The sequence below is a fragment of the Zalophus californianus genome, chromosome 1, assembly GCF_009762305.2.
Source record: "Zalophus californianus isolate mZalCal1 chromosome 1, mZalCal1.pri.v2, whole genome shotgun sequence".
Classification (NCBI taxonomy): domain Eukaryota; kingdom Metazoa; phylum Chordata; class Mammalia; order Carnivora; family Otariidae; genus Zalophus; species Zalophus californianus.
In genome coordinates, this window is record NC_045595.1 from 214,495,027 (window position 1) to 214,778,021 (window position 282,995).

At 54.0% G+C, this 282,995-nt stretch overlaps 2 protein-coding genes and 1 pseudogene across 13 annotated transcripts; 1 reads left to right on the forward strand and 2 right to left on the reverse strand.

The window, feature by feature from the left end:
• Positions 1-26,879: 26,879 nt before the first annotated feature.
• ADARB1 (adenosine deaminase RNA specific B1) lies at positions 26,880-176,902 on the forward strand. Of its 12 annotated transcripts, none has more exons than XM_027584489.2 (13): positions 26,880-27,028; positions 57,563-57,726; positions 72,398-72,450; positions 84,086-84,238; positions 120,696-120,770; positions 124,160-125,094; positions 128,696-128,810; positions 130,859-131,027; positions 131,653-131,801; positions 132,816-132,984; positions 143,795-143,976; positions 171,869-172,047; positions 172,882-176,902. In XM_027584489.2, the coding sequence occupies exons 4-13, from the start codon at positions 84,154-84,156 to the stop codon at positions 173,059-173,061; spliced, it is 2,238 nt and encodes a 745-aa protein (XP_027440290.1). In that variant the 5' UTR covers positions 26,880-27,028; positions 57,563-57,726; positions 72,398-72,450; positions 84,086-84,153; the 3' UTR covers positions 173,062-176,902. The 12 variants fall into 12 exon arrangements, with proteins under 12 accessions (XP_027440290.1, XP_027440287.1, XP_027440297.1 ...); XM_027584488.2 differs by lacking the exon at positions 72,398-72,450 and adding an exon at positions 41,016-41,148 and having other exon boundaries at positions 26,881-27,028; XM_027584486.2 differs by lacking the exon at positions 72,398-72,450.
• LOC118357129 lies at positions 157,334-158,391 on the reverse strand (annotated as a pseudogene).
• A 27,859-nt stretch (positions 176,903-204,761) lies between the features above and the next one.
• POFUT2 (protein O-fucosyltransferase 2) lies at positions 204,762-214,475 on the reverse strand. Its single transcript, XM_027586893.2, has 9 exons — positions 214,322-214,475; positions 213,337-213,587; positions 211,195-211,339; positions 210,557-210,667; positions 209,093-209,159; positions 208,002-208,127; positions 207,108-207,288; positions 206,738-206,861; positions 204,762-205,989 (listed from the first exon to the last, which is right to left on the reverse strand). The coding sequence occupies exons 1-9, from the start codon at positions 214,453-214,455 to the stop codon at positions 205,836-205,838; spliced, it is 1,293 nt and encodes a 430-aa protein (XP_027442694.2). The 5' UTR covers positions 214,456-214,475; the 3' UTR covers positions 204,762-205,835.
• Positions 214,476-282,995: the final 68,520 nt, after the last annotated feature.

A 282,995-nucleotide genomic window follows, 5' to 3' on the forward strand; every position in this document is an offset into this window, starting at 1 on the left:
CATCAGCTTCTGTTCTGTAACTGGGAGTGCTTTAGCTATTCTCAGACCGAGTTTTTGTTCTGAACGCTGTTTTCCCGGCAGCCGTGGATTTATGCTGCCTCGCTGGAGCTCAGCTCACCACTTGCCATGTTCTGTACCCATCCCGGGATTGGGATTGAGCAGCGGGTGTCTGTGCCAGGGCTCCTGTTCTAACCTGCTGCTGCGCTTCCAGAACATTCCGTCCCCAGGGGTGTCTGAGCACACAGCAGGTGCTCAGTGGGGCTGAGGAGCCAGCTCAGACGCCAGTCCCATGTGCTCCGAGGAGAGCCTTTAATTACCTGCAGGGAGCTTGCAAAGCTCCTTCCAGAAGGCTCGGCTCTACTCTTGAGCGGAGCTTTGAGCAGGTGATGGGCAGGAGCAAGGCTGCAGAAGGTTGGCCGTTCCAGACCAGGTTTTCCAGAGGACTGTGACCTAAGAAACGGAATGTAGGTCCTGCTCATACTGTGGGGAAACATTTTTATCCCTTTTACCATATGAGGAATAGACGTTCCTTGCAGAAAAATATAAAATTCATAACAAAGAAGAAAAAGTCACTCCTAAGCCCATAGCACAGAAAAATGGCTCATATCTGTGTCTGTGTGAACGCACAAAACAGGCACATGGTTCTACTCAAGTATGAGTACATAATATATCACCTACTGTATACAATTTTTGATGCAATAATTATATCTCTAGCGGTTTTCAAGTCCATAAATGCAGACCTACTGGATCATCTCGATAGCTGGGTCTGCTGACCTTGTTTGAATGAACACAGTTTATCAACTAGTCTTGTACTGCTGACCACTTTGTTGCAGTTTTAGCTGTTAGAAGGCTGTTACGAAAACACCGCGTACCTCTGTTTGGCGGCTTATCTCTTATATCATCAGGATAAATGCCAGGAAATTTTAAAGGTCTCCAGTAGTGTAATCAAAGGATCCCGCGGAAACAGTGACGAAAGGTCCAGTGTCCCCCAGGCTCCCTCCATGCGGGGACTGACACTGTTTCAGTATTTGCTAATCAGATAGCTGAAGCGTGGTGTATCACATACGGTTTGTTCATGTGTGGATCTCGTGCGTGCTCAGTGACCGTTTGCTGTCCCCCTTGCTACTTGCCCGCTGATCCTTCACCAGCTTCTTTTTTTAAGTGCGTCTTTTCCTAATTGATACAGAAACGTCCTTTCAGTAGCAGGATACTGACCCTTTGCTCGCTGCATATGTTGTAAATATTTCTCCCAGTTTGTTCTGACTTTGTTGTTGTTTTGTTTCAATCTATCAGTTTTTCTTCCTGCTGTGATTTGTGCACTTTCAGCCGCCAGGGCCGGTGTTGACGGCAGGCTCTTCTGCACACATGCATCTGTCCATTTGCTTTTTACCCTCAGCTCTCTAAAACGTCGGGCACCTGTTTCGGTGCCAGAGCGAGGTGAATTCCCCATCACGGGCATGAGGGAGGGATCCTCAGCGTTGTGGGGACACGACTGCCCCTCCAGTGGCTCCCGCTCGTGTCCGCGGGGGAGCGGGTGATGCACGGGGAGCGCCAGGATCCTGCCTCCCGTCACGCTGCACGACCCCTAGAAAGGCACTGCCTCTGGGTCCATGAATCTACTCCTCGTGAGCCGCACCCTCATGGGTTGTTCTGAAGATCGAACAAGCAAATACATGTAAGGTACTTGTCTTACCATCTGGCGCGTCATAAGCACTATAAAAATGTTAGTGTCGGAAGTCTGGTCTTTTCTTTATATAGAGACATGGTGATTTCATTATACACAATCACAAACTAATATTTCATAAACTCTCCTTCAGATGTCTCCAAGTCATCAGATGCAGATGGGTTATCACAGACCCAACTGGAACCGGAGGGGACACCTGGAGGTGACATCGGTCAGCCAGTCCTCCCGGGGTGAGCCCCTGGCCAGGAGGAGGGGATGTTCTGAGGTGCCGGTGAATGGGGCCCAGGGGACCGGCTGCCTCTCGGTGGGAAACGATGGGCAAAGATGGTGTTCCGAGGAAGGAGAAACCTAGAAGGAAAACTGGAACCCTCCAGAGACTGTCCATTAAACAGAGAAATGTCCTTCCGACGCCAACTTGGCTCCATAGCCCGGATGGTAACAGATGAAAGCCTTAAGCAGCGAACCAAACCGGCTGGTGTCCAAGAACTTTAATGTAGCCGCCGCTCATCAACCGAGGTGGACACGGCGGCTCTAGTTGTTGCTAGGTGGAGGATTTGCTGGATAATGAGCTCCCCTCCCCTATGGAGCTGGTGGGGCCAGTCCCCACACCGCCAGATTCCGAATAGCGGTGCCCTCCCGTTGGGCAAGCCTGCTCCTGGCCGATGTAGACGGACTGGTGTCAGGTCCCAGGTAACACTATTGTGCTGCTTGCAGAGGAAAGGAAGTTCTCAGGGCTGGGGCGGGTGCCGCTGTGGGCCACACGGCTCCCAGCACAGCACGCCCCTGCTGGCCACCCCCCCTCCCCCGGGCTGGCCCCGACTCGTCTGTGCGCACCTTCTCTCCTCTCGCAGCCTCTCCTCGTCCACGGTGACAAGCCAACCCCCAGCCGTGCTGTCTACACACCTGTATCTGTCAGGGCCCTCCAGACCACGGGACCCAGCCGATGCATGTATAGGGAGCAAGGTGCATGGCGGGGAATGGCTCATGGCACTGTGGAAGCTGACACACTCGAGGTGAGGATGAGTCAGCAGGCTGCGGATCCAGGACAGCTGATAGTTCACTTCCAGGCAAGGAGGGGAAAGGCCGGCACCCCAGTTCAGAGACAGTCAGGCTGGACAACCCTTCCTAACTTGGGCTGGGTCAGTCTTTTTGCTCTATCCAGCCCTTCACCCGATTGGATGAGGCCCACCGCACTGGGAGGGCCATCTGCTTACTCAGTCTACTGCTTTCCATATTAATCTCATCCAGAAACACCCTCACAGAAACGCCCAGAGTGATGCTTTTTTTAAAAAAAATTTTTATTGTTATGTTAATCACCATACATCACATCATTAGTTTTTGATGTACTGTTCCATGATTCATTGTTTGTGCATAACACCCAGTGCTTCACGCAGAACATGCCCTCTTTAATACCCATCACCAGGCTAACCCATCCCCCCACCCCCCTCCCCTCTAGAACCCTCAGTTTGTTTTTCAGAGTCCATCGTCTCTCCTGGTTCGTCTCCCCCTCCGACTTACTCCCCTTCATTCTTCCCCTCCTGCTATCTTCTTCTTTTTCTTTTTTCTTAACATATGTTGCGTTATTTGTTTCAGAGGTACAGATCTGTGATTCAACAGTCTTGCACAATTCACAGCGCTCACCGTAGCACATACCCTCCCCGATGTCTATCACCCAGCCACCCCATCCCTCCCACCCCCCACCACTCCAGCAACCCTCCGTTTGTTTCCTGAGATTAAGAATTCCTCATATCAGTGAGGTCATATGATACATGTCTTTCTCTGATTGACTTATTTCACTCAGCATAACACCCTCCAGTTCCATCCACGTCGTTGCAAATGGCAAGATCTCATTCCTTTTGATGGCTGCATAATATTCCATTGTGTATATATACCACCTCTTCTTTATCCATTCATCTGTCGATGGGCATCTTGGCTCTTCCCACAGCTTGGCTATTGTGGACATTGCTGCTATAAACGTTGGGGTGCACGTACCCCTTCGGGTCCCTACAACCCAGAGTGATGCCTGACCAAATGTCAGCACCCTGTGGCTTGGTCAAGTTGATGCATAAAATTAACCATCACGGTCCCCAACTGCCCGAGAGACTTCCCTCCAGAAGGTCATTGGCACCACAAGACAGACGAGTCCAGAATCAAGCCCACCAGCGGAAGGAGTGATCCCACGGGCCCCTCCCTCAGGCGGGAGGCTGGGACCCGTTCCCCACGCCTCTCTCCTACACACCCAGTGTCCAATCCTTCAACACATCTTGTTGGTTTACCTTGGAAACATACCCGGAATCTGGCTTCCTCTTGCTGTCTCCCCCGCCCCCAGCTCCTCCTCATCTAGCATGGCGGCCATCGGTGGCCATTGGTGGCCTGCAGCCCGGTCGTGAGCGGTGCACTGGCAGCCACTCCCCTCAGGCACTGAGCACGACTGCAGCCGATTTAACAAAAGGGCACACTTCCCGGCCCGGTACCGGGGTCCCCGTGGGATGTGGGCGGCAGAGGGATGCTTGCTCCAGGCCTGGCCGAGGAGTGTCCCCCGCCCCCCGCCGGCGGAGGCCACCCTCCAGCAGCCCGGGACCCCGAGTGTGACGCCAGAGCTGCCTGAGCTGCAAGCAAAGGTCAGATCACGGAGTCCTCCCTCAAACCCTCCAGTGTTTTCCCCACCTCGGCTTCAACAGCGGAGGCCGACGTTGACGGCCACCGTCCTCAAGGTGCCCATCATCTCTGAGGGGGCCTGTCCGCCCCCATCTCTCCGCAGGCCCCTGCCCTGCTCCGCCCCCTGCTCCCCTTTGCTGCCCAGGATTGCTCTCCCCCTGGGCGCTTGCAGGCTTTCAACTACCTCCCCGCACCTTCGTTCAAACAGCACCTCCTCCCTGAAGACTGCACCACCGGATTCACACACCCGCCCCCCTTCAGCTCCCATCTTGCTTCCCGCTTCCCGCTTCCCGCTCTGCGCAGCGCTCAGCACCCCCCGGGCCGCACGCGTGCTGTGTCAGTCTGTGTCTGTCTCTCTCGGCACACCCCTCGCGGCTGGCTCAGCACGCATTTGTTGAATGTCTTATTGGTGGAAGGAAGCAAGATGAAGAGCGACTATAAACTGCTACTACTGTGTGAAAGGAGGGGAAAGAATGCACAGTTGCAGTTTTCCTTTCTGGGAGGGTCCTGGGGCAGGTGGGGCAGGACTGCCGGGACACCCATCACGGTATACTCTTTGATGGTTGAACCAATTACAACCTTTCAGAAAATTTAACTAATATTTTTAATTAAAAACATTAAGACGAGCCCACACTCCAGATGTTTGGGCAGGCACTCCTTAAGAAAGTCCGCCACAAACCCCGGTTCCCTAGGGAGCTTCAGGACCAGCCTGGAGGCTGAAGGGAGGACGGACGAGCCGGTGGAGGGCTCAGGGGCCGGTGTGCCCCACGGCGCAGGGCCTGGCCGGAGGGAAATGCAGCCCCACCTGCCCCTTTAGGAGCGCAGAAGGGAGGGACCTCCCCAGCCTGGGGGGAGCTGTTAGCAAGAAGCCATCTAAACCATGGAATACAACTCAGCCATCAAAAAACCCTGAAATCTTGCCCTTTGCAACGACGTGGATGGAGCTGGAGGGTATTACGCTGAGTGAAATAAATCAATCAGAGAAAGACAAATATCCTATGATCTCACTCATATGCAGAATATAAGAAACAAAACAGAGGCGCATAGAGGAAGGGAGGGGAAATAAAATAAGATGAAATCAGAGAGGGAGGCAAACCCTAAGAGACTCCAACTCTAGGAAACAAACTGAGGGGTGCTGGAGGGCGTTGGGAGGATGGGGTAACTGGGTGATGGGCATGAAGGAGGGCACGTGATGGAATGAGCACTGGTGTTGTATGCAACTGATGAATCACTGACCTCTACCTCTGAAACTAATAATACGTTAATTGAATTTAAATAAAAATAAAATTTAAAAATATACCCTATTAAAAAAAAAAAAAGCAGCAGCCATTTAAACCAGGAAAAGCCAGCTTCTGAATCTTGTGAGCGCGGAGCTCTTGCACGGAGGCAGAAGGGCAGGGAGCGGGCCCAGGGCCGAGCCCGGACGCAGCTGCGTCCCGAAGATGATGGGCTCCGTGACGAGCACGCCGGCCATGCCCTGCCCTACGTCAGAGAATCACAGTCCACCAGGATCCACCAGGACCCAGGGGGGCCAAGGACAACCCACAGACTTGACTCTGGGGACCTTCTGGGTCAGAGAAGGCAGCGCCACAGTAAAGAATGAGGAAATAGGACAGTTCGGACCAGAGAATTCACTTCCAGCTGAGACGGATTTACCCTCCTGCTTGGAGCAACCAATAACCCCAAGAGATTAAAAATACACCAAACAATGGTTCTCAAGACACGGAGCACTGGACAAGGAAGGACAGCTCTCCCTGAGCGGTGGGAGACAGATGAGGTGGTCCTGAGAGGCCCCTGCTGACGGCCGGGACGTGTACCTGCTGCAGAGCGGGGAGCGGAACCGAGGGCAGGCTGACCCGAGCCGTCTCCACAAACCTCTGTGATGAGAACGCAGGACGTCGTCAGACATGGAGCCCTTCAGAGGTGCGGGACCCGTGTCTGCCTCCGGGACGCACCTGCCCATGCAGAGCTGGCAGGGCAGAATTTGGTCCTGGGGTGTTCGAGCTCAGGGTGGTCCTTGGCGGTGGGGCGGGGGGGGGGGGGCGCCCAAGGGCCGTGGGCTGGAACCTGCCCTCCCAATTCCTGCCCTGCTGCCTGTGTGCTCCCCGGGGTCCTCTGCTCCCACGAGCAGAGACTGCTGCTTGCAGGTGAGGCCAAGGGACTTGGGCTGAGCCGAGCCTCGGTCAGGCCTGATGGCCTCATGTCCCAGAACAGAAGTGGGTGGATGGGAGGGCAAGGAGGGTCAGCTCCAAGGAGGCTGATGGAAACAGCCATGCGGGAGTGAAGCCATGTTTCTCCCCTCTTCATCCGCACCCTGTGGGCCAGGTCAGCCCTCAGGTTGGGCAGGAACGCGCACCTGTCAGGACTGTCCCAGAGCGTCCTTCTAAACAACGTGGGTGTCCTGAGCCCCTGGGAGGTGCAGCTTCGAGACTGCCCAGCGCAGCCGCGTGGGCGGCTCTGGAAGGGGGCTGCCGCAGAGCTGAGACACCCCCGAAGAAGAATGCTGGAGCGGGCGGCGGTGCCAGGCGGCCCTGACCCCCTGGGACAGACTGCGTGGGCAGAAGAAGCTGCTGCCCCACAGCAGGGCCGTGTCTGGCGCCTCGGGCTCCCTCGCCCCGCCGCCCCCACGCCACAGCGGTTTAGGAGACGGCCCTTTCTTAGCCCGGTGCCGTCAACCTACGGGCTCTGTCGGTTTTACGAACAAGAGCAGCTGTGATGGGGAGAGTATTTTTAGGCTCTCGAGTGGCTTGAGCAGGATCAGCATAACCAGGCATGAAAGCCCACACTGCACACGGCAGCGCGAGTGTTACGCTCCCACGCGCTTCGCGGCCTGTGAAGGAAAGCCCTGTCCAACCCAGACCTGAGTCATCCGCTTCTATCTCTGGCCTCCTTAGACAGCCAGGATCTCAAATTAGCCACGAGAAAAACACAACAGAAAACCATTTCTTTATTACGAAGAGGAAGACGAGACCCTGAAGCTGATACGCAGGGCAGGGACTGCTCCGTTTGCCGACGTTTATCTCTCTTCCTGCACCTTTCCGTTTCTTCTGTTCGTGGGAGGCCAGAGCTGCCTGTGGCAGAATGGAAGGAAACGCAGGACAAATGGGCAGTCTTGGCAGAGTGGGGCCGTCAGCTGCTCCAAAAATCCTGAAATAAAAATGGTTTTCCCATAAAACAATGACTTATTGGAGATGTAAATTAGAGATATTTTTAGGAAATATTAATGCACTAAGCACTCATTTGCAAACTGCTACTTACTTCTTCCCCTCTCCCACCCAAAGCCACCGGAGTGGCTCCTTCCTCCCAAAATTCTTTTTTAGAATAATGACTTGGTTTGCTCTTTTATAGGAAGGATGCATGCACATTGTAAAGAGTCAAACAATTCCAAAAGTTACAAAAGAGAAAGCAATAACAAACCAAAAAACTCACTGCCAATTCCAGGGCCAGAAATAGGGCCTCATTCACGTCGAGTGGGGCAGGCCATGTGCAGACCACCGAAAGACTGACCACTTGGTTCACTGGGTGAATGGGCAGGGGTAAGGGGAGGAAGGATTTTCCTTGAATTTAGCAGAAGAGGAGGTTGAGTGAAATTGAGGACTGCTGAACTTCACGTAAGTTAATCTTTGTCATAAGAATTAATTTCTGGGCAATCCCTGAAAGAGAGCCATCATACCCTTAAAAAGGCTCTGGGTTGGGACCAGCCCTCCTTACTGCACAACATTGGGTCTGGCGCAGGAGTAGACAACCAGACCTGGGATAGAAGAGGAGCCGGAAGCCGGATGAAGGACATTGGGAAGTAGGTGATGATAAAATCCCTGGGGCAAAACTGGACTTTTAAATGGGCAGCCCTTAGAAGGGGGGTTACAGTAGTACCACCCCCCCCCAGCACACTCAGGGATGGATTTCCATGGGAGGTGGGGCTGCTGGGAGACTGGAAGCCATATGCATACTGGAAGATGAGGAGGGGAGGTCCTCTCTCACCCGGACAGGGGGAAGCCTCCTAGGATGGTGTAAGGAAAAGACCAGCAAATAAGAGTACAAAAAAGAAAATGTTTGCACAGCAAAAAACCACTGTGAACAAAGGCAAAGACAATTGAAGGAGAAAACCTGTGCATTATACAATACGCACGACGGAACAATATTGTGGACACATGAAGAACTCTTAGGAATTGACAAAGGGCCAAAAACCAGGTAGAACCTGGGCAAAGAACATATAGAGACAATTCATGAAAAAAGACGTTCAAGTGAGTCTTAAACACCCAAGAACCTTTCGCTCACTTGTGACCGGGGGATGCAAATGTAGACCGTGCTGAGATGCTATTTCTCTTCTATCAGACCGGCAAAACTCGCAGGTGTGACAAGTAGTGTGAGTTCGTGGATGTGGTTCCTGCCGGCTTCCATACTCTGCTGGTGGGAATGCAACCTGGTGCACCTTCCAGAGGAGACTGGCAACACCTAGCAACTATATACACACTTACATTTGCACCCAGCATCCCACCTCCAGGAATCTACCCTGAAGATGCCTCCAACAAAACAAAAATACCAGTGCACAAGGTGGATCTGGAGTGATTCTGGGACATAGTGATATGTGAACAAAGCCAAGCGCAAAAAACTATCTACAGAAGAGTATCTCCCCATGAGAAGGCAGAAGGAGGGCACAGAGGGGCAGCATGGGTGTTGGGGGCAGGGCGACACTGGGAGGGGCCAGTGCCAGATAGATGAGGCAGGGGGGCAGGCTTTCTGTCAAGGCTAATTAGAGCATGCAGGATTCAGCAGTCTGGCGGATGGGAGGGAGGTGAGATTGGAAGCAGCCTCCAGGACCCTGCGGTCGAGCCATAGCTGCCTTCCTCTCCTCCCTTCCTCAGCCCTCTTCTGCCATTGGTGGGCCCTACCACACCTGTGCCTCTTCCAGGAAGCCCTTGATTACCCCTGGAGCAGAAGGCACTCCCTGGGCTGTCTCTAGGCAACCCAAGTCCTATCCCTGCTCTCCTACTTTGGCACACCATGCACTTCCCTCTCACCTTTGCTTCCAAGTTCCCCAAAGAGAAGTGTGCTCTGGCCACAGTACCTTTGCACTTGCTATTCCCAGGCCTCTCAGGGACCTGGTGAATGCCTTTAGTTCTTTAAGACTCAGCTCAAATGTCGCCTCACTCAAGAAGTCATCTCTGACCCAGTCAAGCACAAGTATCAGTGTGGTCACCTGTGTGCCCATGGCACAGATTTGTCACCCTAGGCTGGTCAGTTAGGAGGGGGAGATGGCTAGTTCATACTGCTGTGTTCCAACCGTGGCACTATCTTCTCCCAGGCACATGACCCAGGGTGAGTTGCGGAGGCTCTCTGGGCTTCAGTTTTATCTCTAGGACACCTGGCCCGTAGCAAGTGCTCTGTCATTGTGAGAGGCTGGGTCCTGGACAGTGGGAAGGTTCTAGATCTTAGAGCACAATGTCAGGCTGTGGTGGCCTGTGTCTGGTGTGTGGGATGTAGGCGGATGATTTTATTCATCTGTGTCCCCAGTGAAGTGATTTACGTGGTGTTCCTCATATGGTGGCCCTCAATAAATATTCACCAAAATGACTTTAATAGATTTATACTATTGTCATCAGAGAGGGTGAGTGCTGTAAAAATAAGAAAAAGGGCCCCTTTACATGATACACAGGGCCTACCATTAGGTGGGATAATGAATCTCAATTATAAACACTCAAGCACAGCTTCGTGGGCGTGCGAGCTGAGCAGTCATGCAGCACCCTGCTCAGGAGGGTCCATGCTCAAGCAAGCTCTCCTGGGAGGACACTATTTGCAGTTTTTTTTTTTTTTTAAAGATTTTATTCCTTTACTTGAGAGAGAGAATGAGAGAGAGAGAGAGCATGAGAGAGAGAGAGAGAGCACGAGAGGAGGGAGGGTCAGAGGGAGAAGCAGACTCCCTGCTGAGCAGGGAGCCAGATGTGGGACTCGATCCCGGGACTCCAGGATCATGACCTGAGCCGAAGGCAGTCGCTTAACCAACTGAGCCACCCAGGCGCCCACTATTTGCAGTTTTAATGCTCCGTGGTTGCTGTTTTGAAATGTTAATAATTTCATTGTTAAATAAACAATAAGGGAAGAGGTGGATAAGGGCACTGAGTGGTGGGGTGGGGCCCCTAGTGCCTGGGTGGGAGGGTCTATATTTGCCCTGTAAGTATTCCCATGTCTGAGGGAGCACGACACTAAATGGCAAATCAAAACACCATGATCAGGGGAGAGACAGAAATAGAGAGAGGAGACAAAGAGAGGGAGAGAGAGAGAAGTACAGACAGACACAGACTTCAAAGGAAAGGAAAGAACTTCTTTGAACAAGGTGACCCACATTTTCATTTTTCACAGGGCCCTGAAAATTCCATAGCTGGCCCGGCTTTCAAATATTATACAAATATGAGATATCCCGTCAGGGTTTGCTCTTTACTGAAAATGGAGAAGGCAGCAAAACCCTCAAAGGAAAATCATGATTGCGCTTCCTCTTGTGATTCCCTGGGACCTCTGAACCATCTTATGTCCCCACCCCATTAACTCAGTCATGTGGGCCCAGTGAGCACCATTTGCAACACTGTATCACAGGCCCTGGCCAGTGCACTTAGGCAAGAAAAAGAAATAGGAGCTGCACAGATCGGACAGGAGGAAGCAAAACTGTGTCTATTCATAGACAACATGATTGTAGATGTGGATATAGAAAATCCTAAAGAACCTATAAAAAGTACTGGAATCAGTAAGTGAACACAGCAAGGCTAGAGGATACAGCGTCATTATAGAAAATCATTTTTGGGGGCTCTGGGTGGCTCAGTCATTAAGCATCTGCCTTCAGCTCAGGTCATGATCCCGGGGTCCTGGGATCGAGCCCCACATCGGGCTCCCTGCTCAGCGGGAAGCCTGCTTCTCCCTCTCCCACTCCCCCTGCTTGTGTTCCCTCTCTTGCTGTCTCTCTCTGTCAAATAAATAAAAAAAATAAAATCTTCTAAAACAAATAAGACAATCATTTTTGTCTCTATACGCTAATAAGAAACAACAGGAAATTAAATTTAAAAGTATGATTTACAGTTGTAGCAAAACCCAGGAAACTGTTGGGAACGAATTTAACAAAAAATATGCAGGACCTCTACAGTGAAAACTCCAAAGTGCTACTGAGCAAAAGGAAAGCAACTAAATAAATGGAGATACATACCATGCCCATGGATGGGAGATGCAGCATCATTCAGCCAGTCCATTCTCCTCGAAATGGCCTACTGATCAATACTGCCCTCATTAAAATCCCAGCAGGCTTTTGCATAGAAATTGAGGAGCTTATTCTAAAAGTGTAATGGAAATGCAAAGGACTCTGAGTAGCCCCACCACTTCTGACAAAGAGCCTGGGGGCTGGACAGCGGCTCCACCTGCTATAAAGGTACAGGAATCAAGGCAACATGGCGGCAATGAAGACATCAAAGAGACCGATGAACAGAATGGAGTCCAGAAACAGACCCGCCGCAGGCCAGAAATGCTGAGACTGGCTTCCTCTTGGGCTGACCTGACAGGGACTCTGGGGGGGGTGGTTGCTGTAGCGTGACCGGGGTTCTGGTCCCAGCGAGTGTAGATCTGTCCCAAGCCCTCCTGGTCTGTCAGTGCAGTGGGTTAGTTAATATGACAGGGTCTGATGGGACTGGGGGCAAGACGCCCCCCAGACCTTACTGATGGATAGACTGGAGATGGTAAACTTACCGCAGGCTCTTTTGGGTCATAGAGTAATTGCTGTTTTAACAAATGTGTTAACAAGTTTCTGTTACTTTCTAGAAACGTTTTTAATCATTAAGCTCAACTCCTCCTGCCAATCAACTGGTTCTGAGGGAGGTTGGTGCACTGGAGTGGGTGCGCCAAGCTGGTCCATCATGCCAGCCTGATGACGGCTGGGGGCTTCCTGAAATAGCAAGAGTGCGCAGCGCCCACACACATCCTGAGGGCAGTGCAGTGAGAGAGGGCAGGTCCTCCAGTGCTCCCCCTCCCCCCAGGAGGCAGGCCTGGGTCCCATTGCAGAACGGGGTGGGGGGGCACGTCTGACATCATCGCCCAAGCCTACCTATTGGCATATGTGGTAAATCCCGAGCGTTAAAAACCAAAGTAAGATGAAAGTAGAGCTCGGGAAAGCTGTCTGTGGCACACACAGCTAGCTCTTCCTCGGGGTATCGGGACAAGGGCTCACGGAGCAACCCTACAGACTAAATGCCCTTACTTAGTGGGCGACCAAGATATTATAAGACAGTCAGGGGAAAAATGTGTTTTTCCATTTTGGGAAATAGTCAAAGCTTTTATATCCTACCAAAAATAGAAGTGGAATTCTAGAAAGCAAAAATAGGTGGGCTTATACATATATGCAATTCAAAGGAATCCACGAAGACTACAGATGCTCTCTCATCTTTCTGGAATGTGTGCCCACGCTGCCACAAGCCCGTGGACCAGCCAGGACAGCAGGCAGTGGGGACCTGTTCCGGGGCCCTCTCCAGACCCCGTTCTTCCCCTGCTGGACCCACTCCACGTGGAGCTGCAGGGGTCCCGCTCCACTCACAGGGGTGCACTCCTTGCCTCTGCCCCCAACGGTGACAGTGACAAGTATGAAATCCTGTCCTGCAACTTTTAGTCACTCGACCCTTCTCCCTGAAAAGACACTTTTGAACGGCTGACTGGTGACTGGGTCACAAGTCCCCCTTGGTGGGGGCATTAGACAGGTGGAGACACTTGCCCTTTAGGACCCTAGGTTGTGTTAGAATAGCGAGTGCCACATCCCATGTTGGGAGGAGGGTCTCTGGATGGACCTCACTGCAGGCAGAAGCAGTGACTTACATCTGAATGGACACTTTGTACGGTATTTTATATGCTGAACTTATATTTTGTTTTTACCTACTTTGCTCTAACATGATTTGGCCTGTATTCTTGGACGATACATGACTCACAATTTTTTTGAGGAGGACATCGAAGCCCAGAGACCCAGCAGCTCTCCCGGGTCTGTCCTCACACTGGCCTCTGTCTCCGGACGGGAGGCGAGGCCCGAGCCTCTCTTCCTCCAGGCGTGGTCCAGGTTGTGAGACTGAGCTGCCGACAGGCAGGCAAGCAGGCCAGCTGGAGGCTGGGAGGCTGAGCGTGTACACAAATTCTCCTGTTCCTTCCACTGCTTGTCCTTGAGTAAGACCGTGTGTGAGGGCAGAGCAGAGAGGGCTACCAGAAGGGCTACCAGCTGGGGACCCCAGGAAGCACCAGGCACATACACCACAGAGGTACAGGGAGTGGGGTGTTGCGGGGCTGCAGGGTAGTGGTTTGGGCACCACGTCTCCAGAAAGTTCTGCCCTGAAAATAAGCCAGGTCCCAGCACTCCCCATCTGGGCACGGGGCCTTGCCAAGTGTGTCTCTGGGTCTTTGATGAAGAGAAGGTGGAATACAGGGGCTTTGGCCAAGCAGCCCAAGACAGCGAACAGCATTCGCTCAGTGATGCCCAACCCCTCTCACTTCCTGCTGAGAACGGGCTCCCAGAGGCTTCCCACAGGGTCTGATACAGTTGGCCTGGGGGTCCAGGGTGCGCATCTGTGTGGAAGAGCCAGGTGACGGCGACATAACTGCTCTGCAGGCCACAGGAGCCAGAAAACTCGGCTGACTCATGCATTTGTAGCAGGCAAGAGGACCATTCATGAGGACATATTCGGAGCTTCTCCTTCCATCCTCAGTCTGCTAACCAAACCCCATTGAGTAATGGGTGCAAACAGGGGAAATAAGGAGATTGAGACTGGCTTAATTAAATCACAAGGACAGAGCCAAGCAGATCCTCCCAGAAGCGAGCACAATGGATGGAGAAGGCAGCTGAGCAAGAGGGAGCTTCTGGAATTTAGGAGAGAGACTGGGGCAGCCGCCATGCCATGACGAGGGTTCCTAGGGGAGATGGAACAGAGGAAGTGCTGCAGGAAGTTGCACTGTGTGTAGGAATATAAATACCCTCTCTGCTTTGGCATTCTCTGATCAACTGGCATGAAGATTTGAATTGCTTTTCAACTCTTTTTGTGTGTCAGACTGGTATTTCTTCTGAAGGCAACATCATGCCAAGGCAGGCAGCCAGCCCAAGTGCCCCTCCCTCCCCCCACCAGTCTTCTCTGGTCCAGTGGAGATTGGGTTTAGCAAGACCAGAGTTTGACTCTTGCCCAAATAAGAAGAAATAGAAAATCTTAATAGTCCTATGCCCGGTAAAAAAAAAAAAAAAAATTGAATCTATAATTAAAAACTGTCTTACAAAGCAAGCTCCAGACTTAGAAGGCTTCTGAATTCAACAAAACTTAAGGAAGAATTAACACCAGAATTAACACTATACTCTTCCAGAGAATAGCAGAGAAGGGGAACACTTCCCCACTCATTTAATGAAGTTCAATATAACCTTGATACTAAAGCCTGAAAAGGACACTGCAAGAAAGGAAAATTATAGCCGATCTCTCTCATAAACATAAATACCGAGGCCCTGACCATATCTTAGTGAACCAAATCTAGTTCTATACCAAAAGGATATCATGACCTAGTTAGGCTTATTCGGGAAAAGCAAGGTTAGTTTAACACTTGAACTTCGATCAATTTGTTAGCTCAATCAGTTAGTTAGGTTCTAACAGGATACCTGGAGGCCAGCCACGAGGAATCATGGCCAGCCTTGGGCAGCACTCCTCAAGAAGCTGGATCAAACCAGAGAGGCCCAATGGTGGGTGCCATGACAGGAAACCCCTGACCAAATAAGGAAGAAAATGTCCAATCCCTGCTCCCAAGAAGTCGCCACCCTAAATAATGAATGTTCCTCCCCCTAGTTAACAACTATCCATAAAGGACAGAAACCCAACCCCAGGGCATGCAGCTCCCTCTCTCGAGCTTGCCCACTCTCACATCTCAAGAGTGTACTTTTGCTTTAATAAACTTTCCACTTGTGTCGCTTGTCCACTCTGTCGTGTGTCGGTCTTTGAATTCTTTCTTATGATGAGACCAAGAAACTTTGGTGACATCTTTGGGATGGGCTGGATTGAGGCCTGGGGTGTTCCCAGTTCACTGGGCAACAAACCCAGTTCATCATATTAATAGAACCAAACAGAAAAATCATGCTATCATCTCAATAGGCACAAAAGGAAACGTTTGATAAGACTCAACATGCATCCATGAAAAGAAAGTCTTAGTAAAATAGGGATAGAAGGGAACTTTCTTAATCTGATAGAGGGCATCTATATAAAAAATGTGCCTGGGGCGCCTGGGTGGCTCCAGTTAGTTGAGCGTCTGCCTTTGGCTCAGGTCAGGATCCCAGAGTCTGGGGATCGAGCCCTACATTGGGCTCCCTGCTGAGCAGAGAGCCTGCTACTCCCTCTCTCTCTGCCACTCTCCCTGCTTGTGTTCCCTCTCTCACTGTGTCTCTCTCTGTCAAATAAATAAAATAAAATCTTTTAAAAAATGTCCCTATAACAAATATTACATGGAATGTGGAATTCTTTCCCTCTGAAGTCAGGAATAAGATAAGGATGTTCACTACTGACACTTCCAGTCAGCACCAGCAAGAGAAGCAAGCCAGAGAAAAGCAATACAGGATAAAATGATTGAGAGGAATAAATAAAAAAATTGATATTCAAAGACAAAATGACTGTGTATATAGAAAATCCAATAGAACCTACAAAAAATATTAAAATTATTAAGTACATCTAGAAAGATTCCTGGATAAAAGGTCAATATATAAAAACCAGCTCTATTCTAAATAAACCAGAAACCAGTGATAATAAAATAAAAAGAGAGAACATTTTTTTTATTTTTAAAAAAGACTTTATTTATTTATTTGAGAGAGAGAGCCAGATAACAAGAAAAGACATAGCACTTAACAAAGTAGTGAGTCCAGTGTGAAAGCAAAGGTAGCTCCTGAAAGCAAAGGGGAAATGGGCAGAGTCTTTTCAATAAACAGCTCTGGGCCAACTGGATGCCAAACACAAGTGATGACAACAGCAAGTGAATCTGGACCCTACCTCACGCCATATAGACACAGCGGTTCCAGATGGATTGTTGCTCTAAATCTGAAAATCAGAACAATCAGCCCTGGGGCGGGGGTTAGGAGCTTATCTTCATGACTATGGGCTGGTCCAGGTTTTCTAAATGGGCCACAAAAAGCACTAACCATGGGGAAATGTTGATACATTGGATCACAGTGAAATTAAGAACTGTTCATTAAAAGACACCATTAGGATTCGGGAAAGGCCAGCTGCTGAGCAGGAGAAGGTACCTGCACACAAGCGACTAGAGAGTTCGTGTTCACAATATACAAAGAACTTCTACAAATAAATGGGAAAAGCCGAGCAACGACTTCATGGGAAGGGATACACAGGTGGGCAATGAGGGCGGACATGGATACCCAACCACCTCGGTCATCAGTGAAAACCACAGGGAGCTGCCATCACACCCTCCAGAATGGCCCAAGTGAAGATGATCGTTAACGCCCCGTGACGGTAAAGACGAGGAGCAACTGGAATGCACCCAGACTGCTGGGGGGACCGAAAGTGGGTCGACACTTTGGAGAATTGGCTGTGGTGGGACATACGTGTGCCCTTGACTTGGTTTACACCTGACAGGAATGGTGCGTGTGTATCATGAAAGACACACTGGACAACGTTCACTGAAGCATTGTTCATGCAGCAAAAAATAGGGAACACCTGGAGTACCCGTCAGCGGTAGGACGAGTGAATATATTGTGGAATGTTAATACTCTGGACCCTCTGTTGCAAGAAAGATGCATGAATTAGTGTGGCTGAGACAGCGGATCTCACAAACCTGGTACCAGTGAAAGAAGCAAGACCAGAGAGCGTAGCGCTGCAGGATTCCGTGCATGTGGATAAACACAGGCGTGACTGATCCACGGTGTGGGCGGTCAGGGCAGAGTTCTCCCTGCAGAGCCTGGAGGGAGCCGAGATGGGGAAGAAGGCTCTGGGTGGCAGGCAATGTTCTACCCTCTGCCCCAGGCGGACATTTCACACGTGTGCACTGTGGGGTAATGCACCGAGCGGCACGCTTCTGATGTGGGTACTTCTCTGTACATGTTATGCCTCAACAGAGATGTTGAGCAATATGCGTAAGAGGGTCCCTTTCCAGGGCACCACTCAGAGCTCCTGAATTCTGGAGTAACTCGTGACAGGCGGCTGGAGCCCTGAGAATTCTAGCTGAACACTATAAATTCTAGCTGCACTGTATGGTAGTCGAAGCCCTCCCCTCCCCCCCAGAAGGCTTTAAATAACCACGCGAGCCATCTCCTTTGTCATTAACCAGACTCTGATGAGGTGCCTGTTCAGCCTCCAGCCCTCTCTGGAAGGGTGCCTGGAGCCTAGGAGGAGGGGCCTGGACCCCCCCCTTTCCACACCCTCCTCTCTCCCTTGCCCAGCCTCGGTTCCTAACTGCCTTTCAGTGTCTCCAGAAAGACCGCTTCACATAGTAATTAAGAGATAACTCAGCAAAAACGAAAAAAGGAAAGCTGCTTTTACTGGTTCTAGCTCAGTATTTTAGGGTAGTGCGTTACCAGCTGCCATACTGGTTTTGAATCTGATTTATAAAAAAAATCTACCACCATTCAAAAGAAGTTGGTGAAGCCGCTAATTTTGGTTGGTTTTATATATTTTTTTTTAAAGATTTTATTTATTTATTTGAGAGAGAAAGAGAGAATGAGAGATAGAGAGCACAAGTGGGAAGAGGGTCAGAGGGAGAAGCAGACTCCCTGCCGAGCAGGGAGCCTGATGTGGGACTCGATCCCGGGACTCCAGGATCATGACCTGAGCCGAAGGCAGTTGCTTAACCAACTGAGCCACCCAGGCGCCCCGGTTTTATATTTTTTTAATATTTAACTTATCCCACAAAGAATTTTGAGGTATTTGGCAATATGAATTCCTAATAGTGATGATCCTTTATAGTTTACAAAGTAGTTTACCTTATGTAATCCTCTAAATCGTGTGTGGTGTTGCTACCCCCCCATCGCACCACTGAATCTCCCTCGCTAACTGTTCTGCACACACTGTCCCATGGGACCCTCACGGAACCCCTCCCTCTGTGGAGGGCATGCAACGTCTGCCACGATTCTGAGTTTATGAGCACCGCGGGGACAGGTCTCCTGGGAAACACGTAGGAGCCTCTTTAGGGTGTATGCTTAGGAGAGGGACTGTGGATTTGTAGGGGATGTACATCTTTTTGCATGAAAATTCCAAGTTGCTTTCCCAAGTGGTTTATCTTTCTGTTCCCCCGTGCACACTGTTTAGTTCTTGTGCCCAGACTATCGCTCGATCCGTCTTGATACCTGGTGAGGGACTTCTCCCTGCTGATTCCCCCGTCTTGACCATCCTTCTTCTCCCTTTAAAATTTACACTGAAGGGGCGCCTGGGTGGCTCCGTCCGTTAAGCATCTGACTCTTGATTTCAGCTCAGGTCCTGGTTTCAGGGTCCTGAGATTGAGCCTGCTTAAGATCCCCTCTCTCCCTCTCCCTCTCCCTCTCCCTAGCCCATCCCCTGTCCCCCTCTCAAAAAAAGTCATTAAAATTTTCGTTTTAAATACACCTAATATGCAAAAAATAAATTAAATCAAATATACTTAATATGTAACTTGATTTACCAAAGTGTTATATGTAAAATACATGTAAGTTATAAAGCATCATCCATGACCCCTCGTGCATCACCACACATCCCAGACTGAGACCATTTCCAGTAACGTCCATCTACATGCTCTTCTTAGAAGCTGTTCCTGGTGGCCTTCCTGCTGGAGGTGGTCGGCTCCTGAAACTTTGTGCTTATCCCCCTCTTGCTGGTAAATGTGTCATGTGTACATACACGCGTACATGCGTGTGCACACACGCGTGTGTGCATGTATGCACGTGCACACATAATAACATATATGCACACGCGGTATGGTAGGTAAACACAGGAACGTTGTGTGTGCGCCTGCCAGCCCCTCTCGGGCTCGGTTCTCCTTGTTTTCAGGCTCTCTAGAACAGCATGTGTTTCAGCGAACATTTTATCTGCAAGATTCACCCATGTTGGTTGTTGCTGGGTTGACTCATCCAGCAGCTGTGTCGTCATGCCATCCTGGGCGTATGCACGCTGTGTGGATTTACCCTGATGGATTTCGTCTTTCCTAGGGAACGGACAGTGGGCTACCGTGGGCATGGCCTAGACGCACCTGCTGTCACCTGTCTCCGACCATGTGTGCAGGGATTTTTCCTGCATACGTACTCAGGAGTGAGATCGCTGGCTCCTGGGGGACACAAACGTTCATTCTGATGAGACGGGTGTTTTCCAGAGTGGTTGTGAATTATACTCCCACCGCAATGTTTAAGAACGCTGGTGATCCGCATCCTCTCCAACGCTCGATGCTGTCAGTCTTTCAGACTGTTGCCAGTGTGGCGGGTGTAACAGCATTACTGTGAGCAGGATCTGCACCTTCCCTGCTAGTGATGAAGCTGAGCATCTCTTCGTGTGCTTATTGCCCACACAGCCTTTCTCTTCTGTTCGTGCCTTTTGTCCATTTTTATTGTCATTTACGTTCTTCTGTTGGGTTTGTAGTTCTTTATACGTCCTGGATGCAAATCCTCTGTTGATTATACACTTTGCAGATGTCCTCTCCCTACTGGGTGCATTGTTTTTACTTTATTGCCTCTTTTAATGAGCATTCTTGATTTCAACAGAGTCAGATTTATCAATCCTACCTTTTATGACTGGCACCTTTCGTACCTTAAGACATTCTTCCCTCCCCAAGATCATAAAGATATTTACCTCTGTTTTAAAAGTTTTTTTTTCCTCCTTAATTTATCTGGAGCTGAGTTTCGGGTAGAGTGTGGGAATATACCTAAATCCATTTTTTCCCTAAACGGACAAAAAATGCCCCAGCATCACGTAGTGAAGTCATTTCTTTCCCCACTGATCTATGGTAGCTCTTCTGTTGAAGGTGAAAATGTAAGTGGGTCTGCTCTGGGGACTCTGTTCTGCTTTGTCGCTCATTTTGTCCATCCTGGGGCCGGTCGCGAGTGGTCTTCACAGTGGCTGGAGCAAATCCCCTCCCTTCGTCTTCCTTAGGAGCGCCCTGGTGATTCTAGCTCCCCTTCCTTCCTGTGATCTATTTTAGAATCAGTCCGGTTGCATGAAAATCCCTGTTGGAGTATTTATGGAATCCGACTGACTCTATAGGTAATTTGTGGGAGAGGTGACACATTTATGACCCTGGGGTCCTCTTATCTATTAAAATAGTGTGTCTCTACATTTGCTTGCTCTTTCAGTAACTTTTTAGAAATATTTTTTCCTCCTTAAAGATCACACACCTCTTCTGTTAGATTTAATTTTTAACTCACACTTTCGTATGCAATTGTAAACGGGATTGTTTTTCTAAATTACCTGTTGTTTGTTGCTCATGCACAGAAATTGGTGTGTGTGTGTGTGTGTGTGTGTGTGTGTGTGTGTGTGTTGGCTTTGTACTCAGTAATCTTGCTGGATTTTATTAAATTGAATAATCTAGCTGCAGATTATTTTTTGTTTTCTGCGTGTGTCATCATGTCACCCGTGATTATCTACACCCGCCTCCCTCCGCTGCGTGGGGCTCTGTCCTCGGGCTCTCACAATGCTGAACAACAGTGGAAAGGGCTGGTGTCCTTGGTTTGTTCCTGATTTTAGGAGACTGTGTCTCACATTTCACCGTATGTTTCATGCCTGTTTTAGGAGCCTGTGGGCCCCCTTTATCAGGTTAAGGAAATGCCCTGTTATTCCCAGTTTCTGAGAGTTTGTGTTTCCAACCATGGGGGGTGCTGGCTGTTACTGAGAGCCTCCCTGCATCCGCTGAGATGGTCCTACCGGTATTCACCTTTGACCTCCTGATGGGGGATTGGCATGATAGATTTTTAAGTGTTAAGCCCACGTCATATTCCTGGGTAAGCCCAGCTCGGTCGTAATGCCCTTGTTCTCATTTTACCTATTCTAGGACTTGGGCTTGCCGTGTGTTTGTTCTGGGTCCGTGGGTATTTATTTAGTTTACAGATGAGGTTGGTTCATCGTCTCTTCGGGGCCGTTCTTCTTAGGTTCCAGAGTCAAAACGACGTCAGGTTCCTCATTGAAGACAGGGAGTGTCCTTTCTCTCTAGCCAGTTCTGTCCCTAGCCCCCCACCAGAGTTTTCAAAGTCGGCACCACCTCTGTGTCTTTCTCGCTGTGTTTGGACTCACCGCAGTACCTACTTAGCTTTCCTTCTGGAGAGGCTCCCTGTGGGGCTCCTGGCGCTCTCCTCTGTATTCACCACTTGGACCTCTGAGGCCTCGCAAACTGCACAAAGGGCCCTTGTGGCTTCTTCCCAGCTCTGCCTCATCTCAGTGCATGGCGCCGCCCTCCCCTCCAGCACGGGCTACAGCCAGATCCTTCCTGCTCCGCATCCCTTCACCCGATCCACCACCAAGTCTTACCCAGTCTGCTTCCAGAAACATCTGAACTCTCCACCTGCACTGCTCCCGTCTGACGGAAGCGCCTGGCATCCCACCTGGGTGGGCACTAGCCTCAGGCACAGCCCTGGGAGCCTCAAGAGCCACCATGGCCACCCCAGTGGCACCCTGGTTTTGGATTGTGTTTCCTTCCCTCCCCAAGACAGTTTATGCACTTTGATGGGTCCGGTCAAACTCCCAGTGTCCGGGTGGAGCTTGGCTTCAACCAGGAGTCAGCACACTTCTTCTGTAAATGGCCTGATGGTGAATATTTTAGGCTTTATGGGCCACATACATGTCTGTCTCACTCTCTTTCTTTCCCGCAATCTGTTATAAAGGTGCAATTCATTCTGAGCATGTAGACTGGACAAAACAGACCACAGGCCTTAATGCGCTCACTGCTGCTCTTCACGCCTCAGGGTTCACCACCCAGGCACCTTCCATCTTTTTTTTTTTTTAATTTTATTTTATTATGTTATGTTAGTCACCATACAATACATCATTAGTTATTGATGTGGTGATCCACAATTCACTGTTTTCGTATAACACCCAGTGCTCCATGCAGCACCTGCCCTCCTTAATACCCATCACCGGGCTCACCCATCCCCCCCTCCCCTCTAGAACCCTGTTTGTTTCTCAGAGTCCATAGTCTCTCACGGTTCATCTCTCCCTCCAATTCCCCCCCTTCATTTTTTCTTCCTTCTCCTAATGTCCTCCAAGCTATTCCTTATGTTCCACAAATAAGTGAAACCATATGATAATTGACTTTCTCTGCTTGACTTAGTTCACTTAGCATCATCTCCTCCAGTCCCATCCATGCTGATGTAAAAGTTGGGTATTCATCCTTTCTGATGGCTGAGTAATATTCCATTGTATATATGGACCACATCTTCTTTATCCATTCGTCTGTTGAGGGGCATCTCGGCTCTTTCCACAGTTTGGCTATTGCGGACATTGCTGCTGTGAACGTTGGGGTGCATCTGGCCCTTCTTTTCACTACATCTGTGTCTTTGCACCTTCCATCCTGATGGTGGTTGAAGGAGGAAGATCCACGGGGCCTAGCCCGGTCAGGATGCTGCCCTTGATTGACAGGCTGATGAAGTCCTGTCTTGTTTGAATTCCTGTCAAGTGGAAATGCTCTTCCCTCTGCCTCGGGGCACCCTCACCACCAGCCCACTCATCTGTAAGGCTTAGCTCAAAGCCAGGGCTTCTAGAAGCTTGCTCTGTGTCTTGGAGCAGGGCCGGATGCAGCTCCAGGGACGCACACAGCTCTTCATTACAGCACCCATGGTCTTCACCACGGGCGCCTGTGTGGTGGGGTGACTTTTGTGGATGAAGAACAGGCTCAGAGAGGCCGGTTGCTCAGCTAATGTGTGGTGGAGCAGAGTCTGGGTCCTGTCCCCCTCCATGCCTGTGCTCCTCACCCTGGCCTGTCTCCCCGCCATCCCGCAGGCCACCTTTTCCCTGTCTCACCGCCCTGCTCCCAACTCCGAAGCAAATCCATAGTTTTACTCATCCGTGCTCACCAGTGCACGTGATGCACGGTGCAAGGCATCCGAGGGCCTCCAGCTTGTTCTCAGTGCCCTGTCTTTGCCTGCCTGCTGCCTAACTCTCACCACGGGCCCGCTCCCCCCTGCCTGGCAAAGGATGAAGGCCATTCTAACCACTCTGGGCTTCCACACTGCAGGTCTAGGCACAGACTTAGGGTTGTCTCCACGCCAGCCCCAGCTTCCAAGTGAAGTCACACTGAGTCAGAACTCCACCTCTGGTCCTGGAGCTGGGGAGCGGGAGGAGTGCATGTGTTCCAACCACTGTACAAACAAGGCTTCCCTGGGTCCATCCCATGACGGGGGCGGGCTCACTGGCAGTTGCGGGGGCGGGGCCCAGGGAAAGAGGTGCATTGTGAGCTGGGCAGACTCCATGCACGGTGCTTGCTCCTGTGAAGAGCTGATTGAAGGCTTCGCACCATCTGGTTTTTGTCATTCCAGTGTCATGCTTTTTATAAACATGGGACAAAAAAAACATTTTGTCTCAAATAAACGTATCACAGTATACTGGCTATCTCTTATTAACAGTTTTATCTTCCTGACTTTTTTAGAAACCAAGTAATCAATAGCCTACTTTTAGACTACAGTCTAAAAGTACCCATGGGTGTCTTCTCTGGAGCACATTGGGTAGAATTAAATAAAACAAAGAAACACACATTTTCTCAGACACATTTATGACTGGGCACGGGGACCACGGTGGAACTGACTTCAAAAGAACACCAAGAAGGTTGTCCTTGGAGTTGAATGATTGAGACCCACACTCAAGGCACATGGATCATCAGCCTGCATCAACCGTGACTAAGACCAGGGCGTAGCCTCCCCAGGACACTTCGGGAATGGGACCACCACGGAGAGGCAGTGCGGGGGACCACATGGTCACCGTGTGTGAGCAGAAGGTGTGGTGGGCCCGAGGCCTGGAAAGGAGGGGCAGAAAGCCGGGCCGGGCCAGCTAGGCTGCCCAGAGCCGCCAGCAGCCCTCTGCGCACAGGTCATGTGGTTCAGCCCTCTGGCTGCCACTCTGCCAGGGACCTGAACACAGGAGTGGTTGCCTGTGGGCCGGGAATACTTCCTTCGGCTGAAAGTCTTTCTGGAAGCCCAGGATGTGAACGAAGGCAAGCAGCTCCACTGTGGTCAGGCTGGGCACCTCCTTTCTCCTAACCACGGTTCCCGAGTGGGCTCTCCAGGTCACACGCTATCTCCAGAGTCTGCTGGAGGCCAGGGTCTCGGGGTCACAAGTCCTGTAGTGCTGTCCTGGAGGCGCCTGGGGTGTCCAGAGTGATTTCTAATTCTGCTTGTGGGATCCAGCTATGTGGCCATGTCAGTGAGAGGGAAAAGTGGCTAAGGTGGCCTTCTGTGTTGTATGGACCGTGCCCCCAGCACCTGACAGGTTCATGCACCTCCAGAAAACCTAACACCTTGTCACTGAGGCAGATGGGTGGGGGTGGGGGCAGCTGGAATCCCCAGGCAAGCATTTGAGCATCAGGCTTGTTTTTCAGGACACCAAAGTGATATTTTATTTTCACAATTTGCATGAGTGAGGTAAACAACAGACCGAGTGTCTGGGGGGCAGGGTGGGGCCACATTGAAGAGCTGTCAGTGGTAGCCCCTGCGTGGTTCAGCTGCCAGTACCTCTGGGGAGACTGAGGGGCCATCCCCAGCGCCCCGGCATCTGACACTGACGGTAAGCAGGGGGCCGAAGGGCCTTCCTCTGCAGCCTGTAGGATCCCTCATCAAGGCACTGGACCTCACAGGTGCTGCGTGGGTGTGGTAACGTCCCACGTCTTGGCTCCAGTGGCTGGAAATTGCTTTCCCCACATCAGCATAAAGAGGCATGTTCTGCGTGCCATGGTTCCAAGTCAGGAGGAATGCCCCAAGTCTGGCTCCACCAGCAATCCCAGGCTCCTCGCTGGGTCTGTGTCCACAGCAGCGTGAACGTGAAGGTCTCAGTCCGGCTGCACCAAACAAAGGCTTGCTTGTGGAAGACAGCTGTGGAGATGTGCCCTCCAGTGAGTCACACGTCCCTTCACCTTGCCCTGCACAAGCCCCTCTCACACCCACCCACTTGGCCCTCTGACTTTGGCCAATGGGACTTTAGGCTGGAAATGCCCCATGCACTGAGCTTTGCCTTCCTTCTTGCTGCAGGCGGGAGTCATACACCACGAGAAGCAGCCCTGGCCAGCCTGCTGCCCGCAGGTGACACACAGCCTGGTTCCTCCTGTGGTCCCTGCCAGTGGTCCGTCCGGGTGGGTCCAGCCCACACCCCATGAAGCAGACTTGAGCTGTGTGAGCTACTGGCCGCAGGATCGTGAGAAATTAAGCCGCTTGGTTTTGGCGTAGTCTGTTTCACAGAAAGAGATCTCAAGTCCTCATGCATGTATTTGTTTATTAAGGTGGAATCCCTGGAGGGCATCCGGGAGTCTTGATTTTTCCTCGGTTGTCCACAAGTGCTCCTCTGGACACTGCACCTGGCACTTAGCCCTCAGGCTGGGTGATGGGCTTGCCTGTTAGCTGGCTGGCCCCAGAGGGAAGTGTTTCCTTTCCAGAATAGCCAGAAGCAGGTACCTGGCCTGCTGCAGCGCTTCCCTGTGGTTAATTCATGCTACGGGGCACTGCGCTGCTCGGGGATGTTCAGTGGGAAGAGCGGCGCGGCTGGAGCGCTTCCTGCCCACCAGGCTCTGGACTGGGCTCCTCACCGGGGTGCGCCTTCTCCTGCCCCTTCGACACTGCAGGAGGCGGGCGCGGAAGTCCTGAGAGGTGCCTGAGCTCGACATGTGAGAAGCAGCAGCTGAGCTTGGCTCTGGGGGCTAGCCTCCGCGGTGCCCACCGCGCTCGGCCTGCTCGGCGGGCTCAGGAGCCCCGGGCCTGCCAGGCTCGGACCACCCTCTGCACTCACTGCTCAGGTCTCAGCACCTGCGTTCACAAACGGTGGATTTTTCCTGATTAAGCCTTAGTTGATTTTCTGTTCTGAATAGAACGCAGCCTGGAGTCGGTTAGTCTGGCCTTCGGAAATGTGGCATTTCTACACGTGCTTATCGTCATGTGTGCAGTGGTGGAAAAGTCGGTCAGTACGGAGAGAGGAGTAAGTTTACTGCACGCGCCGTAAAAAAGCTTTCAAACGCCTTTACTGTACACAAACCCACCAAGCACCCAACCACCACCTTAACTTTGACAAGCTGGACCTGCTTCTGACCTCCGCGGGAGCTCTGCGCAGAGGGGCAGGGGGCCACCTCCGGAGCCTGGGGACCCACCCGGACCCCACCTGCTCTGAGCACGCGCCGCATCGCGCACCAGGGCCCCGGCGGAGGCGCGCGAACCCGCAGCCCCGGACCGCGGGAGGGCTCGCGCGGCGTGCGGGCGCGCGCACGTCCTGCGCCGCGGCGCCCCCTCCCCCCCTCCGGCGTGCGCGCGGCCGGCGGCGGGGGCGGCGGGGAGGCGGAGCCGGAGCCGAGGGCCGAGGGCGGAGGGCGGAGGCTGAGGCGGAGGCTGAGGCGGCGGCGGCGGCGGCGGCGGCGGAGGCGGCCGGGTCGGGCCGTGCTCGGGGACGCGCTCGGGGCCGCGCCAGGCCACGGCCAGCGCGCCGCAGCGCCGGCGGCCGAGTGGAGCCCGGGCGGCCTCGCGGTCCGACCCTGGGCGCGGCGTGCGGAGCGGAGCGGCCCGCGGCCGAGGTGAGGCGAGGCGAGGGGAGGCCAGGCGAGGCGAGGCCAGGCGAGGCGAGGGCGGGGGCTCGGACCCCGGGGCCGGGCACCGCCGCCGGGGCCGCGTTTATGTAAGCGCCGCCGAGCAGGTGGTGAGGCCGGGCCGGGCGTGCGCCGCAAGCGGGACCCCAGTGTTGCCCGGGGCGGGGGTCCCGAGGGGCTGCCGGGCGGAGGTGTCCGGGGGGCTGCCCGGCGGGGTGCGGGCCGGCCGGGGAGGGGAGGCTGTGCCCGGGACGGCCCCGCGTCTCCTCCCTGGGGCGCCGCGTCTGCGCGGGATGCTCTGCGCCGCGGGAGAGGGAGGCTGCGCCCCGGGGTGAAGCTGAGCCCGGTGGGGGCACTGCGCCCCGGGGTGAAGCTGCGCCGGGTGGAGGGGGTGCACTGCGCCCCGGGGTGAAGCTGAGCCTGGTGGGGGCACTGCGCCCCGAGATGAAGCTGCGCCGGGTGGAGGGGGTGGACTGCGCCCCGGGGTGAAGCTGAGCCCGGTGGGGGCACTGCGCCCCGGGGTGAAGCTGCGCCGGGTGGAGGGGGTGCACTGCGCCCCGGGGTGAAACTGAGCCTGGTGGGGGCACTGCGCCCCGAGATGAAGCTGCGCCGGGTGGAGGGGGTGCACTGCGCCCCGGGGTGAAGCTGAGCCTGGTGGGGGCACTGCGCCCCGAGATGAAGCTGCGCCGGGTGGAGGGGGTGCACTGCGCCCCGGGGTGAAACTGAGCCTGGGGGGGCCCTGCGCCCCGAGATGAAGCTGCGCCGGGTGGAGGGGGTGGACTGCGCCCCGGGGTGAAGCTGCGCGCGGTGGGGGAGTGGACTGCGCCCCGCGATGAAGCTGCGCGCGGTGGGGGAGTGGACTGCGCCCCGCGATGAACCTGCGCCCGGTGGGGGAGTGGACTGCTCCCTGCGATGAAGCTGCGCCTGGTGGGGGCACTGCGCCCCGGGGTGAAGCTGCGCCGGTGGTGGTGGTGGGGGACTGCGCCCCGGGATGAAGATGCGCCTGTTGTGGGAGGGTGCTGCGCCCTGGGATGAAGGGGAGGCCGCGCCCCTGGAATGAAGCTGCACTAGTGTGTGTGTTGGGGGCGGGTAGACTGCTCCTGGGATGAAGGAGAGACTGCACTCCTGGGAGGGGAGGCTGCGCCCCGGGGAGAGTAGGCTGAGTCCCGGGATGAAGGGGAGACTGCGCCCCGGGATAAGGCTGCATCTCAGTGGAAGGGACACTGCGCCCGGGGTGAGGCTGAGCCCCGGGATAACGGGGACTCTCGCTGCACCCCGGAGTGGAGATGAGCCCCTGGGGACGGGAGACTGCACCAGGGCAGCCCCCTCTCCTCCCCAGGAGTGCCGCGTCTGCTCGATGCTCTCGGCCCCAGGGAGGGATGGCTGCGCCCGGGACGGCCCCGCGTCCCCTTCTGGAGGGCACGGCGTCCGCGCGGGAAGCTCTGCGCTGCGGGGAGGGGAGAGTGCGCCCTTGGGATGAGGCTGCGCCCCCGAGGAGGGGAGGCTGGGTCCCCCAGGATAAGGCTGCACCCTGGACGGCCCCGAGTCCCCTCCCGAGGGCGCTGTGTCCGCGTGGGATGCTCTGCGCCTCGGGCGGCCCGGGGCGGGGAAGTTCCCGCGGCGGGTGGCGGGCGGCGGGTGGCGGGCGTCCGGAGCGATCCGGCACAATCTGGGGCGGTTGGGGGCCCGAGGTGAATTCTGACGTGTTCACATTGGCAGTAGGAAAATTACCGGGTTGTGGATGGGTCCGAGGGAAGGTGTCACATTGAGCTGTGGACGCTGAAAGTGTTGGAGTCCGGGTTTACAGACCCGAGAAACGTGCTCTGGCCCCGGTATTTGTGAGAGTCCCGGCACCCTTGTGTGTGTTTCGCAGTTAATATTTTTAGCCACCAGGTTTTGCTAGTTACTTCTGATAAGGACATTTTGTTTCCTTATTAGAGAAATCATAATGGTTAGCATTCCACTCTTCAAGTATAATGAAAAGTGGCTTGATATCAAACTTGCTACTTTACTTAGTGTCCTAATTAAGATGATAGATCAGTAACTTCAGGAATAGAAATACTGATTTAATCCTCATTGTTTCCTCTTAAATTTACCTGTATATTTTTATTCCTTTGAAGGTACCACCAGAGCTGCATTTTCTAGAACAGTGGGTTGTCTTGTCTTGTTCCTGGGAAATGTCTTTTAATGACCATCTTTTCTTTGGGGCAGAGACTACCCTCTGCCTGCCCACGGTTTCCCGGGAGAGGAAGGGAGAAGGCAGGCTGGGTGGGACTGCTCCACCTTGCATAGGAGAATTAGCTGTCCTCGCCCGCACAGCTCCTCCAGTGGGCAGATCCTCTCCGAGTGCACACCCACAACAGGGGCTTGATAAATATTTGATGAGACCTGCTGAGCTGGGTTCGGAGACCCTGCCAGAGGGCAGAGGGCGAGGCAGGGGACTCACAAGGGCTTTGAAAGAAATGCATCATCTGTGAGTAATGCCCTGTTAGATGTCTGAGGGTTCCTGAGACTGAATATATTCAGCTACATCTTCAAAATTGGAAGCTATCGTTGGAAGGGGAAAAAGGAGGCCTTTCTGCAGGGGGCAGTGGTGAAAAGAAAATTGGTCCAGCTCTGAGAAATTGATGACACATGTGTCTCGCGGTGCAGTGTGCTCATAAAGTCAGTACTGGGAGGCAAGGAGAGGAGAATTAGCTAATAACGTCATCGGCAAACAACTTCTTGGTTCACAGGCAAATGCACTCCTTTGTGAATTGACCCATTGTGAAAGCATTTCAGTTGCTTTCAGATTTTGGAATTAGAAAATTCTTTAAACATATTTGGTGAATGGTTTGTAAAGCGGACTTAATTCAGTTGACAGATACATCTGTGGCTTGCTGTGTGGTGGGCCCTCCCTGTTACAGGGCTGGGGGTACAGTGCTGAGCAAGAGAGAGTTCAGAAAAGTTCAAATGCTGGCAGTTGTAGTAATCGCTTTATGGCATTACGTCTTAAAAATTAAGACGCGTGACTTCAGTTATAAAACTTGAAGATGTATAGCATAAACATTTTTATGTATAGATGTAAAAATGTAACAGTGCATTCAGCAGGTACAAAGAGTTAAAGCTCATTCCACTCCATTTCCTCTCCCCTCTGTGGCCAGCTGATTGTGTCCCATCTCCAAGCCGCGGTCAGAATGCAGGCGCGGTTGTACGTATGTTTCAATACAGTTTTTAATATTTGCTGTAACAGGGCTGGCTGTGAATAGTTTTTATACGTGGGTGCAGGTGAAACCGACTGTGTTTTACTGGTCCCCACAATCCCTTAGTTCTAAACTTAGGAACAAGGACTGTTACTTAATAGGACATGGTTGGAAAGTATACTTTGGAGATTAATAGGTGAAATTATATACTTACCAGCCTTTAAAAATTTTGTTTAAGAAAAATTGTCAATCTTAGTGTGAAACTGAAAAGCTTAGAGAGTTCCAATTTTATTTAAAAACTTAATTTTTTGTGTGTCAGCTTTCTAAAATGTGAATTTCCAAATTTATAATTTGGTGTGACGGAAACAGTGGTGTTAAAAAAAAAACCCTGTAAAAATATATTCATAATATATGTGGTAGAAAAGGTAAATAATGAGAATTTCATTTAAAAATTGTACATTGGGGGCCTCTGGCCGCTCGGTCAGTGGAGCTGTGACTCTTGATTTTGGGGTCATGAGTTTGAGCTCACATTGGGTATAGGTCTTACTTAAAAAAAATAATAAAAATTGTACATTGAAGCAATTAAAATGTCCTTATTCCTTGAGGGACTTTTCGTGTTTCATTTGGGGTGTGGCCACGGAAGATGCAGTGGCCGGGAGAGGTCTTCCCGTGGCCTTACTGCAGAGCTGGACGGCTGTGGGGCCCAGACCATTAGTGCCGAATTATGACGTTGTAAACGGTGCTCTGATTCACACTGCTTTGCTGCTGTCCTCCACTCTCGTGTGCAAGATGCTTTGGGAGTGCACAGAGAAAAAGGACTTTGGTTTTCAGTTTGGAATCTTTGTGATAGGTTGAAATGAAGATGGCGTGGGGAGGGTGTGGTGGCCCGGAGGTACCTGGAATTTTTACTGGAAGTGCAGGGAAGTTCTGCTTGCCTTTAGGTCGGTTTGTTTCTCCCAGAGGATCGCCAGCAGGTGTTCGTCCTGTGCCAGGTACAGTTCTAGGTGCTGAAGACATGGGTGTGAGCACAGTAAGGGTGGTTCCTGCACTCCTGTGATTCACATTATGGGGGAGGAGGGGATGGTAACCCCCAGCTGAAGTGTTAAGTGCCAGGAAGTGCAAATAAAATAAAATCGAGGGTGTCTGGGGGGGGGTGCTGGGTGGTGGCTCAGAGGACGGAGGGAGCTGGGTGCTGCCAGGCAGGCAGGGGGAACCCTAGAGGAGCTTCCTTGCCCTGTGCTTGGAAGCGTGGGGAGGCCAGTGAGAGGGAGGGAGGCTGGAGGGCTGAGGCTGCCCTAAGGAATTTGGATTGTCATCACAGTGTGATGGGGAGCCTTCAGAAGGCAGGCTCCTCCCTCCCATCCTTCCTAGGTGACCTCAGCCTTAGCGGGACAAGCCAGGCTTCTGGAGCACCTTCCATCTATTGACTTAAATCTCGGCATAGTCCAAAAGGTGGGCCCTGTTACGTGTCTTCCCATGTTCCAGTGAGGGCACACGTAAGGGGCAAAGCCAGGACTGCCCTGAGCCCCTGGACTGCAGGGGCTCTTCCTACCATCCCTGCTGCAGGCAGGGGGTGCGCCACAGGGGCACGTGGCTCGATCACCATGGGCTCGGGGCCAGGGCACAGGCGGTGACATTGGATCCGGCAGGCTATCTGTCAGGCTCTGTACTATTAGCGGGAAAACGTTGCCAGTTACACTGGGATATGGTGCCTTCGTACCACTTAGGCCTCACTTCTACCCATTCAAAGTGCTCTTGGACTTGAAGCATAGACTTTTAAAATCATACCATTGTGCCTTCCAAAAAAAAAGGACAACAGAAGTGAAATAAAATACAGTAATTGTAAAATTTCTTTCCGTTTAAAATCTGATTCTTCCCAGTCAGCCTTTGAGCATCGATGTGCTCCGAGCTGCCCCTCCACTGTTCCCGGTGCCGGCTCTCCTGGGGACCTCATCCCTGCTATCTGGGGGCGTCTTCCCAGCAGCTGATGCCTGCTCTGGCCGTTTGGGTGCTTTCTTGATCTTATTGGCGGGTGCCAAGGAAAGGTTTCCGGTCCTTTGTTGACCGACCTATTGATGGGCTATGTTGTCCTGTCTCCTGTCATCGTGGGACACCACCCATGCGGGGCACCTCCGATTTCGGAGTATTCAGACGTGGGAAGACGCATGCCTGAGGACCGGTGAACTGGGGCATGTTTTGTAGGCAAGACTGCCGGGATTGGAACATCCCAGAACGATCCCAGGGCTGCTGGCTGGCGCTGGCGATGAGATGGAGGAGCTGGGGAAGCGTGAGTGTGTGGGGCAGAGAGCAGGCGCTGGGGACTGGCCCTGTGGGGCCCCAGCAGGTCCGCCCACAGACTGGGCCTGGAGCGTGCCGCTGCGTAGATCTCTGTCGCCGCATTTCAGATGTGTGATCTTGAGCTGTTTAATCTTCCTCTGCTTCAGTTTTCTGATCCATAAATTAGGAAGAGCAGTGGCAACCTTTATCCTACGGTTGTTGGGTCAATAAACGGAGCTAACGTAAAGTGCCTAAAATAGTACCTCTAACAGTACTAAAGAGGGTTTACTTTTCTTGTTATTTTTGTGATTAGTCATCCAAGTGGAGATGTTTGGATACAAGTGGAAATTCAAGGTTGGGCTCAAGAAGAGGTTGGGGCCAAATATGTAAATTTGGGAGTCATTTGGCTGTTGCTGGTGTTTGAAACCATAGGCTGTGCGGTGGGTATAGACAGGGTGGAGTCTGGGGTCTTCCGGTAAGGGGTCCACGGGAGGAGGAAGGTCGGCAATACCCTCTGTAAAGGGGTCTGTTGGAGGAGGAAACCAGAGGGGTCTGGTGGCCCGGGATCTAGGCTGAGGGAGTGGGCCATGCGGTGGCCAAGGGCGCTGCGAGGGAGTGTCACATATGGAGGGTCCTCCAGAGTGTGGGCCAGCAGCTGGAGGGGTCATGGGCTCCGGGGATGACTTTTATTTTTTAAATGGAAATGATGACGGTGTGTTTATGGGTTAGTAAGAGCGATCCAGTGAGGAGGACCACTTTGTACTGTGCTGGGCAAAGGGTAATTGCAGGAGCCAAGTCCTTGAGAAGGTGCGAGGCAGGGCTGGAGGAGCAGGAGCTCTGTGTGTGGGAACCTTGACTTACTTCACGAATATTTCTAAAAGACATGCTGCCCTTTTGAAAGGAAGATATAAAATGAACTAGAATTTTGTGCTCAGTCCCAGAAACTTGGGGATTGTGCCCTAGGACTTAGGATCCAGTTTCTTATTAGCTCCTGGTGTTAGACATGCCTTGGGGCATCCTTATAGAAAGATACATGTGGAAATGGCATTTTACTTTATCAAAATAGTTCTCTTATCTCTAAAAGTGTCATTAACTTAACTAGACGTTGGCACCTTTCCTCACTGAAGTTGGTACTGTTCTTGAGGACTAGCAAGATTGGCCTCCTGCTTTGTGCTTCATTTGTCTTAAGCTATCCAGAAGGATGTCAGCTTTGCATCTAGGACGGCTCCCCCAGCCCTGGGGGGACGGGTGTTGCCTCCGGCCCAGTGACGCTTGGTGGCCCCCGGGGTAGCAGCACTTGCTGAAGGCTGCCTGTTCGGGCGGTACGACCTCTCCTCGCTGGTTTGGGTTGTCTGCGGTGGGTTCGGAGCCTTGAAGTCTCCGTCTCAATAGTTCCACCAATGGGCTGAAGTGTGAAGAAGCCTTCACCGACTGCCTGCGTGTGCCCGTGGTCTGTGCCAGGGGAAAACTGGTTTCCACTGCTCTGGGCACTCTTTCCCGCAGTGACAGGTTCTGTGTGAGTCATCATGGAAGGACGCACTCTGAAGGAGAAGGCCTCTGCCTCCCCGGGCCAACATTCCAGCGGGGAGACTAAGCCAGCCACCAGGGCGGACGCGCTGCCGCAAAGCTCCTTTGTCTGGAGGGGACTCTGAGGAGACAAGGGCGAGGGAGATGGCGTCAGAGGGCGGCTCCTCCCCGAGCCCTGCTGGGCAGGTCGGGCCTCTCTTAACAGGGATGCCCAACTGACGTTTGGGGGAGACGGGCTCTTCCTGCCCAGAGTGGGGACAAGGACATTACCAGTGGAAGGGACACCTGCCGGAACCCTGCTTGTTGGAGCAGCTGGGGGTCCGTCGTTGATGGAGGCTGCGGCAGAGGTGAGCTGTGCATGCAGAGTTCGAGGCTGGGGGTGATGGGGTGCCAGGCTGAGCAGCAATGGAGCCTAGGGGCTGAGGAAACAGGAGGTGTCAGGAAGGACCCTTAGAACTCTTTGAGTTGTGATGATGCTCAGAAGGACCTGAGATGAAGATCCTTCAGTTACGGGCATCACTTTACATCAGATTCTCTTTGAATCTGCAAATCACTTGTCCCTTGGTGTGTCACGTGCCGAATGTGAGCATACGTGAGTGTGAGATCTGGAACGTGTATACCATAATGTTTGTAAGACACAGACAGGCGCAGCAGGGGCGCCTGGGTAACTCAGTCGGCTGGACATCCGACTCTTGGTTTCGGCTCGAGGCATGGTCTCGGGGTCGTCATGGTTTCGGGGTCATGGGATCCAGCCCTGCCTTGGGCTATGTGCTCAGCAGGGAGTCTGCCTGAGATTCTCTCTCTCCCTCTGCCCCTCTCCCTCTCCCCCCAAACCAGCTTTGTGTGGCAGAACTGGCAGGAACTAGGAGTCCTTGTACTTCAGTCAGTTATTCCTCCGGGGCATACACCCATTTTTCAGATGGGGATCGGATGTTAAGAGGTTCGGTTCAGTACGTTCTGGGAAAGCTGGGTAACATTTGGCTAACATTCAGGAAGCTCTTACTGTGTGTCAGGCCTGGTGGAGGCAGTTTAATCTGGCCTGCTGCTCGTGCAGCTCTGAGGAGCTCTTCCTTATGTGGCACCATCATCAGCCTCGGACTGCTCCGGACACTCCTGCCTGCCTCCCTCAGTATCCTACCCCCCAGGTCTCCTTCCGCCTGTTCCTGACCCGTAGCCGGGTCACGGCCTTCGGTGGGGAGGATGGATCCATCCGTCTCCTGCCCAGAGCCCTGCCACTTCCCCCATCTCAGAGCCCTCCCAGGGGTCTGCCGTACCCCCGTCCCTCCTCCAGCCCTGGGGCCTTGCCCCCAGCCATCTCTGGGCTTCACCCCACGGCACCCTCACCTCCTCACCCACCGTGTGTCCTGCTGTCCCTTCTGTTTCTCTGACTCTCTGTACCCACTCCCCTCTGCCTCCCATCAGGCTGCCCTCCGAGCGAGCGAGCGAGTGAGCAAGCGGAAACCTCAGGGAGGAAGGGCTCTTGCTCTGCCTCCATCTTCGGGGCTCAGAGCGGCACGTGGCCGAGAGCGGGCGGTCATCAGGGTCTGTGCAACAGTGACTAATGTTTTCTTACTTCCTGTGCAGGTGGTAAATGGCAGAGCCCCCCAGCACCCCTCCCCTGCTCCTGCCGTACTTGGTGAATCAGTCGTCTATTTATGCCCCGTATGTCTGTGTTATCTCCAGATTTTTGTGCTTTTCTTTGTAGAGGAGAAACATTTACAAAACATTCAAAGTTGTTGTAAAACCCTGAAGTACAATATCGTAATTTAGTCTGTTGAAAACAGGGAGTCCTCAAGCCTACAAGAGCGGCTGTGTCCTGCTGCCACCATTTGAACCCCTTAGGGCGACGCACAGCTGAGACATGTTCTCCTGCATGCTAACAGTTAGAGACGTAATGGTTATCACTACATTGGGACAAAAATGAGAACGTGAGGAATTCTGGGAGGTTTCGGAAAAGCAGCCAAGTAAAATGGAACATACCAGATTCAACGGTGGAGGCTTCACGGATCGACAACCTGGAGAGAAGGTGGCTGGCACGGTGCTCGGTGGAGGAGGAAGAGAGGAAGCAAGAGAGTGTGCTGGAATTTAGGAAGCTGGGTGTCCAATCCCTGCCCAGCCTCTGAACTTGGGGGGCGTTCCCTTCAGCATCCTGCCGCAGGTTCCCCGAGGGTAAAACAAGGCCGGCCGGGTGGGTGATTTCCAAGCTTTGTTCCACTTCTGGAAGACTGTTGTATGCAGGAGTCTAGGTGTTTCAAGGGTCACTCAGTCAGCAGTTGCACAAATATTTGTCCTGGAACCTGTGTGCAGTCCTGTGTCGAAAGTAGGCAATGCCTTGTCCCTTCTCGGCTGCTAGGACCCACCAGAGGCTCGCACCTGGCACAGAGTGTCCTGTCACCTCAGCCCTGCTGAAGGAGGCGAGGTGTGGGAAGGGAGGATCTGGGGGTGCAGTCATGGGTTCTGGCTCCAGGGTCTCCAGACGGGCCCTTCTCCATGTTCTTCGCCTTAGGGGACTAGTGTATGTTGGTTGTCAGGCATTAAATTGAGCAAGGATTGTTTTTCCAGGTGTGAAAGTCTAAAGCTCATCACAGCTGACTAAGGATAATTCCGTAGCAGGTGATATTTAATTAGCCCTCTCTTGTAACACTATAGAGTTAGAAACGGAGGTGGTAGGTTTGGGAGGTGCACCGTAGTCTGTGCCTTTGTGTGCGGGCAGCGCGTATAGATCGGCTTCTCTTCCTGTTTCGGCTGCTGACGGGATGCACGGGTTCTCTGACTCCCCGCGAGTTGGTTTTCTGGAGAAGAGGCATTCACTCAAGGACGTAAGGTAGCTTCTTATCATCTGCGCGAGGCTGAGTGGGTCGTGATACCAGGTTCCCCTCTGCCCACGCTCCCGTCCTCACCCCGCGCCTGCGGCTCCTTCATCTCCTTGTCTTCTCTTTCGGTGAATGGGTTCTGCCAGGCGCCTACTTTCGCAGGTTCCTCTCTGTGGAGGCAAGGCTTCATGCAGCCTGCTTCTTACCCGAGCTCCCGCCGCACCGGGTAGGGCTTCTACCTCAGGGAGGGGGTGTCCCCACGGAGAGAAGGGGAGCCGTGCGTGCTGTGCGAGGCGCTCGCCGCTGAAGAACCGTGGACGGCACGGACCCTTGGTGCAGGGGCTTCACGGGCTGTGGTTTCAGGGGCTCTGTGCTTGGGCCGCAGCTGACAGAGCAGTGGTTAGAGGGGTCGCACCTGCCCGGTCCTGGCGACCAGTGAGATCAGTTAGTGGAAGTGCAGGCTCATTAGTCTCGATTGTTTTCAGAACAGGAATCTGCCCAAAATAACAGTCAGACAGAGGGATCCCCCTTGACCGGTCATGTGCGCTGGGTGTGACGGTGTGTTGCTGTCGTAACCCCGCATTGTTGGCGGGCTGCTTCAGACGGTTGCCGTTTTTGTTGTTGTTAATATGGCAAAACTTTATTTTCATTCAGAGTTACCGAAGCGTTTAAAGAACCTCATGTAATAAAGTCCCGGGGAGGGGGGGAGCGGCAGGTGCAGTGGACTGAGGACTTGTTGCTTCAGGTAGAAGCTGGTTTGGGAGTTGCTGGAAAATCTTAATCCAGGACGATGTGGAATTCGTAGGAGTGAATCATGGGACTTGAGAGCCGGGATAATTTGGGGTCATAGAGTTCAACCCAGATTTGACCATCACTGACCCCTGTGGAAGATCAGTCCTGTCGGGTTTGGTCTGCTTTCTGGAAGTGGTGAGAGGGAGAGCCCAGTCTCAGGACTGCTGGCTCCGTGTCCAGCCGCGGATGTGTGGTGCAGATCGCCGCGTGCAGATCACGGTCACATTTACCTCTCCTCACTGCTACTCTTGGGTTCTTTCTCTCTTCGCTCTTTGTGTCACATAGTAGAGGGCTTTCACCCACGAGCACATGAATGAGTGACATAGTTGATCATTTTACTATGAAGCTTCCTCTCCTTTAATTTTCTTCCTTTGACAGAACGGTGAGGGATTGATATTTCCGTAGAAAAAGCAGGTATCGCCCAAACCGGCCGGATGTGATGCGGGGGTGGGGGGTGGGGGCGGGGAGCAGAGAGCCCGTGTGGGGTGCCCCTTGTCCCGCCCAGCCCCCTAAAACTCCCCATGTGGAGCAGCCCTCCGTTGGCTCGGCAGGGTAGGTGAGGAGTGCTTGAGGAGATCAGGTGGTTCTCTCGAAAGCCCTTGCTGTGGGAAAGGGAGGTTTCTTCTGTTCGTGAACCCAGGCGTCGAGGCGGGACGTCCGCTGTGAGTGGTGGAGCCAGGAGCGGGCAGGCTGTGCGCGATGGCGTGCGAGGACCACCGGTGTTTCCTGGTCGCGCGGGTTGCGGGAGGGAGTGCTGCGGGGGGCACGTGTGATCCAGCCGTGGGCCCGGTGCTCTAGGAAGACGCACGAGGAGCCCAAAGGTGGGGGAGGTGCCGTAAGGAGGTTTTGTTTTGTGCTCAGTGGCTGCCGTGAGATGTGCCCTCTGCAAGCGGACAGTTCAGTGATTTTCACAGATGTCTGAGCTGTGCAGCCATTACCACGCCTGCATCACCCCCAGAATGTTCTGGTGTTTGTGTTGATTTTCATCCCACCTGCAGGCCCTGGCAACCACTGACCTCTCTGTGTCTACAAATTTGCCTCTTCTAGACGTTGTGCTTACATGGAATCACGCGGTGTGGCGTCTCCTGTGTCAGGCTTCCTTCATTCCACAAGGGCTTTGGGGTTCGCCCGTGTTGGGGAATGGCTCCGTGGCTTGTTCGGTTAGTTGCCGCTGAGTACTGCACCGCACGGGTGCGGCACATCTGTTTTATCCCTTCACTGGGGCTGGGCGTTTGGAGTGTTTGTGAATAACGCTGCTCTGAACATTGGCAAACCAGCTTTGTGTGTGCATGTGCTTGTGTGGGTGTGGGCTGTGCAGTGGGGTTTCGGATAAAAGCACTTCATTGTTGTTGATCATGGTGGTAAAAACCGCCTGTTAGACTTGAGGTGGTTTGCTCATTAGGGTCTCTGTGAAGTGCACTGAGCTTCTTGAATCGTGTGAACCTTTTGCTTCCAGGATGAAGCGTCCTGGGCATAGTGCCGCACTGGCTACTAGGGTGCGATGATGGCCCCGTGTGTGGTGTCCACTGATAGGGCCCCACCGGCGAACTCCTTCCCAACATTTGATCTCTTCTCTCTCCATCCGAGGAGGAGATCAGAGCTGCTGTTCAGCCTACAGAACTCCGTGTGCCAAGTGCTTTGACCCTGCAGTTGCACTTCTAGGGGTCTAGCTTGAGGGGACACCCCCAGCTCTAGGGAGATAACCTAATTATCCATGCACGTGTGTTGACCGTCCACAGAGTGCTGTGTGGAGGACAGTCTCTGTGAACTGATTCAAGGTGATTTCCAGAACATGCCGAAGGCGAGGGGGACACAGCGCCAAAGAGCGTCTAGTGCGCTGTCCTCCACCACACGTTCGTGCCCAAGGCACGTGGGGCAGGACAAGCCAGAGCCGAAGGCGGTGCCACCAAGGTGGGGGGGTGGGTAGGAAGGAAGGGGAGTAGACTCAGCTGCAGGTGTGGGGACACGGGACGTGTCAGTTCAGCCCAACTCTTGGAACCGCAGGCCCCAGAATGAAATAAGCTAACTTCAGCCAGGGTGTGGGGGGACTGAGCGTGACTACAAACAGAAACAAGCCCCCCTGTAGGACAAACAGTGATGGAGCCGCAGAAGAGGGGGTGGGAAGAAAGTGTTAGCCTGGTTCTGGAAAGCCATAGATTCTGTGGGGCTGGAGTCCGGTGGTGCCTTGGTTTCTCACAGGGGTCAGGTCAGCAGTGTGAGCTCACAGGACAGAGCAGACAGTGAATCTGTGCTCGGTTCCCGGAGCCAGGAGGAAGGCTGAAGGGCCCGGTGCTGCTGGGCTGGGACCCGGTCACCATGTAAACCCATGGTGTCTAACACGTGCACACAGGGGTGGGCAGGGACGGAGACACAGAGATACACGTGAATGCACGTGTCCTAGCTCTGCCCCCCGGCAAGGCCCAGCAACGTGAGTGTGCCCAGGCACCCTTCTCCAGTAGGAACACACAGCGCTCCTTGAAGGAGGGCGGCTGGCGGTGCGCAAAGAGGGACGCGCTCCGAAAGGGCGGGGCGTGTCCGGGGGGCGCGGGGGCCGCCCTGGAGGAGCACAGAGGGCCACAGCTGAGTCCGGCTGAGCAGGGAAATACGTGATGATAGTATCCGTTTATAATCCCCAGACCAGAATGACGACCCGCCAGTCCGTACTGATATGAACACATGGTTGAATAAATAAGTCAATACTTGGGGGGCGGGGGGGCAGCTCTTCTCGACAGAAGGGTCTGACCTAATCAGTGTGGAAAGGAGGAGGCCGTGGAGCATCCGCGTGAGGCAGGCGACACAGCGGCGCTTCGGGTGGGGCTCGGGCACGGGGGCCCAGCTGCACGGGTGAAAGTTTGAGGAGTAACAGGATATTGGCCTAGACTCAAAGCATCTCTTCCCCAACTTACTTATTTATTAAAAAAGGAAAAATGGTAACTTTAGAGTGGAGAAAGCCAGCAGACACCACCTTCCCTGGGTGACGCAAGTTACCATGTCCTGTGATAAGACCGGTCACCTCCACCTACCCCCGGATCGCACGTGGGCACATCACGTCTCTCGCATTCCTGCCCCAGACGCACAGTCACGGCGCTGTCTCTGGGGGACAGTAGACAGACTCAGCACGACACCTGACCTGCGCTCCTTGAGCGCCCAGGTGCCCAAGGACAAGCTTCTGGAGGGGACGCGATGGCGAAACGCAGCACGGCTTCTGGATGGGGTCCTGGCACGGGGGGGTCTTAGTAGGAAAACTGGTGAATGCAGATACAGCTTGTGTATTGTGCTTGAGTTGATTTCCTAATTTTGTAATTTATCAGCGATTCTGTAGGATGAGGAGAGGCTGGGTGCAGGATATAGGGGAGCTCTCTACTGTTTTCAACTTTCCTGTAGGTCTGTCATTTCAAACTAGGAAGCTGAAGAAGAAAGCCCATGATGGAACGTGACAGGACACCGTAGAGCTCAGGGTGAGGATGGGGTCCTCCCATCTGTCCCTGCTGCCATCGACGATTCAGAATTGTGTTGGGTGAGAAATCCTCTCCTGCCTTCCCACTGGGACCTCTGGTGCCCTCGCTCCCCGTGCGGAGCATTCTGGAGCGATGGGGTGGGGGCCTTGGGATTGCCGGGCTCCAGTGGGAGGAGGCAGTTGGGGCCCCAGCTGATGGGGATGCCAGAGGCCCTTATCGGGGACCTGTCACATGGCTACAGGTATTCTCCTAGGTTGACCTTGGTCTTTTGATTTTATTATTTTTTTTTCCCCAAAGACAGATTTTAAATGTTTATATATTAAACTTTATTGGACTTTTCCTTTATGACTTGGGTTTTGAGTCCCATCTGAGAACATTTTCCTGCCTTAGGAGTCTTTCCTCTTTCATTTCTTCTGGCAGTTTTATAGTCTGTTTTCCACACTTAGCTTATTAATCTGTGTGAAATTTGCTTTTATACAGTTTGAAGTGAGATCTGATCTTTCTCCCGGTGGCCAGCTGGCTGCCCACCGATCGCTGAGAGGTCTGCCCTGTGCGCAGGGATGAGAAGCGCCGCCATTGCCCCATGGAGCGGTTTCCCGGTCGCGGGTTCCTGCTGTACGGGAAGGCTCTCGGGCTCGTGGGCTCACGGGCTGCTTCTGTGCAGTTTGTCACTGCGTCTCGTGTTTTCTAGATAGAGGGTGAAATTGTGCAAATAATGCTCTTTCCTGCTAATCTTTGTACTTTCCCTGCATTCGCTGGCTGGGTGTCTGGTGCCACCCCACATGCACTGTTCACATGGTGGCCGTGGTCCGAGGTGCTCCTCTTGCTCAGGCTTCAGCACCAGGCATGGTGCTGACCAAAGGCGTTTCGTACAGACCCTTTTATCCAGTGAAGCAAGTTGCTGAGAGGCTTTTAAATAAACCTCATCATGACTAGCAGTAGAATTTTGTATGCTTTTTCTGCATCTGTTGAGATGGTTGTATGGTTTTTCCTCTCCAATTTGTTAATGCAGTAAATTTCATTAAAAGATTTCCTGATGTTCAGCATTTTTTCCTTCTTTACTTCCAACACGTTGAAAATTAAATTTGCTATTTATCTTAATACCTTTTCCTTTTTCAAAATAAGCCCTTCCCCTCTCCCCTCACCGCCCCCCCCCCCATTGTTTTACTTCTGTGGAGCATAGTTTATATACTGTAAGGCGCATAGCGCCGTGCTGGTAAATTTTTAACGGCCGGTGTTTTTGGAGGGAGGAGGGTGGAAAGAGCCCTGATGTGTAGCATTTGCCAATTTCTGTGGCATAAATATTTTCACCATTGTTTCACGCTACCGATGAGCTGTCAGCTGGTTCACAGAATTTCGGAAAGTCCTCTCTCCTGAGCCGGTAGGAGCTGGTGTGCAGCCTGGTGACCGTCTCTGAGGCCCACCCTGAGGCTCCTCATGCCCGTCCAGGTCAGCACTCCTGCCTCCCTCCAGTAGCTGCTGGTCTGACCTTGGTCACCATCCTGTGTCCTTGCTCCTTCTTGTTTCCTATTCTCTGCATTTACAGCTCTGTATTTTCCCCTCAGAACTAGCTAGTAAAATGTAGGGCTTACAGTGACTTCTGTTGGAAAACTGAGCATCTGACCTATCATTATTACTACTGTAGCACTAACTTTATTGGAAAGACAAGGTAGGTTCCACGATAATAAATGTCGTCTAATCTGAGGGGTTGCTAGCATCTTGTGTTCATGTAGCTTTTTATCTTCCCTTGTGTAAATTGAACCTCTTTTCAGTTATCCGTGCAATCATTTGACAAGTATTTCTTGAGCACCTATTATGTGTCAGCCACTTGGGATGCCAGAGGTAAGGCAGTGAACAGAATAACCTGTCTCTTTTCTCATGGAGCAGAGGTTCTGATATCCCTTTAAGCTGCATGTTTTTCTGGTTTGCCTGGCCTTGCCAGTCTTCTTCTTACTCAGACATCTGCTTGTCTTTGCCCCTGGTATTACTTAAATCAACCTGCAGTTAATCCAGTTTCTTCCACTGCTTAATTTCAAAATTCCCTGCTTCAATATTAGTTGATGTTGTTTAGTTTTATTACTTATATAATTATTTCTGCTTTTACTAAATTCTCATGATGAAAAGACAAAGGAATTGGATCTGGTGGTTTTACGTTAGGAAAGGTTCATTTTTTCAAGGGTTGTGATGGTAGAGTGCTTGGAAGAATGAGTGAAGTGACACTGTGTGGTTGGTGGACTGTCGTCTGAGGAGGAGCCGTGGGTGAGCTCGTCATCATCATCATCACCTTCCGCAGCCCTCTGGACGCCAGCAGGCTGATTCCCTACCAGCATGGTCTCTGTCTGGCTCCCAAAGGCATCAGGGTACATGTAGGGCTGTGCTTCTGGTAGCTTGGCAGCTCCGAGGGATGGGAGCCTGGCTCCCAAGGAGCATACGGCACTGTTGTGCATTTGCTACCCACTCTGAGGTCAGGTGGGGTAGAGGAGATCAGGATGCAAGTCCCCATTCTCCAGGGGGCCTCAGCCCAGGGAGACTGATGGGTTTGCCTGGGGGAAAGATCGAGAGACCACCCCCCCACCCCCACCCCCCCGCCGTGAGCTTAGCTGTTATGGCGGGTAGGGAGGCTGGGTGCAGGCCAGTGGACCTCAGAAACCCATTCGCCCATTTTAATAAGAGAAAGTAGTTCTGTTTTACTTATTCAGACAATTTAAAAGCCCTTAAAGATCAACTTTTCTCATTCCTTGGGGAGGTATTGAGACACAGAGTGTGAAAAGCACAGTCTGGATGGGTGTTGGCTCCTGGCCCCCCCGAACATCCTGTCTGCAGAGAAGAACCTTTGACCTGCAGGGCCCATTGGTGTAGAAGGTGTCGCCTGGCCCAGCTGAGATCCAGAGCCAAAAACATATTCCCTTTCCTTGCCCTGGTCTTGCACGACACCCCTCCTTACCAGCCGGGGATGTCTGTCGAGGCTGGAGGCAACCTCCGAAGCCCATCCTTTGTTTATCAGCTTACTTTGGCCTCTTGGAAGTGACCAACTGAGCTGACCCACCCCCCCCCCCACACTCTTTCTACCATATTGCGGCCGGCTGCCAAGACGGATCAGAAAGATGGACATCAAAGAAAAGCATTTTCGTGGAAGTGAATATTATCTTTTTTTCCAGTATAGTTGCACCTTGGAATCTAATCTTTGAAAGTAATAATTATGATGGGGCGCCTGGGTGGCTCAGTTGGTTAAGCGACTGCCTTCGGCTCAGGTCATGATCCTGGAGTCCCGGGATCGAGTCCCGCATCGGGCTCCCTGCTCAGCAGGGAGTCTGCTTCTCCCTCTGACCCTCTTCCCTCTCGTGTTCTCTGTCTCTCATTCTCTCTCTCTCAAATAAATAAATAAAAATCTTTAAAAAAAAAAGAAAATAATAATTATGGGGACTAAGTCTTAGTATGATGGTTGAACCCTTATAGATAACCTTTAATTCTTGGAATCAGAATTCAAGAGCCCTCATCAAAAGTAATTTTTCCATTGTTGTGCACATGTTGGATTTTAAAAAATGGGTACATCTTATTTATCTGTACTTAAATTTATAAGCCAGACCGATACATTGATAATAATGTCATGGAAAAGCAAAATATTTTTCTATAAGTATTAAATTAATCATCAAATTGGGGTTGTACAAAAACACAGCAGGTGAGATGGAGGAAATCACAGAAGCTCTGAATAGCTTAAATCTAACTTTACCTGAATAATTACTTAAAAAATTGTTTTAATAAATAGAGCCTCTCAAGTCTCTACAATATGAGTAATAATTCATCATCATACATTTTTGTATTTTTTACTTCTCTTTCTTGAAGGTAGATCTTAGGTCCTAGAGATGTCAAAACTAGCATCATGTTTAGTTTTCTGTTCTTTTTTTTTTTTTAAGATTTTATTTATTTATTTGAGAGGGAGAGAGAGCACACAAGCAGGGGGAGCAGCAGAGGGAGAAGCAGGCTCCCCGCTGAGCCGGGAGCCTGATGTGGGGCTCGATCCCAGGACCCTGAGATCATGACCTGAGTTGAAGACAGATGCTTAACCGACTGAGCCACCCAGCAGCCCCATCGTGTTTAGTTTTCTAAAGCCAAGGAAGTCTTTATCTGTTTTCAGAGCCAACCGGGTAATCTGTTACTAGGCTATTGAAATCTTTTGATGAGTCCCATATCTTCCTTGCAGTCCACCCCCGCCCCCAATATTTACACAGTAAACAATGAAAACCAGGAAGCCCGGGCTCTGAGATAAGCAGAGGCTCCAGAGGAAGGAGGAAGGAAGCAGCACGGCTCCTGCCATGACGTGGGGGCCACACAGTCACCTTCACGGGGCTCGGGCCACAGAGGAACCGGGGGTGACCATGGCCAGGGGCGCTGGGGTGCTGAGCAATTGGCATGCTGTGCCAGGTGGCTCCAGGTCCCAGGAAGGTCCCGGGCAGCTGCAGACCAGGTGCACCAGCTGTGGCTGCCTGCTTACGCTCCCCTTAGCGGGTCTCCCTGGCCATCGGCAGAGAGAAGCGGGCATTCTGTGGGCTAGCCACACCGCTGCTGCTCTGACCCGGGGGTGTCTTCTTGCTGCTGCTTGCATTTTATTCTGTGGTTCTGGACCTAGTCCTGTGTGGCGAGGGTCCAGGTGGTTGCGATCTGTCATTTTGTGTCCGCAGTAGTGTCTGAGAAGACCTCCCTGTCTCCTGGCCCGGCCTCAGCCTCCTGCACTGTCTTCTCTTGGGAAGAGGCCCTTGTACGTGGGGCCTGGAGGAGGCCAGGCAGCAGCCTCTGGGGGATATGGCAGATGGGTCTGCTGCAGCCCCAGGAATCTCTGGCAGGGCGTCGAGGTCCTGGAGGTGGATGCTGCCAGTCAGGGCCTTCTGGGTTTTTATCTTTTTTTTTTTTTTTGAGTAGGCTCCATGGCCAGCATGGACCCCAACATGGGGCTCAATCTCACGACCCTGAGATCAAGACCTGAGCGGAGATCAAGAGTCAGACGCTCCACCGACTGAGCCACCCAGGTGCCCCAGCCTTCTGGATTCTTAAATGACAGGCCAGAACTTAATTCTTCTTGTCTTCCTGGCTGTAACTCTGGGCATGAATCTCTTATCTGCCCTGAGAAGTATCTTTGGTTTTGGCTCCCCGTCCCTGAACAGCCGTCACACGCTGGGTGCAGAGAAAATGTTTGATAAAATCAAGTTAAATAACTTGCTTTATTTATGGCACTTCATTTTTGCTGGTGATCTGTTGGTCCTCACCACTCATGACTCACCTCATTTGTTGTGTGGCTGTGCGTGATCGTAGCCTGTTGGAGTCACAGAACTTTAAGAGGTGGTTTCTCGATTTTGATGTACGTACAATGTGCTCTTTCATAAGATGGGTTTCTGGTGATGTTGTGTTTATAAATGGAGGCTCTTTTGAGAAATAAAATATATTGAATTAGAAACATTTTTTATAACTCCCCGAGTAGCCGGATTTGAAGCGCAGCATTCAGAATGTATTTTGAGCCTCGTTAAGGACCCATGAGATCAGCTTCCGTCAGGCGGCCTGTCCTGACTTCTGCTGTGGGCAGAGCGCAGGTGCTGTGAGCCCATTTTGGACCCAGTGTTAGTTTGTTGTCTGAAGTTACCTTTACGTTGGGAATCCTGAAGTAAAGTTCTGGAAAGTTTTGATTAATTCCCCAGGATGTTTTTGAGTTGTGGGTTTGGTGAAAAGTGTATTTCTCGTGTTTTGCGGCTGGTGTGGTCACCGGGGGGGGGACGTGGTCTCTACACAGGGAAGCAGCATCCGAGGGCTTGTATCCGGCTGTGTCTCAGCTCCACACCTGCCGGTTCTCTGCACCCTTGTGTCCACGTGAACCCCGGGGCCCTCAGGACCTTGTCCTGGGGGGCTCTCCGTTCACACAGCTCTTCTCACCTCTTGCCAGCCAGTTTTCTGAGTGCCCCCGGCATGCGGGCCTCTGTGACAGGCACCGAGCGAACCAGGCAGGGAGGTGTGTGCTCGCGCAGACCTGTATGTCTCAAGCTGTCCTGCGCAGAAAGGTGATCCAAGAACAGACTGAGCTGGGGCCTCGGCGTGGGGGATGGCAGGCCGTTGGCCTTCATGCTGGGGCCTCCCAGCTTGGATGCCTGTCCCCACTGTCATGACCTTCTTCACTGTTCTGCTTGGCTTTTGGCCTCTCTGTCCTTCTGAAATGGCTCGTCCGAGTCGCTAGTGACCTGTCTTTGTCAAGGTCAGTGGCCACTGTCCTGCTTAGGCCCTCAGCAGCGTCTGACAGCTGCCTGAGCTGCCCGATTCCCCAGCCCCTGCCTGCCCTCGGCCCGAGGGCCACGCTCCCCGCCTGCCCCGGGTGCCGATGCCTCCCTAGCCTGTGTAGCTTGTGCCACCCTCCAGAAGTGGTACAGGGCGCATCTCCCATCATCCCCATCCCTCCCACAGGGGTGGGGGTCATTCTCCTTCCTTTGTCCCCGCCTTGCTCACTGTCCAGCTCCTCAAGGTCTGTTCCTGTCTCCTTTGGCTCTCCTGGGTCTAGACTTGCTCCTGTGCAGTCCACCCTCATGGGGTCACTGCAGTCCCCCTTCTAGGGGCACATCCCAGCAGCTGACCCTGTCTTGACCCCTTCCAGTGACTTCCCCTCACCATGGGGAAAGTAAGTTCCCTTAGGAAAAAGTTCACAGGCCTTTTCCCTTGCTGCTGTCCCTCCATTTTCCCTGACCCGGATCTGCACAAGTGGAGTCCCCCGCCCCAGGTCTTGTGTGTCGTGCCTCCTGCGGGGACAGTCATCCCCCAGGTGTTTACAAGGCTGCCGCCCGCCTGCCGTCCTGCCCTCAGCTCACATGGTGTCTCCCTGGCGAGGCTGTCCCCCTCTGCCCCCCCGCCCCATGCTGTTCTTGTCCACGTCACCCTGCTTGATGAGCACTTGAAGTCGCCCTGTTCGCTGCCTGGTATGCATGTGGTCTCTCCCTCTGCCCTGCAACATGAGCTCATGGTCACTGCTGTGGGTCCGGGTCTCTAGTAGGCCTGGTCGTAGTCCCTGTGCCCAGGCAGAGTCCTTGGCCTGCATTTGGGTCAGGTTGGTGTGGCAGCATGGAGCAGAGAACCTGGCTGGTGTGGCTTTCAGCTCCTGGGCCCCTCGTACCAAGAAGTGTGCAGTCTGGAACCGTGCTTTCTGGGCCTTTGTGTCTCTTCCGTCTGCTCTTTCATCCTCGTGCTTAGCGGTGACTTCTGACTGCAGCCTGATGTCCCAGCAGGAAGGAGGGGAAGCAGGAAGGGGCGGTGTCTCTATCGGGAAGGCATTTCAGGAAACCCCCAGTCTCCATCTCGTTGTCCGCAAGAGTGCTGCACGCCGCCTCTGGTCACTAGGGTCCGCGGCAGCGTCTGTGCATACCAAAATCGGGCTCTGTGAGGAGGAGTAAGAGGGACAGTGGGCAGTGCCCCACAGCCCTGTCTGTAGGAGTCCTAGTACCTGACCGTCAGAGGCTTCAGTGCTGCGGGGTTCTGCACTTAGTTCCATTTCTTACCTCTCTAGTTCTGGACCAGTTGGGAGAGTCCCCCACACCAGAGACGGGTGAGTGGGGAGTCGATGTTGGAGAATGGGGCTGTCTGTGGCCAGGTGGCCTTGTTAGTCTTTTACGCCAAACTGGATGGACTGACCTACCTGGTGATGAGAATGGCTGGGGATGGGTGCGGGGTGCCCCGGGTAAGGATGGGCCCCTTCTGCGCAGTGAGTGGCCTAAGTGCGTGGCTGCTGTGGGTGGGCCCAGCCTAGCTGTGCGGGCCTGCGCCAGTAACCATGCCCCCCTCCGCGAAGAGGGGCCACTGGGTTCTCTGCAAGAGCGTGGGCCCCCTAACCCCCACATGGTTTTTGCTGTGGTGTCTGTGGAAGGAGTCTGGAGGAAGGGCCATCTTGGGCCAGGCCACGACCCAGCCGTGCGCCCCGGGGATGGCGGCTGCAGCCCCTTCCTCACAGCCCCCAGGAGGCAGGGAAGGGGCAGGTGCTCCTGCTTCTGTCTTCACCCACTTCTTTGCAGTCTTCTGGCATAGTGTCTGAGGTCGACTCCTGTACAGAACCCCCCAAGGGCACATCCAGAACAGCTCATGGGAGCCAAGGGAGCCTGGGGAGCCTGTCCGGGGCTTGGGAGGGACCTTCCCCACATGTTAAGTGTGGCCCACACAGCTGCCTCTTCAAGTTCAGCTGCTCCCTGCCCGCGCCCTGTGTTTTTGGCAGGGATTGGACGTGGGCATGGATTTGCCTCCTCCGCAGTGGCTGCAGGTCAGGAAGAACAGGGGGTCGGCCCCTCCGGTTCCTTACAGACTCTTTTCCACTGGGAGGTGGTCCCAGTGCCGTCTCTTGGTTAATTGGGAACCAGAGTGAAGCTCTGCTGGAAGAGTTAAGGTGAGCTTGTGAGCTTTGCTGGGAGTCTGGTAGGCAGACGTGGGCAGACAGGGGCCGGTGGGCCAGTGGCTGGTCATTGAGTCTTACTCTGAGCCAGGGTGGCCCGGGGGCAGGGGCGTGAGGTCAGAGCTGTGGTCTGGAAGGCTCTCCATGGTGCTGGCAGAACAGGTGTGGGTGGGGTGGCGAGGCCCCGTCCTGGCCAGATGTGAAGGGTTGGGGCAGGCAGAGACCTGAGGCGCCTGCCGCAGCGCGGAACAGGGGCCCGCTTTGTGGGGAAGGAGGTGGTGGGGGGGCGCCGCGGCCGCTGGGGTCTGGGCGCCCTGACTTTGACAGGCAGGCAGTTGGGTGGAGCCGCCTGGCCCTGCTTTTCCATCTCCAGTTCCCTGCGGGCCCTGGGCCCCAGGCCTGCCAGGTAGGGCATCGCACCGCCCTCTCCAGCTGCTGCCCCACAGGTGTTCCCGAACATCTGGAACCAACCTCCTTATTTTCGTCCATTTCCCACCCTTTCCTCTTCACGGTGAACGTCGCCGGAAACCGGGCCGCTTCTCCTGGTGGTCGCCTGGAGTCCCCAGCACGCCTTGGGCCTGCTGTCCCCTTAAACCCTCCACCCGGGATGTGCGCTTCTCCCTGTCCCCCCGCCCCCCAGCCCAGTGGCCCACAGGCCACCACCGTCTCTCCTCTGCCCCCAACAGAAGCCTCCGGACTGGGCCCTCAATTTCCCCTCATGCTCCCAGCCCCCTTCCTGCAGCTGCCGGAGCTCTCTCCCTTCCCGGCTTCCCTGCCTGCGCGGACAGTCCCCTCGTGGCTGACCCTCGGGGCTGCAGTAAAACTAACTCACTCCTTACCCCCCAGCACCTGGCTCGGCCCCGCTGCCCCCGGCCTCCACCCTCCCCCGACCGCGCTGCTCTGGGTGCTCCGGCCCCCGGGCCCCTCCCCTCCCCCCACCGCACTCCCCCGGGTGCCCCCGGGCCCCTCCCCTCCCCCCACCGCACTCCCCCGGGTGCCCCCGGCCCCCTCCCCTCCCCCCACCGCACTCCCCTGGGTGCCCTGGGTGCCCCCGGCCCCCCCTCCTCCCACCGCACTCCCCCGGGTGCCCCCGGCCCCCTCCCCTCCCCCCACCGCACTCCCCCGGGTGCCCCCGGCCCCCCCCCCCCCGACCTGCCCCGTCTGTGGAGGCTCCCATCGTTTCCAGGTGAGATGCCGCGGAGGGAAGTCCTTATTTTTCTGGCCTTTGGAACCAGGCTGTTGGGTTTCGGCCGCGTCCCAATCCCACCTCTCACTGTGTGACCTTGACATGTTATTTGACCTTCTGGGCCTTGGTTTCCTCGTCTGCAAACCGGGGATACTAATACCTCCCTCGTGACTGTGAGGATGGAGTGATTGTGTGAACCGTTTTCAACAGTGTCTGTGGACACTAGCAGCAGCTGGGTGAGCACCGCCCCGGGTCCCTGGCCAAGCTCCCCAGCAAGGGCAGGTGTGCGGCAAGTCAGGAGCTGCGCACCTTCTCCTTGAGCCTCAGGGACACAGCCGGGTTATTCTTGGTGTTTTAGGCCCGACTGGGTATCTTCCCTGCGGGGCAAAAAGGACTGATCCCCAATATAGGGACATTTCCCCCCACAAAACATGAACCTGAGTTGTGTCACCAGCAGGCAGGTAGAGCTGGAAATGGAGATAAAATCTGATAGATGCCTGGGATTGGAATGAAACCTTGGCTCATCTGATAGGAATTTCAATGTCGGCTGTTAGGGGTTGTTAATTCAACATTACTGCGAGAGAGAAGGGGTAGGATTGGTGACCAAGAAAGTGTAATTTCCTATGGGAGCGCAATCCTTCCATTATTCTTTATGTCAAAGAAAGCTATAATTGGCCATCCTTTAATGCATAGAGTAAAACCTGTTAAATTAGGATTTTTCTTTAGATTGCTCCTTAAGCCTTAAAAAAAATAATTTGCCATTTGTGTTCAATGCAAGTCAGTACTGTATCACTTTATATAAATCGAAGCTTAATCACTAAACACAGTGTGCACTCCAGAACATGCAGTGTTTGTTCACACATGCTGTTCTTGCTCTGGGTGTTTCTGGAATGCTCTCTGAGGCTGGCATGTCTTTGGTTCTGAAGGCCCCGTAGCCTGCTCAATAATGGAGTGTCCGTGTGAGACCGTGAAGCAGAGGGTGTGTGTGTGTGTGTGTTGATGGTTGGATTAGATTAACTTCCAGAAACTACTTTAGGCTTTGTCCCAGGTACTGTCTAAAAATATTGATAGGAAAGATTTCAAATGTGGTTATAAAGATAAAAACATTAAAAAGTGTGACTATGACTCAGGTGAATGTAATGTAACTCCAAACCTTGTGTTCAAGATTTAAAAGATATGTATTAAAAGTCACCTTTAAACTGTAGAAATTACTCAACATATATAGAAATAAAGCAGCATTTGAAGATGTGAGGTTCTATACTGCTCTTAGGCATTAGGTTAACAGTGGTACTGTGGAGTTCTTGCCTGCGTGGGGTGTGGAGGGCAGCAGAGTACACACGCTGGATGTGGGGATGGTCTGCTGTCGTCATGCTGGCCCCCGTCACTTACTGTCCCCAAGTCAGATGCAGCCACCAGCTCCCAAGAGAGCTGCGGCTGGTGCCGGGCCTGGTCACAACCCATCACCCACAATTCGGAGAAACACTTGGCATACTACCCAATCGTGTTTTGACTATAAATTTAAGGAATCAAAGTAAAGGCAACATATCTTTTAATTCCCAAGGTAGAGCTGCAGGTACCCGAAGTTCCTGAACCCCATCTTGAACTCAGTAGGATGTCATCAGCTTCTTTAAGTCTGCTGTGGAATCGCAGGAGGTGTGACCTTTGTGTGTCCACACCCTGCAAAGCAGTCACGGTGGGATTCTCTCTTTTCTAGATCCATTTCTACGAGCCAAGTGAAGGAGTGGAGGCTGGTGAGCCCTGGCGCTCTGTGTCCACGCTGGGCAGTGCTGGCCACGCCGGACGGGCGCCCTACCCGAGCACCAGCCGCAGGTTGAGCGGGATGAGCGGGGCCAGCAGGGCGGGCAGGCTGGGCGCCGGGCGCGGGGCGCGGGCTGCAGCCTTGAGCTCAATGCCCGGCAGGGGCTGGCCTGCCGACGAGTTGCCGTCCCGGGTCGGGGCCGGGGCCGGGGCCGGGGCCGGGGCCGGGGCCGGGGCCGGGGCTGGGGCTGGGGTCGGGGTGGGCGCGGTGTCCGTGGGCTCCATGCGGGTGTGCGCAGACAGGAGCAGGGTCACCAGCAGCAGCAGGAGTAGCGTGGGCGCGGGCTGGGTCGCCATACTCGAGCGCTCGGGGCGCGTCTCCTTATCGGTGCTGGTTGCCGCCTGGCAGATCTACTCTGCGCGGTCCTCTCAGGGTCCTGTCCCGTGAGGTCTGGTCCGCTGCTGGCGGTTAACGGTCGGCTCCCGCGATCCCGCCCCGCGCGCCATCACGCCCGCGCGCCGCCGAACCTGCCCAGCGCGGACCGCCGCGCGGTGCCTGGTGCGCCCGTGCCCCCTCCGCGCGGTGCCCCGTACGCTCGGCCCCAGGCGGCGCCTAGCCCGGCCACAGAGCTGCTAAGCAGGGGCTCCGGGCACGCCGGTGGCATGTTACCACCATTCTGCAAACCCCTGGGTTTAGGGGTTTCCGGGGACTTCGGAAACCTTACCTCCTGCAGTATGCACATGGAGCTTTTGTGTTAAAAACCTTGAGATTATGGTATCTTTTTCTTAAATATGCCTGTGTTGTAGCTAAAACATTTTTTTTTTTTTTTTTTTTTTTTTTTTTTGTTAATGCTTCTCCAGAGTTTTACTCATGTACAACGTTTACTTCCTGGACTGCAGTTTGAAAGGATAACTTATTTCTCAAGTAAACCAGGGACCCTTTTGATTTTGGAAGTTATGAACTCAGCCATCTTCAGAGATGTAAAATTTTCTCCCCAAGCAGAACTCTTGTGAAAATTTCCAAATTCTATATACTTAATATATAGACATTTGAATTTTTAAATTTTATTTGTTTTATTTATCCTTTTTAATAACTTTCCACCCAATGTGGGGCTCGAGCTCATGACCCCAAGATCAAGAGTCACATGCTCGACCAACTGAGCCAGCAGGCGCCCCCAGACCTCTGAGTGTTTTGAATGCCCTTGTGAACCAGTCTTTGCTGATGGTTGTGCAGGAGGAACCACTGGAGACACTGTGGGGAGGGTCCTCGCAGCCCATGTAGGCTTTGCTCGACCTGGCTTATTTATTTCTAAGCACAGACTGAGCATGCTTTTTGCTTATTTCTATTCTAAAGAATTGTTAGTATATCTTCCTTACTTGGATTTGGCCTCTACATGCAATCAATGCAAGGGTTTAAAATAATTCTATGTATTTTTAAATTATAAAAGTATGCATATCTTTGGAAATAAGTATGTAAGCACTTTAACGTGAAAGGTTTAGGCTTCCTCCCCCATCCCCGTCACTACAGGTAGCCCCTTCCATAAGACCACTCGGTCAGTAGCCAGGGGCAGCCCATTTCCTTAGAACAAATTTGGTGCTGTATCAGCAGTAGGAAGATGGATATAGGGTGCTTAAAAGCTAGATTAAACTAGCTTCTTTCATAAGGATATTTTTCAAATGTGTAACTAACTATGCTTCATAAAAGAGCATATGAAAAATAAAAAGCGAGGGCTCCTTTCTAGGGCCGGGCAGGATGTGCCCAGGGTGGGCCTGGAGCACCAGGTCAAGCCAGAAAGGAAGGAGGTGCTCAAAAGCGGAGCACAGCCCCCACCCTGATGGGCATCAGAGGGACACAGAAGCCACCTGAAGGGGCTCCCGGTGGTCAGAGCTGGACCAGTCCCTGCAACAGAGTGAAGTCCTGTTGGATTATAGCCACAGTATAAAATAAATATCCACGAGTCCATTCGGACATCCATAATGAGTCACTCATGCGCTGACACGGAAACGGTACTTATCTCCTCCTCCGAAGGAGAATCCCAGTGTCTGCACAGCCGCTCCGTCCTCGGGGAGCACAGCGCACCTCCCCACTCCTTAGGTGTGGGCTGAGCGTGGCGACTCCCTTCCCCAGGGGACAGAGCAGGAAAGGGAAGGAGCCACGTGGGGTGGGGACACCGGGGAGACACAGCTCTGCCGGGTGACCACGGCCAACATGAGCAGTGACAAGTCATGTTGACGGCAGGCACCTGGGCCGGATGGGATGAGACGGACACCTCCCTGTGTGGTCTTCCCCCCGACAACCCCTGACCCCAGCCCACTCATGAGAAACCACATCATGCTAATCCCAACGAGGGGCGACACCCCAAACGCCTGACTGGCCCTCCTCCCAACGGTCAGGGTCATCCCCCAAACGCCTGACTGGTCCTCCTCCCAACGGTCAGGGTCATCCCCCAAACGCCTGACTGGTCCTCCTCAAAATGAGGGGCAACACCCCAAACGCCTGACTGGTCCTCCTCAAAATGAGGGGCAACACCCCAAACGCCTGACTGGTCCTCCTCAAAATGAGGGGCAACACCCCCAAACGCCTGACTGGCCCTCCTCCCAACGGTCAGGGTCATCAGAGAAACTGTCACGGCCAAGAGATGTAAAGGGACATGACCGGTGTCACGTGGTGTCCTGGACGGGATCCTGGGACAGAAGGGGGACGTTAGGGGAAACTGAGGAAATCTGAACGCTTAGTTAATAATAACGTGTTATTATTGGTTTGTTAATTGTAACAAATGGACCATACCGATGTGAGATGCTTATAAAGTGGAAACTCTGTGAGTATGTGGGAAACCTCTTTACTGTCATCTCACTTTTTCTTTAAATCTACAATGGTTTTAAAAAATAAAGTCTATTTTTAAAAAATAATGTTTTTTAAGAAGCTAATAATTCCTTAGAAGCTCCTTTTGTGTTCTCATCCTCTGCTCTAAGTATCATTGACTTTTGTGTTGTTTCCTTGGTTTTCTTTGTAGATTTATCACTTCCGTTATTCTCAACAGCATATCCTTTGGTTTTGCCAGCACGAACTCCACTCAGCAGGAAAGGGTCATATTGCCAGGGAGGCCCCTGGGTGCGGCTGGGGTCCTCGTGATGTGGATGTCCGGGGACTTCACTGGCAGAGGTCCCTCCTGGCCGGCGTCTTCACACGTTTTACATCTCTCAAGAGGGAGATCGTTTAACTCGAGTCACCAGGACTCTCGCCTCCTCGCCCCCCGCTTCTCTCTTGCACATCCCCTGTCCCAGGAGGCCTTGGATGGCCTTGGGCTTCTTTGTGAGCTGGCTGAGAGGAAGTCACATTGGGCTGCATTTAGTTTGGGTTTAGTGGGATACATATATGTGGGTGTGTATATATATAAGTCTTCTGGGAAGACTTAGGTGCTGCCTGGGTGCGGTAAGCTTGGATTCTGTAGTCGTCCCATGCGGGGGGCACGTAAAGGAGCAGGGCCAGAGGAGAGGGGGGCCATTGCCCACTGCACCTGTTTACCTTGGGACCTCTGGGGGAGAGTTAGACTCCAGAAAGAAGAGGGAAGATAGGGCAGGGGCCAGCCCCAACTGCTGCTGGGAGACAGGAGTGGGGGTGGGAGCATGGGCCAGGAATGGAGGTGTTCTCAGGGAGGGGGTTCTCAAAGAGCTTTGAGATGAAACTCCTGTCCAGCTGGCTAGCAGCCAGCTCCAGCAAAGTTGAGATGGTCTGTTTGGCGCAGGTGGACAGACACAGTGTTGCAGGGGACACTGAAAGGGTCTTGAAGCAGAGGAAGTATCAGGAGTGGCAAGTGGGGGTTTTGGGAGCAGGGCCCCTGCCTTGCAGTGGTGGGCAGCCCATGGGGTTGGAAATGCCACCTGCTGTCCTAGTGAGCTCGCAACAGCCAGCCTGGGGGTCCTGGCTCAGCATGCTGCTCCATACCCGTCCTGCAAGTCTTCTTGTTTTTTGGTTTTTTTTTTAATTTTATTATGTTATGTTAGTCACCATACATTACATCATTAGTTTTTGATGTGGTGATCCACGGTCCATTGTTTTCGTATAACGCCCAGTGCTCCATGCAGTACGTGCCCTCCTTAATACCCATCACCGGGCCAACCCATCCCCACCCCCCTCCCCTCTAGAACCCTCAGTTTGTCTCTCAGAGTCCATCGTCTCTCCTGGTTCGTCTCCCCCTCCAATTCCCCCCCCATTCTTCCCTTCCTTCTCCTTCCCAGGAGAAGGAGGGGAAGCTTGAAAGATTTCAAGCTTTCCTCCATGTTATTCCTTATGTTCCACAAATAAGTGAAACCATATGATAATTGACTTTCTCTGCTTGACTTATTTCACTTAGCATCATCTCCTCCAGTCCCATCCATGTGGGTGTAAAAGTTGGGTATTCATCCTTTCTGATGGCTGAGTAATCTTCCCTTGTATATATGGACCACATCTTCTTTATCCATTCGTCTGTTGAGGGGCATCTCGGCTCTTTCCACAGTTGGGCTATTGTGGACGTTGCTGCTGTGAACATTGGGGCGCATATGGCCCTTCTTTTCACTCCGAATATCACAGCGAATATCATCCTCAATGGGGAAAAGCTGAGAGCCTTTCCCTTAAGACCTGCAAGTCCTCTTGAGGTGACGGCTGGCCGCAAGGGGTCGTGGTGTTTATGGCATTAATGCAAAGTTGGCATTTTTCCTTGGGGGAAATATTCCTGGATGAAGTCCGCACCTTCTGAGTGCTGGGTTGGGTAACAAGGTTAGCGTGGAAACAAAGAGAGGTGATGCGGGGTGCTGGGTTCAGTTCTGAAGGGATTTTCTGTTATGTTTTAGGTGCATCTTTGATCCTTCGCTTTTTTGATATTTGACTTTGTCACTTGTGATTTTTTTAGAGGAGATCTGGTTTCATTTTGGGCTTTTAAGTATGATAAAAGAGATAGATGGCATGGTTTCTCCATTTTCTTGAGATGCCCCCTTGAAGCCACAGTGGTTCTCAGGTCACAATTAACTGAACATATTTTGAATGAGACAACCCCTAAGAGTTAGGCAAAAGAAAATGTGGAGTTGTTTTGAACATGCAGGTAAAAGCATGCTGACAGTGTGTTGTTCCTGTGCTTGCTCATAGACTTACTTCGCACGAGCGTGCACACGTGGGTCATAGGCGTGTTTCAAGAACTGGGCTTTGAGCAAGCGTATGGCGCCCTGGGAAGGTGTGGGACCTGAAATCCTGGCTCGCCTGTCCGCCAAGTGCCAAGAAACCCACCACGTCCAGGCTTTTGAACTCGTGAGGTGAGTTTTCTCTCTACAGTGTGCCCGTATCTAGGAATTCTGGCTGAGATCAGCCTCTTTGGTGTTTGGTTTGGTTTGCTTGTGATCCTGTGTCTTTGTTCTGTGAAACAACTGTGGACAAAGATCAACAATCTGGCATGGAAATTCTTTTGTGAGGAAAGAGCTACCTTGCTGTCATTTCATGTTGATGAAGTGTTATCTTAGATTCTCAAGTGTTATCAATAGGATTTCAAGCTTTCAGAGCTGTTTGCTTTTGTTTCTTTCTTTTCCACGGTGGTGCGGACTCCTTTGTCTTTAGGGCAGTTGTTTTCCTGTGATGGTGGCCTCTTAACTACATTCCTTGGTTTTTTTGGTAGGTCCCTTTCTTCATTTGCCTAGGATGCCTGCTGCTTTTAAAGCCTTTTTATGACATTTAACCAGGCTCTCTGTGTGCAGTGCGGGTTGTGGTCATGTTCATTGTTGCAGCCTAGACTAATAGAAATAGAGTCTGTCAGTAACTAATCATTCTAAATGTGTTCATTGTTGTTCCCAAACCGTCCTAACCATGTGGCCAGAGACAAGTGTGCATAGATGTGCGTACCATGATACCTGGATTGAGTTTCCCAGATGTGAGTCTCCATGGTAAAGCCAGGGAGAGCCGGGGGAAGCCACAGGCCTCGGGTGTGTTTGCTGTCCCCCTTTTCTCTTATTCTCCTAAAAGTGAGTTAGGAATTAGTCAAAACAACAAATTAATAAAAAATGAATTTTCCCAGCAACGTAAGAAAAGTTTAGCGTGCTCTACTTATACAAAGCCTGTTTAGTGCTGTCTGAAATCGGTTAGGCTCCTTCTGGCGGAAGGTACGCCAAGCCAGGGAGGAGCAGGATGGAAGGCATCCCTTGCGAGTGAGAGGACGTGGCTGAAGACGCAGTAGATACGACACACGACTGCTGGGGACTGAAGTAATGAAATAGGAGTTGGATGTGTATTTCCTATTTATTTCAAGTTTTAATAAAAAAGTAACATTTAGAAATCCAAAAATCTCTTTTTCAGGACCCACAAGTGTCATTCAGTTTGTTTTAGATGGAAGTTCTGTTTTTCTCAATGAAAAAGTCTTATCCAAGGTTTAAACATGAGCCAGAAGGGTGAAGAAGATGTATTTGAAGATGAAGCCGACAGAGTAAATTCTGGTGCTAATCTGTCCTCCTCACAGCAGGATGAGGTGCTGGGCGCATGGGCCCCAGGGGAGGGAGATGCCGAAGTTGCACAAAACACAGATGTGCAGCTTCATTAAAGATTTTAAGGGGGATCCTAATGTTCTTACCAGCCAGGTTGAGGACAGGACAAGAGAAAACACAGGCATAAAACTTGGAATAGAATAGGTAAAATGATCTGTTTGCAGGATCCTCAGGGAACCCCTTCTGTGGCGGTATGCTGGCCCATACAGTAGCCACCGTGTGGGAGGGCACAGCCTCAGAATCGGTGATTTAAAAAACCCAAATCATAAAAATTCGCCAAGGCAGCAGAAATAAACATGTAACATACAAACATCCTTAGTAACTTAGTATTCACAGAGGATACTATAGAGGAGGTGGCCCATTCAGAGTAGCTACAAAAAAGATCCCATAGTCAGGAATGAATGTGGTCAGAAAGGTTCAAAACCCAAGTGAAGACCGTTCTAAAAACTCTTGAGACAGACACAGAAGTAGCCTCGAGCAGATGGAAGGGCATGCCCTGTTCGTGGTTAGGGTGTCACAGCATCATTACGTTGGCAGTTCTCCGCGGGGCTGATGTGCAGAGTTCATGAGATTCCAGTAAAAATATGAATGCAACAAGAGTCATTAGTTTCCCTTGGGATGGACATATCGATTCTAAAACTGACACAGAAAAACAAGCACGTATGGAGACCTAGAAACTCAGAAGAGAAGGGGCTGGGAAAAGGCGCATAGCCTACCCGACATTAAAACGCACCAGAGAGCTTCTCCGTGTGAAATCGTGTGGTCATGACGTGACCAGTGCCGTGGGAGGCTCAGAAAGAAGCCCAAATCCGGACGGACGTGTCGTCTGTGATTAGGGTGGTATTTCAGATTGCCGGGTCATGAGGGACTTCTGAAGAAGTGATTTGGGGACAGTTGAGCACCATTGTGCGAAAGACAGTATTGGATTTCTGCCTTACACCATGTGCAAGAATAAGCTCCAAATGGATCAGAGAGCTAAATGTGGAAGGTGAAACTATTCAAGTGTGAGACAGAAACACAGCTGAATATAACCTAAGTGTTGGGCAAGGCTTGTCAAAGTAGAACTCAAAACTCAGGTTCAACAGAAGAAAAGATGGTCGAGATGGACTCCATTAAAAAAATACCGTCAACAGTCGAAACCTGCCTGAGTGAAACAAAACAACAAAATAATGTGAGTAAAGTCAGAAGACAGAAGGATCAACTTTCTCAAAGAGAAGAATCTTTGCAACATATATCATAAATATTTAAAAACCGTGGAGAAGAAAAAGACCAAAATCCTATAGGAAAGTAGGGGAAGGCAGGTGTATGTCACCCCGTGCACACTCACACACGCAGCGATGGTGCTTCAGCTTCACGGGGTGCTGGCTTCACTCGTCACCTCTCGCCTCGGCGGAAGTGAGCTGTCAGCAGTGTCTGTACGTTACTGGCATGGTGAGGTAGACCAAGCAGTTCTGCAGAGCGTGGAAGCTGCCCGTGGTTCGCTTCTGAGCTTGCTGTCAGCGGTATACTTTGAAATGGACTTGAGAACAACGCGGCAACTCTGCCTCTAGGTTGTGGCTACTAAGTGCATCTAGTCGGTGGGTTTTTGGGAACCTGCCGGATGCCCTTTTAGCTCCGTCTCTGGGCCCTGTGGTTACTCTGGGCTGTTGTCCTTTCCTCCAAGCCGCACGCCTCGTCCCCACACTTAGGGATTGTTCGGCGTGCGGGTGTCTGCTTGGCTGCCATTTTTCTTGTGGTGTGTCTGTGTTCAGACCCAGTTTGCCTGGAAGGGGTCTGAGACAGAGGGGAGCGCCCGGGGAGGGGGCGGCGCCTCGTCTGTGGGCTGTGTGGCTGTGGACCCCTGTGCCAGCACAGCTGGGTGACTCGGTGGAGCCCACCCTTCGGTCCTGGACGAGCTCTGGGCTCACAGCGCTGAGAATGTTGGCGTCGTGAGGCTCGAGTCTGTCTTGGGGATCTGAGCTGAAGAAGTCAGAGGGAGAAGAGGAAAGACATGCAGAGGAGGACTTGGAGACCAGCAGAGCTCCCCAGAGGGCAGAACCTCTGCTTTGGGCTGTGCTGGCACCTTCCGTTCCGGAACCACAGGCCCGGCCCTCCCACCACCGTGTCACAACAAACACCCTCTGTTGACAGGAGACTGCATTCTCCGCCCCTGGGTTTTTGTTAAAGGCCGAACTGTTGTTTTTATTGAAGACCTAATTGTGTAGTTCCCAGTGTGGGTCTAAGGCCACACGGTCTTTCCTCTGCTTGGTGCCTTCAAGGGTGATGACGCAGACCGAGCGCCAGTTGTGCTTCCGGTCCTCGTGTACCCAGCGGGGCGGGAGCGGTGGGTCCCAGGCCAAGGCCCCTCCGGGCCGGGAAGTGCTCACTCACTCCGTGGTGGGTGGGCAGGAGGGCCCGTGTCAGCCCTGCTGGCTGCTGGGGGCTCCTGAGGCGCTGGTTCTCACTTGGGTTGGGGAATAGCTTTGCCTCAGGCAGGTCTCAGCCATGGGATAGCAGCCACCCTGCGTAATGAGACTGCACCAGGTGCAGGAGCGGTCAGGGAGAGGGCGACGGGGCCGCCATGTGGTATGGAGCCTGATGCTTCTCTGGCCCCTTCCACAGAGCCCGCTCTGGGTTTGCTCACTCTGACTACCAGGATCCCCTGCTGTCCCCTTCCCTGATTGCCACGAGCCCCCTCCTCTGCTGACCACGTCCCGTTTTGGAGGATGTATTTGTGCATAGGAGAAAGGCATTTTCTTTCTGTATTACATCTGAACTAATTTAGGTGCATTAGGGGGCTGGCTGGAGAGAACGTGCCTCTCCATCCTCCACTGTGGCTCTTACGTACAACAAAGCCTTTCAGAGAAGAGTCTGTACCTGAGTTCTCGCTCTGCCTGTTTCATACCCAGCCTGTTGCCACGGGCGGCCCCCCCATGATGGCTGTGGTACCCTGAGCTGTGCGCTGGCTGGATCGCCTTGGTCTGGTCATGTAGACCTACAGGGCCGGGCTGCCCAGCACCTGCAGCCCCATCCCTTCGAGGCTGTGCTGGCACGAGCCGCCTCAGATGCCCTCTGTCAAAGCTGGTCAGCAGGTTGTGCTCCCACTGACTGCCATCTTCCTGCTCTTTGTGTAAGGGCTTCAGGCTTCGTTTAGTTTGGGGGACCGACTAGACATCAAGTGGCCCTGTAGAGGGGATACTTGGAGACCCTTACTTGTGCCCTTGAGACCCCACCCACTTCCCCGAGCTGCTTTAAGAATTAAATTCACATTTAGAGTGATGTCTGGAAAACAGTATGGAGGTTCCTCAAAAAGTTGAAAATAGAGCTGCCCTACAATCCAGCAACTGCACTACTAGGTATTTACCCCGAAGATACAATCATAGTGATCCGAAGGGGTACGTGCACCCCGATGTTTATAGCAGCAATGTCCACAATAGCCAAAGTGTGGAAAGAGCCCAGCTGTCCATTGACAGATGAATGGATAAAGAAGATGTGGTCCATATATACAATGGAATATTATGCAGCCATCAGAAAGGATGAAGTCTTGCCATTTGCACTGACATGGATGGAACTAGAGGGTGTTATGCTGAGTGAAACAAGTCAGTCAGAGAAAGACAATTATTGTATATGATCCGACTGACATGTGGAATTTAAGAAACAAAACAGAGGATCATAGAGGAAGGGAAAAAAACTGGGAAGAAATCAGAGAGGGAGGCAAACCCTAAGAGACTCTTACCTCTAGGAAACAAACAGGGTTGCTGGAGGGGAGGGGCTGGGGGCTGGGGTAGCCGGGTCATGGGCATGAAGGAGGGCACGTGATGGAGTGAGCACTGGGAGTTACAGACAACTGAACTCTACATCTGAAACTAATGATGTACTAATTGAATTAAACTAAAATAAAGCGGTGCCACTAGCCACATGCGGCTTTTTACATTTAAATTAGATAGAAACGCAGGTTCACTCGCTCAGCGGCACTGGTCCAAGCAGGGGCAGCTCGGGTAGCAGCTGACTGAGCACAGGTCCCAGGGAGTGGTGCGTGTGGCCCACCTTCTCTCCCCGTGCGCCTTCCCTGGGCGTGTTCTTCTGGGACAAATGGTGTGCTTGCCACAGGACATTCAGACGAAAGAGACAAGAAAAAGTGATGAAAGCAGTCGTCTCCCCACTCGGATAACCTCCGTAAGCACGCTGGGTGGTGCCTTCCCGTGTGTACGTACGTGCGCTCCTGCGCAAAGGCGCGGGTCGCCCCGGGCGCTTGCTGCCTGTTCTCTGCGGCCCCGGGGAGTGAGCGCTGCTGGCCCGCTCGCGGAACAGCTGAGGAACCGAGGCCACAGACGAAGCTGCTGCCCAAGAGGCGCGGCTGTCCTGGCGGCGCGCGTGCCCGGTCAGTCCCTGGAGCTCTGGAGTTCACGTGTGAGCCACTAGGCTGCCCAGCTGCCTCCCGCGAGCGTGGGCAGGGCCATGTGCACGCGTGTGGGCATGTCCCTGCCTGGGGAGCCGCTTCAGGGGCTTCCCTCTGGACTCGGTGTTCTCACGGTGCGGGCATCGCGCCGTCCACGGCACCCCTCCCTCCGCTCCGGGCGCGTCCCTGACAGTCCGTGAAGGGTGAGCGCCTGACCACAGTGTTTTCAACCCCGTCGTGCACCTTTTGGGTGTTTCCAGGTTTGCTAACGTTTTCGCTGCACGTGATAGAAAAGCCAACACAAACTAGTTTTAAGTAAAAGTACTGTGTTTACTCCTGAAACTTACCTTTGGATTTCCACAGTAGATCATTGCGGGAATGAGATTGTCAATACGTGGTTCTCAGCTCTCCTGTGAGGAGTTTTTCTCTCTTTTTTGTTATGTCTTTATTAGGGTATTTGGGGAAAGCAGAGTGTAGCTGGGGAGGCCTGCCACCTAGTCCTGTCTCAGCTGAAAATCAGATGTGAGCATATATACTTTTACCCCACAGCCCTTCCTCCAAGAAGCTCAGACTTCCTTTATTTTTAACTTTAGCTTTCTGCTCTGTTAGCAGGGAGAAGAGGAGCTCAAATTAGTTTGCTTTGTATTTATTTTTTACTTGACCTTTTCACTTCTAAATTTTGAGAAGAAAATGTGAGATTCTTTTCCCTGCATAATTTTCTTCTGAAGGTGGTGAAGTTAACCCCAGGGTAGCATGTCCGGCATTTTCCATTCATGAAACAAACTTTCAAATGTTAATCTGTTTATGAAATAATTATTAATTTCTTTTTCAACTAATTTGGAAAATGGTACAGGTGTATCCCAAGTAACGGTTGTGTTTCCAGCCAGTCTGGCAGGTTTTCAAGACCGAGGGGGCTGGGGTGGGGTGTGTGTGGGGGTCGTTTTGTCCGAGAACCAGGTGAGGCAGGAGTGCAGAGAATTTGTTCACTATTTGGTTTTTATTCATCTTTTTCCTTCAAGAATTGAACTAAATACTTGTCACTGATGGGAACCTATTTGAATTCCTAGGAGATTAAACTCTTCACCTGTAGCAGCTTCAGGACTAATCCTAGTATGCCTAAGCCCACGAGCATCCCTTTAGAAGTTCCGGGAGTCAGGGGGTTGCCAGCACTGATTGTGCCTTTAGTATTTCTAGCTCCACTTGTTGTCAGGATTCATTTTATTTTGAATAAGTAAAGCATACAATTTAATAACAGAAGGCCCCGCCCAGGAAACTTGCAAGGGGGAGAGAGGTGGGCCCTGCACACCACTCCTCGGGACCTGTGCTTATTTACTCTGAATAAGCCATTGTTTTTAAAAGGTAATAAAGAAACATATTAAATCTCATATAAAGTGTTTCAAAACAGATTCCTCTCAGGCTTCATAAATGCGAGCTGTGCATCTGCCTGTATTCTCCAGTGGATGCTGGTGTGTGCACTGCTGAGATCTCTGTTTCTGCATCTGGCACCTGGGACACCCACTGCTTCCCATGCTTCCTGCCCAGCGGCGGTGGCTCAGACAGCACTCGGTGGTGTAACTACCACCAGGGAGCATCGCACGGAGCTCAGATGTGCCCTCACCCTCAGTGAGTTGTCCCAGAGCATGCTTCTGTGGAACTTCCCGCCCAGGACAAACCGCGGGGTGCAGCCAGCGCCCAGACCCTCCCGCCGGCCTGGCGTCTGGGTGACAGGTGCGTCACCCGAGCACCTGACCTGCAGCTCTGGGTGGTAGGCCTGCCGGCCTGCTTGTTGGTTTTAACTTTTTTGTATAAATACAAGGAAAGCATCTTTGTGTGTCTTCTCTTTTGTTCAGGATTGTATCTGAGAGGCTCGGTCTGGTGTGGGGGTTTTTAGTGTTGTGTAGAATAGTCCCTGTTTGCCCGCATCGTCCGTTCAACTCATCCTTCTGATGGCGGCTGTTTATCATCCGGGGCGTATGAGTAAAACCACGGTGACCATTCTGGTACACGTTTTGATAGAGAAGCACCAGTCTTCCTGGGCTTGGGCCCTAGGTGGACATACTTGAACATCCGTGGGTGTTCCGCTCTCTCCACACCCCCCCCTCGGGGCATGGGCAGTCGTCATCATTTCTGCCTTTTTAATCTTTACTGTTCTCAAAGGTGCTCTGTGGTATTTCCCCGCGGTTTCAATTTTCATCCCCCGATGGCTGATGACATCGAGGACTTCTTTCCTGTGTTTAGTGTAATCATTTGGACTTTCTTTCCTCCCTCTCTCCCTCCCTTCCTCCTCCTCCTTCTTCTTCTTCTTTTTTTCTTAAGATTTTATTTATTTGAGAGAGACAGAATGAGCAGGAGGGGCAGAGGGAGAATCTCAAGCAGACTCTTCACTGAGCACTCAGCCTGACACGGGTTCGATCCCACGACCCTGAGATCATGACCTGAGCCCAAACCAAGAATCGGGTGTCTAACTGACATGAGCCATCCGGGTGCCCCTGGACTTTCTTTTGATTGCCAGTTAAAGTGCGCAGCTCACACTTCTGTCCCCAGGGAAGAAAATGGGGGTGGGGGTCAGGGCTCTCTGCCACAGCTCTTGTCACACCTACATCTTTTCTTAAAAACAAGCAAACCTTTGTTTCCCTTGTCACTTAAAGAAATTGGCTCATCATTTCTTTTTTTTTTTTTTTTTAAAGATTTTATTTATTTGACAGAGAGAGACACAGCGAGAGAGGGAACACAAGCAGGGGGAGTGGGAGAGGGAGAAGCAGGCTTCCTGCGGAGCAGGGAGCCCAATGCGGGGCTCCATCCCAGGACCCTGGGATCATGACCTGAGCCGAAGGCAGACGCTTAGCGACTGAGCCACCCAGGCACCCCTGGCTCATCCTTTCTGAGTTCTGTCTCAGGTGTCTTTTCTGGAGTTGCCAGTTTTAGTTTTAAGAAAGGCATGAATACTTGATAGCCTTACTATATGTGCGTGGCCAGTTCCCTGGAGATACACGGAAGCTTCTGGCAGAGCCTTGCCTCCTCTGTGCTTCTGGGGCTCCGTCTAGTGCTCTCTTCTTACTCTCTGGGCCGTCTGGGCGCAGGCCAGGACCAGCTCGCAAGCCCTGATCTCAAGTTTATCTCCAAGCACAGCTGCTCCGGGAGATACTCCTTCTGTTGTAAGTGCAGCTGGGTGGAAATAAGAGGTGAGGGGACCTGGGTCCCCGAATATCTCTTGGTTGGTCCTCCTGGGGTGAGGTGGGGAGTTGGGTCGCCAGCAGTGCTCTGTAGACCCTCACTTTCCCCTCTGGTCTGGGGACACAGGCTTGTGTTAAAGTAGGTGGCCAGGCAGTTTACTGCTCAGATGGGGACACTTTTGAGAGCCAAGGGCCTGCGGTTAGGAATTCCCGCAGATGGCATGGTGAACTGGATGTCCTGTGCCCACGGGGTGATGATCCCAGAATTGCCATCCCAAAGGCCCAGAGGATCACCAGGAGGTTGAAAGATGAACCGTGAGTTGTAAGGGGTTCTGTGTGTCCCTGTGCCACAGCCTGGAGGGTACGCTCGGGGGTCCTGTGTGTCCCCGTGCCACAGTGTGTCCCCGTGTGTCCCCGTGCCACAGCCCAGGGGGGACGCTCAGGGGTCCTGTGTGTTCCCCGTGCCACAGTCCAGGGGGGAGGCCCGGGGATGCCGTGTATCTTCTGAACCACAGCCAGATGGTGCCTACAGGGGTCATGGGAAGATCTGGAGTTGGAGACAGAATGTCTAAGTATTTCTCGCATCATCTTTTAATGTTTGGTTTTATTTGTTCATGAAAAAGGGAATCTACTTGCCTTGCTTTAATCCCTTCCCTAGGGCTAGTTGGGGAAATGAAGATGTGATAATAAAACTTAAAAATATTTTGTAAAATGTTAATTATTCATTTTGTCTTCAACTCCTATTTTTTTTTAAAGATTTCATTTATTTATTTGACAGAGAGAGACACAGCGAGAGAGGGAACGCAAGCAGGGGAATGGGAGAGGGAGAGGCAGGCTTCCCGAGGAGCAGAGAGCCCGACGTGGGACTCGATCCCAGGACCCCGGGATCATGACTTGAGCCGAACGCAGACACTTAATGACTGAGCCACCCAGGTGCCCCCACTCCTGTCTATTTTTTTTTTCACTCCTGTCTATTTTTGAGAGCTTGTTTGGAGGTTCTAGCAGGGGAGCGCAGCTACTCGTATACCCTTGACCGAAGAACGGTCCTCTCCTCTATTGGGGAAGGTCGTCCTCTTCGACCAAGCGTGCAGCTTCGGGAGGGACGCACATGGAGCGGTGAGGGAGGAAGGGGACACCCGCCTAGCCAGTCAGATCAGCCGAATCAACCCTGGCGATCAATGGGGCGACAGATGTCACAGCCAGATTGCCCTCACATCCACTCCTGTCTATTTTTAACCGGTCTTGAAAGGAAGTGCCCCTAGAACTTGCTCTCTTACAACCGGTGTCCTTAATTCTGCCAAGGGAGGTACCTGGGACAGCGGAATGCACCCCTGGGTGCTGGGGGGAGGGGTGGCCCGCAGGGTCGCCTCCGTGGCTCCTGCCCGCCTGGCACGTGCCTGACTTATTGAGAGGTCTTCACCATTCGTCACTGTGTGAACGAGCTCCTCGCGCCGCCACGGTTGCAGACCCGTCAGCTCTTCCTTGCTAAGTGCAAAGGTCAGTTTAGCTTAGCCCCTTTGTAAATTTTTCAGAGATTTCACATTGGAAGTCCACAATTGGCTTTTACTTTTATAAGCAATCCACTGTTATGATTGGTCGTGTATACATGTCAGAGATGAGAAGGTGAATGTTTAGTTAGTTAAAAGTACTTTTAAACAGCTGCTAAAGGACTAGAACTCTTTTCTAAATTGAGGAAAACCATGTGATCTAACACGGTTGTGGCATGAAGTTTCTATTTAATGAACGTTAGGATTAGTAGACCTACCCCGCGTACCAGTCAGGTTACTACCTGCAGAACAAGCACTTGCTCGCCCGTGGCTCGGGCCTGAGGGTGCAGGGAGGCCGTCCTGTTCCTCCTTACAAGGCTTGTAGCTGTTAGGCCAGAGCACACAGACCAGTGTGGGCAGTAGCGGAAGGAAGTGGAGTTTGTCAGGGATGTCAGGAGGACGCAGGGCCCTTGCTGCGCCTGTGGCGGGCCTGGCAGATCCGCCATGACAGCCTTTTCCACGGAGCCTGTGCAGCCCCAGGGTGCGTGTCAGGGTGGCGCTGGGATCGGTCACAGAGGCGCGAGGGCGTGTGCCCTTCCGTGGGCAGAGGGGCAGTCTGGCCAGTGGGGGGAGTCCCGTGTGTCCCCGTGCCACAGTCACTGGGAGAGCTCCTCACTCACTGGGAGAGCTTTGCGTTTGCAGGGTCTTCACGGAGGAGGTGGGGCTGCCCTGAAACAGACATGAAAACTGTTGACCGTCCCTTAATTTTTGTTGATTGGGAGCGTGTCTGGGCAGCTCAGACTGATCATTTTATTCAGTCCTTGGCTGTGCCGCGTGCGGTAGGCACTGCCGCTAACCCTGGTTTCCGGGAGGGAAAGTGCGAGGCGCCCGGGGCTGGGGAGCTGGGTTCTCGAACAGACAGGCTCTCCACTCTGCTCCTCACTCTGGGCACGCGGGTCCTACTGTTGTGTACCGAGGCCGGGGCTTGCCGGGGAATGGGGCCTGGAGCTCTCCCTCGGGACAGCAGCTGTGAAGCAGGGTGGTCTTTGCGAGACACTTCTTTCTGCTGCACAGCCTCGAACCCGCTTGTGGACACGCTTGGTGAAGGCCCAGGGGGAGTCCAAGTGGCCAGTCGTCTGGGGATAGACGGTATTGTGAACTTAGTTCTGTTCCCTCCTCCCAGAAATGCAAAAATACATGTTTTTGGATGTTTGATCGCACCTGTTCGTGGTCAGGAGGAGGTGACCCACTTTAGTCTTGCTGTCTGGCTGTTGGTCACAGAGTGGTTCTTGGGGGCCCGTGGTCACATAGGAAGCTTTGCGGCACGCTGGTGTCCTCGTTGGGCACAGGGGCGCCAGGGTAGTGGACAGCTTCTGTGATGGCTCTGGGTGACCCACCTCCTCCAGGCAGAGCGAGCCCTGGGGCCCATGCAGAGTTCACAGGGGTTGGACATCCCCCCATGCTGTTCACCTCTGTGTCATGGTGTTACGGTTGTGACTTCCTGTGGGCACACGTCTTTGACGTCAAGCTGAGTCTACCCCTCTTTCTGTATCCTTGGGTTTTGAACTTTACGTGTTCACTATGTAAGTTTAAGAGTGGAGATTCTGTTTTTATTTCTATCAGTTAAACCCTCCTGTTCTTGTAGGAGTCACAGGCTCTTTCTCCTCCTGTCTGTAACATGTCTGAGGGGTGGCTCTTGGCTCTCAAACCCTGCTGTGCAGTCTGCAGTGTGTCACGTAGCCCATGGCGTTGTGGCAGCGAGCCCGAGAGCCCTGGCCTTGCTCAGGGGGTCCAGCGTCTCACCCAAGATCTGGGCCAAGGATGACCACCAAATTAAGTGTCAGGGACAAGGACTTGTGCTGTAGGGCGCTTTATTACACTCTTTTCTGCAGAATCAAAAACTGAAGAGCTACATATTTGCTAACTAACTGATGGCCTGGATTGCCTCTGTGTCAGGAACTGTGTGCTGCGTTTTTACCGTGGAGACAGAGACCTTTGCCTGAGGGTGGGCCCTGGGGGAGGGACAGTGCTTTCTGGGACATGGAGTCAGATGGCCCTGGCTGGCCGTGTGTCCCCACGTCCCCGTGTCCTCGGGGAGAACTTCCCTGGGGCTACCTAGTTCCATCTAATAAACAGGACCAGACTGGGAAGCAGCCCTGGACGAGGGGAGGACGAGCTCCAGGCCAGACCTGAGCCTGCGCTCTCTGGTGGTGTCTTTGAAGAACACTTCTTGCGTTTCTGAGTTTCTTTTAAGAGATTCTACATTTTATTTGAAAACAAAACATGCTCATTGTGAACCGTGCGTACTTTGCAGAGATGCAAAACTGGAAGAAGGAGGCTCTGTGAGCCCCACTGCCCCACAGCAGACACTGGTAACGTTTCATATGTGAGTCTGTTTGCATCTGTTTTCCCGGGCAAATACGTAATTTATCCCCAGAGCACAGCTGATAGATGGCGTCCCTCTGTGTGTTTCTGCAGGCCTCTTCAGGTCACTGGAATGGGACATGGCACAGATGGACATAGACTAACAGCTGGCACATGGACAAATGGTTTATATTTTCCCTTTCGCTGCATAAACAGAGATTGTCCGGCACATGTTCTGTCTGGGCTGTGAGGACACCGTGCGAACTCGCAGTGCTGCTGTGTTTCTTGGCTTTCTTCCTCTAGGGACAGAGGTAGAGGATGCAGCTCTGTCGGAGCGCCGTCCGTCCCACGTTCTTCTCTGCAGCAGCCTGTGCCTGCCCCTCCCAGCTCCCACGGGGGTGGCCTTCCAGCACGCTGGCTCGTCCTCGCCACCCTGTGTTCAGCGCTAGGCCAGCTGTTTGGGCACGTGAAGGTGCTGTGCATAGGGTACATGGGAAAAACCCGGCAGGGCGCATGCCCATGGTGCGTGTTAATGCTGGCTTCTGCCGTGTGTATGGGATTCCAGCCGTGTGTATGGGATTTGTGGTGCATATGGGAGTCCTGTTGTGTGTGTATATAGAACTTCTCTATTACATATGTGGGATTCCTGTTATATACATAGGACTTCTGATATATATGGGATTTCTGTTATACATGGGTTTACCTCACTCTGTAATGCACCTTTTTCATTACACCATGGACATGTTAGCACAATGGTACCTCCCTCTTCATAGGACTGATGCATTTTATCTATTTTCTTGCAGAGTAAAAAATAGTTTTTAAAAAAATTCCTATTTTAGGGGCGCCAGGGTGGCTTAGTCGGTTGAGTGTTCGACTCCTAATTTCAGCTCAGGTTGTGATCTGAGGGTTGTGGGACTGAGTCCCCTGTCGGGCTCTGTGCTGGGCATAGAGCCTGCTTGAGATGCTTGCTCTCCTTCTCTGCTCCTCTCTCTCAAAAAAAAAATTCTGATTTTATATAACTAATATAATGCTCATAACTGCTTCACTTAATACAGTGAGTACATACTATTCTGTTCTATAGATGCACTGCAGTGTTTTCATAAGTCCCTGATTGATGAGGGTGCCCTTTTAATTGAACTGTTTTTTTAAAAGATTTTATTTATTTGACAGACAGAGACACAGCGAGAGAGGGAACACAAACAGGGGGAGTGGGAGAGGGAGAGGCAGGCTTCCCGCGGAGCAGGGAGCCCGATGTGGGGCTCGATCCCAGGACCCTGGGACCATGACCTGAGCCGAAGGCAGACGCTCAACGACTGAGCCACCCAGGTGCCCCTTCAATTGAACTGTTTTTAAAAAAAATCTTGAAATAATACCAGCATATGGTGTTAGAACATATTCCCACCCGTTAATGCATGCCAGTTCAGTTAAAGATTGCTCCTTTCCGTCCCCTCTTCCCAGGGGTGAACAGTTTATGGTCTGCGGCTCTCCACTCTTCTGGCCCCACTTGTGTTTGTTAGCTCTCGCAGGGCACCCTGCACAGGCCTCCCTAGGTCTTGGTGTTCGTGAATTACAGTTTTGGATTTGTAGTCTTTCTCATCTATGGTTAGGCTTTCTGTGTTTCTTCTGTGGCTTTAGTCTAAACATGGTAACACAAGGAAGACAACGTTTGTAGGGTTGTAACGGTACGTATTTTACGCAGAGCCAAGCGCTCTGACTGGAGAAGCAGAAAACGTAATCTGTACCCCAGGACTCCTGCCCAGGAAAAGAGCGTGTTTGACTGGAACCTCTGGTTTCTTTTCACATTTCTGAGCTGCATCAGGTGCCGTGGCCTCGCGTGTCCCATCCCGTTTGTTTCTTGGATTCTGCTTTGGTTTTGCTGGAGTGTGTCCTTAATCCGTTTCTTTATGGAGTGCGTGGCTGAGAGACTTGTTGGGTTCTTGCATGCAGTTACTGTGTTCCCAGGCTTGATGGGTCCTTTGGCAGGTCCAGAATTCCAGGTTCTTATAATAATCTTCCCTTTAAACTCAGAGAGCATTTCCTGTTATTTTCCGCAGTCTGGTGTTGCTGAAGAGAAGTCGGGTGTCAGCTTGATTCTCGTTCTTCACAGGTCAGTGTCTTCTACTCTCCCCTGTACCTCTAGTGCTGATGATTTGGTGTAGAATCGCCCTGTGCTCTGATCTGCTTCTCTTCCAAGACCAAGTGGCCACGTTTGGATTCCCCCCTTTTGGAAAGCCCCAGACCGTCTTTGGAGGGGAATTCTCAGGCTCAGCCTAGAAGTGCGAGGACTGCCCCGTGGCTCCTCCCTCTTGGGAGACTCCTCCCCAGTTGTCTTGCACTGTACTTCCGGCTACTCCTTCGGGTCAGTCTGATTTCACATGCTTGATGCCTTAACCCCTTCCTTGAGTTCCCTTGTCTGCTGCTGAGTCCGCTTCGTAATGTTCAGTCCTATTATGGTTCATTGCCAAGAAGTACCTTTTCTGCCATTTTGATGCGGTTTGGGAAGAGAGGAAAGAAGATACGTATTTTCTCACCATTTTCAATAAAAAGCCTTTTAATCTTTTTTTTTTTTTTTAAGAGAGGGAGTGGGGGGGGGGAAGAGCAGAGGGAGAGAATCCCAAGCAGACTCCATACTCAGCACGAGGGGCTCCATCTCATGACCCCAAGACCATGACCTGAACTGAAATCAAGAGTCGGATGCTTAACTGGCTGAGCCACGCAGGCGCCCCAAAAAACCTTTTTAGGTCACTCTTAATGGCAAGATTCCATACCTTGAATATCTTTAACAGTGGTGGTTCTTTCTAGTGGAAAAATTGCTCAACATTGTCAAAGAATTGGGGAGAGATTGAATGAGTCAGCTCCAGTAAATTTGTCAGCAGCGTGTATAAATTCGTTATGAGATACGTTATACTTTTTACCTATCGTTTTATGTCACGTAAGACAGCAGTCCTTGCACTTCAGCATGGCTGGGTAACCGGGTCACACTTACCTTGTGTGTGTGGCAAGTCAGAGTTCACACTCTGAGTCAGAAGGTTGCCAGTAAATGAACTATCACTGCCTTATCGGAATTGGAGCGGGGGTAACGAGGTTGGAGATGATTCATGATATTGGTAAGTTTAGTTATTGAAAAATTGTGATTAAAAAACCTGATGAAATTTTCTTCACTCTGTGCACAAATAGCCCGTGTTAAACCGATGTGAAACGATAAAACAAAATTAACATTATAGTGATAGAAACAAGAATGGTTGTAGTTGCAGGGCTTGATAGATTAGGGCTGTCATGGATGGCGACTGCCCTCTGGACTGTGGGCCAGTGGCCCTCTGCACAGGAGCCACACGCCTCGGAACTGAATTAGAGCCCTGTGAGCGCTAGTAACGCATCTGGTTTAGGTTATGAATTCCACGGTTAGTGCCCCTAACACTTCACTTTTTAGGTTACCACTGACGAGCCATAGTTGTATTGAAAAAAAAAGGGACGTGAAGTGTTGTTGGTTAAGTGCCCAAGAGAGGACGGGGTTTGGGTCAGTTCAGGGTCCTCCAGGAAGGGTGACTTTGTCTGCCAGAGGTCCTTCTGAGCACCCAATTAAAGCTGCGGATGTCGTCGTTAGAGAGATGTGCGTGGGCTTAGAAACGCACCATTTTGTACACAGTTTTGCCTTTCTCAGGGACGTGAAGCCTCGAGGAGTCCTTGCTCTAGACGCACGTGTGAAGCAGCCGTTCTCGGGGGCACTCACCCAGGCAGCGGCCCGTACGTGAAGGTCTAGCAAAGGCTGCGCGGCCGGGTCGCACCTCTCCGCTGAGCTCTTGGTCTCTGCTCACGGTAACTGCAGGAGGGCGCGTGCGGGCCTTCAAGGACACCGTCCCCAGCTGTCGCCCTCGCTCCTCCCAAGGGAAGGAATGGATAGGGACATCTGCGAACTTGGGCTATTCTCATGATTGGCAAAAAAAAAAAAAAAAGTTTCATTTTATCAGCTTCTTTATTTTTTTCTGTTTCCAGTTTCTTCACAGTCAGATCATATTTTTTTAGAAAAGTGTCAGGTTCGTTGTATGAAGGGAAATTTAGGAAAATACCAATTTGGATTATTGAAGACTCTAAATTAAAGCACTCTTTAAAAAGAAAAAAAACCTTTTACTTAAATTCCAGAAAGTTAACATGAAAGCACTCCTGGACAGAAATGTCACGTTCCACATGCCACTTGCTTTTATCTTCATTCTTTTTTGTTCCTTATTTCCTCTCCAGGATCACTTCCCTTCTTCCGAAACGTATCCTTTAGGGTTTCTGTTCCAAACAAGGGTCAGCTGGTGGCCAGCCATCTCGGGTACGATTTGCTGGGGAAACATCTTCATTTCTTCTCATTCTGAAAAGATGTTAGGTGGGTCTGTAGTTTCAGGCTCAGCTTTTCTCTGCGTCCCGCTGAGAGCTTCCGCCCTCCTTCCGGGCTGTCTGGGGAGCTGGCTCTGCCGGCCTGCCACTCCTCACGGGTCTGGGCAACGGGTCTGTTGGCTTCCTCCGCATGGGGTTGGTTGGGCCTCTTGGATCTGCCCCTTCCTCTGCCCCCCTTCTCCCCAGGCTGCCATCTGGTCACTTCTTCAGCTTTCTGTCCTGGTTTACTCATCTTTTCCTTTGTCAAGTAGGGTGGTAAAACCCACGGTCGAGTTTTTAATTTTAGTAATTTTAGTCTTTAATATTTCTTATTTATAGAGAGTTTATTCTTTTCCAAGTCTGATTGGTTATTCTTTGTTTTCCTGCTTCCCATCTATTTTTGTTTTTAGAGAGAGAACACACATGCGAGCATGAACGGGGCGGGGCAGAGGCAGAGGCAGAGGGAGAGACTCTCCAGCAGACTCCCTGCTGAGCACGGAGCCTGATGACACGGGGCTTGATCCTATGACCCTGAGATCATGACCTGAGTAGAAATCAAGAGTCAGCCGTTTAACCGACTACGCCACCCAGGCGCCCCACCCCCCGTTCTATTTTTATTACTTAACCAGTTATTTTATATATGGTGTGCTTGACAGGTCTGTCACATCTGAATGTCTGTTTTTTTTGTCTCCTGTTTATGTTGCTTATCCTTCAGTGCTTGCTTCCTTGTGGGATTATCTTTTTTACTGAGAGCCGCTCATTTTCCTTGGAAAACAACTTGTATGAATTCTTTGAGGCCTCAGATGATGGTGCATTTTTTCCAGAGAGGATTTTCTTTTGCTTCTGTCAAGTGTCTGTGTACCACTAGTTCAGGAAAACTTTTTCCCCAAGTCCTTGTGGATACATCTTGGAGCATCTGGGTGGTGTGATTTGGGGCTTGGGAGATTGGCTTATGGCAACACCTTACCAGGGACCTTTTGTTTCTTGCTTTGTTCACCAAAGAGAATAGTAGTCGGCATCTTCTGGTTAAAAACTTACATTTATTATGCCTTAAATAAGAGAGCAAGAAGATCAATTTGAGAGATTTCTATAAAAAATACTAAAAGTTTTTTTATTTAAACAGTTCATCTCCTTGCAATGGGTAATATTATACTAACTTTTAGTGTTTGATAAATAACCTCACTGAGTACTTTTAAAATTGTGATGTTTCGGGCGCCTGGGTGGCTCAGTTGGTTAAGCGACTGCCTTCGGCTCAGGTCATGATCCTGGAGTCCCGGGATCGAGTCCCGCATCGGGCTCCCTGCTCAGCGGGGAGTCTGCTTCTCCCTCTGACCCTCTTCCCTCTCATGCTTCCTATCTCTCATTCTCTCTCTCTCTCAAATAAATAAATGAAATCTTTAAAAAATAAAAAATAAAAAAAAAATAAAATTGTGATGTTTCTTAAATACAGACATCACATTTGTTTGACTTGGAGTTAAGAACTTCTGGAAATGTGTTAGTTCGATACGAATCTGATGAAAGGAGTTGAGAACATTGCAGGTTTATTTAACATATAGGTGCGTGACGATCGAAGAGGCTGGTGGCTGTGTCTGTTAGTTACAGGGTCCTTCAGGGAGCTTAAGGCTTAACGGATCTTTCTAGACCTTGAAGTCTCTTGGGGCTTGGAGCTGCCCACCTGCCGGGGGCTGCCTGTGCAGTCCTTCACGCTCTGCCTGAGTAAGTCTCTCAAAATAATCTTTCTTTTCACTCTGCTTTTCTTTTTCTTTCTTTCTTTTTTTTTTTTTTTTAAGATTTTATTTATTTATTTGACAGAGAGAGAGACAGCGAGAGAGGGAACACAGGCAGGGGGAGTGGGAGAGGGAGAAGCAGGCCTCCCGGCTGGATCCCACAACCCAGGACCCAGGATCATAACCTGAGCCGAAGGCAGATGCCCAACGACTGAGCCACCCAGGTGCCCCATCACTCTCCTTTTCTTACTTGGCTTTGTCTTTTAGTCTGTGGAGAGACTTTTGTTTTTCTTGATTTGTTCTTGGTGTAATCCAGTGTGAGTTTCTTATGGGAGAAGGTGGGTTGACCAGCGCCTCTGTGGGCTTTGTGTTCCCTGCATCTGCGTGTGTGCTGTGGGCACAGGGCCGAGCCGCAGGCTCGTGGCTCTCGGGCTCCACTGGGGTTTGAGGCCTGAAATGCTTTTCTGTTGGTCTTATTTGTTTGCTAGCAATGATTGGGTGAAATTAGTCCTCATTTTTATGAAAAATCACTCCATAAAACAAGGGGGGAAGTCATAATAAAAACAATGTGGCTGATCATCTCTTTTAGTGCAGATCTCTGGCACAAGTAACCCCGTTAATCATGGGAGACAGACCTCAAGTCCCGCCTGTACGAGAGGTTGATTCCTAATAATACACAGTGTATTATTTAAAAAAACAAAAAAGAGGTGTCAGCGCCTGGGAGGCAGACCTCCACTTCCCGCTGCCTGAGTACCCAGGTCCCCCTGCAGTGGGGAGGCCAAGGACGCCCTGTCGGGAGGCGCTGCTGCCCGCGTGCTCCCCGTGGCAGGGGTGCCTGTGCTGGCCTGTTGGCCTTTCCGGGTTGTTCAGACGTGTGTGGCCACAGGGTGGACCGTTGTCCTGAAGGGAGCAGGTGCCGAGGGCAGGGAGGGCTCAGGGCCTCTCCCACATCCTCCATGCCTGCCTTCGCCGTCTGCCATCCTGCTGACTGAGGCGGTCCCCTCCGTGCCGCGAACTGAGACATGCCTCTTCTGGGCTGGGACGATGCAGGTGCCACCTGCTGGACCCAGGGTCACACACCCCGCTCGACCTGAGTGCTTGCCCCTCCTCCCGCTGTCTCCCCCCCCCCAGGGCCTTCTCTCTGTGGAGACGCAGAGCGCATGCCCGCTGCTAGGAGCATTGGGTCCCTCTGGGAACGATTGTACAACAGTAAAGTGCGGCTGGTTGGGGAGAGCTCCCTGGCCTACGTAATGAGTTGTTTTAATGTGGGCAGCAAGCTTTAATTTCCCATAAAACATGAAATTATTCAGTTTAAAAAAATGTTTTCCCTCAGGTCACAAAAATATTTTCAATAATGTTTACTAATTCACTTCAAAAAATAAGATGAGGGGTTTTAAAATATAAAACAAAGTAGTCTTTTTTAAAGCCACCTTTCTTGAGGTATAACTGACCTGCCAAAACACGGCACATATTTTAACATGTGCCACTTAGTAAGTTTTGAGACACCGGTGAGATCGTTGCCACAGTGAAGATGGTGACCGTGCCCATCGCCTTTGAAAGTCCCCTGTCCCCCCTCCTCCCCCACCCCTGACAGCCACCCCTCTCCTTGCTGTCATGAGAGGTCCCTTTGCATCTTCTAGAGTTCTATATAGATAGGGTCAGACAGTAGGCGCTTTTTTGGCGTGGCTTGTTTCACTCACCGTTATTACGTAGACACTCATCTGCGCTATATCTATCGTGGTTTATTCTAAAGTAATCTTTCTAATGAGGCAAAATATATTATTCTTACTTGCTAAGAAAATGGAATATATTGAATTTAGTAAGTAGAAGAGTGACAAAGTCCATTTTGGTTGTTCTGTTAAGACCAAAATGCTGGGGAAATAGAATGAAGAGTGCAGAAGCTTCATGGTCTAAGTGGTGGTCCCAGTGTTGAGTCGAGGCTTCCAGACTGGGGTGGATCCCACGCTCTGCACCGGGGTAGAGCGCATTTCCTCCAATTGAGCTGGACCCTGCTCAGGAGCAGGGAAGAGGTTGTGGTTCTCCAGTGTCACAGAACAGAATGTGCTCTGCAAACCACTTCCTAATTGGAATTTAAATAATATAAAAAATTTTTAAATTAAACCGGGACCTCTGGACTAGAGCGCTATTTCCTCTTGCATTTCTCTTCCTTCCTAGAAGCAGCAAATGAAAGGGGGGCCTGCGCCCTCCTCCCAGCCTCTTTATTAAGTGCTGAGTTCCTGACGGTGCGCTCATGGCCAGTGCGCCGCTCTGCGGATTTAGTCTCCTACGGCAGTGTCCTTGCCTCTTCAATGTCTGTTACCACTTTACCACGTAAAGATCTTACCTCTCCCTGTGGTAGTTCCTAACATAGAATTGACTTTATCCTTCTGAAACGTCAGGTAGCCAGGGCTGGTTTGGTCATTGTTGATGATGAAGTATCAATGACTATAATTCATATACTTTGAAGGTTTTTATAGTTGAGGACAATTGAAAAACACCTATCTTCTAAAATTTCCTCTTTTCTTTCGATTTTCTCATGTTGTTTATTGAAAATTCCATCCACCCCTTTGACAGAGTCAGGATCCCTAGAGTCACCCGCTGGTGGTGCTCGCCCCGTTGTCATCCCTCTGTCCCTGGCTGTCCTCCTAGCCTCCAGGCTCAGCCGTCCAGCCGTGGTCCACAGAGCCGGCAGAGCCATCCTTCTGAAGACGGATCGGACCACTCTTACCAAAGCGTTCAGGGCCTTCTGCTGAGGCGCCTCCCACCCTCCTTACCAGAAGCATCTTGACAGGCCTTCTGTGGGCTCATCTCAGCTGAGGAGTGTTGCTGTGTCCTTCTGGAGCCACCGGGCCCATGACTCGGCCCTGCTTGTGGCCCTGCTCTCCATTCCCACCGGCTTCCAGTTCTTCTCTTGGGGGTAACAATTCTTAGGACTGACTAAGCACTTAAAATGGAAGATGCTATCAAAAATTAGGAAGAATGCTTCTTTGTCTTAGCACCCTTCCATTGACTGCTTATTTACTTCACTTGTCTTGAGCATATCAAGCCTTTGTATCTTGAAATAATGGGTGTCTCTAAACATAAGAGAATCTACTCAGGTGAACATCTCTGTTTAACTGTATGCTCATGTTACGTATCTACAAGGTAGAAAATGAGAGTGCTTATCTTTTGGTAGAGCAAAGCCCTAATTTCCACGGTCTAATTAAATTATGATGGTAAATATCACTTTAAAAGGAAATGCAATGGTTTTATTTAGTCAGTACCATTGTTACTGCCACAGCAAACCCATTGAGTGCTGAGTGATACGTGTATTTTAATAGGGCTAGTCGTGTACCTCTCTTGGCACTGGGCACGTAAGCCCTATATGAGCCCCGTTTCCTTAGCATCGCCATGGTGTTTGAGTTGTGTTAGCAGGTAGTTGGACACATGCCCATTGTAGAGACCCTCCAGCTCAGCTAATTTTGGTTCACCCTGTTTTCAGGGAAGCCCAGGAGCAGTCACTGGGAGAAGGCTCCAGAAAGCTGGTGGTGTGGGCTGAGCTGGGCCGCTGCCCTTGAGTGTGGCCGGAGATGGAGGCCCCAGAGCCGCCGCGGTGGGGGTCCCACACTGCCTGCATGCCCCGTCCAGGTTCTCGGGTCACCCCAGGCCCCGCCTGTTTCTGGGGGTGGCTCCTGGCAGATTGAGAATGGGGCTGATTGGAACTCAGCCCTGCTTTGCTAACTCGCTCCTGGCCTGGAAAGCTCCTCCGTCCTGGGTTTCTCTCTTCATTTCTGCGAGAAACGTGAGAGCTCCAGGCTGCCTCACCTGGTCCTGCCCCAGGCTTCAGGGGTTGGCACTGCTGGTGCAGAAGCTCCCTCCTTTCCTGCTGCAGACAGCTGGCTAGTGGTGGTGTCAGTCAGTCCCTTGTTGCACGTCGGCAACAGCGTAGCCACTGCTTGGTTCCACCGTGCTGGACCATCCTCTGTAAAAATGGTGGCCACTGTTGGCCGTTTCTGGGTCCCGTTGCCCGGTGTTCCCTAGTGCATGTTTGTTGTGAGTTGTATCGTGTTCCTACAGAAGAGTGCGTGTGCGAGAGGACGATTTTCCTTACATGTTCCTCACCGTCATCCAGGAGCATAGACAGAACAGACATTGTAAGTCAGAGCCTCCCCTGTCCGGCCGTGGAAGTGCATGTCCCAACAGAATCAGACTCCGTGTCACCTGTGGCTGAACTTCGCGTCAGCGGCGTCACGGCTCTCTGGGTTTATTAGTGTGGTCGATTTCCATACATGATTCATTTTTACATTCCCGGAGTAAATCCAACTGGGTCATATATCTTTTAAAAAGATTGTTCAATTGAATTTGCTGACATTTTCTTTAGGATTTTTACATCTGCATCGATGGGTCAGTTTGGCTGATAGTTTGTACATGATTTTTGTTTCCTGATTCTTGTTCTTTGTAGTTTAGTCAGATTTTCTATTTCTTCCTGAGTCAGTTTTGATAAATTTTATTTTTCTTAGAATTTGCTCATTGTACCTAAGTTTACAAAATTTTTGAAATGAAGTTCCTAATATCCTCTTATTATATTTTTATGTTGTGAGAATTTGGAGTGATAATTCTGTTCTGGTATCTCTTGTTGCCTAACATACCCCCCGCCCCCCCAAATAAGGCACAACTTAGTGGCCTGGAACAACCACCGTTTGGTTTTGCAGGTGACCTTGTGGGGCAGGGATTGGAGCAGGGTGTAAAGGGGACAGTTTGTCTGTGCTCCGTGGGACTGGGACCTCTGCAGGGTCCCTCAGGTGACTGGAGGTGATCATGTGTCTGCAGCGTTGGTCCCAGCGGTCAGCTGGGGTTCCTAGTTCTTGTCAGCATCTTGTACATCTTGTCTGAGGGTGCTTCCTGAGCGACATGGCGGGCACCTGCCTGGGGCTGACCCGGGCTCTGTCTCTCTGCGTGGACTCACAGCTGGATGGTCTCAGCCATGAAACTGGCTTCCTGCAGAGTCTTTCGAGCCGGCAGCCCCTGAAGGCGTGGGCCCCGCATGCAGCGACTCTTCTGCTTCCACCCGACCCATCATAGTGGTCCCAGAGCCTGCTGAGACTCTCAGGGATGCCCTGAAAGGCCCACATCACTCAATGGCAGGGGTGTCACATAAAGGTGGGCACCCGGCTCTCCACTGCCCTGTTTCCAGTGCAGGCTGATGTGGTCCTTTTCTCTCTTCTCTGTTTGTTGGGATTAGTCTGGCCAGTGTCTGTCTTTGTGTGCCAGCTAGTATGTGTGATTAATGCAGATTTAATTTCTTCCTTTTTTCCCCCTCCCATTTTCTTTGGGCTTATTTTGTTCTCCTTGTACTGACTTACTGAGGTGGGGATTCATTGATATTTTTCCCCCCGTTTTCTAAAAGTGTGAGCGTGAGGCTACACATTTACCTCTGGTGTACTGCCTTACCTGCATGCCGCACATTTCCCTATGTAATCTCTCTTGCTTTTAAGTTTAAATATTTTCTAGTTTCTACTGTGATTATTTCCTTTTATCTGTGGATAACTTAGAGGAATACTGCCCAACTTCCAAACATACAGAGACTTTTCTAGTTACCCTTTGGCCTGAACACCCCTGGGGTGCATCCGTTAGGGGCGGAGGCTTCCGTGTGTGTGCCGTGTGTCCACGATGCTGCTCCCTGCTGTCCATCAGCTGCTGTCGTCTACTGCCCCCCGTGAGTGACCACAGCCTTCTCCGTCTTTGCCCACTTCCTGTCACACTCCCCCTTTCACTGTCACTGGGCCAAGCTCTCTGCGTCTGCGACTCCATTCAGTCCTCGTGGTGCCACACGTGGCGCCTGTCCTCCGCGTGGCTGTGCAGGACCTGGAGGCCGCACCACTGCTGGAGGCGCTTGGCCGTGCAGCTAGAGCCAGGCGGCATCCCAGGGCCCCCTCTTGCCGTCTGCACGCACAGCCCGACGGTCCCCTGGGTATGCGGCAGCTCCCATCACCCCATCTGGTTCTTCCTGTTCAGAGTTTGCAGAACCTGATCCCCCACGATTCTGGCTCCCCTGGGGCAGCTGCGCGGGGCTGTCCTGGGCGTGGTCCCTCCAGCAGATGTCAGGGCTCAGACTTCCGCCCTCTCTCTGGGCCAGCGGGTCACCGCGTGGGCACTAGAACCCGGTTCTGTGAGTCGTGGTCGTGTTCTTCCTGCTGTTGTGCTTTCTCGGTGGCGTCTGTGGCCCTTTCTCGGTGCCGTCTGTGGCCCTTTCTCGGTGCCGTCTGTGGCCCTTTCTCGGTGGCGTCTGTGGCCCTTTCTCGGTGCCGTCTGTGGCCCTTTCTCGGTGCCGTCTGTGGCCCTTTCTCGGTGCCGTCTGTGGACCGTGGTTGGTACAGTGACATTTGACCTCTTTCACACATTGTCCTTCCTCCTTGGATTGCAGGAGGCTCCGGGTCCTGTTCTTTGTTCTTTGTCAAGGGGGCTCGCTCTGTCTCCTGCACACCCTACAACCAGGGCAGGAACTGCCGGCAAGATTACTGATCAGGTGGGGGCGGCGTTGAGGAATGGGGGGGCCACGGCAGTGCCACTTCTTTATTCTCCTCAGCTGGGTGTGGAGGTAGGACTGGTGGGGCGCTAGTGGGGCCAGTGACGGTGTGCACAGACCTGTGTGTGTGGCCCAGAAGCCTCTGTCCTGGACGGGATGGCTGTGTGACCTGTAATCCCAGACTAATAGGTCATTGTCATCAGTCCCCGTTAGACCAGGTGACAGCCTCATAGGACATGGGGACCATGTCTTAGACCTGTCCTCGCAGGCGTGCTGACACACGTTACGTATGAATTAAAGTGAGTCACAGCTGAGATGTGGAGGGGCTTAGAGACTGGTCACTCTTAACCCTCGAGGACCTGCAGCTGGGCCAGGTGGCCCCAAGGAGGTTCGTCGTGACTGGACTGAGTCTGCACAGTTAGGGCCCCTCCGTGTTCAGAGATGCACCTGTCTATACTCGCTGCCAGTCTTCTGGGGCCTGCTCATTCTTCCTTGTAGGTGCTAGCAGGCAGCTCTTCACTCGAGAAGCCCCACTCTAAACTTTCCCTTCATGTGGATATTGGTTTGTTTTTCTAAAAGAAAATGTTAACATTGCATATTTAGGTTTTGTCAGTATATAAGCATGTTGAAATACTCTCTTTAATGAGTTGTGAGTAGAAAACATTTTTATGCTGAAAGGAAGTGGCATGGAGATGTTTCACACGCTCTGCCTGCAGACGTGCATGGCCTGTATCTTCTAAGCCTGGGAGGGAGGGCAGGGGAGGCCTGCATCCGTGCATTTCTGATGTCTGTCTGTACACATGCATGGGCGCGTGCCACACGTGTGCATGTGGCATTTTATCTTACCGAAGATGATAGGTACACACGGGGTTCACTGGAGGCCTCATTCCTCAGCATGTGGGTTGGTGCGTGTTTGCATTCGTATGTTGGTGAGCAGAGATCCGATGGTTGAGTGTGTGTGCACCTGCCTCTTGTGACCGTGGGGGTGAAGGTGTGACTCATTATTGTGTATCTGCTTTAGAAAAGCATAAGAGTACATTAAAAGTGACTTAAGCTTGTATTTAGAAAGAGGATTTTTGATTAACAGTATTATTAGAATTCACATCTGAAGTGTTGAAAAGGCAAAGTAATTGGATCTTTCTGTTACACAGAGTGAAGTCTCTCCAGCTGGGCATGGCGAGCTTAGGGAGTGACTGAAGGAGACGTGCTGAGTGCGCCCATGCTCTCGGGGTCACTCAGCCCTGCCTGCACCCAGGGAAGCTCTGCCCAGGGTCCGAGCAAACAGACACTAAACAAATCTAAAGGTAAGGTAAAAACCTGCAAAAACCTGCTAACATTTGACTGGTTAAAAATACCTTTTGCTTGATGTAAACTGATTAATTAAGGCTGTTTGCCTTTTCAAGTGTGTTTTATTAGTAACTTCCAGCATAGATTGTTGCTGTTAATTCTCTCAATCTCATGGGGCCCAGACTACGTGCAGGCCCCGCTGCGGCTCCAGGTTGGTGCGGTGCTGCCCCCCAGCGGCCGTGTAGCCCAGAGCTGCCCTGCTTCCCGTCTCCTCCACGTGCTGGGTGCGGAGCTAGACTTGCTGTGAAGCTTTCTACTGTACATTAGTTCTTTTGAGGTGATTAAAAGAAAATTTACTTAGTACTTAACTGTTTGGTGACTGTTACATGATTCAGCATCTGCTTTTGAGAGAAGTCGAGGCAAACTAAAGTCCCGGTAGAGTTAGTACTGTGTAAGGTTAATTTATGGCCTGTGGAGTGACTAATTCAAGGAAGTCCTGTGGGGAAGGAGTGTCCGGACGCGTCAGCAGAGGGCTGCTGGGTGCGCCTGTGTGCTCGTTCACCCATTCTGTAGAGGCTGACAAGTGCCCAGGGTCTTGGGCAACCACAGAAGGAGCAGGTGCGGAGCTCACGGTGGGGAGAGGGGTGCCCACCATCTCTGGGGAGTACAGGCACGCCCACATCTGCCCGCCATTTCCCAGTCTGTACGTGTCAGGAACGTAAGGAGACCAGCTCCCAGGGAGACCCGTAAAGGAGGGTTTGCTCGATCTTTAACTGATGCCCCCCCCCTTCTAGCACAGGAGCCCTGAGAGTATGGAAAGGGTGAAATTAAGGTTACTTACCTTTGCCGTGCCGGTGGGGTGGGGTTTCCTTCAGCCCTGGCTCTTCTGTTAGCCGGATTAGTGGTATGAAACCAGTGTCTCTGTAACTCGAGTGTATTGAAAGGTAGTGAGCGGCGCAGAGCCAGCTGAGTCTGCGAGAAACACTGTCCGTTTGCGTTGCTGGTGCCATGCGGTCTGTGACCACCTGCATCTCGTGCCATGGCCTTGAGCCCCTGTGTTCATTTGCCCTGTACGTGAAATGGCAAGTATTTTTATTTCACACAAGTGTGCACTGGGGAAGTGAATTATTTATAATCCTTTGTAGAAATAAATTCTCCTTAAAGGCATGCAAACAATAATGAGGTCCAAAGCACATGCCGGGAGAGCAAAATTAAAGGCCTGGCCGTTACCAACACAGCAACAGGGGGAACGACCTCTCCTTCCACGGGTTCTCCCTCAGTAGATGTTCTAGCTGCAGAGTAGAAATTTTGTATTTTTTTCATAAAATGAAAGCTAATTTTTGCAACAAATAGTCTGATGTGTAATAACTTTCCTTTTTCAGGGTGGGTTGGAAAAGAAAAGCACGAAAGCTACAGCTTTTGGCTGAAACGAGCCTTTGCTGGGGAGCACCCCCGCCCAGGGCCGCGCTCTGCCCTGCGGTCCTCTAGAGCCCTCCTGGGCCCCGGTGGCGGCCCTGCAGCATGCTGCTTCACGTTTAGTTCCACGCATGCTCGCTGCTGTTGCCTTCCTTAAAGAGATGAAGTTGTTTCTTCTGTCTTTTCTTTTTTTAATTTTTTAAAAAGATTATTCATTTATTTATTTGACACAGAGAGAGAGAGAGCACAAGCAGGGTGATCGGCAGGCAGAGGGAGCAGCAGGCTTCCCGCGGAGCAGGGAGCCCGATGCGGGGCTCGATCCCAGGACCCTGGGATCACGACCCGAGCTGAAGGCAGACTCTTCACCGACTGAGCCGCCCAGGCGCCCCTGTTATCTTGTGTCTTAGCACGTGAGAATGTCTGCTGCGGATGGGCAGCTGGGGGGTGCTCCTGAGTGGTCCTCTCCACAACATGCAGTTGGCCTCTGCCAGGCTGTGGGAGTGTCTCTTCTTCTGTCCTTTAAGGGCTTATATGATTAGTACAGGTCCACCCAGGACTCAAATTCAGCTGATTGGGGACCTTATTTTGTCTTAGAAAATCTCTTCACCTTTGCTTTATATTGCATTGTATTCATCAGACTCATAGCTCCACCCTCTGTCAAGGGGGGTTATTATACAGGGTGTAGACACCAGAGGGTGGGGTGCCAGTTCCACGCAGACTGGGAAAAGAATTTGCTGCATGGGTACCTGACGGGGGTGCGTACATGATGGAGTAGCGTCCCTGACTGGGGGTGCCTACCTGACGGGGACGCTTAGTTGACAGAGGCCTGGCTTTGTTTCCAGAGTCTATAATACATGAAGGTTCCCACAAGTCAATAAGGACAAGACAGTGCAGTGGAATTAGGTGCAAAACACGTGCACAGTTTTTTCACAGAAGATGCAGTCTGCATGGCTAATAAACGTGTAAAATGTGCTCATTCATTTGGCAAGTGTGGGCAGCCTACCAGAGGCCGGAGCCCATCACCCTATGATGGACACGTGAAGGTGAGGATTAAGTTGGCATCTTTGTCCTCAAGGCCCGCCTGGTGCCTGCAGGCAACATGCCAAAGAGCTGAGCCCCAGGCCCGTGGGTAGCAGCCGTGTGCTCCAAAAGGCTGGGCAGAGGCCTCCCCTGCAGGTGGCCAGGTGGATTCTAAGTCTGAGTCTGAAGCAAAGAATGGCTTTTGCATCTTTCAGGAATTGTAAACCAAGCAAGCAGAAACAGAATATGCAACAGCGACTGTATGTGGGCACAGAGACTGAAATATCTGCCATCTGGCTCTTTACAGAAAGGTTTGCAGACTTGCTGGAACGGGTGAGCTTGCTGCATGGGGGCCCTGCATGGGCTTCCTTGCCTGGGCTCCACTTCAGCCGGCACTCATCGGCCCCAGGAAGACTGCACCGTGGCCGTGTCTTCAGACACAGTGCCTCGGCCAGGATGTGTGGGAGCCAGAGAGCGGGGCCACCTGTCCTCAGTGCCTCGCCATGCCCCGGCTCCAAGGTTTAGCTCACGGAGAGCGCTCCTGACAGCGTGCCAGGGTCCTGGGACCCTAGCGCCATAAAAAGGCAGAGAAGTGCAGGTGACCTACAGGAAGCAGTGACTTAGGGGAAAAGACCATATGGGACCAACTAGGAAAAGTGACTCCGAGGAGGCAAAAGGCTGGGACACAGAAGCTGGCGAAACCCGACTCACAGTGAGGCCGTAGGGCAGTGGCCAAGACCAGAAGGGCTGTTTTGTCAGATTGGAAGAAGCATGGCATGCCGAGTATGACGTGAGTCTGCTCGATCGGTGAAGACACCGGTGACAGTGCAGGTGACAGTGGGGGCATGAGTTGGGGGCCTTGGGTGACGTCCCCACTCCACTGCCATCCCCTCACATTCCACAGGGGTCCTGGGAGCAGCGTGCTCCTCTCGAAGATGCCTTGACGTTCAAGACCAGCAGCCGTAGTGGACTAGGTTGAGGGACATCTGCCCACACACAGCAGGCCATGCATGACAGCCTTGCCACTGTCCATTCTGCAGCTGCCCTTGATACGGGCTGGTGCCCAGCAGGGGGAGTAAGACCAGCCCGCCCCAGCAGCTGGCGGATGGAGTGGGCGAGGCAGAATTGCCGGGAGGTGCAGGGCCCACGGGACTCTCGGGGGCTCTGTGGTGCCTCCTGCTGGTCCCTGTGCTGGCACCTGCTCCCACGTGTGAGCAGGTTTCCCAGGCTCTGGGTGTTCTGCATAAGGTGGCCACCTCTCTCTCCTCAGCCCAAGCTGAGGCACAGAGAATCCCAGTCAAAGCTACAAGCAACCCAGTCTCAGGGGAAGTGATGTAGGAAGGTGCGGCTAGATGGGTCAGTGTTTGCAGCAATGAGTCCCAGAGCTCTGGGGTTTGTTGGTCTAGGAGCTGTAGTTTATGGAACCCCCAGCAGTGTTAGAGACCGATCTGCGTCGTACCCTGGGCGCTCACTTCGTTTCGCCAACAAACATGTTCAGGCAGATGCTGACCGAGGCCCTTGGGGTGACGGTGGGACAGGGTTAGATGGCCCCCTCGGCGCTGACACCTGGTGGGAGCAGACGGCGCTGGGGAGGGACGCCCGGGAGAGGGGTGGCGGCCCTCCGGGGGGTGGCATCTGAGTGCGGAGCCCGTGGGGGGCCAGCGCGCCACAGTGAGGCGCGGCCCTCCGGGGGGTGGCATCTGAGTGCGGAGCCCGTGGGGGGCCAGCGCGCCACAGTGAGGCGCGGCCCTCCCCGGGCTTCTTTTCTCCAGACCCCTCGGGCAGCAGCAGGCCTGCAGGTGCAGGCGAGGCCAGCTCACCCTGGGGCTGCAGGAGCTACTAGATGGGGTGGAGCAGGGAGTCGTGATTCTGGACTGTTTTCCATCCGAAAAGTAGAAAAATCTGAGTAAAACTTGGTTTAAACGGTATCGAGTTTGAAAAAATTTCTAAAAAGTGGTTGTATTCCCAGTTATTATGTGCCGTGGATTTAAATTTCCAACTGGACCAAACAAATACATCATTAACCACAAAAGTATGGCTTGAAAAGATGGAAGTTCAATTGCCTGCACATTGTTGGGTGGAAAACCATAGATCCCTCTAGTGGTTCAAAGTTAGCTCGTAATTTTCTTCTCACTGTTGCGTGCTCTGGGTGTGACTGATAGGAAATTGTGGATCCAGGTACTTAACAGTGATATATACGTAAAAGAGCTCAGCGGAGATTCATTTGTAGATGCAGGAAGGTCTGGTCCTCTCCCGTGATTTCCTTCTGTTTTCTGCAAAGGCTTTCCCAGGGTGGGACTTGTAGAAAAACCAGCACCCTGTGGGCGGCTGCCGCTCTGTGGAGGGAAGGCAAGTTGATGGGCTCTGGGCCCCATGCCAGCCCTGCTCCCATGTGGAGGTTCTGGTGGGTGCCGGGCGCCCCCAGTGCAGCTCTGCACAGAAACCCGGGCACCCACATGCAGAAGAATGAAACTGGACCATTTCCTTACACCACACACAAAAATAGACTCCAAATGGTTGAAAGACCTAAACGTGAGACAGGAGTCCATCAAAATCCTAAAGGAGAACACAGGCAGCAACCTCTTCGACCTCAGCCGCAGCAACTTCTTCCTAGAAGCATCGCCAAAGGCAAGGGAAGCAAGGGCAAAAATGAACTATTGCGATTTCATCAAGATAAAAAGCTTTTGCACAGCAAAAGAAACAGTCCACAAAACCAAAAGACAACCGACAGAATGGGAGAAGATATTTGCAAATGACATATCAGATAAAGGGCTAGTATCCAAAATCTATAAAGAACTTATCAAACTCAACACCCAAAGAACAAATGATCCAATCAAGAAATGGGCAGAAGACACGAACAGACATTTCTCCAAAGAAGCCATCCAAATGGCCAACAGGCACATGAAAAAGTGCTCCACATCGCTCGGCATCAGGGAAATCCAAATCAAAACCTCAATGAGATACCACCTCACACCCGTCAGAATGGCTAAAATGAACAAGTCAGGGAACGACAGATGTTGGCGGGGATGTGGAGAAAGGGGAACCCTCCTACACTGTTGGTGGGAATGCAAGCTGGTGCAACCCCTCTGGAAAACAGTATGGAGGTTCCTCAAACAGTTGAAAATAGAGCTACCATACGATCCAGCAATTGCACTACTGGGTATTTACCCCAAAGATACCAATTTGGGATCTGAAGGGGTACGTGCACCCCAATGTTTATAGCAGCAATGTCCACAATAGCCAAACTGTGGGAAGAGCCAAGATGTCCATCGACAGATGAACGGATCAAGAAGAAGTGGTATATATACCCAATGGAATATTATGCAGCCATCAAAAGGAATGAGATCTTGCCATTTGCAACGACGTGGATGGAACTGGAGGGTGTTATGCTGAGTGAAATAAGTCAATCAGAGAAAGACATGTATCACATGACCTCACTGATATGAGGAATTCTTAATCTCAGGAAACAAACTGAGGGTTGCTGGAGTGGTTGGGGGTGGGAGGGATGGGGTGGCTGGGTGATGGACATTGGGGAGGGTATGTGCTACGGTGAGCGCTGTGAATTGTGCAAGACTGTTGAATCACAGATCTGTACTTCTGAAACAAATAACGCAACATATTTTAAGAAAAAAGAAAAAGAAGAAGATAACAGGAGAGGAAGAAAAGGGGAGTATGTCAGAGGGGGAGAGGAACCATGAGAGATGATGGACTCTGAAAAACAAACTGAGGGTTCTAGAGGGGAGGGGGGTGGGGGGATGGGTTAGCCTGGTGATGGGTATTAAAGAGGGCACGTTCTGCGTGGAGCACTGGGTGTTATGCACAAACAATGAATCATGGAACACTACATCAAAAGCTAATGATGTAATGTATGGTGATTAACATAACAATAAAAAATTAAAAAAAAAAAAACACCCGGGCACCTCAGGCCTCCCTCCTGGTTCTGGGATCTGGGGGCTGGAGCTCGGGTGTGCTCTTGCAGGGGAGGACAGAGGGCGGCTTCCCTTCTGGGCGCCTCGAGGAGGGGGCAGCGTTCTCACGCTCACTGCAGAGCTGCTTCGGAGGGCCCAGGATGGGGGATGGAATGACTCTGGAAAGGTACAGGGCAGTGGGCACGGGGTGGGGCGCTGCTGAGCAGGGGTGTGGTCGGGGCGACTCCAGCAGCCCCGTGGTGTGGGTGTGCTGAGGGTCTGCGACTGTGGGAGGGGGCGTGGTGGGGGGAGTAGAGGGGTGGGAGAGGGTAGGAGTGTGGAGGGGCAGGGCCGGGCATGGGTGGATGCCTGTCCAGCAGGGGCGAGGCCAGACCTGTGTTTTATTTCAGTTTTTATCCAAGTGGTGCCTTCGTAGGCGGGTCACCTAATTTAGGCTTTTGATGAAAATCAGTCATCTGTAGTCTTCACCTTCCTCTGAGGCAGCGCTGATGTTTTTAAAAAGTTGTAGATACTTGTATTTCTGGGTTGGCCGGTGTTAGGACCTGCTCCCCGTGACAGAGATGCAGTGCAAGGGGCTCCCCAGGCAGACAGGGCTGGAACGAGGTCCTAGCCGTCTAGACCCAACTCTGCTCTAGCCGTGGCCTGTCACCCGCGAGCTCACCCGCTGCTGGGGCCTGGGATATGGAGACACTGCGGCGAAGTGTGTGTGTGCCGTTTCTTGAGGAGGTTCCCAGAAGCTTCGTGTGACACTTCTGTGTTCATCCCAGTGGACACAACCAGGCACAAGGGGGCTGGGAACGTCTTTCTTGGTGGCTGGCCACGTGGGTGCTCTGCCTCACAGAGGACGGGAGGAGTGGGTGTTGAGGTGAAGATGGCAGTCCCTGCTGTACTTTAGTTTCTGAATAATAACTATGCTGGTTTGTGATTTATATATTTTAGACGTTATCTGTTGATGTTCAGTTCAGATAGCAGCAGCTTGAGTTCACTTCACACTTTTTTGGCCTCTCCTTCTTGTGTTGTTTAGGAGTGCTTTTGGCTGAAAGTCCCAGAACGCATGACCTACAGTGTCTTCAGCTAGTGGGGATTTATTCATTTATTTCATAGTAAGGAATGCGAAGGTAGGGTTTTGCTAGAGTTGGTTGAGGGCACAACCATGTCAGAGGTCTGGGTCTGTGTCTCAGCGCTTCTCCTAACCTCTCCCTCACGGTTGTAGTGTGGTTGCTGCAGTTCCAACCATCGCATCTGTATTCAAGCAGGAATAACTGGAAAGGGTCAGGCATGTCTGTCCTGTTCATCAGGGCATTCCAGAAGCCTCCGTCATACTTCCGTTTGTATCTCATTGTCTGGGACTGTCATGTGGCCAGCTGTCGTCACAAGGGACACCGAGAACATGAGGGTCTGACTTGTGTCGCACCCCCGGCAAAGGCGAGGGGGCACTGGCAGCCATGCTCTTCTGCTGGTTACCTTAGGAAGCACTTCTTTCCCCTGGAGCTCGGGCGGTCTCCTGGCGGCCCACCATGTCAGGCCGCGTGCAGACACCTGCCCTGCTCGTCACCTCCTCACTCTGCTGCTCAGCTTCTGGCAGGTCTGGTTCTCTCCTTCTTTCCTTCTTTTACTTAATCAACGCAGGAGACTTTATTTTCTGTTCTATAACCATGGGTCAGGGGTGTTTCGATCATTACAGTGAGTGAATGTTCATTACAGAGCCAAGTAAAATGTGTATGATCGTACTTCCCTCTCTGCCGCCCCCGTGCCCTCTCTGCCATCCCCGTGCCCTCACTGCCGCGTACACACAGGAAAATGTGAAAATGACTCCTCTTTTAGCTCATTCTACTCACGGTGGTGCCCCTCTTAACTTAGCTGGTAGTCGGATCATGCCTTTTCTGTCCCGTGTTTCCTTCTCCCGTTGCGCACGTTGGCTGGGCGGGTGGAGCAGAGCGGGGAGGGGCGTGGCGCTCCCTGTGGCGGCTCTGCGTCCCTGGGCACCGTGCTCGGCCTCCCTGCGCAGTCTCCGCTCTGTGCAGCGGGGGTGGCCACGGTGGCCACGGGCGCCGACGGGCCAGTCTGGGCGTGGCTGCCGGCCGTGGAGCTTCGTGTTGTTTCCTTGTTGGGAGAGGAACGACATGCTCGCTTCACTCTCGGTCTTGTTCATTCTGTTTGTTGGAATACATTCATTCCTTCCTCAAATCTGTGTGTTTTCTATTTTTTCTCAATAGAGACCGTTATTTTTGTGTTCTTAAGCTGGATTTATTGAGGGATGATTTACATACAAAAAAAATCACCTCTTTTAAGTGTTCAGTTTGATACGTTCTGACAAGTGTATGGTGAGTACGCCCCCCACTGCAGTCAAGACGTGGAGCCCCCTATTCCCCCCTCCTGCCCACCCGGGGGTCTTGTTCCTTCATGGCCCCAGCGCGGCTGGTCTGATGTTGGCATCCCGGGACCTGGTTTCCGTGTGACAGGATGCAGAGAGCGCTCCGCGTCCCGCTGTCTCGGGGGCCCCTTGTGCGGGCGACTCAACACCAGGTGGTGCTGTGGGATCGCTCCAAGACCCCCAGCCGCCGCTACTGACGGAAAACTTCATTTTCTTGTCAGGAATCCAGTTGTCCATGCATTTCCTCTGTGAACCCAGATGCCGGTTTCCTTCAGAAAAGTGTCTATTTACTGGCTTTGTTTGAACCATTTTAAAGAACCCATGAGGTAGGGGTATGGAACATTTATAACTGATTTGGTTCAGTGAGTGATATGATTTGTAAATTAAATTTTATCAATTTAACAGTAATTAATTGAGTCTGTGGAGGGGCCTTCACTGTGTTGTAGAATTGGAAGATACAATTTCATACATCTGTTCCAGTATTTTATTTTATTTTATTTTAAAGATATTTATTTATTTGACAGAGAGAGACACAGTGAGAGAGGGAACACAAGCAGGGGCAGAGGCAGAGGGAGAAGCAGGCTTCCCGTTGGGCAGGGAGCCCGATGCGGGGCTCGATCCCAGGACCCTGGGATCATGACCTGAGCCGAAGGCAGACGCTTAACGACTGAGCCACCCAGGCGTTCCTGTTCCAGTGTTTTAAAAATGATTACTTTGTCTATACCGTTTATGTGTAACATAGTTTTATGATTCTACTATTTTAGAATAGTTCAGATAAAATGCAAAAACTAAATATCCTATACCATCAAATTCTGAATGTGTGCTGTTAAAATCCAACAGAGTAAATTTTGAAGGTCTGGTTGGCTTTCTCCGGTGACCCCTGAACCCGGCCGCCTGCAGCCTAGCGGGCAGAGAGGAGCCCCGGGAAGCCGCCCAGATGAGAGACGTTCATGGGCAGGAGGGAGCGGGACGGGGACCTGATCCCGGGAGGGCGCGGGTTAGTTGGGCAGGGTCACTCTCCTTCAGGGGACCGTGGGGTCTGCCGGACAGACGACCTTGCTCATGCCGACCAGGGGACTCCTGAGGGACGCTGAGCTCCCGTTTCTGGGAGAGGCCGTAGATGTAATTAGGTTAAGTCTCGGTTTGGTGACCCGGAGCTCATGCTAAGCGAGTTCATTTTGGGGCCTGTTGTCTTGTTCTTAGTAGTGCTGACAGATTGCCAATTTTAATAAGATAATAAGTTAACCAAAGTTTGTGTATGTGTGTCTTTGATCTTTAGTGAAGATTTGCCATTGTGCACTGAAGGAGTAATGTCAATATTTAAGTTTTAAAGTCTCCCTTCCATGAACCCTTGTCTTGCATCTGCTTGACCTTTACTGGCCGGGTTAGCCACATTCCCCCTCTGGTGCCCTGTCCTTCTGCACTTGCTTGCTCTTCTCCGGCAGCAGTGGGGGCAGGGTCCTGGGGGCTGGCCTGGCCAGGCCACGGCTAGCATCCGTGATGTCATCCAGGGACGAAAAGTCCTGGCTCACATTCTGCCCACAAGGCACAGAATTCTGGAATTCCAGGCCGAAGGGAGGCTTCAGTGAGTAGAGTTGCCTCTGGACAGGGGTTGGGGGAGACTGGTATGGACCCCCCCCTTAGTGTTGGCCCAGGGCGGCACCCCACTCTTCAGGCTCAGGGTGACGGGCCCCCTTCCTGCCCACCATGGGCCTCTGGCAGATTGGAGGTGGGAGTGAGTCCTCAAGGGCCATGTGCCCCTGGGTTCGTACAGACAGGACGTGAGGCCTGTGGGCCGCCTGCACCAGGACCCTGTACTTGGTAGTGGAGGTGCTGATGACACACCTCAGGGTCTCCTAAGACCCCCACCCCAGCTGTTGTAGTTGAACGGCATCTTGATGGAAACTCAACTTCGAGGTCACACTGTCCTTTTGTAGAAGCTGGAGATACTCCATTACTGTCCTCTAGCCTGACTTTATCTCCTCAGTAATTAAGTTGTGTTGGTCTAGATTCCCTTAGAATTCTTTATTCATGGATTTCAGGAGTATTGCTAAGAAAAATGTGAGTTTTCTTTGCTTTTTATCACCTTTTCCATGCATGTGGGTGTCTATCCAGTGGCTGATCTGGACTTTTATTTCTGGGATGTTTTCTTCCATCATAACGAGTGTTTTCCTGGTTTGGGTGTTCCGGTCTTGGGACCCACAGGTTGTGTGCCTTTGGCTCTGCGCTCCGTGGGCCCAGGCCATCCTGTCTCTAATCCCCTTGTAACTGTTTTCTTCTTCTCCATTTACTCTTGTTTGAGTTTTCAGTCAGACCAAACACTTGTGTCCATATTGTACATTCCTTGTCCATACTTAAGTTTATGTTGCTTCTTTCATCTACACATATCCAAGTTAAAAACAGCCTGACATCATTTATAAATACATGAAGTTGGCCAGAGGTTTTCTATTCCAGATTGAGTAAAGTCACTTTACCAGTTTTACTTTATATTTCAAAAGGTTTGTGTTTTGTTAATATTTGGTAATAATAAGCATTATTTTTAAAGGGTGCTTCAAAAACTCATGTTTAAAGAAATATCTATTTAAACCGTGGCTATCAATTGCATACCCCAGTTTAGTTTCAAATTTATGTTTAGACTTGGTCATAGCATTTCTTTCACACTTTTCTTCGGTAGGTAGCAAGAGTTCAGAGCTCTCCCTGGTAGCCCTGGGCCTACTGGATTTGAGTTCCCTGTTGCCAGCATCCATCCACAGGCCACCCGGGCCACCCACGGGCCACCATCTGTGGCTGCTTCCTTAGCTTTAGGCTTTTGGAGCTAATTTTAGGGCCTTCAATTTATGTGCCTTTTTTCCCCCCTGCCAAGTCCAACATCTGCTATACTTATTTGAGTAATGTAGATTTTGATTTTAATTTAAAATTCCTTGATAGAGTTACCTTAAAAGAAAATGGAAAAAAGCTTAATTGAATTTATGATCTTAATTGAGTGGAGGAATTTTGCAAGTAGACATAAACTACACTTATCCCCATCTGTTGATGAACCCATCTTCATATAGGAAATAGAGATGTGTTAATTTAAGGAAATATGTGTATGTTCTTTTGACTTAAAATTATGAGGAATCATAACATATAAAACAGTAAAATTGAGCGGTCATGGTTTTGCTTTAACTGGGCAGCACTGTAGAGGAGTGAAGAGCTCGGGCCCCAAGTTCCGAGTGTCCTGGATTCTGAACTGCGTTCTGCCGCTTTACCCAGCGTGTGACCTTGGATCAGCTGCTCTGCCCCTGTGGCTGGAGGGCTCCTTTTCATAAAGCAGTGGTGCTGATGATATGATAGCAGCTAGAGCCCAGGTGGGCACCGTTTCCTGCACCCTGTCTTCGCTTGACTCCCCCCAGTGAGCCTGGGGCCATCACTGCCTTCTGTGTTGTACTGGGGAATCTGAGGCACCACGAGGGTAAGAACTTGCCCAAGGTTCCCTGGCTAGTGGGAGGTAGGGTGGGCCTTTGACCAGAGAGACCTGCTTTGGGCTTTGTGCTGGTTCCCCCTGTGCTGTAATCATGGCCACACTGTACAGCTGTATGGGTTGTACACTGCACAATTCCACTCCCAAAGACTTGAGGGACATCCTTGATGGTTGTAAAACAAATGGTGGCCATTTCCAGGCTGCGTCTTGTGCAGTCATTTCGGAGGCTGACGTTTGGTGAGCTGTAAGTGAGCTGGTCCACATGTGGTGTCTGACAGGTGACAGTTGATTGGTAAACTCATCCAACACACTCTGTCCTGGTCGCTGCTCCCTCGCAAGCTCCCGTCCCATCAGCTGCCAGCAGCGCTGCCCTTCCTGGCTCAGTGCTGGCTTCTCCTGGACTCTATCTATACTCCTGACTTGGGGTCTTCCCCACGTGCCCCTCTGTTGGCCTCAGACCCTGGGTCTGCCCAGCGTCTCCTCCTGGGCATCTGCAGTGTCTCTGACTTGAGACGGCAAGCCGGACCCCTGGTTCCTGACCCCAGCCGCAGTCTTCCTATCTCTCCAGGCTCTCAGGCCACAAGCCATGGCCGTCCAGTGTCTTCTGTCCCCCTCTGGCCTCCTTTCTGCTGTCCCTTAGTGCGCATCCAGGTTGGTTGTTTCCTACCTCTGCCGTCACGTGCCCTGAGCCGTCGGGTGTGTCTGCACCAGTCTCCTGACTGGGCCCCTGCATTGGCCCTCGCCCCACATCTGTTCTTCACCAGCGGCCAGAGGCCTGGACAAGGCTAAAACTCCTGGGCAGAAGGACTGCCAGGTCCTTGCGCTGGCCCAGGGTCCCCCGAGCTGGCCTCTGGACCTCCTGGCTTTCACCTCTGCCAGCCCGGCCTCCTGGCCGTTCTGGGCCATGCCGGGCGCTACCACAGAGTCTTTGCCTGTGTTTCTCAGACACTCTGTTCCAGGTGCCTCATCCTGGTTCCTCGGTGCCTTCATGTGTGCTTCACTGTCATCTTCCTCAAGACCCGAAAGCACGCCTACTGCCGCCCTCCTGCCCCCAGTCACCTTCTGGGGGAACACCCACCTTCCTCTGACATACGAGGCCGTTCGATGGCCTGTCTCTCTTGCCCTCCGTAGAGCAGAAGCTCCTTCTCTTCCCTGGTGTATCCCCAGCGCACTGGCTCAGTCCTGGCCCTCACTGAGCAGGTGCTCACTATTAGTTGAGTGAATGAATGAATGAATGAATATTTGCTGTTTTTCTTACTAACAGGTCATTCTGAGGCACTTTAATATTAAATAGTGCTACAATTTCCCATGTGTTGATTCTACATAATAATTAATAATGGACTCAATGGAATAAACTTTTTTCTTATAAGAGAAAAATAGATTTTAAGAGTTTTTTTCATAAATTAATATTCTAGGAACATTAAATTTTGGAGTCTTTACTCTGAGGACATAGATAAAAATAAAATTAATGAGGTACCAGGAATGTCAGATCCTAAGTGGTGTATGGCTATTTATGACATTTCTCCTAGAATTCAGTAGCTATCAACTTGCAAAGATGTGGCAGCTGAAGTCAGAGATGGATGTACTTTTAAAGTTGGAGAAAAGATCTTCAAAGTATTTCTTTAAATTATAAACTGTCAGTTTAATCGTTGCGGAGACCATTACGTGGTGCACTAAATCATTGCCGTTCTACTGTGAATTTCTTGATTCTCATGAACGCGGGCATTCTATTTTTATGCTTTTCTTTTCTTTTTTTAATTTTATTATGGTAGTCACCATACTTTACATCATTAGTTTTTGATGTAGTGTTCCATGATCCATTGTTTGCATATAACACCCAGTGCTCCACGCAGAACGTGCCCTTTTTAATACCCATCACCAGGCTAACCCATCCCCCCCCCCCTTAGAACCCTCAGTTTGTTTCTCAGAGTCCATAGTCTCTCATGGTTCATCTCCCCCTCCGATTTCCCGGTATTTATGCTTTTCTTAAATGATCCTAAAGGTAGAAAGAATTGGGAAGAAGGAAGAAACAAGTGAGAGGCGCAGAGCTGGGACCTCATGTTGACTCCGGGAGCATCCCGAGGGGGCTTGTCTTCAGGTGGTGGCACAGGACCCCCGCCTCTGGGCTGCCGTGTGCCTCGTCATGCTTGTGGATTCTCAATTCTCAGCTTCTCTGACTTTCAAGAAAGCAGAAGATACAGCACTTATCATGTCAGGAAGATCTGCTGTGCCCTGGGTTGTGCCCTGTGATGAGGGAATGATGATGAGTGTGTGAGGTGGTGGGAGAGTGTAGGTAACTGCCGTTTTATCCAGCATTTTATATGAGCGCAGAGCAGACATCAGATAAGGCCGCACTACGCGGCGGTCAGGAAATGAGCTGGCCTTTTGTTTTATAGCCTATACATGCCCTTTAGTTAAAGGGAAATTAAGTAGACTTGGTATTGTCCAACCAAGCCAGTCTTGAGAACAGTACTGCTGTCTCACTTGTCCCCATAGGATGGTAGTTTATGACATCATGGGGAGGGAGGCCCGTGCCATTGAGAAGACTTGACCACTCACATTTCCCTAGAGGAGCCACGCTGTGCCACGCAGGGCCACGCGGGGAGCACGGGTCTTGGTCTGGAGGCAGAAAGGAGCAATGGGAAGGCCTTGGTAGGCCAGAGCCTTCTTTGGGTTTCCAGAGCAAGGGCAAGGCAGGGCAGGGAAGCAGCTTAGGATCGGCAGTTTGAGTAACTATGGCAGGCTCTGGGCTGTCTTGGTTTCTGGCTGCCCTGGGATGATTTAGAGCCAGGGCGACAGGGGCTTGATGTGAGAGTTACAAGAGCAAGTGAGAGGTTGTTTGCATAAGAAGGGTACACTCCTGGCTGAGCCCTGGGAGGGGCAGTCTCCCCGGGGTCTGTAAGTCCCCCATATGCCAGAGCAGCAGGAAAAACAAAATCTAGTTAATATGATTTTCCCAGTAATGAATGTGTGCCAAATAGACAAATACAGCCTCTGAGAAAGTCAGAACGTGGCGCACCTAACCCAGGACAGCAGGGTACTAGGACACACAGATAGGTTTGTGTGCGGAATTGAAACCAGCAGAGGGTTTCCTGGCAAACTCACCTCTTTGTTTTTCACCATGTTAACTGTAATTTCCAAATTAATTTTTAATGATTGCATATCGCTTGGATTGTGGTTTTGGTGTATTTCCACTTGGCTAGGTTCCCGAGAAGCTACACGTGGATTAGGTTTTCGGTGGTCGTGCCGTGGAGCCTGGACGTGCACCCGCACAGTGCCTTTCTGGTGCCGCGCTTGCCGGGAGGCTTCGGATCGGTGCAGGCAGCCCTTCACACTAGCCCTCGGCTTCACGGCTTTATGGTTTCAGATCTCTCTGATTGGTACTGCAGGAACTTTAGATATAGGGGTATAGGCAGGTTTTTCTTTTTATGAATATAGTTTTTATGAATTGTGTGTCGTGATATAAAATGTTTTGTCTCTTTTAGGTCAGGGTTATGATGGAGATGGAGAAATTAAAATTTTCTCATTTCCAGAGCACAGAGAGGAAGCCTGTGCAGGTTTGTTCTGGCCCCGAGGTGGCCTCACCAGGGCTGTGCCCGTGCATGGGGCAGGGTGGGGCCCACCACTGAGCTCTGCTTCTGGAGAGACCAAATTCAAAGGAAAACTGTAATGCAGAGAGAGAAAACATTAAAAATGTGAGTGTCTCTAATAGCTGGGGAGATGCTCCTTGTTTTTACCTGACTTCCTTGAGCATTATTTCCCCAGATATTCTCATCATAAGGAATCTAGTATCCAGACAGCTTTTTATCATTCACCTTTAAAAAAAAACAAACCTGTGTTTGATTTGATCTGGACTGCTCAAGATTCTGGCAGTATTAAGCTCTTTCTCCTGGATAAGAGAGTTCCACAAGTTCTGGCTCTGTTCTCAAATTGTTGCTTCCTTGGGTTCGGTCCCCATTAGGAGACCCCTGGGGCCAGGCCATGGAGTCCCGCCTGCGCCCGTGTGTCCTCAGAGGGGCGGGAGGCTGCGACATTCTCTCCACTCTTCTCAGACGCGTCCATTCATGTGCTCTGGGGTTTGAGCTTCTGGCTCATCCTCAGCATCTCCGGTCTGGTTAATCACGGTGCGTGGCCGTTTTCAGGGTTAGGTACCTAACTTGTCTCGATGTGTGGCAAGGGAATAATTAATAAAGAAACCCATGGAAATACCCAAACAGATTTATATACAATAAGTAACTTTATATTATAAAATAGGTCCAAAGAAATTTTCTTATTTCTTGTTTAAAATAATTGAAGAATGTTTATGTCTTCCTTCAGGGTTTCCTCTGTGGTTTCTTGGTTCTCATTCCCCTGGGTTGCTCTTGAATTCCTCTGTTGGGGATATACTGTGCATCTGAACTCAGCAGAGGTTCCAAGCCCCGGCCCTGAGTGGCAGCCGGCAGGAGTGCCGGCCAGGGCCATGGTGCCGACAGAGGTTTTCTCCCCGGCCGCTTGTCACCTGAAGTTGTGAGCATGTGATGTCTGACTGGAGAGAGGGGGGTTGTTTGATGTTGTCCAAGTGCTGCCTTTTCCAAAATAGGCTGTCGTGGATATGTTAGGCCAGGCTTTGTGGGCACGAGAAATGCACAGGGGCAGTGAGGGGCATGTCCCGCCTGGCAGCCACAGCAGCCCCACCAGCCATGCACTGGTTCTGCGCACTCACCGTGGGAACCGACAGCGTGTGACCGCGGACAGTGCCCAGACCTGCTGTCCCAGGTCCCCTCCCCAGATTGCAGGCTGCCCTTTCTTTGTGCTGCTCGCAGCTTCCTTCCAGTGTCTCCACTCTGCCGCTGCACCTTCCCCTTCCTCCCTGAGTGCTGGCCGCCTGGAGGCCGGCCTGCCGCTGTGCAGTGCCACCCAAACCCAGCTCACAAGCCGAGGTGGCTGTGGGAGCGAAGGAGTTCTCTGCTTCCCGGAAGAATCTGCCCCACGCGCGGGGGACACCGTTTGCCAGAAGCTTCTCTCCTGGCCCCCACCCCAAGGCCGTGACCACCTCCATGAGTTTGTAGGCCACAGAGACAAATGGCCACAAAGTCTGAAATACTTATTATCTGGTCCTTGACCAAAGGATTAAAAATAAAATACATAATTAGGTTTAAAATATATGAAATTTGAATATATTTCTGTCAAAAATGCAAATTTTACTAAACAACAAAGCAAAACACTAATTTTTTCATGTTTTCAGAAAATGTCTTTTCAAAATTATCTATTAAAAGTAAGTGACATAAATTACAGTTAATACCGAATGTTTTAGTCCAAATTATTTAAAGAAAGCTGAATTTTTAATTTAATACTTTGAAAATTTAGTTAAATCATATGAATAATTTTGTAAAGAGCAGAACCCGTGGGGATTCTGGTTGCCGGCATAGCTCGTGAGTCACACCGAGAGCGTCTGGGCGCACACTCCCACAAACGCAGGGGACACAGGAACTGCTTCGCGTGGGAGAACACTCCTCGGGTGCCCTGTGCCCCTGTGCTGGGCCCCGTGTTAGCGTGTGTGCCTTTGGAGGAAACTGCAGGCCGGCAGGTGCTGGGCGTTACTGGAAGGGACTTTGTTCTACAAGATACGATTGCTTCACATCGAGAGAAGGGTTGGGTGACTTAATTGTCTTTTCTTTCACCCAGTGCGCTCTTCCACCGATGTCCTTCCCCCATCCTGGTTCCTCCCGGGACAGCCCCTGATTGGCAGGGCTTTTGGATGCTGTTCTTTTGTTCCAAGGACGCAGAGCCGGGATCTGGGATAGTGTCCCCCCAGGGCCTGATCCGTGTGTGTCAGACAGGAGGAGGTTGAGGGCTGTGGGTTGTGCTGTGTCAGCCGTAAATGCTGGGTCCCAGACACAGTCCCCTGGGCTCGGGGGACACCGTGAAGGCTCAGCGTCTGCCCGCCTGGGGTGCTGAGCACATGGGGTGGGGGTGGCGAGCTGTACCCCAGTGGAGGAGACAGCAGCACGTGGGCCGTCTGGCGTGCTAGGAGGGAGGAGGCGCAGCCCCTGACGGGGGGCAGGTGGTGCGCTCCGCGTCTCGGGGCTCCTCTGGGCGCCTGCATGGTTCACGGGCACTTCCGTGCAGTCCCAGTGGCGGCTCGCCTGCGGAGCCTCTGCATTGTGTGCTAGGGTAGCCCCCGGCTTTCCACAGCTTTTTTTTTGTACACTGTGCTCTTTTCCTGATATTTCACCTCGTTGTGGGAGCTCTGTCAAAATATTTTAAAGGTGACAGAAGCCTTTTTAAGGCAGGACTTGGTATGTTTCTGTGGGGATTCCCATTCCGCTGGGAGGAGTCACAGCACGTCTTTCGTTCCTTCCCATGGGCTTGTGTCCGGGAGTTTGCGGAGGGTTAACTGTCACACGTCACTGCTGGGTGGTGTGCTCTGAAGGCATTGTGGTGTTGACAAAGCCCTGATTCTGCGGTTTGAGCAAAATGAGCCCGGGACAGAGGACGGGCTGCCTCCCCGAGTCGGCTGGGGGCCGGGATGCTCGGGGGCCTGGAAGGGGCTGGGGCTGGCCGGGGCTGGCCTCGCTCGTCTGCATGGCCTCGCTCATTGCTGGGACTTTGACCACGGGGACCTTCTTCAGCATCGCGGGGCGTCGGCGTAAAAGGAGGCGCAGGAAACGCTCTGAAAGGAAAGGTAACTCGTTTCGCTTTTACTCTCAAGTGTGAAGTGCTGGACCTCACATGCGATGCGGAGACGCTTTTCTGGGGCAGACGGCTTCAGGAGCTGGTCTGGTTGATGCTGCTTCCCAGCAACCCTTCTGAAGTGCCTCTGCTTTGTATGTTGGCATCTTACAGATTTGGGGGCTAGTTTAAACAGGTAGGTTTTAAAAGACCTATACAGAAGTCATTTCAGCTTCAGTGTTTCAGGTATATTTTTAGGAAGACATTTATGAAGCCTTAGAAGTTTGTAGCTTTGGGTATCAAAGATCTTTCCTCCTGAGACAGATGCCTTATGATGACTTCTCCTTTGCTGCCATTCTTCATTCATAACTTTTCTAACCTTAAAACTACTCTTCAAGCTATAGAAAGTAAGGCTGTGGCAGCCATTGTTAAAATTGCTTTTAAAAACATGGAGAACAACTTCTTTGCATTCAATACCAGGTAATTTCAGCCTCCAATTCAACTTGATGTTTTAATACATTAAAATCTATGTTTTTTTCTTAATGCCAGACTTAAAAGTTGTCTGTGACTGTAAAAATCACAGACTACTGGCTTTGGGGTGCATTACTGCTATAAAGGGTGTTGAGAACATGCCATCCTCGTATGGTGTAAGTTACCTAATAGAATGTGTCTTCGATGCAAAGATGCTTCTGGCAAGGGGGCTCGCCTGCTGTCCAGGGCGCCTCTCTCTCTGGGCGTCCCCTTCCTGCCCACCCACTGGTAGGACCAGGACCCGGTTGTCACTACCCTAGCATCCTTGGGATATTCTGTGGCCAGGGTCCATCAGCCCATCCGGGAATGCCAGTTCTCAGTGTGGCCTCCCCAAGAAAAGAAGAAACCAGTTTTGGAATATCAGTCTTAGGATGACGGCATCTTGCTGAGTCTACAAAGATGCTTGTGCCCCACAGAGCTCTGTGTCTGTGAGCAGCGAGGGCATCGTGATGTGTCGGCTTCAGGGGCACTGTGCCTCTGTGTGCATCCGGGACAAACAGCACCGTCCCTAGGGGATGCGCGTCTTCAGCGCTGCTGTGACAGACCCTCGCCTCAGGCTGTCTTTGTTCCCTAGTTCAGCATTAAGAAGCAGGATGTCCTTAAGATAAGCAGTGGAAAAGTAAGACAATGGCAAAAGCAGACACTGTAAGAAATTTTGGTCAAATACCCTAAATTTAGGATTGCCACTATTTTTTCCATGGCCCCTCATCACTAAACATTTAAGTTGGGGAAAATATTGAAAGCTACAAGAATAATTTTTTTCTGGGAACTTGCTGTAATTCAAATGGTTTGTATTAGTCCCATTGTATGGGGACGAATGTCAAAATGTCTTCTTCATGCATTCTAGAATCTTTTTCTTCCATGGGAAAACCATTCTCAAATAGGCTGCATTTTTGGGCCAGCATCTTGAGAGATTGAGAGCATCACAAGATGTAGCACTTGAGCCCCTGTATCAAATGAATTGTGTTCACTGGGCACTCCCGTGTGTGTAAATACACTGTGACTGGTATTAAGCAGCATATATTACGTGTTAGTATCCCTTCTGCCTTTAAAGATTATCAGTCTCAGGGCACCTGGGTGGCTCAGTCAGTTGAGCCTCGGACTCTTAGTTTCAGCTCAGCTCAGGTCATGATCTCCAGGTCACGAGACCGAGCCTGGCTTCAGGCTTTGTGCCTGGCGGGGAATCTGAATCTGCTGGAGATTCTCTCTCTCCGTCTCCCTCTGCCCTTCCTCCTGCTCGCATGTGCTTGCTCTCTCTCTTTCCCTCTCAAAATAAATGAGTAATCTTTAAAAAAATAAAAATAAAAATTATCGGTATTAAGGTTGGCCATTCCACTTATACCAAATAAGCAAAGTTTTACAAGATGTGCAACATAGTCTCTTAGTATTATATAATTTTAAGGTGCTCAAATCATGTGTGTTGAATTTTTCCTAAGACTGGTATATGTGAGCTTTTTCAATATTTTTTTTTAGAGAGGTGGGAGAGAGGGGCAGGGGGCCAGGCAGAGAGAGAATCTCAAGCAGGCTCCACCCCAGCTTTTTCAAATTGAATTATTTTTTTGACAACAATAGCAGGGTACTTGTTGGCTTCAGAAACGATATGATTTCAGTGATTTTTCATGGCTTCTCAATGATCCACGTAGTTACTACCTTCTATAGGGCAGGTCATTGGTCAGTCAGTAGACTGTGTGAGGCTCAGATGGATTAGATGAGTCATCAGAAAATTATGGTTTAAAGGGAATAATGTGCAACTTAAATATTGACCAGGACCTCCATAAAGCAGATGCTGCTGGGACAGTTAGGCCCCCACACCAGCCTTCCCTAGGCCCTGGCCAGTCCAGGTGACTGCATCTGTTGCATTCTTTCCACTCCTAACACAGCTGCTGAGTAAAGAAATGTTAGGTGGGGGTGGGGGTGGGGGTGGGGGAACACACAGAACCCCTTGACCCCCATTGTGTGAATAAGCCTCTGTATTCCAGATTAAAGGCTTTCGCAGTGAGTACTTGTCTCAAGTGTGAGAACACTTTACCTGGGCCCAGTCATTCTGCATGCCATCTGACAACCAGTGTCACATGGGCAACAGCTCTACCCTGTGCTGCAGTCGGAGGCTGGGCTCCCTTACGTTTCTAGGATGGAAAAGAGAATGGGGACCTTTTGTAGAAATGGAGACCCAGAGGGACGCCTGGGTGGCTCAGTTGGTTAAGCGACTGCCTTCGGCTCAGGTCATGATCCTGGAGTCCCAGGATCGAGTCCCACATTGGGCTCCCTGCTCAGTGGGGAGTCTGCTTCTCCCTCTGACCCTCCCCCCTCTCGTGCTCTCTCTCTCTCTCAAATAAATAAATAAAATCTTTAAAAAAAGAAGAAGAAGAAGAAGAAGAAGAAGAAGAAATGGAGACCCAGACCCATAGAGGTGTACTTCCTCTGAGTACTGCTGGAGAACAGGGCACTGAAGACTCCCTGCCATCAAGTCTTCATAGAGTGAGGAGATGTAGCAGGTTGTGGGGTGATGCGGGCAGCACCTGAGGGAGCATGCCAGGCTTCTTTCCTCGTTTCAGCCCTGGTTTCACCTTGCTGAGAGAGTACCTCTTTGTAAGGTGCAAAGCACTATGACAGCTTGAGATATAGGGTGGGATGGCATTTATTCATCCATCTACCCATCTATTCACCCATCCAGCCAGCCACCCACCCATCCATCAACTCATCTATTTATCCATCTACCCATCCATCATCCATCCATATACCCATCTGTTCACCATCCACCCATACACCAGTCTACTCATATACTCATTCATTCATCCATCTCTCCGTCTATCATCCATCCATCTACCCATCTATTCATTCATATCCACCCATCCTCCCATCTGTTCAGTCATCCACCCATCCATTCATCCATCTACCCATCTATCAGCGCATCTACTTATCCATCTACCCATCTACCCATTCATCATTTATCTGCCCATCCATCACCCATCCATCTACTCATCCATCATCCATCCACCCATCCATTCATCCATCTAGCCATCTATCAACACATCTACTTACCATCTACCCATTCATCTTTATCTACCCATCCATCATCCCATCTATTCATCCATCCACCCATCCACCTATCCATCCATTTACCCATCTGTTCATTTATCCATCCATTCATCATCTATCCATCCATCATCCATCCACCCATCCATTCATCCACCTACCCACCCATCATCCATCCATGTACTCATCCATCCATCCTTCCACCCATTTATCCATCCGTCATCCATCCATCTACCCATCCATCTGCCATCCATCAACCCATTTATTCATCCATCTATTGATCCACTCATCTACTTTCCCATTCCCCTCATCTTTCCATGCATCCATCCATCTATCTATCCAACTTTCCTTCCTTCTGTCCATCCACCCACCCACCCATCTATCCATCCATCCGGCCAGTACCCATTAGCGCCTTTTGTGTGCTGGCACCAGGGATTTCGGCATACACAGGGCAGGCGTAGGTGCTAGGATAGCAGTGGCAGAAGGACAGCCCCAGCTTTAAGGCTTAGGATTTGCTCTGGAATGGGCTACTGTGACGAGGGTGGGTTTGTAATGATGCATTGCTGCTCTGCTATGTGTATCAGGGAGGAAAGGATGGATAGTCCCCAAACTGTGGCAAGAATGGAAGTCACCATGTCTACCAGGAGACGGGCACAAGTAGGGGCAGTTGCTGAACCCCGCCCCCCACCAGTGAGTACCAGCAGTAATGGATAGGAGGCCCAGGTTTTCTAGAACCTGTTGTGACAGATGTGTATGGGTGCCTTTCATGGCATTCGTGCTGAGGGCTTCATAGCAAAAGAGGGGCCCCGCTCACTTGAAGGAGCTCCTTCAGCTAGAGGAGACATTTCAGAGATAGAGCCACTCGAGGCTGATGGTTCAAATTGTAAAGCAAACCCTAGGGTAAGATTTGTGAGGTTGTTCTCAAAATTCTATGGAAATTGGATCAGATCTCAACAGTGCCTATTCTTAGTGTCATTATTACTGTTCATATTGAAAATACAGTTTACCTTATTGTCTTCTTTTCCTTTGATTCCAGAAAATACAGTATATTTTTCAAATAAATGGCATTTTAGTTAGACTGTGTTAAATAGAGCAAATAGAGACAGTATTGCAAGTGCATTGTTACTGTGTGTCCATTTTGAAGGACAAAGTATGGTTGTAAAAGCAATGCTTTGTGAAGGTTTTTCTTCTACTATGGTTGGTTCTGAGCTGGTGACGTTACTTTGTTGTTCTGGAATCAGGCTTCAGCAATGTGTTTGCATTCGCAGAGGTTGCTGTTGCTCAGGCCTGCCCTGCTGAGGAGCAGGAGAGGCCATAAAGGAGAGGGAGAGCACGGAGGTCCGTGTGCGTGAGCATGCACACACACGCACACGCAGGTGAGGGGTGGGGCTGGAGGGCACGGACCACGTGACAAGCCAGCCCAGTGCTCTGACACAGCTGGCCCTGGAGGTCACTCAAGGACTCAGGCTTCTTTCCTTCTTTGACAAACGGTTCTGGAGTCACCCCGGGGGTCGCCCCCACCCCGATCCAGCAGAGGAAGGTGGGCGGGAATACAAGGAAGCATGCAGGAGGCTGTGTGGCCGGGCCTGGAAGCATGGTGCACACCACGAAGAATGCAGCACCTCCCCAGGGAGGTAAACCTGAGTCTTTGCCCGCTACTTCATGTGGCTCACCCTGGGCTGGTAGCCTGTGAGCCACATGCTGCTGATGAAGTCACCGGGCTCCGCCCCAGGGTGGGCATCTTATTTACACCCCACGTCTTCTGGGGGGGTCGTTGCTCTCCCAACCACTGGCTCCATCTGGGGGTTCTTGCCTGTCCTCTAGAGCCCACCTGAGGTGGGCTAAGGCAGGTAGGAGAGAGCTGGCAACCATGTGAATGGTTTGCTGGGGGCCTCATAAACCACAAAATTTAATCTTGGGAAACTTGTTTCTATATATTTGCTAGGTAGAAAATAGACATGTTTAGAATAGTGTGTGTAATGGTGATAATTGAATGGAATGAGTGCCTTGGATGTATAATGTTCAGGGTTTAGAATCTGTGGTCCCCTTGTACATGACATTGTTTTATGGAGGCTCCTGGTGAGCTGGGGGGCCTGCCCAGGGTCACTGTGCAGCCCTCCCCGACTGTGCCCCCAGGTATCCAGAGTGGTCACTGCTTCCCCAGCGGTTCCACAGCCCATCAGCTTGTCCTCTGCCGAGCAGGTTTTAGTTCTGCTCATAGTTTGGCTAGTTGCACCATCTCTCTGAGCTCTGACATTATGCTGAAGTCCGCAGGGTGTCTGGTATTTGCCTTAACACCAGCAGGAAGGGTATGGTTTTGTCTCTGTCGACAGTGGATGGGGCTGCAGAGACAGAGCCCGCTGGGTTCAGAGGGGGGTCTGCTACTTCCCAGCCCAGTTTCAGGGCCTGTAGAGCAAGGGGTGTGTGTGTGTGTATATAGGAGGGTGGCTTAGCATAAAAATTCCGCTTTTCTCATTATGGAAGCAATGTTTATTGTAAGAATCAGGAAATACAGACACAAAATAAACCTTATAGAAAAGCCAAGGTGATAATTCTTGTAACTAAATCTTTGAATATAAGCAGTCTTAATAGTTTCATCCACTTGTTAGAACTGGGTTCAGAGTCTGCAGGTTCATGGCAGCTGAGTCTTTGTGTCGTTTTGTTATGATGGGAGCCCAGTGATGCCTACTTGTGCCTTGGGCCCTCCCAGCATCCCCTGGGGAGGTGAGCACACTCCGAGCCCCCCTCCCCACTCCGGTGCTCATTGCTCAGAACCCTTTGCCTGAGCACTTTTTACAGCCCCTAGCTCCCTCCTGCCTAGTCCCTGATGAATCCTGGGATCGTTCTGCTCTCCGGACACCGACATGGAGAAGGCCAGTCAGGGCAGGTGCTCCTGCAGGAGGCATTGCCTTGGCCTTCATGGGGGCCGCTGGTTTCTGTTCACTGTACGGGGACCCCTTCCCTGTTCCTCAGCCAGCTGTGACTTTCATGCTCCCTGACAGTTTGACAGCTGACATCTTTCTGTTCTTACAACAAATGAGTTGAAACTAAAAAGCTTATCAAAGCCCATCTACATTTATTCTAAGTTTTGTTCCTGTTTGTGTACCTATTTTTAAATTGGGTATTTGCCCTTATATTATTGACATAGTAGGCTATTGAAAGATTGCCGGGGCGCCTGGGTGGCTCAGTCGGTTGAGCGTCTGCCTTCGGCTCAGGTCATGATCCCAGGGTCCTGGGATCGAGTCCCGCATCGGGCTCCCTGCTTGTGGGGAGCCTGCTTCTCCCTCTCCTCCCCGCTCAGTTCTCTCTCTCTCGTCATCCCTCTCTCTCAAATAAATAAAATTAAAAAAAAAAAGAATGATTGCCTGAGGAGACACGGTTCTTATTTTCAGGTAGATTGGCACAGGGAGCTCACTGGCTCCTCAGGCCACGGTCATCTAGAAGGTGCTGCCTTCTGACACGGTGGACTCTGAGTCCCTGGATGTGCAGGGAGGTGCACAGCCATGTGTCCAGGGGACTTGGTAAGAGCCGATGGAAGAAGTCAGCTTTTCCTGGAGACACGCCCCCACTGGAGCCGGCCGTCACATCCACCGCCTGTGGGGAGTGTTTAGCGGCTGGGGGAGGGGACCGGGACTCAGGCTGTTTGAGCCCCAAAGCAAGTTGCCTTGGTGTTTTGTGTTTGCGGGCCCAAGAGTCTACCCATTCGCTTCCTCCGACGTGGCGCTGGGCCTTGTGCCTTCGCGGTTGCCCCTAGGCGGTGCGGGCTTGCTGACTGCGAGCTGTAGACAGTCCTGGCCGCTCTGCTCTGTGCGGCTAGCCCAGTGCTCAGCCTAGTGAATTGGTTACCTGGAAGCGGAGAGTCTAGAGTTCATCTGTCTAGAACTCTGGTGTACTGGAAATCTTTCTGAATAGGACTTTAACTCACAGTGTTATGGGCTTTTATCATATGTAAGATCGGGTTTTGTTGGCTGCCTGATTGCTTGGTTGGGGTCGATGTTGGCCTGACGGGTCTCCTCCGCCTGGTGTTGTAGTCCTCATGGCGTCAGGCTCAGAGTTCAGAGATTGCTCCTGGAAGCTTAAGTTGAGGTTAAGGAGGTTAGGTTGAGGCATGACTTGGAAAATGCATTTCTTGATTGATCACCTTAATTCCCCAGACAGTATCGATAACCGAGGTTTCTCTTATCTGCCGTGGGACTTGTAGCGGGGACAGAATTAACCCCCTGCATTTGTCTGCTCTCGTCACAAGATGTAGTGTTTCAGTGTCTGTCTCATGTTGTGTGGAGCGAGCCTAGGGATCTGAGTCATCAAAAGCAGCCTCAGGTGATGGCACATGGAGAAGCGTGAGTGTGAGGCCCTCGCTGCGCTGGCCCTGCTGGGCGCCGCCGCCATCCGGATAACAGTAGCGCCCACAGGGCTCCCTGCACGCAGGCCCCAGGCTGGGCGCCCCCTCCCTGGCCACAGGCTGTGAGAGCTACTGACCAGACAGAACCTTGCCTGAGGCCACACAGCTGAACTTGAAACAGGCTCACTGGGATCGTTGCCCCGCTTGGTAGACATCCTGCAGGCCACGAGCAAGTGGATTCTGGTGGAGTGTGGCCTCCCGCAAGGCATTTATAGCCCATCTGAGAGCCATGTAGTGGCTGCTGGGAAGACATTTCTTCATCACGAATTGTATTCAGAAGATAAGCTCTCACATCCGTAGTAACCACATTACAGGTGCTTTGCTTACAGCTGTGTCTGATTTAAGGACTCAAGGGGTAAGTGAGTACATTTTTAAGTTCAGATGTGTTTCCGAGAAAGCTGCTAATAAAGATACAGAAGTAGTCAAGATGTGATCAGCTAGCTGGGGACGCTCCGGGTGGGGACCCCTGTCCTCCACAGCAAGCACGGACAATTTGCTGAGCGCTGCCCGACTGAGTGTCACAAACACAGACGATTAGCTCTGAGGCCTGGTGGGAAAGGCAGGGTGGTCTGGCCAGAGAGGAGTGCTCGGGGGGCTGGGAGGCTGGGCCTCACTCTGCGGGAGGTGCCAGCCTCATTGTGGGGTGGGCAGCCACAGCACTGGCCAGGGCCTCCCAGGACCGTGGCACCCCAGCTCCAGCTGTCATGAGCCTGGGAGCATGCCACCACGGGGATCACATGCCACCGTGGAGGGGAAGAGCTCTATCTGGGAGGAGAAGTCACACGTGCGGGGGCACTCTCTGGGCCATGTCAGGAAAGCCCGAGATAGTGGGTATTTTTTGGTGAGTGGAAGTGAATAAATGGAAGCATGTTGGAAGTTTGGGACTCTGATCTTGGCCATGGCTGTGTCCGCGCTTAACGTCTGGTTTGGGCCTGCTGGCACAGGGCACCCGGGTGTGGGAACTCCTTAGACAGCCGTCTCCTGATGCTGCTGTGCTGAATTGGGCCCGGCTCAGCGGCTCGGGGCTTTGTGTCCTCTAATAAGGTCTGGTTGTTAACAGTAGCTCGTCTGTTTTTGCACAAGTTGACATCTAGTTGGCACATTTCAGTAAAAATCATAAATTAGGAAAAATTGATAAAATCCTGTCTTTCCTTCTGGCAAAGACCAACACATGCCCTAATTAGAGCAGCAAACACTGAAGGGAAAGGAACCCGAAATCAGCCAGCACATCGTGCTCCCATCTCGTAGGCGGGTGGGGGTCTTGGGTGTGCGTGGTTCTCAGAGCCAGTACAACTTGTTTTGGGAAAACAGCTGTGGCTGCAGGTAAAGACTCTGGGATCGGGCAGCAGCTGAGGCGGGGCACCTCCTGAGCAGCTGGGGGCTTGTCCAGGTCATCTGAGCAGAGGCGAGCCCTGTGTCTAGCACAGGTGCAGGGCTTTGGAGAAGAAGTGGAGCTGGGAGAGTTCAGGCTCACCTGTCGGGCCTGTCCTCGCAGGCATGGGCAGGTGCTGGGCGACCAGAGGCAAGGAGGTCCGTATGCCCGGTGGGGGAGGTGGGGGGAGAGACCGGTGACAAGCAGGGGGCAGGCTGCAGATCGTAGGCTTCGGTGAGTGGAGGGAGGCGGAGGGGACGCCCTGCGTAGGACAGTGGCAGGACCTCTCCCAGGAGGTGGGCTGTGAGGAGGGGCAGGCTGCAGTGACCTGGGGGGAGAGCACAGCACGGCAGGCCCGGTGACCCGTGCGGAAAAGCAGTTGGCAGGGCACTGAGGAAGCCCCTGGGTCGGGCATAGTGAAGGAGGGGCTAGGGAGGTCCCCTGTGTGGGGAGAAGTGGCCTCCGGGCAGCTGGTGGCTGGGGGGGAGGCCTGTGGGTGTGGTTCCAAGTGCAGAGCTCGCGCGCTGGAGGACTTCCTGGTCACCTGGATAAGACGCCGGCTCCTGTGTGGGGGCGACATCGGATGGCCACGTCATAGCAGGATGCGCAGGGGCCCCGGCCCCAGGTGCCTGGTGTGCATGGCAGCACAGAGGCGGGGAGGCTGGTGGGTTTGAGCTCCTGCTGCATGCATGCGGGGCAGGTAGGACTGGCGAGGTGACAAATCCACACACACTTACGTTGGTATGATCACTACCAGACCTGCAGCCCATCTGGAAGATGCCAGGGGCCCCAAGCAGGTCCCCTGTGAGCCAGGCCTTGTGGGGCCACCCTTGCCCTGCCTCCTCCCCAGCGCTGTCCCTGCTGGGGTGCCCTCTGCAAGCTGAGCTTCCGGGTACCCCTGCCTTCAGCCTGCGGCTCCATCATGAGGGGGGACCCAGACCCTGGGTCCTCGACAATGTGGCCAGTTCCCTTCACTTGTCTGATGGTAGAGGATAAATTGTCTGTGGTGTTTGCTCCTCCTGGTTTGTCCACCAGGTGTTGGTGACCCGTACACGTACACTAAACCCTCTAACTCTGTGTGTCTGCTTGCTGCCGACATTTTCCTCTTCTGATCCTGTAGGTTCCCCTTCTCATCAGTATTTCCCAGTTAACATAATGAATGTCACTGTGCATTGCTCTGCTTTTTTAAAAAAATGAGGACTTCATGTTTTAGAGCAGTGTTAGGTTCACAGCAGAGCTGAGGGGAAGTACAGAGGTTCCCCCCCCACAACCACCCCTGGGTCCCTCTGCCCCAGAGTGGTGTGTGTGTGACGCTGGGTAAGGCTGCACTCACACGTCATTACCACCCAGATGGCGATGCCGTATGTTCGTGGCTTTGCACAAACGTATGGCAGCATGGATCCACCATTCCAGGGTCATATGGCTTGTTTTCACGGCCCTAAAACCGTGGTCTACTCGTTCATCCCCCCGCCCCTGCAACCACAGACCCGTCACCGCCTCCACGGTTGTGCCTTCGCCAGAGAGCCCTGTCACTGGAATCGCGCAGGACGCAGCCTTCTCAGACCGGCTTCTGTCACTCAGTGATCCGCGCTCACGGTCCCTCCGTGTCTTCTCATGGCGTGATGGCTCGTTTCCTCTTAGCGCTGAATACTCCCCCATTGGCTGGATGGACGGTTCCCGTGTCCACCCACCCGCTGAAGAGCAGCTATGCAGGAAGGGTCCCAAGGGTTGGCAGTTACGCATAAAGCTGTCTTGAACATCGTGTGCAGGGTTTTGTGTGGACGTGTGTTCTCACCTCCTCTGGGGAAACATCAGGGAGCGTGATTGCTGGGTCGTATGGGAGGAGCACGGTTCGTTTTGTGAGAGACCACCAGACTGCCTTGCAGGGTGGCTGCCCCATCTGCTTCCCCAGCAGCCGTGAACGAGCGCTCCGGTCGCTCCACGTCCTCCCCAGCGCTCGCCGGTGTCCGTGTTCTGGATGGTGGCCGTTCTCGTAGGTGCGCAGCCGAGTTCATCTCCCCGAGAACCTACGACGTGGAGCAGCTTTACTTATTGGTCATCTGTGTGTCTCTCTGTTCAGGTCTTTTGTCCATTTTTAAAAGATTGTTTGTGTTTTAGTGTTGAGTTTTGAGGGTTCTTTATATAATCATTGATAACTGTCCTTTATCAGATGTGTCTTTTGCAAATGTTTCCTCCCAGTCTGTGGCTTGTCTTCTCACTCTCCAGACGTGGTCTTTCACAGAACAGAGGTTTTACATTTTAACAAAGTCCAGCTTATCAGTTCTTTTTTCTTGGATTGTACCTTTGGTGCTGTACCTAAAAAGTCATGCTCCTATCCAGGCTCCCCTAGGATTTCTCCTGTGGTGTCTTCTAGAAGTTTTATAGTTTTGCATTCAACGTTTAGTCTGTGATCCATTGTGAGTTAATTGTGAAGAGTGTAAGGTCTGCGTTGGATTCACTTTTTGTGTGTGGACGTTCCGTTGTTCCAGCCCTACTTGTTGAAGAGACGATCTTTGCTCCGTGGATCACCTTGCTCCTTTGACAAGGATCTGTCAATGGTGTTTGTATGGCTTTATTTCTCTTCCATTGATCTGTTCGTTTCTTCTCCAAGGATATTTTGTTTATATAATAATGAAAGTAAAATACAAGTCATGAGGTTTATTCTCTAAAGGTGCTGGATTAAGTTGTTGAATTTCAGATTATTTTCCTTCAAATGATATAAGAATTTTATATTTCAGTTATTTTTGTTAAATAATCAAATCATCATTTGGTATTTTTTCTATGGTTGTAAAATTAATCTGGACTTCAACAAGTTGCTTGATTTATAGTAAAGTATCAACACAAATAATCTCCATCTTAACACTTCTCTTTTTAAAAATTTGCAGTGTATGGCTGTTAAAAATAAAACCCGTAGCAGCCACAAATAATATGTGAAACTTCTCTTAAAACCATTCTGTTTTGAGAATAAAATGGATAAATACAAGTAATAATTGCTAGTAATTTTAATCAAGTTTACTGCTTGTCTTAAGCACTTTTTAATCTATACCTTTTTAGTGACTTCCTAATGATAGAATTTTCAGCAGCACAATAGAAAATACTCGAGTTCTGACACATCTTTAATATAAGTAAGTCATGTTCTTTACATTTCATTCCAGAATATCTTTTTTCACTAAGGGAGGGGAGGGCGTGAAGGGTAAGAAGGTGTGCAGCCTCTCCATGGTGGGGAGAGGGGTACTGCCCATGTTATGTTCTTGTCCAACACAAACATCTACAAACGTACGAACAATAACCACCATCCACTTAAAAATGAAAACATTGCCAGTTGAATTGTGTTATTTGAAATCAGTTCTTGCATGCGGTCCCTCAGTGTCCAGTCCGGTTTTTTAAGAAGTACACGTCCCTGACTCGGACTTCTGAGTGCGCTTGCTATTAACTCCAAGTTCATAGCCATCACATTGACGGTCAGTCTGTGAACCACACACCCTGTTTTGGGTGTTGGCACTCCATCGTGTCCAATCTGGGAGGGCTAGCCCTGTTCAAACTGTTCATGTCTCCACATAAACTTCCCAACCAGCTTGCCTAGCTCTACTAAACAAAGGAAAGTTGGAATTGTAACTGGAACCAATTTAAACTTAAATACAAGTCTTTTGATGCCAACTTGAATGGTCTTTTCACACTTCAGTGCCCCCAAGTTTAGCTCACTTCCTACTGCATTAGGGAAATTATTTGAATATTGCTGTCAAAGAAAGCTTTTCTTTAATTGGCCATTCCTGGAATTTTGTTCGATACGGGATTTTTTTTTATGGGGTTTTAATTCTTGCTTGTTTATAGTTCAGACCAGAAGAAGTGCTTTTCAGAATGAAAGAAAAATGGGTATGTGAAATGCTCTAGAGTGCTTGTATTTATTATTTTGCTTTGTTTTATAACCTTTGGTACCAGAGTTGGCATTTGTAGAAGCTGAAAATGTTGGCTTCTGCTCTGCAAGAGATTTCTGGCTTCTGTTCTTAATATGCATGTACCCACATGCCACGGTGCACAGCCTGATTATTTTCTACTGTGAGACATTTTCCGTGTCCTTTTTTAGAATTTTCATATGTAAGAGCAGGTAAACACGGTGAGCGCTACAGGTCAGGTGAACTCCACCAGAGCCGAGCACCTCCTGTGGCTCAGACTTACCATCATCAGCACTGCAAGTGTGTTCTTCCTCGTGCTGGACCTCCAGAGAAGCCAGCCTTCTCAGCCTACCGGTTATTGGTTAATTATCGAGTGTGCTTTCTGTCGACTTTAGCTTAACTTTTTATTTTGGGATCATGTTAATTCACACGCAGCTAATAACACGAGAACCATGCTCACCTGACACAGCGCACGGTTACCATGAAGGTGTTGACCTCCGTACAGCCCAGATCCAGAACGTTCTGGCCACACGGCCCTCCCACTCTGCCCTTTCATAGCCCACATCTTCCCCCAGCCCTGGTGGCCCCTGACCTGTTCTCCATGTCTACAGTTTTCTCATTTCCACACTGTTATGTATCAGTGGACCCTGAGATTGGGTTTTTTCACTCATTCTAATTCTCTGGAAATCCATCCAGAGAATGGGTGTGTGTATCAATAAACGTTGTGTATATCAATAGTTGGTCCCTTTTTATTGCCACATGGTATTCCATGGCATGGATGGACCACATTTTAGTTACTCACTCACCTGTTCTGGGTTATTGTGAATAAAGTTGCTATAAACATTCATGTGTTTATAATTTTAAGTAATCTCTCCCCCCAACTTGGGGCTTGAACTCACAACCCCGAGGTCAAGAGTCACGTGCTCCATTGAACCAGCCAGGTGCCCCCATGTGCCCATTTTTTATGTGAACGTGTCTTCATTTCTCCGGAATAAATGCACATGTTTAGTGTTTAAGAAACCACGAGGGTGGTTTCTGGGGCGGCTGCACCTGTTACGTTCCCGCCAGCCGTGTGAGTGACCCGCTTGTCTGCATCCTCGCCAGCGTTTGGGGCGGCCACTCTTTCATTGTAGCCATTCTCACAGGTGTGTGGTGGTATCCCGCGTGGTTTCAAGGCGCATCTCCCTAAGGGCTGATGACATCAAACACCTTCTCACGTGCTCATTTGCCATCTACAGATATATCTTCTTTGGTGAAATAACCATATTTTTCGCCCATTTTCTAATTTTATTGTTTAGTTTTGAGAATTTCTTGTGTATTCTATTTGTTGGATACGTGGCTTTCAAAGATTTTCTCCCTGTCTGTAGCTTGTCTTTTCATCTTCTCAGTAGGGTCTTAAGCAGAAGTGTTTGATTTTGATGAGGTCCAGTTTACCAGTTTTTCCTTTCATAGATGGTGCTTTTGATCTGCAGAAGAGTCTGCAAACTCTTTGCCTATAGATCCTGAGGGTTTTCTCCTATGAATTTCCTAAAGGTGTTATAGTTTTGTGCTTTACCTTGAAGCTCCATGTCCGTTTCAGGTGGATTTTTGTGTAGGGTGTAGACTCGGGTGTCGCACTGCTCCAGCATGCTTTGTTGACAGGGCTGTCTGTCCTTCTGCGCTGACCGGCTTTGGCACCATTGTCCACGATCGGCCGGGTGTGTTGGCGAGAGCCTCTCTGTAGGTCCTTCCTTCTGCTCAGCTGTGACCTGCTTGTCTGCCCCTCGCTAATTCCACACCGTCCTGATGACTAAAGCTGTTTAGTAAGTACTTTATGATGGCTGCTTGGAAATCTTCTCCCAGTGATTCTGACATCTCTGGGTGGCATCTCCGGGTTGATGTTTTCATTCAGTTTGGGATCTTCGTGGCTCTCGGTACGATGAAACCTGAACATACTGTGTTACAAGACGCTGAACGTTACTTAGACCTCGCGTCCCAAAGCTGTCCTGTAGCTGTGTCCCTGGCACCACTCGCTCTCCCTGGTAGGGGTCCAGGTTCCCGCCAGGCCACTGCCGACAGCTCGCAGGCTTGCTCCTCTTCCGTGGTCTCCTGGCAGCCCCGATGGGGCCGAGATGGGCACCTCAGACAGGCCCCCCGAGTGTCCTCCTGACTCTGCGCTGCAGCTGGGAGGGTGGCGTCTGGCTGGGGTGGGGCCTTTCCCCTCCGTCCGTTGCCCCGTGTAGCTGGCAGCTCCCTCTCTTGGACCTTTGGCCGAAAGAGCCGTCCTCGTTCTGTTTGTTTTTGTCTGTGTCCATTCCCGTTGTTGTTCCCAGGCCTCTTCAGCTCCCAGGCTAGGGTAGTAATGCAAAAGCAGACGCAGGGCACTCCCTGCCGTGCGCTCCTTGGTCCCCGGCTGGTCTGCTTCTTCCCTCCACGCTTCAGAGCCCTTCTGATGTTTGCTTTATGTGTCATAGTCTGGGCTTCTCTGAAGTGCTTTGTGATGGCCTGTCTCACACCAGCTCTGTGCTTTCCTCTGTGCCGCCGGAGTCCCATCCTCAGGGTGCGCCCCAGCTGGCCCGCCCTCCAGCCTCCAGTTAGCACCCGTGCACCCGTTGTCCTGCCGAGGGACTCCTCAGAGCACCCATGTCACTCCGAGGGCGTGTGCTACTTCTGCACTCACGACCACATCTTCCCTCCCACTCTGGACCTCAGGAAGTTACTTTTTTTGTTGTTTAAATTTATTTGACAGAGACAGAGAGAGCACAAGTAGGCAGAGCAGTGGGCAGAGGGAGAGGGACAGGGCAGAGCAGGGAGCCCGACGCAGGGCTCCATCCCAGGACCCTGGGATCATGACCTGAGCCGAAGGCAGACGCTTAATGACTGAGCCACCCAGGCGCCCCAGGAAGTTACTTTTTTATTAAAACTTGCCATAATGGGAATATTAAAACACATGCAAATACAGAATTGCAAATGAACCCCTACATGCCCAGCAGCCGGCATGAGCATACCAGCCTCGACCCCTGTTTCGTCCAGACAGCATCTGCTTTCTCCCCCACCATGCCATGTTAGTTTATAAGAATAAACCCCAGATGTTATCATTTCATCTTTAGACACTTCAGTATGTCACTAAAATTTAAGTACTATTTCCACATCTAAAATGACTAATAATTCCTTAATATAATCAGCTATTCAGATGATACTTATTTTTTTTAAATATTTATTTATTTGAGAGGGAGAGAGAGCAGGCGCAAGTGCAGTGGGAGGGGGCAGAGGGAGAGAGAGACTCTCCGGCAGACTCCCCACTGAGCGCAGAGCCCGCCACGGGGCTCCATCTCATGACCCTGAGACCATGACCTGAGCCAAAACCAAGAGCCAGACACTTAATGACTGAGCCACCCAGGGGACCCCGAATAAAGGATTCTAGGTAGAAACTCATTTAACTTTTAGCAACGAATTTGCCACCTATACTTTGGGATTCAACATTGTTAACAAATGATTGCCATGAAAACTATATGCATTTTAGATAGATGAGAGAGATTTATAACATACGCATGATTTAGCACATTTTAGTTACTATTTTCCTAAAAACACTGGATTTGCCTTTCAGTGACATATAATATAACTTTTGTTTGTATACGGAGCCAATGTGGCTACGACATTTGCAATCTTCTCCTTGCTTTCAGTGTGATGGGTCCTTTATCACAGATTATGGTTAGTACAGAGTATGGCCGCAGTACTTAGGAAGAGGAGGCCGTTAAACTTGTTAATAATTAGATCATTGGAGTAACTGTTCTTTGAGGATTTCCTGTGGTTTCTCCTGTCAACAAAATAAGAAGTTGTACATTGCTAAGGAATTAGATCCGATTTGAATAGTCGTGTGCTCTTTAGTTGCATGCACACGAGATGCTGTTCGGGATGAAGAAGAGCAGCAAGGTGAAGCCCTGGGTGTTTTTGCTCTGCATCTTTAGTTTGCAACCCAGACCAGGGTCCCGAGCGCAGTGGCCCAACGGCAGGTGGGCTGGCAGGGCTGTGGCTCCGTCATCTTCTGCGATGACCTGGTGCGCCTTCGTCCCATCTGTGCGAGGGCTCTCTCTGAGACACCCTTGTCCTCACTGTCCCCCCCCGAGGCCCAGCCCCTGCTGCAGGGCCGCCCTGCTCGGAGTGGCGCTTGATCGCGGGGTGGTCCCTTTCCACACGTGCCATCCGTCCTGACAGCGCAGCCCTGGCTGGCGGTCCTTTGGTGTCCTGGGCCGTGCAGATGCTCGGTCCCCGACAGCAGACCTACCGTCCTTGTTTCGTGCCTTTCGTCTTGAGTTTGCAGTAATGTCATATACCCGTTCCTTCGGGGCAGGCTGACCTCATCTGCCCATGTGATGGCCACGCTGAACATTATTTTCTTGCTGTCTTTCAGACAGAAGCCATCTCCGCCAGTCAAGAAGCCCTCAGAAGTCCTTGGCCATGGATACAGAAGATGAAGAAAACATGAGTAAGACCTGGCCTATCATGTAGCACCAAGTAGCTAACTCTCCATTAAAACTTTAGTGTTCTTGTCAATCTTTCTAATGAGACTAATTTGGGGAAAGTGATTTTTTTCCTACAGTATTTCCTACATCATTAACAATGGCATGTTTTAAATTTCTGATGTATTCTCTACAGTGGTGTTGGTACTTGTGGTACTTGCTGTGGGCATTTTCCTAAAGCCGCGTGTCTGGACCGTCCGTCCCTCTGGGGCCACCGTGTGTGTACCTGCAGGCGAACACGTGCCTCCAGATGCGTTTGCCGCAGAGCTGCATGGTTTCATGCGATGTCACAGCCTGGTCTTCTACTGGTGGCCAGATTTTCATCTGTGCAAATCTAAAATACCCTTTGAGATTGATTTAAGTACTTGGTCATTTGGGATAACACTACCTAAATTTTGCCCTGTAAATACGATGGATTCTCCCTGTGCTTTGAGGGAAGGGGGCTCCCATGAGGCTGCTGATTTTGTTTGCAAGATGTCAGTGAGCCTGTGGGCTGCTGTGGACCCGAGCTCCCTGCTGGGCCTGTTCCGTGCCCCACACTGTCCTCTCTGGGGTGCAGGCTGGTGAGCCTCAGGGCTCACAGCTTCCCTCCCGCAGCAGTGTTCTCTGCGAAAAGAAGGTCCCTGAACACCTGTCCTCTATTTTATCTTTAACCCCAGATAGCCATGCATTTGAGTAAGATTTAAAGGCTCCCACCGAAGTTGGGAGCTTTTAGTAGGGAAATTACAGCGAAGCACCATCTTTCTGAAATACGTGTATGTGTAATCTCACTTGTCTGTGTTCGGTGGTGCTCAAGGAAGAACATGCAGGTGTAAATGATGAGTGACAGCTTATTGAGAGTGGTCACGTGACTAGAACAGAGTTCAGTGCACCTCCCTGTGACTTCCCCCAAAACTGAGCAGCGGAGGCCTTGCCCTTGGGCTAGTCTGCCGCCGAACACCCAGCAGCTCACCTGGCAGAGCCTGGCTGCCCCACGGGCCCCGCTGCGGGGGACGCAGTGGGCTGGGCCTTTGTCACACAAACCGTGGGAGGTGTTCTCTTGGCGGTCGGGGGCGTGAGAAGGCATGAGCAGTTGCTGTTTTCAGCAGCAAGACCACAGCTCTGTGAGCTGCCGTCCCCATCAGAGCCTCCTTGGGGGTCTGTCCTGCTGGCCATGGCCACTTTTCCCCCTGCATTCCCCCACGTGGGGACTGCGTGAGCACCTGTGCACCAAGCCTCCTTTTTTGGGGACCGGGGGCTGTCGTCCACGGCGGCAGTCACTGAGTTGGGGTGGAAACTTCGTGGTGTGTAGACCATGTGGTAACTCGCCAAGATAAAGGAATCTTCTGAGTGATTGTGCGGGAAAGATGAACGCGGTTCCGGAGCTGGAAGTGGCAGGAAGTCCTAAATGTCCTGCCGTTTCAGAGGCAACGAAAGATCTTATCACGGCCGCATTCACATTTGTGGAATAAAGCAGCACGTGTGTGTTTAAGGGCTGTGACAGTGGAGCCTCTTCCCTAATTCTAATATTGGTTTCCTCTGCGTAGTAGCACGTCTCATTAGATGGGAGCTGAGCAGGATCTGAGCGCTCCGGGAGCAGATAACAACTTGGAATTTGTGTAAAGTGTATTATGGGAGGCGTGTTTTTCTTACAGTCTCAAGATTATCTGTCACCCTAGCCCTGGTTATTTTTATTTCTAAAGGCCAGCCTTTGTGTCAGAGGCTGTGCGTGATTGAGTGCACGTGTGCACATGCTGACGTGGCCCGACCCCCTGCCAGTGACCCCCCCCCCCCCCAGGCACCAGCGTCGGGATGTAAGCGCTCATGTAGCGTGTACCGCTCTTGCTCACTTGTTAATCTAAATTCTGTCTCGCTCTGCCCTTTTTAACCTTTGTTTCTTTTGAGCACCGAAAGGAGTAACCTATTGAGCTTTTGCTGGAGGATGTTATAAATGAAAATTTAGTGTCCATTCCGTCAGCTTTGTCAACTGGGAGAAGTGGTGTGTGTGTCGGGAGCCCTGGGGAGTATTTGCCGTCAGCAGAGAGCCGTCTCCAGTCCCCTCATCTCTGCCTCAGCATGGAAGCTGTTTCCCGGGGGTTAGTCCTTACACCTCAGCCCCAAAAGCTCGAGAACTTGAACTTTGGGGATTGGTAGCCATCAGCACAGACTTTCTGTCCCAGTGTCCACAGAGCTGTCTGCTTGCTCAGCATCATGAGAAGCTACATGTAGATGACATAGCAGAAGGACCCTAGGGCCACCACATCTGGGACCGCTTACACCTGCAGAAGCTGCTGTGGTTACTTACCGTAGATCTCTGATAGCTCGTGGCAGGTCCCACAGACAGTGCCTCAGAGCCCCGCGCTTACCACTCCTGCGCTTCATGCGGCAGGTGGCCTGTGAAAATCAACCAGGAAAACCAGGAATTTTTTTCTCTTTTTTTAAAAAGCTTGATAAACTTACAGGGAAGAAGGAATACTTTTTTATTCCCCTTTTTGAAACCAAAATCATACTTATTTTGCCATGAACTTTTAGAGTTTTAAAATTATCCTTATTAATTGTAAATAGAAACTACCTTTAAAAGGTGGGATAACCAAATTATTCTGTAAATCCATCAAATGTTTATTTTAAAAAAGATAAAAATTGCTGGCTTTACTTAACAAAGTTAGGAAGCTGTAGGCTGTTTGCAGCTTCAATTTTATGTCTTTTTTTTTTTTTAACGTATTTTTTTCCCTATCACAGAATGTCATAAGGGTTCGGAGGTAAATCAGTCCCCACGTAGCATGGAACCAGGGTAAGCATGTACTAGAAGCGAAGCTGCATCCTTCAGAAATCTCCACTAGTCCGGAGCACTTCCCAGGATTTACCAGGCGTTCTCTGAGATCGATTCATGCACTAGGTCAAGTAACCGCACACATTGATCTGAAAGCTGGTTAGCTTGTGAATGCCTGTTTTAAACCCTGTTTCCTCTTCTGGGAGAGGCTGCTGTCCAGAGCCCGGGAGCCCGAGAGCAGGGACATCGGAGAGGAGGGGCAATGTGTCAGCACTGACAGGAGAGTTTTCAGGATCAGTTTAGCATCCCACATTTTGATAAGCTTGAATAGAGCATCTCCAGATGCCTCAGAATGTTCTTGTAGGAAATAAGTACTTGAAAGATTCAGCTTTTAATGCAAGAGCAGTTGGTGACGCTAGCTAGGAGTGGTGTCTAGGGGCTGGTTCCTGGGTGGAGTGGCAGCTTTCTGCACACACAACAAGGAACAGAGTGTGTAAGCACACATCACTTAACCAGTTACAAAGAGAGATAAAGGAATCTATAAATTTTGCATTTACAAGATCCTGCAACGAAGGCGTTGTAAGTTACTCTTTCTGGGCACCACAGGTTCGAGCAGCACAGATGTTAAGGAAAGCTGCAGTCTGGACAGCGTGCCCCCCAAGGACGGCAGTGCCCCCGGGCCTGGCGAGGGCGCCCCGCTCTCCAACGGGGGTGGCGGTGGTGCCAGCCGGAAGCGGCCCCTGGAGGAGGGCAGCAACGGCCACGCCAAGTTCCGCCTGAAGAAGAGGCGGCGGCCGCCCGGGCCCGCGCTGCCGAAGAACGCCCTGATGCAGCTGAACGAGATCAAGCCTGGCCTGCAGTATGCACTGCTGTCCCAGACGGGGCCGGTGCATGCGCCCCTGTTCGTCATGTCCGTTGAAGTTAACGGGCAGGTGTTCGAGGGCTCCGGCCCCACCAAGAAGAAGGCCAAGCTGCACGCCGCCGAGAAGGCCCTACGGTCTTTCGTGCAGTTCCCCAACGCCTCCGAGGCGCATCTGGCCATGGGGAGGACCCTGTCCGCCAACACGGACTTCACGTCCGACCAGGCTGACTTCCCCGACACGCTCTTCAATGGCTTCGAGACCCCAGACAGGTCGGAAATACCCTTCTACCTGGGCTCCAATGGGGATGACTCCTTCAGCTCCAGCGGGGACCTCAGCTTGGCGGCGTCCCCGGCACCCGCGAGCCTTGCGCAGCCTCCTCTCCCCGGCCCTCCACCGTTCCCACCACCGAGCGGGAAGAACCCCGTGATGATCCTGAATGAGCTGCGGCCGGGGCTCAAGTACGACTTCTTGTCGGAGAGCGGGGAGAGCCATGCCAAGAGCTTCGTCATGTCTGTGGTGGTGGATGGCCAGTTCTTCGAGGGCTCGGGCAGGAACAAAAAGCTCGCCAAGGCCCGGGCTGCGCAGTCCGCACTGGCAACCATTTTTAATTTGCACTTGGATCAAACACCGTCTCGCCAGCCCATCCCCAGCGAGGGCCTTCAGTTACATTTACCACAGGTGAGGAAACATGCCGCTGCCGGAAACGGTGGCCATGTCTTGACAGTGCTTTCAGACAGGGCTTCATTCTCCTGGTTGCTGTTGAGGTCCCATCTGAACGTCCCTGGTAAGTCTGGCTCCGCGCGGTCTTGCCCTGCCGAGCGGGTCATGCTGGGCAGCCTGTCCAGGGCCATCACGTGCGGGCGGGACACATGAAGCCCCGTCCACCAGAGCAGTGCTTTCAGTGGCCTCCAGGCCGAGCCCTGCCCCGTGCCCCACGGCAACCCGTGGCTCCCTCCCCACACAGTCCACCCTTGTGGGGACTCACGTCCCGCTGCAGCCTGTGACAGGAGCAGCTCAGTGGTGTTTCCCGCAAAGTCTCACCAGGGAATCCCACGCACAGCAGGGAGGCCGGCTGGCCAGTAGCTGAAACCCTAGTGTGGGTACGGGTGGGTGTCTTGCAGCTCCAGCAGGACTGAGGGCTGAGGGGCCAGCTGGGCCGAGGACACCCCACAACAGGCGTGAGCCTCTTGGAGGGGCAAGGGACGGAAGGGGACCTTCAGCGGCACTCAAGCTGCCCAGGAATCTGTACCTGGAATGTCCTTGGTGGGGTCCATGTGGGTCTCCCTGCTGCTCGGCCGGAGGTAGGCGGCCACTCTTGTTTGGTTTTGGACGGCCCTCCCCCATAAGACCAGGGTGAAGACGGGGGGATTTCAGGGTGGGCTCATGGCTTGTGTGAACGGGGAGATACGCGTGTAGCTGGCATCTCTAAATCCTAGAACTCTTTGATTATGTATTGCTTCTCTTTTTGGAAATCCAGGTTTCTAGTGTAAAAATTATCCTTTTAGAGAGAAAATCTGACCACCCTTCTTTATTCCTTTTTGTCAAAATATTACTGATGTTGAAGATAAATTATGTACTGGTTTGATCAGAAAAAATGAAGGGACTCCAGGTTGCTAGATGGGACAGCTTATATCTCTCCTAGAAGACTCCAAGCGTCACAGCTTCTCTGGTACCTTTGAACACAAGTAGGGTAACCTCTCTGTGCCGTTGCCTGAGGCGACCAGTACTTCTAGGTTTTAGAAGAAGAAACTTCATTTTATTTTGCCTAAAGCAACCAAATACAGCATCAATATAAAGTAGCGTATTTAAAATATCCTACTGGTATTTAATGAACCAAATAATCACACCCCATAATTAACCTCTTACGCACATTTTTTCAGAAGAATAGTAGTCCATTTATCATTTCACACGTCAGTGGTACTGGTTTCCTGGGACTTTTATTTTTAGGTTTCCTGTTTGCTGCAGTATCTTCCCGCTTGAGTTCACACCAGTGTCTGGTGCCACCTGACTGCCCTTGACCTCAGCAGAGTCACGTGTGAGACGATTGGAATATCCCATCAAATGTGGGAACCCCTGGTGCCTGGGTTTGGCAGGGTGGAGGGGTCACACTGTGGTGGGGAGTCACGCGGCGGTCCCGGCCTGGGCCTGTACTTCTGTGGGAGCTGAGACCAGAGCCCTGTTGGGGGCCATGTGGGGGCCTCACCTGGAGGGGCTTCTGGGAGTCCGGTCTAAAGGAGAGAGGTAGACGGGCAGGGGTCATCTCAGCTGTGCCCCAGGCCGCTTGCTCAAGTTCTGCGAGTGCCCGGCGCTGGTGTGGAGCTGCGTGTCCCCGTGTCTGCTCCCTGTGCCCCCACCGTGGTGTCTCTGGAGCCCCACGGGAGCTCAGGACATGACCACACTTTCCTTGGAGGACCTGGGGTGGCCTGCGCAGAATCAGCCCTGGCAGCTTGATTTCTGGAATCTTTGCATTGGAAGTTTCCAGTGTGCCTTCTGGAGTGGTGAGCATCCTCACTGTTGGCCTGGAGTAGCCCTTGAGTCCCTGGTCTTGGAACTTCTTGCCTTTATCGTGTTCATAGGGCGTTCCAGGGTTTAAACCCAGACGTCGTGGGCCATGTGAGGCGTGCAGAGCCCTCGCTCAGTAGTGGATTCTGTGAGAGCGGCAGAATCGGGCATCAGCCCCGAGCTCAGCTTTGAGCCGGGGCTTCTCAGTCCTAGGCGCCGTTGCAGGGAAGGGGTGCCGCCTGGGGCTATAGGGGCATGGGTGTGACTCTTGTTGTTACATCTGCACCCAACACATAGAGAGAGAGTTGCTTCCTTACCCTAAGGAAGGAGATTGTAATCTCTGTGAGGGGTCGGAGGGACTGTGTCGGTGCCGAAAATGTCTGCCTCTGACCAGTGAGTGTCCACGTAAGGGCCTGACCTCCATCTGAGTGTCTCTGAGCTCTGGGGTTTGGAGATAGGCCTAACCTTCCATGAAACGGAAGCTTTTCTTTTCTGTGGCTTATTCTTAACCTCTCTTAAGATTTTTTCTCTTACGTAAATTGGAACACGTGGTTCTTCATCTTTGATCCCCTCCCCACCGTGTCGCCTGCACCCACGTGTGTGGCACTGATTCTCTGCCCTGGGTGCAGGGGGGCCTGCCACCCCACATCTTCTGTCCACACTCCCCGCCCCCAGCTTGAGCGCAGTCTTCTGGGGCTCCTTGGTACTTATTGGGGCAACGGCAGGAGGAGGAAATCCTGGTGACTTGTGTTCTTTTCAAAATAAGTCATCATTTAGGATGAGGGACGTTTCTGTCCATTTGGGGAGTGTTTTATTATGGGCCAAACTGGGGACACTGGATGTAGCTGTTTGATCGTCAAGTGTGAGACTTGGGAGGACGCAGCTCTTCACACACATCCCCCATCAGGCATCATTTCCCAAAAACACTAGGATCCAAGATAAATTATAAGCTATGAAAATAAGACGGGACAGATGTGTTTGCTCCTGGGAAGGGCTCCCTCCAGTGCAGGCTGTCTGGTCTGGCCATGTACCAGCCACACTTAACCCCTTCCCCAGAGAGCGTGGCCGTCAGTGCTGTCTGGCGTGGGCTGGGTCTACGGCAGGTGCCCTTGCAGGCTCTCGTTGGCGCGGCTTCCCGGGTGGTGGCTGAGCCACGTGCGGCAGGTGCCCCGGGCCGTGGCTGAGCACAGCTGTGTGGCCTTCACCAGGTTGTTCTTCACGCTGCTCCTTCTCTTGCCCTGATGTTGTGGGGCACACTCAAGGGCATGTTCCCTGGCCCGGCCAGTCCCTGAGTGGACGGCCACCCCTCCTGTGGTCAGAAAAGGAGCACTTTGACTTCTTCAAAAGCCCTGTTGCTCCAGGGCTCCTTGGAGGCTGGGAGAGCCGGGTGCAGAGCTGGGTGCAGTCATGGAGGGTGTGAGGCAGGTGGCCCAGAGAAGCCACTCTGGCTGGTCTCTGCCTCGGCTTCCTCATCCAGGGGGAGGGCTGGGGTATTGGGAGGACCAGAGGGGTGGCACGGGCTCTGGACTATCCCTCTCCATGAGACTCTCGAAGGATTCCAGCAAGAGCCTCCAGTGCTCCTGGGGCCTCTGTTTTCAAGGAATGTTTTGGAGGAAAAAAAAAGCAAGCACACACACATGCGTGCCCGTTTGCCAGTTTTGCCTGTGTGGTTTTCCAGAGGAGAAGCCGTCTGAAAGGCCACTCTCAAGGGACGGCCTTGTTGGTGTGCACGGGGTGGGTGCAGGCCGCACCGCTGACTCCCTGCTGTGGTCCTCAGGTGTTAGCTGATGCTGTGGCCCGCCTGGTGCTGGATAAGTTTGGCGATCTGACGGACAACTTCTCCTCTCCTCACGCACGCAGGAAAGTTCTTGCTGGCATCGTCATGACAACAGGTAAAACGTTGGTGTTGCATGTCAGCCTGCCTTGCTTCCTGCCTAACAGAGAGGGGACGTGCTCTCAGGCTGGGACCACCTCTGTGACACTGATGGGACTGTTTTCCTAATCCTTCAGAATCCCTGGCATGTGCAAACGTAGGAACTGCACTTATATTTTCCCCTACATGTTTGTTTCTTTAACCTAGGTTTTCTTATTTGGAGAAAGCATACTGTATTAATAATCTGATTTCTATAATCACACCTATGAATGGTTTTGATCGACTCTGGAAAAATCCAGCAAAATGGCACCTCCCCCTTCCTGCTTCATTTGCGAGTGGGACGCATTTGGCTTAACCAGTGGGGACGCTACCGGCTAGTTTCTGTGGGACTTTTATGTGGGAGACAGGCAGCTCTAGCAAGAGCAGAAAATGCACAGGTAAAAAGCACACTTTGGGATGGCAGAAGGAGCCCTATTTAATTTACACAGAAGTTCCCACCAGCGCAAGGAACCCCCCTGAGTCCTTTCCCGCACTCCAGCGGTGAGGGTGCTGAGCAGCATCTGCCCATGGACCACTCCCAGGAACAGGAGACCGCAGCGGTGGCCCAGGCCTGGATCCCTGCTCCTGTGGGGCCTTCTGCCCTGGGGCAACCTCTCAGCCCCCCACTGGCTGTCTGAGCCTGGACGTCCATGTGCAGAAAGCCCCTTAGGGCCGGAGAGCAAGCGAGCGAGCTGGGAACGCTTTATGTGTCTACACCTGCCAACCAGGGAGAAAACCCCAGTCCTCCGTGTGGGCGAACGCACTGTCCTTTTCTCCTGAGGTAGCTCTGTCGCATCGTGGGCAGGACATGATTTCCTCAGCGTTGGCCCACCGCTTGATGGCTGAGGAAACCTGACTGCTGTTTTAATGACAGCTTTTTCTTGCACGATGTCTTACTTTGGTGCAGCAGAGGGTATGCCTGCGGTAGGAGGAAGTGCTCTGGACGTCACCCTGGGTTTCGGGGTGATTCTGGTGGTGATGCCTGTGTTCTCCCCGCCCCTCTCTTTGCTGCTTTTTTTCACATGACGAAAGGTGAACGCTTCAGCCCCTGGAGTGAAGTATCCCCTGGGTGAGGCTCTGTGCCTTCAGCCGCGGCAGGAGTGAGCGGCTGCCGGGTCCTTCCATGCGGCCAGAGGGGGCACACCAGCTGCCGGGGCGTGTTGCACCTTGCTGTGCATCTCACTTGCGACCTTTTGCTCAGGGCCACGGTGTACCCCTGCAGGTAGTGCCACACAGCCCGTGGCACGGGGCCCTGACGTCAGATGGCCGGGTTCAGCTTGGGCTCCCGCTGGTTGAATGACCTTGGGCAGGCCTTTTGACCTCTGAGGGTCGTCATCTGCAAAATGGAGACTGGTATATGTGCCCCTCAGAGCACATCGTGGGAATGAGGTGGAAACCCTTACCTAACAGGCCTGGCCCTGCACCTGCCGCTCGGGGCGCACACGGTCCGTGTAGCTGCGGGCGAGTGAGGTTTGCTGTTGGGCAGTGTGCACGTCTTGCCCCGTGTCTGGAGTACGTGGTCTGTCAGCACATGTCCATCAGACTGGCAGTGCTTCCAGGGCCGTTACCAGCACACCGCGGGTCGCCTCCTCCCTTCCCCGGCGGTGCTTCCAGGGCCGTTACCAGCACACCGCGGGTCGCTTCCTCCCTTCCCCTCTGGTCCCTCGGGTGGCTATACGCCCTTCCTCGTATCCTCACTGGTGCCTTCATCAACCGTTTAGTCTGCTTCTACCTGGGGCTTCCTCCCTGTATCCGCTGGGAAACGTTCAAGAAAAGACTTGGTTGCATCCGGAGGAAATACCTTCCTTAGGTTTGAATCTGTAGACTAAAGAGCGAGGGAGGTTCACTTCCCAGAAACATTGCTCCGTGAGTCCTCAGGGGGAGGCCATTTGCAGAGGCTGAGTCTGCCCAGGTACAAATTGGGGGCAGGGGTGCATATCACACCCCAAAAGTGAAGTCACTGAGAACGCACGGCAGACCCTGGGAGCACAGCGAGCCACGAGGAGTAATTTCTCGTTTGTTTTTCAGGCACAGATGTGAAAGACGCCAAGGTGATCAGTATTTCCACGGGGACAAAGTGCATCAATGGCGAGTACATGAGTGACCGTGGCCTTGCATTAAATGACTGCCATGCAGAAATTATAGCTCGGAGATCCTTGCTTAGATTTCTTTATACACAACTTGAGCTTTACTTAAAGTAAGTTTAGTAAGTAAATAACTAAAGGAGGCAGTTTTTAAATAACATTCCTTCCTGTCAGAATGTATTGCAAAACCTTCATTGTCTGTAATCTCTGAAAAATTCTTAAAATAGTGACTTTATTGGCAATGATGAGATTGGGTCCTGTTTTCCCACGATGCTCAAGCTACAAAATCCAGTTGGGCGAATACTACACAGGCATGCACACATGTACTTGTGGCTCGTGCGGCCATCAATTTGAGGTCTGTGCTCAGGCCCGTGTGCTTCTGGCGGGCGCGGCATGAACCTGAACAGAACCGAGCCACCTGGGGACCAGGGCCATTCATTCTAGTCACCTGTCTGAGCTGCTTTTGTTTACCAAGGCATTTCTTACATGTCATCTGTCTGTGTCGAAGTCCTAAATGAGAAGAAGGGAAGGTCATTCACGTTCCGATGACTTGTTCTTTATTGAGTGGACTCAGTCATTAACTGTGTTAATTATCATCAACACGTCAACATCCCAGTTCAAGCTCATCTGTACCTTGTTGAAAGTAGTGGCCTCTGAAAGTCATTATTAATTATGACAGACTTAAGTTTTGACTGTATACAGCTTGAAAGATCATTTTTGCAACCCTTTTCCTTCTAGTAACAAAGACGATCAAAAACGGTCCATCTTTCAGAAGTCCGAGCGGGGAGGGTTTAAGCTGAAGGAGAGTGTTCAGTTCCATCTGTACATCAGCACGTCTCCCTGTGGGGACGCCAGGATCTTCTCACCGCACGAGCCGATCCTGGAAGGTATGGGACTCAGCCGGCAGTGTCTCGAGGAGACTCGGGGTTACGTAGTGACAGACCAAAGAGTAGACCTACGTTAATATCCTTTTCTTCTTTTTCTTGAAAATTTCAGCTTTTGAAAGTGGATCTGATAGGAATATAGAGAAGCATGGGGTTTCTCTTTTCAATGAATAATTTGATGAGGAGACCTGGCTGAATGAAACGTGTTGACTCTGATGCACTAAGTACACTAAGGAATTAGAGTAGAAGTAAGGGTATTAAATCAGACTTGCATTTAAATTTAGACAGCCTGTATTTCTGCATCTGGGCTTTGGACAGGCCGTGATTTGATGCGTGTGTACCTGCGAGGTGTGGCGGGCATTTCAGAAGCAGGCACACATAGTGAGAAGGGGGCCCTGGCGCACCATCACGTGAGGCCCGCGCTTCTGTTGTATAGTAATTCGTGTCCTCGTCTCTTCTTCTAAGCTGAAGCAACTCAAATACAGCATCTGAGTGCATTATTTTCCTTGATTCCAAAAGCAATATACATGCACTGTGGAAAATTGCTCCATATTTTTTAAAATATAAGAAAAAATTTTAATCGCGCATGCTCATGCAACCCAGAGATACTCACTTTAGATGTTTGTTTGTGCATGCATGTTTCCTCTGCATTTATTTCAGCATTCCTGTAATTTAATTTTGGAACATTTAAAAATGCAGGGAAAATATATAACCCTCACATATCCATCATCTGGAATTAACAAATGTTAGCATTTTGTCCTGTTTGCTTCAGCTCATTTTGAATGATAGAAATCATTTTGGTTAAAATGCAAGTCCTTTTTCCCCAGCCCCTGGAGGAGACCACTTTCATGAATATGGTTTGTATTACATCCTCTCCTGCCCAGTTTTCTCCACCATGTTGTACATCTGTCTTAGAGAGAGAGAGAGAGAACAGGCAGGTGTGCACGGGCCTGTGAACTGACGTTAGATGTCTAGGGCTGCTGCCCGCGGGACTCTCATCTGGCCTCCCTCTCCTAGAACCAGCGGACAGACATCCGAACCGCAAAGCCAGAGGACAGCTGCGGACAAAAATAGAGTCTGGAGAAGGCACAATCCCCGTGCGATCCAATGCCAGCCTCCAGACGTGGGACGGGGTGCTGCAGGGTGAGAGGCTGCTCACCATGTCCTGCAGTGACAAGATGGCGCGGTAAGGCCTCCCGCCCGCGGGCTCCCCGCAGGCGCGCGGTTCGTCCGCGTTCCGGTTCCAGTGTTGCCCGCGTTCTCTGCAGGACTGAGGCTCTGTGCGGTGCCTTTGGGGGCCACCTTGCAGGGTTTGAGCTGGGGCCTCCACACAGGAGGCTCTGGGCCGCTCACACTGCTTTGCTTCTGTGTTTGCACGTATGGGCTTCTAGTGAGTCTGTGTGCCAGACAGTGACGTTTTAAAACAGTTTGCCCCCCAGCAAAAAGGAAGAGTGTCCTTATTCCTAGTGGATGCCACCTTACGGGTCCTGCTCGTGGCTGAGGTACCAGTTTGGGTTATTGTGAGAGCAGAGTGTCCCTAGCGTCCCGTGCCGGGTGGTGGCTGCTGGCGAGCCTGGGGTTGGAGCCTGGAGCACATACACCCGTTTGCCTTCACGTGACAGATGTTTTTTCAGAAACAGATGTGTCCAGGCCAGACTTTTAAAAAAGCCTCATTTCTTCGGATGCTAGCGTTAGTTCCATTAGCTCTTTGTTTTTATTTTTTAACAAATGTCTACTTGAAAAAAAAGTAACATAGGTAGATGACAAAAAGTTCAGCGGTACAGAGCCTGTAAAACAAAGTTCTCCTCTGTCTTCAGAGCCACCCACTGTGAGCGCGTTCCAGACTGCCCTTCCAGAGCAGTCACAGCCACGTGCATGTGTGCGCACAGGACCCTGTTCGGTTTTCTGTAAGCCTTTCGTGTTGATTTTCTTGAATGGACCTTGTCAGGGAACCTCAAGTACACAGAACTTGATTCCTCATGCATGCCCCATCCGCCCTCCCCCAAGCACAGGTACTCACTGTGCCCACCTTGACTCATTTGCTTATTATGTGTCCTTCCTGTCCACTCTCCATTCACTTTTATGTCTCTGTGTGTGTAGCCTTGAAAAATACACAGTGGTGTCATTTTGGGGTATTTATGCATATATTGTTAATTTATGGAGATGGGATTATGTTTTAAATGCTATTCAGCATCTCATAGTTTCATTCAACCCAGTGTTTGGGAACTGTCCCTGATGCTGTAATAAATAGCAGATTGCTTACTTCTCCGTTCTGCAAAGACCCTGTCATAGTCATGGACTGCACCATGTCCGTTCCCTTGTGGTCAAGACTTGGGTCTACCCTAACTCTCCTCTATGGTTCAGCCTTGAGTTTCCATGAGCGTAACTCATTGTAGACCTTCGCCATCCAGGATCTCTGCTGTACACATGTAGAACTTCACAGATGATAGCAGATGTGCCCCAGAACGCTCACACGGTTTGCACTTACACCAACAGTGTGTGATGCTAGTTTCCGCCTCATTTGAAAACTGGCACACAGCTGTGTGGGGCAGCCATTCGTCGTTCATCTTTCTCATCAGAAGTGCCTGTTGACACCCTCTGTCCACTTGTCTTTGGGATCTCATGGTTTTTTCATCTTGGTCTGCAGACGTTCCTCATATAGTTTGCACTGCAGTCCTTGATGGTTTCAGAAGTTCCGTGTCTTCTCCAGTCCAAACCCATGTCTTCACTTGGTCCATGCCAAACCTTCGTTTTGTTATTACCTGATCCATTAATTTTTCACCCTGTGGTTTGCACTTCCAGGATCTTATTTAAGAAATTCCTTCTCAAATTAAGGACATACAAATATTCTCCCATACCTTTTTCTAAGATTTTTATCATTTTACTTTCAAATTTAGGCCTTTAACACATTTGTATTTGTAAGTAATAATTTGGCTTTATTATTTTAATACAGTGAATCAGTTTTCCAGGTACCATCTACTAAATAATTGACGTTTTCCTCGTTGATCTGTGAAGGCATCTCTATTACATACTGAACTCTCTTACAAAGATGGGTCTGTTCTGAGCCTCTCAAATCACCATTAGCTCATAATCAGATGTAATTGTACAGATCACACAGTTTTTACACTTCTGACCTTTCAACATGTTTAAAGGTAGCTTTTTATGTACCTCTATTCTTCTGTACATATTTTAGAATCAGCTCAAGTGTCACCAGATGTTTTGCTCAGATTTTATATGGACTTGTGAAATTGTGGATGGAAATGGAAAAAATTAACATAAAGTTAAATCAGTCCATCCGTGAATATTGGCTCCTTAAAAAGTTAAACATATAATTACCATATGATCCAGCAATTCCACTTCTGGGTATTTGCCCCAATGAACTGAAAGCAGAGTCTCCAAGAGATACTTGTTCACCCATGCTCACTCATGGTCACTTTTAGCTCACAAGAGCTAAAAAACATGGTGAGGTGTCTGTTAAGATCTTTCACCCATTTTTTAATAGGGTAGTTTGTTTTGTTTTCTTTTTGGGTTTTAAGAGTTTTTTTGGTATATTTTAGATAACAGTCCTTTGTCAGACATATCTTCTGCAAAATTTTCTCCCAGTCTGTGGCTTGTCTTCTCATTCTGCGGATATTGTTTTTAGCCAAGCAAAAGTTTTAAATTTTAATGCAGTCCAACCTGTCAATATTTCTTTCATGGATTGTGCTTGGAAAAAGTCATCACCAAACCTAGGGTCATCTAGATTTTCTCCTGTGCTGTTTTCTAAGAGCTTTATAGTTTTGCATTCTACATTTGGGTCCGTGATCCACTGTGAGTTAGTTTTTGTGAAGGGTGTGAGGTCTGTGTCTAGAGTCATTTTTTTGCATGTGGACATCCTGTTTTTCCAGCCCCACCTGTTGAAGAGACTCTGGTTGCTCCCTTGTGTTGCCTTTGTTTCTTTATCAAAGATCTGTTAACTACATCTATGTGGATCTATTTTTGGGCTCTCTTTTCTATTGCCTTGATCTGTTTGTCTGTTGTTTCGCCAGTACTACACTGTCTTGATTACCATTTGGATTTTGAATCCAGTTCCATTGTGTGTGTGTGTAGGAGGGATTGGTCCCTCACACATCTAACAAGGAATCCTGGCACCAGCTGGGTGTCCTACAACTCGCCTGTGCTTCTGACCAACCCGCTATAAACTGGAGGTCTCAAGGACCTCCTCCTTGGGTTCAATTAATTTGCTAGAGCAGCTCATAGATCTCAGAGAAACCTTTCACTCACTAAATCGCCAGCTTATTAGAAAAGGATGTAACTCAGTAACAGCAGATGAAGAGATGCAGAGGGTGGGTCATGGGGAGAGGGTCAAGGAGCTTACAAGCCCTCTCCAGGTGCGTTGCTCTCCTCACATCCACATGTCCGCCAACCTGGAAGCTTCAAACCCTGTCCTTTGGGGTTTTTATGGAAACTTCATTACATAGACACAATTCATTAAATCATTGGCCACTGGTGATTTTTTAAAAATTTTTAAAATTTCTTAAGTAATCTCTACACCCAGAGTTGGGTTCAAACTCATGACCCCAAGATCAAGAGTCTCATCCTGTACCAACTGAACCAGCCAGGCGCCCCAAATCATTGGCCATTGGTGATTAACTCAATCTCTAGCCCCTTTCCCCTCCTTAGAGACAGGAGAGGGGAATGGGTCTGGAAGTTCCACCCTTCTAAACCAACCCTCATCCTTAGATGCTTTCTAAAAGTCACCTCGTTAACATAGAGAAAGACACATATGAGGCTCTCATCGCTCAGGAAATTCCAAGGGTTCTAGGAGCCATGAGCCAGGAACCATGGATGAAGACCAAATATATATAAGGCCAAAATACAGTTCTTATAAATCACAATATCACAATTACTGTAGCTTTATAGTCAGTCTTGAAGCCACACAGTGTCAGTCTTTCAACATTGTTCTCCTCCAGTGTTGTATTGGTTATTCTGGGTCTTTTGCCTCCATTTGAACTTGAGAATCCGTTTGTCAGTACCTGCAGAATACCTTGCTGGGATTTTGACTAAGACTCATTGAATCTCGATGAAGGTGGGAAGAGCTGATATCCTGACAATATTGAGTGTTCCTATCCATGAACATGGAATATCTCTCCTATTTATTTCTTTGATTCTTTTTTCAGAGTTTTGTAGTTTCCTCGTATTGATTTTGTATGTATTTTGTTAGATTTATACCTAAGTATTTAATTTTTGGAGTCATTAATGTAAGTGATGTTATGTTTTATAATTTCGAATTCCACTTGCTCCATATTAGCCACACTGACTTTTGACCAAGGTGCAATGGTAATTCAGTGGGAAAAAGTCTTTTTAACAAGTGGTGCTGGGACAATTGGACATCTCTATGTAAAAACAAACAAATGAACTTCATATTTTGTATAATATACAAAAGTTAACTCAAAATGGATCATAGACTGAAATGTGTAAAAGTTGTAGAAGAAAGCAAGGGAAGATGCTAGCAGTTGTGGTAGGCACCTTCTCAGATGAAACACCAGAGACACTCAACGCCATCAGATTAAAATTACTTCTCTTTTAAACACACCACTAAAAGGATGAGAAATAAAGTCACCAACTGGGAGAAAATATTCACAAATCAGGTATCTGATAAAGGGCCTGTACACAATATTAAAATTTAGACCCTCGAAACTCAATACAAGGGAAAAGCAATTTTAAAATGGGCAAAATATCTGAATGGACACTTCATCAAAAAAGATGTCAAAGAAGCACATGACGAGACGCTGAACACCGTCCTCACTGGGAAATGCACGTGAAGCACAAAAGCACACCCATCAGAACACTGAGCATATGAGGTGTGGACAGTGATGCGGGGAACCAGTGCCCTTGGCCACCGAGGGCAGGCATGCAGACGGCACAACCACTTGTGAAGAGTTCGGCGGTGTCTTAAAAAGTTAAAGATGTGCCTAGCCCGTGTCCAGACTCACACTCGAGTGTGCCTAGCAGGTGTCTTTGTAGTAGTCAGAAAGTGGAAACAAACCAAATGGCCGACTGTGGGGAAGTAGATGAATACGTGGCAGTGTGTCCATACAGTGGGATACTCCTTGGGGGGAAAAAAGAATGAACAGTGATACCCAGTGCACCATGGGTAAATCTCAAAATGATGATGCAAAGTAAGAGAAACCAGACAAACAGGAGTGCTTGCTGGGTGGTGCCATTTACAGAAATCCTAGGGAATGTACACTAAGCTCCAGTGATAGAAAGCAGGCTGGTGGTTGCTCAGGGAGGGGCCAGAGGAGGAGGGGCAGCCGAGCGGGCATATGGGACAAGGTCTGAGAGGACTTTGGGGGTGATGGTCTCAAGGGCACACACAGAAGTCACCTCTTAGGGCCCCTGGGAGGCTCAGTCTTGGTTAAGTGTCCGACTCGATCTCAGCTCAGGTCTTGATCTCAGGGTCATGAGTTCAAGCCCTGCGCTGGGCTCTGCGCTGGGCATGGAGCCTGCTTGAAAACAAGCAAACACACACCTCTTACCACTGTGTGAGCCTTAATACGCGCCATGTGGTGCGTGTCAGCCACACCTCAGTAACTTCCAGAAGAAGAAATTACAGTGGAAATTAGAAAATGATTGTAAGTAAATCACAAAAAGCCCCAGAGCTACGGAGTTACAAAGAGAACAAATCCAAATAAATATTTAGAAAGAAGGAAACAGTAAAGAGCAGAAATTATTTTGAAAGACAATAAACAGTAGGTAGTAACAAACCCCCGTGTAAGTTCTTTCGAAAGGATGATGACATGAACAGAGCTGGCAAAACTGACAAGAACAGAGAGCCTGGCCCAGCTCTGCTGGGGATGGAAGAGGGGACAGTTCGGGACACGGCTGACGCTAAAACATGCTGTAGGGAGTTGTGTGCGGGATTGCAGGCAACTTCGTCACCAGGGTGACACGGAGTTACACAAACCTTTTAGAGAAGCGTCCATTCCTAACGTTGGCATGGGTGGAGGACATTAACCGAATCTGGAGCTGTTACATACACTCCACCCGCCACGCCCAGGGCGGGGAGTCAGCCAGGGGGAAATCAGCTGAAGAAACTCGAAGAAAGGGATTTCCCCGTGGAGAAGGGGAACTGCTGTCCTGGATGGCTTGTCCTTGAGTGCTCTGCGTGCTCGCAGAGCCAGGAATCCCATTTTAGGGATCAGAAAACTAGGGAAAGAGCCCCGGTTCACTTTGTGGGATCATCACCACCTTCATCCCCAAACCAGCAAGGCTGGTAAAGAGAAGCACAGTGACAGGCTGTCCTGTCAGGAAAACACACATATACACACCAAATCCAGTAGTGCACTTTTAACGGTCTGGTCAGTTTCTTACAAAGCTGTAACTTTAATGCAATTTTAATTAAATGTCATCATTTTTTCATGGCCCTTGAAAACCCTCAGATGGCAGGTGTAAGACTGCTGGTGACGGGCGGTCAGGGTCGCCTGTGTTTAGAGGAAATGCAAACGATACAGAAGTTTATTTCTGTCTCAGAGAGAGTCAGGTCCAACAGTAGGTGGGTCGTCCAGATTCAGCCTTCCTGCTGCATCCAGGAGGTACCTTCTGTCCTCAAGGTTCTGCAGTGCTCACCAGATCCCCTGTAGCTGCTCTGAGCTTCCGAAGCAGCAGGGAGGGCAGGCAGGAGGGCCAGCTCAGCGTGCCTCCTGGGCCACGCCTCCAGGGCCACTGGCCGGGTCACATTAGACAGCTGCGTTTCATCATCCAGAACCCGGTCCAGGGCCACGTCTTGCTGCGCAGGAAGCTGGGGCTCTCGGGAGGGAGGGAAGGAACGTGGGCCTTGCCACCGCAGTCTCTGCTGTATGTGGGATCTGTGGTCTGCAAACAGTCCTGGACCTACGGAGTGTGTTTATGCACAAAGAAAAGCAGGCCCTTGACTCGGCACCCAGAAGCGCATTCCAGCTAGATGAAGGAGCTGAATGTGAAGAGTGGCTGCTAAGTTTTGTGGCCTCTGCTGAAGCAGGTTTCATAATCAAGGCATAGAAAGCCCAAATTAAAAAGAAAAACATGAATAAATTTGACTAAATTAGAAATTTAAAACTTACCAAAACCCCCTTAGGTATAGTGGAAAGAAAAAGCCACAAAGGGGAAACAGGATTCTGACTTCTGGTGAGAACTCAGCTGATAAAGTTCCTACAACTCAGTAATACAGAGGCACTGGCTGGGGGTCTCTGCTGGGGAGATGTGAACGTTCTGGGTCTTGTTGAGATGGGGGTTACACACGTGAGCGTCAGGCTCCCCCCACACACTTCTCCAGGACTCTGCGACGCCTCCTGGAGCTCACGCAGACCCCGCAGAGTATGGGCTCGGCCTCACGGGACTGCTTCCTCCAGACGCCAGTTGTAGGAACTGGGTGCCAGGGTACCCACATGCTGTCTGACTCGGCCACGCATCAGGGGTTTCGAGGACCCCCTCGTTGGGTTCAGTAAATTGCTAAGAGAGCTCGCAGAATGCAGGGAAGACAATTTACTTAGCACTTACCAGTTTATTAGAAAGAACACAGCTGGGGAACAGCCAGGTGAAAGAGACGCACAGGAGAAGGGTTTGGGGCTGGGGCGCATCCCTGCTGTCCCGCACACCTCCCCTCAGCACCTGGCTGTGAGCCCCTCCGCTGGGGGGGCCGTTGTGCAGATTTCCATTACTGGGCGTAAGTCCCTGGTCCCTGGTGACCAGCCTCCACCCTCTGCCCTCCCTGGAAGTGGGGGTGGGGGGGTTGGGCTGAATGGGCCGGCCCTCCAGTCCCCTGGACCAGCCCCCATCCTCCTGGAGTCACTCAGTAGCATAGGCTCAGGTATGCTTGGGAGGGGTTGTTACTGTCACACCAGCCGTGGCCGGGGGGGCTAAGGTCCAGAAATGCTGTGGTGACCAGGATGCTGCCAGCTGGCTGCTGTCCTGTCCCTGGCCCGAGCGAGTGAGAGCATCCTGGGCGGCCCCCCTGGAAGGCGAGGCCGCCCGTGTCCCTTACAGAGGGGCACAGCCATGTTCCACAGACGTCCCCATCGGATGGGAGAGCATAGGATCGGGGCAGTGGGCAGGCTGGACGTTGGGAGGGAGGAGCAGTCCTACAGCTGGGGGCCCGCAGGTGCCATCTGTTTGACTGGTGGGGGCCAGTGATGAGAGTGAGCCACGGGGCGACGCACAGCGCGTCCTGTCGAGAAGGAGCGGGGGTCTCGGTTCCGATGACCACAGCCCCTGTGCCCTCAGCTGCGTGGAGGGAGGGAGGGAGGGAGGGAGGAAGCAGGGACCTCCTACCTGAGTGGGGGGGAGGGGCTGCCGCCCTCCACTCTTCCTGTGTAGCAGACTCAGAGGCAGCCCAGAAGGGGGAGCAGGGCAGTGGGGAGGAGAGGGGCCCCCGTGTGCTTCCCTGGAGGCTGTGGGTGGGCACGGAGAAGCTGCACCAGGGGACCCAGCTGGGCAACCCTGCTCTGAGCCCTGGCCTCCCAGAAATCACCTGGGGAGGGGAGAGAGAGGCCATTGCACCTGGGTACCTACTTGGTTCTTACTAGTATCACCCATCACCCAGCTGCGGACCCCTGCGCCCTCATGAGGGGGGTTGAGCCAGGCACCAAGGTGGAGGTGGGTGTGCACACCTGGCCCACGTCTTTGCAGAGGTTTGCTTGGGGACGTCGGGTGCCCGGAGCCTGGCTGCATCCAGCCTCCCAGCCCTCCCTGTGCTCTGTAAGGTGCACTGGCAGGAGCCCGGCTGCAGAAGTGCCTGGCGACCCACGCGTTCCCACCCAGGGCCTCCACAGAGCAATTGTGGCTGCTAGAATTCTTTCACGAAGTATGTGTTCAGAATTAATGACTCGGCACAAATACAGGGCTCTGCAAGATCACTGTTTTAGTTTGCCCTGGGAGGCTGAATTCCCCTTAGAGATGGTCTAAACCCCTATACAGGCTCAAATTTACATAAGAAGGGGTGCCCTGTGGTTTTTGTAAGCATGGAGCCAGTTCATGCTTTTTCTTGTAAGATAGGAGAATCTGTGTTTGAACTTTTCAGAGGGTGGGAGGAACATGCAGGACTGGGGACTCATCCCTTCAGCGAGTATTTATTGATCTGTGGCTGTCTCGGTGAGGAAAACAGAAGCCCCTCCCCCATGGAGCTTGCGTGCTGGGAGGTGGGAGTGGAGACAAATAAGGACAAGTAGACCCTCAGAGGATGTAGGAAGTCAGCACAGGAGAGCATGCAGGCGGTGGGTGGGAGGCCCCACAGAGAGGTGGGGGCGCTGTGGCCAGGAGGCTGCTGGGGACGGGTTCCAGGCCAGAGGGCCTGGGAGGAGTGGCCAGAAGCCCCCTTGCCCCTGGTGGCCCAAGCATGGGAGGGGAATGGTGGGGGAGGGACAGCCAGGCCAGATGGGCCTAGAGGGGCCTTTGGATCGATGGTGATTTCTAGGGAAAAGATGGGCGTGTTGGAAGATTTTGTGCACAGGGGTGTCCTGGCCTGGCCTGTGTTCACAGGGTCCCACGGTGGCTCTCCTGGGATGGGCCACTGGGCGTGGGGGCCGTGGTCACCGTGGGAGACAGCGATGAAGCAGGTGGGGACCTGTGGTCCAGCAGGGGCAATGGCCAAATGGTACCTCCTCGGTCTGTTCTGACAGGAGGTCCCCAGCTCTGTGAGCCACCCGCCCGTGACTCTGCGGGTTTGGCTCCAGCATAGAGCATGGAGCCGGACAGGTCAGGAGTTTGGGCAGTGGACCCTGTGCCACCATTGACCCACTGGGCACTGCCCTCTGTCTCCACGAGGGCCGAGGGGGCTGCTGGGCTTGGGCCCAGCGTACAAACATGGGTGCGGCCGAGATGGCACGGGCAGCCTCGCGGTGGGGGCGGTGCAGGGGGGGCAGGGAGGGGCTCTGCACCCCACCCCAGCCCCACCCCCCAGCCTGTCCAGACCCTGCAGCCCCCGAACCCAAGCCCAGGTCTTTCTAAGACGGGCCTCCCGTCCTGTCCCTGCTCACTTCTGACCTGTGTTGCAGCCAAGGCGGCCCCTGGGGCTGAGCATCAGGGTCACCCTCGGGAGCCTTCCCTGAAGTCGGCACCCACTTTCCCTTTTCTTGGAATCCTGCTTCCTCTCCAGTTGATTTCACTTCTGTTTGTGCTCTTGATCGTGTGTTTGCCTTGTTACTGCTTGCTCTTTGTCCAGACAGCCCCCTGGCCCCAGGAACATGTGGGCCGTGCCTTCCCAGCCCTGTGGCCTTGGCACCATGGGCTCCTGCTGTCTGTGAACTCAGGAAGGGGGCAGGGGCGCGTGGTGAGAGGGTAGGTGCGCTGGAGCAGAAAGCCTAGGCTGCCCGTGACGGGAACAGTGCTGTGACTAGTGACCCAGGGCAGCTGGGAGCTCGCCCTCCCCTCCCAACCGAGCCTCCCTCCACGTATCAAACCAAGCTTGGCTCAGATTGTCAGCAAGGAGCAAGTTTGAGGTTTTCAAAGTCTCTTTTGCAGTTTTTTTTTTTTTTTTTAAGATTTTATTTATTTGACAGAGAGAGACACAGCGAGAGAGGGAACACAAGCAGGGGGAGTGGGAGAGGGAGAAGCAGGCTTCCCATGGAGCAGGGAGCCCGATGCGGGGCTTGATCCCAGGACCCTGGGATCATGGACCTGAGCCGAAGGCAGACACTTAACGACTGAGCCACCCAGGCACCTCTGCAGTTATTTTTACTGGAAATAATAAAAATGTACTTGCTTCTTTGATTTTTCTCCCAAGAAATGTGGCTCGTGGACGCTTTCCAGCACTAGGCCTCAGTGATGTGTCACAGGAGATCGTTCCCCAGTTTCGAAGAATCGTTCAGTAGCATATTCCCTCTGTGTCGGTTCCATTTAAGTGCTGCCTTTTCCTAGTTGTTGACATTTGTTCAGCATCAAGTATGTCTGTGGGCCAGGCAGCTGTGTGGTGTGCTGGGTTGGCGCCCTCTGCGTGACACCCCGTCTTCCACTCAAGAGTGTGTTCCCTCTGCCTGCAGGTGGAACGTGGTGGGCGTGCAGGGGTCCCTGCTCAGCATCTTCGTGGAGCCAATCTACTTCTCGAGCATCATCCTGGGCAGCCTCTACCATGGCGACCACCTCTCCAGGGCCATGTACCAGCGGATCTCCAACATAGAAGACCTGCCCCCGCTGTACATGCTCAACAAGCCTCTGCTCAGCGGCAAGTACCCCTGCAGCATGGCTGTGTCAGTGTTCACATGACCTCATGACCTCGCTGGGCCGTGTTGGGGCCTTGCACTCGGTGTTCAGATAACCCTGCTGGGTCATATCAGAGTCTCACACGTGGAAACGCCATAGGGAAGCTGCTGTCTGTCAGAGCAGAGGGCGGGAGGCCGTGTTGCAGGGCCTCTGGGCCGCTTAAGTGGGTCCTCATACAGTTCCTCTCTTTACTGATCAAAAACCTTGCCTTTTATAGATGAGTTTACTGCCCAGACTTGGCACCTGCCTGTTTTTCTTTCCCTTGTATATATGTTTTCAAGTCCTGTGTCAGTGGGAGAGACTCACAGATGCCATGGAAAATATGCGGGCGTCAGCTGTCCAAGACGGAGTGGGGCTGGTCATCTCGGTGCTGGGCTGCCACCTCAGAGGGAGGTTGGGGATGGAGTTTTGCACCCCTGGGATGGGTCAGTGATGCGGTGGTGGTGCCTTGCGCCAGCCCAGAGTGTCTGTGGTCACTGGTTCGTTTGCTGTGTCCCCTTTAGCATCTCAGTGCTGACCAGTGAGGGAGCAAGAACTCTTGAGTGCAAGGGTCCTAACTTCTCAGTTCACCCCTCTTTAAAGGACACAGTGAAGGTATTTTTATCCTTTTGAAAATATCATTTTACTCACTTTTTTAAAGCTCAGAACTAAAACCATAATCCAAACTAAAGCATGTGTTTTTTTGGTGTGTGTGTGCGCACTGCCCTGTCTGTGGTGCTTGGCTGCTAGCCCGCCTTTACCTGGGGAAGAGCAGCGTGGCATCTTAGGTGAAGGCATGTCTGTTAGAGCACAGAAATTATGCAAAACGGAGAAAGCCAGTGGTTGTTTCTGATCACATTTTACAGCTCCCTAACTTTAAGCATTATTTTTTACGAAAAATACTGACTCTGCTAAAACTTGATAGTATTGCCGCCGAGCGTCCACAGGCATGGCGCCTCCACTGGGAGAGAGGAGATAGCGTAAGTATCCTGTAAGGTTAGAACATGAACTTCCCATGATGCAGAAAACAGTGTTCCCTGCGTGGCCCCCATGGTCTGTTCCGTTGCAGCTGCTAGCTGTCTCGTGCCTGGCGCATGAGAGGCGCTCCGATGTCGCCGGACCAGCGCCGTGCTGGCTCGCGTTGCGTCCAGGGCTAACGCGTGCAAAGACAGGTCATGTCGCTGGGGGAACGTTGTACAATTTTGAAAGGGAAGCTCACTTATACAAGTCAGGTGCGTTTTTGTCGTAGGGTGTGTAGATGAGTGTGCATACACCTATGAAAAGATAGCGAAAACAGCGTTTGCGAGGTAGAGACCCTGAAGTCGTCCTCTGTGTATTTGTTACGAAGACCAAGTCCGTCGCAGAGTAACACAGCCTGCTCTTCGTTCCCCTCTCCCCAGCATCACTTCCACTGCCGTGCGATTTTGGTGGATGCGCGCCTGTGGGTGCCGAGGGCCTGCCGAGGAGCCGGGTGGTCTTGTGGCTTTGACAGCCCGGATTCCCGGTCTTCCCCGTGACGGGGCCGGGCCGGTGCCCTGCACGATCATTCTGGACAAGTGTGCGGGAATTCTGTGAAATACGGGGCAGCACCGGGGTTTCAGGACACAGAGTAGTTCTCGAATGCTGAGCCACTGGACAGCATCACTCTGCCAGCAAAGTCTGTTTCAAAATGCAAACTGTTCGAGATATTTTACTTTGGATGATGCTTTATTTTAGAAACTGTGGTGGTGTTTTTCCTTGCAGAGAGCTCAAGTCCTTGCGGCAAGCAGCTTTGGAGATGTCTTTGGTCTGTGGCGGTCAGCCGGGGTGGTGCAGCGCATGCTGGGGGAGCCACGGGCACCAGCAGGGAGGAGGCGTGGATGCCGCTCCGCCACATTACAGTCTAAGGCGGATGATATGGGCGGGTATTATCACGGACAGAGGGACTCAAGCAGGGGGAGTCTAGAGCAGAGAGTATTGACGTCTTACATCTCACGTTTGGGAGGTCACACTCCTGTAAAATGGGCCCCACGGCAAAGCCCTTCGAACTTTCTTGGGAGGGAAGTCTTCCATTTAACAAGGGACCTGGACAGTGGAACGACCGGCACATCGAAGGTTGTCTCCTTCGGGTCACGTGCATTTGTGGTGCACACGTATTTTTCTACAGTTCATGGTGTTGGTCCTGCCCTTTCACCTCCCATTTTATCACAGGTGGTTCCTGCGTTCAGGGAGAATGAGAGCGCGGCAGCACCCAGGTGTGCAGCATCCCCAGGGAGGAACAGGGGTAGCCAGCTGGGCCGTGCAGGGAACAGCCCGTTAAGCAAAGACCAGAACAGACCCAGGTGGACTTCAGCAGCAGGTGTCGTGCTGGGCTGGCTTCTTTCGTGCCAAGGACAGATGAGAAGGATGTCATTTTCCTTCCAGCATAGGAAGTAGATTTTTACGAGAAGAAAGAACTGGTCAGTGGTGAGCTGCCTCCGTGGGGCCAAGAGCACATGCTTGACGCCCTTCCCTGGTATTTCGGACGTGGAAGCCTCTTGAACTCTTGTATCTTCTTTCCCGATTAGTTTCCGATCTGACACCTGCAAGCTTCAGAATAGTTCTGGCTTCTGATTCACATCTGTCTGCCCCTGAGTCTGGGCTTCTGTGCTGGCCGGGCTGCCATCCAGGTGCATGCTGAGACCTCAGGAAGAAAGGCTGCAGTCTGAACCTTCCCAGGGCCCCAGGGTCACGGCTGGCCGGGCTGCCAGCGTGGACACAGAGCGTGACCGCCAGGGCAGTGCCAAGGGAGCGAGTGGGTTCTCGTGAGTCCAGTCAGTGCGGGGCCCCTGGGAAGGCAGCGGCTGAGCGTGTGGCCGAAAGAAAGCAGGGGTGCTGCTGGCCTGCCAGGCGAGACCCGTGCACCTTCCACCCGTGGAAAGCCGCATACCTGCTCGTCATGGTGGGAGGAGCTGACGTCTGCCTCTTGCCCTTAAGCGCACGAGAGAGGGTAGGTGTGAGGGAGTGGGTGAGGAGGGCCCGAGGCCCGGAACGGCCTTGGGAAGAGTTTCCTCACAGGGAGGTGCAGGAAGCGCTCACACCAGCGTGACGCCAGTGCCTGCCGTGGACACGGCAGCTTCTGGTGGGAGGCCACCCGGGCGACCTGGAAGTGCCTTCTAAACTCTTTAGTTCCGTGGACGCGGTTTGCTTGTTGTTTTTTAGAAATTCTCTCTGTGGGGATCTTTAGTGGAGAAGTAGCTACTTACTGACATTGTTGAATATTTTTCAGAAATAAGTTGTTATGCTTGATGGAGTGTTCTTCTCAATCCACGTCCTGGGCATATACACGCCCCCTCCCTCACAGTGGGGCGAGCTGCAGCCCCTGCACCACCCCACGCTGAGCACGCGCAGAACAGAGTCATCTGCGCTGCTGGCTGGGCGTGTGTCCCCACCTTGCTTGGCCTCCTCCCTCCTGCATCCAAAGTCAAGTCCGAGACCCTTCTCCTGTCACCCCCACGGCCTGTTGGTGGGGTGGAAACTATAGAACTCAATACACCCAGCCCCATACTGCCTCAGGAATGCAGAGTCTGGGTGAGAATCCTGCCTGCATCCCTGGATCTGCGTGATGGGTGCTCCCTTAGGCCAGGCTGCCAGCATCACACTCGTCACTCTGGACTAGAGTGCTCAGGCTCTTCCCCAAAGTCGGTGTTGTAAAACCCCAAGGTCGAGTTCCAAGAAGGAAGTCTTTTGGCCAGAGGCGCCGGTGTGAAGGGACCTGGCTGGGGTTAGTGGCCACACAGGAGGACGAGGTGGGGCCCAGGCCAGGAAGAGCCTGCGCCTTGCTGCCCTGCTGGCTTCATTCACTCCCCTGTCAGCTCAGGAGTCATCGTCTTTAACAAAAATCAGAATGGCAGTCTCACGGGTGCTCTGCTCCCAGTGAAAAGGCAGCCTTTTGGACCCTCGTGGTCTGCGACATAGGCTCAGGCTCAGGTGTCATCACTGCTGGTGGCCGCACACTTGGTTTCTGGATGGACTCCTACCCAGGTCTTGCATTATTTGCAGAACAGAGGCCACCTTCATCGAGATTGCAAACTACACAAATTTCTGGTCAGCTAACAAATGGCTGACAGTTTCTGTAACAGGAACCTCTAGTGACCCTAAATATCTGTTACTGACCGTTATATACATAATTCACTTTTGATTACCCATTAACATAGGAGAAACCATAGACAATAGATTTAGGAAGGGGACTAAGCAGTGCCAGTGCCAGCTGGTGTTCTCAGTTGTTCACTGTGACCGTCATCAGGCCAGCTCACAGTTTGTAGTTTCGCTCCAGAAGTCCGGATCCAGCACACTTAATTTACAGCAGCTGAGGGACTCTTATTGCCAGCCAAGCTGCACCCGATTCTGTTGGTTTCTGCACCACGGCCTGTGATTGACTCATTACCCTAGTTCTCGCTTTGTGGCCCCAGAAAGATAAGCTCCTTATTGGTGCCTTTCCCCATGGTGGTGTTGGCCCCAGGGACTCATAGACATATATACACTCTTGTGACCATTTGGGGGCTTTCTGCCCCAGAAAAAGCATATGGTTTGCATTGAAACTTCAGGCTAGCTATTTCTTTTTGCCTCATTTTCTCCATTCTTGCTAAAGATGGCACTTTATTTAGCTTAAAATATAAAAACGATTTGTACTTTAAGGTCTTATTTTCTCAGTTAACTCTTTCTAGTTCTAATATGCAAAATGTTGTAATTCTAAGGTTTAAGTATTCAAAAATAATCCTCTGTTTTGACTTTATTGTAAAGAAGCAATAGAATTGCAAAGGAAGAAAGCACCAGTATTATCCATTTATTCATGGAAGAGTCAATTCCATTATGGTCAGAGATTCCCCACCAATTGTTCTAAACAGGTCCCCACCTCCACTCCAGACCCTCAAGAAACCCTCCCTGATTCTGTCTACTTGAAAGGCCATGCCCTTGAATGAGCTCAGTGACCTGAAGGAACCTGCATGCCAAGCAGGTGTCAGAAATAGAACAGGTGTGCTAGTAATACTACCAAAGACCCAAGTACCCTGATAGAACTCCAGAGCATAAGGTACGAGTTCTTAATAGCAGAGAATCAGTAAAATGAGAAAAAGGTGGTATCAGGACTATGTTTAACTCCTAACAGTACCTTGGTGTCCCGTGGCCTTTTGACGTCTAGGGAGAGGCCAGCGATTTCCTCTGAGGGAGTCTCACCCATGGTGGGGCTACTCTCTAAGTGGTTAGGGTCCCCTGACCATCCTGACAGCCAAGCAAGGACTGGGCTGGACCTCCGGACTCTTGGTCTAGAAGGCGATGTGGGTCCTGGCTGGACGTGGCTTTCCCTCTAGGTTCTCCCTGGAATCATATACACAGCCAGGAAACACATAGAAGAAACTATGCCAGCTACCCAAATTAATCAACCAAGATTTTTATTCACAAACATGAATGAACAACCATTATCATTTGAGGAAAATAAATAGCACAGAAGTGAATGATCTATATGATAAAATAGAACAACTAAGAGAAAATAAACCTAATTCAGGGAACAGAAGAGAATATAAATAACAAACCTTACCAGTATACGTAGAGTATTTTGTCAATGTGGAAAGCAAATATCAGTTTGAAGGTCTAGAAAGCATTCATTCAACAAACACCAGTTAGGTATATAATAGGCACTGTTCTGGATGTTGGGATGAGTAGTGAGCAGAACAAAACTCTCCCTTGTAGAGTAATTCTTGTGAGGGGAGAGGAAGGTATATCAAATATATCTCTGACAACTCAGAGCCGAAAAGTATAAAATGTGAAGAGTTAGGAGATGTAGAAAGTTAATCTGATGTCTATCTGGTAGCATTTCAGAAATAGGAAACAGAGGAAGAGATGATAGAAGAAAATTTTGGGGTACTGAAGAAAACCATGAGTACTGCAATGGAAAGAATGCACTGGGTAGTGAGCAGAATTTTTTAAACAAATCCATTCCTAGCACATCCTTATGAATTTCAGAACAGCAAAGGTGTAAAGAGAAGATGCTGAAAGCTTCTAAATTAACTACAATAAGTTATCAGATTTATGTAACACTTCTCAGGGACACTGGAAGCCAGAGCTGAAGAGAAAATGGTTTTTGTAGAATTTCTTATTTAACCAAATATTAAGCATTAGGACAAAGTGATAATTTTCAGGTGTTCAAGGATTCAGAGGGTTTCTTTCCAATATATATTTTTTTTGAGGAAAAATAGTGAGGCTACTGTAACAAAATGAAAAAGACATCTAAGAAAGAGAAAAATATGGAATCCAAGAAAAATACTTTGTAAATCCAAGAATACAATGAAAAAGATAACTTACCAGCAAGACTAAAATGTAACAATTCCAAGTTAAAATAGAGAATCATATCAGAGAGCTCTAAAAAGAATGGTTTTCAGAAAAAAATGAATGCATTTTAACAAATAGCCTGAGAAACTAAATGGTCTTATGATAATGTGAAAGTAAATGTTTCTTTGTGAACAATTAAAAAAAAAAAAAAGGAATATGGAAACTCCAGGAAACACAAAAAGCTATTTGGGAAAGGAAGGGTAAACTAATGTACTGTGATGGCTAATATTATGTGTCAAATCGAGTGGCCACCGGCACCCAAATTAGACATTATTTCCGTCTGTGAGGGTTTTGCAGAACGAGATTAGCATTTGAATCAGGAGACTCAGTAAAGCAAATTGCCCTCCCCAGTGTGGGTGGGCATCTTTTAACCTGTTGAGGAACACAGAGTGGAGAACAAAAAGGGGAGGAACAAGGAATTTACCTCTTTTTTCCTGCCTCACTGATTAAGCCGGGACACCCGACCCCACCTTCTACAGTTGGACTAGGATTTACCCCAGCTGCCCTGGTTGTCAGGCCTTTGGACTCAGGCTGAACAGCACTGCCAGCTTTTCACCTAATACTAGGTATGGTTTTGAGGAACTGGTGTGAGATAGGACAGAGAATCCACTTGAAGCTGATGCTAGAAATGGTCTCCTTCAAGTAGCTTGGACTTAATAACAGGATTAACACTGTCCTCTCAAGTCTGTCACACCACTCAGCTCTGCAGTGCATCACACGGTCACGGTCATAGGTAATTAAATCCAGACTCATTAACTGTACAGGTTGCTTTCTCTTACTGCAGACCCTAAAACTTAAAGCCAGCTATAAAGAGCTGAAATTAAGACCAAAAGTCCTCAGCCACTTGGAGGTTAGACTCTCTTCAGCAAGTATTCTTAAACTGGACTCCTAGAATACACATATCAAAAATGATGGGATAGAGCCACAGTTGCACTTGGCAGAATCATGCATGGCCCTGAATGAATGAATCAAAAACAATGAGCTAAGCATTTGATTCAGAATTGAGAAGGAAAACTGCAGTAGAGCTAAATAAGAAGCTGACTACAGGAAGAAGGAAGAAAATCAGAGACAGAAAGCACGAGGGAGGGACGGAACACGGAATAAGATTATAGGCCATCAACAAAACTAAAACGTGTTGATTTGAAAGAACAATGAAAGAGATCTACTACCATCGGGTAAAAACATAATGTCAGATAAAACAAAATTAACGGTAGGAATTGGTGTATCTGTGGATACAGAGGCAGGCATCAGAATTTTAAGAGAATTCTTTATTCAGCTCTAATACTGATAAATTTGAAAATCTCAACAACAACAAAAGGACAAGCAAGATGTAAATTGCCAAAATTCACCCCAACAGAAATACAAAAATCTGGCAAAGGAAATTTCCAGCAAAGACATTGAAAATATTATCAACAAATTACCTTCCAACAAGTTCGCAGATTTTAAATCAGTCTGCCAAAGAACATAATTCCGCCTCTTATGTAAACGTTCCAGGTCATAGGAAAGAGCAGTTGACCTAATTCCAAAACTGGACAGAGAGGCACAAATAAAAAGAAAACCGCAGACAGCATCACCTATGACTAAAAATGCAAAACTCCTAAATGAAGTCCTAGAAAATCAAGTTTAACAATATACCCAGAAATCTGAGTATAGCTTAGTTTTGTAGCTATTAGTAATGCACATCTGTGAACAGACTGTAAGAGAGGATCAAGGATCAGTGCAGAAGTCAGCATACAGAACGTGCGCGCATGCTCTCAAGCATGCTGAGGTGTGCGTTTGCCAGAAGGACAAGGATTAAAATGGCGATTCTCATCTGAGAAGGAAGAACTCTTCGGGGGGTGGGGTGGGATTTAAGAATCTCTAGAGAGTCTTCAAGAGTTACTGGTGAAGGGTGTTTGTTTCTGTTTTTGTTTAGAGACACCAGCCAGGGCCACCCACCCACAAAACCTACCCTAAGTCAGGATCTCAGAGGTGGGATGCAAGTGTGCTTCTTGCTTAAAGCTTCGTAGTCGGGAAGCTTCCATCTGCTTGAGAGCCCCCAGAACTATTACAGTGTCTCTCTCTGTGTGTCGTCCTACCTGTAATTTCTTCTGAGCTTTGTGTGAATTTTTGGAATTTCCCACAATGAGCAAGTGTTACTTTTTAATGAGAACAATATTTTTTCTTTTTAAATTACCTTGCAGTGTTTTTCCAGAGTTTCATTGAGGTATAATTGGCATAAACTGCATATTTAAAAAATACAGTTTGGTAAGTTTTGAGCTCCGTTTACGTGCGCACAGCTCTCACCACAGGGAGGGTAATGAGCCTGCCCACCGCCCTCCCCGTTTCCTGGTGCCCTTGGTAATCCCAGCTCCCCCCCCCGCCCCCCCCCCCCCCGAAGCCCTTCCCCTATCCCACCCTCAGGCAACCACTGATACGCGCTCTGCCGCTATGGGTTTCTAGGATTTTACAAAAATCATAAGATATGTACTTTTTTGTCTAGCTTATTTCATTCAGCGTAACTATTTTGAGATTCATCCGTGTTTGTTGAGTTTATCAGTAGGTCATTCCTTTTCATGGCTAAGTAGTAATGGGTTGTGTGGATAAACCACAACTTGTGTGTCCGTCCAACTGTTGATGGCGCTTGGGTTGTTTCCAGTCTTTTACTGCTACAAAGGAAGCTGCTGAGAACATTCATGTACAAGCCTTTGTATGGACATTCCCTTCTATTTCTCTTAGGTAAATACCTAGGGGTATAAAGGGTGGGTCTTAAGACAGGCGCAGGTTGTATTTTTCAGAACCCTGTCACACCTTTCCAAGGCGGTTTGCCCCTTTACACCCCCACTGGTGCTGCGTGAGGCGCCCGTTCCCCCTCATCCTTGCCAGCACTGAGTACGGAGCCATGCTAAGCTTTCTGACAGGTGTGTAGGGTGTTTCCTTGTGGTTTTAATTTGCATTTCCCCGATGACCAAGGAAGTTGAGCATCTTTTCATGTGCTATTTTGTTATCTGTATGTCTTCTTCAATAAACTGTTCAAAACTTTTCTCATTTCTTAGCAAGTTGTTTAATTTCTTACTGAGTTTGAGAGTTACTTATGTATTCTGGTTATAAGATCTTTATCAGATACATGATTTGAAAATGTTTTTCTTTCCATTCTCTTAACCTTATGTCTTTCAGAGACCAAATAATTCTAGTTTTGATAAAATCATATTTACCAACTTTTCTGTTAAGTCACGGTTTTGATGTTATATCTAAAAAATGTTTGCCTAAGTCAGTGTCACAAAGATTTTCTCCTGTGTTGTATTCTTAAAAAATTTACAGTTCCAGTGTTTAAATTTTGCACTATATTCCATTTTGAGCTAATTTTTGTGTAGGATGTGTGGTATGAATTGAAGTTCTTTTTTTTTTTTTAACATATAACTTATCCAATTGACCCAGCACCATCTATTGAAAAATTCATCCTTTCTCCACTGAGTTCTTTTGCACCTTTATTAAAAATCAGTTTGCATGTATACGTGGAGGTCTGTTTCTGGATGCTAGTGTCTTCCGTTGATCTTTTTGTCAGTCCTTTTTTTTTTTTTCTTTTTAATCAGAGAGAGAGAGAGAGTGAGCACAAACAGGGGGAATGGCAGGCAGCGGGAGAAGCAGGCTCCCCGCTGAGCAAGGAGCCCGATGTGGGAGTCGATCTCGGGACCTTAGGATCATGACCTGAGCTGAAGGCAGCCAGGATCCACTACTGTCTTTTTTAAAAAATTTTATTCTATTTTATTTCAGTTCAATTAATTAAGATATAGTATATTATTAGTTTCAGAGGTAGAGGTCAGTGATTCATCAGTTGTGTATAACACCCAGTGCTCACTACAGCACGTGCCCTCCTTCATGCCCATCACCCAGTTACCCCATCCCCCCACCCACCTCCCCTCCAGCGACCCTCAGTTTGTTTCCTAGAGGTAACAGGTTTGTCTTATGGTTTGTCTCCCTCTTTGATTTCATCTTATTTTAATTTTCCCCTTCCTTCCCCTATGATTCTGTTTTGTTTCTTAAATTCCACATATGTGTGAAATATATGGTATTTGTCTTTCTCTGACTGACTTACTTGCTTAGCGTAATACCTTCTAGTTCATCCACGTCCTTGCAAATGGCAAAATTTATTTATTTTTTGATGGCTAAGTAGTATTCCATTGTATATATGGACCACATCTTCTTTATCCATTCATCTGTCGATGGACATCTTGGCTCTTTCCACAGTTTGGCTATTGTGGACATTGCTGCCATAAACATCGGGGTGCACGTACCCCTTCGGATCCCTACATTTGTATCTTTGGGGTAAATACCCAGTAGTGCAATTGCTGGATCGTAGTGTAGGTCTATTTTTAACTTTTTGAGGAACCTCCATGCTGTTTGTCTTGATGCCAGTATCACACTGTCATGATTACTGGTCTTATAAGTTTTGAAATCAGGTGGAATTAGTCCTCCAACTTTGTACTTCTTTCTCAAAGTTGTTTTGGCTACATACGTCCTTTTTGCATTTCACAGCAATTTTAAAGATTTTATTTGAGAGAGCGAGAGAGAGCATGAGTGAGGTGAGGAGCAGAGGGAGAGGAACAAGCAGACTCTGCTTGGTGCTGAGCACGGAGCCCGACACGGGGCTTGATACCCTGAGACCATGACCTGAGCTGAAATCAAGAGTCGAATGCTAACTGACTGTGCCCCCCCAGGCGCCCCCAGAGCAATTTTATAATCAGTGTATCAACTTCTACATAAAACCCTGTTTGGGTGTTGACTAAGTTTGCATGGAATATGTCGATCGATTTGGGGGAGAACTGACGTCTTAAGGACTTTGAACCTCCCGGGGGACGAGCACAGACACCTGCCCACTTCTTCAGGCTCTCATTTTTCTCAGCCGTGCTCTGCACTTTACAGTGAGCATATCTTACACATCTTTTGTCAGGTTTATCTTTAAGTGTTTTGTATTTTTGATGCTGCTTTAAATGTTATATTTCTGTTTCAGTCTCCAGGTGTTCCTCGCGGATATAGAGAGATATTAGTTCTAATAGCTTTTATAAATTTCGTTGAATTTTCTTTATAGATGGTCCAGTTGTTTATGTTTTAGTTCTTCCATATAGTCCAGATGCCTTTGATTTCTTCCTTCCCCCACAGCACCCAGACGGGCCCTCCAGTAGAATGTGGAGCACAAGGGCACAAGGGCTGAGCACACACATCCTTGTCTCAGGTGCAGTCGCGGGGAGAGCAGTCAGTCTTTCACCACTAAGTGTGGCTAGCTGTGGGGTGTCACAGATGCCTCTCTCAGTTTAAGGGACCTTCTATTTCTAGTTTGCTAAGGAGTCTTTAATCAGCAATGAATGTTGGATTTTGTCAGACATTTTTTTCTACTCTCAATAGAGCTTGATAATTTGGTTCTTTTTTTAGTTTGTTAACATGGAATATGGTGACATTGATTGAGTTCTTTAAATATTAAACCAACCTTGTGTTCCTGGGACAAACCTTGTATAGTCATTATGTATTATTCTTTTTAAATGTCGTTGGATTTGATAAAGCTAATATTTTGCTTAGAACGTTTGTACCTGTGATACACTGGCCTATAGTGATATTGGTCTGTAGTTGTCTGAGTATCTTTGTCAGGTTTTGGCATCAAGGTAATACTGGCCTCATAAAGTGAGTGGAGAACCATTTCCTTCTCTTCAGTTTTCTGGAAGAATTGGTTTAGATTTGATACCAATTTTTTCTTAAACATTAGTAGAACTCACCAGTGAAGACATCTGGGCCTGAGGTTTTCTCTATGAGAAACTATCTACATGTTCATGATCTATAACAGAATAGATACAGGCTATTTGTGTTACCTGGATTTTTTTTTTCCTTTAAATTTTTTATTGTTATGGTAATCACCATACATTACATCATTGGTTTTGGATGTAGTGTTCCATGATTCATTGTTTGTGCATAACACCCAGTGCTCCATGCAGAACGTGCCCTCCTCAATACCCATCACCAGGCTAACCCATCCCCCCACCCCGCTCCCCTCTAGAACCTTCAGTTTCTTTCTCAGAGTCCATCGTCTCTCATGGTTCGCCTTCCCCTCTGATTTACTCCCCTTCATTTTTCCCTCCTGCTATCTTTTTCTTCTTCTTCTTCTTCTTTTTTTTCTTAACATATATTGCATTATTTGTTTCAGAAGTACAGATCTGTGATTCAACAGTCTTGCACAATTCACAGCGCTCACCATAGCACGTACCCTCCCCAATGTCTATCACCCAGCCACCCCATCCCTCCCACCCCCCACCACTCCAGCAACCCTCAGTTTGTTTCCTGAGATTAAGAATTCCTCATATCAGTGAGGTCATAGGATACATGTCTTTCTCTGATTGACTTATTTCACTCAGCATAATGCCCTCCAGTTCCATCCACATTGTTGCAAATGGCAAGATCTCATTCTTTTTGATGGCTGCATAATATTCCATTGTGTATATATACCACATCTTTTTTTGTTGTTGTTGTTCAAAAAAGAGTCACCGTTCAAAATTTATTTGGTATTTTAGTTGGTATGACACTTAGTTGGCTGCATTGTCTTTTTACGTTATATGGCCATGTACACTATATTCTGACATACATGGTACACAAAGTAAGATCCTTTAGGACAGTTATGCACAATACACGCAATATTGAATTTATACATTGGATCCCAGAACGTGACTGACTGGAAAAGATGAACTAGGCATGTTGGGTGTTGGAGGAAGGAACCCGAAGTGACAGAACACACGGTAAACACACATCTGGTGTGCAGAGCAACGGCAGCTCTGGCAGTGGAGCCTCTGAGACGGTGGGGCTAACTTACGTTAACCAATTTAGGGCTACAAAGACAGGTATCATCCAGTACCAGGATACAGCTGCAGGGTTTGGTGAACCATTCCTATTTGGAGCTTTAGGAAACTGATGTTTTTTCTTAGGCCATTTTAATATTACTTGAGTAACAGATCAGATAATAAGGACAATATACACAACCTCCTACTAAAATCCTGCTATAGTCTAGACAGTGAAGTGGTACATTAGAAAACTTTAAAACTGCGGCTCCTTTTGGATCCCCCAAAGTGTATCTGCACTCTTCTTCAAACGGGCCTCCTCCTCAGAAGTCAGAGTCACCTTCACAACATCTGAAATTCCATTCTGTCCCAAGATGCAAGGGACACTAAGGAAGACATCATCTTTAATTCCATAGAGACCCTTAATCATGGTGGAAATTGGATGCACCCGCCTAAGATTCTTCATTATACTTTCGGCCAGATCTGCCACAGACAGTCTAATGGCCCAGGAGGTGTAGCATTTCAGTTTGATCACCTCATAGGCACTGTCAACCACCTGTTTGTGAACCTCTTTCCACTGTTCCTTATCGGCATCAGTGCCTAAGTCAGGGTGCAGATTCTTCAGAGAGACACCAGCAACGTTCACTCCACTCCATACAGGCACACTGGAGTCTCCATGCTCCCCAAGGACCCAGCCGTGACAGCTTAATGGGTGAACTTCCCAGTCTTTCCCCCATTAGGTAACGGAACCGGGCTGAATCCAGATTGCAACCACTTCCAATAACACGGTTTTTGGGAAAGCCACTTATCTTCCAAGCCACACAGGTCAAGATGTCCACTGGATTGGAAACGACAAGCAACTTGCAGTTTGGGCTATATTTTACGATATTAGGAATGATGAACTTAAAGATGTTCACGTTACGCTGGACCAAACTAAGACGGCTTTCTCCCTCTTGCTGACGTGCCCCAGCTGTGATAATAACCAGCTTGGAGTTTGCAGTCACATTATAATCTTTGCCAGAGACAATTTTTGGTGTTCTAAGGAAAAGGCTGCCGTGCTGGAGATCCATCATCTCTCCCTTCGGTTTGTCTTCCATGACATCAACAAGAGCAAGTTCATCTGCCAATTCCTTCATTAAGATACTGATGGCACAAACCATGCCAACAGCACCAACCCCAACAACTGTGATCTTATTCTGGGGGGTATGTTCTTCCTTAAGAAGATCCTGAATCAGCTGATCTTTGAGAGTTGCCATTTTGGACTTAGAACCAAAAGGAATCGGGAGTGCACGTCGGGCGGGCGGGCATCAGCGGCGCGTGAGGTTGAATCCGGACTCGGCGGCAGCGGCTCTGACTATACCACGTCCTCTTTATCCATTCATCTGTCGATGGACATCTTGGCTCTTTCCACAGTTTCGCTATTGTGGACATTGCTGCTATAAACATCGGGGTGCACGTACCCCTTCGGATCCCAAATTGGTATCTTTGGGGTAAATACCCAGTAGTGCAATTGCTGGATCGTATGGTAGCTCTATTTTCAACTGTTTGAGGAACCTCCATACTGTTTTCCAGAGTGGTCGCACCAGCTTGCATTCCCACCAACGGTGTAGGAGGGTTCCCCTTTCTCCGCAGCCCCGCCAACATCTGTCGTTTCCTGACTTGTTAATTCTAGCCATTCTGACTGGTGTGAGGTGGTATCTCATTGAGGTTTTGATTTGGATTTCCCTGATGCCGAGCGATGTGGAGCACTTTTTCGTGTGTCTGTTGGCCATTTGGATGTCTTCTTTGGAAAAATGTCTGTTCATGTCTTCTGCCCATTTCTTGATTGATTATTTGTTCTTTGGGTGTTGAGTTTGATAAGTTCTTTATAGATTTTGGATACTAGCCCTTTATCTGATCTGTCATTTGCAAATATCTTCTCCCATTCTGTCGGTTGTCTTTTGGTTTTGTGGACTGTTTCTTTTGCTGTGCAAAAGCTTTTTATCTTGATGAAATCGCAATAGTTCATTTTTGCCCTTGCTTCCCTTGCCTTTGGCGATGTTTCTAGGAAGAAGTTGCTGTGGCTGAGGTCGAAGAGGTTGCTGCCTGTGTTCTCCTTTAGGATTTTGATGGACTCCTGTCTCACGTAGGTCTTTCAACCATTTGGGGTCTCTTTTTGTGTGTGGTGTAACGAAATGGTCCAGTTTCATTCTTCTGCATGTCGCTGTCCAATTTTCCCAACACCATTTGTTGAAGAGACTGTCTTTTTTCCATTGGACATTCTTTCCTGCTTTGTCAAAAGATTAGTTGACCATAGAGTTGAGGGTCCATTTCTGGGCTCTCTGTTCTGTTTCATTGATCTGTGTGTCTGTTTTTGTGCCAGTACCATACTGTCTTGATGATGACAGCTTTGTAATAGAGCTGGAAGTCCGGAATTGTGATGCCGCCAGCTTTGATTTCCTTTTTCAACATTCCTCTGGCTATTCGGGGTCTCCTCTGGTTCCATACACATTTTAGGATTATTTGTTCCATTTCTTTGAAAAAAGTGGATGGTGTTTTGATGGGAATTGCACTGAATGTGTAGATTGCTCTAGGTAGCATTGACATCTTCACAATGTTTGTTCTTCCAATCCATGAGCATGGAACGTTTTTCCATTTCTTTGTGTCTTCCTCAATTTCTTTCATGAGTATTTTATAGTTTTCTGAGTACAGATCCTTTGCTTCTTTGGTTAGAATTATTCCTAGGTATCTTATGGTTTTGGGTGCAATTGTAAATGGGATCGACTCCTTAATTTGTCTCTCTTCTATCTTGTTGTTGGTGTATAGGAATGCCACTGATTTCTGTGCATTGATTCTATATCCTGCCACTTTACTGAATTCCTTTATGAGTTCTAGCAGTTTTGGGGTGGAGTCTTTTGGGTTTTCCACATAAAATATATCATCTACAAAGAGTGAGAGTTTGACTTTCTCTCTGCCGATTTGGATGCCTTTGATTTCTTTTTGTTGTCTGATTGCTGTGGCTAGGACTTCTAATACTATGTTGAATAGCAGTGGTGATAGTGGACATCCCTGCCGCGTTCCTGACCTTAGGGGGAAAGCTCTCAGCTTTTCCCCATTGAGAATGATATTCACTGTAGGTTTTTCATAGATGGCTTTTATGATATTGAGGTATGTACTCTCTATCCCTATACTCTGAAGAGTTTTGATCAAGAAAGGATGCTGTACTTTGTCAAATGCTTTTTCTGCATCTATTGAGAGGATCCTATGATTCTTGTTTTTTCTTTTGTTAATATATTGTATCACGTTGATTGATTTGCGGATGTTGAACCAGCCTTGCAGCCCAGGGATAAATCCCACTTGGTCGTGGTGAATAATCCTTTTAATGTACTGTTGGATCCTATTGGCTAGTATTTTGGTGAGAATTTTTGCATCCATGTTCATCAAGGATATTGGTCTGTAATTCTCCTTTTTGATGGTGTCTTTGTCTGGTTTGGGGATCAAGGTAATGGTGGCCTCATAAAATGAGTTTGGAAGTTTTCCTTCCATTTCTATTTTTTGGAACAGTTTCAGGAGAATAGGTATTAATTATTCTTTAAATGTTTGATAGAATTCCCCTGGGAAGCCATCTGGCCCCCTGGGCTTTTGTTTGTTGGGAGATTTTTGATGACTGCTTCAATTTCCTTAATGGTTATAGGTCTGTTCAGATTTTCTATTTCTTCCTGGTTCAATTTTGGTAGTTGATACATCTCTAGGAATACATCCATTTCTTCCAGGTTATCTAATTTGCTCGCATACAGTTGCTCATAATATGTTCTTATAATTGTTTGTATTTCTTTGGTGTTGGTTGTGATCTCTCCTCTTTCATTCATGATTTTGTTGATTTGGGTCATTTCTCTTTTCTTTTTGATCAGTCTGGCCAGGGGTTTATCAATCTTGTTAATTCTTTCAAAGAACCAGCTCCTAGTTTCACTGATCTGTTCTACGGGGTTTTTTGGTTTCTATTTCATTGATTTCTGCTCTGATCTTTACTGTTTCTCTTCTGCTGGGTTTAGGCTTCATTTGCTGTTTTTTCTCTAGCTCCTTTAGGTGTAGGGTTAGGTTGTGTATTTGAGACCTTTCTTGTTTCCTGAGAAAGGCTTGTATTGCTATATACTTTCCTCTCAGGACTGCCTTTGCTGCATCCCAAAGATTTTGAACAGTTGTGTTTTCATTTTCATTGGTTTCCAAGAATTTTTTAAATTCTTAATTTCCTCGTTGACCCATTCATTCTTTAGTAGGATGCTCTTTAGCCTCCATGTATTTGAGTTCTTTCCGACTTTCCTCTTGTGATTGAGTTGTAGTTTCAAAGCACTGTGGTCTGAAAATATGCAGGGAATAATCGCAATCTTTTGGTACCGGTTGAGACCTGATTTGTGAGCTAGGATGTGATCTGTTCTGGAGAATGTTCCATGGGCACTAGAGAAGAATGTGTATTCCATTGCTTTGGGATGGAATGTTCTGAATATGTCTGTGAAGTCCATTTGGTCCAGTGTTTCATTTAAAGTCTTTATTTCCTTGTTGATGTTTTGCTTAGATGATCTGTCCATTTCAGTCAAGGGGGAGTGTTAAAGTCCCCCACTATTATTGTATTGTTGTCAATGTGTTTCTTTGCTTTTGTTATTAATTGCCTTATATAATTGGCTGCTCCCATGTTAGGGGCATAGATATTTACAATTGTTAGATCTTCTTGTTGGATAGACCCTTTAAGTAGGATATAGTCTCCTTCTTCATCTCTTATTACAGTCTTTGCTTTAAAATCTAATTTGTGTGATATAAGGATTGCCACCCCAGCTGTCTTTTGGTGTCCATTAGCATGGTAAATGGTTTTCCACCCCCTCACTTTCAATGTGGGGGTGTCTTTGGGTCTAAAATGAGTCTCTTGCAGACAGCATATCGATGGGTCTTGTTTTTTAATCCAGTCTGATAGCCTGTGTCTTTTGATTGGGGCATTTAGCCCATTTACATTCAGGGTAACTATTGAAAGATATGAATTTAGTGCCACTGTATTGCCTGTAAGGTGACTGTTACTGTATATTGTCTGTGTTCTTTTCTGATCTATTCTGCTTTGAGGCTCTCTCTTTGCTTAGAGGACCCCTTTCAGTATTTCTTGGAGGACTGGTTTTGTGTTTGCAAATTCCTTTACTTTTTGTTTGTCCTGGAAGCTTCTTATCTCTCCTTCTATTTTCAATGACAGCCTAGCTGGATATAGTATTCTTGGCTGCATATTTTTCTCATTTAGTGCTCTGAAGATATCATGCCAGTCCTTTCTGGCCTGCCAGGTCTCTGTGGATAGGTCTGTTGCCAATCTAATGTTTCTACCATTATAGGTTACATATCTCTTCTCCCGAGCTGATTTCAAGATTTTCTCTTTGTCTCTGAGACTCGTAAGTTTTACTATTACATGTCGGGGTGTTGACCTATATTTATTGATTTTGAGAGGGGTTCTCTGTGCCTCCTGGATTTTGATGCCTGTTTCTTTCCCCACATTAGGGAAGTTCTCTGCTATAATTTGCTCCAATATACCTTCTGCCCCTCTCTCTCTTTCTTCTTCCTCTGGGATCCCAATTATTCCAATGTTGTTTCGTCTTATCATATCTCTTATCTCTCGAATTCTGCCCTCGTGATCCAGTAGTTGTTTATGTCTCTTTTTCTCAGCTTCTTTATTTTCCATCATTTGGTCTTCTATATCGCTAATTCTCTCTTCTGCCTCATTTATCCTAGCAGTTAGTGCCCCCATTTTTTTTTTAAGTTACATACTGTATGATTCTTTTTTTTTTTTAAGATTTTATTTATTTATTTGACAGACAGTGAGAGCAGGAACACAAGCAGGGGGAGTGGGAGAGGGAGAAGCAGGCTCCCCACAGAGCTCCCCATCAGACAGCCTGATGTGGGACTCGATCCCAGGACCCTGGGATCATGACCTGAGCCGAAGGCAGACGCTTAAGGTCTGAGCCACCAAGGCGCCCAGTGCCCCCATTTTTGATTGCACCTCATTAATAGCCTTTTTGATTTCAACTTGGTTAGATTTTAGTTCTTTTATTTCTCCAGGAAGGGTTTCTCTAATAACTTCCATGCTTTTTTCAAGCCCAGCTAGTATCTTTAAAATCATGATTCTGAAATCTAGGTCCGACATCGTACTAATGTCCGTATTGAGTAGGTCCCTGGCAGACGGTACTACCTCTTGTTCTTTTTGTTGAGGTGATTTTTTTCGTCTTGTCATTTTGTCCAGAGGAGAATAGATGAATGAGAGAACAAAATGCTAACAGGTTAACAATGTCCCCAGCAAATATACTCTAAACAAATCAGAAAAGACCTGAAACCAGGGGAAAAGAAAGGGAAAGAAAGAGAAAAAAAGAAAAAGAAAAAGAGAAAAACAAACAAAAACAACAAAACAAAAACCAGAATATCATCAAATATGATCAGGCTGGTGCATAGATCCGTGCCGCACACTAGATTTTGGGTGTATTTTGGTCTGTTAGAAGAAAGTGCCTCCTAAAATTTTAAGGAAAGAAAGACTTATATATGTACAAAATAAGGGTTGATACAATGAAGGGATGGAATATGATTATAAAGATTAAAATTATAAAAAATTTTAAAAAAGGAATTGATAAGGTGCTTGAAAAAAGAAAGAAGAGGATTAAAAAAAAAGAAAGAAAAAAAAGGGGAGAGAATGTGATCAGGCAGGAGACTAGAACAAGGCCATACACTAGAGATTTAGGGTATATTTTGATCTGTTAGAAGAAACTGTATCTCAAAATTTTAGAGAGAGAACAACTTGTATATATATGCCAAAAATAAGGGTAACTACTATAAAGGGATAGAATATGCCTCTAAAAATGAAAAATAAAAAAATTTTTTTTAAAAAGGGATTGATAAGATGTTGGTTGAAAAAGGGAAAAAGAAAAATTCAAAAAGGAAAAGTTAAAAAAAATTAACTTTGAAAGACTAATGAATCATGGTAAAAAAGCCATGAATTCTGTGTAGTCCCCTAGCGCTGGAGTTCTCCTGTTCTCATTGATCGGTAAACTTGGTCTTGGCTTGCTGGCTGTTCGTGCTGATCTTCTGGGGGAGGGGCCTGTTGCCCTGGTTCCCAAATGTGTTTGCTGGAGGCAGAATTGCCCAGCCGTTGCCGGGTCCGGGCTAAGCAAGCTGCTCGGGTTTGCTCTTGGGAGCTTTTGTTCCTTGTAAGCTCTCCGTACAGCTTTGGAGGACGAGAGTGAAAATGGCGGCCTCCCAATCTCCACCCGGAGGAGCTGAGAACTCGGGGTCCCTCTCCTCAGTGCGCCCCCAGAGAAAAGCAGTCACTCCCGTGTCCCCGGTCTCCGGCCGCACTCCGCGCTCACCCGGCCTGTGACCGAGCGTTTCTATCTCTGGCACCCGACCCCGTGTGGAGTCTCCAAACCCAGCAGATCCCTGCGGTGCGCTCCCTCGCTGCTCCTCCCGGGGGAGGAAGGGGAGTCTCCCCGGCTCTGCCGCTTGTTGGGTCCCTGCTGGAGGAGCAGTGGCCCGACTGGGCCGCGGATCACAGTTTATGGCCACCCCGAGCTGAGAACCCGTGCCTCGGCTCCGTCTCTGCAGCCGGCTTCCCCGCTCCGATCCCTGGGAGCTCTGCCGCACTCAGGCACCCCCGGTCTTTCTGTGACCCCCGAGGGTCCTGAGACCACACTGTCCCGCGAGAGTTCCACCCCCCGCTTAGCCACTGGAGCGACGTCCCTCAGTGGAGCCAACTTCTAAAAGTTCCGATTTTGTGCTCCGCTGCTCTAGCACTTGCCAGAAGCGCCGACGGAGGCCCCCTCCCCCACCGTCTGTCCTCCCAAATATCGCTTTGGATTCACTTCGCACGTCCTGCTTTCCAGAAAGTGGTAGCTTTTCTGTTCAGAGTTGTTGCTATTCTTTTCTTCGATCTCCTGTTGAGTTCGTAGGTGTTCAGAATGGTTTGATCCCTATTCAGCTGAATTCCTGAGACCAGATGAAATCCAGGTCTCCTACTCCTCCGCCATCTTGCTCCGCCTCTCTCCTACCTGGTTTTTGTTTTTTTTTTTTTTGAGTGAACTTCCGTAATTCATGTCTCTCAGGAACATTTGTCTGTTTCACCTGAGCTGTCAGATTTATTGGCTTGAAAGTGTTCATGACATTCCTTTATTATCCTTGTGACATCTGAGCGTCTCTAGTGATGCCAGGCCTTTCATTCCTGATACTGATGCTCTGTGTCTTCTCATTCCTCATCCGTCTACCTAGAGGTCTGTCAGTTTTATGGATTTTTCTCTAGAGAACCAACTTTTGGTTTTGTGGGTTTTTGGGTTTGTTTCCCCCACCCCAGTTTTCTGGCTTTTTTAAAAAAATAATTTCTGCTCTGATATTATTTTTGTCTGCTTACTTTGTTTCATTTGCTCTTCTTTTTTTAGTTTTTAGGGTACTAGCTGATGCCATTGTTTTGAGACCTTTCTTTATTGCTTTCACAGCATTGCACAAATTTTGACTTGTTGTGTTATCACTTTCACTCCTTTCAAAATACTTTGTTCCATGTGCTACTTAAAAGCCTGCTATTCAGTTTCAAAATATTAGGGGATTTTGCAGAGATGATTCTGTTGTTAATTTTAATTTAGTTTCATTTTCTAACTTGAATCCTTTAAATTTATGTTTGTTTTACAGACCAGGATATGGTGTTTCTCAGCGTTCCATAAAAACTTGAAAAGAATGTATCCCTGCTACTTGTTGGGTAGAATGGTCTGTGAGTTGGTTGATTGTGTTGTGCGTGTCTTTTATGTCTTTACTTATCTTCTGCTTAGTTTATCAGTTTTTGAGAGAAGAATATTGAAAATCTCTTGACTGTAATTGTGCTTTTGTCTATTTCTCCTTCCAATTTTTTTTTTAGTTTTTACTTCATGTATTTTGTAGTTCTGTAATTAGGATTGTGGGTTTCTTTCAATAACTTGGCCTCCTTTGTCATTATAAAATGATCTTTTTTATCTCTGTTACTATTCTTCATTCTGAAATCTGTTTTGTCTCGCATTAGTGGATCCTCTCTTCCTTTCTTTTGATTAATGCTAGCATAGTGTATCTTTTCCATCCTTTTATTTTAAATTGTTTTACATTATTTTATATTTAAAGTATGTTTCTTGTAGTCAGCATATTTGGACCTACTTTTTCCGCCCCCCCCCAACTGACAATCTCTGCCTTTTCATTAGGGTGCTTAGGACATTTACATTTATTGTGATATTGATGTGGTGAGGTTTAAATCTGTCATCTTGGTCCTTATTTTTTATTTTTTCTATATTATCTTTGTTCCCCCCTTTCTCTTTTTCTTTCTTTGCGTTAATTATGTCTTATGATTCCATTTTAATTCCTTCTTGATTTTTAGCTATAACTTCTTATTAATTTAGTGGTTGTTTTAGGGTTTTATAGTATACATGCTTAACTTATCACAGTCTGCCCTCAAGAAGCGATATTATACCACTTATGTATAGTATAAGAATCTTCCATTTCTTCTCTCCTGGCCTTTGGGATATGTTGTGGTACATTTAACATTTGCATATGGTAAAAATCCCATATTGTACTATTACTTTTGTTTCAACAGTCAGTTAGCTTTCTTTTGAATTAAGCTTTTTATTTTAATTCCAGTACAGTTGAATGTGATATATTGACAGCCAATTAGCTTTTAAAGAGATTGGCCACTTTGTGGCGCCTGAGTGGCTCAGGCATTAGGCGTCTGCCTTCGGCTCAGGTCATGATCCCAGGTCCTGGGATCGAGCCCCGTGTCGGGCTCCCAAGCGGGGAGCTTACTTCTCCCTCTCCCTCTCCTTCTGTGTGTGCTCTCCCTCTCTAGCTCTCATGCTTTCTCAAATAAATAAATAAAATCATTAAAAAAAAAAGAGAGAGATTTGCCACTTCTGGTGCTCTTCATTCCTGTAAGTAGCTCCTCATTTCTGTCTGTTACCATGTCCTTCTGCCTGAAGGACTTCCTTTTACATTCTTTGTGGTTCAAGTCTTCTGGTGATGAATTCTTTCAGCTTCGGTATGTCTGGAAAAGCCTTTAGTTTGCATTCCTTTTTAAAACATATATTTCTGGGGCGCCTGGGTGGCTCAGTCGTTAAGCGTCTGCTTTCTGTCTCTCTCTGTCAAATAAATAAATAAAATCTTAAAAAAAATAAAAAATAAATAAAACATATATTTCTGGGCAAATACGGTTTTGCTGAAATGGCAGTGTTTTCTTCTTTTAGCACTTTGAAGATGTTGCCCCCTGTTGTACCGTGTGCACTATTTGCAGTAAGAAATCTGCCATCTCATCTTTGTTCTTCCGTATGTGGTTCTTCTCCTCTGCTGGGCTTGACGTTTTCTCTTTATATTGGCATGGAGCAGTTTGTCGGGATGTGCTTTGGTGTAGTTTTCTGCACATTTCTCATGCTTGGGCTTCATTGAAGTTCTTAGATCTGTGCGTTTATTGATCTCATAAAAATCTGTTGAGTTTTTATTTGTGTTTTCTGTACCCCCTTCTCTCTCCCCTCTGTCAGGAACCCAGTCACATGCGTGTCAGGCTGATGGCTTTGTCTGACAACTCACTGATTTGCTGGGTTTTCTTTTTTTTTTTTCCAGTCTCTTTCCTGTGTGTCTCATTTGAATCGTTTCTGTTAATTGTGTCTTTAAGTTCACTGATCTTCTATTCTAGACCTTTCTGTGCCGTGGTTGATGCCATCAAGTGTGTATGTAAACTCTTCACATCTCTATGTGAGCATTGGGCATGTTCTCTGACCCTTTCAGGTGGTTCTTGCCCAGTCTCAAGCAGTGTGTGTGCTCTGATCAGCCCTCCGCTGATGCTCAGGGGACCCTCTGCAGCTCTTTTGCCTCTGCACACCATCCTATGGACTCTGGCCACCTTAGTTTCCCGAGCTCTCAGTTCAGGGAGTCTGCAGGCTGTGCCTGGGTTCCTTCTCTCCACGCTGCTGCCTGGACGCCCCCAGGACGGCTGCCTGGGGCACTCGTGGTACTCACCTCATATGTCTCCTGTCTCTCAGAAACCACTGCCCTTCCTTGCTTGATATCCAGGCACTTAAAGGCTAGTGTTTGATGTATTTTGTCTGGTTTACTACTATTTTAGTTAAGGAGGGAGGGTACATCCAGTGGCTGTTACTCCATCTCACCCAGAAACAAAATCTGAACTTATTTTTAAAATCACAGAATGCCCATTCTTAAACGCTTGTCCCCTGTGTGTCACCCTCCAAAACAGATGCTTTTGCAATCTGGACCTGATTGTGCACCTGTCATCCAAGCCAGCTGGTTGTTCAGGATTGGTTGTGGTTGGAAGTTGGGATGACAGCCCCACGTCTTGGTCTGTGTTCCCTAGACAGCAGAGACTGAGGAGAGAATTTAAGGTGCTTTATTTGGCAAGCGTGAACTCAGAGCAGCAGAATAGATGAGAAGGAAAGTCTGACAGGAAAGGTGGCTTTGACTGCAGGAGAAACTACCACATGTCTGTACCCACAGAGGACTGCTCCCCACTGCGAGCCCTGACTGGGGGCCTGTGGGCTGTGTGACACACCAGAACACTGGTGTCCACCGTCCGTCACTCCGCCTGCTGGAGGGGTGGGGGGCCGAGGGGCTTGTGTATGGAGAGCCACAGCCACTTGATGGAGGGGGTGTGACCAGGGTGTCGGGTTGAGCCCTGCCGCTGACCCGTCCCGGGAGGAGTGGCCACAGACATCTCATTGTCTGTTTCGGCAAGATCAGCATTAAATGAAGATTTAAAACCTTTAAAAAATATGTGATGGGGGCGCCTGGGTGGCTCAGTTGGTTAAGCGACTGCCTTCGGCTCAGGTCATGGTCCTGGAGTCCCGGGATTGAGTCCCGCATCGGGCTCCCTGCTCGGCAGGGAGTCTGCTTCTCCCTCTGACCCTCTTCGCTTTTGTGCTCTCTGTCTCTCATTCTCTCCTTCTCAAATAAATAAATAAAATCTTTAAAAAAAAAATGTGATGGCCCTGTCTTCCTGATTCTTTTTGTGTTGGGAAATGGAGCTGTAGGTGGGCCATGTGTCACTCCCGATGCCCTCGAGCCATAGTTCCCCTTAACCTGGTCAGCTCTGGCCTCTCTGGTGGACTTAACTAGATCTTCTTGTTGTGCTTTGCTTATTGACAGGACAGTTTTATCAAAATTTAACCAAAAGCCGTGAGTGATATCCCACCCAGATCCTTTAAAATTGTGTTTTATCTCAACAAATGGAAGAAGAAACATGTGCCATATGTATCAGGGGCTACCTGAGCAGCGCGGGCCACGTGATGGCGCCAGTGGCCCGTGCAGCCGCATGGTTCATGAGCGCGTTCCGCAGTGTGAGTCGTCACTATGCTAAACTTCAGGGGCGGTCCCAGCCAATGGGATTTCTTTTTAGGAAGGCAATTTCGTTGAATTGGTTTGTAACTTCAGTTTGATTTTCCTGTGTTTTTTTAATTCTATTTTATTTTATTTGAGAGAGAGAGAGCATGAGAGGGGGAGGGTCAGAGGGAGAAGCAGACTCCCCGCTGAGCAGGGAGCCAGATGCGGGACTCGATCCAGGGACCCCAGGATCATGACCTGAGCCGAAGGCAGTCGCTTAACCAACTGAGCCACCCAGGTGCCCCTGATTTTCCTGTGTTTTAAGTGGCTTCTTGAACTATGTGGTGAGTTAGCTAATTGGTTAATTATTCCCTGCTTATCACCAGACATCTAGTGCTGTTTGTTTTATGGTTCATATAACATTTATACGTGATTAAATAGAAAACATTTCTAGCCAACTTGACCTGGTTTGCCTGGTATTTTCAGTGCTTCCGTGTGACATTGTATATACATCCCCAGCTGTTGCCTAGTGTGTATCCATCAGAAATATGTCCATGTGTCACCAAACCTGTGCTCAGGAATGCTCACACACACACTCTTCAGAATAGCCAGGTGCTAGAAAACACAACAAAGCCTCTAGTGGCACGTCCCCCAGCGGGGTCCCCTGCGGCAAGAAGTTTGGGCAGGGCGCAGCTCTGTGCGTGATGCGTGTGACTCTCACACACGTGACCTCGAGTGAAGGGTGAAGGCACATGGGAGTCCGTTGTGTAAATAGCCCCACGGATGTAAGGCTCAAAGCAGGCAACCCTGGTCAGCATGGTGGGGCCGGTGCCATGATGACCCACGTGGGGCAGGGGTGGCCATGGATGTGGGCGGGCTCCCAAACCGGTAGGCTGTGGTTGGTGACCAGCTGCTGGGACACTGGTGATGGGTGTGCTCACTTCGTGAAACTCCTGAGGCTGTGCCCTCATGCTTTGTGATGTGTCAGTGAAAAGGTCTATGTGAAGTAGAATAATTCACTGCTCATGTGTTGGAATGAAAGAGTGATCAGCAGAATCCTGACTTCTTCCCCAGAGTGAGGGGTCTTGCTGGGGGCCGGCAGGTACCGAGGACAGCCCCTGGGGCATCGCAGGGACTGCAGAGGAGCTCCCAGGGAGTGTGGGGGGCACGAAGCAGCACCAGTGAGTGGCTGGCCCTGCAGTGAGGAGCAGAGATGCCTGCAGGCATCGGGTGGACACAGTGGGAAGGCAGACGATGAGTCTGGAGCCTGAAGCAGAGGGCCGGGGCCGTCCTGAGTGCGGCCACAAGTGGGTGCTTGGCCTCTGGCCCCAAGTGCCCTCTGCGGGATGGGAGCTCTGTCCGCTCACAAGGGCAGGGACTTAACAAAGGAAAACACCTTCTTTTCCCTTTAAATAAATATCCCAGACATGGGTGACATATAAATATGAATTTTCACCCTACTTTGAGGTGGGTGGCTGCTTTGCCTGAAGAACTGGGGTCTCCTCCATGATGGAGCTTCCTATTAGATCTTCCGCACTCTGAACCAGCCTGCTGGCCCACCTGTCAGTCTTGGCTTTCTGTTCAAGGAGGGGGTCACAGTCACCCAGAGCAGATGCGGAGCAAGGGCCCGGGGTGGGAGCCCCCCCCAGAGCTCGGTCAGCACCCCTGGCCGTCAGGGAGCGGCAGGCTGCCTTTGGGGGGGGTTGGGGGGGTGGGCTGGGCTCCTCCTCTGGGGACCGAGCACCGGCCAGCTCCCATTGTGGGTGTGTTCTGAAGACACACCCTGAGTCAGGGTGGCCCGTGTCCTCCCTGAGGTGTGGATGATGGCGCTCAAGGCACTGATGGGGGGAGGTGAGCACTCAGCTCCCAGTTATCTGAGTGTCCTTTAAAAATCTCTCAGCCCCACCAAGTGAGACTTGGTTAGTTAAGACAAAACCATCTCAATGTGGTAAGAAAATGTATCCATGCTTGTTAAGTCAGGTTTCTTGTATCTTGGGCGTAGTGCGTGCAGGGTGGGGTAGCTTGACCATGCCTGCTCCTGGCGTGCGGGGTGTGCAGGGCATTCAGGGCGTGCAGAGCATGAGCGCCAGGCCTAGGTGTGATGCATGAGGGCAGTCCTCACTGGCACAACCCTACGGGACCTGAATTAACCCCAGAAGTGGCTCACACACCCAGACCTCCAGCTCTGTTAATCCCGAGAGAGCTCAGAGGTGCTGTGATGTCTCACAGGCTCCAGGTTTCTGTGGACCCCTGCCCACCTCCTGGGCACAGTCATGGCTGTTTCTGGGCAGCATGAGGTGGCACTGGACAGGTGTGAGCACACCTGGGCCGTGCACACCCCTCAGGCACGTCCTCAGCTGCGCCGAGCACCGTGCTGGGCTCCGCATCACCTCTCATGTCTCTCCGTTCCAGGCATCAGCAACGCGGAAGCACGGCAGCCGGGGAAGGCACCCAACTTCAGCGTCAACTGGACGGTGGGTGACGCGGCCATCGAGGTCATCAACGCCACGACAGGGAAGGACGAGCTGGGCCGTGCGTCCCGCCTGTGTAAGCACGCCTTGTACTGTCGCTGGATGCGTGTGCACGGCAAGGTACCGGCCCCACCTCCCCACAGCCCATCCCACTAAAGCCCCGCACCGTCCACACAGTCGCTCCCCAACCTTTCTGTTTCTCCTGGCTGTTTCCATCTTGAAGTGTGGCCCTGATCTTCCCACGTGAAGCAGCCTCAGGCAGCTCCTCCTGCCCCGCCCCGGCTTCCCGCTGGGAACCCCTCCGCTCCATCCCACCCAGAGGAAGGAGAGCCGGGGCGCATGCAGCCCTCAGAAGGCTCGAGGCCTGTTTTCTGCAGTAGTGGCAGAGTCCTTTCCCTGGATAAATTCTCCTCTGGTCAATTGGCATTTTCCTAGTTTTCCTTTATCAGCCGTGGCAGGTGGCGGTTTGGACAGAAGCCGCCGAGTTCGGGGCCCTTGGCCCATGGCAGGACGAGCCCCTGGGCTGGTGGTCTTGCACCGTATTTATCCTCAAGATCTGCACAAAATGAGCCAGGCAGCCACGGGAGGCAGTGCCTCTGAGTCCTTCCGTGTGATGAAGTGTCCATAACATCAGAGGTGCTGTGTTTTTAAATAGCTGAAAATATTCACATTGAAATTGGAATCAACTGCTTGTGGGTTTAGAAGCACCTCTTTGGAGCCTGGGGTCTGAAACTGCCTGTTTGGCCTGGAGCCTGCGTGGGGAGAGCGCGGACTATCAAGGGGCTCACACCTCGCCCCTGTGTCACAGCCCCTCGGGGGAAGGCGCCTTCTGGCTGGTGGCTTTCCCCCCAGAAGCCAGCACAGGATGAAACACCAAATTTTGAATGTCTTACTGAGTTTTGTTTTCCACCGTGACTGCTTCAACACTTGTCCTTGTGTTTTAACTTTTTACAGGTTCCCTCCAACTTACTACGTTCCAAGATCACTAAACCCAACATGTACCATGAATCGAAACTGGTAGCAAAGGAGTACCAGGCCGCCAAGGCGTGTCTGTTCAAAGCGTTCATCAAGGCAGGGCTGGGCGCCTGGGTGGAGAAGCCCACGGAGCAGGATCAGTTCTCGCTCACACCCTGACCGGGGGCGTGGCGCGGAGGCTGTCCGCGTCCAGCGCGGTCTCCGGAGCCTCACGTCTGAACTGGGGGCAGGGGTGGGGACGCGGGGTGCTGGGCGTCCGGCGCAGTCTGCGGAGCCTCACGTCTCAGCTGGGGGCAGGGGTGGGGACGCGGGGTGCAGGGCGTCCGGCGCAGTCTGCGGAGCCTCACGTCTCAGCTGGGGGCAGGGGTGGGGACGCGGGGTGCAGGGCGTCCGGCGCAGTCTGCGGAGCCTCACGTCTCAGCTGGGGGCAGGGGTGGGGACGCGGGGTGCAGGGCGTCCGGCGCAGTCTGCGGAGCCTCACGTCTCAGCTGGGGGCAGGGGTGCACTTTGGGGAGGGCAGGGAGGGCATGGGGTCCAGCATCACCACCCAGTGTCCCTCTGCAGCAGCGTTACCCCTTGGAATTACCCAGTGACTGCTTTCTATCTCTGTTTACGTTTAGAAATTGAGTTCTACTGAGTAGGGCTTCCTTAAGTTTAGGGAAATAGAAATTACTTTGTGTGAAATTTTTGAATAAATAATTTATTCAGCGTTAGGAACGTGGTTTATAAAGTAATTATATCAAGTCACTCTTAGGCCACGTTATTTTAATGCAGAAGAGCACTTATCTGTAGAGAAGGTGAGAAAGTTGAGGTGGGAAGAAGCCTGAAGTCACAGCTGTGCTGCAGGTGTGTCCCCCGGGCCGGCTGGCCTCCCTCAGCGGGTCCTCACAGCCCCGGGGGGAGACCCCACAGGAGGGGCGCGGCCCTGCACTCGCACGCATCCCCCCAAGTCCCCGGTGCAGTGACGGTGTGCGTCCGTGAGGGCACGGCCCAGATCTCTGCAGCCTTCAGCCCTGCCTGGAAGCTTCTTCACTCCTCCTGGAATCACATCATGGAACACGCGTGTTGGTTCACGTCTCAGTAATCAGAGATAAAACACGGGCAGTGATCCTGGCCATTCATTTGAGGTTTTCTACAGTATTTATCTTTTAGGGACTAGGAGGAATCTGTAGGGGCTACTGCACAAGAGTCAGCCTACAACTCCCTGTCTTCCTTGCTCTGAATCTCATGGATGTGGATGACTCTCCAGACATCTTCACAGGAAGGAAATAGAATTAATTAAGTAGATAGACTCGTTCTTAGAAAATGCCACTAAGGCATAGTTTTAAATTATTCTTTCCAGCTTTATCAAAGACACGTTTGAAAGTCAGTATTCAGGCTGGAAGCTGGTGAGGCAGTGTGCCGCGGGCCTCGTGCCCACCAGGGTCTGGACGTTGATTGTCACGGCAGGGAAGGGGTGCTGCTGGTGCGCGGGGTGGCCCAGGGGTGCTGCTCCACACCCCATGGCCCCCGGGGTGGTCCCGGGCTGAGCCAGCAGACGGTCCGGAGTGTGGGCAAGGGTCCCGGGGGGCACCCAGACCTGAGCTCAGAGATTTGCACCGATTGCCTTGTTGCTTCCACTCAGGATCAGACAGGAGCTCGAGGAAGTGCTTCCTCCCCCGGCTGGTTCAGGGCTGTCTTCATGGAAGGGGGGGGTCTTGTGGTGGCTGTAGGCAGTCGGGAGACCCTGCCCCACCTGACGGACTCTGAAAACGCAGAACAGGAGCAGAGCCTCGGCTGTCACCTGGCCCGGACCCCACGTGCAGGAGCAGGAGGCTCAGACCAGAAGCGCTGTGTCCCCCCTCCCCCGCTCCAGCAGCGGTTACTTGGGGCGCAGGGGCAGGGGGCGGGGCCGGCTGCAGGGACCCCGGTAGGTAGAGCTCAGGCAGGCCCCCCGTTGTGCGGAGGGGTGTGGTTTGGCTCAATGGGCTGCCGCCTTCTTTCCGCCTGAAGCAGGAAGGGTGTCAGCTGGTGTCGCCGCCCTCCCCAAGCAGGTGCTCCCACACACACAACATCTGTGAGCCCCTGTGTTTTTATTCTCTCGATAAATGGTATTTTTTCTAATGGGGATTGGGAGATGGACTTAGTTTTTAAAAAAAATATGTGGATTTTGATTAAAAGTTGAGTGGGAATATATTGCGTATACACACACTACCCAGTATGTCTGACTTCCTCCCTCTGTCGGCTAACAAGGGAGGTGAGCACCACCTCCCCCCCAAGTGAGGACAGCTGTCCTGTGCGCCGGTCCCCAGCGGACCCCGAGCTGTGCAGGCGCAGGACGGGCCCGCGAGTGTCCAGGCCCCGCAGGTGGGTCAGGAGCGAGCCCCGTCCACCTGTGGGGCCCGCACAGCTCCCAGGACGGACCCCTGCAGCAGAACAGAGACAGAAACGTGACCTCCAGGAGACGGGTCAGGACACTCAGCACTTGAAACGGTCCCTTCTGAGGCTCTGTGCACCGCACCCCATTTCCCCCAGGCGTTACTTTGCATACAGTGCCCTTAATCAGGATTGTAGAGACTTAGAAAATTTGACACAACCAAGAACTTGATTTTTTGAGAAAAATCTTCAATTTTGAGGACATTTTGACCATTGGGGGTTGGGAGGGTTCCCTTCTGTTTTGCTCGCTAAACCTATTAATTCCACGAAGACACCGGCTGGCGGGCATCTCTCCCACTAGTGGAAGGCCTGAGTCACAGGGGTGCCTCCGCCGGGGTCAGGGGCTCCGCCCGGTACCGGGCGTCCCCTCTTCCCAGGCCAGGGATGCCACGGGGCGCAATTCTGATTCTGAATCAGAGTTTGATTGACTCATTTAATCAGAAACAGTTATTTTATTTTAAAATGTGCAACATCTCACCAGCCATTCATTTCTCTGGAATGTATTTTTATTCACATGATTTCCCTGATACCCAGACGACAGAATCACTGCTTTCTTTGGAAAGACAGTGTTTCTTGTAATTTCACATAGTGACGCTGGGGAGGGGGCAGCTCTCAGGCTCCACGAGGGGGGCAGACCTGAGGGTGGGGTCAGTGAATACTGCGGCGGAGGACTGCACGCCCCGCCCCTTTTTATCAAAACACAAAACCAAATCAGACAGGTCTTTATTTCTGAAACATTCTACACTAAAATGTAGGGTCTACCCCGACCGTCAATTTGATGTAGCAAGAGAAAATCAGCTGGCTTTCCTGTCTCTCAAATCTATGAAATTAGAGAACCTCTCAAGAGATTCCGTTATCACCCCCCAACTATGTAAGCGGAAAGGGCAGAGTATTTGTGACTGCGTGCGCACGCATGTCCGGTGTTGTCTGCCCTGGTCCCCTGGCGTGTCCTGTGACCCTCTCTCCAGCCATGTGGCCAGTCACGTCCTCAGGGCCGGCCAGGACGGGGTCTGGCTCGAACCTGACACGTACCTGTCCTCTGGAGCTGCTGTGTGCACTTGTTCCCTGTTTGCAGGGGTGAGCCCCCAGCCCCAAAAACACTTAGCTTGGCCACGCCGTGGGCTGATGGTACATCAGGAGCCGACGCCCGTCCTTCTGGACACGACCATGAATGTTTAAAGGCAGTCTGTGGAATGTTTGTAGAATGAGCCCAGAAGCAGTTTGCTTCTCCAGATACTGGGTTATGTGCTTTTATTTTATTTTATTTTAGAATTTGGACACTTTATATGAATGTAATTCAGCCAAGAACCCTATCGCTCAGATCCGCTCCCCAGTGTCCTCTGTATGTTTGTTGATGTATATACCACACGTTACAATCTGCATGAGCCACCCCTCGCACCGGGACCAGCTGGAACCAAGCATGAGACGCTGTCTATAGACAAAGGATTGGAGATGTTCTCAATAAAAGACACGGTGTTCCACCACTGCAGTGTGGCTGGGTTTTCTCTCCTTTCTAGTTCTCCCCTTGGCCCCCTCAAAGGTCTGGGGTCTGTTCCAATGAGCAAAATTTGGAGGGGTGCGTACTCACCAGCTGAGAGCTGCCCGCTGGTCTTGTCCCCTGTGCGCTGCCCCAGCGCTCGGCACATTCACCCAACTCAGGACAGCTCCTCTGAGCCCCTGGGATCCGTGGGTCCCTCACCGTCTTCCTGAGCTCACGCCGCACCCACTCCCACGTGGAAGTTGTGCAGAGGACAATGACGCAGCGGCCCTGCTTGAGATCCCGCGCGGAGAAAGGACGATGGTGTAGCCCCCACTGACCTGCTGGGCTGGGTGAGGGCGGCATGAGCAGGAAGACACAGGAAGAGCCTGGACGCCGACGGGCCGCTGGCCAGGTGGTCTGGGCTGTCGGGTGCAGGGAGACAGTGCAGCTGCTAGTGAGAAGGCGGGCTTTATGATTGAGGGCTAATGTTTCTGAAGGACGTTCATAATAAACCAAGTGGAAAACTGGCTGCAGAGACCAGTTGCCAGAGACTGGTAATTAATGGAGTAGGTAGCAGGTAGTTAATGCTCAAAACCCGCCATTTGCTAATGGCTGCACTGCTTTATCACTATTTGCATTTAGTGGTAAAGAAATGGGGACGTTTTCTGTAAAAGCACACGTGGGACAGCCTGGAGAGGGCTGAGTCTGGTCGCCTGTGAATGAGCGTTCGGGGTGATTTTAATTTAATTTTGCTTTTTTAAAGCTTACCCATTTGTCTGATGTTTCTACAATTAAATGAAAAATAAAGAGGAAAATGTTTTTAAAAGTAAAAATCCCCATACAAATAAAAAGCACCGTTAACAAATACTTTGCTCTCTTTTGCATCAGTTTTGATTCTGTTCTTTTCCCACAGTAAAAGCAACATTAAAGTGAAAATATGTGAGGCGCCTGGTGGCTCAGTCGGTTGTCTCTGACTCCTGGTTTCGGCTCAGGTCCTGATCTCAGGGTCGTGAGATCGAGCCCCGCCTCGGCTCCGTGCTCAGCAGGGAGTCTGCTGGAGATTCTCGCCCGCGCCCTCTGCCCCTCCCCCCTCAAAGAGCTAAGTCTTAAAAAAAAATAAAATGAAAATATGTAACGTAAGACACATTAAGCTTCTGAGAAAGGTTGGGGACAGCATGCCCTCTGCCAGTTCATCCCCGCGGATGCTGCCCGTTGGATGTGCCTCAAGGTGCTCACTCGGGGTGATGAGGCCGAGGGGGTGTCACCGTGTCACCGGGAGCCCCGAGTGCGGGGGGCAGATCCGCGAGCACGACAGAGGCCGCCGCGCCCTCGGGGCTCCCCCTGGGGAAGGACGGTAGAAATGCGGGCGCTGGGCGCCGCCACCAGAGGTGAAGCGGCGAGGGAAGGGGGTGGTCAGACGGCAGGCCGGGCCGGGCCCCGCTGCCAGCACAAGCAGTTATTTGATAAGCGTTGATCTTAGTCACGTAATTAAGGGTTGGAATAATTAAGGTGAATACGCTGTTGAGTGGGAGCCGAGGGGACAGCCCCAGTGAGCTCGCAGGTTGGGCGTTCTGGCACCAAAGGCGGGAGGTCCTCGACTGAGGGAACCGGGGTTGCGCGCTCTCGGGGCAGCACGCCGTGCGAGCTCAGAGCCAGTGATGCCCAAGACGCAGGTCCTGAACGCTCAGACCGCGCCGCTTGCTCATCGCTCCGCCGCTCTTGCTGCCTCGTGAGCCCGGGGCCGCGGCGCCGGACAGTGGTGCGGGAAGGGCAGGTCACGCTAGAGCGTGGCTGCCCGAGCTCGGCGGCGTCTGGAGGCGACCCCACGCCGGAGCCCGGAGGCCCCCACCGGCCGGCCGAGGCCCGCGCCTCCGCGGCTTCCCTGGCGGCCGGCGCTCGTGGAGCGCGGAGGGCCGCCGCCCGGTGCGGGCCGCGGGCGCAGAGGTCCAGCGGAAACCCACCAGGGCCTTGCGTGGGGCCGGTCGGGACTGTCCTACTACCGCGTATGCAGCAGGGCGCGCGCCAGCACCCACGCACCCACGCTCGCGCTGCGGGGCTGGGGCCCGGGCCGAGCACGACCCGCGCTCCGCGAGGTCCCGGGGTCCGCCGCAGCACAGGCAGGGCAGAGGCCCCGCGCTTCCCCGCCCTGCCTGCCCCCGCCCCGCCCCGGGGCTGGTGAGCCACAGCCTCCTCCTGCAGGTGCCGGGGGTGACAGCGGACCGGCGGGCGGGGGGTGACCGAGTCTGGGCCCGCCCCCCTGGGCTCCCCCCCTCTTCCTGCCCCTCGGCACCCCGGGGCCGCACCCAGGTCCCAACTTCCCCACACACACCATCCGAGCAGGTAACAAACCCCCTCCGGGAAATGAGACATTTGAAAAGCACAACTACGAAAACCAAAGTGGTTAGTATTGACTTAGAGACTCCGTGAGAAGGCATTCTCATAGTTTAGAGCAGACAGTCCCTGATTTTAAAATGAACTTAATACAAATTATAAAAAGGATAAGAAAACAAGAGAACCACGCAGAATTAGAAACCGTGAACACAGTAGATGAGCTAAATAATGAGTTTACGGGGGGGGGGGGGGCAGCCGGGAAAAAGCAAGGGACAAGGACAAAGACCTCCTGAGACATCTGGGTGCTGAGGGCAAGGGCTGACGCCAGGCTGAGGGGGCGACCAAGCTGCGCAGGTGACGCTCTTACAGCCAAGCTGCAGCAGGTGACGTAGGGCTGGGACTTCCTTTTCTTAAGATTTTATTTATTAATTTGACAGAGAGAAAGAGCACAAGCCGGGGGAGCAGCAGAGGCAGAGGGAGAAGCAGGCTCCCCCTGAGCAGGGAGCCCGACGCGGGGCTCGATCCCAGGACCCTGGGACCGTGACCTGAGCCGCAGGCAGACGCCTCACTGACTGAGCCACCCGGGCGCCCGGGCTGGGACTTTCTTAAAAGGAAAACAAGGAACAAAACTCCATAAATAGAGAAGAAAAGGTCTAGGCGAAACCACGTTGGCCAACGTAGATAATTGTTGGAGCCAGCATACGGGAGCTCAGGTCCTAATCTCTCTGCTTTCCTGTGTTGGATTCAGAAGGCATTTTAAGTCTGAGCATGGACTTTTAAAAATACAATTTTTATGGTATTCTCAGTGCTCATGGTTTTTTTTTAATATCACCACAGGTAATGTACACAGAAAAAAACATATGCTGTAAAATGTAAATTTTCCAAGTTTAAAAAAACATAAGGAACTATCAACAAGGATTGTTTTTTAAGTAATCTCTATGTCCAACTTGGGCCTCGAACTCATGACCCCGAGATCGAGTCACAGGCTCCACCGAGGGCCAGGCGCCCCAAGAAGGTTTATAAAGCGCAATCACTTACTTCCTTAGAACCTTCTGAAACACGTCTTCATGGGAGAGGTACCTTACCGTCAGCTGAATCTCCACTTACAGCTCATCCCGCTTGGTCTCTCTTCCTAGCGCTTATCATTTGTTCATTGGTCCCCCTTGAAATGGGGACACTGTGCGGCCAGAGGCACGGGTTTCTTCGTGGCTGTCCCTGCCACACTTGCACAAGCCTTCCGTGATGTAGACCCTGGAACGTGCATGAATCAGTACAAACGCGCGGCCTCGGAGCCTCACCATGCAGATCTACACTGAAGGCAGTTTCAGTGACATACTGAAAGGGAGAGACAGAATTTCAGGACCCTCACAAGAGGTTTATGAAGGAAAAGTGATCAGCACATCGATCAGTTTGTGGTGATAAGCTTGGCCCGCAAGAGAACACAAAGTCTGGGTAATCGCAACGTGACAAAGGCTGGAGTGATGGGAACCCTATAGGACATGAGACTCTCTTTAGGGTCTGTCTTTTGGGGGCGGATTCCAAACATCCACTGTTCTTATAATGAACATGTGTCAAAGATTGTATTTAATTCTAGCTAATAAGGGAAATTATAAGATGTTAAAATACATTCCATTGAGAATTTGACTCACTCGACTGGCTCAAATGCTTTTGGCCTTTTATCTGCTTGTTTCAGGCAGAAAAGAGTAAGAGCTCCTGAATACCAAGCGTCTCTGAGTATGGAGGGACTCCTCAATATCCAGGGACTCAGGAGCCTCGAGTTTCCTCCCTCCCCCTCCACGTTCTGCTGACGTGCTTGTCTAATTTCACGTGTCAGATGAGCTACTTGCTCCTCTACTCATTACGAATTTTTTACAGATGAATTGGATACTCCTAAATAATGCTGCAAACACACATTGCAATGCACCAGCTCCCAGACTAATTAACTTTTAGCCATATACGTGTTTCTTTTTCATTAAACATAAAGGAAACGTAGATCATGATGCTTAATAGAATTAATGAAGGAGGGACTTTTTTAAAATGATTTTTATACTTAATTCTTATTTAATCTTTAGCTCCTGAGGGTAATAGTCAATATACACATATACAAAAATATATCATTCTCCTCACTCAGTAAATATCCTGAGCATTTACCTATGTATTTCATTAAATATGTAAGTTTCTTACAAAAGAAAGCAGCATATAGACTCATTTTCTTTTAATAGCATATTATAAAGTAGGTCAATTACATTAAATCTACATGTTTTCAATGTTTACTGCCTCCAGTAATTTATTTCATAGGGTGTTTTCTACCATTTTATTTCTCAGTGTTTTTCTTTTGGAATATCCCTGGGAAAGTATATTAATACTCTTATTTCAATTGAAAATAATGGGTCAGACCTTTCTTGACAGAAAATAAGTCTAATTTGGTTCAATGGTTTGACAAAAAGAATGAGATCACATGGAGGACACTGGCCATAAATAGAAAGAACTAAATCTGCAGCTCCAAGTTTGGATGAAAATACATTTAAGATAATGGAATGATAAAAGACTTTTACTTTAAAATGTTGAGTTGGCATAAAAGCAATGAAATCAACACTTCAATGTCCCCAGTCCCCCTTGGCATGTCTAAGATGAAAGAAACAGGGTACTACGAGGTGACAGAGAACCATGGATGATGACAGTCCCTTGACATGTGTAGGGAAAGCCTGTCAATGTCCCAGAATTGACAATGACAAGATAACTACTTTCATAGGTCAGGTGGTTTATACCCTTTGCTTTCAAAACACTGCGACAAAAGCCTAGTTGAATTGACAGTTGATAAATTATATAATTTCTATAAATTTTTTTTTCCAGACAACCTTCTGATTTTGGAAATGTTATGTAGGAGTGGAAGGTGGAAGGTGGAAGATAAAACATGGAGAGTATCTGGTGGATAGTGGAGGGTGGAGGGGAATAGAGGAAGGTGGAGGTGGAGGTGAAGGTGAAGGTGGAAGGTGAAGGTGGAGGTGGAAGGTGATGGTGAAAGTGAAGGTAGAAGGTGGAGGTGGAGGTGAAGGTGAAGGTGGAAGGTGAAGGTGGAGGTGGAAGGTGATGGTGAAAGTGAAGGTAGAAGGTGGAGGTGGAGGTGAAGGTGAAGGTGGAAGGTGGAGGTGGAGGTGGAAGGTGAAGGTGATGGTGAAAGTGAAGGTAGAAGGTGGAGGTGGAGGTGAAGGTGAAGGTGGAAGGTGAAGGTGGAGGTGGAAGGTGATGGTGAAAGTGAAGGTAGAAGGTGGAGGTGGAGGTGAAGGTGAAGGTGATGGTGAAAGTGAAGGTAGAAGGTGGAGGTGGAGGTGAAGGTGAAGGTGGAAGGTGAAGGTGGAGGTGGAAGGTGGAGGTGATGGTGAAGGTGGAAGGTGGAGGTGAAGATGGAGGTGGAAAGTAGAAGGTGGAAAGTGAAGGTGGAAGGTAGAAGGTGAAGGTGATGGTGAAGGTGGGGGTGGAGGTGGAGGTGGAGGTGAAGGTGAAGGTGGAAGTGAAGATGGAGCTGAAGGTGGAGGTGAATGTGGATGTGATGGTGAAGGTGAAGGTGGAAGGTGGAGGTGGAAGGTGGAGGCGGAGGTGACGGTGAAGATGGATGGTTAATGGTGGAATGTTAATGGACATTAAATGTGCGTCCTGGGTCTTGGTCCTCACCTGTTGAGGGTCTTGCTGTCTCTGGGGTTTTCAGGCAGGAGAGGGAACAGGGGAGTAGAGGACCCAGGTAGCCGGTGACCGGATGTGCCTGTCTGCTGGAGCAGGATTCAGGAGGCTCTGGGGTCGGGGTGCAGCAGGGACACAGGGGTGGGGGGTACGTGAGCACAGGGGCGCACGACCCGGGTGCATAGCTGGGCTGGAGCCCAGGTCGCTTGTTGCAAGGGCCTACATGTGAAGGAGGATGGAAGGGTTTACTTTAACACTTTAACACTTTAATATTTTACAACAGGCCAGAAATCACCTTTTGTAAAAACCTAGAATCAAAAGAGTAAGCTGTGAAGTAAAAGTAATTAAAAGGGTGTAGGTTTTCCGAGACTGGGAGCAAACCCAAAGCTTCGGGGGTTCTCTGCCAGCCCCAGCTCACCTTGCGTTCTGGGTGCCCTTTGCTCAGGCTTTGTCTGCAGAGAGGTTGGCCACCCCACACCCGAGTGCCCAGGGTCAACTTCGAGAACAGCCTGATGCTCCTCCGTCCCCAGGCCTGTAGGCCCCTCCCTGGGCTGCCCTGGGGCAGGGGTTGGGGTTGGGGTTGGGGTCAGCAGGGTGTCCTGCTGTGTGTCCTGAACCCTCGTTTGAGCGTTTGAACAGAGCGTGAAAGAAAAGGGCTTATCTGGAGCTGGAATATTTTTTAGCAAAGTCAGAGGAGGGCGACCTTCAAACCTGTGTTTGTCTTTCTCCTTTTGCCCAGAACTAATCAGCTTAGCATGGATGCCTGAGCGACCCGGGGAGACCAGGACCCATTGCATTCAGGGTTTACCTTTTGCAAAAGGAAAGCGCCATTTCCCCAGCAGAGCCATAGTTTATCCCAGAGCTTCTGCCACAGACAGCTCATGCTCCGTCATTAAAGGGGCAAAGCAGAGAGGGTCTCTTTCCTGGAGTTTGTCAAATTGCTTTATTCCTAATTATTCTCGGGCAGAAATGCTGACTGCAGCCTGAATATTGTCACCCGCTGGGCAGAGAGCTGCCAACCCTGTCCCTGCCATCAGCCGTCTGGGGTCAGTGAGTGGCTTCCTGTTGGCGGCCGGCGTCAGGGCCGCATGAGGCAGGAGAAGGTGAGCTCTGTAGGATTACCTATCTGTTGAAACTGGCCGATTCCTGGTGACAAAGAGGTGACCTGGCTCCTGACAATAAAAGGGACAAGGCTGCGTTTCCAAATTCATTATTGTCACCCGTTTGCTGCTCTTGCTTCCATGCCCCTCCCACAACAAACCCAGGGGGAAAGGAAGCGGGGGTTCAAGGAAGGCACGGTAGGTGGGCCAGGCTGTTACAGAGGCATTCTTTAAATCCAGATCAAAATTCTCTGGGTGACGTGGTCATAAAACACTCGAGTGTGGAGTGACCGGCGAGCATGTCTGTAGCCACAAGGGGCCACCCCGTTCTCCCTGCTTGTCACCATCTCTCCCGCCGCCCGTCCTTGGGGCTCCAGGTGACTTCCCGCATCCCTTGGGGCAAGCCCCTGCCCAGACAAGCAGGGTGGGGGGACACCACCAGGACCCGGGCCTCTGGAGAGAGCTTCAGGGAAGGGGACAATGTGGTCGGATGGGAGGGACCTTCTAAAGGGACCCCGTAGCAGGGGAAACAGGTGGTGCTAGAGGGACCTGGTCTGGGATCAAGGGACTCGGGTCGAACCTCTGGTCCCAGGAGCCTGTCTGTCAGTCTGCTCTTGGGTAAACAGGGGCAGTGGCTTGGCCAGCACCTCCCATTGGCTGGAGGGCATGGCAGAATGCGGCCGTGCAGGGGGCGGTGTGGGGGGGGGGTGGCGGCTCAGCGCCCCTCAGGTGCTTGGCTGGCGGGTCCCCTTCCTGGACGGGAGGGCTGAGCTGGGGCGGGGGCGCCCAGCGGGGAGGCCGAGGTGGGAGGAGGCCCCTGCGTCTCACACTGTTCCCAGGAACTGCGGAAATGACCCCCTTCAAAGAGCAGGGAGCACCTGGTAGGAGACCATTCACAGGTTTTACCAAAACCAGGGGCGCCTGGGGGGCTCAGTTGTTAAGTGTCTGCCTTCAGCTCAGGTCATGATCCCAGGGTCCTGGGATCGAGCCCTGCGCCGGGCTCCCTGCTCCGCGGGGAGTCTGCTTCTCCCTCTGCCCCACCTCCTTCTCATGCTCTCTGTCTCTCATTCTCTCTCTCTCTCAGATAAATAAATAAAACCTTTAAAAAAAACAATAAATAAATAAAGCAGCAAGGGGATGAGACAGTGTTTTTTAAAAATGGAAGGACAGAATAAGAAAAAAAGTGGACAAATACCTAAACACAGTTTCAGAAACATAAAGCCTTGGAGACTTAGGCATCAAGACCTCCTGAGTTTCCAAGAGCACTGGAGCAAGACCGACGAGCCCAGGGATGTGGAAGATGCAGTCTGGAGTCACAAATCCAGGCGCGGACAGTGGGGCATGGGGCCGGGGGCGCTGCCACGGGCCCGAGGTTTCTCCAGAAGCTGGGAGGGAGCCACGGCAAATGTGCATCTTAGCGACGTTGAGGAGACGACAGGGCAGCTGAAGCAGAGCCTCTGACTTTCAAACACACATGTAACATGAGTAAGGACCCGACCAGCAACAGTGGACAGAGACAAGCTGGAGACCCCCTGCCCTGAAGTCCCAGCCAACTCTCCCCAGGCCCCTCAGGATGCTGCGGTCGTGGGGCAGCCAGGAGCCTGGGGTCTGGAAGAGAGGGTGCCGGCGGGGGACGGGCACCAGGACCAGCCTGTACCGTGGGAGGAGCTCCGATGGAGAAACTGTAAGAATGCGGGTGCTGAGCCAGGGCCGGCCCTGGAGGGCTTGCAGCTTGCAGCTCCAGCAGGCTGTCCTGCACACCCCCGACTGGAGACCGTCCGAGGCACCTCGGGGACAGAACAACAGGCCCTGGTGGGCCACATGGCGTGGCTGCACCCCTCTCCCCTTTCTTCTGTGGAGAAGCCCAGCAACACCGCCACCCTCGGGTGCCACTGAAACCACACACCCGGGGGATGAGCTGAACTTTTATTTAATTTAAATTTAAAGAGCCGTGTGCAACTAAGGGCCACAATATTGGACAATGCGGAAAGTATACTTTCACTGTGAATAGTATTTTTGATAGTAAACTCACATTTCCTTTTTGTTGGGAAAAAACCTACCCTCATTATAGGAAGGTAGTTCCTACAATTCTGAATTTCTACAATTCTGCCAAGGGGTAGAATACTTTCTCTTGGTACACTGAAGACGTTATTATACCATTTTCTGGCTTCTGCTGACACTGATGAGAAGTCAACAATCTAATTATCGTTCATTTGCAAAAAATCTACATTTTTGCCTGTTCTTAAATACCTTCTCTTTTTCCTCGGTTTCTGAATTTTCATATTACATATTTAGATACAAGTTTTTTTTAATTCATTCTCCTTTGGATTTATTGAGCTTACTGAATCTCTCAGGTATCTGTAAACTATCTGAAAACTCCTCAGCTATTATCTCTTGAAATACTGCCTCTCCTCCATTCCATCATTTTCCTCAAAAAATCCTCTGGACAGAGCTCTGGTGTAACTCCGTTGGGTCTGTTTTCCAGTTCACCATTCCTCTCTTCAGCTGCATCTAATCTGTTGTTTAGACGTTGAATGGTATGGTGATTTGTTTCCTTTGTTCTTATGACTTTTGATTATCAACTTCTTATTTGATTCGGGAGTATATTTGGTTGAAATCCTTTGAGTCCTTGACTTAACTGTCCCCCCAGAAGATTTGTGTTTGCTTCTGGCACCTGGGAGATGCCCCCACTGGGACTGTGTTTGTAAATAATCAGCTTGAAACGTGGACACGGAGTCCACGTGAGTTTAGACCTCCCACCCCACTGAGGTCTGACTGGAGTCTCTGAGTGCTCAGGGGAGTTCTGTCCTTCCTTGGTGTTGGGGCTGAGATGGAAGCATTGTTGGTGCATCTGTGTGTTTCTGCAGGCATGCTTTTATTCACCCCATGAAGTCCTGGCTTCACAAAGGGTCCCTGTCCGTGTACCCACCTCGGGAGAGCCTCTCGCCCAGCCCGTGTGCTTGTCAGCACTGCCCCAGGTCTGCCAGGCATTGGGGAAACCCCAGATGTGGAAGTGGGTTTGACCCGGCTTGTCTCCTGGGCTTCCTGACTTCCCTGTTTGGCATCTTGCAATTTCTTTGTTTTCATGAAAGTTTTCTTTTAATTTGGCCAACTAATCATCTTCTCCAGAAGGGTCCTTCAGGGCGTCTGACCTGCCGTACAAAGAAACAGGAGTCCCCACGGCTGTTCTTCCCTCTCTGTGTCCCTTTGGTATGGATCTGTCTTAGCTGGGATTCCCTAAAACACAGATGGATGCAAGGATGCTTTAATGGGGAGGCATAAATTCAGGGCAGTGAGAGTGAGGAGCAGGGGCGGGGGGAGGGATGTGCTCGCAGCAAATGGAGCCTGGCCCAGCCAGTCTGTGCTTCAGCCAGAGCCGTGACGGCCCCACTCAGCAGCTCCATTTCCTTGGCAAGTGGGGCTTCTTGGGACAGGCTTCATGGAGGTGATGGCCCTGGGGGCCCTGGGGGGGAGACAGTGAGTCTGCCTGGGTCCCTCCTGGTGCCCCCCTCCCATTGGCCAGAGTTGTCCCGCAAGATATCAGCGGTCCCTGCCTCCCAGCCTCTGCACATCTGGCCTGGCCACCGCGTCCTCCGTGGGGCTCACTCAGGGCCAGCTGGGGCGGGACGGGGCAGCGTCAGGTGCTGGTCTTCTGGATGCTCCAGGGTGGCTGAGGTAGGGGAGGAGCTCTGCACCTTCCAGGCTGGGTGGCAGGTGGGCCCACACAGCCGGAGATGCGTGCTTCCAGACCACACCGGCCGGGCCAAGGTGTCCATAACAGGGTGTGGATTTTCAGAAGCAGGGTGAACCGATCATGTTTCCAACCCCCTTGCCCCCACAGCTCGCGAAATCTTCAGCCCATCACCCCTGCCCTGGCCCTGGTCAGCCCAGGGTAAAGTCACTCAATGCTCTGGGTGCAGTTCATGGGGGAGGGGGGCTGATGCGCTCCGACCCTATGGGTGGGGGCCTCCAGCCTCCAGCCTGTGATCTGATGGCTTAGTTCAATTTGGGGAAACAGTGGGAAGCTGGTCTTGGTGGCAGGTTAGCACCGGTCCTCAGGCCGGCATTATCGGTGTCCACTGGTTTTCAGACCCTCTCTGACACCCCAGTCCTTCCAGGGCAAAACTCCAAAGCCCGTGTCCACCTCCTTCCCTGCCTGTAAGGAAGTCCCACGAACCTTCCAAGTCCTGCAGGAACCTCCTCAGGATGGGGTCACAAATGCTGTAGCACATCGGTCAGGGTTCCGTGGGAGGAGAGGACCCTGTGGCACCCACATGCTGTGCTCGAGGCCGTGGCTCTGACTCACACTTAACCGTGGAACAAGCCTCCTGTGGACATGAGTTTGGGCAGCACGGCCAGACTGTGCCCCTCGCTGGCCCCGCATGACCTTCAGGCGAGGATAAGACGGGCAAGGGGGACGAGAGGAGGAGCAGAAACTGGAGCAAGCAAGCCCCCCCCCCCCGTCCGCCGCTGACCCCCAGGCAGGGGCATTTAGCGGGCGGCAGGTCAGGGATGAGCTGGGCCCCCGGTGTCCTGGCTGCTGATGAGCAGAGGCTTATGGGCAATCAACCAGCAGGCAAGGTAGTGCCGAGCGAGTTAACGGCGGCGAATCTTCTTCCAACAGGAATCTGTTATTTCAGGGACTTTGGATGTGCAGCCGTGTCCTAATGGGGGTAATGGCGCGGGCAGGACGGCGTATTTCTCCCCGGTGCCGGAGTTAATCGTGTGGCGCTGTGGGTGGCGGTGTTTCCGCCTTCCTGCCTCGGTAGGGCCCCCGCTGCCATGGGTCGTCCTGAGTGCTCCTCTGCTCAGCAGGGGGACCGGGCGGCCACGGCCGCGGCAGCTGGGGCCTCAAGAGACCCCTGTGCCTGCACAGGTCTTTGGTGGATGAGCCCCGGGGGGCTGTGGGGGCTCACGGTCGTGGCCACGGGAGTCCACGTCCTTCCAGCTGAAGGTGGCTTTTCAGTTATGGGGGAGGGGACCCACCGGCCGCTCAGTGCTGAGAAGAGCGCCCTGCCACGGATGGGGTGGCCTCCAGTCGCAATGGCAGTGTCACCAGGAACACCAGACAAGCTCAAAAATCAGCTAGTGACCAGAACCCACGCAGACCCAAACTGACGTGCGGCTCACTTTACCCTGAGTCTTACAGACGGCACTTCTGCTATTCAGATGGTCTCCCTTCCCTTCAAATCCAATGCGGTCCAAATGCCTCGTAATTTTGCTGTACTTTTCAATGTTGCTCGTCTGTGTCCCTGTTATACCACATTTGTCAGAATGATCTTTTCATCGAGATGATGCTGCAGTGAACATCTTCAGGGAGGTTTCAGGTCATGTGAGGCATGTTCTGAAGCAGGATCCCCACCAGCAGGATGGCTGGTCAGGCCTTGCACATGTAGTTAGTGCTTTTGCAGGATAACAAGTATAATGGTCTAATAATACACGATCAAGGACTATTTGCAGACAGTTGTGTGCCAGTGGGTTCTGAAAGAATCAGCAGTTTCAGGCCGTCCAGAATCTGTAAAGTAAATGCACCCCCCTGTGCAGACAACTCACAGACTGTCTACAAGAAACAAATATGCGTGGGGTGGGCTCCCCTACGTCATTTGCTAGTTACCGTAATGCCTTTTAGCCACAGGTGATTCATTAAAAAAAGCTTAATTTCGGAAGGTTCGCGACACGTGTTGGAATTGTTTGAGGTTCCGGCCGCCCGACGAAGCCCTTACATGAGCTCTCACGCTGGATCCTCGGGACACAGCACGCGCCAGGGGCCTGCTTTATTTCAGGTGTGGAAGCTGGGCTTCCAGAGCCACACGGCGGCAGTTTCAGGCCGGCGGGTCCCTGCGGGCGGTGCTCCTGCCATCTGCCACCCCGACGGTGTGACCCCTCAGCCCGCCGGGAATGAGCCCACGCCCCCCTGTCGGACAGGGGTCCGGAGTCCTTTTCCACGGGCGCAAGGGGCCCCCTCGCAGTGCGGAGCTCACCCCTGCACTTGGGCACCGACCCTGCACCCCTGCTTCCCGAGTCAGCCGCCTGCAGCTGAGACCCCGGCCACCGAGGAGAGGGGCGTCTTTTCTGTATTGTGCTTTCTAATTTGTTCTCCCCCTTTTCTCCTTTCTTGCTGTCTTTCAGTGTGATTCTTTTTCGAGGTCAACTTTCTCCCTGAAAACTATGGGGGGGAAGCATTGCCCTTTCTCTCCCTCTGCCCGGGGTCCAGCACCTGTAATCGGCTCTTTACCCGCGAAGTCCGCGGCGACCCGCTCTCCCTTGATTCTCGCCCCCACCCCGTCCCCCTCCCCATGCTGTGGGCTCTGTCATGCACTCCAAGCCCGCGGAGTGGGCGCCACCACGGCTGGAGGCTCGCAGAGGCCCCTCTCTTGGCTGCGCTCATGGCCACGGTCTCCTTGCTTCCAGTCCCCTCTGCGCATCTTCAGCTTTCCTCTGGGACTATTTCCCATCTTTGGTTTCTCTATAATGTTCAGAAGCTCCTTCGGGGAGGTCCCTTTATGGTGTTTCTTTGTCTGGAAATAATCTGTATTTGCTCTGGTTCTTGAAAGACAGTTTTGCTGGGAACACAAACGCAGGCTGACGGTTCTCTGCGGGTGCTGTGGACACTGAAGGCTCTTGCCCTGTCCCGTGTCACCTCGGCTCCCAGGGCTCGTGGGCACAGCGCTCTCCAGCTCTGGCTTTACCTGTCGGGCTTCTCTGGGGCTCAGGGTTCGCCCACGGGGGTCTGGGAAGCCGTCATGCAGCACCCGCGTGGCACGAGCCCTCCCGCCCCGTTGCGTGTGGAGTCTGTGCTCTCTTTTACTCCCGTAAACACGTCATCACAGCCCCTCATCCACCGTTGGGTGGTTCCGCCCCCGCGGCCTCCGGTGGGGCCCCGCGGTCTCCCTGACCCTGGCATGTGGTGGGATGCTTCCTTCGGCGTCTGGTGAGCTTGTGCTGCGAAATCGTGTTCGTGGACGTGGGAACCTTGGAGGTGTGGGGGTGTGTTTGCCTCTGCCAGGACCCCGGGCAGCCCACCTGGAAAGCCTTTGCGTGTGTGTGCATGTGAGTGCACACGCGTGGGCACTTCAGGTTCTAAGCCTGGGTGAGGCTGGCTTGTGGTTAGAAATGATCGGGGAGACTTTCTCTTCTTTGCTCCTCCACCCAGAGCTGGAGCTCACACAGCCACCGTCCGCACTGCTGTCCCGTGACCAGGGGGGCACCCGGCTCACTCCTTCTGGGGCTCCTGGCTTAATACAGGATTTCTGTTCTGTTGTCCTGCCCTGCAGAGATCCCACACGTGCCTCCCTGCCACTTGTCTGGGCTTCGCGCAAGCCCGGGATCCTGCTCAGCAGGGTTCAGGGTCCACACGTCTCATGGCCTCTGACCTTTGGGGGGTCCTCTTATCGTCCCCCCAGCTCAGCCGTGTACCCAACAAAACAGTTTCCAAAGCTGTTTGTTGGGCATTTTCAGGCTCGAGAAGCTCACTGCTGGGAGGGTCCCTCCTGCATCTTGCCCCCACCCTGTGGCTGGAAACACCCCCGGCCTGACCCTCCAGATCCCCCAAGCATTGCATGAAAACCCTCTCCAGCCCGGCCTGGCGGGAGCCACGGCATGCCACAGAGTGGCCAGGCCTTTCCTTCTGGCCCTCCCTCTTCTCTCCGGCTTCCGGTGCCCCCGCCAGCCGGCCGTGAGGCTCCTCCGCTCGCCCAGGCCGTCCTTCACATGCTCATCCCAGCAGCAGAGCATCACCTGTTCACAGAGCTGCTCTCTCCGAGACCTTTAGTCTCATGTCACTGTCACGCGGCCACCCGGAGGCTTGCGTCTTCGTCCTCGACCTCCGCCCCCCCCCCAGGAGGCTGAGGGCCTGGGAGGGCGAAGGGGGGGCCCTCGTAGCCCAGGGCTGGCCCCCAGCGGGTCGGGGGCAGTGGCGAGGGGCCGGCCGGCTGGGGCAGGGCTGAAGCAGCCGTGAGGAGGGCCCCCGCCCTGCAGGCCGGCTTGTGCGCAGGAATGTTCGCAGGCGGGGGGCACGGGCGGGGGAGGTGGAGGGCCTTGGTCCTGCTTGTTGAGGGACACACACTGATGATATCGTGGCACCCCACGGGCTCGTCCACAGCGCGGGCAGCCGGGAGGAAAGTGGCCCAGGGGACATGGAGCTGCCCTATTTTGTCCTGAAAAGGCCTTTTAATAGAAACAAGAGACTGAGTCTGTGACAGGCTGTTTCGTGGGGCGTCCAGCCCTCATTAGTTGGCTAATGTGGCGGCGAGGGCCCCGGGATGTGGCCATGGAGACAGACGGCTCCAGGAGCCCAGAGGACGATGTGTCGCGCCTGACTCCCTGTTAGCACCGGGGTAGTGAGCCCCCACATCCCGGCTCCAGCCGCCCTCCCTGCGGCCCAACCTGGGCTCCGGACGCAGGCGCCTCCCCCGGCCTCCTCCCTACCCACCCCCCCACCTCCTCCTGCAAGTTCTGCTCCCTGTGGGGGGTCCCGGTCACCCATCAGGCTCCGGGAGCCGGGGTCTGGCTACTGCTGGGGACACAGGACCCACAGGCAGGCAGGCCGCTGGGTCTATTCGCGTGGCCACGAGGGGCCGGCGGGCGCTTCTGGGGACTTGCGGCTGCCCATGTTGGGAGGGCTGCCAAGAACGTTCTGGGCCTTGGGGCAGAGGACACTGCCCTGCAAAATGGGCAACCTCCCGTCACCACAACTAGAAGGATGTTCATCTCCAGTGAGCTTGACTCTTCACTGGCCTCGTGTTTTCTGGGAGGGCCGGGAGATGGCCGTTCGGTTCAGGATGTAGGCCCCACGTCACACGATCAGCTCCGGGAGTAGAGCCAAGGCCACCGAAGCCCCAGGCCAGGGCCGAAGAAGAGGTTGGAAGCCAGCTGCCCGGGCCACGTGCCTGAGGGTCTGAACCCTGGAGTGACCGGGGCGGTCACCTGTGATGTCCATGCTTCTGTTCAAATATCCTCTGTGTTCTTGTCTCGCAATGAGAGCACGTGTGTTAGTTATCAGCTGCTACACAGCAAATTACCCCAAAACTTAGCAGCCACGCCAACCTTTGTCATCCCAGAGTCTGTGGGTTGGGAGCGGGGTGTCCGCTGGGCCGGGGTTGTGTCTTCTTGGGGGTCCCTCTGAGCTGGATCTGATTTCAGGATCTCTCAGTAGGTGTTGGTGGGATTCTGGTCCTCGGCAGGACGCTGTGCGGGCAGGCCCCACCCTGGGTGCCTCTCCGGGGTGAATTGGGTGTGGTGGGTGGGGGGCGGCTCCTGAGTGAGCAGGGGAGAGAGGGCAGGGGAGGGACAGAGAGACACAGAGACCGAGGGAGACAGGAGGGAGAGACAGCGAGAGAGAGATGGGGGGGCACGCACATTATCAGAAATAAAAAGGAAAGGAAAACAAGGTCGCCTGGGATCTTACTGCGCTGACAAGTCAGGCTTTTCTTTCCATTGTCTGCTCCCAGGTGTGTGCACGTCCCTCTAGTATCTCAGCCTGGAGACATCGGGACCCAACTCACTGCTCTTGGCTGCCCGCCCCTTCGGTGCTGTGCACCCCTTCTAATCATTAGCTGATGGCAGCAGCTGAACCGTGCCTGACGTGGAGACACTGTGGCTCGGGCACGGGTCGGGAGATTTCTGGAGCGCTCTAGAATCAAACCAAGTGAGGCCGATTGTTCGGGTGCACGGGTTATTGATCTGTGGCCCAGAGCAACAGATCCCTTCTCAGACGTGAAAGCCAAGGTTGCAAGCCCCTCAGAAGCCTGGATGTTTCCTGCCTTCGTTCCCAGGGGCTTGGGAGGGGCTGGTGAGTATGCGGGAAGGAGGGAGGAGGGGCTGCCCAAGTGGGGAGACCGCGTTGGGCCTGGCCAGGGAGCTGGGCCTCAGAAGCTGTGGGTGGCGGGCTGGTCAAAGGCCTGGCCCGTCTCTGCGGGACCAAGGCCTGGGCCCACGGCCCACCTCCTGGGACAGGGGACCCCGCCTGGGGATGGTGTCCTGCCCAGAGGGCCAGTGAGTGCTAGAATCACGCTTCGGGAGTGTCCCTGCCGCGGTGTCCGGCCACCCCAGGCACTGTATGGGGCCAAAGGGGAACAAGCCAGGCTCAGGACAGACTCATCAGTAAGGACCCCAACAATGGGGCCTGGTTTAAAAGCAGCAGGTGGGGCAGGGGGCGAACGGCCCAAAGGCGGAGGGGCTGGTCTGCGGCCACCCTCTGGGCTTGTGACAAGTCTGGGAGATGCTGGGCCCCCCTCCGCGGGCTCCTTCCTCTTCCCGCTTCTGGCGGCTCCGGCGGCCCTTGGCTGCGGCCACGTCTCTGTGGGCTCTGCCTGTCTGTGGCCTGGCCCCGTCCTGTGGCTCCTGGGCTCTCCTCCCTGTGGGGACACCCGGGCTGGAGGTGGGGCTCCGGGATGGTCCATAATTTAGGCCCCACCTGTAAGGACATTTTTACCCATAAAGTCACATTCTGCGGTCCCAGGAGGAGGCACAGGAATTTGGGGAGCATGACTCAACCCGCCGCAGCGCGTGAGAACAGGCGTGGGTACGCCCTGTCTTGCTTTTTTCTTAGATGATACCTGCTGGTAAATTTTACTTGAATGTAAATTTTAGATTGGATTTGAATTGAATTCAACAAAAGGAAATGTAGGGATTCTTCCCTCCGCCTAAGGAAGGCTGCCCCAGGCTGGAGGAGGGGGGCCGGAGGGGTGGGGGTCGCGGGCCTGGGGAGTCGCAGCCCCGAGGGGCCGGCCGGCCGCCTGGGCCCTCAGGTGTCCGGGTCAGCATCTGCGATTCTGACTTTCTGTTCTGGAAACTGGACTTTGTAAGATTCGGAGGCCTTGCCGTCAAACCCGAGGCTTCAGAAGCCCGTGTGTGGGGCCGAGAGCGGGCGGCCCTGGGGAGGCCGGGTGGGACCCAGGCCGCCGCCCGCCACACAGCCGCCTCCCTCCTGGACCCAGGACGCCAGCCCTCGGAGGGTCCCTGGAGCCCATCTGCGGCCCAGCGTGTGGCTGCCAGTGGCAAGAGGCGCCCACCTTCCAGCCTCCTTGCGGACACCGCTCCCTCTCCATTAGTTCCTGCAGGGAGAGGTGCGCCCCGGTAGGGCTGCCGTGTCCCTGGCGGTTGTTGGTGAAATGGCCCCTCGCTGCAGCCTGGTGACACTCCGGCCCCGGGGGCACTGGCCACCCTCTGGCACCGCAATGTCCCCTCTGCCCTGCGCAGTCCGGTCCCTGCGTGGACGGTGCGCCCTCCCTGGGAGACAGCTCGGGTGCCTTACTGGTTGCTCTTCACCCGACCGACAGTCTTGACCTGGAGTTTGCGGCAGGTTAAAAATGGCCCTGAAATGTCAGGTCCCAATCCCTGGAACCTGAGAATGTGACCTTATAAGGAAAAGGGTCTTTGCAGACGGAAGTTAGGGGTGTAGAGGTAGCTTCTCCAGTGGGCCCTAAAGCCTCCATGGGGCCCTTATAAGAGGGAGGCGATGGTGGGTGGGGGTGAGGTCAGGCGGCATAGGGGACAGGCGGTGTGGCCGCGGAGACAGAGACTGGGGTGAGGGGCCACAGCCCTGGGCAGCTGGAGGAGGTGGGGAGGGTCCTTCCCCAGCCCCAAAGGAGCCCCGTGGTCGGAACCAGAGGGAGCGCTGGGGAGGCAGTAGAATGTACTCGAGACCCTCGGCCAGTGTCTCTGGGGCCCTCTGGTGACCTTGGGCACTTGGCTTGACCCCTCTCAGGCCTACCTTGCCCACCGCCAGGGCTGCCTCCTGTCACTTGGCTCCTTGTGGGCGGGTTGGTCCAGTCCCTACGGGTGGGGGGCTCCCTGCTCACTGGGTGCTGTGCTGCTTTGCTACTCCCCGCCAGCCCTCCATGAGCGCAGCTGCGTGGGGGCACCGGGACCACTCACCCTTGGGCATCCCCAGAGCAGACAGCTAGGCCCCCCCATCCTAGAGCCTGAGCTGCACCCCAGGGTCCTGGCAGGGCCTAGTGAGGGCTGCTGGTGCAGGGGCAGATCCGGAGTTCCAACGCTGGAAAGTGGCCTTGGCCCAGCCCAGGGGACAGGGCTTGGACACACTGGAATCTCCTTCCCCTCTGGGGAGCTGGGTCTGTAGGAGGCCCTGCAGCCCCTTGGGTCTGGAGGACCCCTGTGGCCCCATTTCGCACCAGAATGGGACAACCCGCCCAATGGCATTTCCAGCCTCTGAATGGTGGCCCTGGGCCAAGGCTGGGGCCCCGGGGTCCCCGGGCTGGGGCCAGACCCTCCCCAGGGGCACCTCAGTGCTGCTTGGACCCCCAGAGGTCTCTCACCTCCTCCACCCTTCCTGGGGCCTCGCCAGGAAAACAGCCGAATCCCTTTGCAATTTTGGAGTCTGAGTTTGCGGTCTCCCGGGGGCCCCCTGACACCCACTCAGCTGCTCAGGGCCCTGCTTCTGCTCCACCATCTGGGGGCAGTGGGTGCTGAATGGCCCGTGTCAAAGTCGAGGCGGAGCCGGGACGCCCCAGGGTGAGGACCGGACTGAGCTGGGAGACCCCGGCTCCGGCCACGGGGCAGGCGTGGTCCCCAGCACAAGGCGGCATGGAATCCCGGGCTGAGGGAAGCCACTTGTCCTACTGGGTTCCGGTCCTGGGGGCTCCCCGGCCACCGTGCCACCAGGGTGGATGCGCTCGGGCCCAGACGCAAGGCCTGGGGCGGCTTTAGAGAGGGGAGGAGCGCCGGGCAGAGGTGCCCATGATGGGGTGGTCAGCCCGAGGTCAGAGGTCAGGGGTCAAGAGTCTGAAGACGATGAAGATGATGGCATGTGGGGCTCTCGCTCCCACCCCTTGCAGCGCCCCCTGAGGCTGGTGCTCACCCCTAGGACTTGGTGGGGAGACGGCCGTCGGGCAGCAGCTCCACTGGAGGAGGGAGCACCGCCGTGCCCAGGGGGCCGAGCAGATGCCAGAGGCAAGGGTTCCCCGCTCGCTGGCCAGGGTGGGGACAGGAGGCGTGGCAGCTGTGGCCTCGTGGGAGCCTGGGAAGACCCTCGGTGCATAATGGGCTTTGCTCTGTGGCCGGAGCACGCTCCCTGCCGCTGGATTCTCCGACGTGAAATGCGGAACAAGTCAGACCCGCGGGACCGAGGGCCGGACAGATGGATGGCCGGACGGATGGATGGCCGGGTGGAGGGCACATGTCTGAACGGCCAGCAACTGCAGAGACAGAAGTCCAAGGCTGGCCAGCGGTCAGCCCTGGAAGGACGGGGCTGGACTGGCTCGAAGTCTTCCACCCCGCGTGGGCCGTGGAGGGGCTGCCCGCAACCGGGGTGTGCACAGCCCCGGGTCCCAAACAGGAGAGTGGGTCAGGCGAGAACTGGCCCCATGGCCCGGGGCTGGGGGCCGAGAGGCGGGGAGTCCCCATCCCAGCAGCGGGACGACCAAGCAGAGCCCCAGCACGAAACTCAGGACCCAGCGCAAACACAAGGTGGAAGGGAAGGTCAAGACCGGGAAGCTTGTTGGTCTTCTGCCTCATTGGGAAGGATTTGCAGCAGCTTATGAGAACAAACACGGCGCAGGCAGAGGGAATTTGGGCAAAGGGTGAAGGGAGGCAGGCTAGAGGAAGAGAAGTAGGCTGGGGGGGGTCTCTGCAGGGGTGCAGGGCGGGTCCCTGAGAACAAGGGAACCTGGGGGGCTCTGGCCGCCCAAGGGAGCAGCAGGTGGGCGTGCAGGAACTCCTGGGGAGAGAGGGGCCTGTGGTGATGTCACCCCACGGGTGCCCAGAGAGGAGGTGGGGATGGGGCTGGGCACCTGGTGAGCTCAAAGCCCCTGACAAGGTCTGCAGAGGTGTGAGGGTGTCAGAGGGTGGGCCAGGGTCAAGCAGTGCATGGGCCCCCTCCTCAGTGTGCCCCCCGCTGGGCAGATGCCGGGGCTCAGCCAGAGAGCAGAGGTAACCAGCATCGGGGGCTGGTCAGGGCAAGGGGTGGGGCCTGGGGGGGCCTGGCAGGGACGCACCCGGGCAGGACAGCAGGAGCCAGGCCACTTTCCTGGCCCCCGCCTGGCTCCTCGGCCTGCTGTCTTAGAGTTCCCGGACACCTGGGGCTGGGGCCTGGGTTTCCAAGTCCACTGGGCTCTCCTGGCAAGAGCCCTGGGCAGGACGACAGGGTGGACAACATAGGGCCGTCTCTGCAGTGCTGGGTGGCCGAAGGAGCAGGTGGGCAATTCGGGTTTCAAGGGTGTCTTGTGGGCCACAGAAAGGTGGCCACTGACCCCCACTCTGTGATGGACTCAGCCTGGCCCAGGCCACTGGAGGAGGGGCTCTGCCGTGGGCACCCTGTCGTCTGAGGATCCAGGGTTTCTTCCTCTGCCACACTGGCCTAGGAGCCTCAGGCAAGAGCTCAGATGTGCCTGGGGGGAGGGCTCAGGTGCGCCTGGGGGAGGGCTCAGGTGTGCCTGGGGGAGGGCTCAGGTGTGCCTGGGGGAGGGCTCCTGGGGGAGGGTGCCTGGGGGAGGGCTCCTGGGGGAGGGCTCCTGGGGGAGGGCTCAAGTGTGCCTGGGGGAGGGCTCAGGTGCATCCTTGGTGAGCACTCAGGGTGCCCTGGGGAAGCACTCAGGTGTGTGGCTCCCCTGTGTCTCTCCTTTTGCTTTCTTGCACTCGGGAAGGTCAGGGAGGGCCTGCTGTCACCCCAACAGAGGCTACCCTGAGGCTGGGCGCTCAGGAAGTCATTGTCACCTGTCCCCCTACTGAGATGCACTTGCATCTTCTGACTGGCTTCTCAGCCTGGCTTCCCTCCCTGCACCCTGGGAGGCAGACCCACTCCTCAGATGGCAGGGGTGTAAACTCCCGTCGCAAAATCGGATATGTGCCTCGGCCGGGGTATCTCACACTCCAGGGCAAGACCCAGTGCGTGGCGGGAGCCCCACAGCTGGCCCCGTCCCAGCGCAGGATGGCTTGCCCCTGGGGCAGCAGTGGGTGGGTGCAGCAAACGGCCGTGGGGAGGGGGGGCCCTGGGGAGAGGCACGCGGCGGCCTCCCAAAGGGCTTGGGCCAGTGCTGTCTGCTGGGGGGGGCGCGTCCCCCCCCAGACACCCAGAGCAGAGCCGATGAGTCAGGCGGGGGAGGCCAGCTCGCTTCTTCTGTTGGAGGCTCAGGTGCTGAGACACAGGTGTAAAAGGATAACATGAGAAGGAGGTGGCCTTAGGAGGAAGGAAATGGGGCGTAAGACGTGACTTCTGCCCTGAAGTCTCCCCAGGCTGTTTAGTGCCCGAATGTGCATGGGGGGTGCGGACAAGGGTTTCCCCGATTACCATGTGAGTGGGCGCCGAGTCCTGAGGGGCAGAGTGGCTGTGCTCAGGTAGAGGGCGCTGGCGCCCCCTGCCCCCACTCCTGCCTGGCCTGGGAGGGGCTCCCACACCTGGGGCTGGGCCCTTGGGTGCCCCTGGATCCAGCTGTGCCCGAAGGCGGCCCCTCCTGGCCTTCTGAGTGTGCAGTCGTGCTTGTTGACTGTGGAGCAGCTTGGCGGGGTCTCTGCTGTCCGGATGGATACACGACCCCAAGAAGGAGCCCCGCTGGAGAGGGTCAGGGACAGCTGCCACAGCCCAGGACCAACGGCTGTCCCACCACCGCTGGGAGCTCTTCCAGGCCAGGACTCACCTGCAGCAGAGGGCTGGTCCTCCAGGGAGCAGCTCAGACCCCTTCCGACACTTACACCCATCTCTTCCGGGAGGCCTCCGGGGGTCAGACCTTGGACCCTTGGTCGGGAGTTTCCTCTCCTGAGCCCTGTGTCCAGCATGGAGGAGGTGCCTCACTTTCCCGAAATCACCACAAACATCAGCAGTGTTGACACCAGGGGGCCCATGGCCAGAAAGATGTGCACAAGCAACAAGAGAAGATTTCCGAAAATCTGTCTTGAAATAACACCTTTATCTTATCATTTACCTTCCCTTCTGGTTGTGAAGGACCACGGACTGTCCAGGGCTTTTCCAGCACCCGCCGCAGGGCAGCGAGCGTCCTTGGGCCATGGCACCGCCTCTGGAACCAGGGCCCACAGAGAGTGGGCAGGGAGGTGTGGCTGGCCCAGCAGAGCGGCGGATGTTCACAGAGCGCACAGGTCACGCCTCGTGCCTCCAGGGCCCACGTCCACGCACGCCCGGCTCCTCCCCGTGACCCTCCAGGGGTCAGTGCAAACCACGTCCACGCACGCCCAGGGGGGTTGATGCAAACCTTCCGGTTGTGAAGGACCACGTGACCCTCTGGGGGTTCACGGAGAGGAGCCCGGCGTGCGTGGACGTGGTTTGCACGTCCTCTCCGTGACCTTCTCTGGATGCTCTCTCTGGTCCCAGCAGCAGCTCCAGTGCAGGGGGAGGGTGGGGGACATGAGTCCTTGCGCATTCCCGTACCCGCATTCACTGTCCGCCTCTGGCTTCGGGATGAAATGGGAAAGGTGAAGCACGAACAGTTGCTGTGTTTATCAGAAGTAGCTGGAGAAGGCGCTGTCCTCCGGGGAAGGGCTTTGCTCCGGGGACACCTCTCCTCATTTGCAAGGTACAGCCTCCAGGGCCCCCCAGGAGGAGGGACGCCCGGCCAAGGCATCTCGGGGTGGCCGTCCAGCTCTGATCACGTCCCCATCGTACTTCCTGGCTCTGGACTTCGCCCATCATCCAACCAGGGACCAACGGGCCCCAGGTTCTGCCGCTCTCCGTGCTCCTAGCCAGCCAACTGCGGGGGCTCCTTCCCAGCCCCTTCCTGCTGCAGCCGGAACGCTCTCCAAAGCCGGAAACCAGAGCACAGAGCTTCCTACCCCAGGCCCCTTGCTGCTGGCCTCAGGGGCTCCATGACTGCGGGGTTCTGCCTTCCTGCCCCGTGCCACGCCCTGGCACCACCATACTGGGGGCTGGGACCCGCTTTCTGTTTCTCAAACAAGTCAGACTTGGGCGTACCTCAGGGCCTTTGCACTGGCCCCCTCTCCTCTGGTGCTCTTCCACCGGCAGGGGCCCAGCTGTCCCCTGGCATTCAGACCTCCTGGTGCAGGTGCCTCTGAGTTCGTTTTGCTCGCAGCCCTTCAGGTCTTAGTGGTCCTGCCCGCCTGAGCGCCCCTCCCTGACCATCCGTTAATCTGTTACAGGGTGGCTCTCACACCCCTTTTCCTCCCTTCAGCACAGAAGACCCCAGGCTCTCGATTCTGTTTAACAGCGTTCTTGGGGGTCCGCTCCGTCAGAACGCCTGCTCCTAGAGGTTATCCCAGGCCCAGCCCCGCCCACGGCCCACTCCGGGGCTCGGGGTCACGGGTGTGGGCTGGGGAGCCCAGACGGGATGCTGTTGCAGGGTGCAGAAGAGGGTGAATGAGGGGTCGCCCTGCAGCCCAGAGGGCATCTCGGGCTCAACACGGTGCACCTTGTCTGCATAGAAATACAAGCTGGTTTTAGGCAGTAGCCCCGGTGTGAATCAACACGCACACCACCCAGAGACACTGGTCCCCGCAGAAGCTGCGTGAGCGGGAACGTTCCGTCACTACTCCCCTGATTAAGTTATGATAACACCCCTAACACGAAGAAGTCAAGATTGCTGAGGAAGCAAAGCCAACCTCCAAAGCCTACGGACTGCACAATTCACTTACGTTACACTCTCGAGATGACAAAAGTGCAGCCACAGGGACAGAGGGGTGGCCACCAGCTGTGGGTGGTGGCGGCACAGGGGTCATGGGAGGGGGCCGTCTTGACTGTGGAGACTCACACACACGCGCACACTTGTGAAGACATGCACGGGCACACGTGCACACAGGCATGCACACACGTGCCCACACGTGCACGGGCTCACCCCCCCACGTGCACACACACGTGCAGACACACACACACACACACACACACACACACACTGGTGCAGGTGGCAGGTCTGTGGCCTCATCACCGCGGGTGCTCAGGCTGAGCAGGGCTCACCAGTGGCAACACGACTGAAGGGAGCACTATTATTTCTTGTGACTGCGTGTGAGTCCACAGTGGTCTGGAAACTGGCAAGCTGAAAACACACTTTGTGGCCATGTCTGCATGCCCTGCAGTGGCAGCCCATGGCGTGACCTGCCCTTGGACGTGCATGTGTCACGGAGCTGCGTCTGCCAAGGGCACACTCTGTTCCTCCCTGGGGCTCAGGCTTGGAATGGGGTCCACCAAATAAGGTATCTGAGGGAATGATGTCCCCAGCAGAAGGAGCTGGGCAGCGAGGTGCGGTGGGCGCCCGGCCGTGGGGCCCGGTGACACTCTGCTCTGTGGTCTTGCTGAGCCGGCGGCTGGGGCGCAGGGCTCTGTCCGCACTCAGGTCGCCGGATGCTGTCCCGGCCAGCGTCCAGCTCAGACCATGTAGACCTTCTGGGGGCTGCATGGCTTCACTGCTGGGAGCCGCGGCAGAAAACCCTGTGACGGGAACGCTCCATGGCAGGGACTTTGCAGGGCACACCCACGAGCTTTGCCCACCAGGGAGCTTCTGATGACTGAGTTTGTCCTGCACTAATGAGATTTCAGCTGGGGCCGGCAACCCTGCAGCCAAGGTGAGATGGTCTCCACCGGCCGAGCCGAGAGGGGGAAAGAGCAAGTGCGCCAGGCAGCTGGATGAGGGGCGCACGGACGGTGACTCCTGCCCACGGAGGTCAGTGGTGCAGGAGGCTGGCGGGCCCTGGGGCCCGGGTCTGAGGGAGGCCCGGCTTGGCGAGGCGCCATGTCCCCGGCTCAGGGCCCAGGGCCGAACGCTTCTGTGGGTGCAGGGTTTCCCCAGGTCGATCGCCCGAGCCCCGGCCTGGGGGGCAGAGGGCGGGGGGCAAGGTCCCCTCAGGAGAGTTGGCTGGGGGGGACCCACGAAGTACCCCACCCAGGCGCTCTGTCACCCCCTCCCTGGCCCCTGAGGCAGGACCCACACGGAGGAGGGGTCACAGAGACCTTGATCTGGTTCAGGCTTCCGCTCCCACAGTGGCTTTGGCCATCGTTTTGCCCTGAATGGCCTCAGTTTCCCCATCTGTAAATGGGGGAGAAGGTGAAAGTGTGGAGACATACTCCATGGCCCACACTGTTCTGCCACTTTCCATGGAGAGCCTGGCTTGCTGGGGGATATAGAGGGATGATAAAAGGGGCACCTGCCAAGTTCGCCAAGGGGCGAAGTGTGGAAGGCCCCAGGCCCAGCGGCAGCCTCCTCAAGTGCCCTGCCCCACCTGAGGCACCCAGGACCCAGCAGCGCAGGCAGGGAGGTGGTGGTCTCCCCGCCCACCACCCCTCGGGCCCTCGGCGACCCCCCAGCGCCCAGGGCCCTGCCCGTGAGTTGGATGTGCTGCAGGAAACCACCCGCGAGCACACGTTTTCTCCTGCTGAGTGCTGCTCAGAGGGGACGGTCTTGTGCAAACACACAAAGAAAGCTGGGAGGTGTGTAGGAGTGGGGGCCTGCTGGTGTCCCTGGGGCTCCCTTGTTGGAGGAAAGAACTGGGGCTGAGATTCAGAGAGGGCAGCCCCACGCCTCCCGAGCCAGCGGGGATCCCGTCGGGCTGGAAGCAGAGCTCCATTCCGAGGCCTGAGCCCCGTCCTGCCCAGCGCACCACAAAGGGCACCTGGTCCCAGCAGCCAGTGCCCCGGCCGCCAGGCACGTGGGACAGAAGGGGGGGGCACCCGGGAGCTGGCCATGCAGCCCGAACTGAGTCAGCAGGTGCTTTCCACGTGCTCACCACATGCCAGTGGTCAGGGGGCCTCCAACCCGAGCCCTTCTGGTCCTTCCGCTCGAGGCTCTGCTCGAGGCCGGGACGGTAAGCTTTGCCCTCCCCTGGACCTCACCACCCCCCCCCCCCCCGTTGTCCTCGGAAGACCTGCGTGCGGGTGGCACCCCCCACCAGACGCCGCACAAACAGCCAGGGCCCGTAATCACTCCCGCCTGACAGGAGCCCACAGCCCGCAGGAAGCAAAGGAAAATGAATAACCATTATTCAACAAAAGAATGGTTTTCATTCACCTTCTGCTGGAAGGAAGGTTGTCTGCGGAAACGCAGGCCTCTGGAGGCCCATCGGGGCTTCGGGGCGGGAGGACCGATCATCGCGAGGGTCACGTCTGCCGGCATCCCTCACTCTCATGTCTGAGCGGCACCAACGCACAACGGCACACGAGTCTGCGAACGGCAGTCCGCGCCACGCACCGGCCGCTGCCCCGTGGAGCAGCCCCCCGGGGGCCCTCCCGTGGTGCCGAGCTGCCCTGTCAGGGGCTGCTCCCACGTGGGCTCGAACCTCACCATCTCAGGACCCACTGAGGCGCCAGGCTTTCCACCTGAAGAGTCCGCCCGGTGCCCCGCCTGCCCCCCCAGCCCCCCATGAAGTGCTGCAGCGGCCGCGTCCCCCTGGGGTCCCACCCTCCCTGACGGCCCCCAACCCAGTCTCACCCGGACCCCGGCCTGCAGGCTGTCCGCCCCCCTTCTCTGCTCAGTGCCTCCAGGGGGTCCCGCCCCCACCCGCCTCGGGGGCCCAGGAGACACCCTCCGCCCCTCCCCGCAACTGTCCTCCCGGTGCCGGGCTGGGCTGCGGTTACAGCAGCTTGGCCAGGCCGGCCGCCCCTGCCTGCAGCCCCCGCCCCCGCCCCCCGCCCCCGTGCTGCCCGCTAACACGGACGGGGCAGGCGGGCTGCTCCTTCCCGAGAACGGACCCAGGACGACCGGGCTCCCGGTGCCTGACCCACAGCTCTCCAAGTGCCCGGCTCTTCCCAGCAAAGCCGAGCAGCGGGTGGACGGGAGATGGCGCTCTCCCCGTCTCTGCCACCACGGCCTGAGGGAGACGGCACACCAAGTAGAACGAAACAATTGTTTTCCTCGAAACAGAAAATGAAGGTCACAGTCTGGACTGTTCGTAGTTTTCAAGTGGAAAAAAATTCAAGGGTGTGAAAAAGTTTCTAGGATTCCAGTTTTCTAGAAAATGTATTTTATTAATAGTATTTGAAGGTACAAATGGGCAAAGAATAAATACTTCATTGTTTCCCCTGCACAGCCGTAAGTGACGCCACAGGACCCTAGCGCGTGTTTGGGGTGGGTTTTCAAAGCTCAGGAAGAAGACACAGAAGCAGCCCCCGGGCTTTGGGCCGCGGCCTCGGCGGCTCACCCTGGGGTGTCTGTGGGAAGTTGGGGCTCCCGGTTAGAGGGGATGGGTGACGGCCATGCCCGAGGCCCAGAAGGGGTTTCCGGGCAGTGACACGAGCCCCGAGATTGGCAGCGCACTCCAAACCCTTCAGAGGCTGGGGTGACCGTGCTCCTCGCCCCCTCGGCCCCCAGCCCACTGCGAGGCAGGCGCAACCAGGCTGTCCGCCCCCTTCTCTGCTCAGTCCCTCCAAGGGGTCCCGCCCCCACCTGCCTCGGGGCCCAGAAGCGCCACGGCGCTCACCGGCGGCCAGCCCACAGCACCTCAGCTGGCCACACGGGCTCCTCTCCGTGCGAACCCGGCAAACCCTGAAAACCTGCTGGGGAACCTTCTGGCATCTGAGCCGGGGAGGAGAGAGAGCACTTCACTGGCCCCCACAAGCCTCAGCCCCAGGTCTGCAAGGCGGCGGCAGTCTGCCTTCCTGCCAACTTGTTGGGGGCCTCACGCAGGTCAAAGGGCAGAAGGAGCAGTACCAACAGGCTGAAACCGCAGCAGGTCCACGGGCATGGCCCTCGCTGCCGGGCACCCTCCAGACCCAGCCAGTGAAACGAGCCCCGCACCTCATGTCACACCGACCTTGCCAGCAGTGGAGGCCCAGGCTGACCCCACGTGACACATAGCCAGAGTCCCAGGCAGCCGACGGTGGGGGAAACACTGAGAACGGACACATGCCGTGGCTCACGTGGCCGTGGGCTGTGACTGTGACCCTAAAGAGTGAGGGTGGGGCGGCCCTGCCCACCAGCAGGGCAGGCGCGACCCCGAGGCCACACGTGTGCCCAGAGGAAGACCACGAGCCCGTGTGTGTAGAGTGTCCAGGGCGCGGGGCCCACAAGGGGCCAGCCAGCTCAGTAGGCGACCCTCCAGTGTGTGGGCTGCTCACACGCCACCTCCCGGTCCCCGCAGAAGCGGTTGTACGTCGTCCGGGGGTCGAGCCCAAGGATCTCTCTCTCCTCGTGGATCCGGAAAGAAAACGTAGAGACCGAGGTACCGATGAAGAACCTAACAAGCAAACCAGACGTCACAAGAGCCGCTGGAAGGAGCCCAGCACCCGACCCCTGCCTGACCTCTCGCCCCGCACCCCTGCAGCCAGGTGGGGGGAGGGGAGGTAGTGGCCGCAGGTCCTGCACGGCAGTGACTCGAGAACACTGCCGGATTCCAGCTGTTTAGGGCTCGGGGGGGCGGTTGCTGAGAGCCAGGCTGAGGTCCCAGGGCAGAGAGATCACCCCCACCCCACATGCTCAGAGGAGAGGGCCGCCACCCTACAGCCTGCACGCACGGGCCCAGTGGTTCTGGGGATCCTGCAGAGGTGGGGAAACCGGCAACTCTCCTCTTAGCTTCCACCCCACTTGAAGCGTGCTGGCCTCCTCCCAGCCCTGGTCCCCCTGCTCTCCTCTGGGGTGGGTGTGCCTCCCGAGACAATGACGCACACAGAGCTCGCGCTGACCAGCTTTCAGGAGACCCTGGGCATGTTCTGCGGGGACACGCGAGATGGAGGCTGTCGCCAGGCCCAGGGGAGCGAGACCCTGGGTGGGGTCCCTCCCCCGACACGGGGAGGGAAAGGGGAGCCCGGACCAAGTCTGACGGCGGTACCGGGGAGTGTATGCCTACAGGCGAGGAGCGGACTGTTGAAACGGCGCTCCGTGTGAGCCTAGCCGACGCGGACCAACCGCCACGGAGGCAGACAGAAAACGGCAGAGCCGACGGCGGGCAGTGGTGCGGGGTGTGCACGGCCGGCCGGCAGAGGCACCTGGCGTGCGCGCAGATCCACTGGTCGATGATGGCCACGCCGCCGTCCCTGTAGAGCTCCAGCTCCTCCCACGTGGGCTCGAACCTCACCATCTCAGGCAACAGCTTCCTCAGCTCCGCATGCTCTGCAAAGCGAAGGAGAGCCGGTGACCGGGGGCTGCGTACGTGCAGCCAGCACCGTCCACGGGACACGCACGCTCAGCCACGCGCCGGCTCTGCGGGCTCAACGGCTAAGGTCAGGGGCACGGACACAGGATCCGGTGCTGCCTCCCGGCCACACCGCGGGCTCGCAGGTGCACCTGGGCCCGCCCAGGACGTGACAGGGGTCAGGGGACGGGTCGGCAGATGGAGGCAGAGCCGGAGCCGCGTACCCGTCCTGACGGCGTCCGTGGCCACGAACACCGTGTCCAGCTGGTGGGTCTTCATGAGGCTGCGGATCTTCCTCACGGCCCCATCCAGACTGGGCACGTCCTCTCTGTGGCCCCAGATGAAATCCTTTCTCCTCAGGTGAACCGCAAGGTACGGGCCCCCCAGCGAGGAGCCCAGCGTGACCTGGCAAAGGAGGACCGGGAGCCACTGGCACTCGGGACACCGGGGGACATGGGCCCACACGGCAGTGCCCCACCCACAGGCCTGTCTCGGGGACTCTTTGGGACTCTGGGGCCGGATGTCTTTCTAAGACCGTGAACTTGCTAATCACACAGACCCTTTATCTGAGTGAATTCAAGTTAATATAACCCTGGAAAAAACATGCACGTTACATTAAAAAAAACCACCCATTAACTGCATTTTCCCAGAAAACACTCTCCAAATGCCCTAAAAGCCCGGGGCTGGGATGTCGCAGCTCTGCTGGAAGGTGCCCAGCAGACAAGCGCCCGGGGGATCGCTGTGCCGCCCCATTGTACCAGAAACCCCGAGAAACAATGCCCGCGGGGAAAGCAGCGTATTCTTAGTTGAAAATTAAGTTATATGAAAACCAAACCCTTTAGAAGAAGCTCTCTGCAGCTCCCGTGCCACAGGGCAGACAGCGCCAACAAGAGAGTCCAGGTCTGCCGCCCTTTTACTCTCAGACTGGCGGCTGCCGCTGGAACCCGCCACGGTCTCCCGGCTCGCCGAGGAGGAAACGGACCCGAGCTGTCGCCCTGAGCTTGCGGGGGGACAGGGGGACTCTCCTGATGGGCGTCCGCGGCTGCCCCGGGACGGGCTTGGCGACTGCATCTGAGGGGGGTGCATGCGCGTCCCTGAGAACAAGTGGGGGGCGCTACCTTCATCTTGGTCCAGTCCTCCTCGAAGGGGATCCTGTCGGCCTCGTCCGTGGAGTTCAGGTACTTGCTTCTGAACTCGTCTCCCACGGCCCGCAGGTGCTTGGCGAACACCATGCTCCGCCGGGTCTGCGGGGTGCAGAAAGCCGCGTTGCTGAGCACCCCGCCCCGCCCCCCAAGCAGGTGGCCCGGAGCCCCGCTCGCCTCCCCAGAGCAGCCCGACACTCCGACGGGGACGCCGAGGTCGCGACCCGGCACTCTCGGAGGTCAGATGAGGGTGGGCTCCTGAGAGTCTGGTAGTGATGGGTCCTCGATCCGCACGAGGCCAGACGGTGCGCAGCGATCTATGAGCACCGTCCCCACACGTGGAGCTTGCGATGCTGGGGCGGCCCCTTGCTGGAGGAACCCGGCTCTGCCTAAGAGCCCGTAGCTAGCAGGAGGGAGTCACCGTCCTCCCAGCTGGCGGGGGGGGCATGGTGCTGGCGAGAGGCGGAGAACCACGTGGGCGGTGATGACAAGGCCCCTCTGTGCTTCGGGAATGACCCACTCAGGAGACACCCAGGTCAGGTGTCCAGGGAGCAGCGGTCTCTCCCGGGTCCTCCCGACAGGTGCCTCAGCTCTGCCCACGGGAGCTCCACAGCCCTCGGACAGGGCAGACCCCCCAAAGCAGTGACGGCTGCAGAGGGGGCGTGAGGCCCATTCCTCAGGCTCCTGCTTGACCCACAGCGCCAGATGTGCGCTCGCCCCTGGGACGCAGACAAGCTGGCTAACGTACCGCTAACCAGCAGCATGGGGCTGGAGCTCACAAGATACAAACTGCATGTTTTTGAAAGTAAAAAACTCTTTTTCTTTCAATAATCAGCTCCCATAAATAACAAACCTATCGCCTGACACGCAAACATGCCAACCACGTGGGGCCCGCGCTGCTGCCCTGGGGCTGCCCCGAAGTGCAGAGCTGTGGTTCCCGCCACCCCCCCAGCTCCCCCCACCCCGCTGCACTCCCCCCACGCTGGCGGTCAGCAAGCGCCGCCTAACAGACGTTCACAGATGCGCCCCGAGCAGCGCCGCAGGGACCTCGGGGGAGGGGCACTCACGTTCCAGTACTCCTTCCCCCCATAGTGGTCGTGCAGGAGGTTCTCGGCTCTGTCCAACATCACCGACCTGTTTCCAAACAAGACAGAAAGCATTTAATCGTGAAGTGCTTCTATCGGCCTGCTCCAGGGCACATTGCAAATGAAGCTGAGAGCCGCCCGGGCGCACGTGGGCCCGGTGCCGGGGCCCCTCGGGGAGGCGGCTGCCAGTCTCCGCACACACTCCCGAGGGGGGGCTGACAGTTCCTAAGGGACTCTCAGCATCGGTGGGGCGGTCTCTCCTGTCCCAGCCACTGAGCTGGAGTCACCAAGTCCCCCACGACTACTGATGCAATTAGGAAAATAGACAAAATGAAGCAAACGAGTAAGATGGCCCCAGCAGCATACGGAGAAAGCCCCAGATGGAGCTCCCAGAGCACAGACATGGTCCAGTTCTGGAAGATCTGTGACTTTGTGGACTCACAGCTCAAGGGCAAAACCACACCAGAAGGGACACCTCGATCCCATTTGCAAACAATCAGCTGAACGAACTTAGCATGTCTGCGTTTCTCAAGGCTCAAGCTCGCACCTCCTTCAGAGAGCACAGAACTCCTTCCCTGCAAAGTGAGGGCCAAGACAAGCCCCCTCCCGGGGCGATCAAGTAGCCCGAAGCATCAGAGCATGCAGAGAGGACAGCCCAGCAGGGGCCATGTCCATTCAGGCCAGGAGGGTACAGGGGCACCAGTCTGGGGGAGGCGCACGGCCTCCTACTCTGTCCCCGTCCCCATGTCCTGAGTGGGACGCGGCGCCAGGGAGGGGAGGGCTCAGGCAGGAGGTCACAGCTGCCCCTCTGGCCACTCCGAGGTCCAGCTTCGAGGAGGCTGAGCACGAGGGCTACCTGCAGAGGTGAGCGCAGGTGGGACCCGGGACGGGCTGGGGGTTGTGGTGGGCCACCTCCATACCCTCCCGGGCCTGCCCTCACCCTGCTTCAGCCCCACCTGGGCCATCACCCCAGCAGGTGACCTAAGAAGATCAGGCTGGCGCTCCCTTCCAGTCTGGCCTGTGCCCTCACTGCCCTCCTGCCCCCAGGACCGCACACACCTGCAGCGCCATCACCTCGGACGGGGCCCCGGGGCTATCCAGGTGTGAACCAGACTCCTCCGCCCACCAGCAGCGGGATGAGAGAGCAGGGCCGACGAGTTCCTGCCGGGCGGTGGCTGAGCAGCTCCGCGTGAAGCTGCACTCGCTGCCCAGACCCCCAAGCATCGGGACAGCCGCCCTAAACCCGGGCTCTCCCCAGACACGTGGCCTCCTGCTCTCTCCCAGTCCCGCCTCACTGTGGCGCAGGTGTGGGGTGGGGACGAGGTCTACCTCTCCTGTGCCCCCCACATAGGCCCCAGCAAGGAGGGTTCTGATGCCAGGCCAGCGCGCACGCGCACACACGCTCCTTCACTGGCCGGTCACCGAGCGGACCTGCTGGGCACTCACCTCGCCGACGTGTTTCTCAGCAGTACAGGTGCCATGATGGAAGCTGATCCTTGAACGGACAAACAGGAGACGTTTAAAGCTCTCGTTTCTTCATAACCCCAAAACCATCCTCTGGAAAACAAGAGCCCCAGCGCCTCCGTTAAGCCTGTTTCACACACGCAACAAGTAAACCCAGACGCACAGGCGTATGGCTTCGTTTGACAAGGCAGCTACTTCTCTCAGGGAAAACCTACTGCTCGTGATGCCGGGTAGTGGGTTCTCGTGAGAACTCGGAAAGAAACCACGATCTCATCTGATCTGGTGGTTTCCGAGAGCAGCGGAGCTGCTCTGGGGACTCCGGGCAGTAGTGAGGGCAGAGCCGGGCAGTGCGGAGGACAGGAGAGAAACGAGGCTCCGCGCTAGAGCTCGGACAGTAAAACGGCCCCGAAAACAGCCGTGGCCCTCCAACGAGCTCCCCGAACCCACTTATTCTGGTGCTTTGTCCACGGGGGCTGCTGAGGGGACAGCCCCTCCACGGGGAGGTCTTCCGACGGCAACTAGTCTGGGCGACCAGACCGCCACGTGCAAACGCACCGTAGCCGTGTCCGTGTGGCCCGCGCTCCCGCTGCCCCCGCCCAGGGCTCCCACCGCGGCCGCACCTGTAGTACTCGTGCTTGTCTGGGGAGTACAGCAGCGGGTCGAGGCACGGCCGCTCGTCGACCTTCTCCTCCCAGGCCCCCTCTTTCCACCCCTCCGCGTAACTCTGCAGGACATAAACCTGGTCGATGAAGGGCCCGCCCGATTCTGGAAGAGGCCAAGAACGACCGTGTGACAAGAATCAGAAGCTGATGCACAGGCACAGAGAAATCATTACTTCGTTTAATGCCACCCTCCTCCCTGCGGGACTGCAGAGAGCTCACGGGAGCAGACACAGGACAGAACAAGTGGCATCAGGGCACGAGGCCCTGAACGGCAGAGAGAGACTGCCTGGGGGGGCTGGAGCTCGTCCGGGCCCTGCCGCTCCCAGGGGCTCCTCACTCCCCTCTTCCAGCAGCTGCCCTGCCCTGGGCCCCCCAGTCCTCACGACAGTCACAGGCCCCACACACGCTGTCTTCCCCGCTGCCCCACAAGCACATGCCCCCTTCCCTGCATGGACCAGCCTCGCAGGGACTGCTCCCTTCAGGGCTCACCCCTGACCCCTGTGAGGCCATCCAAACCGCACCTCCCCGGACACTTGCCTGGCCACAGCCTCCCACCCCCAACAGCCCAGAGCCCTTCTCACTCTCATTTTCTCCGTGCCACCCCTCCCCTTCTGGGTACTTCTGTCACTTGGTTTCTGCCTCCCTGCTCCCCACAGGAGCTCCAGGAGACCAGAAGTCTGTGTCCATCCTACCCACTGCACCCCCCCGACCTAGAACCTGCCGGCCACATCCACAGTGCTTAACGAAGACGCGTTCCAAGAGAGTCCAGTCACAAGAGAGCCGCATCAAGTGCAAGTCTGGTGTCTTTTCCACATTTCCCGCCCCCCGCCCCGCTCAGGGGCTGCACTGCTGGTGGGGCCTGGTCCCAGAGCTCCAGAGGCCTTCTCACAGGGACGGTGAGATGCCTGGCGCCCTGCTGCACACGTCCTGGAAGCCCATCCCAGGACAGGCACCCTTCCCTCTCCCCCTCTGCAGGGGGAGACAGCTGAGCAAAGTCGAGGATGGCTGGGCAGGTGGAGGCAAAGCGGGTCTGCCTGCCCCGCCTGCCCCGCAGCATGTCACCCAGGATGCCCCATCTTCCTGCCCCCACTGGCCCTGCTGGTGGCTACAGGCTCGAGGCTTCAAGAGCAGGAGAGGAGCAGCCCCCCACCCAGCACACCCAGTGCCCCCACTGAGCACCCCTCACATGGCTGAGGCTCAGTCCCGTCCTGTGTCTGTCTGTCAGGAAAGCTGCACGGAGGTGAGGGGCAGTTTCTCTGGGAGGCTCCAGGACCCGTGGTTCAGGCCAAGGCTGAGGCTGATTCCCAGACTAAATCAGACTAAGCACCCAGCGACACCTCTTGTCCTGGGTCACAGAAGGATGCATTCCAAGACTGTTTTTTACAGGTCTCAGAGTTTGCTTCTTCCCATGAACGAAGACACCAGGAGATACCTATATCGTGCCCTCCCCGCAGCGTTTACAGGCCTGCCCCGCCACAGAAACGTCCCAAAGTGACAGGGACTAAGGCGCAGCGAGAGCAGAACATGAAAAACGAAGACGTGGCAGCTGCAGTCCTGAGCTCTGCGGATCCTCACGCGGCCGGAGCTAGCATCGCGTCGGCGCCTCCCTCTTCCAGGCTGATGGGGCGGCAAAAGTGTGTCACTGCCTTTTAAGCTTATGTCTTCTAAAGAAAGCAATGCTAAACTCTGAACACCCTTGTTCTAAGAAAATCTTCAACTTCTCTCTTTAAAAAAATTAAATAGAGCAGGACTGAGTGGAACGGGGTGCACTATGACGAGTCTTGGCCAGCACTGAGTGAGGCATCGTGAGGTCGGCACCAAGCGGGCAGGGTGCCCTCCCTCGGAGACAGGAGGCCTTCTCTGCACAAGAGCACATCCTGCCGGGAGCAGGCCCGGCCTCTGCACCAGCAGCCTTCCCACCACAGCTGCGAGCACCTCCGCTGGCTCACCAGCTGCCCCAGATTTCAGAGGCAAGGGGGCCCACGGCTCACACAACTCAGTTCACTGGGAGCTGGAAGTGGGAAACAGAAGCGGGGCCCCCACACCGATCAAGTGCCACCACGACGGGGCTGACACAGACAGCCGCGACCACTGCCTCACCTGCAATGAACTGCTCGTACTCAACGACCGGGATGTTTCTGTTGAGACTCGGAAGGTCAAAAAAGTCGGCCCAGGGGATCCGGACCTGGTGAATGTCAGGGCTCTGCCAGTGATAGAGGCGGCCCCACGGCGGCAGCACCAGCACCCACTCCTCCGTCTTAAGCAGCGTCTTCAGGAGGGAGGCGACGCGGATGTAGACATCCCTGCGGAGGTTGAAGCCCTCTGGGGGGTTGACGTCATACAGGAGATACCTGGCGGGGGGGGGGGGGGGGGGGCAGGAGAGCGGTTCTTCAGCGCGGAGGCGCCGCCGATGCTTATGGTGCAGACCCTGGGCTTTCCAGGGGTTGGTGGTTCTCTGTAAAAACTCACTTAAAATACCAATAAGAAGCCATTACGTGGTACTGCTCTGAACATTTTTAAATGAAAAATAAGCAAGCTTTTCTAAACAAAAACAGAAGAATGGCAATGTTTGTAGCTTCTGGAACTCCTCTTTTCACGCCCGCTTCCGCATCCAACGCGCTGTGCTACCACAGCTCGGACGGCCCCCACCCCCGAGCGCCGGCACGCGCAGGAGGGGGCCCGCGGCCAGCCCGCCCCGTCGGCGCTCGGCGCGGGGTCGCTCTGTGCCAGACCGTCGGGACGGCCGCACGGCAGACGCCCGATTCCCGCCCGGGGCTCGTCTAGCGGACGTGCCCCAGCCGCACGCGGCCCGAAGGACCCCGTGCGGGCACACCAGGCTGGGCCTTCCCAGGACCCTCTCCGAGCGTCGCCTAACAGGGCCCCGGGCCTGCCCCTCCAGGCGGACCCCACAGCCAGCCCCTCCGGGGGCGCCGGCCGCAGCCGCCCAGGCCGAGCCCGGCTCGCGGCGCAGGCCGGAGCGCCGGCGGGAGCGCGGGGACGTCCCCGGGCCAGACTGCCGCACTCCCGCGCCCGACCCCGGGTGCGCCCCGCGGGAGCCCCGCCCAAGGCGCGGACGCCCCTTTACCGTCTGCGGGACGCCGCCCCCGACAGGATGTCGGCCGCCGACTGGCCGGGCCAGAACTCCTCGCCCCAGGCCGAGGCCGGCGGCCAGCACGCCGCTGGGAGCAGCACCAGGAAGAAGACGCCGAGCGCCGCCATGGCCCCGGGCGGCCACGCACTTCCGGCGACCGCGCTCCGCCCCGGAAGCGCCCGCCCGCCCCCCGGGGCGCGTCTCCTGAAGCCACGGCAACGCCACCCATGCGTCTTGCGTCATTGCGAGGCCGGGCGTCCACCCGGCCGAAGGCGCTGGCAGGCGCGTCCGGAGCGCGGACGTTCCCTCTCTTGTGAGCCGCGCGGGGTGGAGGCCGGGCAGGTGCCGGGCCTGGGGGCGGGGCTGGCCTGGGGGCGGAGCCAGAGGGCCGGGGGCGGGGCTGGCCTGGGGGCGGGGCCTGTGGGCTGCGCGGGGTGGGGCGGGGCCGGGGGCGGGGCTGGCCTGGGGGCGGGGCCCGTGGGCTGCGCGGGCCGGGCCGGGGGCGGGGCTGGTCTGGGGGCGGGACTGGTCTGGGGGCGGAGCCAGAGGGCGGGGCCGGGGCCGGACTTGGGGGCGGGGCCTGTGGGCTGCGAGGGGTGGGGCGGGGCCGGGGGCGGGGCTGGCCTGGGGGCGGGGCCCGTGGACTGGGCGGGGCCCGTGGACTGCGCGGGGCGGGCCGGGGGCGGGGCTGGCCTGGGGGCGGGGCCCGTGGACTGCGCGGGGCGGGGCGGGGGCGGGGCTGGCCTGGGGGCGGGGCTGGCCTGGGGGCTGGGGGCTGGGGCCGCGCCGGGTGGACCCGCCAGGCCCGGTGACCGGCAGAGCAGTTTCCGAGAAGACAAGGTGTCTCCTACGGGGGGGCGGGGTGTCACTGTGGAAGACCGCAGTGCGAGGGCGTCCCCTGTGCCCGAGGGGCACAGGACATTGGAGGGGATGGGGTGGAAGCTGAATTTGAGGAGCTGGGATTTGGGGTCCGGGGGTGAGCAGGTCCTGTGCCCAACCCCTGTGCAGCCCAGGTCTGCACCTCCCTCCCCGTGTCAGGCTCTGCGGCGGAGGCGACAGGGGTCCCCTCAGGAAGCTCAGTCCAGTGGGAGGGGCCTTGCTTCCCTGCCCCTCGCTGCCACCCCTTCCTTCCCCAGCACCGCCCCCCCCCCCCCCCCCCCCGCCCCAGGAGCTCCTCGCTCGTGGCACTCTGTTAGAGGTGCTTGACTCCTGGGGGCTCCTGCCCTAGGGGGACCGTTTGGGTGAGTGGAGTCACCAGTTCCTGGCTTGAAGTGCACCCTCGCCTGCCCAGGGGGAGGGCGGGCCGCAGCCTGTGCCCAGCAGCGAAGGGACCCCGAGGCGGGCAGTGAGGGAAGACGGAGTGCTGGAGACGTCCACGCCACGGCTCCTGTTCTGGGACCGCCGGTCTGCACGCTTCTCCTCGCATGCAGTTAGGGTCTTTATTGTTCAAGCCACTTGGAGCTGGAGGTGTCTAGACCCGGTGTGTTTGCCGGCTCTCCCTCGGCATGCAGAGCGCACGCCGTCACCTCCAGGTCCTGCTCTGCTCCAGGAGGGGCCCGCAGCACGGACCCTGTGTCCTCTGGACCTACCCTTCAGCCCTTGGGCCTGGGCTCGGATTCTTGCTCTTTCATGTCTCCTAGTAAAGCCATCCCGAAACATATTCCTAAGAGTGTGTGTCATGAGTTTTCAGTCCCAGAAACAGAAAGCGTGAAGTGGGGCCATCTGCCACCCCCAGATTCAACACTGGCACCTCCTACCACGCCTACCGCACCCCCTCCTACCACGCCTACCGCACCCCCTCCTACCACGCCTACCGCATCACCTCCTGCCACGCCTACCGCACCCCCTCCTACCACGCCTACCGCATCACCTCCTGCCACGCCTACCGCATCACCTCCTGCCACGCCTACCGCACCCCCTCCTACCACGCCTACCGCATCACCTCCTGCCACGCCTACCGCATCACCTCCTACCACGCCTACCGCATCACCTCCTGCCACGCCTACCGCACCCCCTCCTACCACACGCCTACCGCATCACCTCCTACCACACGCCTACCGCATCACCTCCTGCCACACGCCTACCGCACCCCCTCCTACCACGCCTACCGCACCCCCTCCTACCACGCCTACCGCATCACCTCCTACCACGCCTACCGCATCACCTCCTACCACACGCCTACCGCACCCCCTCCTACCACGCCTACCGCATCACCTCCTACCACACGCCTACCGCATCACCTCCTACCACACGCCTACCGCATCACCTCCTACCACACGCCTACCGCACCCCCTCCTACCACGCCTACCGCACCCCTCCTGTTCTTGTGTTGTCTGTACTATATTGGAGTAAATGACTTTGACAATGACATCAACTTGTTGTATTTGAAATATTTCCATATGTATCTCTGAGAAATAGCACATTTTCTCACACAGCCACAATATCATTAATTCACCTAAAAATGGACTAATTATGCTATAACATCATCAAGTACACTGTCCACATGCATGGGGCCCCGGTTGTTTCAGAATGCCCTTTATTATAACAGATTTGCTCGAATCAGGATCAGGGTTCTCCAGGGAAACTGAACAATAGAACATCTACTGGTATCTATGAGGAAGTGGATTACAGGGTTTGGCTCAGTGGGATGTGGAGGCCTGAGGCCCCAGGACCCCTGTCTGCAAGCTGGAGGCCCAGGAAAGCGGGTGGTGGTAGTCAGGCCAAGTCCAAAGGCCCGAGAACCAGAGCTCCGTTGTCTGAGCGCAGGACAAGACGGATGTCCCAGCTCAGGAAGGGGGAGAGGATTCACTCTTCTTCCTCCGTTTTGTTCTATCTGGGCCCTCAGTGTGTTGGGTGAGGCCCAACCACCTTGGGGAGGGTGATCTTCTTTATTCTGTCTACCAGTTCGAATGCTAACGTCTTCTAGAAGCTTCCTCACAGACACAGCCAGAAATGGATGTTTTACTAGCTCTGCGGGCACCCTTAGCCCCAGCAAGCTGACACATAAAATCAACCGCCACAGGCTCCTGGTCTTAATTGGTCACCGGGACACCCGGCAGGCCCACCCCCCTCCCCCCTCCCTCCTTTCCTCTCTCCTCCCCTCCCTGTCTCCCCTCCCTTTTCCTCCCCTCCTTCCTCCCCTCCCCTCTCCCCTCCTGCCTTTGCTGATTAACCCCTGCATCCAGGAATGGCCCAGGAGAGGTTTGAGTCTTTCATTCAGAGAAAAAAGAAATCTTTGCAAAAAATAAATAAATAAATAAATAACCAGATTCCTTCTTCCCTCGCACAACGGGAATCATACTTAAGGTTTCCTGCCTCAGTGTGAGGTCAGAACCACTCACACCGTCCCCCCCCCCCCCAACAGAGTCCACTGGAGGGGCTTTGCCACAAGAGGGCAAGAGAGGCCTTTCACAGCAGGGATGGAAGCCGGGGGCAGAGGGAAGGGGCTGGGGAAGGGCAAACCTGGAGCACACATGGCCAGGCCGTATCTCTCCTGCCCCAAGAGCCGGGAGCTACTCCCACCCAAGGCCCCTCCAGCTCCCCCGCCAAGGATGAGCCCCAGGAGCCACCCCTGAGGGGGGAGAAGGAGAAGGAAGCCCTTTGGCCTGGGGTCCAGCAGGTGTGGTGTGCAAGTCCCGGGGTCTCATCTCTCCCACAGGTCTCAGACGCGGAGGCCAGGAGTCTCTGAAGAGGAACCTAGAGATTCTTCTGGAAGCTGGGATTCCAGGGGGAGGCCCTGCCCGAGCCAGGGAAGGAGTGGGGGGAAGGGGCAGCTTTAGGGCCACCTGGACCCACCTTGGATCAGCAGAAACAACCTGGGGCGGGCAGGCAGGGGGACACCAGCTGAGACCCCTCCGAACCCTTCACCTGGAGATGTTGGTGGCACACGGGCTGGGGAGACAGTTGGTGGAAGTGGGTGTGGGTGTGGACGGGGCGAGAAGCACGCTGAGGAGTGGTTCTCCTGGGGGGCACAGACACCCCAGTTCACGCAGTTCTCACACTCTGGGCGCCCTGCTTTTCAGCGTGCGGAGTGAATTACCAGGATCCGTGTGCAAGAAGCTTCTGGACTAGCGCAGAGCTCCGCCGCCTTGCTCGTCACATGCCCTGGCCACAACGTCCTGCTTTTGTCCCCAGAAATGCACAGGGGAGCTGACTGCTAAGTGGGTCACCTCGAGTGAGAAGCAGGGGACTTCCGCTTAGGCCATGAGCCACATGGACTTTTTAACAGGAGCATCTGGGGGCTGTCTGCCCTCAAGGGACGGCCCAAGTGCTCTTGGGACCCAGGCCACCAAGTGACCAAGACACGAAGGCATGCTGATTCCTGCGGTCAGCACGCGGGTCCAGCTTCCCCATGTGGCCTGCCCACAGTGGGACCCACCATCTCGGGTGGTGGCTGACCAGGACCTACAGAAGGGCCAGGCTGGGGAGTCCCAGGGGTCCACAGTGACAGCGCTATGTGGTCCCTATGACCATGCGGGCCACCTTCCCTGCGGCAGCACCACGGCCTTTCCCCTAGGGGTGCACAGGGTCCCTGACTCTGGTCCTGCTGCCCAGGACACATCCCTACAGCCTCATGTGGGGGAAACCACCGATCTCCTCACAACTAGGTCGTGTGGGGTGTGGAAGCCCTAGGGTGGGGGCGCGCGTGGGGATGCTGGACCCTGGGGCCTGAAAGCTCCCCAGTGTGGGGGGTCCCAGGCTGACCTGTGCGTGGGGTGTAAGGGCCTTGCTCCTCTCCGAGGATTGAGGGGAAGCTAGACTTACAGTAAAATGTTAGCTCCCACGAGGCCAGTGGGGTCCACAGTTCAGGAAAACAAAACTTGGCCTGCCCCAGGGCAGGTGACTCAGAATGTCCTTTAAAAGTGCTCTGGGTCCCTAATTTGTGGCTCCTTGTCTGTGCCTTCAGGGGTGGGTTTTCTGCTGGGGGTGAGCCTGGCAAGCATCTGCCCTCCTCTGCGAGCCGGGTCCCCGGAGGCTGTGGGAAGATGCGTGAGTGTGAGCCGGGGCGGGAGGCAGGGGGCAGGGCCACGGGTGGGGGGCCAGGACTGTGGGAATGGCCCACAGCCTTTCTGGAATCAAAACACTGGCAAATGTCAAAAAGTGCGTAATTTGTTTTACTGAAACAGGCTGCTTATTTATGTTTGGAAGGCCTGTTTCAAGGACTCATCTTGGCCCTTCTCAGATGATAGCGTCAACGGAAACACACACAGATGGTGGGGGTCTGGAGGCTCCTCCTCGGAATGCAGTGCAGAGCAGGAATTCGTGCCGGCTGCAGGGGGACCCCACCCATGGAGCTCCGGGGTGACAAGTCTGCGTGACCCCTGCCTTCTTGGTCTGGAGCTCTGGATCTGGCCATGGCTGTGAATTCTTCCAGCGAGTTCCAGACCTGCAGAGAGTGGACGTGGGGGCTGCGATTGGATCCAGCGCAGGAGAACCTGGGACGGGGTGGGGTGTCCTTTATCCCGGGCTCCGTCAGCACCCCCAGCCCCCAGGGGGCCATGGACTCGGGCTCGTCCCCGCTGCTGTGCCCGCTCCTGCCCTCGCTGGACCCCTCAGCCCAGGGGGTGTGGCTGATGCTGTCCCCTCTGCGCCCCAGTGACCACGCCATACCCTCTAGTGTGTCCCCTCCTGTGAGCTTTCCTCCTCAGTCAGGGGGTGTCTCCGCTCCCCGGCCTCCTCTCTGCCCCTTTTGGAAGGTCCAGGCTCCTGTTGCTCAGCCAAGTGGTAAGAAACACACCACCAAGGTGGGAGCGACCCACGCATCGCCTGGCTCCGTGGAAGGCAGAGCCAGCGAGTGCACGGAGGCTGGTGGGCTGTGACGTCGTCCTTGCCGGAGGCACAGCTGAAGGACGCAGCATCATCCCTGAGCAAGGGCTCCTGTCTCCACTGCCATGAGATGCTCCCGTCGTCATCTGTTAAGTTCCCGCAAGTGTATGGTTCTGTCTCTGGCCTTTGGGTCCTGACCCGCAGACCTCCTTTTGCCCATTTCTGCCCAGGCCACAGTTCATTCATTGGGATGGCTTTACCGCAAGGCCCTTCTGCATCCTTTTAAATGCGCCTGTCAGCTGGTCCTGCACATTTTCTCTTTCATATGACGTTCAGAGCAGTGGTAACAGACCTGTCCTGTTGGGAGTCTTACAGGGATTGCACTGAGTGCACAGGCACAATCGGGAACATTGCCATTGACGTGACACGGAGCCCTGCTCAGGAGTGGGTCTCTCAACTTACTTAGAACTTTGGGGAAGTTTTCTAGTTTCCTTTTATGTCAGATCTGTTCATCCTTGGTTTATTCCTGCGTTTTGTTGCTGTCACAAATGGCACACTTTTCCTCATAAATGTTATGATTATATATTGTTTTAATGAATATTATTATTTTTATAGATTGACCTTAAAATTGGCCACTTGTAATTCTAGTGGTTTGCCATTGATTTTCCAGTTTGGATTTTCCTAGTCAAATAGTCCTATCAGTATGCAATTAATTGTAGTTTATCTCTGTGTTTAGTATTTGCAAATCATATATTTCCTTATATTATTACATTTGTTAGGAGTCAGATAAAAAATCAGGCATCTTCCTTTTGTTTCTTTTCTTTTTTAAGATTTTATTTATTTACTTATTCATTTGTTTCAGAGATAAGAAGAGAGAGAGAGCAAGAGCACGAGTGAGGGGAGGCAGAGGAAGAAGGGCAAGCAGACCGCGCTCTGAGCACGGAGCCGGACGTGAGGCTCGCTCCCATGACCCTGAGATCAGGGCCTGAGCCGAAATCGAGAGTCAGGCGCTCAATGGACCAAGCCGCCCAGGCGCCCCTTTCTCTTGTTTCTGACTTTAATGTGAATGGTTCCAGTGCAGGGTCTGCCAGCTTTGGCTCGGGGGTCAGATCCAGCCCACATGGCCTCTTTTCCTTAATAAAGTTCTGCCGGCACGCAGCCACTCCTGTCATTTACGTAGAGTGTAATGGCTGCGTTCAGGCCACGACACTGGTGGTGAAATCCTCGAAGATTTGCTATGTGATCTTTCATGCAAGTTTGCTGACCCCAACTCTAGTATTAGTTCAACGAGTGTTAGGGTTGGGGACTTTTCCCACTATTCTTTGCTCCCTAAAGATCTCATGGTTGCATGTGCTCGAAATTCAGTAATGGATATTCAGTTCTACCACATGGTTTTTGCGGGAACTGACCATTTTTGAGATGATGAAGGATTTGCCTCTTTAATCTCTTAATGTAATGCATCGTACTAACGGATTTTGTGATGTTGACTCACGTTGCATTCCTGAGATGAACTTGCCCCTGGTGTATTGGATTCTGTTTGTTGGTGCTTTTATTTAGGGCGTTGTGCACCTATTATAAATCATGTGTCCCTAATATAAATAAGATGTCCCTATCAGTGTGTGTGTGTGTGTGTGTGTGAGATCCCACCACTGGTTTTTGACTAACTATGTGGACGGAATTGTGATGCTTTTGTCTTCCTGTGCTTCTGAGCAAGTGACTCTTGGTAACAATTCAAGTGTATCCAGTTCTTTCTAAGCAAACAGTTGTATCTATTTCATGTGAGTCAAGTCTAAACCTACAAACCAACCCTGTGAATTAGGTACTGTTTTCATGTTCATTGGACAGATGAGGAAGCCCAGGCACCGAGCGTGTGAGTCACCCGCCCGAGGTCACACCCTGTCGGTGAGAAGGGAAGACAGGATTTGAACTCAGCAGCTGGACTCCCGAGCCCACGTTTCTAAGTGCAGGTTATTCCTTAAAGTTCGTGGATTTACCACAAAACTGCCTGCGCGTGGGGCCTCTTTAAGGATAAACCTTTGGCTATTTTTTTCCTGCTCCCGGGCCATTGGACTAATTAGATCTCCTATTTCTACCTGAGTCGCTTTATACTTGGAAAATTTATTTCCCGAGGAAATCATCCATGTAATCTAGCTTTTAAAATGTATTGCTACGAACTGGAACATGATCGTTTCGTGACTTTAAAGATCCTCTCCTTCTCTTTGCTCCTCCCTTTGTTCTGGGGGACAGTCTGTGCCCCTGGTGTGGCCCTCTGCCCCTCCTCTGGCCGAGCAGGAATGCAGGGGGGGCGGGGGCGGAGCTGCAGGCACGGCGCTCTGTGGGACCTTAATCACGTTGCCGGTATCCCAGGGATTCGCTCAGAGCTTGGTTGTCACACAGCCGATCGAGACTGTGTCGGACGGCACAGAAGACCATCGGCACAGTTACTGACCACCGCAGGGTGAGGACACAGATGCATTTTCGAGAATAATCCATCTACAGTTCCATGAAACGTCCCCTTCTCTGAGTTTCGTTAGTTGCTGGGAGTGAGCTGGGGAAGGTGCTTGTCACCAGAGGCACATAACAAAGTTACATCCTAACACCAGCTCAAAATCTGGGAACATCTTGTTCGGTGGGTGGTGAACAAGGTCTCCGGGGATGGAAGTGGGGCCTGCGGTCCACGGGCAGAGTGCCTGAGGCGGATGCGGTGTGCAGCCCTGCCCTGTGGGCCGCTTCCTGCTGAAGGATACCAATGCTTCCCGAAGGAGCTGTGGGCACCGCGGAGGGAGGTGGGGCCGTAATCCGAGTGCTTCTCAGTGGGAACTTTCTACACCCCATAGTCATGTCTGGGCAAATATTTCCAGAGGGGCTTAGAGTCAGAGCCCCAAATAGCACCTGAGGACATGGATGGGTTGCTGGGGTGATTTCACAAGTAATGGAGTTTGTGTCAAGTGTGGAATATCGAATACGCAGCAAGTCAAGCCAAGGTGTGTGGAGGCTTGCTGAGTGCCCAGCTGGGCAGCCTGTGGTGGCTCTTCGGAGCCTCTTCAGACCCCTTGGAGGTGGGCACCCGCCTCCACATGTTGGGGGCTCCCTGGGCTGCAACCCCAAGACTGCTTCTGGATTTCAGAGGCAAACAGCCAGTGTGGGGGCGACAAATGAGATCTGGGGTCCCCCCATGCTCTCATCCTCAGGTTCTCTGTCTGTCTGTCCCCTTCCTCCCTCTGTCTCCATCTCGAGTACCCACCCCAGTCCAGGGCCTCATGCTCCAGGCTGCAGAGAAAGGTGCATGTTTTCTGAATATAAGAAGTTTCCGGAGGTCGAAGTGTGGACCCCAGACTCCTCAGAGGCCTGGATCCAGGCTTTTTACTAACTCCGTTGCCACCCACTGACCTTCCTGGGCCTCACAGCCCCTCAGAATGAGGACAGACTGGATCTGGGAGAGAGTTCCCACAGCTGGCCAGCCCATCCAAATCCCTGGAGCCATTTGAGAATAATCCCATGAAGCCTGCAGGGCTGGAATGTCCACCATCTAGCAGGACAGTGTCTGCAAACCACAACTTCCTATCTACATCTCACGGAATTGGGAGATGGAGCATGAGAACCTCAGAAAAACCCCCTCTGAAAGCTCACAGGCGCTGGGGGATGGTCAGCACCCTGGGAACCTTCTCTGGCCTGGAATTCGCCCCCACCCCCAGCATCTAACCTGCCCCCGTTTCCCCAGAGGGGCCCCTTGAGACTCTGCCGTCAGCCCCTCTTGCTGGCCCTTCCCTCTCTGTCAGGCCCGGTTCCCCCCCCCCCCCACCTCCCGCCCCGGCTACTGTCCTCACCTCCTCACCCCCTCCCCAGGGAGCCTCTGGCCCTGAATGCCCCCCACCCCCATCTTGCAGCTGATGGCCCTAGAGAATCTCAGGACAGCTGGCGAGGAGAGCGAGGGCCCGCCTGGGGCCACTGAGCCCCCCCGCCCCGTCCCAGACACCCCAGTGCCCCCTGCTTGGGTCCCTCATTTGCTGCCCCCTCTCTGCTGTTGGCCCCGCTAGCTCGCGCACACTCGCTCGCGCACACTCCAGTCGCTTCTCATCCTGAGGCTGGTGAATAGCAAGAAGGCGCTTTGCCCCCTCCCCTCCGCCCCCCACCCGGCCCTGGCTGTCCCTCCTGCTCTCTAGCCCGCTCCCAACCCCACCGCGCCTGCCCTGGACAGTCAGTGGCCACTTCCATCTCCTGTGAGGTCATCCACCCCAAACGTGTTAGGTTCTGTTTGACTTGGGGGTGGGGTCCCTCACACGGGGCCCCTTCCCCGGCCCAGTGCACAGCTCACAGCCACCTGGGACCCACCTGCAGGATGAGACCCTTGCTCAGCCCTGGTCCTGGGCCCACTGCACTCGCCGGCCGCCCGGGGCCCCCACGCCCAGCCTCCCAGACCGCAGCGTCTGCATCTTCGGGGCAAACGCTGACCTAACGTATGGCTTTCCCTGGGTCCTGGGAGGCTCGGCTCCCACGGGGACCGAGAGCCAGAGGTGAGGTCCCGTCCTGACCCGCCTCTCTGCGCAGCTTTCGGCAAGTTGTACCCCCTTCTCCAGGAAGAGTTCTCCTTCCCCGATGCCAGGAGGTTGGACCTAGCCGGCAGGCCCCAGCCTGGGGCTGCGGATGGGGTTGGTGGGACTGCGCCCTGCTCCCTGTCCGCCTGTGGGCCTTGGGGACGCGCTGCCCCAGCTCCAGGGACAGGCTCTGTCTACTCTTCTCTGGGACCTGCTGGCCCCGAGTGGCCGTTAGTGCCGTCAGGACGTGGTGTGAGCGCTGCCCGGGGCTGGCCCCAACACTCCGCGTCACAGGGTCAGCCAAGCACCCAGGGGCCGCGGTGCTCGCTTGGCCCGAGGAGCCAGGCTCCTCTCAGCGGCCCCAGAGCTGTGACCCTGCGTGGCTGGGCAGCTCAGACCCGCCAAAGAAGTCACGGCCTAGCAGCGCCCGGCTCCCGTTCCGGCCACTGGGTGTACCTGTGCCGTCTGGGGCCAAGGAGAGGAGGCACGTGCTCGGGGACGGGGGAGGGGATGCGGCTGACCCCGGAGGGAGTGGGGGCAAAGGTGGGGATTTGGGATTTCTCCAGGAATGCTAATGAAGCCTAGCAGCCAACTCAGTATTTACTTGGCTGTGCGGAAGTTTTAAAGTCCAGCCTCACACCAGCCGTGCACACGGCAGGACGGACTGAGAAAGTGTTTCCAGGTGCTTTGATTCCAAATCTGTGCCAGAGCATCCACCCTCCCACGCAGAGAAGTGGCTGAGCCTCAGCCAGGCGCCGTGATGGGACTATGGGGACTGTCCCCGAATGCTGGCCTCACACCCTGGAGCGTGGACAGGCCCCTCCGGCCCGTCTCGAGGGAAACAGTTATCACCCTAATCAGAGATGAGCAGACGGAGCGGGGCCTGCCTGGCCAGAGCCAGATGTATCCTCTGCCGTCCAGAGGCGAGTGGGGAATCCATCAGCATCTGCTGCGCAGAGTCCAGAGGCTAGATGGCTTTTCCTGACATTCCTGTAATCCCGAAGCATCCCCCAAACAGCTCATGTCCCTGGGCCTGGCCAGCGGACGTGGGGGAGGCCGGCGGCTGTCTGCCCAGCACTCTGTGCCCAGCTGCAGGCCAGCTCCACAAGCTCCCATGAACAGGCGCACGGAGAGGGCCGGGCCCAGCCTGCCACGGCCTGACCTGCAAACAGCTGGTGGCACCGTGGGCAACAGGGCGTGGAGCGATGGGCTCAGTCCAGAGCCACACGTCCGGGTGTGACTGTGACTCTGCCCGTTGCCATGGTGGGGGCCCGTGTCACCCAACTTCTCGGGGCCCCAGGGCTTCTCATCCCCGAAGTGGGAGGAGGCGGTGGTGCCTCCCTCGTGGTGTTCTCGGGGAGTGGGCATGAAGTCATGGGGCGCCCCCACAGACTCTGGCATTTAGGGGCACACAGAGGTCCCACGTTGGCGTCCAGCCTGGGAAGGCCGAATCTCGAGTGCTCCCTTCCTCCGTGTTTCTGGCATCCCGGAGCCCCTGCAAAGATCTGCCCGTTGTTGGGTCCCAGGAAGGCTGTGGCAGCTGGGGAGCAGCAAGGGGCAAGGGGGCAGCGCCCGTCTGAAGCAACACGTCACCCCAGAGCCACCCAGCCCCACCAGGGCAGCACCGTGCGGCAAGACCCGGGGTGGTGGGGCTTGGGAGCGGGCCTGCGCAGGCGAAGCAATGTCGAACGACAGCCCTCCAGGCAGGGTGTCGGAGGATCCCAGGTTTTCCCTAGGTCTGTGTGCGGAGGGCACATGTTGAAACCCTGACCCCCGCACCGAAGAACGTGGCTGTTTTTGGAAGTATGGTCTTTAAAGAGGTGATTAAATCAGATGAGATCATTGGTGTGAGCCTTGCCCAGCCCAACAGCGTCCATGTGGGAAGGGGAGATCAGGACACAGACGGGCACAGAGGGGCCCCTTGGGGAGGAGAGGGCATCGGTGACCCCCGCCAGCTCCGCCGTGTGGGCCGTCCAGCCTTCAGGGCCGTGAGGAACAGTGCCGCTGTTTGAGACACCGGGTCCGGGCTTCCTGTTACGGCCGCCCAAGCTGACCAGCACAGATGTCATATTTGGTTTTGCTAAGTGTTGACCTTGACCCTCGGCCACTGAACATTCAGCCAAAAACTGTGTGCAGCCACGTCGAAGGGGCTCCTGGGCACCTGTCCTGCCATGGGGCCCACCAGGGGCCATGACAAGCGCTGGGCTCTCGCCCTGGTTTCCCTCTGAAGCTCTAACAACCTCCGGTGGCGCAGGTCTGAGAAACTGACGTGTACTCACCCATTTCATCGTCCGTCCGAGCCTCGTCCTGCACACTGCGGGCGGGAAACTGAGGCAGGCAGAGATGTTAGGTCATCCAAGTGGTAAAGCCAATCCGGCGATCTGGCTCTACTTAGCCAAAGGTGCTAGGAAATATTTGTTGAAGTAAAGCCTGAATAAATAAATCTATCGCCAAATTACCGTCTGGGTGATGGAATCTGAGGATCTGTGAAGTCGGTTACCGTGTGTGAACGGTCCTGGTGGCCTTTCAGGCAGGGGTGGGGCTTGTGGGACGTGGCCCCAGCTCCCCCTCCGCCAGGCCCCCCAGCAGGCCTCCCACAGCCTTCCCGGCCCGGGGGGGGTCACCGTCTGCCCTCCGTGATGGTGCTTCTGATGCCTGGACACCACTGTGGCCCATGTGGCCCAGGACCTTCCCTTGCGGCCAGAGAGGCCTTCCGGGCCCACCTCGACGAGGAGGCTGGGGACCCTGCTTTCTAGCGGGAAGCCGCCATTGAGCTCACCCGAATGTGGTGTGTTGAGAACATTGGGGGACCCCCAAATCCGGGGGCCATCTCTCTCCTCGGGGGGCCTGGTTCCCAGCGCCCAGTCACTCCCGGCCGGTCCTCACGACCTCCTCCTCCTGACCCTGCACAGCAGGCCCGTGGACTCTCCCGTGGGCGGGGAGCTCTGCAGACGGTGCACCTGTTCTAGCTGCTGCCTCCCCCGTGGCGGACGCACACGCCGTGGTCAATGTCAGTGTCTGTCTGTGGAAGGGAGGGGGGTTCCCTTGCTGCTGGCCCAGCTTGGCTGGATGGTTTCACTCACCCTCCCAGACACGTTGGTCCCCGAGTGTCCCCGTGCTCCACTGGAACCTTCTGCGTGGGTGTCCAGGGACCTCTGCGTCCGGAACTGTGACCATGCGGCATCACCCCCCACCCCGCTGCTGACCGTTGACCTGCCCCACCTTCTGGGGGCTGGTGGAAGACACCGGACGGCTGGGTCGGAGGCAAAGGACAGTTTATTAGGCATGGCTGGGACGGCAACCAGGGAGTCATTGTTCTACGCTGTTCCCTGCTACCCCACGGGGGCAGGGGAGGGCCCATGACACCCGCGTGTGCAGTGGGTGGCTGCCTCACGCAGAGAAGCGTGATCGGGGCTCCAGACTCCTGTGGAAGGGGCCGTTCCCCTGCTGCCCCTGGACAGCCTTGAAAGGCTGTCAGTGTCACTCACGGGTCATGCAGAGCCTGAGGGGTCCGTGGCGCTGAGCAGACGTCCACAGCACGCGGCGTGGACGGTGGAATGGGCCCACATCAGCCACAGCCCCATGCGGATTCCATGCGGGCAATCCCCTCCCACGTCGCCCCAAACCCAACCAGAGCAGACGCAGTCTCCGTGCTCAGCCTCACCTGCAGGATCAGGTCCAAACTGAGCTCCAGACCTTTCTAGCTGCACCCCCTCCGTGCTCCTGGGGCCGCGGGGCTCCCGCCTCTCCACGGCGCCCCGGCCGCACTGCTCTGTACCCCAGCGAGGATGGGGGGCGGATGGCTTAGGGAAGAGCATGGACGTGGGCAGATCCATGCAGCTTTACAAATTATGTGTGTGAGTACACGTGGGCGTTGCTTATGCACACTTCCAGTTAAAAACTTAACTTTTCTGGGTCTTGCCCGTCACCAGCTCACGGCAGCTCGGTGGACGCAGGGGGCTCCCGAGCCACGAGCCAGCCGCAGCCTTGCTTCTCCTCAACAGGACGGATGCGTTTCAGGTCCTGTCCATCCCAGCCTCTCCTTGGCTTTGAGGGGGGGCTGCACCACTTCTGCCCGGTCCCTCCACCCCACGGCCTCCCCCAGAGCGCCCCGTCTGAGGTCAGGGAGGAAGGTCGGCCAGGGCACGGTGGCCAGAGATTGAAAATCCTGCACAGGATGTTTTAAGTTTTGAACTTTCTTGGGGAGAGCACCAAAATTGACCAAGATTGTGTTTTCAACAAACATTTGAGAGGTTGAGAGTGCCCTGTTACATGATCGTTTGCTTTCTTTTCTTTCTTTTTCTTTTTTGAAAAATATCATTTGGGTATTTTGATCACAGAATACGTATTCATTTTAGAAAACTCCAATAAGCAGCACATGGAAAATCAAAACCACAGACAATCCACACCCCAGAGATGGCAGTGGCAGTTTGGGTACATCTCTCCAGGCTTGTGTGCATCTGCGTCCATGTAGGTGTGCACGTGCATGTGTTTATGTGTGCGTACATGTGTGCACTGCACGTGTGTGCAGGTGTGTGCCCGTGTGCACACGTGTGTGCGTGTGCCCGTGTGTGGCCATGTCTGCACCTAGTGCTCTATGTCCCTGTGGTGAACGTACCCAGCGATGGCTCCTCGCACGTCCGGTCCTGTCACGTGGGCGGGCCACATCTCCCCGAGCCCCCGTCTTTCTAGGGAGGGCCTTTCTCTCTCGGTGATCTGTAAGAGCTCTTGCTTTTCCGTATCTTGCAATTACGTTTCCACAGTTTCCCACTTTTTAAAAATTAAAAACGAGGCCCTTAAGCTTCTAGTGATGTTGATTGGATTCATGGCCGGTATGTTATAATTAAAATCCAGTGTGAGAATTTGAACAGATTTGCCTATAAATTCCATTTATCGTTATTTTTGATATAGTGACACTTTATTTGTACAAAGTCAGCCGTATGACTTTTTGGTTTCCTTTTTGGCCTTAAGCTTAGAGACAGTTTTCCGCCTCAAAGAGGGTTCACTGATAGTTTATTTCCGTCATGTGTCAGGTACATGGGACCCATGGGTGTCGTTAAAAAGCATCTTTATTTTTGTACTTCACTGCTCCTTGAGCGTTGTTCCAAGAGGACCATTTTTCTCATGTTGCAGTTTGAAAACGAGGGCCAGGATGTGGAACTTTCCGGTCACTGTTAGTCCTGTGGTTAATTCAAGATGCTTGTTTCGGGACATCTGTCCCCGGGGAGTGCACATCCCGTCTAGAACACAAACCTGCACTCGCTGGTTGGCACCCATTGCACCGGCTCCTAGATTCCCCTGGAGAGACTCAGGCCAGGTGCTCAGGACACCGACCGAGGGGTCACCTGTCAGATGGCACTGTCCCACCGGGAGCCCGAGTCATGGACTCGGCTTGGGTGTTAGCCATCCCCGAGGGCTGGGGCATGAATCTCAACCCCGGGTCATCTCCAGGGAGCCCGCCCACGGAGCCCTTGCCCCTAGCCATGCCTTTCCCAAGGGGCAGAGGGACTGGGGGTCGGGGGGTGCCCAGCAGCCTGTTCTCGGCCTCTGCTGGGAAGACTCCTCCAAGGAGACCACGCAGGTGCAGCTTGGTGGCTCCTGACTGTGTCCCCGGGGCCACGGCCCACACACCCAATCGCACACCCCGTCACAATTACCACTGCGATCTGACTGAAAAATGCCACACTTTGGACTCCATGTGGAATTGATTCGGTTATTGGCAGAGACGGGAATCCCTTGTACCATATGTTCGTGAACGGTGAGCTGGCATCTCTGCTCCGGAGCGGCGGTGACAGCCTGGGGTCCTGGGAGAGACGTGGGGCCCCCGGCCGACCTGGCAGCAGGGCAGGGAAGGGGGAGGGTGCCATCAGGCATTATTCCTGACCCCGGAGGCTGGCATGAGCGGCCCCCCGGACGGGCTGCAGGAGGTGCGGACTCAGGAGCAGGGCGGCTTGGGGCCAATGGGTGGTGGGGAGTCCTGCGAGGGGCTCGGCCGGGAGAAACCAGCCTCCGGGGCTGGGGTCCTGAGTGGGAGGCCCGGGGACGGTGGGGCACTGGCCGGTTGGGCTCTGCTCGGCCTGGTGGCCGTGGTGCAGGTGGTGGGCAGGCGGACTGGGCCTAGCGCAGGTGGACGCGACAGACGAGCACCCAGAACGTCCCGTGCGGAGAGGAGGAGACAGCAACCACACGGCCTCCACCCCCACAGTGGGAGTCCACATGGCCTCCTGCCCCCAACCCCATGCCAAATTTGTGGGTCAGGGCCTGGGAATGTGGGTTTTTAAGAAACCCTCGGGGTGTCTGACCACTAGGGAACGGGAAGCCCAGTTACTGGTGGGTTAGGGGCTCCTTCTGGGACTCCAAGGCCAACCCCCAGTCCAGCCCAGGAGCTGTTGGGTCTATCAGGGGCTTGGGGGGGGGTGGCCCTGAGTCCCCTCTGCCGTCTGGTCTCATGTGTGCACTGTGGACCGTGACACATGTAACCTGCTTGGCCTCTGTGGAGTGGTCCCGGGAGCCAGAACCTGGCCCTTCGGGTAGGTGGGAGGGCCTCCAGCCGCAGGGTGCGGTGTCAGTCCTGGACGACCAGCACCAGGCCCCCAGGTGGGTGTTCACGGCCGGCTTCATCAGTGGGAGGGAGCAGGGGGGCGTCATGGTTGGGACAGACTCGGTCAGCTCCCCCCTGTGCAGCAGCGTGGCAGGTGCTGCCAGCTCAGAGGCCCCCAGCTCTCCCTCCCGTGCCAGGGGAACAGCTCCCCCGCTCCTGCCCCTGTCTGCAGAGGCCCGGAGCGGGGTCTCAGCCTCCCTTGGGACCCTGTGGCTCTGCGCTGTGTGAAGACAGGCAGGTGTGAGAACGTCCGGACAGCCGCGGCTGGAGGGTGAGCACGGAAACCAGCGGCACAAGGAGCTGCCTTTCTAAAACTATTATCTTTATTCCACAACAATTTCTTTTTGTAAAAGATTTTATTTATTTCTTTCGGAGAGAAAGTGGGGGGGTGGGACAGAGGGAGAGAAAGGCAGACCCCCGCTGAGCGGGGAGCCCCTTGTGGGGCTCGATCCCACGACCCTGAGATCAGGACCCGAGCCAAAACCAAGACTCGGACGCTCAACCGACGGAGCCACCCAGGCGCCCCTCAAATAGTGATTTTCTAATTCCACCCTTTACTGGCTGGAATTCTACTGTAAGGAAGAGCTTTCCCCCATTTATGAATTAATATATTTACGTCAATGGCGACTCGTTGCTCCCCTTTTCATGCAGTGGACTATCATCTTGTCCTTACTGACTTCATTCTAATGCTCGAACCTGTCCGGTGGGAGCTCCCCAGGCCCATTTCTGTATTGTTTCCACGTGCACCTGCTGTTAAGCCCCCTCCTTGCCTGCCCCCAGCCCCTCAGGCTGAGCTCTGTGGCCTCCATTCATTTGTATTTGTTCAGCAGCACCCCCTCCCGCGGGCCTCGTCTCCTCTGCGCGGATGCCCCGTTGCCCGTTGCCCTGTCGGCCGGCCCCCTCCCCGCAGGCTGTCTTCCTGCCCCCAGCCAGAGCCGCCCCACCCCCCTCCCAGCGCGCTGACACCCCCTGGACCCCTCCCTGCTGTGTGGGAAGAAGGGACGGTGCTCCTCTCTCTGAGAATAAGGAGGTCCTGGGGACCCAAGGACGAGAGCCCTCAAAGGTGGGGTGCTCACGTACCCCTGGTGTGTCCTGCTTGTCCTGGGCCGTCCCCTGGTCGGCTCTCAGGCCAGCAACAGGGGAGGGAGGCTGGGGAGCTACCCCACTCTGGGGGCTGCAGGGAGTGGCTGCAGGCCCAGCTCCATGAGGCCATCAGGATGCCCACAGGGATCCCAGGCTGCAAGTGGCCTTTGCCACCACCAGCGTCCCCTGCTCCCCTGTGTGATGGGAGGCCCCAGGCGCTGCTGTGACAAGCAGGGGAGCTCTTGTCCCCGGGGCTGGCCCGGCGGCCAGACAGCCGGTCCATTGAGCCGTGCGGTGTAGCCACAGCTGCCCCGGCGCACAAAGGGGCCTTGTTCTTGCCCGTCACGTGCTCCCGGGCCCCACTCCCGACCTCTCTCGGGACATGATTAGGTGTGGGAACTATTTCCCTTGGGGCTGCATTTGACATTTGCCATTCATTCCGGAGGAGGCGTCTGGACCAAGGGGGCCCTCCCCAGCCCTCCCCCCAGCCTCCCTGCAGACGGTTCAGGAGCAGGCAGTCCTGATGCCCCTGCTGACCTGCGCACAGGCCATAGCTCGGCCTTGTTTTCATCACCTTCCAGTTCAGAACGAACGACCTGGTCTGGGGTGGGGATCAGAGAGGAGAGATGGAGCTGGGTAACAAGTACACAAAGCATGCACACACGTGCACAGACACACGGCAGCACACGTGTGCACATACATGCGCACATGCTGGCACACAATAACACATTTGCACAGATGTGCATGAACACATGGCAGGAACATATGCACGGATACACACAAAGATGGAGTATTCTGTATGGAGTGGTGAGGGGTACACAATCCCTAAGGATATTTGTGCGCGCGCGCACACACACACACACACACACACACACACACACACACACACGGCCCAACCTGCCCCAGCAGAGCTGCAATCTCAGTGCAATCAGGAGGCGTGATGTCACCCAGTCCCTCCCTCCCAACACTGACTTCCCCACGATCCTGCTCCGTGCTGGGGTGCAGAGGGGCTGGAGTCCGTCCCTGCTCTCAGGACTGGGATCCGAGATGCTATCAGGCCAGCAGGATGGAATGTCTCCCAGCTGCCAGGACGAGGCGGAGAGGAGTTCCATGAACTGCCAATCTTCCCCCGGTGCGGATTCTGACGCCGTCCCGGATAACCGTGGGGCCTGGAGCACATTGTTGGAACTGTCCACCAAAACCACAGTTACGCAGCCCACCGAGAGCCAGGCCTGCATGTTTACAGCGTGCCCCAGGAAACGGAAAGAGGCTCTTGTAAACATTGCAGGAGAATTGCAAAATTGAGCTTTGCAGCATCCAAAGTGTAGGGTGGGGCCTTACAGGATGTGCGAGGGCCCGGGGGCTCTGCAGGGGCGTGGTTCTCAGGACCTCGCGGCCCTGCGGTCACCTGCTGAGAACACTGGCCACCGCCTGGCTTGGCGAGGTAACAGAGACTAGGCTGGAGGGCAGGGACGGCCCAGGTCGGGTCCTGCTCCCTCCTGAGGTCCTTGAGCGATGGCCCCCCAGCGGCCCCCACCCACTCGCCCAGCGCCCTCCCCTCCTGACTGCCCTCCCTTCCGTCTGCTGCGGGGGCCGTGACCTGCCGGCAGCAGGGTGTTCGGGGGAGATCCCTCTTGTCCTCTGCCTGTGGGGGGCCGAGAAATGCAGCTCCCATCCATGTTCAATCCCCGGGACCTGGGACTGTGACCTTTTAAGGAAAAAGTATGTGTGCAGATCTGGATGAGTTAGGCTCTTGAACGAGGGGATGGTCCAGGGGTCCCTGGTGGGCCCCACCCCATCGCAAGCGTCCTCATAAGAGGGAAGAGTGGAGGGCAGGCACAGGGAGAGGGCTGTGGCCACTGGCCACAGGTGCAGGAGGCTGGGAGAGGCAGGGGCAGCCTCCCTGGACGCTCCTGGCCTCCAGGCCCCGGGGAGTCGCTCCCTTTGTCTCAGCCACAGCGTGAGCTTCTTTCCCAAAATACCTGGTTTTCCTGGACTTTCAGTTCTCCCTGCACTGACCAGGAAATTAAAACAAAACGACTATGCGTGAGGAGCCAGGCCCCCAGCGTCTGCTTTGCTTAGGCCAGTGCTGGAGGAGATCCCAGAATCGGGAGCTCAGTCCAGGCCCCAACACTGACCCTGTGACGCCCACCTGACTTCTGTGGTTGGGCCTCCTAGGTCTGGGGGGGCAGCCCTGGACCCCGCCTCGTTGTAAACTCAGGGTAGCTGTCTGAATCCCTGCCCTGACCAGCACCCTGCCCTGTACCCACTTGGCCTCGAACAGGAGAGAAAACAGGTCCCAAGAGGGTCATTAAACTGGCTGAGGTCAAACAGCCACTCTGGGGAACCCAGCCACCTCCCATGCACCAGGCTGCCCTGCCCTCTGAGTGCTCAGGACTCCCGGACTTCCAGAAAGGCCTATGCCTGCAGTGACACCAGCCGTGGGCAGGGACGGCGGGGGCTGTCCCAGCTGGATGTGGGGCTGTGCGCCCAAGTCAAGCACTGTGTTGGGTAATGGAGGTACTCCAGGAACACACGTGCACATCTGTGCACACACCTGGACACGTGCCGATGAACACATGTGTATTTGCACGTAGATGCCTGCACCTGTGTGAATACATGCATGGACCATGATAACGTACACACATGCACCTGCATGTAGACACCTGCACACACCTGCACATGTGTGAACACACGCGGACACATGCTGATGCACGCATGTGCACTTGCATGTAGACCCCTGCACACACCTGCACACACAAACACACATCAGCATGTTCACAGGAGGTGGAGGTGAGTGGGAAGGCCGTTCCAGGCTGAGTGAGGACAAAACCACAGGGGTGCCGGGGACAGCTGGGCGGATGGGGGCTGGCGTGCGCTCGGCCAGGATGCCCAGGGTCACTGTCGTTGGCCAGACCTCTGCCTTCCTGGGCGCGGCCCGCTGACGTGGAGCTAGGTGATGCTCCAGAGGAGAGGGGCTGAATCGTGCATGGGGCGAGCATTCCCAGGCACCTCCCCAGCAGTCCACTTGCCCCTCATTCACGGCTGGGCACCCTGCCTTTCCCAGAGCCAGCAGAAGGACAGAAGACTAAACAATTCTGTCCACTTCTCATTTCCTGAAAAATCCTTTCTGCCAAAATAAATAGATGTCTATCAGCTGCTTGGCCGGCCATAGAAACCCTGGTTTGTGGCAGACACAGAGGTGAAGCTACAAAACGGAGGGTGGGTTGGGATGCTCACCAGCACAAGCCACCCAGAGCCTTGGGGTTGCCAGAGAGCGGTGGGGAGGGCTTGCACACTGTCCTAGCCCCAGCTCACACTCCCATCTGCACATGCTCCAGTGGGTTCGTAGACCCTGGCCTCGGGGTCTGGACTGCATCAGAGGCCCTGCCACCAGCTCCCCCACACCCCAGCCGCACGCAGGAACAGAGCACGTCATCCCCCAACACGCACCCTGCCATTCCCAACCAATCTGCAACTGGGGGGTCCGCAACCACCCTGCGGGCCTCACCCTGTCCACTCAGAACACTGGCCATGTGAGGCCCCCTAGAGATGGTTCTGCATTAACCCCTCCACGTGCTTTCCTTTGATGGGGCCGGCGAGGCAGGAGCAGGGACTCAGAACTTCAAAGAATTAGTTCTTCCCATGCAGATACAGATGTAAAGGGCAATCTTAGGGGCGCCCGGGTGGCTCAGTCGTTAAGCGACTGCCTTCAGCTCAGGTCATGATCCCAGAGTCCTGGCATCGAGTCCCGCATCGGGCTCCCTGCACAGCGGGGAGTCTGCTTCTCCCTCTGCCTCTGCAGCTCCCCTTGCTCGTGCTCGCGCTCTCTCTCTTTAAATAAATAAATAAAATCTTTAAAAAGCAATCTTAACCAAATTCCCAAAGATTTTTGATGGAACCTGACTATTAGAAATAGTAAGTAAATAAGAAGAAACAAAAACACTTTTCAAAAATCATTAAGAACGCCAATATAATATTGAGGGAGAATAACAAAGTTGGAGGACCGACACTATCCAACTTCAGGAGTCACTATAAAGCAACAGTGATCAAGACAGTGTGGTATTGGAGAAGGAACAGACAAATGGATCAATGGAAGAGAAATAGAGCCACACAAACACCGTTGACAGATCCTTGTCAAAGGAGCAAGGTGATCCACGGAGCAAAGATCGTCTCTTCAACAAGTAGGGCTGGAACAACGGAACGTCCACACACAAAAAGTGAATCTAACGCAGACCTTACACTCTTCACAATTAACTCACAATGGATCACAGACTAAACGTTGAATGCAAAACTATAAAACTTCTAGAAGACACCACAGGAGAAATCCTAGGGGAGCCTGGATAGGAGCATGACTTTTTAGGTACAGCACCAAAGGTACAATCCAAGAAAAAAGAACTGGTAAGCTGGACTTTGTTAAAATGTAAAACCTCTGTTCTGTGAAAGACCACGTCTGGAGAGTGAGAAGACAAGCCACAGACTGGGAGGAAACATTTGCAAAAGACACATCTGATAAAGGACAGTTATCAATGATTATATAAAGAACCCTCAAAACTCAACACTAAAACACAAACAATCTTTTAAAAATGGACAAAAGACCTGAACAGAGAGACACACAGATGACCAATAAGTAAAGCTGCTCCACGTCGTAGGTTCTCGGGGAGATGAACTCGGCTGCGCACCTACGAGAACGGCCACCATCCAGAACACGGACACCGGCGAGCGCTGGGGAGGACGTGGAGCGACCGGCGCGCTCGTTCACGGCTGCTGGGGAAGCAGATGGGGCAGCCACCCTGCAAGGCAGTCTGGTGGTCTCTCACAAAACGAACCGTGCTCCTCCCATACGACCCAGCAATCACGCTCCCTGATGTTTCCCCAGAGGAGGTGAGAACACACGTCCACACAAAACCCTGCACACGATGTTCGAGACAGCTTTATGCGTAACTGCCAACCCTTGGGACCCTTCCTGCATAGCTGCTCTTCAGCGGGTGGGTGGACACGGGAACCGTCCATCCAGCCAATGGGGGAGTATTCAGCGCTAAGAGGAAACGAGCCATCACGCCATGAGAAGACACGGAGGGACCGTGAGCGCGGATCACTGAGTGACAGAAGCCGGTCTGAGAAGGCTGCGTCCTGCGCGATTCCAGCGACAGGGCTCTCTGGCGAAGGCACAACCGTGGAGGCGGTGACGGGTCCGTGGTTGCAGGGGCGGGGGGATGAACGAGTAGACCACGGTTTTAGGGCCGTGAAAACAAGCCGTATGACCCTGGAATGGTGGATCCATGCTGCCATACGTTTGTGCAAAGCCACGAACATACGGCATCGCCATCTGGGTGGTAATGACGTGTGAGTGCAGCCTTACCCAGCGTAACACACACACCACTCTGGGCGGAGGGACCCAGGGGAGGTTGTGGGGGGGGAACCTCTGTACTTCCCCTCGGCTCTGCTGTGAACCTAGCACTGCTCTAAACAATAATCTATTAAAAACATAACTAAGGGGACGTCGAGGGCTCAGTCGGTTAAGGGTCTGACTCTTGATTTCGGCTCAGGTCATGGTCTCAGGGTCGTGAGATCGAGCCCTACCTCAGGCTCAGCGCTTATTGGGGAGTCTGCCGGAGATTCTCTCTCTCCCTCCATCTGCCCCCGTCTAAACAAAACTGAGAAGGAAAAGTTGCCTTAATAGGCACGTGGACACATAAGAAAACCTGAGTAAATAAAACAAGGTTTTCTGGCTGCAGGAATAGAGAAATACATCAGGGAGCAGAGGTGAGGCGCGGTGGGGACTGTTCTCAGCGTCGGGGGGCATCTGAGATGCGGAGGGAGGAGGGAGGGGTGGGGGGAACGCACGTGGGGTCAGACCCACTCCTGCCTTCACCCACAAACAGAAGAACAAAAGCGTGAGCCCAGCAGGAGGGAAGATGGAAGTCTTGGTTTGGACCCTGAGCAGCCGGGACACGGCCGCACGGACACAGAGGAGCAGGGAGACAAATCGGAAGCAGGAAGAGTTAAACTTTTGATGATAACAGACCTCATCCCCGGTCAAACGACAGGTGACAGACGGAAGGACAGTCAGCAGTAAGGACCCCCGCCTGCCTCAGCCTGGGGAACTTCCCGCAGAGTGGAAATGTGACCCCACGGAGTCCGTGGGTCACCAGCCACCGCAGACCTCCAGGCCTCCCCTCGTTTCTCTGCTGCCCGGAGTGGGGTCTTCTAGGCTTCACGGCATACAGCCTCTGCAAGCTCTCAGCCCGCCCCGCTCCTCATGATTTTATTTTTATTATTACTTTCAAAGATTTTTATTTATTTATTTTAGAGAGAGAGACAGAGAGAGAGCCAAGTGGGAGGGGCAGAGGGAGAGAGAATCCCAAGCAGACTCTGCACTGAGCGCAGAGCCCGACCCCACCACCCTGAGACCACCACCCAAGCCGAAACCAAGGGGCAGACGCTCAACCGATGAGCCACCCAGGCGCCCCTGGTCCTTGTGATTTTGAACGTAAAAGCATGCTTAGCTCTGGGGTGCAAATGGAGCAGGCCCCGAGGCCTGGGAGGAGTCGGCCGTGGCCCTCAAGCTGCCTGGAGCCAGGCCGGGGCGGGGCGGGGGGTGCTGCTACTGCAGGGTTGCCGCACCCGCTGGGTTCTGGCTCGCGTCTGAACAGGCAGTCCTGGGAAAATGCAGGCACGCATGCAGGCATGTCCGTGGACCCCCCCAGAGTCCACCGCGGCATGCTGGAACCCGGGGCCAGTGCCGACTCGGCAGGCCTGGGGCCAGGAGGCTGCAGTCCACCCCCGGTGCCCACAGGACGCCCCGGCTTGCTCCAGGGGACAGCCGTCTGAGGTTTGGTGCCTTAAATCCCCGCCCCCCGAGCACTGTCTTCTCTAGCAGGTCACGTGCGCGGCACGCGGCTGGGAGTGGAAATGCTTGTGGCTCGGCAGGGGGACGCGTCCTTGGACCCCAAGAACCTAATTTTGGGGAGAAGGGAGTGGGAAACAATCGTGGAAGAGGGAGGTCGGGCCACAGAGACCGACAGCCGCCGTTCCTGTCTGGGAGCTCGCCCTGCTGCACGGGCGGGCGTTTCTGTGGGTCCAGGAGGGTGGCTCAGCCTGGATCCCACTTCTGGGCTCTTGGTGGGACTCTCCTCTTCCCAGCAGGACCCGCGGTGGCTGGCTGTGTCCCCAGGCCAGACCATCTACCGCGGGCCTCCTGGGTCCCCCAGCTGGAGAGGGGGCCACTGCAGGGGCCAGTCCCAGAGGCGGCAGGGTGGGCACGGGGGTCCCTACAGCCCTCCAGAGGATGCCAGCCCACACGGGTGCTGTCACTGGGCTGGTTTTGTAGGTTCAGCCCCACCCCATCAGGCTGGGAACATGTTGGTAAAGCCCCGTGGACAGCCCCCTGGGGGGCCACAGTGCCTCTTCCCACCATTACGAGCTCCAAGGCCCTTGCATACAGTTGAATATTTCTCAACTTTGAGGTGGCGGCAGCTGCTCCCCCAGCCCAGGGGACACCTCCCACGCCCCCAGACATCTTCCCAAGGCCAGGGTGGACCCCTTGATCCGGGGGAGCTCTCTCATCACCCACCACGGTTGCTGGGTGGGGCTGGGGGCCTGTCCTGGCTGCCCAGGTCTCTCGGGGACGCAGCTCTTGTACTTGGGCACCCGGGGCCCCCCAGCACCTGCCTTTGCTCACGTGGTCTAGCCTCACACCAGGATCCCCGCACACAGTGAGTGCATCCCGTGGGCCCCAGGGCACCCCAGTCTGGGTGACTGCCTCCTGCTTCTGGCACGTCCGTGGGAGGGGGGCAGTCACAGCTGTGCTCTGGCCGGCTCGGGGGCTCGAAGGGGCTTCACCCTGGGGGCAGCCCCTGCACCTCCTCCCTGAACCCCACCCTGGTCCCAAGCGGCCTTCCCTGCGCACAGCCAGCACACGCCCCTACCGAAGGGTGGAGGCCCGGTGGGGAGGACCAGCGGGGAGGACCGGTGAGGAGGACCGATGAGGAGGACCAGTGAGGAGGACCAGCGGGGAGGATCAGTGAGGAGGACTGGTGGGGAGGACCAGTGAGGAGGACCGGTGAGGAGGACCAGTGGGGAGGACCGATGAGGAGGACCGGTGAGGAGGACCAGCAGGGAGGATCGGTGAGGAGGATCAGTGGGGAGGACTGGTGAGGAGGACCAGCGGGGAGGACCGGTGAGGAGGACCAGCGAGGAGGACCAGTGGGGAGGACCAGTGAGGAGGATCAGTGGGGAGGACCAGCGGGGAGGACCAGTGAGGAGGACCAGTGGGGAGGACCAGTGGGGAGGACCAGCGGGGAGGATCAGTGAGGAGGACTGGTGGGGAGGACCAGCGAGGAGGACCGGTGAGGAGGACCAGCGAGGAGGACCGGTGAGGAGGACCGGCGGGGAGGACCAGTGAGGAGGACCAGCGGGGAGGATCAGTGAGGAGGACTGGTGGGGAGGACCAGTGAGGAGGACCGGTGAGGAGGACCAGCGGGGAGGATCAGTGAGGAGGACTAGTGGGGAGGACCAGCGGGGAGGACCAGTGAGGAGGACCGGTGAGGAGGACCGGTGAGGAGGACCGGCGAGGAGGACCGGTGAGGAGGACCGATGAGGAGGACCAGTGAGGAGGACCAGCGGGGAGGATCGGTGAGGAGGATCAGTGGGGAGGACTGGTGAGGAGGACCAGTGGGGAGGACCGATGAGGAGGACCGGTGAGGAGGACCAGCAGGGAGGATCGGTGAGGAGGATCAGTGGGGAGGACTGGTGAGGAGGACCAGCGGGGAGGACCGGTGAGGAGGACCAGTGAGGAGGACCAGTGGGGAGCACTAGTGAGGAGGACCAGCGGGGAGGACCAGTGAGGAGGACCAGCGAGGAGGACCAGTGGGGAGGACCAGTGAGGAGGATCAGTGGGGAGGACCAGCGGGGAGGACCAGTGAGGAGGACCAGTGGGGAGGACCAGTGGGGAGGACCAGCGGGGAGGATCAGTGAGGAGGACTGGTGGGGAGGACCAGTGAGGAGGACCGGTGAGGAGGACCAGCGGGGAGGACCAGCGGGGAGGACCGGTGGGGAGGACCGATGAGGAGGACCGGTGAGGAGGACCAGTGGGAGGACCAGCGGGGAGGACCAGCGGGGAGGACCGGTGAGGAGGACCGGCGGGGAGGACCGGCGAGGAGGACCGGCGGGGAGGACCCGTGGGGAGGACCGGCGGGGAGGACTGGCGGGGAGGACTGGCGGGGAGGACCCGTGGGGAGGACCGGCGGGGAGGACCGACGGGGAGGACCGGCGGGGAGGACCGGTGGGGAGGATCGGTGAGGACCGGTGGGGAGGACCGGTGAGGAGGACCAATGAGGAGGACCAGCGGGGAGGACCGATGAGGAGGACCAGCGGGGCTGGCAAGGCTCCCTTCTGGGTCGAGGCCTGGGTCAGCCAGAGGGGTTTCAAAGGAGGGTAGGCAGGGCCAGGGCGGCTGGTTTTCAGGCCCCCTCCCATTCTCACCTCTGCTCCCCCCTCAGGCCCTCAGCCCCGCCCCCTCAGGCCTCACCCCTGCCCCCCCAGCCCTCTCCCTGCATCTTTGGCACTACACAGGCCCTGGGACCCTTTCAGGGTCTGTGTGCACCTGACGGTCTCCTGGGCCTGGCTCCAGAATTTGGGGTCCCTCCTGGCCTCTAGGTCATGTTGCTGCCCCCCGTCCTGCGTGGCCATCTGGACGGCGTGGGGGGGCAGACACCCCGCGGAGCCCAGGCACCGGGCCGCCTTCCCTGGGCGACTCACTGCAGAGTCAGGCCCGGGTCAGAGGGCGCCAAACGCTGACCTGGCCCAGGCACAGGGGCGTTGCTACTTAATGCCTCCGCCGAGCAGCACCGCATGCCCGCGACCCATGAGAGTACTTCCTTCCCGTGTGTCAATACAATCGGCTTCTCATTCTCGGTGTTTCACTTTGCACCTTGAAATCCGCGTTGAGAGCAAACAGGCCTTCCCAGGCTGCCGGAGAGGCTGAGGGGCAGAGAGAGCTGGGGAAGCCGCAGTCTGGCGGTGGGCGGTGGGCGGTGGGCGGTGGGAGCAGTGCTGTCCCCTCCCACCCCTCCCCTCCTGCAGCCACCGGGGCCTGGCTGGCGGGAGGAAGGAAGCTGGCCTGAGCGTGGGCCTGCCCAGCTCTGCCCTGGCTGCCCTGGCGCTCTCCTCGGGACCCTGGCGCCGGCCCGTCCCAGGGCCAAGAGGGGAGGCTATTCTGGGAGTGCGTGCCAGGGCCCGGGAGCTCCTTATAAGGCTCCCTCCAGCAGCGCGCTGCCGTCTGACCCCGGGGTCCACCCCGCCACCCCAGCCGGCCGCCACACCCAGGGTGCAGAGGCCCCTGCCCTGAGCCCACTTCTCCCTGGGGTCCAGTTTCCCCGTCTCCAGTGATGCTCTCCCAAGATTTCAACGAATTTCACCCACTTCTTGGCCTTGGGGTTCCTGGGAGAGAAGTGGGGGGCAGAGCTGGCTGGCTCTCCACATCCTTATATGATGAAGCTCCTGGTCTGGGCTGAGTCACTGGTGTTTCGGGACTCAGCCATGGGAGCCAGGGATTCTGGCTTATTTTTAGACACCCTTACCGGAACACCTGGGTTGGGCCCAAAAATGCATGTATTTTAATAGTTCAAAAATATGACTTTATAGCAAGTCATCCACTGGGGAGACAATGCCCAGCAAGATGTTTCCTGAGGCTATAACGGGCCTGTTTCCTCCTCGCCCAGCTGTCCAGCCACTGCATGGACCTGGCCCTCTCCCTATGTGTCCCCCAAGACACACCTGCACGGGGCCACCTGTGTTTTCTGCTCTCCCTTCAGAGGGAATCGGGAGAACGAGTAGATGCTGGAAATGTGAGACCAGGACCAGATTTTCACTGACTTCTCCTGAGAGGGCTTGTGGTTGGACCCCCGGCACTCAGCACGGACGGCACTTGGTGTCAGATGAGCAAATGAAGCAGTGAGCGCTTGAGCCAGCTGGCTGTCTTCGGAGCCCAGTGCGGAGGCTGGCCCGCGTCGCAGGTGGTGGAGTCCAGTGGGGTTCTGCCGTGGCCGAGGGGCAGGCAGGCTGCTCACTGCCCAGGCACAGGACTCGACCGCCACGCCAGTTCCCTTGCCCGCTGCATGGGGCAGGCCCAGGACACCACGGGAGGTAAGCGAGGAAAGCCTGCATCCTTGCAACTTCGGGCGGAGTCCCTGGGCTCCTGCGGTGGTCCCTGGCCCAGCGTCCTTGGCACCACCAGGAGCTTGTGAGGATGCACCCTCTCCAAGCAGCTCTTGCCCCTCGTGCAAATATCACACCAGGAAGACGTGCCTCGTGGCTCCACCCTGGAGGTGCCCGTGAACACGAACCTCACCTGGGCTGAATGCCACCGTCGGGGATGGGGTACTGACTGCTTGGGGCCGCGTTTGGGGGTTCTGGGTGCCCACCCTCCCCTGCGGCACTGTGACTCGCTCTCCAGGCCTCTCTAAGATGCAAATTGTCCTGAAAGCTTTGTGCTCCAACAAGAACCAGGCTTCCTTCATGCAGGCTCAGTGCCTGGACCCTGTCCCTCCCACCTTAGCCCAGATGGCGAGGGAAGGTAACCAGAGACTCGGCTCCCCTCTGCGTCCATGTGGTCCAAGCCCCTCAGCTTAATCCATACTGTTCTTTTGAGATGCTCTTCTTAAAAAAATTTTATTTAAATTCAAGTAATTAACATACAGTGTATTATTAGTTTCAGAGGTAGAGGTCAGTGATTCATCAGTCTTATTGAACACCCAGTGCTCACTACGTCACGTGCCCCCCTTAATGCCCGTCATCCAGTTACCCCCTCCCACCAGCCCCCTCCCCTCCAGCAACCCTCAGTTTGTTTCCTGTGATTAAGAGTCTCTCATGGTTTGTCTCCCTCTCTGGTTTCATCTTGTTTTGTTTTTCCCTCCCTTCCTCTGTGCTCCTCTGTTTTGTTTCTTAAATTCCACATATGAGTGAAATCATATGATAATACAGATGGCCAACAGACACATGAAAAAGTGCTCAACATCACCCGGCATCAGGGAAATCCAAATCAGAACCTCAATGAGATACCACCTCACACCCGTCAGAATGGCTAACAAGTCAGGAAACGACAGATGTTGGCGGGGATGTGGAGAAAGGGGAACCCTCCTACACCGTTGGTGGGAATGCAAGCTGGTGCGACCACTCTGGAAAACAGTATGGAGGTTCCTCAAACAGTTGAAAATAGAGCTACCATACGATCCAGCAATTGCACTACTGGGTATTTACCCCAAAGATACAAATGTAGGGATCCGAAGGGGTACGTGCACCCCGATGTTTATAGCAGCAATGTCCACAATAGCCAAGCTGTGGAGAGAGCCCAGATGTCCTCGACAGATGAATGGATAAAGAAGATGTGGTGTATAGACACAATGGAATGTTACTTAGTCATCAGAAAGAATGAAATCTTACCATTGGCGATGCCCTTTTAACCACTGCTTTGTAATGTGAGCAGACTCAACCACAGCCCTGCCCCCCAAGGAGCCCCTCAGCCTGCCGCTTCCCATGGCAGGATCCCTCCCTGCCGTCCTGGAGCCAGGCATACAGTAGGTGCTCAGCAAGAATTTCAGTGGGAGCCATATAGAGGCCACCCTGGGTGAGAAGCTGGCCGTGCACCTGTTCGATCTCTCTGGGACGACCGCTGATGGGGAACACGGTGTGAGAAGCCCCGAGCATCAGGGAGACCCCACCCCCACCTGCAGCGAGGGGGTCTCAGTTAGAGGATCCCCTCCCCAAGCTGCTGAAGGGGTCCCGGCAGGGCCATGGCAGGGACCCAGGGTCACAGGCTGCCCACGCACATTCCCAGTGTTGGCCGGGGTCTCTGGGGTCCGCGGTGCCTTCTCACCTGCTTTGGTTGGAACATTCCACACGTTCTTTCCCATGGCTATAGGGTTGGGTTGTGGTGTGGGGCTGCATTTCTCTCACCCACTCTACCTGGCCAGTCTCCAGGGTGATGTGGCTCCCGGGTTGGCACCGTCTGCCCCTGGGCAGCCCCTCGCCAAAGACGGCATAACCAGGGGGTCTGCCGGCGGGGTTCAGACAATCACAGGTAGCCAAGGGCACTAACATCCGCGTTTGGGAGTCGGCCTGGCACTGGACAAGAAAAGCTCAGATCCCAGGGCTAGGTTCCCTGAGTTTCGGGTCTCCGGGAGTCAGAAGACAATGGCTTGGCGGATTTCTTCTGAATGGGGAGGGGCACCTTCTGAGGGCTTGAGTATCTACTTACTTAGTGGAACAGGAACAAGGGAGGGACTGGAAGGGTCAAGGCATATGGCTCAGGAGAAAGGTGCTGGGGGCATGGACTAGGGTGTCATATTCGGAAGGACTGGGAGATCCAGCATCATGATTTACCGATGGATTGCTGGGGTATGGGTGGAGGGACGAGGGAGGCTGGGGTGTGGGTACAGTGATCCCGACTGGCTGTGGTTCCCACAGGCTATGTGGGCTGTAGTCCCCCATGAACTCTGGGCCCCATGAACTGTGGTGGTCCCCCCCATGGGCTGTGGTCCCCCCCATGGGCTGTGGTCCCTGTGGGCTGTGGTCTCTGTAGGCTGTGGTCCCCCGTGGACTGTGGTCCCCCCCGTGGGCTCTGTTCCCCCGTGGGCTGTGGTCTCTGCAAGCTGTGGTCCCCATGAACTGTGCCCCTCTGTGGGCTATGGTCCCTGTGGGCTGTGGTCCCCCCCCGTGGGCTGTGGTCCCCCCCATGGGCTGTGGTCCCTGTGGGCTATGGTCCCTGTGGGCTGTGGTCCCCCGTGGACTATGGTCCCACGGTGCCCTCCCACAGGCTTGGTCTGGACTGCTGCCTCCCTTGGTCCTGCAGGCCCTGTAGCCCAAGCCCTCCAGAGCATTCCTGCCCCAAGACACCTTGCCACAGAGCTGGCGCAGCCCTCGCCCTCTGGGGTCTCCGAGAAGCCCGCCTGAGAGGCCTGCTCTGGCGATTGCCTCAAGGCAGAGCTAAAATTAGATAAAGCCATGCTCCAAAGATGCCCAGTGGCCGTGGCTGTCCTTGTGGGCTATTTCTGAATCATTCGCTTGCGTCAACCAAGCCGGCCTGCCCCCAGGAGCCAGGGGGCCACGTTGGCCTTGAACGGTGGAAAGAGCGGGGCTGGTGTTGAAAGGGGCTCTGTCCTCCGCGGGGACCTCAGCCCCAGAACACAGCACACAGGGGCTTTGTTCTCCAGCCCGGGCCCCGGAAGACCCCTCCTTCAGCTGGGGACCTGCGGGATGTCTGGGGGACGGGACGGGACTCTCCGGGCCATGATGCAGGCAGACGGGGCCCCTCCCAAAGTGACTGCCCAAGCGTCTGCCCACCTCTCCCCTTGCCCAGAGCCCAGCCGCGCGGCCGTGCCCTTCTGACCCCTGCCCCCGCCCACGGGTGAGGCGCGCCAGGACGTGCAGGGCCCCGAACCCTCGCGGGACGGCTGGCATCGGCCGCCGCACCCTGGTGGAAGGACCAGCGTTCTGATTTCTTTACCGGTCACTTTTCCTTCCTAGATCTCAGCATTTTCTCATTTTTCTTCAAGACAGACACGCACTGTGCTTTGCAATGAACACGATGCTAAAGTCTTAGCAGGCGGACCCTGCTCTTTGGGTCCCAGAGATGCTCCAGCGGCCACGTTCAGGGCCCCAGGACCCCCTGACCCAACCCCCTTCCCCAGCCCCCCCACTGGTATTATTCAGAACCCCTTCCCCCAAGACCATCTCTGAAGACGCCCCCTGCTGCTGGACAGCCACCCCCCCCCCCGGGGCCAGGACCCAGTCACTGCCGGCCCCTCTGACACAGCCTGCCCCCTCTCCTCCCGGCCCTCCACCCTCCCCTGGCTAGTTGGCAGCAGGTACATTCTGCAAGTGTCCACCCCAGAGCAGCTCCTCACCCTTGCCAGCGATGGAGATAAACTCAGCCTTCAAACCCCAGGTCGTGGGTCAGCGATCCCGGGAAGCCTCCTGACTGCCTGGGGCAAATGAATCTTCCCCTCCAGGTGCAACGGAAGATCGTGGGTTTAGAGTCAAGCTCTGCTGCACCATTTTCACCCAATATGTGAAGCACCCACTGTGTGCAGGCGCTGTGCTAAATGCTGAGGATGGAGTGTATGGGGAGAAGCACGGAGCTGCCCCCGCGGAACATGCACTGGGCCGGATGCAGCCCAGGGAGGGACCCAGACAGTTACTTCCTGCAGGTCGAGGCAGGGCAGGGCATTGTGGGAGGCGGACGCAGTGCGTGAGCAGGTGATGGGTCAGCGGGAGAGGATGTCCAGGTAAGACCTGGGGGCGGAGGTCCAGGGGAAGAACGGGTGTGGGAAGGCCCGCACATGCAAATGTCCTGAGGCAGGAAGGAGGGACTGTGGGAGGAAGGGGGTCTGTGAAAGCCTGGAGGAGAGGCCAGAGGCCCCGGGGTGTGTCCTCAGCAGGGCAGGGAGCCCTGGGAGGCCCTGGGCACTCGGATGCTGGTGGAGGCCTAATGGGGGGTAAGAGGGTACTGGGTTCAGGTGGGGTTGCTGCCAACGCCCGGGCAAGTGGGGTTTGGACCAAGTGGTGGACGGAGGGGCTTGGAGCCTGAGCTACAGGCAAAGTTAATGCAAGGGAAGGAGGGGGGTGTCTGGCACGCCTGGGGCCTCTGGCTCTGGGAATCCAGGAGCCTCGGGGAAGAGGGTCCAGGGAAAGATGGGGCATTTGTTTTATGCAGGTCCCGTGGAGCGTCTAGGCCGAGCTGCCCTCTGAGCCTGGGGCTTTATGGGGCCCAGGCTGCGGAAGGGCACAGGGAAACCCTAGGCCCACGGGAAGGGGGTGAGTTCATGAGGTCCTGGGGTCCCAAACACGCAGGAAATCCCCGGCCCCAAGTCTGGGTTTCTTCATCTGTGAAATGGAGGGAATAATGCTCGATGTTCTGGTCCTTTAACGGAGGTGTAATTAAAGGAGGAACAGTTTCTGAAAGCCCTGGGGCATGTGGGCTCATGGCATGAGCTGAACCCCAGTTCCCGTCCCTGACCCCGTGCACAGGCCCGGAAGCCCGGCATGGCCGTGGCAGGTTCTCTCCGCGTCGGTGCTGAGCCCGAGGGCCCCACGCGTCTCTGAGCCGCCAGCTCAGCGAGGCTCCCTTCCAGGTGGGCGCTGGGCACGCAGACAGGGCGGGCAGTGCAGACTGCTGGTGGGGGGGCAGGGTCAAGAAGGGTCAAATCTGGGGGAGATGGTGCATCTTCGGGGAACGGGAAGTGAAGAAAACCATGTCTTGCCAAAATACAAAGACCCCTTTGATATAAAGATTCTGTGGCAACGTGGAAGACCCAGTGAGGCATTTTGCTCCTGGAAGGACATTCCTGATATTAGAGAAAAAAATTGTTTTAAGACCCAGGGCTTTTTCAGCAGTGAAGAATAATCATTTCATTGTTACGAAATGCCAGGGAGTAGGAAATATTTTCAGGTACAATTGGCCAAATTATGGCTTGCGGCTCTTTGAAATACGAAGTCCTCTTGGATCTGTTGTAAATTGCCTCAGTCTGCGGGTTTCACTTCAAAGTTACTGTCCCAATTTAGCAAGAACAAGCTAACTCCCCACCAACAGAGATCATTTTCCTAAACGTGTGTTGTTGGAAAGATTCTGTAACTCTTTTGGTTCCAAAATAACGTGAGCCTTCCAGGTGGGCGGCAAAGTTGGGGGGGTTCCTGTGTGCCCCTCAGCGGCTCCCTCATGACCACGGGGCCCTCAGTGCTGGAGAGCCGTTGCCTCCGTGAGGATTCCTTCCCCTGAGGCCCTGCTGTGCCCGGATCCCGCAGGGCACCTGTCTCGGCCCCCGGGATCCCTGTCCTTCCTCGCCTCTCAGCTCCACATGTTTGAGGGGCTCTGGTCAGGCGTCTGCAGAACTGTCCACTGTGGAGCTTCCTGCGTCCCTCGCGGACTCTGGCGAGCACAGTGCCCAGCGGGGTGCCCTCGCGTCACCTGCAGCTGGGGCTCAGGTGTCACTCCAGCCGTGTGCCGGGACGCTGACCGCCCCCGACAGTGAGTCTGCCCCATCCCCCCACATTCTCCATCAGAAGCCAGCGACCTGGTCAGCCACACGCACGCGCAGGCCTCGGGCCCCAGCTGCCCAGAGGAGTCTCAAGAAACGTATGTTACACGTTAAAACCAAAAAAGTGATTAATAAATATTTGGGAGAGACATTTTCAGGCTGTGCAACCAGCCCGTTGCTCCCACCAACCCTGCACCCAGTGCTTCTGTAAGGAAGGAGAATTTGTGCTTTCTGCTCATTTGCGGATTCCTTCCCCAAAGTCCCTGGAAAAAGATGCTCCCCGTGGTCTTCGAGACGCCGTGTCTGCTTGATCGATGAATGGTCAGTTTTTCTCCAGGCGTTCTGCGAAAGTTGGCACACGCACAGGTTTGCATGACCACCACACCCAGGATCCCGCTCCGTGCACCCCAACGCGCTCCCCACCGACCCTGTAACCCCTGGTCCGTCTTCCTCCCTGTGATTCGACTTTTCCCGGATGTGACTGTAGTTGGGATCGCCGGCTCCCACACCTTACCACCAAGTGGCATCCGCGCTGTGGGCGGCCGAGGCTACTTCGGCCCCTCGCTGTGGAATGGCTCTGGGTGGTTTCCAGCTCACTGCTATTCCAAATAAAGTGGCTCTAGGGTCCTAGCCCAGGTTGTTTTGTGTGGACCCTGGTCTTCACCTCTCTGGCACAAATCCCGGGGGTGCAATCCTGGAGCTGTACGGTAGTTGCGTGTCTGGTTTTATAAGAAACCGCAGAACGGTCTGCCCGAGGGGCTGCCCCACCCACTTCCCCCCAACGTGGCCCCCACCGTGCCCCCCACATGCCCCCCACCCCCACGTGTCTCCATGTGTCCCCATGTCCCCCCACATCCCCCCATGTGCCCCCCACATGCCCCCACATGCCCCCACGCCCCCCCATGTCCCCCCACGCCCCCCCAAGTCCCCCCACGCCCCCCACGTCCCCCCATGCCCCCAAGTCCCCCCATGCTCCCCATGTCCCCCCACGCCCCCAAGTCCCCCCACGCCCCCCACGCCCCCCACGCGCCCCCACACCCCCCCCACGTGCCCCCAGGCCTAGCGGAGGAGCCAGTTTTGGAGGCACATGGGTCTCAGGCTTGCAAGTGCCGCTGTCCTGGGCATCCCGTCGGGACCCAGCTCCAAATTCCTCCGGCCACACCTGCGTTTGCTCTGCTGATCTGTGGGGCCCCTCCCAGGAGGGTGTCCGCCTCTCACGGCTACAGCCAGGGGGTCAGCGGACATTCTCTGATGTCCCAGGGCCCCAGCCTTGGGCATTGGGAACCTGGCCGTGGGTGCAGCCTCCCCCAGCACTCCTGCCCCCCGCGGCCCTCCCCTGCCTCAGTGGGCTCCTTGGAGGCTGTGGGAGGTGGTCTGGGTGTCCCTCCCCGGCCAGCACGCAGGGAAAGCTCTCCAGGACCCTCCCCATCTTCCCTGTGGGCATGTGCCCCGGGGTGAGCATGCCTTCCTCAGCGTACCCCGCCCAGGCCTTGGCTGTCGACTGACAGTCCCTAGCTGTTGCTTCCTACCACCAGGGGTGGCATCCCACAGCCCCTGCTCAGGTCCTCCCTCGGGGCCTGACTCCAAACTTCAGGCACTTTGATGGGCTCAAAAAGCTTTAACTTTGCAGTGTGTCCAGCTTTTTCCTTGTCCAGGTGGAAGCGAAGCTTCCTCAGCGGGGCTGGAGGGCTCTGCTGTGATCCATCCTCCGGCCCCAGATACAAATGGCCCAGGACTGAAAAGGCACATGCATTGTGGACTGAGGGCCCCTGAGGAGACACTTTGCACCTTCTGGTTCCCTTAACTCCACCGTGGATGGGCCTGGCTAGCTGCCCTGCCCCCACTGTTTCCAGCCCACACTTCTTTAAGAGCCTTCGTTGGCCCTGGGTAGCCAGGCCAGGCTGGGTGCTGAGGCTGTGATGGGTCCCAGTCCGGCCAGAGCCCTCTGCCACCCCACACTGGCCACAGGGGCCCTTGGAGACCCCACACTGGCCGCAGGAGCCCTCAGAGACCCCCCCACACTGGCTGCAGGGGCCCTCCACGACCCCACACTGGCCAGAGGGCAGTTGGGAAGCCTTCTGTCCCAGGGTCCTGGGAGCACCGAGGGTGGGGGTCGGGGGAGGCCTGGGACTGAGGGGCAGTAGGGCTGGGGGACGTGGGGCCCATAACAGGGACCTCATGGGGAAGCCCAGCCTTCCTTGCAGAGCAGACCCTTCACTGTGGTACAAGGCTTCCGTCCACAGACCGTCGCGTCCCCTCGGCCGTCTCATGGAGCCCACTGAGGAGGGGAGGGCTTCAGGGGCAGGAGCACTCAGGGAGGCTGCCCCCGAGACCAGGTTCCCAGTGCCCGGGCTCCCCCAGTTCGTTCAGGGTCCCCCCTCCTCCGATCAGTAGAAGGCACATGTCCAGATGTCCACATGCCTTCCTTGGGGCTCCTTCCAGGCCCAAGCTCCAGAGGACAGGCCCACCTTCTCTCCGGCACCATCCCTGTGCCCAAAGGGACCAGCTGGGTGGACGCTGAACACACCCGTGCCCCTCGGTTCTCTTCCACACAGGGGCACTACTAACTGAAAGGAAGCGCTCCCCTGAGGCAGGACAGAGACCCAGGCCCCTTTCGGTGGCTCCGTGTCCAGGGGGCAGATGGCTCAACACGACAGCGTAACCACAAAGGAAAGCAAGGGCAGGGGGCGGGGGGCTCGGGAGGGGCTGGTTATGGCCGGGCCCACGGCTGCTGTTACTGTGGACGCCTGGTTGAAGGTGCAGCCTGAGGACGTGCCTCTGACCTCGCTCTTCCCTGAGTGTCCGGTCACGACAGAGGCACAGGAGCAGAGGGGGTGGGCCACAGTGGGCAAGACTTGGAGAAAACAACTTTTCTTTTAGAAAGAAGGTAGTCTCTTCAACAAATGGTGTTGGGAAAACTGGACAGCCACATGCAGAAGGATGAAGCTGGGCCATCTCCTTACACCACACACAAAAATAGACTCCAGATGGATGAAAGACCTAAACGTGAGACAGGAGTCCATCAAAATCCTAGAGGAGAACACAGGCAGCAACCTCTTCGACCTCCGCCGCAGCAACTTCTTCCTAGAAACATCACCAAAGGCACAGGAAGCAAGGGCAAAAATGAACTATTGAGACATCAAGATAAAAATCTTCTGCACAGCAAAAGAAACAGTCCACAAAACCAAAAGACAACCGACAGAATGGGAGAAGATATTTGCAAATGACATATCAGATGAAGGGCTAGTATCCAAAATCTGTAAAGAACTTATCAAACTCAACACCCAAAGAACAAATAATCCAATCAAGAAATGGGCAGAAGACAAGAACAGACATTTTTCCAAAGAAGACATCCAAATGGCCAACAGGCACATGAAAAAGTGCTCCACATCGCTCGGCATCGGGGAAATCCAAATCTAAACCTCAATGAGATACCACCTCACACCCGTCAGAATGGCTAAAATTAACAAGTCAGGGAACGACAGATGTTGGCGGGGATGCGGAGGAAGGGGAACCCTCCTACACTGTTGGTGGGAATGCAAGCTGGTGCAGCCACTCTGGAAAACAGTATGGAGGTTCCTCAAACAGTTGAAATTAGAGCTACCATTTGATCCAGCAATTGCACTACTGGGTATTTACCAGAAAGATACAAATGTAGGGACCCGAAGGGGTACGTGCACCCCAATGTTTATAGCAGCAATGTCCACAATAGCCAAACTGTGGAAAGAGCCAAGATGTCCATCGACAGATGAATGGATAAAGAAGAGGTGGTATATATACACAATGGAATATTATGCAGCCATCAAAAGGAATGAGATCTTGCCATTTGCAACGACGTGGATGGAACTGGAGGGTGTTATGCTGAGTGAAATAAGTCAATCAGAGAAAGCCAATTATATGATTTCACTGATGTGGGGAATTTAAGAAACAAGGCAGAGGATCATAGAGGGAGAAAGGAAAAAATAAAACAAGACACAGTCAGAGAGGGAGACAAACCCTAAGAGACTCTTACCTCTAGGAAACAAACTGAAGGTAGTTGGATGGGAGGTGGGTGGGGGGTGGGGTAACTGGGTGATGGGCATGAAGGTGGGCATGTGTGTTCTATGCAACTGATGGGTCACTGACTGCCTCTGAAACTAATAATGTGGTATATGTTAACTAAATTGAATTTAAATAAAAAATTTAAAAAGAAGAATGTCTTTTTTTAACTTTGATTTTTTGCATTAATTTAAATTTTTGTTATTTTTGTAAGTAGGCACCACACCCAGTGTGGAACCCAATGTGGGGCTCGAACTCACAACGGTGAGATCATGACCTGAGCCATGATCAAGAATCATACTTAACCGACTGAGCCACCCAGGAGCCCCTAATTTTGCTTTTTAATATATTGTGTTAAAATATGGCTTGTTTTGATGACTGAGATATTTGGCGTCTTTCCCCTTAAAATTTGCCGCCAGGCAGGTGTAGATGTGTGTGCCTGCAGCATGCATGCACCTGTGTTTGTGTGTCTCTCTGTGTTTGCGTGTGTGTGTGTCCATCTCTTGCCCTGTTAGGAGGTGGAGGGTGGGCAAGGGCCCTGAGCCTGGAGCTGGACTTGTGGCTTCTCACGGGCTCCTGATAACAGGGGACCGGGCACCTTTCGACCCCCTAACAGGGCAAGAGATAGACGTGCGCACACACACATGCACACATGCACACACACGCGCACACACACACACATGCACTGCTTTCCACAGGAGGCCCCAGACTCTGGATGAGGAGGCTGGCAGGGGAGTGGAGGCGGCCCTGGGCGCTGGCACAAACTCTGGGCGGGGAACTCACAGCACGAGGGAGCCCCCTTCACACAGCAGCCCGAGTCCCGAGGATGCGCGGGGGCACTGGTGTCCCCTGAGCAAGTGGCCGCGGGCCAGGATTGGGCGTCCAGCAGGAAGACCTGGCCTCAGTCGGTCCCAGGTCACCCTCTGGCCAGTGTGGACTTGGCCAGTTCTCTTAGGCAAGTGGCCTCCGTTTTCCAAGGACACGACGCAGGGCAGGGTTAGGGGGAGCTCCCCGCAGGCTGGCAAGATCCTTACCGCGCAGAGTGTTCTGGCCGGCTTCTGCTGCAGACGTGTTTCTCTGTCCCCTGGGTGGGCAAATGGGGGCCACCAACCCTCTGCCCTGGGGCCCAGCAGGAAGGGAGCAGTTGCCGTTCTGTGGGTGGTAGCAAGCTCCCAGCCTTCGTGTGTCAAGGCCAAGTGTACCATCCACCAGAGGAGTGCCAGCTCGTTGGGGAGGAGGTTTCCTTCTTGGTCCTGGTGGGACAGACCCAGGAGTGGTGGAAGCTGAGCTCCGGCTGACCCGGTCCTGGGCTGAGGCCGGGCCTCATCAGGATGCACGTGGTGCCGACAGCTGGGGGCATGTGGCCCCCGGCTCTTCCCCCATCCCGCTCCAACTTGGGCTGGCCATGTCCTTGGCTGTGGCCCGAGAGGCCTGAGGCCAACGTCGCCTTCAGCAGTTCCTGTGGTCAGCTCTGGCCCTGCCTGAATGGAAGGTGCAGGATTGGAGCCCGGGCGGAGGCAGGGCCATCTGGGGCTCTGGCTTTCCGTGTTACACCAGCGTGGAGGCAAATTTACGGAGGCAGCATCTTTATTACCTCTACCCACCAGGGTGCAGACAAACCTAAACAAAATGAACAACAACACAAACCCTCAACCGTCTGGGTTTGATTCAGCAACTTGGGGTACCGCTCAAATGTTCAGATCTCTCCCCTGTCCCCTCCAGTACAAGAGTTGGGTCCTGGCTCACTCAGCTCACGGGGCTCCCACCACACGGATGTGACGGGGAGGATCTGAGCTTCAGCGGGAGGCACTGTCCCTCTCTCGTTGCCGCGGCCGGATCTGCTGTCCTACAGCCGGCAGGTGCCCTGTGTCTTCTTCACGGCACAGCTGGCCCCGGCATCAAAGACCAGAGGTGTGGGGACTCAGGGCTGGAGGCAGGCCCCTCCTGGACCTGTCTCACGCTCGGGGTCTCCACTGGCCCTGTGTCAGGCCTGTAAGGGAGGAACCCCCTGGAATCTCAGGTATTTTAGAGACTGCAAACCACCCCAGCTTCCTGGAGAAGTGTCCTTGACCCCAGTGTTTTCTGCCCAGCATGTTATGGGGCAAACTACCCATGAATCTGGGTGAGCCCTCCTTCCCTAAACTGGGACACTGCATCACAACACAAGCTTTGAGGGGCAGGGCAAACCCCTCTTTGTGGATAGCGATCTGTCCTCTGCGGAAATCCCGGGAGCTGCCGCGGGGTGGGCGAGGAGGACCGTGTTCCATTTTTCTCTGCATCTCCCCTCATAACTAAAGAATCTGCACTTGTCTAATAAGTCCTGAGACCCGTAATGGGCCTGACTCCCCATGTTTGTTCACACGCTCCTCAGATGCACATTGCTGCCTCCCGCAAGCGAGGGTGGCACCAGGCACCGGGGCCCAGGCAGGCGCGAACCCCGGCTCTTAGCATGGACAAGCCCGCGCACCCCAGGCCAAGGCACTGGTGTCTCCTCTTGGGTTCCCCAAGGCTTGAACTCTCGCCCACACTGCTGATTTTTCACCAGAAGTCGGGCCCCATGCTAAGCCGGCCAGGCCACACCCCGAGCTCCCCTCCTCCCCCCTGCCCTCCGGCCTCGCTGGCCCGCTCTCCGGCCCCAGGCCCCAGCTGCGCCTGTCCACAGGCTAGCATTGGCTGTCCGTCCGTCCGCCTGCAGTGCTGCTCCCCCAGGAAGCAGGCCCCCCTGCCTCATGTCCTCCAGCATTTGTGTCTGGGGCTCCTCGGGGGGCCCATGGTGACCCACCTAGAAGCCCCCCAGCACCCACTATTTCGCCGGCTGGAACAAGTGTTCAGTGACTCACTGTCGCGCCGACGCTGCTGACGCGGGGTCCAGACACAGTAATGCGTGAATGAGTGCGTTGTGGGCGACAGGCCGTCCGTGCGTCGTGGGGGAAGGCAAGTTAGGGGTGGGCTTTTACACCACGATTTTAAAGCCTGACCCCTTTTCCCTCAAGGGAGTGTGGCGATGAATTTCACCGTTTCGGCTGCTCGGCCGTGGATTCCGGAACACAAGGGCCTCGCGTGGGTCCGATTTTGAGAGAATCCACCCCAAAACCTCTGCCTCCGACTTCTATTCCAGAGCAGACCGTTAGCGGCCTCGACTGTATAAAGTCTTTCAGGTTATCGAGGGCTTGTCAATTTGCATTTGGGAACTTACGCTTCCTGAGAGAGTCATGCGTGGGACCCGGGCCGTGTGCTTTGTGAAGTTGTGGCCCCAACTCGCCACACCCCCACCCTCCGTGGCCTGACATCCATCTCCGCTTTTCCTTTGTCTGTGTCTGCTTTCAGTATGTTATTGTTTCCTCAAATCTTTAAATGACATGCCTGGTTTATTTAATTCCAATCTTTTTTGGTATCTAATAAAATACTTTTAATCCCACAGGTGTTGCTCAGACGGAATCCCACAGGAATGGGCCAGGAAACAGCACCTTCTCCCTACGGCCGCTGTTTGCGGGTCCCACGTGCTAGTTCTCTGCTTGCTGCCTGGTTGTACGCAGACCTACCCGCCGCCCCTGCGGTGGGGAGCGCCCGTCCTCAGCCCTGCGCCCCCGCCGCCCCTGCCGTGGGGAGCGCCCGTCCTCAGCCCTGCGCCCCCGCCGCCCCTGCCGTGGGGAGCGCCCGTCCTCAGCCCTGCGCCCCCGCCGCCCCTGCCGTGGGGAGCGCCCGTCCTCAGCCCTGCGCCCCCGCCGCCCCTGCGGTGGGGAGCGCCCGTCCTCAGCCCTGCACCCACCAGCCCCTGCGGTGGGGAGCGCCCGTCCTCAGCCCTGCGCCCCCGCCGCCCCTGCCGTGGGGAGCGCCCGTCCTCAGCCCTGCGCCCCCGCCGCCCCTGCGGTGGGGAGCGCCCGTCCTCAGCCCTGCGCCCCCGCCGCCCCTGCCGTGGGGAGCGCCCGTCCTCAGCCCTGCGCCCCCGCCGCCCCTGCCGTGGGGAGCGGCTGGGCTTTACTCTACAATTTCCCACGAGTGTTGAGACTCCCCCGTGAGGTGTACCCTGTTTGTGTGGGTTCTGTCTCCACATCTGCCATTTCTTGGCTTGTCACCCGGCCCCGTGCAGTCCATGCGTGCGGGAAAGCGTCTCAGCTGTGCCGAGCCCTCCGTGTGCTGCTGTCTGCTGGGAGGTAGAGCCTCTTTTTTGCCAAGGGGAATCGTTGGAACGCGCTTGGGAGAGCAGGCTGCGGGCTCCTCTGTGAAGTTTCGTGGGGACTGCAGACCCGCCGTGAGGTCTGATGGGCCGGTTCTGTCCCTGCCCAGCGGGGCAGCCCCATCCCCCACAGCCACAGGGCCTGCGGGGCCCATGTGCTCTGCGGGGAAATGCTGAACCCTGCTTTCACGGCGGACGTTCCAGCAGGGCCGAGAGCAGCCGGGCGGCCAGTGTGGTGACACCGCGGCAGGGCCTCTGAGGGAGGGAAGGCGCATGGCCTCCAGGGTTGCGGGGCAGGGGGGCGGGACGGAGGGAGAAGCGGCACAGCAGGTGCCAGGCACCACGGCCCCCCGACAGGTGAGGAGGCGCCTCTCCCTGGCCCAGAGGGAGTGCAGGGACTTTGTGACCTCGAGCACCATGGCCCCACGGGCCTGGGGTGAGGCAGCTGGGACAGCAGTTTGGCCTGCTTGGACCCCCCACCACACCCGTGTGCAGGGCCCCATGGCTGGGGCCGAGGGCCGGTCAGAGCAGCCCATTCCGAGAGGCCCAGAAAATCGCAGCGCAGCCCATCCGCGGGAGGCAAGAATCCCCAGGAGTGTCCGGTGGTTCTGTGGTCCCTGGGGCCTTAGTATGGGCTCCCTGTGCCCGAGCCCCTCTGCAGCCCAGGGCAGGTGCCCACTCAGGCCCCGGCGGGAGCTGACGGATCCGCCCCTCTGCAGCCCAGGGCAGGTGCCCACTCGGGCCCCGGCGGGAGCTGACGGATCCGCCCCTCTGCAGCCCAGGGCAGGTGCCCACTCGGGCCCCGGCGGGAGCTGACGGATCCGTCCTCGCAGCCCAGCCTGCGGGTCGCTCATGAGCTCCCCCATCTCCTGCTGCTCCTCCCATGCAGATCTCGGGTGGCAGCCCACTGTCGGCGGTGGCCCTGATTTTGCCACGTGATACCCCGGTGTTCCTCCCTCAGACCCCGCCACGCGCCGTGACCCTGGGATTTCCTTGGCTGGTTTTAATTAGCGGCTTTGACACGGTGCTCAGACACACCAGCTGAGGGACACGCGGTGTTCAGAGTTGGTGATACCTATTTGGCACAGCCTGGCCCTGGGCTTGCCTGGGCAGGGCCTTGACCCTCCCTGCGCGCACTGTGCCCTCCCCCGCCCCGTGGTCCCCAGCTCAGCACAGAGGAACGAGTCTGTGCACAGGAGGGAGGCTTCCAGGAAGGGGTCAAGGGCTTCCTGGAGGAGGGGGCACAGGGCGTGACCTTGGGGAAGGACCCCACCACCCTGAGGCTGGACCCTCTGCTCTTCTGGGCATGTGCAGCACCCAGGGCCCCTCTGGGCATGGGGATCCAGTGGCCCGGCTGTCTCCCTGTGGTCCCCATGATCTGGATTTGCTGCCACACAGGCCCCCCGGCCTGAGGGTCTCCGAGAACCCACCAGGGAAACAACCCCTACGGGCTAGGAAACCCCCCCCCGTGGATGCAGGCCTGGCCGGCCCGGGGGCTCACAACATCCTGTCTTCAGACTTCCACTTGGAGAGGGTGGTCCCCACGGTGGTGATGGGCACTGCTCCCACATCCTTCCCGGCAGTGACGTGCTCTCAGCTCCTGCCCTCAGTGAAGACCCCCCGCCACGGGACATCAAGTGCCCTCGGTCAGCCCTGCAATGTGTGATGTGTCATCATGGTTTCTCGACAAATTGCCTTGAGTACAATGAATCAGCTTGCCTACCTTCGAGGCACAACGTTTAGAAGGTCTGTGGTTTTCACACCTGGGAGGAAGAAAAAGAGAAATCTCCCAGGTGTTTTCATGGTTCCAAAAAAGGAGAGATTCGTGGCCACAGGTATGTCTGGAAACCCTGCCACCTGCACAAAGCTTCCTGTGGAATTTGCCAGGAATGTTCCGTGCGGACAAAGGAGGAGCTCCTGCTTTTCTTCCCGGGCGTTGTAGGAGAGTCAGGGAGCCAGATGCAGAGCTGAGATCATGGCCCACGCGGTGCTGGCAGAGACCCCACGGCGAGGCAGACGCGGGCCAGCGCCACCCTCTGAGCCGTGGGAGCGCGTGGACATGCCGGCCCCAAGAATGGAGTGGGTGATGCAGCCCCGGGACAGTGCCCTGGAGCTCCAGCCCTCTTCCGTGAGGACAGGACGGGGTGCGTTGGTGACGGCAGGCCGTGGCGGGGGCTGCACACACAGGTGCGAGGTTTCTCGTAGACAAGCCTGCTTCTCTGTGAGTTCTCAGGACTTGACGCTCAGTCGTAGGGAGGCACATGGGTTTTTACGAAGAGGGGGAACCATACTCTGGTTCTAGGTGGCGAGCCCATCAGCCGATGCGGGGCAAGATCAGGCCAAGGAGAGGCGCCTGCTCCTTTCTCATGATGCTTTAATATAAAGCCTGTATGTTCACTGCTCCCACTTTTTTCTGGGTAATCGGCCTTTTCCTTCTTGTCCTGTTTGGCGGTTCGCGTCCACGCTCGCAAGCCGCCTCATATGTGTCCACACCAAACAGCGTGTCCAGGAGATCCCCGTCTAGCACATAACCACATCCCGTGGCTGGCAGATGAGACCTTGGTCATGTTGCCACTACGTTTTGCCTTCAAGAAAAGCTGCCGTGGCTGGCGATGAGCCAAGGGGAGTGAGGCGCCGTCCCCACGGGGCCTGCAGGACACACGGGAAGTGAGTGACCAGGAGGGGGCCTCCCCAGGCCTGCTAGCCCCGGACCTCACACATCCAGCCCCCAGGGCCGCGAGCAACACCCCCGTGTGAGCCGCCCGGCACGTGGTGCTATTGTAAGATCATCTGAGCTGTCGCAAGGTCCTGCTTATAAACGAAAGAAAAGGGAGCAGTCATGCACCTTACGAGTCATTTACAAAATGTTTAACCAGGTGATGAAACGACCAGAGGACGACTAAAATGCCCACTCTTATACCCCAAAATAATTCAAAACCTTGGTAGGAAAGACTCCAAATTTGACATTTAAAATGAATAATATTATCACTAGGAAAAACCATATAGGGCTTATTAAAGATGGGGGCTGTGGTTTGGCTCCTTTTAAAAGAACGTTTAATTAGTAGGGTGTGCTTTCTTTGTTAGAGCAGAAAGGGAGCGGAGAAGGCTGAGCTCCCACGCCCCCCACCTGGCCCGTCCCCACGTGGCAGCGTCTCGTCTCACCTCAGCGGGGAGGTTCACCCACCCTCTGCGAGTCTGCTGACACAGGATTGTAAACCGAAGTCCCTGGCTTACAGCAGGCTCCACTCTTTGCGTCTGACATTCTAAGGGCATGACAAACGGACAAACGTCCACTTGTTTGGCTCCTGCGTATCAGGTGGAAAGCCAAACAGGGCCTTCCAGAGATTCGAGTGCGGGGGTAATCCTCTTTGTTATATTTTTCCTTCTGAAAACATGACCTTTAAGGGGATGTTTTAACCACTGGCCACTGTTCTGCATTGTGGGCACACATCCACGAGCGTGTTATATCTTATCTATTGCAGGGCGTGTTGCCAATTTGCCGACGAGTAGCTCCGAGCGGTTTTTCCTTCTGAGTGTAAGCGGATACTCACAGCAGAATCTTCGATGCAAGCTTGGTTTCGTGGGAGCGTTTTAGTTTTCCGGGCTATAATCTCTCCCAGGTGAACACATGCACCCCTCTGTTCGTGCGTTTGCTCACTCGTCCGTGCTTTCTGCCCAGGTGCCCGTCACCCTACAGACTGAGGTTTCAGCCCCATCTCTTCTCAGAAAGCACAAGCTCTGTTCAGACAAACCCAGGCTGGGGCTAGAGTCAGCGCATTGCTCACACCATCGTCACCTCTGGTCCCACCACTATGGTTTCGGGCGGTCCCAGGACAGGAAAGGGAGAGGAACAGGGAGCAGAGGGAAGAAATCAGCAAGTGGGGATTTCCCGCTCATCCGAGCGAATCGACATTCCCGTTATCCCTGGAAATTTAATTTTAGCTCTTAAAACTTGGTCTCTTGTACTAGTGTGAATACCAAAGTTATAAAGTGTGCAAATTTGTCTAAATGAAAATTCCTCTGTGTCTCTTGACTCTATTTTCCCCCTGAAAGTCACAACCTGTGCACCGTACGAAAGTAGACATTCTTTCTTTCATTCCTTTTTTCTTTCTTTCTTTCTTTCTTTCAGTGGACATTCTTTTGTTGTCAGTATATCTGAGGTGGACACAGGAAAAGTATTTAGACACAGAAAGGCTGTTTTATTCCTAATCGTTCCAGGCATCTAAATGTTGGGAAACAGCCCCTGTACTTTGTGCTCGGAGGACCACCGGGCGTGACACCGCTGAGACACGGGAGGCTGGGGTCTGGTCCAGGTTTACCCCAGTGGCATCTCCCAGAGCACAACCACCACCAGCTAGGCGTTGCCGGGGGCCCTTTGACCTGGCAGCGCACAGGTGAGGGGACGGGCTTGGCCACACTCGTCCTGCCCCTCGATCTGCCCCTACCTACCTGGCACACGTAATCTCTGGGGAGGAGAAGGTGATGCAATGGAGACACTTTGTAGGCAAGGCACTCCAGAGCTTGTACTAGTCACCCGGAGCTCCGGATGCTGTTCACATCTGCCCAAGTCCCAGTCCACACCTGAGATTGGAACACACACTTTGATTAGCCATTCTGGACACACCGCGCACACCCGAGTGCATGCCAGGCTGCCCACCCTGGTCTGGGTGTGCCTCGTTCACAGCAACACGCATGCAGACTCAGCCCCTCTCCAGAGGGACACTGTTTTTGCTAAACCTTTCCTTCTATATTCTTTCAAGCTTTGTGACAACAAGCACAGAGAGGGGTAATTGTGCAGAAAATCCAAATGAAACTACAGATAAATGCTGAGGATTGAGAGTGAATTTAATGAAGGCATGGAATTGGGGGTCGGTGATAAAGATGTTCTAGAAATGGCTGGGATGGTTGCCTAATTCTGTGAATACACTGAAAAACATTGACTTTTAAATGGATGAATTACATGGCATGTGAATTATGTCTTAATAAAGTTGTTATTTTGAACAGTGAGTTTAGCAAGAACACTGGATATAAAATAAATATACAAAGATTAACTGTACTTAATAGACCTGTAACAAATAATGGGGGAAATAAAAAGAGACTTTTAAAGGGACACTATCTCCACAGCATTGAAGAAATATCAACTATCCCTAATAAATCCCACAAAAGGTTCTGGAAACTATAAAACATTTATTAAGGTAGGTTAAGGAAGATCTAACTAAAGAAAGGGAAGTGACATATTTGTGGATTAAAAGACAATTAAATTAATCTACAGATGCACTGTGATCCCGTTAAAACCCCAGTGTGGGGGTGGGGCTGGGGAAGGGGCATATCGCCAAGCTGATTTTAAAGTTTACATAGAAATTTGAAAGGATGAGAAAAGCCAAGACAATTGTTCAGAAGATGGAAATGAGGGTCTACACCACCAGATACTAAGAATTAACATAACGCAATGCTATAGTTGTTAAGATTGGGTGACAAATAGACCAAAGAAATGGAATGGAGGGTCCAGAAACAGACACACACGTATATGTGATGCTTGATTTATGATAAATGTGGATTACAGAACAAGAGAAAAGGGAAATCTCTTTAATAAGCAATTCCAGGTTAATTGCATATCCATATGGGAACGATGAAACTTGAGTTGTAGTTTATACCACACACAAAAGTCAGTTCCCAGTTGGCCCATGGGTGTACACATGAAAGCTAAGCCATAGATGCTTCTAGAAAAAAAAACAACAGAAGACGTCTCTAGTGCTGAGCCTGGAGTCCCCATTCTTAGAGCGTTTCACCCATGGGTGGGGGGGACCCAGAACCAAGAAAACCAAGCAGGTAGAGCAGAGAGCACAGAGCTAGTTGCGGGGGGTGGGGGCTGGGGGTAGGTGGGGGTTGTGTATGCGCAAGGACGTAGAGGTACGGCATCAGTTAGCAGTGTAGACTGGCAACAACCCCGGTATTACTGACGAGTGCTAGCCTAGCCAGGTAATGGAACATTGTGCGGCTCTTAGAAACAGGCATCTTTATATTGGGCTGTGGAAGAAAACCCCACTTGGATGGTGTTGGGTGTATCCAGGTAGAGTTGAGAGAAGGAGGGAACGTGACACAGCACCATGCCCTCTGGGGAGGTGAAGGCAGGGGGCCCACCCACAGGTCAGCGTGACCCGCTCAGAGGGAATTGAAGTACAAGGGTCCTTAGTGATGATGCTGGGGGCCTGGCTGAGGGGAAGGAATCTGACCTCTGCTCGATACTCCACATCCAGGGCTAGCCAACGGCAGAGGCTTTGGGAGATTTTTCTGGTGTCTGCAAATTGGCCAGTGGAACATTCAGCCCATTGAGGGTCAATCGGATGGAGCTTGGATTTCGAGTCGTATGAGAAAGTTGGGTTCTTACCAGAGGAAGAGGGCTCCTCATGGTCAGCCATGCGCTTAGCTCGTCTGATGCACGACCTCTGGCCTCGGCCCCGTGCCCTGCACCGTACCAGTTGCTGGGGGAGGCAGGACGATGGAGACCCGAGTTCCTCTTTGGGGATCCACCTGCTCATCTAGGGGTTAGCACACACACGCACACACATCGTTCACCGTACGACCCAGGCCGGAGACCCCATCTTCCACGACGGGTCCTCTGGTTCACGTCCTGTATTCCTCAGGCTCAGTTCTGTCTCCCACTTGGTCTCAGATGACCTGCTCCTGGGCCCTGGAGCAGCAGTCGGTCACTGTATGTTTGTTAAAGAGAATAACACGGGGAAACCAAGTCCCAGCAGATGCATGCAGCGGCTCATGATGACATTTAGAGACTGACAGCCATGTCCAGACTCCTCCTGGGGCATTGTCGGATGCAAGGCGCCGCCGCATCGGCTCCCTGGAAGCTTGGGCTGGGGGCAGGGCAGCCTCTTCCTCCTTCTTGCTGTGTGGCTGTGGGCAAGTTACTTGACCTTGCTGGGCATTCAAGGTCCTCATCAGCAAAATGGGAGTCATGATGAATCCAGGAACCTCCTCGTGCAGCAGCTTGAGGAGAAAGCGAGAGTGCTGCCCAGCACACAGCATCTGGTCTGCGGTCACTTGACCCCAATTCCACGCACTCTGACTTGTGGACCGGGGGCCTAGCTGCTGGTGCCTCATGTCTCTGAGAGACAGACTTTCCAGGTCACCAGCACGCCCCGGAGTCGGGCCCGTCAGGGTTCCCGTGTGTGTGATGCGTGTGTGTGCCTGTGCTCGTGTGCCTGTGTGTGTGTGATGCACATGAGTGTGTGTTGTGTGCACATGTGTGGGGTGTGTGCATGCGTGCGTGATGCATGTGAGGGTGTTGTGTGCCCACGTGTGGGGTGTGCATTCATGTGATGCACACGAGTGTGTTGTGTGCACACGTGTGGGTGTGTTGTGTGTGACGCACGCGAGTGTGTGTTGTGTGCACACGTGTGGCGCGTGCATTCATGTGTGATGCACACGAGTGTGTTGCGTGCACACGTGTGGGTGTGTTGTGTGGCCGTGTGTGCATCGCTCTGGGAACCTTCAGGCTGTTGGGAGTGACGGTCTTCAGGGAGCACTGCAGTGTGGAGAAGAGAACAAGACAGGCTGGCTTTCCCGGCCTCGGTGCTGGTGCGTGAGACGCAGTCAGCCCGGGGGAGACTCCGGAGCCTCGGTCTCTGCTCATTCCTACATCACTCACATGAGGGACTCTTGAATTTACAGATGGGTGTGCACAGGTGCAAACCCTGTGTCCGCACACACGCTCTGCACAGGCCCACACATATGAGTGCACATTTACACCTAGATTACGGTGACCCTGGGCCTGGCTGGCCTGGGACCCCCCCGGTTTTAGACTGAAGATCCTGTGCCCCGGTGGGGAGGGTGGCCCACGGCTCTGGGCGGGCTGGGGCAGGTGGTGGCCCCGATCTGGACCGAGGCAGCTCTTCCAGGACACACACCACACCCTGCACTCTTCTCCGTGCACCCACACGTTTCGGAGAAGTTAGTGGCCACTGATACCATTTTAAGGGACTGACCGGTTCGACTGGCCCGTTTCCAACCAGGAAAACCCAGGTGAGGAGTCCGAGGGAGGCCGGGAAGTGAAGGGCTGGGGCTGGGTCACACGTAGCCTAGGGACCCCCATCCCCCCAGGACAGGGCCTTGAGGATCTCTGGCTTCTCGGAGCCCAGCTGGGCCTTCTGAGCGCAGGCGTGGGGTATGCGGTCATGGCTTACCCACTCTGGGCTGGAAGCACGTCCTCAGGAGCCAGAAGGTGCTCGGCATGCTCCCTCGGCCAGTTTCTGCTGCCCCTGACCCACCGACGTCTCTGACTGGGGTTTCTGCAAGGAGGGCCTTGCTCTGGGCAGGGGGATCCCCCACCCCCGTCCCCTCCATCAGGCCTCGTGGTTTCACCTGGATGTGTTCCCTGCTCTGGGGCAGAGGCTCTGGCTGCATTGGGACTGTGGTGTGGCCAGGGGAGAGGATGCCAGGGCACAAAGGTGAGGGGTAACAGCGTGGGGGGGGGCGGCGAAGGAGACTTGGAGGGCCTGGTCTGTCCCCAAGTCTCCAGGACTTCTGGCCACACTGGGCCCCTGCTCCGAAGACAAGTCCTATGGATTCTCAGGACATCGCTGATGCTGAGCTCCAGTCCACATCCCCAATGCCACAGTCCAGTGATGCCCATGTCCCAGCTCTGGGGACATAGGGAATTCTCCAGCCAGGAGCCCCAGATGAAGCCATGTCATGTCCTATGGGGTGGGGACTCACTCTGGGGCATCTCAGGGAAGCTGAGGCCTGCTGATGCCTGCAGAGCCCAAGGAGACCCAGGCCCAGGTCCCACAGGGAGAGGGACACCGTGGCCCAAACCTCCAGCAAGGTCTCCACCCATCACACCTCCCAGGACACGGGCCAAAGACACAGCTGGAGACAGTTTTGCCCAGTAACTTTGCACAGAAACATCAGAGTTAGGGGCAGGGTTTTAGCCACGGTGGAGATTACTGGAAGCAAGAGCTGAGGCCTCAGACCCAGAAGCACAGCTGCTGGAGGGAGCCGGTGACATGGGGACCACGGGTGGAGCCCCCTTGGTTCGCGCTGGCTCACAACGTCAGATGGGGGACGAGCCCTGAGCTTCTGCTGGAGGCACACGTCCAGACACCCTGGCAGGACGGCAAGCTCAGGCAGCTCTGCACCGGCCTCTCACACTTTCCAGGGAGGCTGTGCCACCAAAACGTACAAGAAACTCAGCAAACTTGTCTGAGTGACAGTTAAAGACCCTCCCGCCTGGTGTGTGGGGTGCTGAAGCCTTGCATTGGGCGTGCATTCGGCGAACACGAGGGCCTGCAGAGCATTGTGGATCTGAGGCCTGCAGAGGCCGGGCCTCCCTGACTCCCCGTGCTCACTGGCAACAGAGCCTGGATGGCACTGGGGTCACTGGAGGAGGCACCTCTACTCCTCCCCCGGGCCCTGGAGCTGGAGAGAGGAGTCCCTGCTTTGGGGGTGCACTCAGCCTGGGTGTGGCCTTGACAGGTCAGCTCACCTCTGTACCCCGCCCCCACAGGAGCCCTGGGGGTGACCCTGGGCCCACGGTTTCTGGGGAAAGCAGAGTCCAGAAGGAGTGTGCACGGCCCACCCTTCCTGTGGGGGCAGGAGGGCTTATCTACCCCTCCCAGGACCACTTCCTTCCTCCCACACTGGTGACCCCAGGGCCCAGGCTTGGAAAATCTGACCAGCAAACAGCAGACCTCCTCTTTCCATACATCAGGAGGCTCACGCCCTGATCCTGCTCACTAGCATCTGGGACCCATTTCCTGCTGGTCGAACACCGTACACCCTGGGCCCCAGCCAGCTGGCCTGGCCGGACCCTCGGTCAGCCCCTCGCCCATCAGCTTGCACGGAAGCCACCCAGGGCAGCTTCCAGCTTCTCTCCAGAGTGGCCGCCGGCGTCTGGGGCCTCACAGGGCCTGAGATACTGGGGGGTGAAGGAGAGGGGGCTTTGCAGAAGCTATGCCAGAAATCCATGCTCCTGGGGCGGGCGGCGCTCACGGGGAAGAGGCCTGGCTGGCCTGGCCGGCTGCCAGACTGGACAGCTGTCCTGATCCAGCGCCCTGGCCCCATCCCCTGGCCGTGCTCTCTGCCCCTCTCAGGGCCCACGCACAGCTCGGCAATCCCCGCTGGCCCCTCAGCAGCATCCCCTGTCTCGGCCCCGCTGCTCTGTCCTGCGTGCCAGGCATTCCACCTGCCCATCCCATCCACATCCACATCCCGCGTTTGCTCACAGCCCTGCAGCTGGAGGAGCTGAAGCTGGGCGACCCACCACCAGGGGCGTGGGGTCGCAGCGCCCCGACCTTGGCAGCCCGTGCCAGTCTCCTCCAGGAGGGGCGGGGGTGGGGTGGGGGCAGCGCGAGGGGAAGCCTCTTGCGCCCCCCCCCCCCCGCATGCCCTGTCTCTTCAGTGGGCCCAGCTTCATCACTGTGTCCTTCATACATAGCGGTTCACAGGCACCAACACGCACCCGCTTACACACACACGGATGATCAAGCTAGGGTGAGGTCATGAGGGTGGGCTCTAATCCAATATGAGTGTGTCCTGAAAAGGAGAGATTCGGGACAGAGAGACAGACACTCAGGGGGCACGCCATGCGAACACGGAGGCAGAGATGGAGTGATGCGCATACAAGGCAAGGAGCCCCCGGGGTTTTTCACCAGAAGAGCCTGCAGTAGACCCTCCCTCCCAGCTGTCGGGGTCCCAGTCCTGCAGGCACCTCAGCTCAGACTTTGGGCCTAAACAGTACCCTTCTAAATAACTTAGGCACTGTTGGAACTGAATGACAGTGAACATCTAACATGCGCTAAATTACGGGATGCAGCCAGAGGGTGCCTCAGGGAAACCCCTGGCTTCAAATGCTTGCCATAGAAACCCAGGGAGGTGACATCAGCAATCTAAGTTTCCACCAGAAGAAGCTGGGAAAAGACGAGCTACATCCAAAAAAGAAATAATAAAATATGAGCAGAAATTAAGGAAATCGAAAACAAACAAAAAGATAACAGCGAAAATTGATTTTTTGAACACTGTAAACATTGAAAACTCTGAATAAAAGACAGAAATTGAGGAGGAAAGGAGAGGTGTGGATGCAGCTCATGGAGAATGGAAGGAGGTGGAGAAGCGTTGTGAACCAGTTTGTGTCAATAAATCCAACAGCAGAGTGATGGCTCGAACTCCTGAAAGACACGACCCACTGGCACCGACAACAGTGAAATCGGAAGTCCAACGGGCCTTATGTCTCTGTAAAGATTGAATTTATCATCAAAATGTTCTGTGGAGAAAAACTGCACGTCCACATGTTTCCCTGGTGAGTTTCAGCAAAGATTTAGGGAAGAAATATTACCGATCTGACACGAGACGTTCAGAGCTCAGGAGCGGGAACGACGTGCAGTTCGGTTTAAGAGGCTGACATCACCTGATACCGCGTCTGATGAGAAATAAGAAACTAAGAGATGAATGTCCCACATGAACAGACACACTGAATACTAGAGAAAATGCCCACAGAACACAAGAGGCATGAGTCCCACGGTGGACCAGGCACAGTGCAGCCTAAGAACACAGGCTTGCTTCCCGCTGGAAAGTCAGCGTGATTCTCCATCTTTGCAGAAAATGCCGATGATCACCTCAGAATGCAGAAGAGCCCTTCCACAAAAAGTCGGCGCCCATTTATGATAAGAGTGCTAATCAGACCAAGACTATAGGATGTGGCTTCCTCCCCTGACATGGACGCCATGAGAACCCTGCGGGTAAGTGCACGTTGAGTGGGAAGTTTGGGAGCAGAGCAGGGCCGTCTGCTCTGACCATATCCACTCTGCGTTGTCTGGGCACCAAGCCCACGCAATAAGACAAGACGAGGAAATCAGGGCATGTAATCTGGAAACTTGCTTCTCCCTAAGGGATTGTCCGTCACCCCAAACCCACTCTGTTCTCCGGCCGGCGTTGTGCGGCTGAGGCTCTGCGATCCACATTTCTACTTTGTCCCCTGGCTCCTGTGTACGATCTGCTGACGGCCCAGAGGGACAGAGGGCCGAGTGCCTGGAGGAGATGAAGTCCTGCGTGCGGTACACACGGCACCCTCGGTGGGGGTGGTTCTGTGTATGGTCCACACGGACACCCTCGGTGCAGGGGGGTTCCTGCGTGCGGTCCACACGGACACCCTCGGTGCGGGGGGGGTTCCTGCGTGCGGTCCACACGGCACCCTCGGTGGGGGTGGTTCTGTGTATGGTCCACACGGACACCCTCGGTGCGGGGCGGTTCCTGCGTGCGGTCCACACGGCACCCTTGGTTCAGGGGAGTTCCCGCGTGTGGTCCACACGGCACCCTCTGTGGGGGTGGTTCTGTGTATGGTCCACACGGCACCCTTGGTGGGGGAGGTCCTGCGTGCGGTCCACACGGCACCCTTGCGGGGGAGCACCGTGGGGCAGTTGACACACTGAGTGCCGACCGTCTACACTCCCAGCAGACGCACACTGGTGTGTTTACAGGCGGCAGGACAGGAAGGCTCCCGCCTGCTTCCCACTGATTCCAAAAGCACTGCAGCCAAGGGGCAGTGTGAAGGCCGTGGGACAAAATGTAGAAAATTAACACGACAGAGGCAAGTCTGTGCAGAAACTTCCTGTCTATTCTTGCAACTTTAATTTTCTTCAGGTTTGACATTATTTCAAAGTGAAACACTAAAACATACACGTAAGAACAGTTAGGTCGGAAACAGAATCACTGTTTCTTTCAAAGGGAAATGACCGTATGTTCAAAACCACAGCAGGGGAGGCTCCAGCTGTTTCGCGGTCAGATACGCTGATGCTGCACATTTTCCTAACTGACCTTAGCTCCCCAGGCTTGCATTTTTCCTAATCAGATGTTCTTTCACAGAGAAAAAATGTTCAGTTCTTCACTTTGCTCTCGGGGATGCTTTCCTGACGAGCGCCGCTGTGCACGCCCGGAGCCGGACCCCGCCCCTTTCTTCCCAGAAGTTAAGAGCGGTGGCTCGCTGGACGCGGGTGGCCGGCACTGCACAGGGGCGCAGGCATGTTGCGAGCCGTGCAGGTGAGCTCCCTACCCTCGGGCAGCCACGGTCTGGTGGGTAGAGAATCCTGCTCTTCTCCTGTCGGACCCGGGAGGAGCACTCAATGTCCCCTGTCCAATGTTCGATGCGTCATATAAACAACAGCCCACTGCATACATCCCATAGATTGTGCCGGGTGCCTGGGGAGCCGGCCGCGCCTGCTCACGGCCCCCCCGCCCGAGCCCTGCCCCTGGACGGAGGGCTCCCGGTCAGCGCGGGGCGCGCGTGGGCAGCCGCGGCTGGCCGAGGATGCCGGGATGGGCTGGGTATCGGGTGTGTCCTCTGCTGGGGCGCCCTGCTCTCCTTGCTCTGTTTTGCTTTGCTCCCGCCTGCAGATGTGACCAGGGCTGACACTAGCTGCCCCAGGCTCCCGGGGACGAGGGCCACGTGCATATCCCCCCTGAGGGAGGCAAGGACCCAGATTCACGGCCAGTCTGGGGACCGAGACGGGGCCTCGGGGCAGAGCCGGGATCCACCGGCCCTCCGTTCATCTGTGCTCCTGAGCCCAGGACACACCACTGGGTACAGAGCTGGACAAGCGCTTCCCTGGGGCGGGGGGAGGGCTGGGTGTGCTCCTCACGAATCATTACTTCATTCCAATGTGGAAGCCCCGGTGAGGCCCTGGTTAGCACCCTCCACGAGCCGCTTCCAAGTGCTACTCACTCGCGCCACGTCGACGCCACAGCAACACCACGGAAGGCGCTGTTGCCCTCCCCGTGGACAGAGGAGGAGGCAGGCAGAGCGAGGCTGCCTAACTGGGAAGCACAGAGCCCCGGTTGGAGCGCTAATCCCCCAGGCAGGCAGATGCCCAGAGGGCCTGCGGAGAGGGATCCGTCTAGGAGAGTGTGCCTGGGCTTCCTGGCCATCGGGGACCCCGGCACAGCCGGGGAACGAGGAGCTGACGGAGGAGGGAGGGACGGTGTATCCTGCAGCAGAGTCTGCACATGCAGGGGACAGGCATGCCGAGAAGACTTGCTGGGCTGGTGGCAGAGCAAGGGGCCTGCGGGGACAGCCAGAGCCTCCTGGCCTTCCCTGGAGTCCAGGCCCCAGGGCAGCGCCTTCCTCAGCTCCCTGGTTGAAGCCTAGTCGGCCCCTCCTCCCTGTCGGGGCTGTCCCGTGGGGGGCCTCCTGCAGGCTACACCTCCGTCCCTCCCTCCCTCACACCAGCCAGAAAACAATGGAACAAAACAGACCTGCTCACAGTTGCCATCAACATCCTAACTCTGGGAACAGGAGGCTCACGGCGTGTGCGGCCCAATAAAAGGACACAGTCACGCTGCGTTATAGGCTTTTCGAGAAGATCTCAGGTGGTGGAGCCTTTGGCTCTGGGAAGGAGGGCTCAAGGAACGTTCGCTAAGCGCACACTCAAGCGCTCACCCGTGTGTATGTGGCACCCACTGGGCGGGGCCCACGCCAGGCCCTGCGAGACCCTGGGAGACGGGCTGGACCCCAGCCGGCCTCCTGGGCTTCGTGCCCTTACGTCCTCTCAGTGACGGCTTGATGAGACTAGGAAGGGGGCAAACAGGGGCTCCTCTACATGGGGGTTGGGAGGCCCCTCCGGGGAGGTGACATCCCAGGAGATCGGGCACCAGCTTTGCCGCTGAGGGACAGCAGGGGCCGAGGGCTCCCTTTACTATGAGGACAATCCCGAACAGTCTCCTTCAGGAGCTTAAACTGATCTGATGCCTAAAAACTAGAGACTATAAAGGAGTATTTTAACAGAAAGGACAATGGGGGGTGGGCCTTATCAGATGCGCGAGGGAGCAGGAGGGGGCGTCCGCGGGGTGGCACAGGGGGCGCCCTCGTCGTGGCAGACTGCATCGACCCTGTCCTCATTACAGGGCAGACGGGCTTCCAGCGGGATGGGGTCATGCGGAGACTGCAGGTTCCCGGGCTTTATGCTGCTGACAGTCCGTGGACCTTCTCCCCACCTGCCCGCGAGCCCCGGGTCGCGCGAGCCGTCTCAAGGCCACAGGGAAGCTCGGGGCGCCGTGGACGCAACACCAGGCAGAGTGGAGCCCTCCAGGAGGCGCCCACGCCGTGCGACGGAGTTCTGTCAGAACCGGGAAGGTGGGCCCTGCTGATGCCCTGGCCTGGTCCCTGGAGCCAGTGGGCGTGGGACCTCACAGGGCAAAGCGCCCTGGGGATGGGGGCTGCCTGCAGTGCCCTCTGATGGTCACGGGGTCCTTGCGAGAGGGCAGGAGGACGCAGCGGGACAGCGGAAGTGGGGAGGCGTGATGTGGCCTCCAGCCACAGGGCGCCAAGCCCCCGAGGCTGCCAAGGCCGGAAGCAGAGCCCCGTCCGGGGCCTCAGGAGGAGCTGCCTGCCCGCGAGGCTGACCTCGGGCTCTGGCCCCCTGGCTGTCACACGACGGCTGTGGGGTTTGGGGCTGTGTGGTTTCGGCGGCCGCAGGAAAACACATACAGACGTGGAAAGCAAACCACCTGGGGGGAACTGAGAAGTTACGAAGGGAAAATGTCACACGCAGCATGAATCCCATGAACACCACGTGGACGGCAGGCAAGCCGTCAGCGTCTGTAAAGCAGGGTGGAGGAGGCCCCAAGCCCGAGAGCCTCAGGACGCAGTGGGATTTCCATCGGGGGGCCCAGCGCAGGCCGGGGCTGGGGATTTCCCTCTGCGGGGCCGGCGCGGTGAAGCGACCCCGGGACACCCTGGCCTGGCCTGGGCCCCTGGCAGCTGGACGTCTGGCCCCAGCAGGCCCCTGTGGGCACCTGCCGACCATGCTCACCTGCCCAGTGGCAAGGACAGCCCGATGAGGCATGAGGGAGGGGAGGGAGGAGGCGGGCTCTGCCTGGCAGGCAGCACGGGCTCTTCCGTCTGTGGGTGCCCCAGGAACCCCCGTGCATCTGTCTGCGGGCTGCAGGAGCATCCAGCTCCAGGCCTGACTCTCGGTGTGGCCTTGCTGGCAGTGGGGACGGTGGTTCCAGAGGCCAGGACACACCTTGGCCTCTCACCGTGTGCGGTCAAGGCTCTGGGGACACAGGACAGACTCGGGGGGGGGGGCCTCCCTGCGGGGGGAGGGGAGCTGCAGAGACAGCTCCAGGTCCAGAGACTACGGGGAGTGGCCACCCGCTGGCTCCGTCCTGCTGCTGGAGCCTGAAGACGTGGCCCGGCAGGGCGGCCCGGAACAAGGACGGCAGAGGGAGAACGTCCTCCGGCGGGAGCCACCAAATATGGAGCCGCTTACCGAGTGAAGCTGCAGACGTTTGTCCATCAGCCTTTCTTTGAACTTATTTTTCCTTAAAAACACTGATCTGATTTCGGGTGGAAGGCGGTCAGGACATGCCACCCCAAAAGATGTCACTTTGTTATTTTGAGCTGAGGGCAGTAAAGAAATAGCAAATACAGGAGGGCTCTCCACCCCCACCTTCCTGCCCAAAAGTAGGGCAGAGATGTCCCTTTGGTAAAGAAAACGTGCTCTGTGAGGGTGTCCTCAGGAGAGGGCCCTCGGCCTAGAGTCTGTGTGATGAGGCTTGCTAAGCATCTCACGCACCACACTCGGCCCACCCACGTTTCCGCTGCCACGCCCCAACCAAAGCCCGCTCCCTTTCCTGGTCTCTTCTCCACAAGCATCACCCTTTATTAAAAGGTAGGAGCCCCCCTTCCAGGCCTCACCCCCTCTTTGGAGTTTTCACTTCTCAGCCCCCACCATGTGCATATGGAATAAACCTTTTCTCCTGTTAATCTGGCCTTTGTCATTTTAGCAGGTGTCAGTTACAGAATTTAAGAGGGTGGATGAAAGGCTTTTTCCTCCCTCCCCTGCAGGATGCAGGCTGTTTAGACGGGAAGCCACCTCCTGACCCTCTTTCAGCTCCTAGGTACCCACACAGAGTTAGTATTACTTTTAAAGTCTGCGAAGCCCTCAAAAATGTTTTCTTTTCCTTTAAAAATCACTGTAGCACCCCGAGGCCGGGGGCACAGGGTGACAAGGGGGACCAATGACCGACCGCCAGCTGTCCCGGCCAATGTTCTGCAAGCTTGTCTTGACCCCCAGACTCCACTTCTCGAAGATCAGGGGCCACTTCATTATCACAGACCACATGATGTCGTGTGTCGGGAAGTTCAGTTTGGACTTCTCCGGGAAACGATACAAGCCGGCTGAGCGGGGCTTGTGTGAGCGCCTTCTCAGCGTCCTGCAGTCGGGGGACTGTGCGTTCCCCATCAGGACGCACCCCCCAGGCCCGAGCCTCCTCGGCTTGTCCTCCGTTCCATTTCTCCGGTTTAGTGAGAACTCCCCCACACGTGGGGCCACAAGCTGGGGGACGGGTGTTGGCTGTTGTTAACCTCGGTCTGTCACAAGGGTTCCCCTCAGTCTTTCCTCCTGCAGGAGAACATGGGCTGGAAAAGGAGTGGGACCGGCCCTGAGCAACGCTCACCAAGCTCACCGAGCTGGGGGGCGGGCAGCCCTGTGGCTCCATCCTCCAGGGGCCTGGGTCCCTGCAGAGACCCGTGCCCAACACCCCACGTGCCCTGAGTCCTACGCCCGCTGCCCCACCAACCTCCTCCTGCTCGGGGCCCCGGGGGCTGCCTGTGGGCAGCTATAAGGGCAAAGACAAATTGGCTCCCTCTTGAAGAGACTCCCCGCCGCTCCCTTCTCTCAGAATTTCTGGGTCCTTTCTGAGGATGTGTGCAAATCTCCCTAATGGCTACATAAGCCTCTGGCCAGCCTCAGGGCTCAGGAATGCTCCTCCAGGCCTGGCAGCCAGCTCTTTGAACTGTAATCTGCAGGAGATAGCACCCCCTCCCCCCGGTTCCCGGGGGAGGGCGGTGTGGGGGGGTTGGCTGCTGACGTGTCACCTGACTCCAAACGGAGCCCGGGCTCCTTCCGTGTCTGGGTCGCTTTAGCAGGCTGCTGGGCTGTGCGTCCCCCTCTGGCTTGCGGCTCATGCAATGATAGAGCTGCGTTCTTTCTCTTCCACCTTCATGGACAGGTGTTCTGCGTTGAGAAGACATTTGTTTTTCATTCTATTTCCCAGAGGAACCCTGCCGGGAGATGGCTGTTGGAGGAGAGGGATCAGGCATCCTTCCCCTGGGTCCAGGTCCCTTGCCCCTCAAGCCTGGGCTGAGCAGCTCCCGGCTGCTAACCCTGGCTACTGCACCAGTCCTTGTAAACAGCCTTTTGTCAAATCTCCTCCCTCCTGGGTGTGTCTCCCTTGGCCAGGCACCCATCTCCCATTTGGGGGCATTCGGTCCTGGTGGTCAGGGACACCCAGCAGATGGGAGGCCACGGATTGTCCTGGGTTCCAAGGTCCCGTGGGCAGCCATGCTTCTTCCCACCCACCCAGGCACACACTCTGCCGGGCGGGGCCTCCACCGTCCCCCCGACGCATGTGTGGCTTGCGCACCACGCCTGGGGGGCTGACTGTGAGACCCTGGAGACCAGGACTCTACCCGTGCCTTTCTGTCGCTGAGGGCAGACCTGTCTTGTTCGTCCACGTGCCCTTTCCACATGCTGGTGGGTCAGTAGTTGAGACTAGCTGTCCCCACTGTGGGGTAGACTGTCCCAGGCAAAGCTGGCCACCCTGGCCATATGCCTGGATGTCTCCCACACCCTCCCACCTCAGGGGCCCCCCCTCACGTCCTGAGGTCTCGGGGCAGAAGACGGAGAGGGGATCTTCCACGGCAGAAGGACCACCCACAGCCTGGCCTTGGGAGTCAATGGTGGTGTAACTGGCTTCGCACGGGCTCACATGCACACACTCGTGCACCGGCCCCCACCCCACGCATGTGGGTCTGGAATGAGTGACCGGCCAGGGTGCCCACTGGGCTAGGTGTCGGGAGCTGGCCCAGAAGTCCCAGAGGAATCGGCCCGTGGAAGGAGGGCACCATGGCTGCCCTCAGCCGGAAGTGGCAGTGAGATCGGAGGCCCCTGGAGACTCTGCAGAAGTCGGGTGGGCCTGGGATTCCCACGGAACTGGGATTGGGCAGGGAGCCAGACTGGCTCTCCGTCTCCCAGGGCAGGACGATGTGGCCGTCCGGGCCACAGCCCTGCACCCAGTGTGGGAAGGGCCTGAGCTGCACTCCCCGCGCCCTCCAAGCCAGGCCATGCCCCTCTGATGCCCCTGTTCCCAGGCCCCCTGACCCGCCAGCCAGCGCGGTCTGAGCCTGGAGGGCTGCCGAGTGCAGCTGACCTTCCTGACCCAACCTCCAGCCCTCTCGCCAGTGCCTCCCACTCTCCCCGGCCCACGGGCACAGGTGACCCATATAGCCGAGGCCCCGGGGCAGGTGGAGTGAATCTGGTTTTTGTTGTCTGTGTGAACCCCTTCTCAACCAGCCGGTAACACCCCTGAGGTCTTTGTTGACATCTAATCAGCTGTGGCCCCAGGGAGTCAATGCCATCTGCAGGGAGGCGGCCGTGTACATGGGGCCTGCCTCGGCCATCTCCCCCGCCTGCGGTCCCGGGCCCCTGATGGCGTGGCAGGACAGACATGCGCCTCCTAGACCGGCCCCTCCCCACCTCTGAGCCCACGCCGGCCGGACCTCTGGGCACCAGGAATGAGCCACACAGCTCACGGCCCCCCTTCGTCCCCGGGAGTCCCCACCCAAGGTCCACAGCAGGGACTCTGGCTTCTTCTGTGGGGACAGACCCCCGAGTGCCACGAGAGCCAGACCAGTGAAAGGGATGAAGGGCGAGCACCATGCTTCCTGACCTCCCGGGGCCCTGAGCTGTTGGGATCCCGTGAAAACTCTCCCTGAACGTCCTCGGGTTACGAGGGAGCAAACAGACAGGTCAGACGTGCCAGTAAGCTCACGGTCATGGATGAATCCCACGGAGACCCTCTCATGGCCCCACGATGGATCCGATGCGTCTGCTCCTGCCCTGGGCACCCCCACAGGCCCGTTCGGGGCAGTATGTCCTGGGCACTTCTGGGGGTCTCCACCCCGGGGTGGGTGAGGGGCTGAGGCAGGGCAGGCCCCTTGCTGACCCTCAGCCGCTCTCCACCTGCGTCTCTGCAAGCTGGTCCCTGGGACTGGAGGCTGTCCTGTGGCCCCTCGTGTCTTCCCCTCCCCGGCGGTCTGGAGCTGACACTGTGTCCGGCTCCTCCAGGACTCCCTACTTGCGCACATGCCGGCCATGGCCACAGAAGCCTGGCTGCTCAGCTGGCCTGGGACGGGCTTTGAGGAGAAGGAAAGGTTGGGTAAGCCGGGGCTAGGCCCAACTCCAGAGGCCGCGGGGGCCTTGGCTTCCGTGGGGACGGGGCTGCAGGAGCAGGTAACATGTTGGGAAATAGTTCTGCGGGCACAGCGGGAGACGGTGACCAACTGTGACAGAGCCGTGGGGGATGGGGGCTCGGGTCTCGGCTGCGTCTCTCGCACATGTTGTGCTGCAAGGAGCTGCTGCACCTGCCACGCGTGCTCTGCCCTCACGGCCTGCCTCTCCCGCAGCCGGCGCACGGGGCCCATTCCCCTCGGGGAGGCCCGGGGAGCGCGGCTTCGCTGCCAGAGCCACACCCCGCCATTGCGCCTCTCGAAGAACATGACAGGGGTCAGGGTCCTCAACCCTCCGCAGACGCCCCTGATGCCCAGCAGCCCCAGTCCGACCCCCAAGCCAGCAGCCAGCCCTCTTTGCCCCACACTGGCCCCTCAGGCTCCCCGCTTGGCCGTGAGCCGTCTTGGCTCTGCCCGCCGCCCCTCTCCCTCCCGGCTTCCCTCCCCGTCCTTTTGGGGCCTGGCTTCCCTTCCCTGGGAACGAGGGCCGGGACTCGACTAATTGATTGTCAGTGGAAATGCTGACGGGCTGATTTCATGCGTCGGCCCACCTCCCTGAGATGCTCCCGGGACGGTGCCGTGTCACGGGTCCCCACGGAATGGGGGGAGGGCTGGCGCTGGCCGCGCAGACTTGGCCAGCCTCCACCTCATTGTTCATGCCTCAGCTCCCACTTCCTCTGCTTCTAAATGAGCAGAAGTTGTTGGGGCCTGTTTACCCCATCAGAGCTCCAACGGCCTGTGTGAGTCATATTCCGGCCACTGCCTTCTGGACGCATCTACCGGAGACCCACGGCTCACCCGAAGAGGCCAAGACACTTCCATCTGCTCGGAACATACAGTCAAGAACACATCCAAACCGGGAGGAACTATGATTCAGCAGAATCCCCCAGGGTGACTCACCAGCCCTTAGTCCATCCGCCATGACACCGCTCCCTCCATATTCCTTCCTTAACTCACCCACAGGCTCTGTCCCCCGGGCAGCCGCTCCATGCTGGGCACCATGCAGGGTGGCGCTCACGGCCTCCACGCCCAGCAGCTCCCCGCCCAGCAAGAAGCTGGTGGTGGTCACAGCATCCAGCTGTGGCCAGGCCCGGCTCGGTGGGGGTGAGACAGGACCAGGTGTGGCACCCCGTGTGGCAGGTGTGCGGGGCGCTCCCTCCCAGGTGTGGCCCCCTCGTGCACCACCTGAGAGGGGGGCCTCCCTAACTCGTTCTTTGTGTCTGGCCGCGGTCACTCGGCTGTTCTCTGTGACATGGCCCAGCTGTCCCTCAGACGTAGTTTGCTCACGGTTGTGCAGCGCCCACGGTGTGGATGTCCCACGGCTGGGATTCTTTCCAATTTAGGGCTCTTGGATCATGCTGCTGTGAGTAATCCTGTGAATGTCTTCAGAGGAATGTGAGTAGGTGCATCTGCAGGGTGCCCTAAAGGGAGTGCAGATGCCGGTTACAGGGCATGAAACGCTTGGACTTGAGCGAGTAGCGACCAGCGTTTTCCAGAGTCGACGGGTCCACCAGCGCCTGGCGAGGACTCTGGGTTCGCCTGTCCTTACCGACACGGGGGCTCGTCGGTCTCTTTGGATTTAGGCATCCTGGTAGGACGTATCTCACGGTTCAATTTGCATCTCCCTGACTGTGAATGCAGGTGAGGGCCGTTCCACGTATCTACCGCCTCCTCTGTGGTGAAGGGACTGAGTCTCTGGGCACACGTCTCGTGGCCTGTGGACTTGATTCTCCTTGATTCGCAAGAGTTCCTTCTACGTTCACCATCCACGTCTGTCCCTAGTGCCGTGACACGGTCTCTCTTGCTCCGCATGTTCACACAGGCTTTTAGTCTAGTTTGTCCACGTGATCACCATGACGACACCCCTCCTGAGGCCACGTTCTCTGCTGTCCTATACCTTTCCCTTCCGAGCCACCGTCCACCCGGAGTTGACACTTCCAGAGGATGGGAGGGGTCAAAGTCCTCTCCCCCGCAGACATTCAAGCACTCGGCACCGTCTGTAGAGGAGACCTCCCTTCCCCGTGGGGCGCGGACCGACCCTCCCTCCTGGGGAGGCCGCACCCGCTCTCCCGCGATCAGCGTGAACGGTACGCGCACGCCTCTTTTCTACGCGCTTCCTGTGTTTTTTCAGACGCATCCCTACGAGCAGAATGTTATCAGACTTTTGTTTCTTTTCAAATCCAGTCTGGCAATCTTTGAGAGTGTTTTGTTTATTTGCCATTACTATGATTTCTAATGTGTCAGGGTTACAACCCTCACCCTGCCCCCCGTTTCTCATTCCCGCCTGTTCTGTGGCCCTTCTCCTCTGAGTTGTCCTCTTTTTAATTGTACAAACTGTCTTTTTAGTTCCTCAGTCTTCTCCTCTACCGGCTTGCTTGCTGCACATTTTGCCCTGATCTCCTTCCCGTACAAGCCAACACTTTCATCTCTTCCCAGACCACACTGGGACCTTCGAAATCTTGAATTGCATTACTCCCTGCGGTAGACAGAATGACACCCCCAAAGGCAGCCATGTCCTAATTCCTCGAACCCACGAACGTGTTATGTTATGTAGGAAAGAGGCTTTGTGGACGCCAGGAAGGTTACGAACCTTAAAATACAGAGAGGTCAACCTAGATTTCCCAGGCAGGCCCAGTCTGAAGACAGGAGCCCCTGGGAGCAGAGGCGGCATTCGAGGCCAGAGGACTCGACGTGCCCTGCTGGCTGGAGACAGAGGGGACAGAGACAGGGAGCGCGGCAGCCTCAGGAACAGGAGTCCCAGCCGACAGCCAGGAAGGCACCAGGGACGTCCGTCCTCTGAGGAAGAGGACCGGGGCTCGGCCAACGCCTGGAGACACTCAGACGTGGCTTCTGCATCAGGGCCTGCCGACAGGAGCCCCGCCGGGCCTTGCCTCCTCGACTTTGGCCGTGGGAGAGGCCGCGCAGAGGACCCAGGCACGCCCCAGACCTCAGAGCTGCAGGAGCCTGACATAATCGCTTCCTGTGACTTGTGGTCCTTTCTTCTGCAGCAGTAGAAACTAACTCCTTCCTCCCCCACATTTCTGCTCCTAGGGCCACAAAGGTGAATTCCACACATATTTTAAACCTGGCAGACATTCTTACTTGCTGTCTGGTCGGTTCTCCTGTGCCTGCTCAGCACCCCGAGCCACCCTGTCCGCCCCCACTTCTGTGTTTCTGTGCGGCTTCCGTCCTCGTTGGAACGGCCCCCATCGGGGTGACCTGGAATGCCAGTTTGTTGGGGACAAGTTCCCTCTGGTGTGGTTGTCCGAGAACACCGTGCTTTGCCTTCATTTTTGCAGGATGTTTTTGCTGGTACAAGGTACTTGGGCAACAACATAAATCATAACATTATTGACTCACAGCCCAAGAGTGGAATAAATACCCATGAGTCCACATCGATTCAAATGATGATGGAAAATATAAATAAATGAGAGAAAGGGGCAACCGTTGCCTCCAGCAAATTCCAATCAATAAATGTGGAAGGAACGAGGGAAATGGGAAATCATTGTCATCATGACTGTAGGATTGCCGTAGCCAAGACCCACTGATAACTGCTAAAATCCGGAGGCAAACAGGATGCCTGTGTAGCTCAAAGTAGCATGTGCCGTGGTGGTTTGAGTGAGAGCCCACAGACCCACGTACGCCACTCTCTCTCTCTGGGAGACAGAGCGTGAAGGCACTCAGCGGCTCTCTTCCGATGGATGGTGTGCAGAGGGGACTGCGTCTCTGTGTTCCCCCTCACCCAGGGGACCCAGGCTCACATCACGGTCACCCGTCATGTGGACACCCCGTACCCCGATAGGATGTGCTGGTGAGGGCACTTTCCAGAAGCCCACCATAATCGTGCACAAACATCCAGCAAGCCCCACCCGAGGGCCATTCCACAGAATACCTGGCCGATATTCTTCAAGCGTCAAGGTCATGAAAGGGGGGATGGAGACACTGTCCCCCTCAGGGGAGGCCCAGGAGGCCTGACCATGATGCAGCGTGTGATGCGGGGTCAGGGAAAGGATGTGAGCAAAACACTCGTGGGCTGTGGCGTTCCCAGCATCGTGTCAATGCTTATTTCTTAGTTTTGACCGTTGTACCACGGGAGTGTAACCTGCTAATATTCAAGGCACCCAGGAGCATATTCTTCTTAACAGTGAAGTCCAAAGTTATCTCAAAGTAGAAAGTCAAGTAAGTAAATTCAAACTTCAACAACCCTTGGTTGGAACCTATTTTTCCTTGGCAATTTAAGGAACTTTTCCATTGCGTTCTGTCTTGCACTGTGTCCTTAGGAAAGTTAGCTGAAAGTCTTGCTTTTCCTTTGAAAGAAGGAAGCCTTTTCTCCCACTTTTAAGGTTTTTCCCTTCCTGTTTGTTGTTCAGGTCTGGCTCGGAGGTGTGCGGGTGTGATTTCTTCGTATCTGCCTTGATCTTGTCCACTCAGTGACGTGCAGGGGTCGGCTGGCAGGGGACTCAGCCCGCTGCACTGGCCCCCGCCTCCATCGGATGAGCCCAGGCAGGATCTGACCGCGGTGGCAGAGGCCCCCGTTGGACACGTCCAGCCGCGGCCGGCACCACGTTTGCTGACATGCTACTGACCAGAGAGTCCCACGGCCTGGCCAGCATCACACGAGGGACCCCGAGTCACACAGCGGGGGTGGGAATCCAGGGTGGGTGGCTGTATGCCATCACTTCAGTCATGGGCCTGGCTCTCAGCGGGTGAGAGGCCCGTCCGCCGCTGCCCAGCGGACCCAGGGGTGTCGGGGACACGCAAATGACAACTGTTCATTCCGGCTGGCTGGGTGCAGGGGCTGCTCTGGTCCCTCATCCTCACAGCCCCGGGCGGGGCTGGTGTTACTAAATGTCCCCATCATACAGAGAAGTTAGGCCACTTGGCCCACTGCACACACCAGTTCGGAGCAGAGGCAGGACACAGCAGTCCAGCCGCAGGGCTGCCCCCTCAGCTACCACCCTCTTCCACGAGCTTAGCGGCGGGGCGCCCCTGCCCCGCAGCCGGGTGTGGGTCACACCCAAGACGGCCAGTCGAGAAGGGGCGCCCCCTTCATCCACGTCCAGGGGTAGCATGCCCTTCGCTTCCACTTCTGCTGCCCCCTCTCAAACTCAGACAGTAATGTGTGGGACCTCCGTC

What these genes read in the sequence shown, in the direction of transcription:
- ADARB1 (XM_027584489.2), top strand. Translation starts at nt 84,154, where the DNA reads ATGCTCTCGGGGTCACTCAGCCCTGCCTGCACCCAGGGAAGCTCTGCC. An exon ending in CAACTTGAGCTTTACTTAAA is followed by an intron (nt 131,028 to 131,652) that starts GTAAGTTTAGTA and finishes TTTTCCTTCTAG; the next exon opens with TAACAAAGACGATCAAAAAC. An exon ending in CAACAAGCCTCTGCTCAGCG is followed by an intron (nt 143,977 to 171,868) that starts GCAAGTACCCCT and finishes TCTCCGTTCCAG; the next exon opens with GCATCAGCAACGCGGAAGCA.
- POFUT2 (XM_027586893.2), bottom strand. Translation starts at nt 214,455, where the DNA reads ATGGCGGCGCTCGGCGTCTTCTTCCTGGTGCTGCTCCCAGCGGCGTGC. An exon ending in GGGGGAAGGAGTACTGGAAC is followed by an intron (nt 208,128 to 209,092) that starts GTGAGTGCCCCT and finishes TGCACCCCGCAG; the next exon opens with ACCCGGCGGAGCATGGTGTT. An exon ending in CACGGACGCCGTCAGGACGG is followed by an intron (nt 206,862 to 207,107) that starts GTACGCGGCTCC and finishes TTCGCTTTGCAG; the next exon opens with AGCATGCGGAGCTGAGGAAG.